This window comes from Xenopus laevis, chromosome 7L (genome assembly GCF_017654675.1).
Source record: "Xenopus laevis strain J_2021 chromosome 7L, Xenopus_laevis_v10.1, whole genome shotgun sequence".
Classification (NCBI taxonomy): domain Eukaryota; kingdom Metazoa; phylum Chordata; class Amphibia; order Anura; family Pipidae; genus Xenopus; species Xenopus laevis.
In genome coordinates, this window is record NC_054383.1 from 4799086 (window position 1) to 5065058 (window position 265973).

General features: G+C 42.0%; 8 protein-coding genes and 4 non-coding genes across 21 annotated transcripts; 3 read left to right on the forward strand and 9 right to left on the reverse strand.

Annotated features, from left to right (window-relative positions):
* Positions 1-21303: 21303 nt before the first annotated feature.
* On the reverse strand, positions 21304-35033 carry cacul1.L (CDK2-associated, cullin domain 1 L homeolog). The gene is given in 9 exon segments (NM_001097088.1): positions 21304-23276; positions 23351-23394; positions 25977-26115; positions 29101-29190; positions 29717-29819; positions 30278-30373; positions 31952-32054; positions 33553-33679; positions 34784-35033. Coding segments are annotated over 9 exon segments (915 nt in total). The 5' UTR covers positions 34956-35033; the 3' UTR covers positions 21304-23235.
* A 3423-nt stretch (positions 35034-38456) lies between these two features.
* nanos1.L (nanos homolog 1 L homeolog) lies at positions 38457-39235 on the forward strand. Its single transcript, NM_001088034.1, is given in 1 exon segment — positions 38457-39235. A coding segment is annotated over 1 exon segment (387 nt). The 5' UTR covers positions 38457-38471; the 3' UTR covers positions 38859-39235.
* A 5817-nt stretch (positions 39236-45052) lies between these two features.
* Positions 45053-70599, reverse strand: eif3a.L (eukaryotic translation initiation factor 3 subunit A L homeolog). 5 transcript variants are annotated; one of them, XM_041568364.1, is made up of 23 exons: positions 70423-70599; positions 65891-66081; positions 65666-65802; positions 65069-65232; positions 64787-64986; positions 64251-64459; positions 62299-62470; positions 62036-62140; positions 56035-56133; positions 55569-55685; positions 54523-54708; positions 53310-53657; positions 52910-53014; positions 52448-52561; positions 51546-51668; positions 50985-51138; positions 50326-50507; positions 49872-49957; positions 48435-49414; positions 47535-47673; positions 47221-47351; positions 46912-47132; positions 45053-46251 (listed from the first exon to the last, which is right to left on the reverse strand). In XM_041568364.1, exons 1-22 carry the CDS (start codon positions 70469-70471, stop codon positions 46951-46953), a joined length of 4173 nt encoding a protein of 1390 aa, XP_041424298.1. In that variant the 5' UTR covers positions 70472-70599; the 3' UTR covers positions 45053-46251; positions 46912-46950. The 5 variants fall into 5 exon arrangements, with proteins under 5 accessions (XP_041424298.1, XP_041424300.1, XP_041424299.1 ...); XM_041568366.1 differs by lacking the exon at positions 45053-46251 and having other exon boundaries at positions 46754-47132; positions 48435-48619; positions 48653-49414; XM_041568365.1 differs by lacking the exon at positions 45053-46251 and having other exon boundaries at positions 46754-47132; positions 48435-48473; positions 48504-49414.
* On the reverse strand, positions 50645-50765 carry LOC121395870. The gene has a single exon (XR_005962748.1). It is a non-coding gene; the product is annotated as a small nucleolar RNA SNORA54 (small nucleolar RNA).
* Positions 52287-52411, reverse strand: LOC121395871. Its single transcript, XR_005962749.1, has one exon. It is a non-coding gene; the product is annotated as a small nucleolar RNA SNORA54 (small nucleolar RNA).
* LOC121395868 lies at positions 54314-54441 on the reverse strand. The gene has a single exon (XR_005962746.1). It is a non-coding gene; the product is annotated as a small nucleolar RNA SNORA19 (small nucleolar RNA).
* On the reverse strand, positions 55148-55281 carry LOC121395869. The gene has a single exon (XR_005962747.1). It is a non-coding gene; the product is annotated as a small nucleolar RNA SNORA19 (small nucleolar RNA).
* A 4173-nt stretch (positions 70600-74772) lies between the features above and the next one.
* Positions 74773-105114, reverse strand: sec23ip.L (SEC23 interacting protein L homeolog). Of its 2 annotated transcripts, none has more exons than XM_041568537.1 (19): positions 104828-105114; positions 100653-101191; positions 98074-98299; positions 90384-90577; positions 89976-90065; positions 89781-89889; positions 89589-89678; positions 89372-89513; positions 86761-86969; positions 85892-86013; positions 85260-85421; positions 84798-84893; positions 82517-82723; positions 82278-82433; positions 81576-81678; positions 81130-81315; positions 78984-79143; positions 77429-77554; positions 74773-75834 (listed from the first exon to the last, which is right to left on the reverse strand). In XM_041568537.1, exons 1-18 carry the CDS (start codon positions 104964-104966, stop codon positions 77473-77475), a joined length of 3012 nt encoding a protein of 1003 aa, XP_041424471.1. In that variant the 5' UTR covers positions 104967-105114; the 3' UTR covers positions 74773-75834; positions 77429-77472.
* Positions 105115-105238: 124 nt separating this feature from the next.
* On the forward strand, positions 105239-116056 carry mcmbp.L (minichromosome maintenance complex binding protein L homeolog). Of its 4 annotated transcripts, none has more exons than XM_018224320.2 (16): positions 105253-105452; positions 108294-108382; positions 108744-108884; positions 109530-109571; positions 109755-109856; positions 110402-110501; positions 110583-110734; positions 111013-111110; positions 112802-112980; positions 113059-113182; positions 113506-113623; positions 113916-114081; positions 114224-114357; positions 114828-114992; positions 115110-115198; positions 115691-116055. In XM_018224320.2, exons 1-16 carry the CDS (start codon positions 105395-105397, stop codon positions 115815-115817), a joined length of 1884 nt encoding a protein of 627 aa, XP_018079809.2. In that variant the 5' UTR covers positions 105253-105394; the 3' UTR covers positions 115818-116055.
* Positions 116057-122108: 6052 nt separating this feature from the next.
* On the reverse strand, positions 122109-205049 carry inpp5f.L (inositol polyphosphate-5-phosphatase F L homeolog). The gene is made up of 20 exons (XM_018225000.2): positions 204740-205049; positions 173985-174065; positions 156521-156657; positions 150208-150336; positions 146469-146642; positions 142192-142248; positions 141136-141334; positions 136047-136226; positions 134820-134887; positions 134613-134737; positions 134323-134400; positions 133171-133291; positions 132352-132480; positions 131858-131975; positions 129929-130127; positions 128739-128810; positions 125783-125856; positions 124671-124799; positions 123410-123497; positions 122109-123243 (listed from the first exon to the last, which is right to left on the reverse strand). The coding sequence occupies exons 1-20, from the start codon at positions 204834-204836 to the stop codon at positions 122172-122174; spliced, it is 3327 nt and encodes a 1108-aa protein (XP_018080489.1). The 5' UTR covers positions 204837-205049; the 3' UTR covers positions 122109-122171.
* Positions 205050-219801: 14752 nt separating this feature from the next.
* bag3.L (BAG cochaperone 3 L homeolog) lies at positions 219802-234040 on the reverse strand. Its single transcript, NM_001086018.1, is given in 4 exon segments — positions 219802-221867; positions 223062-223418; positions 224936-225274; positions 233792-234040. Coding segments are annotated over 4 exon segments (1794 nt in total). The 5' UTR covers positions 233981-234040; the 3' UTR covers positions 219802-220958.
* Positions 234041-237357: 3317 nt separating this feature from the next.
* tial1.L (TIA1 cytotoxic granule-associated RNA binding protein-like 1 L homeolog) lies at positions 237358-258721 on the forward strand. 2 transcript variants are annotated; one of them, XM_018225001.2, is made up of 12 exons: positions 237358-237644; positions 243959-244055; positions 245383-245532; positions 246755-246809; positions 247409-247496; positions 251029-251104; positions 252509-252617; positions 252727-252822; positions 254723-254807; positions 255363-255486; positions 256321-256460; positions 256539-258721. In XM_018225001.2, the coding sequence occupies exons 1-12, from the start codon at positions 237436-237438 to the stop codon at positions 256657-256659; spliced, it is 1350 nt and encodes a 449-aa protein (XP_018080490.1). In that variant the 5' UTR covers positions 237358-237435; the 3' UTR covers positions 256660-258721. The 2 variants fall into 2 exon arrangements, with proteins under 2 accessions (XP_018080490.1, XP_041426087.1); XM_041570153.1 differs by lacking the exons at positions 237358-237644; positions 243959-244055; positions 245383-245532; positions 246755-246809; positions 247409-247496 and adding an exon at positions 250447-250520.
* Positions 258722-265973: the final 7252 nt, after the last annotated feature.

Below are 265973 nucleotides of genomic sequence, written 5' to 3' on the forward strand. Positions count from 1 at the left end.
ATTATAAGGGATAATGTACCCCCTACTGTAAATGATAAGGATATTAGAAGTCACTGAGGGGTTGTTCTGTGACCATATAAAGGCACAAGGCTGCAGGCTGAGTTATACAGGGAACTTGAGTATCACTCATGTATTATAAGGGATAATGTACCCCCTACTGTAAATGATAAGGATATTAGAAGTCACTGAGGGGTTGTTCTGTGACCATATAAAGACACAAGGCTACAGGCTGAGTTATACAGGGAACTCTGAGTATCACTCATGTATTATAAGGGATAATGTACCCCCTACTGTAAATGATAAGGATATTAGAAGTCACTGAGGGGTTGTTCTGTGACCATATAAAGGCACAAGGCTGCAGGCTGAGTTATACAGGGAACTCTGAGTATCACTCATGTATTATAAAGGATAATGTACCCCCTACTGTAAATGATAAGGATATTAGAAGTCACTGAGGGGTTGTTCTGTGACCATATAAAGGCACAAGGCTGCAGGCTGAGTTATACAGGGAACTCTGAGTATCACTCATGTATTATAAGGGATAATGTAGCCCCTACTGTATATTATAAAACACTGTAGCTGTAGTTTATTATAAAAATATATATGTTCTAAATAGACTATTTCTCTAGAGTACATTACAAAGTCTGATGCAAACAAACATGTTTATTTAAGGGCAGATTATATGGAGATATAATACACAAAAGCCATGAATATCTTGTAAATTATATCCTTATAATCGGTGAGTAGTGATGTCATCAGTTATAAACGGTGAGTAGTGATGTAATTTCTGTCACATGACTCACTAAAATTTGTGTATTATAATAAATAAAGTACCCCCAGTTGTAAAATATGAGGATATTAGAAGTTACCTCGGAGTTCCATGACCTGTATAAAAACACTCGGCCTTCGGCCTCGTGTTTTTATATGGTCATGAAACTCCTCGGTAACTTATAATATCCTTATATTTTACAAGAGGGGGTACTTTATTCACTATATATGTGCCCTTCACATCAGTTTCTCTGGTTTCTAAGCAATTCTCAAGGATGGTGATGTTAATAGAGATAAAGCCTGTTACACTGACCTTGGCTATTTTATCCCTCCTCACTCCACATGAACTTGATTGAAAACCACTGCCTCTGCCTCACATGGTCCCTCCCCCAGAGAAATAAAGGTTAATCTGCATTTCTGTAGGTTTCTCAGTTCGGGTTTTACATTGTAGAATTCTAGTTGTGATACACCTGGGTGCTGGGTCTGATACAGTGACATATCTGAGGTCTATGGACTCAAGATGTATGAATGTAGTAGTGATATGGGCTGAAGATGTATGTATGTAGTAGTAATATGGGCTCAAGATGGATATATGTAGTAGTGATATATGTAGTAGTAATACTGTATGGGCTCAAGATGTATGTATGTAGTAGTGATATGGGCTCAAGATATATGTATGAAGTAGTGATATGGGCTCAAGATGGATATATATAGTATTGATATTTGTAGTAGTGATAATGTATGGGCTCAAGATGTATTTATGTAGTAGTGATATGGGCTCAAAATGGATATATGTAGTAGTGATATTTGTAGTAGTGATAATGTATGGGCTCAAGATGTATTTATGTAGTAGTGATATGGGCTCAAGATGTATGTATGTAGTAGTCAGATCCGAACTGGAAGTCAAAATAGGCCCTGGTATTTCAAGTACAGAGAGGCCCACTAAATAGTGACTTTCAGTGGCATCTTATGGCAGCCCCTCTGTCATTTGCCAGGACCCACAGATTGCTGCCCCTTTTGTGACGTCATCAGCAGGTCGGCGCAGTTCTATAAATGGAGGGGGGAAGCCGGGTCGGGTGTGGGTCCAGTTCAGGATAAATACTGGGTTCACCTTTCCTGTTCCCTAAAGGAATGGAAATTCCAAGAACTATAATATCCGCTCTCCTTTCAGTCGTCTTATCTCGAGGAGGCGCAGCAATGCAATTCGCTTACACATGTCAATGACTCATTCATTTGCCGTCGCAGTAATTAGGAAACGCGCGCCACCCGCTGGTACTTACTCGGGATCCATTTTTAGGGCTGAAGGGCTCTTGCGGGATGTGCAGCGGCTGCAAATATTACATAGAGACAGAAGAATTAAATATACAACTTGATTAGATGGCCCTTGAGTTCTTCTTGTGGAGGAAAGAAAAAGCAATCAGAGATCTTAGAGGGGCAAATCCATCACAGATAAACATCTTCATTCATCAGAATAGAATGGTTAATTCTAAGCAACTTTTCAACTGGTCTTCATTGTTTCTCTTTTATAGTTTTTGAATTACTTCTTCTTTTTCCAGCTTTCAAATGGGGTCACTGACCCCATCTTAAAAAAAAAAAATTCTGTAAGGCTACACATTTATTGTTATTGCTTTTTATTACTCATCTCCTATTCATATTCCAGCATCATGGTTACTAGGGGAATTTGGAGCTTAGCAACCAGATGGCTGAATTGCAAACTGGAGGAGCTGCTGAATAAAAAGTTAAATAACTCAGAAACCACAAATAATAAAAAATGAATATCAGAATATCACTCTCTATATATATAGCAGTCATACTAAAAAGTTAACTCAAAGGTGAACCAAGGGGTAAGTTGGCAATTCTAACCACATTGAATGCTGGGAAATAAAGGCAACATTGTGTGTACTTTACTGACAGAGCTCCTGGCTCTCCACACTTATTAAATGCCACATATTAAATTATTTGAAACGTGGTTAGGATAATGATAAGCAATCATAAAGAAGAATAACAATAGAAATGAAGAAATTAATATTGTTGCTATGGTATACAGCTATGACAACCAGATAGCTTATACAGTTGCAGTCTGGAAAGATGCAGAATAGAAATTCAAAATAAACAATGAGGATCAAATGAAAAGTTGTTTAGAAAAGATCTATCTATAACATAGAAAAAGTCATATATGTACCCAATGTATAATGTGTATATATATATATATATATATATATATAGCCTGAAAAAAAATTCTATTGGGGAAGTACAAAAGGTCAGTTGTCCATGTGATTGTGATAACTGCCATTGCCATGGTAACCAATTGTAAAGTTCTAATTAGAATGTTTTTGCTCCACATGTGATACATCATTATACATGCAGCTGATTGCGTGTGTATTTACATGTCTGTGTGAGTGTGTATGTATGCGTGTGTATTTACATGTCTGTGTGCATGTATATTTACATGTCTGTCTGTGTGTGTGTATGTACATGTCTGTGTGAGTGTGTATTTTTGTGTGTGTGTGTAATTACATGTATGTATGCGTGTATGTACATGTCTGTGCGTGTGTATGTACATGTCTGTGTGCGTGTGTATGTACATGTCTGTGTGCGTGTGTATGTACATGTCTGTGTGCGTGTGTATGTACATGTCTGTGCGTGTGTATGTACATGTCTGTGTGCGTGTGTATGTACATGTCTGTATGCGTGTGTATGTACATGTCTGTGCGTGTGTATGTACATGTCTGTGTGCGTGTGTATTTACATGTCTGTATGCGTGTGTATGTACATGTCTGTGCGTGTGTATGTACATGTCTGTGTGCGTGTGTATGTACATGTCTGTGTGCGTGTGTATGTACATGTCTGTGTGGCACAAGCTGGAAAAGGAACCTGCAGGATCAATGGCCCAAGACTTCAGAATTGAATACTAACGCATTCGTTCAACATTTTCAGTGGTTTTAAAGTTATGTGTAAATGTAAAAGCCGTATCTGCCTGGCTGTGTATATTCTATGCACTGCTGGTTCTGACTCCTAAAACAATGTAGCAGAAGCCATATAAGTCTGTAAGGCACCTCTGCCTTTTCTCTATATATTGCTCAGCCACCAGAACTTCTCTGATCACACATTCATAGGACGGACATTGTTTTGCTGGATAATGTAATCAACATCTCAAGGGCATCACTGGGAATAGTCACCATTGTCTGTCTCCCTAGAGCTTTAACATCCAGCAGGTCCCCAGTTCTGTCTCAGTGAGACATTTTAACTCCCAGAGACACTGGTATCACAGCAACAACATTTCCCAGATTACTTCTAATATCCTTATCATTTACAGTAGGGGGTACATTATCCCTTATAATACATGAGTGATACTCAGAGTTCCCTGTATAACTCAGCCTGCAGCCTTGTGCCTTTATATGGTCACAGAACAACCCCTCAGTGACTTCTAATATCCTTATCATTTACAGTAGGGGGTACATTATCCCTTATAATACATGAGTGATACTCAGAGTTCCCTGTATAACTCAGCCTGCAGCCTTGTGCCTTTATATGGTCACAGAACAACCCCTCAGTGACTTCTAATATCCTTATCATTTACAGTAGGGGGTACATTATCCCTTATAATACATGAGTGATACTCAGAGTTCCCTGTATAACTCAGCCTGCAGCCTTGTGTCTTTATATGGTCACAGAACAACCCCTCAGTGACTTCTAATATCCTTATCATTTACAGTAGGGGGTACATTATCCCTTATAATACATGAGTGATACTCAGAGTTCCCTGTATAACTCAGCCTGCAGCCTTGTGTCTTTATATGGTCACAGAACAACCCCTCAGTGACTTCTAATATCCTTATCATTTACAGTAGGGGGTACATTATCCCTTATAATACATGAGTGATACTCAGAGTTCCCTGTATAACTCAGCCTGCAGCCTTGTGTCTTTATATGGTCACAGAACAACCCCTCAGTGACTTCTAATATCCTTATCATTTACATTAGGGGGTACAATATCCCTTATAATACATGAGTGATAAATATCATCATTTCTATATCAGAAATGACAGCTCTGGGCTCTCAGTTACACAAGTAATAGAACAATCAGTGTGTTGTGAGGAATCAAGCAATACAACAAATATATATATATATACATTGAAGTATATAATGATCGTCCAATTAGAGATGTGTGTAGATTCGCTATCTGAATAGACAGTAACTGTCAGTACAAATGAGACATCTGCGTGCAGTTTAATATCTGCTGAAAGGGTGAGTCCCCTCTGCTTAAATTAATTTGTAGTAGTGCCAGGCGCCGGAATTTATTAGAAACCTTTGCACATTTCATTATTACACCAGTTATTGCATCTGACCTGCTCTCTCCGGAGGAGATTAAATAAGATACCCTTCCCTTGTCATACAATGTGAGGCTAGAGGATTTATAGCTTGTCTGGGACATTATATAACACAATATATAAAATAATGCAATGAAACAGTGAGAGAGGAGAGAAAGGGAACATACTGTAATTGGATGGAATCAAATGGAATCTCAGAGAGGATTTGTTCTGCGCTACATTTATTACCAGTCAGATCATGTGTAAAACCAGTCACAGCCTTTCCCTCCCCCACTCCAAATACCTACCGGCAGGTTAATTGACCCCTGATAAAATTGTAGTTTGTGTGAATGTGATAGGGACCTTAGATTGTAAGCTCACTGGAGCAGGGACTGTGATAGGGACTTTAGATTGTAAACTCACTGGAGCAGGGACTGTGATAGGGACTTTAGATTGTAAACTCACTGGAGCAGGGACTTATAGGAATGTGATAGGGACCTTAGATTGTAAGCTCACTGGAGCAGGGATTTATAGGAACGTGATAGGGACCTTAGATTGTAAGATCATTGGAGCAGGGACTTATAGGAGTGTGATACGGACCTTAGATTGTAAGCTCACTGGAGCAGGGACCAATTGGAATGTGATAGGGACCTTAGATTGTAAACTCACTGGGGCAGGGACTGATGGGAATGTGATAGGGACCTTAGATTGTAAGCTCACTGGAGCAGGGACTTTAGGAACGTGATAGGAAAGTGATAGGGACCTTAGATTGTAAGCTCATTGGAGCAGGGATTTATAGGAGTGTGATACGGACCTTAGATTGTAAGCTCACTGGAGCAGGGACCAATTGGAATGTGATAGGGACCTTAGATTGTAAGCTCACTGGAGCAGGGACTTATAGGAGTGTGATAGGGACCTTAGATTGTAAACTCACTGGAGCAGGGACCAATTGGAATGTGATAGGGACCTTAGATTGTAAACTCACTGGGGCAGGGACTGATGGGAATGTGATAGGGACCTTAGATTGTAAGCTCACTGGAGCAGGGACTTATAGGAGTGTGATAGGGACCTTAGATTGTAAACTCACTGGAGCAGGGACCAATTGGAATGTGATAGGGACCTTAGATTGTAAACTCACTGGGGCAGGGACTGATAAGAACGTGAAATGGACCTTAAATTGTAAGTTCACTGGGGCAGAGATGGTGAGAAGCTGAACATAAAAGAAGAGAACACGTTTGAAGGGAGAATTGAGAGATAAAGAATGAAAGATGAGAAATGTTTCTGTGGCCTTGGGGAGATCTCATCAAATAAATAAACAGAATTCTTCATGTGAGTTTCAATCACCTTGAGCAGAACAAGAGGAACCCTCACATCGTGCCCCGTTTCTCTGTGTCGGAGCCGAGACGTCTCTCTCTCTATAAAGGCAAGTTGGGTTCATGGAATGGATTGTGCCACTGACAATGGGGAGACACGAGAACATCACGAGCAGAAGGAATGAAGTAAATGCAGATCGGATGGTAGAAATAAATAAAGTCACCGGGCAAATGTGCTGAGCTGGGACCCGAGACAACCAATCAGATGCTTGCTTTCATTGTACAACCTGCAGGTGCCTGAAAAAAGCTAGTCACTGATTGGTTGCTATGGGTTACTAGCAAAAAGAACCTAGCAAAAAGAAATTACAAACTGGAGAGCTGACGAAAAAAATTTTTTAGACTCCAAGATATTAAGGGATACATGTATTAATATGAATGAATTTTGTTACAACAGCGCCACCTGCTGGTCATTTTCCCACCAGTCTGACCACCAAGTAGTCAAGGAAGTTGTCAGGAGAAAGAGGCTGATGTTCTTCTGCTTAGGAAAGATGTGAGAAAGGTTTCTAATTTTATTCCTAAGCAGAAGAACATCAGCCTCTTTCTCTCTCCTGACAACTTCCTTGACTACTTGCTGGTCAGACTGGTGGGAAACTGACCAGCAGGTGGCGCTGTTGTAACACAATTCATTCATATTAACAGCACATGTATCCCTTAATATCTTGGAATACTAATAAAATAAATAATGAATGTAAATTTGAAAAATGCTTAGAATAGCCCCCTCATCAATTTCACATTCATTTATTTTTAAGGTTAACTTATGCTTTGAATGCAATGGTTTATACCACAGCCGTATAGTATGTGTAACACAGATACAGGGTGAGTGTGCCAAGGGTTGTGCCCATGATTTACATACATATTCCGAATATCGTAGCTGTGCGCTTGCACAGTGCCGCTGATGTAGATGCCCCCTCGCATTCCATACACAGCAATGCATATAATGAACGCCTACTGCTGCTGCTAGAATAAAAATAAAACATGAAGAATAATCTGTGCGGATTGCAGGCTCTTTGGTCAAGTCCATTTTGCATCTGAATAAAGGGAGAATTGTCCCTTTGACTGGCAGGAGATGCTGTGACTTATGTAGACTCAAACAACCCAAATAGGTTTTATTTTCACTTGTCAGCTTCTCTGTAGCGGCTAAAGGAATTGGTTGTTTATTAGCCCCCGGGGAACCCAGAGAGCTGCCAGACAGGAGAGAATACGTTATGTATCATTATACACCCGCAGACCCACAGTCAAGTCAGATCAATGTGTTATGAAAACATCGTCTTCTGCACAATTACAGCTCGGCCGTCGCTGCTTCTGCATCATGTTCTGCATTAAAGGAAAACTATACCCCCCAAACAATGTAGGCCTCTATAAAAAGATATTGCATTAAACAGCTCATATGTAAAACCCTGCTTCATGTAAATAAACCATTTTCATAATAATATACTTTTCTAGTAGTATGTGCCATTGGGTAATCATAAATAGAAAATTTCCATTTTAAAAAATAAGGGCCGCCCCCTGGGATAGTAGGATTCACTGTGCACACAAACATACCAACAAACCATACATGTTAGGTCACATGAGCCAATTAACAGACAGAGTTGTGTCTTTTGCTTTCACACTTCTACCTGTTACAGTTAGAGCTGCAGTATTTCTGGTCAGGTGATCTCTTCCTGTTACAGTGAGAGCTGCAGTAATTCTGGTCAGGTGATCTCTTCCTGTTACAGTTAGAGCTGCAGTATTTCTGGTCAGGTGATCTCTTCCTGTTACAGTTAGAGCTGCAGTATTTCTGGTCAGGTGATCTCTTCCTGTTACAGTTAGAGCTGCAGTATTTCTGGTCAGGTGATCTCTTCCTGTTACAGTTAGAGCTGCAGTATTTCTGGTCAGGTGATCTCTTCCTGTTACAGTTAGAGCTGCAGTATTTCTGGTCAGGTGATCTCTTCCTGTTACAGTTAGAGCTGCAGTATTTCTGGTCAGGTGATCTCTTCCTGTTACAGTTAGAGCTGCAGTATTTCTGGTCAGGTGATCTCTTCCTGTTACAGTTAGAGCTGCAGTATTTCTGGTCAGGTGATCTCTTCCTGTTACAGTTAGAGCTGCAGTATTTCTGGTCAGGTGATCTCTTCCTGTTACAGTGAGAGCTGCAGTATTTCTGGTCAGATGATCTATTCCTGTTACAGTTAGAGCTGCAGTATTTCTGGTCAGGTGATCTCTTCCTGTTACAGTTAGAGCTGCAGTATTTCTGGTCAGGTGATCTCTTCCTGTTACAGTTAGAGCTGAAGTATTTCTGGTCAGGTGATCTCTGAGACAGCACACAGACCATCACGAAATGGTGGCTCAAGACAAGAGATGTAAAAGGGCAATATTTACTTAAATATATATTGCAGTTTGTTAAGATTCTCTAATATGACACTTAATATGATATGAACTATCTGTTGCTTAAGTGTTCATTTTGGGGGTATAGTTTTCCTTTAATCACAATTATTTTACTTGTACACAAACAATGGGTTAAATTAGGCAAAATTCTGAAACATTGCTCCACCAATCGCCTTCTCTGCTGCTGTAAAATGCTGAGAAGTGAAACGACCAGAAACACACAAAAATAATGAAAATGATTCCTTTAAAATGAAGGTTATTTAATTTGATATGTGAAAGTGCTACTTAAGCAGAAGTCCTGTTTTTTTTAAACAAAACTTTTTCCATCTCAACCAGAATAGTTTTAATTTTTACCTGCACTTCCACCTCTCTCTCCCCCTGTAATGAGCATAGTTTGTCAAGATAGCGATAATGAGCTCTGTATAAACAAACACCTTCCTTTCCATCAGCTGCAGTTTGTTTCAGGTAAGGAGGTGTTCATCCTATCTGTGAAATAGTAATTTTATTATCTCTGCTTCAACAACCCTGCTTTTTCCTTTAACAAAAAAAGGAACTCTGAGACTTTTCCCGTACAAAGGCATACCTCCCAACTGTCCCGTTTCTCGCGGGACAGTCCTGATTTTGGCAGCTCAGCCCGCAGTCCTGGATCGTTACTGAAATGTCCCGACTTTCTCTTTGATCTACTGCTCTGAACAGCCAGAACAATATACAAAGTTTCTGAAACTTAAAGGGGTTTTTCACCATGAAGTGAACTTTTAATATGTTATAGTATGGCTACTTCTAAGCATCTTTTCAGTTGGCCTTTATTTTTTGAATTATTTGCCTTCTTTTTTTTTACTCTGATTGTAGCTGTAGCACTCTATTAAAATCACCAGACATCATGTCTCTCTACATGCAGGATTTGTGCAAAAGGCAGTTATTTTGTTAGATTTTGTTTGTACTGGAATCAGTTATTTGAGTGAGCTCTAATACATCTGCTGGGAAAGGAGCCCCCCTATAAGATATATTGGATCTAACTGTCAGTGAATATCTGACACCCAAATGCTGCATGAAGACAGAATGAAGAGAAACAGATGCTGAGAGAGGGATAGTGAAGATAAACTTGATTATTTTAGAAACAGTACAGAATATTTCATTGAATGTATTTAGAACGTTTATTATTTCAGTATGATGAAGCTTATATTAAATTTTCATTTTCGCGATAGTTCCCCTTTAAGAATGGAATAAATGTTTTTTTATTGTGCGACACTCAAAAACTCTCCCAACTTCTTCTTCCTTCCCGAGATCAAAGCAGATGTAACACACAGATGTAACATGAGAGAGGTGAGCACAAAAGGCCACAGTAATTCCCCCTTGTACTGCACAACTAACCAGCTTCCCACTGGCACGGCCGCTTTTATTCTCCTTTAATATTTCATCTTCATCTTTATCCTTGAGTGAATTATTGTTTTGTACTGCAAAGAGGTTTTATTTTACCCAAGTTGACCCTGAAATGCTGAAAATACCTGAAAACTGTCATCAGAATCAACCTTTTTTATCATCGGAATAAAATATAATGTTATGTAGAATAACGTGGGCACCACTGACTGGCATCTCGGGTCTCCAGATATTGGTCACAATTGTCCGGCCGCTATACATGTACCAAACACTGTGTGAAACTTCCATTCATACTCTATTAGCAGGTTTTGGGCTCCTAGAAGGGTGTGCAGACGGCTTCACTTACCCTGGAATCAAAGGACCCCATACTACAAAATATCAGGACCCACACCTGGAGGGGTCCTTATTAGTAACCTTTTGTCTGCTAACAGGTTGAATGGGACCCCAATCCACTCCCATTGTAATGAAACTTTATAATGAAATTATTATAATGAAAATGTTCCCACAATCCACCAAACTGCGCCCACTCCCCGTCCTTCCTCACCTACAAATCACACTTTTATGTAACTGGGCACCTGATTGCACAACCCTCTGTACCCCATGATGTTGGCCCTGCTGTGTTTTGGCAGTTGGGGAATCCTAATGAACATCCTATCACATTCAGACTGAGCAAGCTGAGAGCATTGGGATTGGCTCTGTATCTAACAACAGCCTATGGATGAGCTGGATTTCATCTCCACCAATGGTACAGGGGCAAATGCACCTAAGGGCAGGGTCAGACTGGGGGGATCCAGGGCTTCTACCTCAGTGGCCCCAACACACTCCCCCGGGCCGGGCAAGGCAGGCAGGCCGGTGGCGACCTAGGCAACCTGGCTGGACACTGCCCCCCCGTCGCATATACGCATGCACATGCACTTGACCACGACAAGGGGTGAGCGACGGAGGGGAGGCTGACAGGACGGAGGGCAGAGCAACAGAGGGGAGGGAGGGGAGAGCGACGGAGGGGTGAACGACAGAGGGGAGGGTGACAGGAGAGAGGGGGAGCGACGGAGGGGGGGAGAGCGACGGAGGGAAGAGCAACAGAGGAGAGGGTAACAGGAGGGAGGGGAGAGCGATGGAGGGGAGGGAAGGGAGAGTGACGGAGGGGAGGGAGGGGAGAGCAACAGAGGGAAGGGAGGGAAGAAGAGGGAGGGAGAGTAACAGAGGGGAGGGAGCGACAGAGGGGAGGGAAGGGAGAGCGACAGAGAAGAGGGTGACAGGAGGGAGGGGAGAATGAAAGAGGGGTGGGTGAGAGAGGGAAGGAAGGGGACTAAGACTGAGGGGTGCAAACAGGGAATAGAGGTAGGCAGAAGACAATTTTAGAGGTAGCTACCCAGTGCCCCCCTATCATTGCACCCTAGGCAGCTGCCTCTTCTTCCTACCCCTATTTACAGCCCCTATACTCACCCAGTCCCCCACACACTCCCCCAGCCCCCCACTCCAGCCACAGCTCCCCCTAAGCAGGCAACCCCAATGCATGTACATTGTTCTCTTCCTCCTGCGATCATGTGGGGGGAGGTCAGGTAGTCACGGGAGCAGGTCTGGGTCGTGGGGTCCACAAGGTTTTTTCCCCTCCAACCCTGTCTAAGGGGCACAGTTTTAGTCCTCAAGCACTTGCACCTGAATCATTTGTAAATGAGACCAATGGCACCTCTAAACTTACTGTATAATAATAGCTGCAGCTTTAGGCAATAGCTCTAAAGGGTGCAATTTAATTGGAATGTGTTACAGAAAGAATAAATGTTATATATATATATATAAAATTATCTTTTGACACATAAAATGAGACTAAGAATGAAAAAGAAAATCCAATTTCTGAGCAAACATCGCTCTCTAATTTTCTCTCTCCCGCCGCCTTTCATTGAATTGATTGTGATTTGTGAAAGGGAAAGTCAGTTCTTTCTGTATTAAGAGCCGCCAGCGCTCCCTGGTAATAATGCCGCAATCCCAGCAAAAAAAGCAAGAAATACTGAGCAGATCTGCTGTAAATTCTGCAGCAACTGTCAGACGGGACATTTCTTTCTGTTCTCAGAACACGATCAGCCCAATATGCTGGGAACCCAGTGGAACCAGGGAAATGTCTAATGATGGGAGGAAATCATGTTACATGTAAATGTATTCTCATACCATCAACTTAGAAGTTTTATATGGAGAATAAAAGGATTTTAGCTGAAAGTGAATATCTGGAATGGGGCATATCACTATGGGAACAGCAAAGCAAATGTAAATTCCAAGCGACATGATTATCAAAAGAACAACTTGATGTTTCTGCCTGTGAACAATGTATAATACTGGGTGATATAGAGAATTGTTGTACAGTCACTCCAGGGTGCCACTTATCTCTTGCTTTATGGCAGCTGAGATTCTAGCTATCTGTATAACAGAACATTCTGTCCCACTGGCTGCACAGATCCTATCTGATCCCCATTGTAAGCAGCAGTCCTGTCCTGCTTTATGGCAGCTGAGATTCTAGCTATCTGTATAACAGAACATTCTGTCCCAGTGGCTGCACAGATCTTATCTGATCCCCATTGTAAGCAGCAGTCCTGTCCTGCTTTATGGCAGCTGAGATTCTAGCTATCTGTATAACAGAACATTCTGTCCCAGTGGCTGCACAGATCCTATCTGGTCCCCATTGTAAGCAGCAGTCCTGCCCTGCTTTATGGCGGCTGAGATTCTAGCTATCTGTATAACAGAGCATTCTGTCCCAGTGGCTGCACAGATCCTATCTGATCCCCATTGTAAGCAGCAGTCCTGTCCTGCTTTATGGCAGCTGAGATTCTATCTGTATAACAGAACATTCTCATACCCATTGTAAGGCGGAGGATATATAAAGATCTCTAAATAACAGGAGGGTTGTGACCATAAATGAAACTTTGCTTTTGGCTCTGTGCTGATAATTAAAGCCACAGGCAAGAGCAGCACTTAGCAGCCAGGGAATGTACAGAGAGGGGCTACTATTCAGGGTTAAACACTAAAGTACCTGTGTCCTCAGCTCTCTCCATGGTGGGACTGAAAGCTCCACTGCACAATGAGGCTCTATTGCTCCAGTGCCACTGCTAATGGATTGATTTTATTTAGAAGCCAGAGAGGAGCTGCTCTTTTCTGTATAAAAATAAAAAGGATGTAAAGCCAAAAACAGAATGTTGCCTAATGGAAAAAACTGCAGTTCCAAGTAACTCCCCAATATCCATTCATTACAAAGGTTCAGTGGTTTGAATGTCATTTGTAAACTTTAACTGAAAGCAGTATTTCTACTTTCTGCACTGCTGGTTCTGACTCTTGGCATTATGTAGCAGATGTCAGCTGTTCTCCAGCCAAAATTGTAATCCCCACAATGAAGGCATTACATTCTTCATTTACTACAATGTTTCAACAGTCAGGACCAGCAGTGCAGAAAGAAGCCACTACCCCCAGAACCCCTACTTTGGGACACCTCTGAATGTCAGCTGTATTATGAATTTGGTCGTAAGGACCAATGACTCCATGTACAATGATGATGATGATGATGAAGATGATTGTACATGTGTGCCCTCTTGTGGACACCACTGGAAAAGCAGGGAAGCCATTGAATGAATGAACTGTGTGCCATTAGATTTGTATGTATGTATATTTTTATTTTATAGATTTTTATAGATTTCGGTGATACTACAGTCCTGAATGTCAGGCATCTCTTATGGTCCTCCACACTAATGCAGGCTCTAGGGCCATAGCCGTGCTTGACTTTGCTAAAGCGTTTGACTTGGTTGAGTGGATGGATCTGTGGAAAGACATGGAATGCTTTGGGTTTGGGAGAGATTTTTTTTTTAAACATGGGAAAGCTATTGTATGCAGCTCCCACTGCAGCACTGCGACTTGGAGAAACCACCACACAAACAGTCTGCCTCTCAAAGGCACAAGGCAGGGCTGCCCCCTATCCCCCTTCTGTTCCCAATAGCCATCAAACCATTTGCCACAGTGGTGAGGCAGTCCCATGATATACAAGGATGGTTGTCACATAACAGAGTAGACAAAATTCAGCCGTACGCTGATGATACATTTATGTACCTGGGGGATAGGGGCCCTTCCCTACTACAGGCCCTGCTTTCCCTGACAACCACGTTTGGTCAGGTCTCAGATAAGCCCATCCAAGTTGCTCCTGCTACTGGTAGATCCCCACAGAGCAAGGGAATGCCCATTATCCATCTCCCTCAAATCTGTAACCCCAAATGGCCCCTGCACAACTTACAGGAGACCTGGGCCTCACTAACTTAGAGGTACACATTACTAATACCGAATCCTAACCCCGTTATGGCAACTGCAAAAAAGGCTTATGAAGATGCCCTCCACAAAATGGCTATAAGTCCCACTAACAGTGGCGCACAATCCCCCAAGATGCTGGCTGGAAGTGGGGGGTCACCAAAATTAGTGATGTGTGGGACGTAGACAAATTGCCAATCTTAGAGGTCAATTGGCAATACCAGCCTTACAGTTGCTCTTCTATAATGTTCTTCACCAAGCGCTTCAGCACAGGCATCAAAGAACTCCACTGATACTGCACTTAAAGGTGCCACTTACTGGGGGGTTATTTATCAAAGGTCCAATTTTAGAGTTTAGACCTTGAATGAACTCTAATAGTTTCTAATTGATGAAAAAACTTGAATGCAAAAAACTGGAATCAGTGAGTTCGGGGTTATTGAATTGATCGAGTTTTTGGCAGGAAAAAAAACTTGAATCGCGCAATTTGATTGAGTTTTCGGGCAAAACCCTCTGAAAAAACTTGAAAATCGTGAAGGCTATTAACATCTTCAAGGCACTTCCTACATGACATCGACAGGTTTAAGATGGTGTATTTTCGGATTCTACCTATTTCCAGGGTTGGGGTATAATAAATCTCTCCTGAAAAATTGAATATTGACCAAAAAATAACCTTGAAAACTGCAATTTTTTTGGAAACACAACTGGATCCTTAAAGGGTAATTCCACAAAAAACATAACTTCAGCTTTTTGAAAAGTAAACATAATTTCAAGCAACTTTTCAATATACATTAATGCAGACTTTTCATAATTTCTAATGGTTTCTGACAGTCAGTGTTGGACTGGCCCGGCAGGATACAGGGAAAAAACCCGGTGGGCCCCGACTCTTAATGGGCCCCCGCCGGGCCAGTCCCCTGTCCCAATCGTATTTGACCAAAAAAAGTTTTTCCATGCGCCTCACAGCGCCATCTGCGCACGCGCACCTTTCACTCGACGCGTCATAGTAGGGGGTCGGAGGGGGCCCTGGACAGTAGTCCCGGTGGGCCCCGGGCCCCCCCAGTCCGACCCTGCAGACAGTTCCCTAAGCCCAGCCCCCTGCTCTCCTGCTGATCTGTCTGACTACTTTGCTGAGCTGTCTGACTACTGTTACTTTGTATCAACAGCCATCTGTCCTCAGCCTGTATCCTCCAAACCCCACAATTCCCTGCACATGTGATTTCAATAAGGAATGGAACATCGCAGTGCAATGAATTGTGGGTTATGTAGTTCCTGCATGCTGTCTGTAAGTACAATGTGTAACATCAGTGTTTAGTCCCTCCTTCCCTGTCAGGATTTCAAATGATGCAGAAAGAGAAGAACTGTTAAACAGCTGGATTTCAGCATAGAAAATGCCATTTATTTATACTTTGTGAAGAAACAGGTAACTGTGATGGGTATATTAGGGGTTTCTGTGTTATGTGGCCTCTTTATCAAATTTTGGTTTGGAAGCCAGAGTTCCCCTTTAATAAATCTGCCCCTAAGTGTAAGATCTCACAGTTGTACAAATAAATGTATTTATGATTATATAAATGAGAAATGTACATTCAAGTGCAGGGAAGCCTGGGAAGTGAAGATTTTGGGGTCTCATAGACTGGAAAGAGATTCCCCCACACAAGTGTCAGTCAGCTGTAGATATAACATTCCGCAGCTATATCTTATATAAAGGCTACACTACATACAGCGGGGCAGCTGGGAAATTGACAATATGTCTAGCCCCATGTCAGATTTCAAAATCGAATATAAAAAAATCTGTTTGCACTTTTGAGAAATGGATTTCAGTGCAGAATTCTGCTGGAGCAGCACTATTAACTGATGTGTTTTGAAAAAAACATGTTTTCCGATGACAGGATCCCTTTAATATAAGACTACAATACCCAGCATGCAATGGGAATGACTTGTGTAAAAGTCGGGAGTTTCCAGATTTTCGTCTCTATACCCCCGTCTCCCGTCCCTTGCATGCTTGCGTTTTCCTGTGACTTTCCTCAATTTCAGACAATTTTGGTTGACCTGTTTTATCGATATTTATTGAAATTCTTTATTAATTAAGGCCTTGTAGGGTCCCTATACCTCCTGGGCCCTCCTCTGTAGTAACGCTCCTGGTGACGGGCGAATCTGTCCAATTTTGCTTCATGGGAAAATTTGTGAAACATTAAAAAATGTGTATTTTCACAGAAATTAATTTGTTTTTTAGATTTTTTTTATTGCACATATTGTTCGGTTTTTGGACTACTTTTGAAGTGCCTCTTGGCTAGTTTTGGGCTGGTTTTTGTAGCTGACTTGAAAATTAGACCTGGCAACCCTGCCTTTCTTGAGAAAGAGCGGTTCCTGCTTGATAGGGGCTGCCTCTTAGTAAATCCGTCCCACACTGCCGGTGCATTTCTCAGCTTTGGGCCTCGGTGTCGGCAGCTACGGGAACAGGTGCACTCGCTGCAAATAAAGCACCAAACAAAAAGATTTAATGGTAATGAGGCTGGAAATCAGGGATCTCGCTGGGGAAACAGATGTTGAATGAAAAGATGTTTTATTCAACAGAACTGAGACATGAGTTTGGCCCTTGCGAGTCATTTGCATTTGCCATAATGGAGCTGCCGGGAACAAATGATATTCCAGCACCGCGCGGGGGGGGGGGGTTCTGCTCAGTGGAATTGGACTGCTGAAGCTTCTCAGGACCCACAATAGACATAATTGATTTATTTTGTTTGCTTCCAAATCTGAACCGAATCTCCCGGCTTCTCCTCTACCATTTCCAGTTATGGAGGGGACCAGGGTGGGCTGGACAACATTTCACTATTGTCATCACATTGGACATTTAATAATGACTGTGCCCCATACAACACACCCCAAATCCCGCCCACCACAGTTAAAAGACAACACGGTCATCAGTGCTAAAAACGGTAAACCCCTCCCCCCCCCCACTAGAGTTGCCACCAAATATCTGAAAAGAAATACCGGCCTTCCTTTATATTTATCTTTTTTTTTCCCTATTAATAAAATTGGGATCAACCATAATTTTTTACCCCCCCACACACACACGTTATAAAAAGCCATTGATGGTCAGGACCCCCTTATACGTAAAAAAAATGTCAAAAAAGATTTATAAAAGACATTGGCGCCAGAGCCCCCCCCCCCATACAAGTTAAAAAGAAACATTCCGGCCCCGAGATTTTTTTAAAAAACCATTGGTGGCAGGGGCTTATAGAGTATTAAAATAATGCATTGGTGGCCAGGGCTTTAATAAAACAAAAAAAACACACATTTTTTGTTCAGCAGAACTGAACTTGTGGCTTCAGGATTTCAACTTTACCTCTTTTCGTGGCTTTTGTGGTCTTTTCGCTGCTTCCGGACTTCAATTTTGTGACTTCGGGTCTTTTCGAGGCTTCAGGACTTCAATTTCAGCTCCATTCGTGTCTTCAGGTCTTTTCTAGGCTTTGGGGCTTCAAGTTCGGCTCCTTTCGTGTCTTCAGGTCTTTTCGCAGCTTCAAGACTTCAATTTTGACTCCATTCGTGACTTCGGGTCTTTTTGAGGCTTAGGGACTTCATCTTTGCTGTTCGGGACTTCGGCTCTTCGACTACTGAAGATGCGCCCCGGCTATTTTGAAAAGTGCAGCACAGCGGGCCCCCCTTTAGTTCCGGGCCCAGTACAGTTGTACCCCCTGTGCCCCCCTTATGGCGGCCCTGATGGTGGATATTGTATAAATTCTATATTTTACCAGCAGAGGAATGTCATTGTACAGTTGATATTATACATTGAGGCAGGTAGTGTCTCTTGGCATCTGCCCAACCCAACTTGTCCATCAGACGGACACATGGGGAGATGCCATTTATCTCTATCCAAGAGGCCACATTCCCACTTCTCCAGAGTCCAATGGTGGAGACGTCACCCCTCTCCAGACCCTTATTTTCAATAACCCCCACCCCACACACATTCCCTACACAAAGTTCTGGTGCTTGCGGGGGGACGTCTGGCACTTGCAGTGAGGGTTCCGGCTGAGCACGTGGCGCGTTACATGGAGTGTCCGGGTACTTTTGGCCCTAAATTATATCTGAAAAAGGCTGAATCCTGGATTCGGTGCATCCCTACAAAATATAGATAATATAACATGTTTTTAGAAATTTACATGAGAACCAAAACCCGCACCTGAAAATCCAACTCTCATTCCACAGGGTTCCCCCTTTATTTCTGGGTAACCCGCTGGTACCTGACCCGCTGCAGGACTCTACCATGGAGGACAGAAGGCCAAAGCTTAGGGGCATATTTATCAAGGGTCAAATTTCAAATTGAAAAAAACCTCAAAATTCGAATTAAGTTGAAGTTTTTTTTGGTTGAATAGGTCCGTTTTCTAATCTAATAGGTCTGTATTCGGCCAAATTCGAATCGCACAAATTGAAGTAATAGCACATTTGATCGAATTAGATTCAAAGTTTTTCCCAAAAAAACCTTTGATTTTTCAGAGCCCACCAATTGACTCCAAATAGGTTCTAGGAGGTCCCCCATAGGCTAAAACAGCAATTGGTCAAATTTTTAAAAAGACAGTACATGATAAATTTCTAATTTTTTTCAAATTCGAATTGAATTTGGACTATTCCCTACACAAAAAAATAGCTTGAAATTCGAATTTTTTTCATTTGAAAATTCATCTCGACCTTTGATAAATCTGCCCCTTAATGTGTAGCATTTCTCACCCAAAAGCTTTGGCAATCTCATTTTCTCTCGCAGATGCCACAGTCTCACACGTTGTCTACAGAATAAACAGGAGAATGAAGGGAGGAATGTGAAGGGTCCCTGTGTAAAAGCAGCAATCGCTGGAGAAGAGCCTCACATCAATAGGGGAGTGAGAATCCAGCACTTTACACTGGGCCCAGTAATAACAAGTGTTCATTGAGCAGCTGCCTCCCAAAGAATATCCCTGACTCTCAGTGTGTGGAACACTCATCAGCACAGCATCGGGGGCTCAGAAAGAGCCTGGTCTTCCAGCACACGGATAAACACTCCAGCAGCTGGGGCCCAATCAATAATCCATCAGTGTGTGGCACTGAAACAGCAATGGAGAGTGGCCCGAGTAATGGGATTCACACTCAGCTCATACAAACACACAAACACACACAGTCACAAACACACACACGGTCCATTATATTCACTAAAAACCCGCTTATCCATCAGCCTTCAGTTTGTCTCTCTCATGGTACAGGTATGGGACCCGTTACTCAGAATGCACAGGGACTTGGGGTATTCCGGATAATGGATCTTTCTGTAATTTGGATCTTCATACCTTAAAGGGATCCTGTCATCGGAAAACATGTTTTTTTCAAAACGCATCAATTAATAGTGTTACTCCAGCAGAATTCTGCACTGAAATCCATTTCTCAAAAGAGCAAACATATTTTTTTATATTCAATTTTGAAATCTGACATGGGGCTAGACATTTTGTCAATTTCCCAACTGTCCCCAGTCATGTGACTTGAGCCTGCACTTTAGGAGAGAAATGCTTTCTGGCAGGCTGCTGTTTTTCCTTCTCAATGTAACTGAATGTGTCTCAGTGGGACATGGGTTTTACTATTGAGTGTTGTTCTTAGATCCACCAGGCAGCTGTTATCTTGTGTTAGGGAGCTGCTATCTGGTTACCTTCCTATTGTTCTTTTGTTTGGCTGCTGGGGGGGGGGGAAAGGGAGGGGGTGATATCACTCCAACTTGCAGTACAGCAGTAAAGAGTGACTGAAGTTTATCAGAGCACAAGTCACATGACTTAGGGCAGCTGGGAAACTGACAATATGTCTAGCCCCATGTCAGATTTCAAAATTGAATATAAAAAAATCTGTTTGCTCTTTTGAGAAATGGATTTCAGTGCAGAATTCTGCTGGAGCAGCACTATTAACTGATGTGTTTTGAAAAAAAACATTTTTTCCCATGACAGTATCCCTTTAAGTCTACTAGAAAATCATGTAATAAACATTAAATAAACCCAATAGGCTGGTTTTGCCTCCAATAAGGATTAATTATATCTTAGTTGAGATCAAGTACAAGCGACTGTTTTATTATTACACAGAAAGGAAATCATTTTTAAAAATTTAGATTATTTGGATAAAATAGAGTCTATGGGAAGACGGCCTTTCTGTAATTCTGAGCTTTCCAGATAACAGATCTTATACCTGTACAAATGTTGGTTACAACTCACGTTACTCCCAGTAGTTTGGTATAAACCCTGGCCTAGAAGCACTCGTTAATCTGATTGGCTTGTTTACAAAGCGATTGATTTCGGGACGCACCAAATCCAGGATTTCGTTTGGGATGCAGCGTTTTTAAGGCTGTGGCACCACCACATGAACAAGGAAATTGGGGGGGGGGGGAGGTCTGCACAGTTCTTTAGAATCATTTGCATATGTAAATTAGGATTATGTTCCAAATTTGTCCAAATGTTACATGATTTGGCCAATCTCAAAATAGTGAATTTGGTGCATTCCTAATTGGTTGGTACATTGGCCACATGCAAATCTAATAGACTTTCACTGCTCAATCTTCCCATGATTCCCATTTAGGGTGTTTTGTCAAGTCCCTCAGACTTAGAGTGGGCATGTAGTTAGGGAAATTAGATTGCAAGCTCTGGTGGATCAGGTATCAATGTGGATGATTATTAAACAGATTCCATGGCAGACTCAGCTGTTTCGTGTGGTTTCTCCCAAATAAAATGTGGATGTTGGTGCGTAGAGGAATCATGGGAAAACGACAGGCGAATACTCCCCGTCCCCATTAATCCCAAGAACTGACGTCTCCCGGCAGCTCCTGCTCATGGGGCCCCGGGGCGGTCGGATCAGAAACTTTTATTCATTAGAGAGAAATAAAACACAAGATTTATCAGTGATAATACCAACCTGTTCTTTTTCAATGTGAAAAACAGAGCAAAGTTAGAGACTGCACGGTACAATTTGATTGGACGCCACTCTCTCTCTTCCATCCCAATCTAACAGTGTCTATGCCATTTAAAGGGGCAGCGTTCGGTTGTTAGCGGCTGGGTGGTTTATATAAGAGAGAGAGAAGCGCTATGTCATAGCTCTGTATATAAACGTTCCTCTAACATCAACCCGTAACCATAGTAACAAATCTATGTCTCTTAATTAAGCCTTTTGCTGCTTTACTAGGACCTGCACTTATGGAACGACCAACACAGGCCCTTGATCAGTATCATCTGCACAGATAATAACTGGGGAGACTCCATGCCTCCCGCCAGCAGATCTACAACTACAACTCCCAGCATGCCACTGACTACTGACGGCCCATGCTGGAAACTGCAGTTGAACAACCTCTAGAGGGCGACAGGTCGCCAATCCATTCTTCCTAAACTTCATGAAAAAACATCTGGAGGGGGCGGTGGAATTTGGTCCGTAAAGTTGAAGCCAAGCAAAGCGATTGCGACCACCCCCCTGACACTGCGTCGGTTAAATAAAAATAAAGAGGCCGCTCAGTGGGACTCGCTTAAAACTGAAGGGTGCAGATGCTGTGAGATTAGGAACGCGTCCTGGGTGGGTGTCGCTGAACGGGTGACAATGCCACAAACACCCACTTTTCCTGTTCCAATTGTTATGCGACGAAGCAGGAGGAGGAAAAGAAATTAAAAAATCAAGCAGCAGTTGCCCCTGGTCGACGTATGAGCTGGGGGTTCACAAAGCTTTCTGCCAAAGGAAGTGGGAGTGGCTAAAACTAATGGGAAAGAATTAAGGATACACCAAATCCACTATTTTGGATTCGGCTGAACCCCACAATCCTTCGCGAAAGATTCGGCCGAATACCAAACCCAAATCCTAATTTGCATATGCAAATTAGGGGTGGGAAGGGGAAAAAATTATTACTTCCTTGTTTTGTGACAAAAAGTCACGCGCTTTTCCTCCCCGCTCCTAATTTCCATATGCAAATTAGGATTCAGATTTGTTTTGGCCGGGCAGAAGGATTCGGCTGAAACCTAAACCTGCTGAAAAAAGCGGAATCCTGGATTCTGTGCATCCCTAGAAGGAATGGCATCAAACATGCAGAGAGAACTTGAGGGGGGAAGGATGGAAGGGTTCCCCTGCAAGGAGCAGGCCGTATAGAGATATATATATATTGCTTAGGGATGCACCGAATCCACTATTTTGGATTCAGCCGAACCCCTAAATCGTTTGCGAAAGATTTGGACGAATACCAAATCAAATCTGTATTTGCATATGAAAATTAGGGGTGTGAAGGGGAAAACATTTTTTACTTCCTTGTTTTGTGACAAAAAGTCACGAAATTTCCTTCCCCGTCCATAATTTGCATATACAAATTAGGATTCGGATTGGCAGAAGGATTTGGAAGGTCGAATCCTGGGCAAATCCTGAACTGAATCCTGGATTCAGTGCGTCCCTAATATTGCTTACAAATAGTCCTTCCTGTTTCAGATAATACAGGGTCCAATGCCCGGGGGGGGGGGTCCAATTCCCGGGGGGGAGGGGGGGATCAAAATGCTGATGATGATTTTTGCAGTCATTTCTATAATCCCGCCCCCTGTGTTTAGCAGCAACAGTTCAAGTTTCATTTTAAAACAAAAATACAAGAAGTCGCTCTCCTGTAATAAACGAGTTCACATGAGGCCGGAGTTTGGCAGGAGGAATGAGAAATCTGGATGAGGCAGAATATCGAGGGGCCCATCGCTCAGTCCAAGTCTGCTGAAGAGCCCACGGGAGGTGCCACAGTCCTGGAGATGAATGTTGGGCGAGTCTCACTATCTGTAGCTCTGGGTGCCAGCGCATGAGGAGGAGCCGTCTGCAAGAGAGGGGCACGGGGTTCAGGTATAGATCACGTATATATTATATAACTGCAATGCAACTGTCACTTACTGTATGTCAGTTCATCCCCTGCTCGCTTCCGTGACTGGTCCCCTCTAGAGAAAATATTAAAGAATTAGACTCCTGCACAAACACTGACTGAGCTCAATAACCATGTGACTCACTAACCACCCGTCTTATAGTTCAGCTGTAGAGTTGCCACCTCACCCCTTTAAAAACAGAACCCACAGTATCCACAGTCTGCATGGCGATTCATTTAGATGCATGGCTGCCCATAAATCAGTTCAGTCTGCAGCATGCATCTAAATGAATTGCTAATTAGCCATGCAGACTGTGGATTACATATTAGGGATGCACCGAATCCACTATTTGGGATTCGGCCGAATCCCCGAATCCTTGGTAAAAGATTCGGCCGAATACCGAACCAAATCCGAATACTAATTTGCATATAGCAAATTAGGGCCAGGAAAGGAAAAAGTGGAAAAAAAATCTTTTTATGATGAAAAGTCACATGATGTCCCTACCTGCCCCTAATTTACATATGCAAATTCAGATTCGGACGAGTCCTGCTGAAAAAGGCTGAATCCCGAACCGAATCCTGGATTCGGTGCATCCCTATTACATATGTGTTCTGTTTTTAAAGGGGTGAGGTGGCAACTCTAGTCAGCTGGCGGCACAAACCGAAACACCGACGCTGTAAATTTGCATGGATACACGGGCCCTTCAAGGATAAGTAAACCTTACAATAAGTGAATGTAAAACTGATGAGGGGTCTATTCTAATAAATGTTGTAATGTACATTCATTATTTATTTTCTTTTAATTCCAAGATATTAAGGGATACATGTACTGTTAATATGAATGAATTGTGTTACAACAGCGCCACCTGCTGGTCAGTTTCCCACCAGTCTGACCACCAAGTAGTCAAGGAAGTTGTCAGGAGAAAGAAAGAGGCTGATGTTCTTCTGCTTAGGAAAGATTTGAGAAAGGTTTCTAATTTAATTCCTAAGCAGAAGAACATCAGCCTCTTTCTTTCTCCTGACAACTTCCTTGACTACTTGCTGGTCAGACTGGTGGGAAACTGACCAGCAGGTGGCGCTGTTGTAACAAAATTCATTCATATTAACAGTACATGTATCCCTTAATATCTTGGAATACAAAGAAAATAAATAATGAATGTAAATTGCAAAATTCTTAAAATAGCCCCCTCATCAATTTTACATTCACTTGTTTTTAAGGTTTACTTATCCTTTCAGAAATTAGTAGGGCAACTCATTCTTGTTTCCCTGCAAATAAATCATATGGTGACCTGGCAGGGGGAGCTGAACTACATCATGCAACAAAATAGCAGCACTACAGCATCCAGTCCTCCATACAAAAGCACACACTGTATTGTGTTTTTACCCAGCCCCCCCCGGGCCAGTCGAGCCAATTATTTGTGTGTTGCACAAACTCCCAGACAGGTAATGGCTCTCGAGTGCTGGGAAGTTATAAGTGGAGCAATCGGATAATTCTGTGTAAGTGGAACAGGAAAATCATTTCAGCAGTGGCTCGTTGGCCTTTTGAGAGGTTTCTATCAGAGCGGAATTCATTTGCATCTCATCATGTGAAGAGCTGTTAGTAGCACAGGATGCAATCGCTCTGTATAATAGAGACACACACAATAACCCTCTCCATTCTCAACCGACCAACTGCATCACTGCCCACGGCATCCAGCACCAGTGTAACGGCTCCGCCACTTAAAGGGGTTGTTCACCTTTAAATTAACTGCTAGTATGACGTAGAGAGGGATATTCTGAGACATTTTGCAATTGGTTTTCATTTTTTATTATTTGTGGTTTTTGAGTTATTTAGCTTTTTATTCAGCAGCTCTCCAGTTTGTAATATCAGCCATCTGGTTGCTAGGGTTCATATTACCCTAGCAACCATGCACTGATTAGAATAAGAGACTGGAATATGAATAGGAGAGGCCTGAATAGAAAGATGAGGAATAAAAAGCAATAACAATACATTTGTAGCCTTACAGAGTATTTGTTGTTGTAGATGGGGTCAGTGACCCCCATTTGTAAGCTGGAAAGAGTCAGAAGAAGAAGGGAAATAATTAAAAAACTATAAACTTTCAAAGGGGACGTTCATTTTCCAACACTTGTTTCACTTCAGTTGGTTTCAGACAGTTCCCCAGAAATAATGACTTTTTCCAATGACTTTCTATGTGTCACCGTTTTTCTAATATTGAATTGTAAGGTGACATTTTTCACCTTCTAACGCAGCTCTGGGAGGGGGGGTCGCCGACCCTGTAAACTGTTCCAAATTGATACATTTAGTTGATACATTTCTTTTCTTTGTCCCTGCTGAGCAGAATCCCTGGGTTTCATTACAGGCAGCTGTTAGACTTGATACAATAGTTACTAATACTCCAGAGATGCTGCTCAGAAATGGATCAACTCAATGTTGTCAAATTGTAACAGTTCAGAGTCTGAATCACTGAGTTGCCAACACCAGAGACAGGAATATTCAACTTTACACTTAGATTTTGAAAGAAACGGTAAAAAATAAAAAATGGAAAGTAATTGAAAAAACTCGTTATTTCTGGGGAACAATCTGCAAACAACTGAACTGAAAAAAATAAAGTCTTTTGGAAGGTGAACTTCCCCTTTAATTCTCAAGAGCCCAAGTACCTGGTGAAGCCGTTCTGCGCCAGCTCCTGCTGTAACTTCTGGTCCTGAGCAGCGTAGTCTTGTAGTTCTGCTTCCACCGCAGGGGGCAGAATGTTGGGGATAAACTTTGAAAAGAGCGTCGGCGCCAGCTGGACCCATTCTGTATAAAGGAACCAAACGGGGAGGGGACAGAACCAGAACAAAATTACAGTAGGAGAAATAAACACAGAAAAGCACTTTATAGAGACCTGTGGTATCACGTCAGCAACTGTCACCCAACATCTCTGTGACCTCTGCATTAATCCAGGGAGAGGAGCAATTCTGTATTGTAAGGGATAATGTACCCCCTACTGTAAATGATAAGGATATTAGAAGTCACTGAGGGGTTGTTCTGTGACCATATAAAGGCACAAGGCTGCAGGCTGAGTTATACAGGGAACTCTGAGTATCACTCATGTATTATAAGGGATAATGTACCCCCTACTGTAAATGATAAGGATATTAGAAGTCACTGAGGGGTTGTTCTGTGACCATATAAAGGCACAAGGCTGCAGGCTGAGTTATACAGGGAACTCTGAGTATCACTCATGTATTATAAGGGATAATGTACCCCCTACTGTAAATGATAAGGATATTAGAAGTCCCTGAGGGGTTGTTCTGTGACCATATAAAGGCACAAGGCTGCAGGCTGAGTTATACAGGGAACTCTGAGTATCACTCGTGTATTATAAGGGATAATGTACCCCCTACTGTAAATGATAAGGATATTAGAAGTCACTGAGGGGTTGTTCTGTGACCATATAAAGACACAAGGCTGCAGGCTGAGTTATACAGGGAACTCTGGGTATCACTCATGTATTATAAGGGATAATGTACCCCCTACTGTAAATGATAAGGATATTAGAAGTCACTGAGGGGTTGTTCTGTGACCATATAAAGGCACAAGGCTGCAGGCTGAGTTATACAGGGAACTCTGAGTATCACTCATGTATTATAAGTGATAATGTACCCCCTACTGTAAATTATAAGGATATTAGAAATCACTGAGGGGTTGTTCTGTGACCATATAAAGGCACAAGGCTGCAGGCTGAGTTATACAGGGAACTCTGAGTATCACTCATGTATTATAAGGGATAATGTACCCCCTACTGTAAATGATAAGGATATTAGAAGTCACTGAGGGGTTGTTCTGTGACCATATAAAGGCACAAGGCTGCAGGCTGAGTTATACAGGGAACTCTGAGTATCACTCATGTATTATAAGGGATAATGTACCCCCTACTGTAAATGATAAGGATATTAGAAGTCCCTGAGGGGTTGTTCTGTGACCATATAAAGGCACAAGGCTGCAGGCTGAGTTATACAGGGAACTCTGAGTATCACTCGTGTATTATAAGGGATAATGTACCCCCTACTGTAAATGATAAGGATATTATAAGTCACTGAGGGGTTGTTCTGTGACCATATAAAGACACAAGGCTGCAGGCTGAGTTATACAGGGAACTCTGGGTATCACTCATGTATTATAAGGGATAATGTACCCCCTACTGTAAATGATAAGGATATTAGAAGTCACTGAGGGGTTGTTCTGTGACCATATAAAGGCACAAGGCTGCAGGCTGAGTTATACAGGGAACTCTGAGTATCACTCATGTATTATAAGTGATAATGTACCCCCTACTGTAAATTATAAGGATATTAGAAATCACTGAGGGGTTGTTCTGTGACCATATAAAGGCACAAGGCTGCAGGCTGAGTTATACAGGGAACTCTGAGTATCACTCATGTATTATAAGGGATAATGTACCCCCTACTGTAAATGATAAGGATATTAGAAGTCACTGAGGGGTTGTTCTGTGACCATATAAAGGCACAAGGCTGCAGGCTGAGTTATACAGGGAACTCTGAGTATCACTCATGTATTATAAGTGATAATGTACCCCCTACTGTAAATTATAAGGATATTAGAAATCACTGAGGGGTTGTTCTGTGACCATATAAAGGCACAAGGCTGCAGGCTGAGTTATACAGGGAACTCTATCACTCGTGTATTATAAGGGATAATGTACCCCCTACTGTAAATGATAAGGATATTAGAAGTCACTGAGGGGTTGTTCTGTGACCATATAAAGGCACAAGGCTGCAGGCTGAGTTATACAGGGAACTCTGGGTATCACTCATGTATTATAAGGGATAATGTACCCCCTACTGTAAATGATAAGATATTAGAAGTCACTGAGGGGTTGTTCTGTGACCATATAAAGGCACAAGGCTGCAGGCTGAGTTATACAGGGAACTCTGAGTATCACTCATGTATTATAAGCGATAATGTACCCCCTACTGTAATTGATAAGGATATTAGAAGTCACTGAAGGGTTGTTCTGTGAAAATTTGAATTTTCTAATTTTTTTTGGCCAAAACTGTCAAATTTGAGAATTAGCCAAACTCGATTTGAGTTTGGATTCGAATACTCTGGCCCTTTAAGAACTTGAATTTGACTATTCACCACCTAAAACCTGCCGAATTTCTGTATAAGTCAATGGGAGAGGGCCAGGGATCAATTTGGTGGTTTGCAGCCTTCCTGACATTTTTTTTTTAAATTCAAATCGAGTTTTTATCATTTGAAACAAATTTGATTACAATTTTCGGGTCGTTTCAATTCGTCCGAGTTGAAAAAATTTGATTTTATTAATAAATTTCGATTGGTCAAATTTTTGGGAGTTTTAAAAAAAAACAAAAAAAAAACACTCATATGAATTCGACCTTTGATAAATGTGCTTCCCCATGTATTTCCTTTACAGATGAATGTGCCGTTATCTCTGATCCTTTTTTCATGAAAAAGCAAAGAATAAAGAAAGTAGAACAAATGATCTTTCCAATCACACAGAGAGCCTGTAACCCAACGATGACTGAACCACATAACTGCTGCCTGATCTTATTCTGGGGAACTGAGTAGGTGGATTAGTTATGTCTATACACAGACTGGGCCCAGCACTGGAGCCTGGCCAAACATGGGGCCCCTGAACGGTGTCCTGCAAGGGACATTTAACTACACAGGCTCTATACACATAAACACATTGTCTTCCAGTACAAAATATATAGATATGAAAATATAGAGATGCACAAGGGCTTGCAGTCTACTTACCCGACCTCAGGGTGTACAGGCCTTTCACAATGCTTGCCATGGTAGACGGCGTGACTTGAAAAGGAGTCGATTGGGCTTCTAGTAATAAGGCTGCGGGGAGAGACAAGGAATTGGCACTGAGCGGATGGAGGTGACAGTCACATGGTGTGTGCCTCATGGGGATCAGTACACAGTGGAGAGAGAAAAGGGTCGTGGGGGACAATAATGAGCTTTTGGGGAGCCAGGGAAAATGGTGAGGTGCTCTGTTATAGAAAGATTTACTTCTCTGGAGAACAGGGCACAAGTACTGACTGCTGGAGACTGTGGGATCATCAGGGCTCAGAATATATGACAGTTGGACAGACATTGCTCATAGTAAAAGGAACAGTTGTAACTCGTGAGCATGTTTGGGAGAGACGTTCCTCAGGGGCCAGACCAGAAGACTGTGAGACACGTTCCTCAGGAGATGGAGCACGAGATTATGGAATACATGTTCCAGGGTGAGAGGCTGCAAAACCACATGCACAATAGGAAGGCTGCAGTGGTGTTGCACATGGGTGAAATACAGACAGCAGGGGTGCAGGGGTGCAGGGGTGCAGGTCAGAATCAGAGACATAACAGAGCGGAGAATACTCACGCATCAGGCTATAAATGTGCTTTTCTGCCACATGGTCGGTAAACAGCTGTATTAAGTCATCTTTTAGGTCTCTGTTTAGCTTGGTTTCTATGTAAAACTTGTTCTGGAGAATAAATGAGAAATAGAATATTTACCTGGAAAACTCCAGCGCACCGCATGCAACTCCCGGCCCCCGCAGCATGCAACTCCCGGCCCCCGCAGCATGCAACTCCCGGCCCCCGCAGCATGCAACTCCCGGCCCCCGCAGCATGCAACTCCCGGCCCCCGCAGCATGCAACTCCCGGCCCCCGCAGCATGCAACTCCCGGCCCCCGCAGCATGCAACTCCCGGCCCCCGCAGCAAGCAACTCCCGGCCCCCGCAGCAAGCAACTCCCGGCCCCCGCAGCAAGCAACTCCCGGCCCCCGCAGCAAGCAACTCCCGGCCCCCGCAGCAAGCGACTCCCGGCCCCCGCAGCAAGCGACTCCCGGCCCCCGCAGCAAGCAACTCCCGGCCCCCGCAGCACGCAACTCTCGGCGCCAGGCTTAGAGATTCTAACACTAATGAGAGGTCAATGTACTTACCATGTAGATGAAAAGAGGGACGATGCTGTGCAGCGCTCCCATGTACTGAGCCAGAGCCAGGTTAAACTTCTCAATATAATCAGCAGGAGAACTGGCCTGAAATGAAGGAGAGATGCAGTTATATACAGTATATTATACAGTATATTACTCGGAGGCAATTCCAGGTCACACCAGCAGGGGGAGCCAAGAGGAGTCAGAAGCGTCGCCACAACCTGCCCTAATATATTCATTACACCTGTGACTCTCCTGGTGGAAAGTCTTCATTATCCTTCATGTTGCAATTAAATGTATGAAAGCTTTTCTCATGAAATTGTAATTGTGAGTCGTAGGAGAAAAGTGTGTGTCTGGCATCTCTGCAATAATGTAAGCTTGGCTTTTATCTCATACGTCCTAAACTCCCAAACCAACGTACAACTCTGTGATATGAACTTAGGAACAGCCTCTAAGTCCCCTTAGTTACATCAGCATACAGATTCCCCTGTACTAAGCACAATTCAGCAGGAACAGTCCCCTAAGTTTGCTCATAGTCTGTACAGAGATATACCATAAAACTATGGCAGCATAGGTATTCCCTGTACTAAGCACAATTCAGCAGGAACAGTCCGTAAGTTTGCTCATAGTCTGTACAGAGAGATCCCATAAAACTATAGCAGCATAGGTATTCCCCTGTACTAAGCACAATTCAGCAGGAACAGTCCGTAAGTTTGTTCATAGTCTGTACAGAGAGATCCCATAAAACTATGGCAGCATAGGTATTTCCATGTACTAAGCACAATTCAGCAGGAACAGTCCCTAAATTTGCTCATAGTCTGTACAGAGAGATCCCATAAAACTATGGCAGCATAGGTATTCCCTGTACTAAGCACAATTCAGCAGGAACAGTCCCCTAAATTTGCTCATAGTCTGTACAGAGAGATCCCTTGTACTAAATACAAATATTCATAAACATTTGAGTGGCCCTTTAAAAATCTCACAAAAGGTATGTTTGCCTTTTTTAACATTCACCAACAAATAAGTCAACAGATTCCTATAACTGCAGGTGTCTGAATGTCATTTACAAGCTGATGCTGTCGGGACAAACCATCTCAGGTCCATGAATTCCACAAAAGCTACAAACAACAGTTCCCTGTAAGCCGACAGTCACTCGCTGACTTATTTCTGTATCTTTGATCTGACAGTTCGTTAGAGTGTTTCTCACCAATAATCCTTTAATCCACTGAGCAAGGCTCCCCTGCCTCTAATGGTTTGTGCCGTAATCCCAGTCTGTGTGTCTGCCGACGGATTAAGTGTTGGGTTTGAATGAAACAGTAGGATTAAAATTCACATTGTAATGAAAGAGCGACATCCAGTGGCCACATGAAGTCTCTGCGCGCCCATAGAGAAAGAGCCTGGGATATGAGTGTTTGCAGCACAGAGATAAGCAGCAAACTCCCATAATGCCTCTGTGGGCCAGACAAACACAAGCCATGCGCATCATAAGCACTTCCATAATGCTGCTATGACCAGACAAGGATCATACAAACTTGTTAGTGCCCATGTGACACTGGGAGAAGAAAGTGACAACTGTATCACCCGTTCATTACATGCACGCTCCTGCAGCTAAATCATATTGTAGCTACTGTGTATTGCCCACCAGCAGCCTGTGTATAACAGATAATGCAGCACCCGCCTCACCTGTAGCTCCTGGGAGACGCTCTCTAAGTGGCTGGTGATCTTATGTATCAAGTCACTGTACATCTGCTCCGAGTGTTGCTGGCACACACATTTATATACACAACTGAAAGAAAAACGAAGCGTTAAATGAGAACATATATATATATCACTGTCTTCTCATCATCTGGTACCTATCTGATCCCCATTGTAAGCAGCAGTCCTGTCCTGCTTTATGGCAGCTGAGATTCTAGCTATCTGTATAACAGAACATTCTGTCCCAGTGGCTGCACAGATCCTATCTGATCCCCATTGTAAGCAGCAGTCCTGTCCTGCTTTATGGCAGCTGAGATTCTAGCTATCTGTATAACAGAACATTCTGTCCCAGTGGCTGCACAGATCCTATCTGATCTCCATTGTAAGCAGCAGTCCTGTCCTGCTTTATGGCAGCTGAGATTCTAGCTATCTGTATAACAGAACATTCTGTCCCAGTGGCTGCACAGATCCTATCTGATCCCCATTGTAAGCAGCAGTCCTGTCCTGCTTTATGGCAGCTGAGATTCTAGCTATCTGTATAACAGAGCATTCTGTCCCAGTGGCTGCACAGATCCTATCTGATCCCCATTGTAAGCAACAGTCCTGCCCTGCTTTATGGCAGCTGAGATTCTAGCTATCTGTATAACAGAACATTCTGTCCCAGTGGCTGCACAGATCCTATCTGATCCCCATTGTAAGCAGCAGTCCTGTCCTGCTTTATGGCAGCTGAGATTCTAGCTATCTGTATAACAGAGCATTCTGTCCCAGTGGCTGCACAGATCCTATCTGATCCCCATTGTAAGCAACAGTCCTGCCCTGCTTTATGGCAGCTGAGATTCTAGCTATCTGTATAACAGAACATTCTGTCCCAGTGGCTGCACAGATCCTATCTGATCCCCACTGTAAGCAGCAGTCCTGTTCTGCTTTATGGCAGCTGAGATTCTAGCTATCTGTATAACAGAGCATTCTGTCCCAGTGGCTGCACAGATCCTATCTGATCCCCATTGTAAGCAGCAGTCCTGTCCTGCTTTATGGCAGCTGAGATTCTAGCTATCTGTATAACAGAACATTCTGTCCCAGTGGCTGCACAGAAAAAAAAATCTCATGTAGCCTTTAATTAAATATTCACCTTTGAGTACATTGGGGACATTATTGCCCCCCCAAACCCTATGCAGTGTCCCCGTCCCAATCTTCACTTCTGAGAGACCCCTCCCCCATAACTGTTCTAGTCTTTTGTTGCCCTCGTCCAACTTTTTGAAAACATGTTGCCGGCATCGATTTGAAAGTGAGAAGATATTTCACAAAACATTCACATTTCTTACTTTTCAAGTAAGACGTGGCGTCTTTGTACTATTTGCAGTGAAACGCGGGGTTAAACTCTTATTTACTTTACAGTGTCTCAATATAACAGGGTTGAACTTTTATAAAAAATTGGGGTATAAAAAACCCAACATTAACTGAAGATGATTATTTGTATCAGTCGTTTGTAGAGAGTGAGTCCAAGCAAAGAGACTGCTGGTCGGGTTGGGTCAGTAGCAGAAGAGACAGCAGAAGGAGAGAAGAGACAGTAAAGAGACAGTCAGAGGTACCTGTAGATTTGCTCGTAGGATATAGGGATATAGTCGCCGGGACTCTGGGTCAGTAGCTGCTCTATGGCGCTGTCTAGTTTGGGCCAGTAAGTTGTCCTGTAATCCTCCAACGTAATCACATTCATCACTGGAACAGACAAGCAACACAACATTAACCACAGACTGGGCCATGACACAAACACATCTACTTGCCATTTGCCAGTTTGGCCACCCACATTGGGATAAATTGGACCGGGGGCTACAGATCTGATCATAATGAATCTATGAGACCCATCAGGACCTGCACTGGCTGATCCACAGGGATTGTCTAACATGTTACATATGTGTCTCTGCTTATCCTGTATATGTCTACCTGGAGTAGCTCTCAGTCTTCTCTCAGCCTTCTCTCAGCTGTCTCTCCCTTTTCTCAGCTGTCACTTTGATTCTTAGTATCTGGGTCAATCTCAACTCTCTTAGCTGTCTCTCTCTATTCTCTATGCCAAACTACCCCCCCCCCTTACCTGTCTCTTGGATTCTCTGTGTCTGGCTCAATCTCATCTCATTTCGCTCTTTCCCTTTTTGCCGCTCTACTCTCTATGCCTGGGTCTCTCTGTCTATTCTCTCTGCCTGGGTCTCTATCTCTATGCCTGAGTCTCTCTTTCTCCCTCTTCTATAACCCAGGTCTCTCTCTCTCTCCTCTACGCCTGGGTCTCTCTGTTTCTTCTCTACCCCTGGGTCTCTCTGTTTCTTCTAAACCCCTGGGTCTCTCTGTTTCTTCTAAACCCCTGGGTCTCTCTGTTTCTTCTCTACCCCTGGGTCTCTCTCTCTCTCTTTTAAACGACTGGGTCTCTCTCTCTCTCTCTTCTCTACCCCTGGATCTCTCTCTCTCTTCTCTACCCCTGGATCTCTCTCTCTCTCTTCTCTACCCCTGGATCTCTCTCTCTCTTCTCTACCCCTGGGTCTCTCTCTTTTAAACCCCTGGGTCTCTCTCTCTTCTCTACCCCTGGATCTCTCTCTCTCTCTTCTCTACCCCTGGATCTCTCTCTCTCTTCTCTACCCCTGGGTCTCTCTCTTTTAAACCCCTGGGTGTCTCTCTCTTCTCTGCCCCTGGGTGTCTCTCTCTTCTCTGCCCCTGGGTGTCTCTCTCTTCTCTGCCCCTGGGTGTCTCTGTGTCAGACTCGGGGGTGTCAGTGATAACAGAGCCGGGGGAAGAGCATGTGGGAGGCGGGGGTGCTGGTCGGTCGCTACTCACGGAACTTGGAGGTGCTGTTACCGGTCAGACCGAGAAGAGCTTTCCCGGGGCCGCTGTCACAGCGCTTGGTGCAGGTTCCGTACCCGGAGGAAGCGGCCGGGAGATTGGGCAGCTCGGGCCAGTGGTTGTGGTTGGGATCCTGCTCCATGTTCTCCTCATCTTCCTCCTCCATCGCCGCTTCGCCCTCTCACCGCTCCCGAAACCCAAACATCCCGAGCTTGTCAGTCCCGGGGTCCGGCAGCCACACCGGAAACTGCGCGGGGCATGACGGGAAAACCTGGGCGCTGCTGGGAAATGTAGTTTAATGGCCGGCGGAAGTTCTCTCTGACTGACATGGCGCCCGCTGGCCTTTCACTCACTGCCTCTCTGTCCTCCTGCGTCTCTATGACTTTACTCACAGTCTCAATTAAGGTCTAATTGTGACCAATAAACACTCCAATACAATTGTACCGTCTGTCTGTGTCTCACACTTGGGCTTCACTACAGGTGACACGTGACTGACACTGACGAGAAAGAGTTTCACTTGTTTTATTAAAGGAGACATTTTGTGTAAAAAATAACAACGTACCAGTACATTATACTTATTCAGATATAGAAGAATTGTGCTAAAAAGAGTTTCAGACTGGTTTATTGAATATTTCTGCAAAAACCATAATAATCCCTCCCTTCTCTTCCACTTGCTGCTCCCTGACTGCACTCAGCTCACTGCACTGTAGGACAGGAACCAATCAGCAGCTAGCAGGACCTGATAGGGAACTGAAGCCTGTCTGTGCTTGTGTGACTGCAGGGCTGTGATTGGCTGTCCCCCTCCTACTGTGCTTCTGGCAGGGACCGTTAGGACACGCCCACCCCTCATTTGAAACACAAACAAGGACCAGAGAACATCTATAGGGAGCTCTAATAAAGGGGTTATTTTTAAAGATAATATTAATTTTTAGCTCCATCTAAAAGCAACATCATATATAACTTATAATTGCCTACAAAATTAGTGTTTTTCCATTTTTTTCTACATGTCTCCTTTAAGGAAGTGCTTCAATTATTCGGAGGGGTAAGTTAGTGCCATAAGTCTATCTGTACATATTCTACATCGTTCCCTGAGTAGTGTTGCCACCTGGCCGCTATTTTACTGGCCTGGCCTGTAAAAATGTTGCTTGATGCCAATGTTATTTATAGGGACAAACCATAAAAATATAGGAAGGCCGGTATTTTTTTTTCCAGAAAACGTGGCAACTCTATCCCTGAGAGGAAAGGCCCGGCCAGCACTGCCATGTTTACTGTCACTCAGACATCAGCCCAATTACCCATCACTTACCCATCCCTTACTCATCACTTACTCATCACTTACCCATCACTTGGTCTCTGATCTATAGTCAGCTTTCCCTCTACCTTATAGCATTTGGTTTTTCTGCATTGATTAATTACATTACCTCTCCACAATGTTGGCTTCGGGACTGAGCGTGGATGTGCTTCTCTTTATTGTGTTTAATGGCCATAGTATCAAGCAGGGCTGTAACTACAGAGGAAGCAGAGCCTGCGGTTGAGGTGGGGCCCAGTAAAATCCTAATTAAAGGGGTTGTTCACCTTTAAATAGGGATGCACCGAATCCAGGATTTGGTTCAGGATTCGGCCGAACTGAATCTGAATCCAAATTTGCATATGCAAATTAGGGGCAGGGAGGGAAATCTAGTGATTTTTTGTCACAAAACAAGGAAGTAAAAAATGTTTCCCCTTCCCACCCTTAATTTGCATATGCAAATTAGGATTCAGTTCGGTATTCGGCCGAATCTTTCATGAAGGATTCGGGGGTTCGGCCGAATCCAAAATAGTGGATTCGGTGCATCCCTACCTTTAAATTAACTGTTAGTATGATATAGAGAGGGATATTCTGAGACAATTTGTAACTGGTTTTCATTTTTTATTATTTATGGTTTTTGAGTTATTCAGCTTTTTATTCAGCAGCTCTCCGGTTTGCAGTTGCACCACTCTGGTTGCTAGGGTCCAAATTCCCCTAGCAACCATGCACTGATTTGAATAAGAGACTAGAATATGAATAGGAGAGGCCTGAATAGAAAGATGAGGAGTAAAATGTAGCAATAACAATAAATGTGTAGCCTTACAGAGCATTTGTTTTTTAGATGGGGTCAGCGACCCCCATTTAAAAGGTGAAAAGAGTCAGATAGATTAAGTAAATTTACCTATTTTTTGACCCTGAATTCATGGGCCTTCCTGGGGTGCTTGCCGCCCTGAGACAGCCTTTAGATCCCGCCGCCCCCCCATGCCAGGTGCTTCTCTTTCCGAGCATCAGAACAAGTGTAGAAAGCGCAAGGGTGGCTCTTAAAGTTCCCAGATATATATTTACATCTAATGGGGCCTGCGGCTTCCACTGGAACTGATAACTAGTCATAAAGCGGGAGGATTTCATATGTGGTCGATATTAAAGGGAAGAGATTCATTATAATAAGAGACAATCCACCATGCAGGGCTGATCTGTCAACAGCACAGAGGGGTCCCAACTCATGCCTTTAAAGGGGTGCTTCACCTTTAAGTTAACTTTTAGTATGTTATAAAATGGCTAATGCTAAGCAACTATTCAATTGGTCTTCATTATTTATTTGTTTACAGTTTTTGAATCATTTGCCTCCTTCTGATTCTTTTCGGCTTTCAAACGGGGGTCACTGACCCCATCTGAAAAACAAATGCTCTTTAAAGCCGGCCATACACAGGCAGATTAAAGCTGCCGATATCGGTCCTTTAAACAAATTCATCAGGCCAAAAATCGTCCAGATATTGATCGGACAGGTGTGATTTTGTTTTTGGTGATCTCGGAGCACATCGACTAGTTGATGTCCTTGTCCCGTCGGCACCCATTTCCTTCCTTGTAATCAGATTGTTTGGCCGTTCGAATTAACCCAATATCGCCCTGCCTGTGGTGGACATACCATCACCAAATGAGCGGATCTTGACGTGTATGATCACCTTAAGGCTATTCAGGCCTCTCCTATTCAAATCAGTGCATGGTTGCTAGGGAATTTGGATCCTAGCAACCAGATGGCTCAAATTGCAAACTGGAGAGCTGCTGAATAAAAATCTAAATAAGTCAAAAACCACAAATAATAAAAAAATAAAACCAGTTGCAAATTGTCTCAGAATATCCCTCTCTACATCAGTGATCCCCAACCAGTAGCTCACGAGTAACATGTTGCTCCCCAAACCCTTGGATGTTGCTCCCAGTGGCCTCAAAGCAGCTGATTATTTTTGAATTCCAGGCTTGGAGGCAAGTTATGGTTGTATAAAAACAGGTGCAATGTCAAATAGATCCTCTTTTATGCTGCCAGTCCATAGAGGGGCGACCAAACAGCCAATCACAGCACCATGGACTTTTTCATGCTTGTGTTTCTCTCCAACTCTTTTTAAATTTAAATGTGGCTCACAAGTAAAAATGGTTGGGGACCCCCTGCTCTACATCACACTAACAGTAACTCAAAGGTGAACAACCCCTTGACAAAGCTTTACAACACTAGATTGGGTACGTTTCATTCACAGCCCTAATTAAAGGGGCAAGTTACCACCATGCTGCAGAGAAACCAGACCAAGGGGCCACATATTAGAAGGAATATGGTAATTGGCACTTGATAAATTTAGTCCACCAGGGAAGTGGTGGGAGGAGTTACACCAGAACAATTCCAACATGGATGGCGGTCTCTGCTTTGACTCATGGAGCGACTACTTGGGGCTCTCCAGTCTGATCAGCAGGGGGCTGCAGCCTCAGAGAGAAGGCGAAAGGCCAAGATGGGACGTTTTATCTCCGGCCTCCGCGGAACCGTTACCCAGTAATGAGTCTGTGGGACACAAAGGCTGCGGGTTCTGCAGGAGCAACAGGGAGGCGCTGTCTCTATACACGTCTCACCGTCTGAGGGCGCTGGATGGCCGGGTGCTGTGTCCAGTACTAAGAGGCTACACTTGCCCTTTGTGTGGGGCTAATGGCGACTGGGCCCACACCATGCGGTACTGCCCCCTCCGTCGGCTCCTCAGAGATCCCCAGAGTAACAGTAATAACCCAAAGCTGAGACACTGAACTGGAAGGAACCCTGGGATTCTGCACCACTAATGGGCTCCTCGGGGGACGGCCTTTGCACATCACATGACTGCACCTTTTCTAATGTTGCTGCTTTATTTGCACTGTTCCTATTGACACTTTAACTAAAAGACTAATCATTGAGTGATCACCGACCCGTGCACAGACACTGATGTCTCACTCGGCACCCACGTTGCACCTCATTGTTCCACTTGTTTCTGTCCCCGGGGCCAAGCGGTGCCCATCCCCATGTACCGGACATTCCAGCTCTCCAGAGACGCTCCAGCCTGGGGCCCGCCCGCCCTCCTCTAATTATTTTATTTACTGTTTTAACAGCATTAATTTGTATTTTTTATTAAATTGAAAAAATTTCCGGATATTTGTGTGTGTGCCGTTATTATATATGACTTGTCTTTTAGTTCAGGATATTTCCAGTTCCCTATTCAGCTTGTCACACACTCAACTGCCTGGTTGCTGGGGTAAGTTGGACCCTAGCAACCAGATATTTCTCATCAGGGGAAGTATTCGCAAAACTAACTTTTAAGCCTGTACCATTACAGGGTAGCCCTATAACTGGGTCGTTTATAGGGATGGTTCAGTTTTAGTATGTTCTAGAATATCCAATTCTAAGCAACTTTTTCAATTGGTCTTTATTATTCATAGTTCTTGTGAATTATTTACATTCGTCTAACTCTTTCCAGCTTTCAAATGGAGGTCACTGACCCCATATATGACTGGCTGCTTTCTACACCAGTGGGGCTCACACCGCAGGGCTTCATTGAATCCAGTTGTCGGCAGCCACACTGATTGCAGGGAAACACTGAGAATAAGTATTTACTGGTTGATTCATCAGAAATAAGTCCAATTGGCTGAAGGGTTTTTGGATCCCAATTAATTAGGATTATTGGTCTCAATTACTTTTTTTTTTTTTTCAAGCCTCTATTAAAGGAGAACTCACCCCCCACTAATAAAAAAAAAAAAACCCTACTCACAACCCTTCATAGTTCCCCTCTCCCTGCTCCCCCCTACATAGGTGATAACGCCTGTAAGTGCCCCTAATCCTTTACTCACCTCTAAGTGAAGGGGGTACTGGGAAGGGGTTTTTATGAGTTGGGGGGCTCAGTTCTCCTTTAACTCAACTCAGGCAACTGCTGTTTTAAAGGAGAACTAAAGTGTAACTAAAGAAGCAGGTAGAAATGTTGTACATGATGTTTTGTGCTTCTGTACCAGCCCAAGGCAACCACAGCCCTTTAGCAGTAAAGATCTGTGTCTCCAAAGATGCCCCAGTAGCTCCCCATCTTCTTTTCTGCTGATTCACTGCACATGCTCTGTGCTGCTGTCACTTACTGAGCTTAGGGGATCTTAAGAAAGATGTGAGAAAGGTTTCTAATTTTATTCCTAAGCAGAAGAACATCAGCCTCTTTCTTTCTCCTGACAACTTCCTTGACTACTTGCTGGTCAGACTGGTGGGAAACTGACCAGCAGGTGGTGCTGTTGTGCCTGCTCAGTTGCTGCAAATCAGAAAATTGCTCCAACTGCGCATGCGCCGCCACGTTGGTCTCCTTCCGAAGATTACCGAAGCGGCTGAAGATGGCGCCCGTGAACTCCGCTGGACAGAATCTGCACCGAGGGGTAAGGAAAGAGTTAGGGGCATTTGCCCAGGGTTGCAGGAGGGAATCTGTATAGGGTAGGTTTTTTTTTTTTTAAATAAAGGGTTTGTTTCTCCTTAAAGAGACTCAAATCTAAAGGGCATACTTTTTTACATAAATATTTTCCTTTTACATCTCTTGCCTTGAACCACCATTTCGTGACTCTATCTGTGCTGCCTCAGAGATCACCTGACCAGAAATACTACAACACTAACTGTAACAGGAAGAAGTGAGGAAGCAAAAGGCAGAATTCTGTCTGTTAATTGGCTCATGTGACCTTACATGTGGTTTGTATGTGTGCACAGTGAATCTTACGATCCCAGGGGGCGCCCCTTATTTTTTTAAAATGGCAATTTTCTATTTATGATTACCCAATGGCACATACTACTAGAAAAAGTATATTATTATGATAATGGTTCATTTACATGAAGCAGGGTTTTACACATGAGCTGTTTTACTCAGTATCTTTTAATAGCGACCTACATTGTTTGGGGGGTATAGTTTTCCTTTAAAAGCCGAGTGTTTTTATACAGGTCATGGAACTCCGAGGTGACTTCTAATATCCTCATATTTTACAACTGGGGGTACTTCATTTATTATAATACACGAATTTCAGTGAGTCATGTGACAGAAATGACATCAGAACTCACCGTTTATAACTGATGACATCAGAACTCACCGTTTATCCTATATAATAAAGTTGAAGTGTCTCTGCGTCCAGTCCCTGTGTCCGTGGGATTGCGCTACTGCGCGTGTGCCCCACAGACATGGCCGCCATCAGGGGGCACAGGGGGTACAACAGTGCCAGGCCCGGCTGTGCTGCCGGCCCCCCTTACGCGATGCGCAATGCAATTTACAATGTCCCATAAAGCCCCTGACAGCCAATGAGAAAGCAAATGTGACCAGCACTGACAAACAGAGGCGGGGCTTATGACATAGGACGGGAGTTGAACTGTGCTCTGTTGAATTGAGGCAGTGGAAGGCAGGTGTGTACAATGTTCTGCTGTAGTAGAATTTGAGGCAGTCAGAAAGATTCCCTACAGAGTAGAAAATGGTGAAATACTTTGTGCAGGACTTTTGTGCTTCATAACGTAGGTTGTGCTACAGCTTCAGGTGGTGTGAGAGCAGCCACTGAGAATCCATCTCTGCTCATAAGATCATTGAATCCAATCAGTGCAAATTGCAGACTGCAGATGTGTGTGTAATGCAGTGTTTGTAATGAGTTAACCCTATTAGTAGGTGCATTAAAGGGGTGCTTCATCTTTAAGTTAACTTCTAATATTTTACAGAATGGCCAATTCTAAGCAACTTTTCAATTGGTCTTCATTGTGTATAATTTATTTGTCTTTTTCATCTGATTCCAGCTTTCGAATAGAGGTCACTGACCCCATCTAAAAACAAATGCTCTGTAAGGCTACAAATGTATTGTTACTGATATTTTTTATTACTCCTCTTTCTATTCAGGCCTCTCCTATTCATATTTTAGTCTTTTATTCAAATCAATGCATGGTTGCTAGGGGAATTTAGGCCCTAGCAACCAAATTGCTGAATTTGCAAATTGGAGAGCTGCTGAATAACTCAAAATCCACAAATAATAAAAAATGAAAACCAATTGCAAATTGTCTCAGAATATCCCTCTCTACATCATACTAACAGTTCATTTAAAGGTGAACAACCCCTTATAAATTATCAGTCACAGGCAGGCTGATTGTACTGCAATTTATCTAGGCTGAGGCCACAGCAAGGTAGGTGCCTAACTGAGAGTTACTAAAATCTTTGGGACTGCCAAGCTGCTTGGACTCTCAAGAGATACTAGGTGATGCCTGACAGGGGGGCCCTGACCACAAATGATTTTTTTTCCTAACTTATAGGGGGGCCCTGATCACTAATTTTTTTTAAATAATCTTTTATGGGTTACCCTGGCCGCAAATGTTTTTTTAAACACTTTTATGTGGGGCCCTGATGCCAATGTGTATTTTTTTTAACTTATAGAGGGGCCCTGACCATCGCTGATGTCTGTATGGACTTTTTACTATGTATGGGCAGGATTTGGGGTGGGCGGGGACCAGGGGGCCCAGAAAATTTTGCTGTACAGGGCCCCGTAATTTCTAATGGCGGCCCTGCCCACGGACCGTCTCTGGCGAATTTTCTACATATGTTCTAGCGCCTGTTAATTTAACGGGCTTAATGTCTAGTAAGGATATAATTTACAAGATATTCATGGCTTTTGTGCATTATATAGATCAATATGGCCACCCCCTAAGGAGTGAGTAGAGTATAGGAGTATAGAGCCTGATATAAACATCCCACCCAGGGGCGTTTCATGGCCAGTGCCCACCTGATGGGTTTCTTACAATAGGACGACCTTGGCGCTGGATTTCGTGAGGAAGTCTATGACCTGCCTGTGCTTGATGCCATTGACAAGGCCCCTTACATTCCAGCTCATTCCTTTGACGGACCTTTACGTTTAATACAACATATAATAATAGCTCGGCTCATAAGCACAAGTCAAGTTCCTGAACTGTAAGATGCAAAACCAAAACATAAGTGTTACAATTCCCAACATTATTACAAGATCTCCCACCCCTTCTGCACAGGACCCCAACTTCTTGCAGAATTTCTCCCGAAAGGTCAAGAATTGTCTAGAGCGTATATGAACGCTGGGCCACGGTCAGAGGCCCCTCAAGACCTGTTCCGGACTGGCCCCCCCTGCAGTTTAGTTGCTGTAGTATTAACAGTTGTTACCATTGTAGGGGCCGTTCTTTGTGGATCAGGTGGTTCTGGTTACCCACAGGTGTGCCATGAAGGGGCCGAGAAGTGATTATTCGGGAAACAGGCAGTGATCCATGTGGTTCTAGGCCCGGTTGTTCCGTGTGTACAGCCAGTTGCCGAGCTCCAGCGGGATGTGAATTAGAGCGTCTGCCCATCCGTGACAACACGAAGTCTGGCTGGATACAACATCGCGTAGGGAAGATTGAGGTCATGGAGGCGACCGTTTCCCATCTTGGAACGTCGCTCTTTGGCTTTGGACCTCAGCTGAGAAATCTCCAAATATTGATATCTTTTCTGCCTGGTGGGTAGGTGCTTCCTTTCTCCATGCCAGCAACAGGACGGTGTCGCAGTCCCTAGCGCTCAGCAGGCGAGCAATTAGGGGACGAGGGGGATTGGAGCTTTGGTAGATATCATGTGAGCTGGCTCCGTGGTGAAGGTGTTTCTGCCAAACTGGTCGACTAGCCAGGTCTCGATAAAGGCCTCAGGGGAGTTACCCTCTGCTTTCTCCAGAAAGCCAATGAATCGTAGGTTGTTCCTCCTCAACCTATTCTCCAGATCAGGGGTCCCTAACCTTTTTTACCTGAGAGCCACATTAAAAAATAAAAATTGTTGGGGAGCAACACAGGCATGTAAAAACTTCTTGGGGTGCCAAATAAGAGCTGTGATTGGCTATTTGGTGGCCCCTATGTGGACTGGCAGACTACAGAAGAAGATGATGTATATACATACATATATACACAAGAACCCTTGGTTTCTATGCAACCAAAACTTGCAACATTCAAGGGGTTGGAGAGCAACATGTTACTCATGAGCTACTGGTTGGTGATCGCTGCTCCAGATCATCGGACTTAGAAGTTCAAGCCGCAATGGCTTGATTGAGGTGTTGGACCCAATCCGGCAGTGGATGGCAACAGAGCTCACCCTTTGCTCAAGGGCAGCAGGTCCTTTCACTCACCGTCTGCAGGTCCTGCTCAATGATGGATAGTTCAACTTTAAATTCATCTGTTCTGGAGCATATGAGGATGGTACACGAGTCTTTGAAGGCGCAGATTTCAGCCAGCAGATCAGATAGAGTAAGCTCCAGAGATGTGGGTGAGCTGAGCCTTTGGCTTTCACTTGTAGAGGGCCCAGGGGATTGGCTGCTAGCGTCATTTTGGGTTGGTTGGGAGTCACGTGCATATTTTTCCAATTGTGATGCAACCCCGGAGGCTCTCTTTTGGGCCTTATTTTGCCCCTTGAGTATTCTCTGGGGTAAGGCCTCGCAGGGTACGTCACACAAATCCGTTTTTTGCTGTTTTTATCAGGGGAAAAAATAGGATATTTTAGGACTGGGTGCAGGAGCTCTTCTTAACGACATCTGTCCTGGCCACACCCACACTACATTGTATTTCTATTACTTTAAAACACCTTTATTCTTTGAGGTTACTGTTATTTAAGCTCTTTGTTTCATGATTGCTGGGGAGGAGAGCAAGCCCCGTGGTTGAACCAATTGCCCAGCACCTAGTCCTTGAGGGCCAATAAACATTGGGAGTTGTAGTCTTACTGCTACTTTCTTGTCTATGGAAAGCTTTGCCAACTGCTGGAACCTCTTGCAAATCCCTTTTCTTCTGCAGCAGCAACAACGCAGCAGCTACTAAACTGCTTAGTGCTTCCTTAACCCATACACCAACCGAGATCCCAATTCTGAACTACAACTTCCACCCAACCCTGGGAAAAGTTGTGGGATGCTGCGAGTTGTAGATGAGCGTTGTGGTGAATAAGGGGAGTAGCATGTTTGTATAAGTACTTTATTTTCCATACAATAACCAGCAGCAAGTCCTGTTTTGCCTAAATACATTGCCATACAGCACAACCGGATGTTCCTGAAACCCAACAGAGTCGCGCAGCTTTTTAGGAGAAGAGAAAGGAGATAGAAAGGGTAAAAATTCCTCCTACTACAATACTTGCTTTATTTAAATAGGACATTTCAGTAGAAACGAAAAAAAAAAAAGCAGTCGTAGCAAAACGTCACCCTCTTCTACGAGCACAAAGATGGAATATGAAGCCAATCGCAGCCCCTACAGCTAAGGCTGAACATGTGACTCCCACTACCCAATCCTCAAATGTCGGTGGGATGATGGGAGTTGTAGTTCTGCAGCTGCAGGCTGCACATTGGTCATGCATGAGGTTAAGCACAGTTTATCTTTAAAGGGTCACTTCTCTTTATTAGAAACTCATTCAAAAAAAGAAAAATGGAGAAAAACAGGCTTTACATTATGAGCAGTGATAGGTCCAGGATCAAGTCATGGTTAGCGGACATGTTAGGGGCAACTCACTGCTTTACATTTACTAGAGGTATAATGACAACTACATGGGCCTGAAAAATAAGAACCTTCATTTTGATTGGATGAAATGGCTACCTTGGTAATGATGCTCTGATGTTTCATTGGCTAAGGCAGTCACAATCCATTGATTCACTGGGAGCTTATAATAAAACGCAGGGCTGTCCCAGCTGGAAGCCTGGGGTCCTCTAACAGATCCATAGGGGCCCCAACATTCTTCTGTGTAGCAGCGACTGACACTACAGAAAACTGATTTTGGTTTCAGTGACTGGGAAGCTCCATCATTAAGCGCATTAACCAATAGGAGTATTTAACCAATTCCAGGTCATGATTTAAAAGGACAGAATGTACATATTTTTTAAGTGCAGTGCTAACAATTACTGAACAGAACGTACCACCGCTTCATGAGTAGGGGAACCACAGCGGGGGGAAAAAAAAAAAAAAAAAAAAAAAAACTTACAACGTGGTTTTAAAGGACCAGTTCATTCATATGCAAGGGGTTTCACACGGGTTCTCCAGGTACAAAGAGCACATTGAGTAGGAATATTTTATGTTGTATAAGAGAAGTTACCAAGAACCCTCCAGGACTCCTTGGGTGGGTGAAAAATGGGAATAAAGGGCAGATCTCAGAGACGCCGACTGCTGCTTCCTCTAGAGAACAAAAGATTTCTGCTCGTATAAATGTACCAGACAAGTGAAAACATCAGGTACAACAGCAGAGAGGGAGAGAGAGAGAGGCAGGCAGAGAAAGAGAGAGAGAGAGGCAGGCAGAGAAAGAGAGAGAGAGAGGCAGGCAGAGAAAGAGAGAGAGAGAGGCAGGCAGAGAAAGAGAGAGAGAGAGGCAGAGAGAGATGCAGAGAGAGAGAGAGAGAGATGCAGAGAGAGAGAGAGAGAGAGAGAGATGCAGAGAGAGAGAGAGAGAGAGAGAGAGAGATGCAGAGAGAGAGAGAGAGAGAGATGCAGAGAGAGAGAGAGAGAGAGATGCAGAGAGAGAGAGAGAGAGAGATGCAGAGAGAGAGAGAGAGAGAGAGAGATGCAGAGAGAGAGAGAGATGCAGAGAGAGAGAGAGAGATGCAGAGAGATGCAGAGAGAGAGAGATGCAGAGAGAGAGAGAGAGAGAGAGAGAGAGATGCAGAGAGAGAGAGAGAGAGAGAGATGCAGAGAGAGAGAGATGCAGAGAGAGAGAGAGAGAGATGCAGAGAGAGAGAGAGATGCAGAGAGAGAGAGAGAGAGAGAGAGAGAGATGCAGAGGATCACATTAGGGCACACAGAATGTTTTAAATATTCAACTGGAAGAAGAAGAATGCTAACCCACATAATGCCAAGCCTGACCAATCAGATTACAGCTACCTAACGCCGCACTGTTGTCCACCCATCTTCGTCGGTTTCAAGTTTAGTGCGTCGAGGGGCGTCTTTTTCCTCTTTTTCGGTGTTCCAAGAGGGCTTTTCCCTGTCGACTGCAGGAGCTCCCCGGGGGGTCCCGCGCTCTTCTTGCCGGCTCTCTTTTTCTTCGTCTCGTCGCCATGGGCTCGCTATAGGAGCAAAGTGGCCAGTTAGTGCACAATGAAAGGGTTTTATTCTGAGAAGGAGAGAAAATTAAAGGGGGTCCAATACACTGACCTTCGTCTGTTTTAGGAGGCACACGTCTCCTGTCCCTGGGTTCTGTTTTGTCGTCTGTGCTCTTATCACCCGGCGAGACCTTTCTGGGCGTTACATTATCGTCTCCTCCCCGTCGCCATACAGATTCCTCTCTGGAAACACAAAAGTGCAGGACTTTAGTCAACATTCCTGGGGTTACATATAAGTGGAAGCCAAGGGGTGGTGCAATTTGTGCATTCTGTGCCTATATCCAAAACCAACACAACCACATTGCAGCCATTTCAAACCAATGATACAGCAATATCTCATTCCAGAGTAACAGGAGGTGCTCCCACCTGACTGGGTGCTTGTCTCGCTCAGAATCCTTTTCGCTTTCTTCTCCTCTCTTAGCCCAACTGCGCTCTTCAGCTGGCTTAGATTCATGGGGTGGGCCCCAACTGTCTTCCCGGGCTTTCTCTCGCTCTCGCCAGCCCCCTGAATCAGCAGTGGGAAAAAAACAAAAAAACAAGATTTACACTTGGACCGGCACCCTAGTGTTTCACATCCCTCCACATATAGAATGTGAGCAGACGGCTCGTGCACTTAACTCATCCAGAGGTGGCCACAGCATCCATTAACTGAGTTTAGTTGTCCTTTAGCTTGTTAATTCTTAATATTAAAAAGCTATAATATTAAAGGAACAGTTCAGTGTGAAAATAAAAACTGTGTTAATAGATAGGCTGTGCAAAATAGAAAATGTTTCTAATATAGTTAGTTAGCCAAATATGTAATGTATAAAGGCTGGAGTGAACAGATGTCTAATAAAACAGCCAGAATCCAACTTCCTGCTTTTCAGCTCTGTAACTCTGAGTTAGTCAGCGACTTGAAGGGGAGCCACATGGTACATTTCTGTTCAGTGAGTTTGTAATTGATCCTCAGCATTCAGCTCAGATTCAAAAGCAACAGATATGACCCATGTGGCCCCCCCTCAAGTCTCTGATTGGCTACTGCCTGGTAACCAGTCTGTGTAAACCAAGAGAGCTGAAAAGCAGGAAGTAGTGTTCTGGCTATTATGTTACACATCCAGTCACTCCAGCCTTTATACATTACATTTTTGGCTAACTAACTATATTAGAAACATTTTTTATTTTGCACAGCCTGTCTATTTACCCAGTTTTTATTTTTACACTGTACAATTCCTTTAATGATTTAATATTGATGAAATAAAAAAAGTTACGATTTATAAATGTTCTTACCTGGGCGACTTGCTACAATGGGTTTCCAGGGTGTCTGGCCTCTGTCTTCGTCTGCTCCACGCCTGGGGCCTCTGTCTTCGTCTGCTCCACGCCTGGGGCCTCTGTCTTCGTCTGCTCCACGCCTGGGGCCTCTGTCTTCGTCTGCTCCACGCCTGGGGCCTCTGTCTTCGTCCGCTGCACCCCGCCTGGGGCCTCTGTCTTCGTCCGCTGCACCCCGCCAAGATCCACGATCATCATCAAAACCACGACTAGGTGTTCGGTCCTCATCAAAGCCACGACGGGGAGCTCTATCATCTTCAAAACCCCGTCGAGGACCACGGTCCTCATCAAAGCCCCTCCTTGGACCACGGTCCTCTTCGAAGCCCCTCCTTGGACCACGGTCATCCTCAAAGCCCCTCCTTGGAACACGGTCATCCTCAAAGCCCCTCCTTGGACCACGGTCATCATCAAAGCCCCTCCTTGGCCCACGGTCATCATCAAAGCCCCTCCTTGGCCCACGGTCATCATCAAAACCTCTCCTTGGCCCACGGTCATCATCAAAGCCACGACGTGGTCCTCTATCATCATCAAAGCCTCGTCTAGGACCACTGTCATCATCAATGCCCCGCCTTGGGCCTCTGTCTTCATCAAAGCCACGTCTAGGAGCTCTGTCATCATCTATGCCTCTCCTTGGGCCTCTGTCATCATCCAAGCCTCTCCTTGGGACTCTGTCATCATCCAAGCCTCTCCTTGGGCCTCGGTCATCATCCAAGCCACGGCGTGGCCCTCTGTCATCTTCAAATCCTCTCCTAGGGCCTCGATCTTCTTCAAGACCCCGTTTTGGACCACGATCATCTGTACCTCGCCAAGAACCTCCCTTTTCTTCTTCACCATCAGGCCGAGACACCTGTTCTTCATCCTTTCTCAAACTGGCATCCTCATCTGCTTCATGGTCTTCATCTCTTACTGGCTTTGAATCCTGCCCAGCTCTACGCCAAATACTAAAAATAAATGGAAGCGTTAGAGGTGGTCACAAATGCCTTAAAGGTAGTGCTTTTTCTTATCTTGAATACCTATATAATACACAAAAGCCATGAATATCCTGTAAATTATATCCTTATAAACGGTGAGTAGTGATGTCATGAGTTATAAACGGTGAGTTCTGATGTCATTTCTGTCACATGACTCATTGAAATGTGTGTATTATAATAAATAAAGAACCCCCACTTGCAAAATATGAGGATATTAGAAGTTACCTCGGAGTTCCATGACCTGTATAAAAACACTCGGCCTTCGGCCTCGTGTTTTTATATGGTCATGAAACTCCTTGGTAACTTATAATATCCTTATATTTTACAAGAGGGGGTACTTTATTCACTATATCTTTGGTCCAACCTATTCCACTTCTTCCTCTTACATCTAAGTAACTGCCATGATTGTGAAAAGACACACAGTTACCTTTCAGGAGGAGCTTGCTTGCGTTCATCTGGTTCCTCACCTCTTCTCCATCCACTTTCCTCTCGCTCTCCCCAGCGAGAAGTATCCTACAAGACAAAAGGTTCAACATAGAAGACATGGGCAGGGTTGGCAAAGACTGAGCAGAAGTCAATTTTGTTGAGGAGCTCTTAAATCAAATTAATTACAGGATTACTACACCACATCCTTTGCACATCTGAACTATTAAGAGTAAGTTGCCACCAAATAAGTCACACAGCTCAAGTATGCCAATTTGCATGTGCCTCCCAATGGACAACCTACAGCACTAAGTGCACTGGTCAAACAGCAGCACAGACAGATGTACATGGTTTATGGGCAAAACCACGTTCTTTAATTTGCCTCTGGTCTGTGTTGCTGATCTTCAGTCCTACCACCCCCTGAGCCAATAGGCTGAACAGTGAAGTGGAGGCCTCACCTTCCTGAGCGTATCATCCCCACCCCGCCTTTCCTCCTCTCGCTTCCTTTCCCGCTCTTCAATTTCGAGCTCTCGCTGGCGCTTCTTGCGTTCCTGTTCTTCCAGCTTCTTAATTCGCTCTTGATATTCTCGCTGTTCAGCTTCACGCTTCTCGTTCTCAATTTTCTCTCGTTCTTCTTGTTCTGCAACACACAGAACAAACGCAAACAGCCTTTAGTCCCAGTGAACAGATTCATAGTCCTCTAATATAAACTGAAGCTGTTCAGGAGAGGAACTTGCAAGAAGATTACGGTTATCAGTAATTCTTATTATATGATTAGACTGTTTCCAAGTCAAACACAGACTAAATAATTAGCCTTAATTGTTCTCGTTGGAGTTAATATAGCACTGGAATGGAACCCACTGCCAAACAGACTGGCAACAAGTTACGAACAGTGCATTTACTGGTCTAAGCCCAAAGTGGTAGGCTCCTTGCAGACCCCCGGATCCCTTGGTAACTCTACACAGCCATAAGTCAGACCAACATTACAGTATCAGCTAATTTCTTCTTAAATTAGCCACAGAAATCATACAACTCTAGAATTTGTGCACACTAAACCCAGCTATTTTAACTACGTAGGCATTTTCATTTGCTCACTTAACTCAGAGCAACCACTCACCCTGCTTAAGTTGCTCCTCTTTGAGTCTCTGTTCCTCCTCTTCCTTGTCTCTGTAATAAGCAATTCTCCTTTCTTCCTTGCGCTGTCTCTTTCTTTCCTCCAGGCGTGCATGCTTTTCCTCGGCTAACCTTTCTTGGAACTGCTTCAGTTTTGCCTGCACATGGGTAAAGGGCATAGTAAGTTTTAGAGTTCCTTGAAATGTCTGCAGCTGGGGAAAGGGGAGACTGTGGGTTATGAAAATCTTTGTTTGCCTCATTCCGCAACATCAACTTCTGCTGCTTTTCCTTGGTTCTTAAAAGCAGATTACTAGGTATTAAAAGGACAATAAACTCCCTCTTTTTGATATCAGCTCATTCATTTCAGATTATGAATATGCCAAAAAAAAAAAAAAATTTTCTCCACACGATTTAGCTGGTGGTGCAGAAATTCTCTAGAAAGCAGAGAGTATTCAAGTGCCAGAATAATATATTCAGGTTCACATTACATGGTAACTCTGAATCCGATACCTTTGTCCAAATATTGCTGACCTGAGCTATAGACCTACATGAGGATAATACTTACCTCGAACACTGATTGACGGGAGGCTTTCAGCTCAGAAACAAAAGATTCTTTGTCCTCCAGCATCCTCGACATCCTGTTCTTGTGTTCCACAGCCTTCTCTCGCTCCAGCAGTAAGGTGCTGATCTGTAAGCACACATGGTTTTAAGGAGGGATGCACTGAATCCACTATTTTGGATTCGACTGAACCCCCCCCATCTTTTGCAAAATATTTGGCCAAATACCGAATCCAAATTTGCATCTACTTCCTTGTTTTTTGACAAAAAGTCACGCGATCTGCATATGCAAATTAGGATTCGGTTCAGCTGGGCAGAAGGATTCGGCCGAACCCTGCTGAAAAAGGCGATTCCCCAAACCGAATCCTTGATTCGGTGCATCCCTACCTTTAAGGGAAAAATTCTACTGGGCTCATCAGTAAAACCAACACAAGTAATGCACTACAGAGATCTGCACCTATTCCTTCTGAAAAAGCGGAAAAACTAATTCAAGTCCAGAATTACCCTCTGTCTAAAAGTGCCCCAATTATCAATCAAGACAGTGTTCTTTGGAGATTATGGAGAGCTGCACTATATACATACAAGGGATGCAACCCTAAGTTCTACCAGAACACTACTACATTGTGACAAAACAATGTGCCTGTAATATATGTTTAACCAGTCATTTTGCCTCAGTTTTCAGAGGTACACAGAGGCACGCAATCATTTTATTTTGTGCAGTAGCCTCAAGAACAAAGCTCATGCTAAAGATGTTCCCCAAAAAGAAGATCAGCCCAACGGGTGTGGGGCTGCATTTTCCTCAATGGGATTTCTATAGCACCGGAATGGAACCAACTGCCAATGGGTAATGACAACTGATTACGAACAGTGCGAGGAACATTAAGGTGATGGCTTATACAGCAGACTTACCCTTTCCTCCTCCTGCTGCTCCCACAGCTCCATGTCGCTGATTCTCTGCTCATCATAGGCTTTCTTTAGTGGGGGGATTTCTTCCAAGCGTTTTGCTCTTTCAAAGTAGTCAATCTAAAACAGAAATGGGAGAGTCCAGTCTGGAGTGCTTGCAATTGGACATCAGCTAATTGGCTATAAAGTCTTGTGCAGGGTGCTTACATTATAAAGGGACCAGGTTATTAGGAAAATGAATTCAGCAGGGCTACTGTCAGTATTGACCTTCCCAGCAGACCCATGTCATTTGGACCTTAAGATTCTTTACAAATGGACACATTACCAATCACAACGAAAGTAGGAACAATGACAATGGACATCTGTGTCGGAAGAGTCCATCAGCACAGCAAACAATTTGTAGCCAAATATCCCAACGTTAAGATTTTAAAAGGTGCAAATAGCTGAATGAGAGGAAACAGGACCCACCTTCTTCTCCTGATTCTTCAGACGATCTTGGAGCTCTCTCTTTTCCTTCTCCAACTGCTCCACCTGTTTAGCCATAATGAAGTCTGGATCCAGTTCCTCAAGATTCTGTAAATGGCAAATTAGTGGAGGAAAGTTTACTTAGAGAGAATGGAAGCTTCTGCTACAGATAAGGATATATTAAATAGCAATGGGGCACCGGGCTTTCTATAATTAAAGCAGGATAATGAAAGTATGAGCCTTCAGTACTATGATAGTTAAACTTCAGTAACTGAAAGGCTGCTGGTTGGGCAACGCTGATATTTAGTATTGCAGTCTATTATACCTACTGTCAGCTGAGTCTTCTTGGAGCATCTAACAGCAATAACAAAGCAAATGCAGAAGGTGTTCAATGTGTGCTTACTTCTATGTCAATGTCTTTAAAAGCTTTGGCACCAAACTCAGTCTTCTTGATCTGCTCCAGTCGCTCCCGCACGGTTTTCTTCTTGATTTGCTCATGCTCCTGTAAAATGCGCTCCTTCTCCCTCTCTTTAGCCTCCTGGCGCAGCCTTTCCTCCTCTGCTTTCCGCACTTTTTGGAGCTCTGCTTCTCTCTGCTCATGCTCTTCTTTTTCTCGCTGGATGTTGAGGTTCTCTAGGCGTTCCTTGCGTTCTTCTATAGTCTGGCGACGGGCAAGAATACGCTGGTGTTCCTTTCGGGAGTTCTTCTGGTAGGAAACGATAGCAATCTGGTGCTGTTCCTCCTTCTCTTGCTAAAAGAGAGCATTCGGGGTGTATAAGTTGGACTCTTTTTTTAAATAATACATTTATACAAAGAGTATATTCCCATTTGTATTCATTTGTATATAATAACTGGTAAATTGCTTTCCTTACCCATAAACTACCAGGCTAGTACTGTAGCGCAATGGCAGGATTTGTAAATGTCAGCAAAGCATCAATCTGCAAATACAAGTCAATACTGCCTGTACACTAACCAATGTAACCTGTTATACAATACAAAGTGATTATCCGGATGCTTGCCCTGAATTCTTGTGATCATTAACAGGGCAGCAGTTGCTAACAACCACAGAAGCATAACCTTCATCTGCAGGGGGCCCCAGTAAGGACCAGCAGAGAATGTGGAAGCAGACTGTGAGCACAACTATATAAGTAGGTGAAATGTGCATTGGGGCAGACCCGCAGTGATGAGGATATGAGGATCCAGGGATTGTGTTGTGCCTAGTGGTTACTATTGCAGGCATTCAACTATGTGAAATGATTTACTAAATTATGCCGGAAGGCAACTTGCGCAATTGGTTTGAGTTTGGATGGAATAAAATGTATTACTTATTAGTACAATCTGCAGGGGTACTTTAAGGGCAGGGGCACACGGCCTCCTTTAGTGAGTAACAGTCTAACAGCAGATCAGTCATGTGAGAAGGGGACTGGCAGTTGTAACAAATACATCACACTGCTAATTAGCCTTCCACTTGATTTAGCACATTAGAAATAACATGGCTCATCACAATACTGGGAGCATGTCAATGAAATGTGCAGCTCATTGGATTAATGGATCAAACCTACACACACACCACAACCTGGCGCTTACGCTTTTCATGTCCAGCCCCAAACACTCACCAACACATGAGCTGGTTTAATAGTGGCTACAGCCTTGGAAAGGACAGAAGACATTGCAGTGAGCTGGTTCCGGATATGCTCAGAGGGCATGTTTTGCAGGAAAGGCCCGACGGGTGCATCTTCCCGTGTGGAATAATTCAAATCCGACCCGAAGCTTAGAGTACGAGACGTGTGATCTATACGCACCTAAAAACAAAGATTGGCCCATGTCAACATCACAATCTGTATGGCACATGGTACTTACATTATAGTTTACTCGACACACTGAATGGTGTTTACATTATAGTTTACTCGGCACACTGAATACTACTTACATTATAGTATTCTCGGCACACTGAGTGGTGTTTACATGATAGTATACTCGGCACACTGAATGCTTCTTACATGATAGTATACTCGGCACACTGAATGCTTCTTACATGATAGTATACTCGGCACACTGAATGCTTCTTACATTATAGTATACTGACCAATTACAACTTTAGAAATCACAAGGTTGGTACTGTGTTGTAGTGTAAACCCCACCAAATGTGGTGTAGCAAACCTTTAAATATACATTGTGCTTACCTGAGGAAACAGTAAAGTGCTCAAACAATGGAGAGGGTTTTAGAGGAAAAGCCTAAGAGCATGTCTGAAGGGGACTGGCAGCAGTAACTACCTGCATTGAGTTACACTGCTAATTATCCTTCATGTTCATTTTGCACATAAGAAATAACTTCACTCTGCACAATACAGGGAGCAAGTCAATGAAATGTGCCATAAATATTCAATGCACAGGACCCAGACACCACCTGTACAATAAAACCACCATGGAAGGGATAAAGTAGCGTCATTAAACTTGTAAATGGTCACTCTTAGCTGCAAGTGCCCAATGAGCACGCATTTTAGAAACAGCTTGATGTGTTTTTTCTAAATCTACTAATCTCACTTGATGGGAGTTTTTTTCAACCTCATCTACTATGTTTCAACCTCATCTACTATGTTACAATCATCATGGCTGTAAGTGTTCTTGACCTGTAGCTCCCCGGGTGGCGGTGATCACTTACTTGCAAATTGCAGTGCCTCGCAGCATCGACGATGGCACGCTCCAGCAAAAAGGCATCAACGAAGGGCAGCAGCGAGGCGAGTCGGGAGAACTCAATGGTCTGATAGATCTGTGCCACCTTAAGGCGAGATAGAAAAGAATAAGAACCGGAAGACTGCCTCACTCTGTAAGATAAGCTATATGTACATTGTAATACCAACAGGCAATCAATGGAAGAGTCCTCCACACAGATGTAAAATAATTATTATTTAATTCTCTATTCAAGTCAAAGCCTTACACGTTTCGCATCTTCACACACTCTTAATCATAGGCAATGGGTGGTGCACCTGGACCTCCTCCTATAATGGGTAAGTCTATAATGGCAACTATCCGGTTTCTTACTATATATATGTACATTTCTATTTAATGCACAACATAAATTATCCTTTTGTGAAGAAATGTATGAGAGAACTGGCAAAGAGGGTTACCTGCTGCAGAAGGCGCAGAACGGTGTTGCTTTGTAGCTGAGGAACGTACTGCTGCAGCTCAGGCTCTTTCTCGGCTTGTTCTTTTATCCAATCCAACACCTTTCAACAAGATCAATCATTTTACAGACAGAAGATGATTGCTGCAAGACTAATAATTAGTGGCATAAAAATATATTCCAATATTTGGAAACATTAAAGGAGAAGTAACATGAAAGGGGTGGTTCACCTTTAGGTTAACTGTGTAGGTTATAGAATTCGAAGCAACTTTTCAATTGCCCATCATTTATTTTTTATAGTTTTTGAATTATTTGCCTTCTTGCGACTCTTTCCAGCTTTCAAATGGGGGTCACTGACCCCATCTAAAAACAAATGCTCTGTAAGGCTACAAATGTATTGTCATTGCTACTTTTTTATTACTCTTTTTTTAAATCAATGAATGGTTGTTGGGGTAATACGGCTTCTAGCAATCAGATTGCTGAAATTGCAAACTGGAGAGCTGCTGAATAAAAAGCAAAATAACTCAAAAATCACAAATTATAAAAAATGAAAACCAATTGCAAATTGATATTCCACATCACACCAACTTCATTTAAAGGTGAACAACCCCTTTAAACATCCTTATAACAACAGATACATGTTCATGGGACTTTATAACAACAGATACAACATGTTCATGGGACTTCCAAGGAAACAAGTGCTATTTTAAAAACGGTTCCAAACATATGGGATGTCCTCCACAAGGGATCATTGTGCTATGACAACAGCTGTGACTAGAACAGAGTTTAGCAAATGCCTTTAAAAAGGAGATTTTAAAAAGGGGACACAGGGACAGTGGGGTATAGCTGGTACCACTAGGAGGCAGGACACAACAATAAAGATCAAACTGGCTCCTCCTCCACCGGCTCAACCCCCAGCAGGCGGAGCTTAGCTCAGTTTGTACCAAAGTCAACAGGAATGTAAAAAAAGCTTGAATTCTAACCAACAAACTAGAAACTTTAACAAGACAACGTATCATGTCTGACGGAAAGCAAAAGGCTTCAATTCAGGGGGGGGAAGCCGTGTCCCCCAAGGGACTGAAGAGAAAGAGCTTTAACGGTGAGTACACAAAATCTCCATTTGTCCAAGTCTGCTTGGGGGACACAGGGACAGTGGGGACGTACCAAAGCTGTCCCCTAGAAAAAACCACAGGTGGGAAAGAGGCCTATGTGGAAGAAACACTGCGGCCTGAATCACCTTTCTGCTAAAGCGAGTGTCAGAAGCAGCAAGGGTATAGAAATAGTAGAATTTGGAAAAAAGAGTGGCCAGAGGTGCACGGAGCTGCCTTATACAGCTGTTCAGCTGATGCCTGGTTTCAGAACGCCCAGTCCGTACTCACACTGCTAGTTGAGTGAGCAGTAAGCGTCTGGCGGAGCCCGGCCCTGTACTGTTAAGGCTCTCTGAATGGCTTGTTTGATCCAGCGGGAGATGGTCTGCTTTGTAGCTGGAGCACTCCAGTGTGACCCTGAGGTAAGGACCAGTGGTGATTCTTTCTTGCAGAAGTCATGAACCCTATGCAGGTAGAACTTTAGAGCCTGAACGGGGTCCAAGGTGTGCAATGCCACCTCTTTACAATTTAAAGGTGCATGGCAGAAAGGGGTAATTATTTCTTGGTTCAAGTGGAAGTCAGAAGCAACCTTTGGCAGAAAAAATGGAACCATTTGAAGACTGCCCATGTGGAATACAAGATATGGCGATTTGCATGAAAAAACTGTTTTAGCTTAAGCAATTGCCAGGAACACAACAGTCTTCCATGTGAGACATTGAAGAGACACTGAGCCCAGTGGTTCAAGGGGTGAGTGTTGTAATGCACGTAGCACTAATTTGAGGTCCCAGAGAGGGACAAGTGCTCTACGGGGAGGGCCATGTGAGCTACCCCCCCGCAGGAATATCTTTACGTCAGGAAAAGGTACCAGGCGTTTCTGGAAAAAGACAGATAGTGCTGAAAACTGAGACTTGAGTGTGCCTAAGGACAGTCCCATGGGCAGGGCCTCTTGCAGAAAATCCAAAATGTTACTTGGTGTCGGGTGCACCAATGGCAGTAGGTAGACCAGACTCTGTAGTAGGCCTTGGCTGAAACGGGTTTGCAGGCGGCACCTACAGTGTGTGCGCTACAGTCCTAGAGAATTCCCTTTGTGTTAGGATTTTGGTCTCAAGAGCCACGCAGTCAAGTTGAGGTTTGGTGGGTTTGGGTGACAGATTGGTCCTTGGGTGAGAAGGTCTGGAGGTGAAGGCAAGGTCCAGAGTTTTGGCACCGATAGGTTGATTAGGTCTGTGAACCAAAAGCGCCAAGGCAATCTGGGGCGAGACCAGTATGAGAGTGGTTTGTTCTCGTTACAACTTCCTGATGGTTCTGGGTAGAAGCGACAGGGGTGGAAGGCGTATGCAAGATGAAAATGCGTCGGTGCCCAGGGCTAGGAGATCTCTGTAAGGAGCAGAAAAAACAGGCACCTTTCAATTGTGCCACGTTGCCATGAGGTCCACCTCCGGAATCCCCACATCTGTTATTTCTTGGTAGATTTCCTCTTTCAATGAGCACTCGCCTGGGTCTAGGGACTGTCTGCTTAGAAGTCTGTTTCCCAGTTTAGCCGACCTGGAATGTAAATGTCTGACAGGAGAGCTTGGTGGGGTTTGGCCCATTGGAAGATGAGCTTTCTTTCGTTTATCAGCTTTTGCTCCCTTGGTGATTGACGTACGCCACCGCTGTGCAAATTGTCGGACTGCACCTTTTCTGCACGATCTGTCAGATCTTGAAGCCAATGAAGCAGGCAGAAATGGATTGACCGGATCTTGAGCAGGTTGATCGGTAGCTTCTTCTCATCCGATTTCAATTGCTCTTGCACTGAGCGGCCCTCAAGGACTGCTCCCCAGTCGAAGAGGCTTGCATCCGTTGTAAGAATAAGCCAAGAGGATTCTCCCAACCTCTTGCCCTGGTGAGATGGTCGGTCTGTAATAACCAGAGAAGGGATGCCCGCATCCTGTGAGATGGACGAATCTCCTGGAGTAGGGATTTCCAATTCCAGGGTGCTAGAATGTTTCACTGGAGCCTGAAGTGGAATTGGGCAAATGGCCCTGCTTCTATGGTGGAAAACATGACCCTTAGCATTTTCACGCAGAACCGAGATGTGTACCATGGCTTCTGGAGAAGCAATCTTACATGTGCTTGAAAATGAAGAACCTTCTGCTGGGGAAGAGAAATTTTCTGGGTCTGAGTGTTGAATTGCGTGCCAAGAAAATCATTGATTGTCGAGGCATCAATGAAGACTTGGTCAAATTTAGGACCCAACAGAGTTCTTGTAGCTTGACCATGGTAACCCTGAGCAACCTTTTAGCCACTTGGAAGGAAGGTGACTTGATTAGCAGGTCATCTTGGCACGGAGTGATGGAGACTCCCGCACCACACGAAATGACCTAGTCTCCCCCTTATTGTCTGGCAGAGAGGGACCACCAGCATGCTGAGGTAGTCTTGTCCATGGCCTTTAAGTGGTGTTTACGGTTTTGCCAAGGTGGTCTTTGCTTACTTCCGAAACGTCCTCTAGTTGCAAAAGACCGTCATGGGGGGGAATGACCATGTGCTCTTGGTTTGGGAGCCACGAAAAAACTTACCCCTGCAAAAGAGGTACTTGCTTTTGGTTGTGGTATATTGGCCAGGTTGGGACCAAGCAGAAGCTTCCCTTTAAGGGGATGAAAGTCAAAGACTTTTTGGAAGAAAGTCTGCTGACCCTAACTTCATCCAAAAGAACCTGTGGACTGCCACAGAGAGTGCCGATGATCTGCCAAGTACTTGACCTGCATCTAGAGAGGCCTCACACATGTAGACATTTGCTTCGTTGATCGGAGAAGCCCATTGGGAAATTTGTGACGAGGTGCCCCTGCAACGATATCGTTGAGGAGAGAGTCAGACCAGGACTGGATAGCTCGGCTGACCCATGCCATAGCTAAAACAGGGCGAAGAGAAACGCCGGAAGCTGAGTATACGGAACGCCAGAGGCTCTCCAGTTTCTGGTCCATAGAGTCCCTGAAGAAAGTTATCGGGGACTGGCAATGCTGTATTTTTGGACAGGCGGAATACGAGTGCGTCCACAGAAGGTGGAGACAACCATTTTTCTGTGAGTCCGGCAGGGAATGGATATAGTTTAAGAACCAGCGGTTGGCTTGAAAAAACTCTCAGGTTCATCCCACTCTTGCTGAATGATCTGATCAAGCTGTGAGTGAGAAGGAAGACTGGTGACATCTTGCTGTGACGTTTGAAGAGGATTTTGGAAGAGTTGGCTGAAGCTTCTGGTTCCTGGAGATGGGTCTCTAGGACCAAAGAGATCAAGGAATTCACTGACTCTGAAGAGAGTCTGGGTGAACCTTCTTCATGCTCTGAATTTGAAGATAACTCGCATTCAGAGCGGTCACAATCCTCCCCCAAGTCTGTGATGGGGGGGGATGGATGTCTGGGAGGGGTGTCACTCTCCTCCTCAATCAGGGAAGGAGCACTACGTTTGGAGGCCCTCACCCTGTGGTTGTCCAGGCGGGAAGAAGTTTTTCCGCTGACTGAGCTAACTTCGGGATCCATGCGGCTAGTTGTGATGCCCTCTGGAGTAGGGTGCTCTCTGGGTGGTGGATCAGCCCGGTTGGGAGCTGGTGGCTCATCACGAGTGGCCTGGCTTGGAGTAGGTTCTGGAACCTGCTCAGGTGGTTCACATTTATTACATAAAGGGTCTTTGTGTCCTGAGGGGAGATGTTTTTGGCATTTTATACTAGCTAAAAACTTTATGGCCACTGGAAGTGCTCCCCTGGCCATCACTGACCCCCCTCAGACCTTATGCAATAGTATAGGCTGCAGACAAAGGGTGCGCTCAGTAGATAAACACCTAATGGTATAATGAACTACTCGCTAACCTGCCTGAGGTATGGGCAGAAAGGGAGGGGTGGCTTAGACCTGTGGGTAATTGTAGGTAATAGTGGACTCAACCAAAACCTTGTGCTCCTGTGTGTGGAGTAGCGCTGTTCCTGCTGAAATCAGAAGCAGTAATGGCCTCCTTAACGTGAAAGATCCGCCAGACTCCTCAAAATGGTGGCTGGCACTCAGAGAAAAATGGCGCACCTCTCTTTAAAGACTGCCGGACCGCTAGGCGGGTTTCGCTATGGCGCCAAGACATTCGCCAATCTGCCTCAGACTGTCCCCCTTCAGTGGAGCTGCGGCTCTTGTAACAGCCGGGGGGGGGGGTTCGGCAGCCTCAGTAAAAGCAGCCGTCTTCCTCCCCAACCTTGGACCAGTAACACGAATAGCATGGATTTCTCCTCGGGTGGCAGTAACTGCGCACCCGGTCTGTGAAAAAAAAGGGGGGCTTGATTGATCCTTTCTCTGAACAGAATAGTCCCCCGTGTTTCACTTACTAGAGAGCAAGTTACTTACCTAAAGGCAGAAGGCTCTCCTCGTCTGCCGGCAAGCCCCATCTCCTCCTGTAATGGAAATGGAGATGTCAGTCGGGCTGGTTGGTCTGTGCACACAGCACTTAAAAGACCCCGGAGACAGGTTCCCACGCAGGGGGATGCCAATAGTAGACTTCTACGCAGTGTAAAAGACCTGAAACATGCCCTGATGTCAGAATAACTGACTAAATTACCAGCATACATCCTAACCTCCTGAGGACACAACAAACTGAGCTAAGCCTCCGTCTGCTCGGGTTATAGCCGGTGGAGGAGGAGCCAGTTTGATCTTTATTGTTGTGTCCTGCCATCCCAGTGTTACCAGCTATACCCCACTGTCCCTGTGTCCCCCAAGCAGAGAAATAGATCATTATCGAACGAAACAGTGGATGGGTTCAGCACCACTACGAACTGACAAGAGTACACGTCTTTACCTTTGCCACAAAAAGTTAATAGCAAAGCAAGGTGTTACTTCTCCTTTAAACATGAAACATTTTTATGTTGCAAACAACCAGGTTGACATTTTGAAAAAAGTCCTCCCCACCTTGGTGACACGGTCGCAGAGTTTGAGCGGGTGGAAATCCACTTCCAGCCAGTTGTACAACTCCTTCACCTCGGGTAGAATGTATTGCATGACATTAAACCGCACCTGAAAAAAAGGCCAAGTGAACATTAGGGACAAGAATATTTAAAGAACATAATGACTGTCTTTTCAGTTGGAGTTCTGCCAGAGCCTCATTCATGGAAACCAAGATTATTACAGTGTCTCTATGAAGATTTCCCTATGGCAATTGGAGTAGCACTTACCATATCTTTAATGAGTCCGGCACGATTGGGAGGTGATTGCAGTCCTAGCAAAGTGGCCAAGCGTCGCTGTTTTTCCACAATTATTCCATCCATATCCAGGAGACGGGCGATGTCTGTGCGCTCAGGAGTTATGGGGATGGAGAGTGTAGCGAGCAGGACCCTCGTAGACATCCTATTAATAAACAAAAAAAAAATAGCCGTCACAATAAGCACAAAAACTCTGCAGCACCCTTAAAAGGGTGGTTCACCTTTAAAGTGGACCTGACACCCAGACATAAAAAGCTGTTTAATAAAAGTCCTTTTCAAGTTAAACATGAAATCCAAATTCTTTTTTTTTTATTAAAGCATTCAGAGCTGTTCTAAACTAATTTAAAAATCTCAACTGCCCCTCCTCTATGTATGCCTTAGGCAGACAATTACTTTCACTTTCCAATCAGCACTTCCCGATTGTCACTGCTCTCCCCCAGTTCTCTTCACCATTTGTGTAACCAGGACATGGGGATGGACATAAGGTCTCACATTCTGGTGCACAATCAAGATTCTGAGATGATACAAGACTTGTCTTAATTGTGTCCACAAAATGGCTCCTGCTTGTTATAATTATGGGTTCAGAGAGTGAAGGAAACAAGATTCAAATAGTTTATACAGAGAAATTGAAGTTCATTTTGCATGACTAACGTGATAGGATTTGGAATAATATTTTTGGGTGACAGGTCCCCTTTAAGATAACATGTTGTAGAACAACAAATTCTAAGCAACTTTTCAATTGGTTTTCATTATTTATTTTTTATAGTTTTATAGTTATTTGTCTTTCTCTTCTGATTCTTTGCAGCTTTCAAATGGGCGTTGCGTTGAAATGTTTTTCTACTAAATAAACTAACTGCATTACAGTTTTGAGTGCGGTCGGTTTCTGCCAGCCTACTACTACTACTACATACAAATCACACTGTGCCTCCCCAAGCTGAAGGTCTGGGGCTTGAACACCTGGACGCCCAATTAGTTTTGATAAGTAAACCCTTACCCAACACTGGATGCCTTTTTAGAAATGTAATGAACAGTTAAACCCACAGGCGACTATTGAGTGTCTGAAGGTGACTGACAGCAATGACCACGAAAATGTCAGGCTGCTAATTTTCCTTCTGTCTTCCTATAGCACATAATAAATATCTCTATTCCCACCACAAAGGGAAGAGAGACATTGAAAAGTGCTCTATGGAATGCATAAAAACAAAATAAAATCCTACCAGCCCATCTTCCTTCACTGCTTAATATACACCTGCTACATATCCACCACTTATGGGTACCCTAGACCCCACTGTACCCCCAGCCATACCCCTGAGAGAGGATAAGCTACAGCTTTAAATAATAAGTCACTTCCCCTCTGTCTAATCAGGTGGCTTCGGCTACATTGCTTTGAGTCAGAACAAGCAGTGCAGAGAAGATATACAGCCAGAAAAGCACAGTTAACTTGATTAGAAATAACTTTAAACCCAGAAAACATGCTTAATGAATGTATATTGGGAAAAGATTACAATTATATTTTCTTTTATTAAGCCAACTTAGTTTTAGGTAGAGTCTTACTTTAATTATAAATGTATTAATTTATTGGAAATATTTGGGATTGTGTGAACAATGATTGCAGGAGACTGTATATATCAATGGGTAACACAAAGTCTTACAAAGCATGAATGAAGGGAAAACTTGCAAATACATGCAGGAGGCTTATCACACAACACCATCTGCCGCCAAAAAGGGCGGTACAATGCAGGCTTGTTGGTTTGAAGGGGAAGTAATTCCTATAAATACATAAATTATAATGCAGAATAACGTGAAATGCCGGAATGCAGAATTGGAAAGTTCAATGTGCACAAATATCACCTTTCATCTGTAGGGGAACTAATATGATGGCTCCTACCCCGCTGTGTTTATAGCATTACGGATTAGTTACCCACCTCTGCATTTCCTCTTGGGTCAGATTCTTTCTCATTTCCCGAGAGAGGTGATACAGGCGGTGCAAGGTGGAGGCATGGAACAGTGCGTTTCCGGACTTCCAGAATACAGTTGAGACTTTATTGTAATAATTTGCCATCAGCTGGGGTTTCGGCGGCTTCTTAGATAAGGCAAAAAGGCCGTGTATATCCTCAACAGCTTTGAAGGCTTCCTAAAAAGGGTTGTGAAGAAAATAAATGAAGATCATTTTATAATTAAAATAAGAGGCAACAGCCTGGAGGAAGGATATGGCCCTGTGTGTGATTTAGGACAGAATTAAAATTATTTAAACAAGGAGATCACATGTAACAAGGAGATCTCAGTGGGCATTATTTATAAACACTGAGCAGTAACCCATGGCAACCAATCACGATTGCTTTCTGTGTTCAACTTACAGCTGGCTGAAAAAGCTAATCACTGATTGGTTGCTATGGGTTAATGCTCAGGTGCAAATTTGCCCACTGTTTATAAATGAGGTTGAGTATTCGGAAGTGCATACCTGCCAGAGCTCCATGCTAATGGCACTGTCCAGTTGAACCAGCCTAGTTTCTAAGTGCATGGACTGGCTCTCGGGATTGTTCAGGTTAATGGCAGTGCTCTGATTATGGTGCCGCTGGATCTGACTCAAATGCATCCTGAGGTTGTCGCACAGCTTCCGGAACTCGGCTTTTCGGGTGTAGAGCAGGCAGAACTTGAAGGCTGCACAGAAAAGAGAGAACTATAAGTCTATTGTGTTCTAAAGGAGGGAACGTAGGTCCGAAAACAAAACGACTCAGGCTACCTTGCTGAGCGATGTCATGATAGAGACGCTCGACTTTGGAGTTGTTTCTGAGCAGGTCCAAGCACTGTCTGTATGACTCCCAGAGGAACTTTACCCAAGGAGTCAGAAGCAGTCGATCCGTACGGTCCTGGGTGTCCTCACCGCTAACAGCGCTCAGCAGAACACTAAGGAACAAAGACCCAATTTACTGCCCATTGCTTACACTGCATAAAAACCCTTTAAGCTGCTATTATTTAAAGGAATGCTGTCAATCTGCTCCAGTAGAATTCTGCATTGAAATCAGTTTCTCAAAAGAACAGATTTTTTTTATATTTAATTTTTAAATCTGACATAGGGCTAGACATATTGTCAGTTTCCAAGCTGCCCCCAGTCTTGTGACTGGTGCTCTGATAAACTTCAGTCACTCTTTACTGCTGTACTGCAAGTTGGAGCGATATCACCCCCCCCCAACAACAGAACATTGAAAAAAGAAATTTAGATAATAACACCTCTGGTCTATGGCACCACCTGATCTTAGGTAGCTGGGTGTGCCCTGTCCCAAGTAGGAGGGTCTGTATCCCCCCTTGCCCTGAGAAACTGATACAAACACCCATTTACCTTTCAGGAGTCTGAATATTATCAAGATCTTCAATGTCCAACACCATCTGCTGCGAAGACTCTTTGGCCGATTCCGTCCTCTCCTCGGCCAATTTCAAGTAAGCGCGGACGACATCTTCCAGAGACTTAATATTAACCTGCACAGGGACAGAAAGGTGCTCAGTTCACAGAGAGGCTAACAGGTGGGTGCTGTTGAGGGACACAAAGGTTGGGTGGGTGGCATACCTGCTGGCAGATGTTCTTGTACTGGTACAAGCCTTCCTTGGCCAGGTGACTCTTGCGCAGATCCACGCAGAGCTCCAGGTACTTGAGCATAATCGGCTCGTGAATTTTCTGCCATGTTCGGTGCTTTTTGCTCTTTATCACGTCGTATAAAACGTCGAGGGCTGGTTGCTTCTTACCAACCTCAAGGAACTCTGGGGGGGGAGGCAACAAAAAGAAATTACAAGTCTGAACAAAAATCTGGCATTTAGGAGTTTTTGGATGACCACAGACCAGGAGTTACACATTGAGGCCAGCAGAAAGCAATTACTAAAGTGACACATGATACAGACTCTTCTGCAGCTGAAGTACTTTACATCATGGGGCCTGCACAACAAAATTTTCTGGGCCCCCCTCCATTAAAGGCCACACAAGACAAGCGTTAAAACCTTAAATGCTCCCCTACAACACTGTTAACATATACATCTGACTTGTAAACAATGTCAAAATGTAAAGACAAATGCAAATATCCAGAGATGAAAGAATTATACCTGACCATTGCTCGAATAAATTTTAAAAAAAGAAAATGACCCCCTACAAGTTAAAAGAAGGACTTAGGTGCCCAGGGCCCCCTACAAGTTAAAGAAAAACAATAACATTGGTGGTGAAAGACACTAAGTTATATGAAAAAACATGCCCAGGACCCCTACAAGTTATTTAAGAAAATAGAATCATTATTGACCACAGCCCCTACAAGTAATTAAAAAAATCATTATTGAACAGGGCCCCTACAAGTTATTAAAATAATCATTATTGGCCAGTGCCCCTACAAGTTAAAGAAAAAAAATAATTATTGAACAGGGCCACTACAAGTTAAGAAAATAAAATCATTATTGTCCAGGTCACCTACAAAGTATTAAAAAATCATTATTGAACAGGGCCCCTACAAGTTATTTAAGAAAAAAATTATTGACCAGGGCCCCTACAAGTTATTAAAAAAAAATTGTGGCCAAGGCCCCTAAAAGTTAAGAGAAAAAAAAAACCACTGCACTTAGCCAGGGATCTCGGGGGCCTGTATCTTCAGTCTCCTGTGCTCTGATTCGCCAGTGAAAGTCCAGGTAAAGCCAAGTGGCGATTGGATAAACTAGAGGGGAAATACAAACTTCACCCATCCAATCTCCATGCGGCTTTATCGGGACTAAAAGTCACTGGCAAATCAGAGCCCACACTCCCTTCGAAATCTGCAGCTCACTGATGACATGGGCCCGGCTATGCAAGTAAGTGCAGCACAGCCGGGCCCCCCCCTTAAAGGAATTGTTCAGTGTAAAAATAAAAACTGGGTAAATAGACAGGCTGTGCAAAATAAAAAATGTATCTAATATAATTAGTTAGCCAAAAATGTAATGTATAAAGGCTGGAGTGACTGGATGTGTAACATAATAGCCAGAACACTACTTCCTGCTTTTCAGCTCTCTTGGTTTCCACTGATTGGTTACCAGGCAGTAACCAATCAGAGACTTGAGTGGGGGCCAATGGGTCATATCTGTTGCTTTTGAATCTGAGCTGAATGCTGAGAATCAATTACAAACTCACTGAACAGTTATGTCCCATGTGGCCCCCCTTATAGTCACTGACTAACTCAGAGTTAGAGCTGAAAAGCAGGAAGTAGTGTTCTGGCTATTATGTTACACATCCACTCACTCCAGCCTTTATACATTACATTTTTAACTATATTAGATACATTTTTTATTTGCACAGCCTATTTACCCAGTTTTTATTTTCACATTGAACTGTTCCTTTAACTCCCCAAACCATCCTGGTGTAGTGGGTGCACAACTGACTGCACATGTCCCCAAATATACTCCCAAGGAAATAAAACATAATGCTGTTCTATTTAAGTATCAGTTTCTCCTTTTAAACTGATTTTTTTGTTTGTTATAGATTGCTGCTGCATTGCTGAAAAGCCCACCCACCCTAAGGTGGGTGGGCTGAGCACAGGGAAAAAACAAGCATCGGACTAGTGAATGTCACAGTCAGATTAGTTTAGTTGGTTTCAGGGCTTCAGAGGCGATTAGTCGCCAGGCAACTAAATCTCCCCGAATCTGCCTGTGTGCTAAAGTCCTATACAGTTCACCAGAATTAAAGACTTCGTCCAATCACTTTCTATTTTTTATTTGTGACCGATTCTCTAATATTGAAGTGTAAAGTTTCACTTTTCACCTTCTATGGGTAAGGACACACCTGGAGATTCTGGGAGATTTAGTCGCCAGGCGACTAATCACCTTTTCTTTCGGGCGACTAATCTCCCCAAACTGCTTCCCTGTGGCTTCAGTCTGCTTCAATGAAAAAACGCCTGCGCAAATGCACTTGCGACACTTAGATTTCCGAAGTCGCCCGTTCGGAGATCGAAGCGGCGCAAGTGCATTGGTGCAGGTGTTTTTTCATTGAAGCAGACGGAAGCCACAGGGAAGCAGTTCGGGGAGATTAGTCGCCACAATGAAGAGGCAATTAATCGCCAGGCGACTAAATCTCCACAAATCTCCAGGTGTGCCCTTACCCTAAAGCAGCTCTGGAAGGGGGGGTCACGACCCTGTAAACTGTTCTAAATTGATACATTTAGTTGATACATTTGTTTTCTTTGTCCCTGCTGAGCAGAATTGATACAATAGTTGCTAATATTCCCCCACAGATACTGCCAAGAACTGTAGCAACCAACTGTAGCAACCAACTGTAGCAACCAACTGTAGCAACCAACTGTAGCAACCAACTGTAGCAACCAACTGTAGCAACCAACTGTTACACTTCAGATGCTCCTGGATCACGGAGCTGCCAGACAAAGAAAAAAACGACAGGTACATTAAAACTTTAAGTTTCAATTTTGGGAAACCGGTAAAAAATAAAAGATGGAAGGTAATTAAAATAAATCTTTATTTCTAGTGAACAATCTGAAAATAACAAAAAAGTGTTTGGAAGATGAACAAGCCCTTTAACTGGGAGCCCAGCTGTGAGATTCTGCCAGAAACAAGAGGTGGCCAATAAGGGGTCAAACACAAATGGGTCAAACACAAATGGGTGCAAAATCGTTAGTTAAGAGATTTTTACTGGTTTTTTAACTTTAACTGCAAAAATGTAACATTTTTAAAAAAAAAAATAAAAAAAAAGTGTGTGTTGGGTCTCTTTTGGAGTTGGTTGACGTGGCTAAACTTTTTTCCAACCCAAATTAACAAGCAACATGTGCATTGTGGTTACACTCAGTGTCTGTCGCCTAAAGGAGGATTTTTTTGATTATTAACATTTCATTTCCATCACAGTTAATAAACCTTTAGTGGCCACTATTCAAGTTTTGTGCCATATAAACATCCAACTAATAACATACAGAGTAACATAAGCTGTGCCCAGGGAAATCAGTTGATATAATTAAGACTGGGCATGAAAACAATGGATTCCCAGATGGCACAGGGATGAACAATCCCCATATACAGGGGTTAATCAAATGCTTAGGACAGAAGCCCCCATTTTGCCATAAATCCCCCAAAATAAAATTGGCTACCTTACAGAATGCCCATCCCCCCAATGTTTTAAATGACTTAATGACAACAGTCCATATGGTAAACTTTGGAGTATGAATCTTAAATATAACAGATCTTGCTTTATAACAATAATAATAACGAGTGGATTAGTGTTTCCCCGGTGACAGAGAGAAGGAGCGGAGGATTCTGTTAAAGAGTCACTGGACTGTGAGCAAATACATTGCTGCTGCCACTGGCCTTATTGTAAGGAAAGAAAACTATGAGTTGTCTCATCTGGTAACAGATTATCTGCCTCTGAGGATGGGAGGGCCCATAAATCAGCTGACACAGGCCCTGGGGGCGAGCAGAGATATTAAGGGGGGGCGAGCAGAGATATTAAGGGGGGGCGAGCAGAGATATTAAGGGGGGCGAGCAGAGATATTAAGGGGGGCGAGCAGAGATTTTAGTGGGCGAGTAGAGATATAAGGGGGCGAGTAGAGATATTAGGGGGCGAGTAGAGATATTAGGGGGCGAGCAGAGATTTTAGGGGGCGAGTAGAGATTTTAGGGGGCGAGTAGAGATTTTAGGGGGCGAGTAGAGATATTAGGGGGCGAGTAGAGATATTAGGGGGCGAGTAGAGATTTTAGGGGGCGAGTAGAGATATTAGAGATACAAGTGAGTAGTTAAGAGACTAATCGCAGCCGCAGGGCTGTTAAATGGGGAGTAGAGTTACAGATACAGATGCCGGGGTGGGACAAACAGCCGCTAGTAGCAGAGCTAAGTCCAGAGGGCACGGGCAGTGACACGGATAATGTAGCGGTCGGTCAGTCAGTGAGTCGGTGTAAGTTCTCTGTATCTCGGAAGCACAAGGGCAGGTACAGGAGAAGCAGTAACTGGCGCGGATCGAGTGGAACAAGGCCCCGAGGCCTATCCGTGTGACTGAGCAGCAGTGACAGCTCTAGCGCCCCCACACGTCCTATCCACGGGCCCTTCCCGCCGCGGCACCGACATACTCCGAGCCCAAACACACTCGCTCCGTCTACTCACCGTTAGCCCGCTTGAGGGCGTTCTCGGGGCGCTGGAAGTAGACCGGCATTGCGGCAGGTAATGGCGGGCCCGGTTAGAGGAGCTGCAGCATGTCCGCCACGCCAGAGAAAGAGACTGAGGGGGAGGGAGACCCGGCGCACGGCCACTTCCGGTGCGCGTACGACCGACGTTACTCTCTGCGGACTGACGCTCTGTGTTCTCCTCCCTCTTCTACTTTGGCGCTAAAAGTTGGGGGGTCGACTGGTTGGTGGTTTTCCAGCCAAACTACTAATTTAACTCCTGGGCTGGTTTTGAAAGTACAAATTAGCCAAGGCTACTTTTTGGGCTACTTGTTGGGCCAAGTCTGAGTCTCCCAATGCATGTTGGGTCATGTAGTTTTTGTTTAACAATTTACCAAATGCCAATTCTAATGTAAGACTACAATTCCCAGCATGCAATGGGACTGACTTGTGTAGAAGTCAGGAGTTACCAGATTTTGGCCTTAGTTTCCCATTTCTTCATACCTCCCAATTTTTTTTCCCGCACGTAGCGCAGCATTTTTTGACCACACCCCCTAATTACCATGTTTGTTTTAAAAAATTTGGCAGGTTATGAAAGTTTGAAAATATTTCTCCTTATCTAAACTGTGTTTTTGTGTCTCAAAATTGTTACAAAGTATCTTATTTGCACCTGTTAGCTGTTCTGGGCTCTCTGCTAAAAGCCAATTAAGTGAGAAACGTTGTTTCTTTTTCTGGCTGTTCAGTGCAGAGAAAATAGGGACTTTCCAGTTCAAATGAGGGACTGCGGGTTGAGCTGTCAAAAGAGGGACTGTCCCTCCGAAAAAGGGACAGTTGGGAGGTATGTTTCTTTTAAGCATTCCCACATTTTCTGGTGACTTTTTTTTCAGACAATTTTGGGGCAAAAATCTGCTGGTCTCCAAATTGTCTAGAGTTCGACCTTTCTTTTTTTACCAATGTTTATTGAAATTGTATATGAATTAGGCCTCATGGGACCCCTATGTAGTTACACCCCCTGGTGACGGGCAAATCTGTCCCATTTTGCTTCATGAAGAAATTTGTGAAAAACTGAAACATATTAGTTTATTTTATTTTAGACTTTTTTTTCACTGTACATATTGTGCCAGGTCTGGACTGAGAATCAAAATAGGCCCTGGCATTTCAGGTACACAGAGGCCCAACACAGCCCCCACCAGCCCACTAAATACTGACTTTCTATGGAACTTTATAGCAGCCCCTCTGGCATTTGCCAGAACCCACAGATTGCCAGTCCGGGCCTGTATTGTGCTATTTTTGGGCTACTGTTGAAGTGCCTCTGGGTTGGTCTTGGGCTGCTTTTGTAGCGACTTTGGCTGGTTTGCATATTACACCTGACAACCCTGCGCGTGTGGTAACATTACAGTTTCTTGGTCACTTATTCTGCAACGTGATCTCTTCTCATTAAGGTCTCTTACTGACGAGCGGTTGTAGCTGCGCTCCCCTGCGTTCCGTTTTTCAGCGTTCAGCCGCAGGGGAGCGCAGGAATAGACGCATTTAGCTTTTTCCAATGGGGCTGCACTCACACAGGCGCGTGTAGGCGCCGAACGCAGGTTGAGACGCAACATGCTGCATTTTTCCTGTTTTCGACACCTACACGCGCCTGTGTGAGTACAGCCCCATTGGAAAAAGCTAAATGCGTCTATTCCTGCGCTCCCCTGCGGCTGAACGCTGAAAAACGGAACGCAGGGGAGCGCAGCTTCAACCTCTCGTCAGTAAGAGCCCTTATAGTCTCCCACACTCCCCACCAGATCCTTCTGTTACCTACTGACCCCTCCCCAATCAGCTCTAACTGTCCTCCCCCTTTATTACCTGAACAACACAGGTGTCCCCCCTACCTGATCCCCCCCTCAGTCTCACTCTGGTGCCCAATGATCCACTGAACCTGCCCCGACCCTCAGTCCCCTGATCCCCAGTTATTATTCCCCCAGCAGTTTATGTGACTTATCCCTGCTGCCCAGGTACCACTATTGTCTGTCCCCTCTGTGTCTGACATCCACTCAGCACTGACACCTGCCCCAGAACTACTACCCCCTATCCCTGCCCCACAATCTACTCCTCCCCTTGCCCCATCATCCCCTCCACTTGCCCCCATCACTTCCTCTCCCTGCCCCACAATCTACTCACACCCAGTGGCAGATTTATCAAAGGTCAAGATGAATTTTCGAATGAAAAAAATCGAATTTAGAGCTTTTTTTTTTCTAAAACCTGCCGAATTTCTGTTTTAGCCTATGGGGGCCTCCTAGAACCTATTTGGAGTCCATTGGTGGACTTTGAAAAATCTACGTTTTTTTGGGGAAAAACTTCAAATTGAATGCGCTATTCCTTCGATTCATACTATTTGAATTCGGCCGAAAACGGACCTATTCGACCCAAAAAAAACTTCGACTTAATTTCAGTTGGTCTTTTTGAATTCGAATTTCAAAGTTTTTCCAATTCGAAATTTGACCCTTGATAAATATGCCCCCCAGTGTTGAATGCAATTCATGTTATTACCCCTTTAACAAGATACAGACATCTCTTATTTTTTTTATTTTGGTGTGCTATTAATATGGACATGGTCTTGCGGTAACATGGGTGTGGTTTAAAGTGGGTGTGGTCTAAATCGGCCCTCCACCACGTAGATTAGAAAAATTCCGGCCCTCGGTACCATATAAATTGGACAGCACTGCTCTAATTCATTACTTCATTCTTTCCAGTGTGGGAATTGTGGCTTTAGTCCCAAATACCTTTAATGATTGGCAAGTTTCTCACAACAATGGCACGTAAAGCTGTACAGCCGCAGCTGTGTGGTCCTTAAGGTTGAACTTGATGGACGTGTGTCTTTTTTCAACCTAACTTACTATGTTATTATTAAGTTACTACGATGTTACCATTAGGTTACTACTATGTTACCATTAGGTTACTATGTTCTCTGTCACACCCTAAATGGGACTTTTTCACCTACAGGGCACCTAACACCTGAATTATATTTACCCCACCAGAGCTTCAGGTTAACAACCCACACTGTGCATGGGGGATATTTTCGACAATAGCCCCCCATACAATAGCTGTGCATTCAGCACCAGGATTGGGCTCCAAGTTGAGGTGTATTGAACAAGCCGGGATCACTTGATTAATATGTACATTAGTGATGTGCGGGCCGTCCCGATACCCGTGGGTCGGGGCTGGTTCGGGCCGACCTCGCATGCTTTTTCTTCGCAGGTGTCAGGCAGGTACAGGTTTAGTTCTTCTCCTGCTCTCCTCGCCCACCACCATCAAATGCCGGCTTTTGACTTCCGGGTTAGTCTTTTATAGACACCCCGCCCCTTTTGTGATGTCATTGGCGGTGCTGGGAAATTTGAAATTCGAAAATGCAACCCAGAAGTGCGGATGCGGGTGGGTTAGATTGGGGTGCGGGAAATCCTGACCCGAACATCACTAAAGTACATGCACCTGCCCCTCCATGGGCACCCACATTGCCCCATCAAACACCCCAACAGGACAGCTCTGTGCTTCCCCTCCCCCCAATAATTGAAAATGGTCTTTATTTTATCCCACAAACAGGACCTGTGAGGATGCTGGGGGCCCAGTGAATATGATCTTGCTGGGGAGGAGGCTTCACAGCTGCTAAAACCAAATATTTGCCAAGATGTTTTACTTCCCCTTTAACTGGAGAAAAATCCTAGTGGATATATCTGCTGAGGAACAGCACTGATGAGCTTAAAGATGAGAAATCAGGCCAGATTTTAGGGAATAGTGCATTTGAAATATAGGGCTTATTGTTGTCAATTCCCCCCAGCATATGAGATTCCCATAATTCAGGCTCCAATGGGTCACTCTGCAGGTAAAGTCAGAACTGGATCACCCCTTTGTTTTATGGGTCATGAGGAAAATAAGCCCCGGTCCTGTCTCCAATAGCAACTAGACCTCTAACATTGGGGTCAGATATGGGACCTGTTATCCAGAATGCTCAGGATCTGGGGTTTTCCAGATAATGGATCTTTCCATAATTTGGATCTTCACACCTTAAGTCTACTAGAAAATCATGTAAACATTAAATAAACCCAATAGGCTGGTTTTGCCTCCAATAAGGATTAATTATATCTTAGTTGGGATCAAGTACAAGTTACTGTTTTATTATTACACAGAAAAAGGAAATCGTTTTTAAAAATTGGATAATTTTAAATATATTAAAATGGAGTCTATGGGAGACAGCCTTTCTGTAATTCGGGGCATTCTGGATAACGGGTTTCCGGATATCATACCTGTAATAATGAAATAGACAGTGCACTCAGATCCCCAAAGATACATTAAAAAAAAAACAATTTCAATAGAATTTTGGCAATAGACTTTTTCTTTAATTTAACAGAATACTTTCAAAAATTAAATTACTGAAAACCTAAATGGAGCCAAAACCTGCTTAAACCGTCTCATCCGCTGGCGGGAATGTAAAAATCACACGTGCGCAGGTGACTTGTAGCGGGGAAAGAATCGCTTCCATTATTTCGTATAGGGGGGGGGCAGTCTGAGCTCTGGAGCCCGTAATGAACCTGCTATGAATAAAAGCCCCACCTGAAGCATCAGCCTAGAGCTAAACATGATAAAATACAATTGTCACTTTATAAATAGGTTTCTCACGGGCGGAGGAACGGGATTAGTAACTAATGGAGGAAAGGGAAGAGGAGGTGAAACAAAATTGCCAAAATCTACGGAGCAGATTTATCAATGGTCGAGGTGAATTTTCAAATGAAAAAAAAATTGAATTTCAAGCTATTTTTGGTGTAGTTCGACTAGGGAATAGTCCAAATTCGATGAAAATTTAAAAAAAAAAAAAATTGAAATTTATCATGTACTGTCTCTTTAAAAATTTGACTTTGACCATTCGCCATCTAAAAGCTGCTGAATTGCTGTTTTAGCCTATGGGGGAAATCCTAGAACCTATTAGGAGTCGAAAAATCTAACTTTTTTTGGGAAAAACTTTGAATCGAATGCGCTATTAACTTCGAATACGGACCTATTGAACCAAAATTAAGTTGAAGTTTTTTTTTTTCGGTTGGTCTTTTTGAAATACGAAATTCGACCCTTGATAAATGTGCCCCTAAATGAATAACTAAAAGGAGGCGGAGCTAGCGATTCCCTATCCACAAGCTGATTGGGTTCAGTCCTCGGCAAACAGAGTTCATTGTATGAATGTGGAAATTCCAAGGAAAGGGTTCAACTCGGCAAGCGGCTTCACAGCGCTGATAAAATCACTCATTGTCTGTTGGGGTCGGAGGATTCACATAAAAACTGATTTTCACATTGTCGTGCTTGTCCTTCTCTACAAAGGGCCACTGGGCAGTTTCAGAGTCAAAATCAATGTCCTTTGGCTACAGGTTGCCCTCTGGGCTCCGGGAACCTGCACAAAAGGAACAAGACACAGTCGTGAGATCTATGAAACAAAGGCAATAATGCTGGGCAAGGTCTAGTAACCCATAGCAACGTGGTTATACAGACTGAGGTCTGATCTTTAGTAGGGATGCACCAAATCCAGGATTCGGTTCGGGATTCTGCCTTTTTCAGCAGGATTTGGATCCGGCCAAATCCTTCTGCCCGGCTGAAACAAATCCTAATTTACATATGCAAATTTAGTTTGGTATTCGGCCGAATCTTTCATGAAGGATTTGGGGGTTCGGCCGAATCCAAAATAAGGGGATTCAGTGCATCCATAGTCTTTAGGCAGCCCCCGTGTAGTTATTGGATGAAAGACACACAGACATCAGGACATTCTCAGCTCTGATTGGATTGTGTGTGTATATATATATATATATATATATATATATTATATATATATATATATATATATATATATATATATATATATATATATATATATATATATATATATATATATATATATATATATATATATATATATATAATACTCAAAAGTCCTGAATATCTTGTAATTATATCTTATAAACGGTGAGTTCTGATGTCATCAGTTATAAACGGTGAGTAGTGATGTCATTTCTGTCACATGACTCACTGAAACTTGTGTATTATAATAAAGTACCCCCAGTTGCAAACTATGAGGATATTAGAAGTTACCTCGGAGTTCCATGACCTGTATAAAGAATATAGGATCTTTATTCCATCAACCACATATCTACGCGTTTCGATCCCAGAGGATCGTCATCAGGAGATATATATATATCAAATTGGCAAATAAACCGCACAACCAGGTCTTGCATAGAGTGTAAAAAATCACAAACTTATTTATTTATCGACGTTTCGGCTCCAAACTTAAGCGTCTTCAGGAGGTGAAACTACACACTTTACACACATATTTAAAGGCTAAAATGGCGCCAACATACAAGTGATGACGTCATCACACCGCTGTGTTCTCATTGGTGATTGTGAATTAACGTGTATGACCAAAACCAGCTGGGTTTAAACAATAATGTTATTACAATACACAGTTAAGTCTATTTAAGACTTCATATATCACTATTCTGCAATATAAACATCGTGATGTTAGTGTATCATCGTTCTGTGATTCAGTGTTAATGTGCCCAATGAAAGATAAAAAAGAAACCTAGTATAGCGCACATCTGGTGCGCTATGTTACCTATTACCCCAGGGGAATGTCAACAACATAAGTATCTACCTTATCGCCGTCATTGCAGAACACATGCCACCGATTGTTTGCACAAGTAAGCGTATAATACCGACTGAGGAGAAACTCCCCCTGGATGAAGTTATACGCAAGACCTGGTTGTGCGGTTTATTTGCCAATTTGATATTAATTATTTAACCAGCACCTAGGCATTGATTTTGACTTGGGAGTGCTCCAGATTATGCTCTTTGTATATATATATATATATATATATAATATATATATATATATATATATATATATATATATATATATTATATATATATTATATTCATTTTCTCTCAAGGAGTTTATGATGGAGGGGGGCCCAGTCGCACCCGTATGTGACACTGACCTTGTACAAACAGGAGAAGAGGTTCAAGGTCACGGTCAGTTGCACTACTGCAGCGGGTGATCAGGGAGAACATTCACAGTCGTGTAGATTTCTTTCAGAATCAGCAGAGCCGTGTCCTCCGACTCCCTGCAATAAATCCCCCTCATTAGACATCATGTAACACCGGGTGCCCACCAATAACTGCCACCAACAATCCTGTGTGCCGCCTTTTAAAAAGGGACAGTTCACCTTTACGTTAACTTTTAGTACGTTATAGGATGGCTAATGCTAAGCAACTTTTCAGTTGGTCTTCATTTCTTCTTTCTTATAGTTATTTTTAATCATTTGCCTTCTTCTCCGGACTCTTTCCAGCTTTCAAATGGGGGTCACTGACCCCATCTAAAACCAAAGCTCTGTAAGGCTACAGCTAATTGGCAACAAAACACCCAATGAGCTATTGCCATAAATGCTATAAACCTCATAATAAACCTCTATTTCAATCATTGTACAAATATGTGGCCCTCCATCTGTTGTTGATGTGTGACCCCAGCACCTTAAAGGGGTTGTTCACCTTTAAATTAACTGTTAGTATGATATAGAGAGGGATATTCTGAGACAATTTGTAATTGGTTTTCATTTTTTATTATTTGTGGTTTTTGAGCTATTTAGCTTTTTATTCAGCTCTTCAATGTAAATGTTAACCAATCTGGTAACTAGGGTCCAAATTACCCTAGCAACTTACAGAGCATTTGTTTTTTTAGAAAGCAAACGCCAGCAACGCCTATTTAAAAGCGGCAAAGAGTCAGAGGAAATAGGCAAATAACTATTAAAATTAAATGATGAAAACCAATTGAAAAGCTGCATAGAACTGGCTGTTCTATAACATAATAAAAATTACCTTTAAGTAAACATTTTCGAATGTTAAAGGGCAAATTCTAAAAAAAATTTCAGTTGGTCTTTATTATATATTTTTTTTATATATATATATTTTTTTAATTATTTGCCTTCTTCTTTCCAGGTTTCAAATGGGGGTCACTGACCCCATCTAGAAAACAAATGCTCTGTAAGGCTACACATGTATTATTGTTACTTTTTATTACCGATCCTTCTATTCAGACCTCTCCTATTCATATTCCAGTCTCTTATTCACATCAATGCATGGTTGCTAGGGGAATTTGGACCCCAGCAACCAGATTGCAATTGCAGAATTGCAAACTGCAGAGCTGCTGAATAAAAAGCTAAATAACTCAAAAACCACAAATAAAAAATTAAAACCAATTGCAAATTGTCTCAGAATATCCCTCTCTACATCATACTAACAGTTAACTCAGCTTTTGAGTTATTTAGCTTTTTCTTCAACAGCTCTCCAGTTTGTAATCTGGTTGCTAGGGTCCAAATTCCCCTAGCAACCATGCATTGATTTGAATAAGAGACTGGAATATAAATAGGAGACACCTGAATAGAAAGAGGAGTAATAAAAAGTAAAAAAAACAATACAGTTGTAGCCTTACAGAGCATTTGTTTTTTAATGGGGCCAGAGAGTGGGGAGTTGATGTTGCACTTGTATCACACGTACCAGTAACACAGGTGACTCTGCAGAGCGAATAGATATTCATTAAAGCTCTCGATGGGCTTCTCTTGCAGAACGTAATCAATCCGACGCCCCCCGTTCAGCATCCCGATCTTCACTGTCACCTCCTCCTCGCGGGAAGCGTCTGGGCTCTCGATCTTTTCAGCTGGAAGGAAGCAAATCTACAATTCTAAAACATTCCGTACACTTTGAAATGGATTCACATTAATTAAAGGTCGAATTTCCAATTCAGGTGAGGTTTTTTTTTTTTTTAAAGTGGACCTGTCACCCAGACATAAAAATCTGTATAATAAAAGTCCTTTTTAAATTAAATATGAAATCCATTTTTTTTTTTTTATTAAAGCATTCATAGCTGTTGTAAGCTCATTTAAAAATTTCAGCTGTCAATCAAATATTGCCTACCCCTCCTCTATGCCTAGGCATAGAGGCGGGGCAAACAATTACTTTCACTTTCCATTCAGCACTTCCTACATGTCACTGCTCTCCCCACATTCCCCCGTTCTCTTCACCATTTAATTGTGTAGCCAGGACATGGGGATGGACATCAGGTCCCCATTCTGGTGCACAAACAAGATTCTGAGATGATACAAGACTTGTCTTAATAACAGTGTCCACAAAATGGCTGCTGCCTGCTTGTTATAATTATGAATTCCCAGACTGATGGAAACAATATTCAAATAAATTATACAGTGTAATTAAAGTTCATTTTGCTTGACTAACATGATAAAATAGGATTTGGAATAATTTTGTTTGGGTGACGGGGTCCCCTTTAACTACTTTAAATTTGAATATACTCAAAATTCAATTAGAAAAAAAAAAATCAAATATTTAAAACTCACACGAATTTTACCGTCTCAAATCGAACTTGACTAAACTCGATTCAAGTTTTTTCTCTGAAAAAAACTCGAATGTCAGGAAGGCTAGTAACATGTCCCCGGACCTCTCCCATTGACTTACACACGCAGGTTTTAAGCGGTGAATAGTCGAATTCGAATTTTTAAAGGGCCAGAGTTTAATTAATCTTGAAAATTAAAATTCGTATTAAGATTCAAATCGAGTTTGGATAATTCACAACTCGAATTTGAGAGTTTTGACCATTTGCCAGAAAAAAAACTGATTTTTAAAAGTCTACCAAATGACAAAAAGGTTCTTGGAGGTCCCCCATTGGCTAAAACAGCAATTCGGTTTTAGATGGCGAACGGTTGAGGTTTTAAAGAGACAGTACATGATAAATTTCGATAATTCAAGTAGTTAAAAATAGCTTGAAAATCAAATTTTCGAATGACATTTTTCAATTCGATAAATTTGCCCCGCAGTGTAAAGTTGAACGTCCCGGTCTCTGGTGTCAGAATCTGCACCTGAATTACTGAGCTGCCAGACTCAGTTACAATTTTACAACATGTAGTTGATCCATTTCTCAGCAGCATCTCTGGAGTATCAGTAACTATTGTATCAAGTCTAACAGCTGCCTGTAATGAAACCCAGAGATTCTGCTCAGCAGGGACAAAGATAAGAAATGTATCAGTTTAGAACAGTTTACAGGGTCAGCGACCCCCCTCCTAGAGCTGCTTTAGAAGGTGAAAAATGAAACTTGACACTTCAATATTAGAAAAACAATCACACATAGAAAATAGAAAGTAATTGGAAAAAGTCGTTATTTATGGTAGCGTCCTGCGCGGGTCCATTTTTTCGGACCCGTACCCGCTACCCTACCCGACCCGCAAGTACCTTATCCGCAACCCAGACCCGCTGACCATCAAGGATCAGGAAGTGCAGTCATTGTAAACCGGAAGTGACATCATCGGAAGTAGACATGATCAGAAAAAAGGAGTAAAAGTCGCTATTGAGAAGACCCGCGGCCTGACCCGCAACCATACCCGACGCGGAACTTCTACCCGCAACCTGCAGGGTACTGCAGGTTTTTGCGGGTAACCGGCGGGTACCCGACAGACTGCAGGACTCTAATTTCTGGTGATCTATCTGAAAAAAACTAGGTGTTTGAAGGTGAACAACCCCTTTAATAAGACTTGGGGCGCTGGTCTCATATGACAAATAAATGAAGAATCCAGTGAGTATATAGGGAAATCTAAAGGATGAACCTGGTAGGACAGAAAGAAAAGCTGCTTCTCACCTTCCACCTGCTGCTGTTTCTCCTCTTCCTCAATCTGGTCTGCGACTCTCTTTAGCTCTAACTGCAGTTGTGCCGAGGACGTGTGGGCGCGAGCAAAGTCGTTCAGGGTCTGCCAGGCGCTGCGTAGGGAAGTGATGAAGCCGTGTTTCAGGTCAGAGCCCATGCGGGTCAGACTTTCCTTCAGTTCTGAGGAGACGACACAGGGATATGGTGATATTTTATTTACATGTGTTATGTTCACTACAGACGTGACTTCTCCATGCACAGTGTGCATTCTGTTCTGTATTAGGGGCGGGACTGCAATCTGAACCGGCTGACAGTTTTGATAACCGGGAAATTTGCAACTGTCAGCACAGATTACTTTTTGGATAACCAAAGGCCCGCTCCCCAATATACTGTACGTCGAACTGCACACATCAAAATATTATCAGCGTATCCTTACATACCCAGGTGCAATCTCTTTCGACCTTTGTGGTGAGGAATCAGCACTGGTTTCAGGTCAATGTCTGGAATGATCATGGGTTCTAACCTGTAGGCCACGGGGTCCAGCTGGAAGGGAGAGACAGGACAGTTAAAGGAGAAGAAAAGGCTAAAAGTAAGTAAGCTTTATCAGAACAGTCTATATAAATACACCAGTAAACCCTCAAAGTAATGCTGCTCTGAGTCCTCTGTCAAAAGAAACATCACATATCTTTTCTTTTGTGTACATATGGACTCCCTGTTTTCAGTTTAAACCTCCAGGGCTAGGTCTTGAGCATGCTCAGTTTGCTCCTCTCTTCCTCCCCCTCCCTGCTGTAATCTGAGCCCAGAGTTATGAGCGAGCAGGGAGAGACTCAGGCAGGAAGTGATGTCACATCAAGCTAATATGGTAGCTGCTATCCTAAATAACCAGATAGAGTTTCTAGAGCTTTTTACTCAGGTATGGTAAAACATTCTGCAGAATAAATATAGTGTTATAGTTTGCACTATTGTGGCTAATCTGTTGGCAATAATCTGCCTCAGTAGCTTTCCTTCTTCTTTAAATAATTGCAGTCTTATAACGAACTGTCACATATCTGACCTTGGGAGTAAATGTAAAGGACACAGCATATGAGTTGTGGAAGAGTGGGAGCAAATGTTTCAAGTTCTGGGGGCCACGTTGAGCTTACCGGATGGTAGATATTGAAGAAGCCTTTGCACGTAGGCAGCCGGAAGGTTTCCTCGATCTTATCCAAGCCCCGTACAGTCAGGAACATGCCAATGGGAGAGCCCAGGGCAAAAAAATTGACTGGTTCAAAATCCAATGAGTTGTACTTCACACAGACCTAACGACAGGACAGATTGGGTCAGTACTGCAGCCAATATAGAAAATATTGTGCCTCCGACTCTGATTGGGCTGAGGCATTACCTGTCCTGTGCCAGTTTCAAAGTATTCATAATCCACAGGCACCGCGGAGACTGACACCCCAACAGGCAACTTCCTCTTGTGGGACTCCAGGGCGGAGCTATCTTCAGAGGGGAGGAGTTTGGCAGCGGCTTCCTGTGCGGCGGCAGCCAGTTCCTCTTTGGCTTTAATTTGTGCAGCCTTCTCTTCCTCTGCTGCTTTTCTCTTTGCCTAGTTAGGAATAAGGAAGAGGAGACTTCCACCATGTCATACGTCATTGGTTAAACTCTAAGGTACAAAAACCAAAGCGCCATGTATATGAGCCAGGGGGATAATGGTTGGTATTTCTGTAATAAAACTTTTATTATTCAGTGGTTGTAATGGTATGTAATCTATAAAACACTACTGAGACTTGTTTTACCTTTGGACATGGGATGTGTTGGCTGCAAATACTATACATAAATATTGCCAAATTAAAAAAAATCTCTCTCTCTCTCGAGATATATATATATATATATATATATATATATATATATATATATATATATATATATATATATATATATTATATATATATATATATATTATATATATATATATATATATATATATATTATATATATATATATATATATATATATTCACCCCAAAAAGCTGACGCACACCAGGATTTTTCTTCAAAGATGCTTTGTTTATTAGATCAAATTAGACAAAGCATCTTTGAAGAAAAATCCTGGTGTGCGTCAGCTTTTTGGGGTGAATATACAATTTTCCTGTACAGCACCCAGGTAATTGTTCAAGCAGTGTGTGCCTAAGCCTTTGTACATATATATATATATATATATATATATATATATATATATATATATATATATATATATCGAGAGAGAGATATAGATATATAGATAGATATATAGATATATATATATATATATATATATATATATATATATATAGATATATATATATATATATCGTTTTTGTTTGTTTTTAATTTGGCAATATTTTATATGTACAAAAAAGGGGGGGGTTGTGGGTGCACACCTAAGGCAAATTTCAAAATATTTAGAGACATGTCTAAGTAATTCAAGTAAATATGCCAGTGCATGTAAATTTAAAAAACAGGGTTTTTTTGTTACAAAGTTATGATCATAATATTGATAAGCCACCATACCACGTCAAGGTAAACCCCACACGGTGGTCCCTAACTTGTTTACCTCTTATCATAGTATAAAAGGTATTTTAACTCTTTGCTGAATAGCATTACTTTGTATGAACATCTCCTTGGTTTCAAACTGTGAGCTAAATCCTCCCCCGCTGACTGCTGATGCGGCTTTTAAGAGGGAGAGATTGGCCAAATCAACGCCCATATTGAAAAAAAATGTGGTAGTGAGGTGTAATTGAAAACAAAGTGGAATGATATGTGCAGTTACACGTTGGTGTGTATTTGTGGAGTGTGTATAATGGTGAAGGGGGAATGTGAGGAGAAATATAGTGTGGAATGTAATAAGTGGAATGTGTGCATGTTAGTGCAGGAGTGTATTAGGTGAAATTAACAGCAAATGTAATGTTTTTCTTGTGTGCTAAGTTAAACATTGCTATGTATAGTTGCACAATAGTGTGTGTGTGTTGTGGAATGAATATAGGTGTATGGTGTGGAAGTATGTGAAAAGGAAAACTAAATGAGGAATGTGATGTGTGTAATATATGTGTGTCTGTGCAGGAGTGTCTCATTCCAGAACACACACACACTATTGTGCAACTATACACAGCAATGTTCAACTTAGCACACAAGACACACATTACATCTGCTGCAAATTTCACTAAATCCACTCCTGCAAACCTTCATAGATATATGGGTCAGGGTTGTCCAGCTCGTGGTCTACAGAGATGGAGGCCTCAAAAGAGAGGCACTTCAGGGTATTTGTCGCCCAAAGTCAAATCCACAGGCTTCTCTGTACAACTTCATTTTCCGATTATCTGGTTCGCTATATGATTGTGAGATAATCAGCCCCATTATCAGTACAGAACCACACAAGGGTGTTGTCTGTTCATCTTACTACCTTGTAAACTAAATATATACTCAGGCCCGGACTGGCAATCTGTGAGTTCTGGCGAATGCCAGAGGGGCTGCTATAAGGTGCCATAGAAAGTCGCTATTTAGTGGGCTGGTGGGGGGCTGTTTGGGCCTCTGTGTGGGAAGATTGGACCTCTGTGTACCTGAAATGCCAGGGCCTATTTTAATTCTCAGTCCGGACCTGTATATACTCCACATAGTGCGGATAGGAATCAAGCTTCTACTGACCTCCGTGACTGCTCTTTCCTGCACAAACTTGGCAATCTTCTTCCTAGGCCCCAGTGGGATTCCCATCTCTTTCAAGTCATCCACCGTACACATGAGCTGAAAAAGAAGACTCATTTTATACAGGAGTAGTATTATCCATTTCCTCTCTCTCCGAAAAGGTACGTAGGAACATAGGTACCCGCAGCTACTGGAGGGGACACTAGGGAAGTAATAGCATATTGGGAAGGAAAGACCCCCAGTGGGATAGAATAAGTATGGCGGAAGGACCTACAAAGTAAAGGACAAGTAACAAAGTAAGTCTCTCTGTGGGAAGGAAAGGAAGTGGAGGCAGGACCCTCAGTGGAAGGAGAGGAGAAATAGGTTGGACACTCGGCAAGGAAAAAGAAATGAAAGTAAAGGGAGTGAAGACCCTCAGCAAGAAGGAAAAAAGGACACAGAAATGAACATAGACAAAGATAATACCAGGGACTCCATGTCAATCTGTTCTTTCTCAAACACACTGCTGTATTCTGCCAGGCTGAGCAACTCAAGGGCTTCCTGCAGGCTCGGCAATGGTTTCTGCTGCTCTGAATCACTGGGCTCCTCCACGGCTTGTAATGTGACTGGGGCCCCTGTAATGCTGACCTTGAGGAGAAAACAGAAGCGTGTGATTGGTCAACCTGGGCACCAGTGTGAGTATGGAGGTAGTAGCAAATAAATAAACTCAGTGTAGGACTGAATGCAAGGAATTGTGGGAACAAAGATTTTAGGATTGGGCTTTATAAAGGGCAGCCATTATATTGAATGTTCAGCATATTTGGTAAATACTAGAGAAAACACTTTCAGCTTCATTCCTTTACCTACACGTGTGGTTATTGGTTACATTTAGTGCCCCAGTGGAGCTTATCATTATAGGGTGTGGCCTTACAATGGACCCTGGATTTCTCAATAGACATCATTTTGTTATAATCCGCCCTCCAATCATGTGATCTAGAGAATAACTGGGCATAATGTGAACGCCACTGACCCAGTGTAATAAGGGGTGCTGGGAGTGACACAAGGAATGTTGTATTCCATCAGGAGAATATTTGTATAATAATGAGAAAACAACTCACTGCTTTATCATCTGAATCTTTACTTTTTAACGGCCCATTGGCTTCAGTGAGTCGTACCGGCACAAGAGGAGGAGCAGTTGGATCAGTCTGGTTAGAGAGGATGTCGAACAGAACCAACGATCCTGTGAGGAGACATGGAACAACATTCAGTCATACAACATAATCTGCTACACAACAAGCCTGACCCTTCATGCAAAGATCAGTATGTGCCTAATAAGGGGAAAACATGGAGTTGCTTGTCCGTTCCTTAAAGGGATTCTTATTTTTTCTTCTAGGTGCACCTCAGGTCATTTTGCCTGGTCATGTGCTTTAAGAAAGAGCCAGCACTTTAGGAAGGAACTGCTTTCTGGCAGGCTGTTGTTTCTCTTACTCAATGTAACTGAATGTGTCTCAGTGGGACCTGGATTTTACTATTGAGTGCTGTTCTTAGATCTACCAGGCAGCTGTTATCTGGTTACCTTCCCATTGTTCTGTTGTTAGGCTGCGGGGGGGGGGAGTGATATCACTCCAACTTGCAGTACAGCAGTGAAGAGTGACTGTCAGAGCACAATTCACATGACTGGAGGCAGCTGGGAAACTGACAATATGTCTAGCCCCATGTCAGATTTCAAAATTAAAAACAAAAAAATCGGTTAGCACTTTTGAGAAACGGATTTCAGTGCAGAATTCTGCTGGAGCAGCAGTAGTAATTGATGCATTTTGAATTTTTTTTCCCTTTAACTGCTGCTCCCTTGTGCAAGCTCTATATATTAGGATCAATATGAGTGGATGGCTGGTATTTCCACTTATTGCATCTTCTGCTGCCTTCATTCCCTTCCCATCATGCTCAGAGGCACCCACACATTGCACTGCCTCCCCCCTGACATTACCTAGGCTGTGACCGGCCACAGACACGCCCCCGGTGAAATGTGGATTGCGGCTCATGAACAGCGCAAAAAGGCGGTTCATCTCCATATTGACTTTGTCCACAATGGTCTGGCAGTAGGTGGGGCTGTTATAGAAGAGAATATCCAGTAGGGTCTCGTTGGTAAAGTGACGCAGGCGGCCAATGCTGGGCAATGTGATCTTCTTTATTCGCCTGCCACAAAATAAGGGATTTATTTGGTTTAAACGTTTTTATAGTTTTTCTTGTTAAACAAGCAGGATTTCAACCCAAAGAACAATGCTACACTATACAATGAGGCACACCTATACAACTTGTTGTGGTTTAGGGCAGAGACACACTGTCAGATTCAGGGAGATTAGTTGCCTTGCGACAAATCTCCTCTTCTTCGGATCGACTGATCTCCCGGAACGGTCTCCCCCGCCTTCCCACTGGCTAGATTGAAAATCGGCAGGGGGATGGCACTCTGAGCACTTCGTTTTCCAAAGTCGTCCAAAGTAGGCATGCACCGAATCCAGGATTCGATTCGTGATTCGGCCAGGATTCAGCCTTTTTCAGCAGGATTCGAATCCTTCTGCCTGGCCAAACCGAATCCGAATCATAATTTGCATATGCAAATTAGGAGTGGGGAGGAAAATCGCTTGACTTTTTGTCACAAAACAAGGAAGTAAAAATATTTTCCCCTTCCCACCCCTAATTTGCATATGCAAATTAGGATTCAGTTCGGTATTCGGCCCAATCCAAAATAGTGGATTCGGTGCATCCCTAGTCCAAAGTTTCCTCGTGAGGCAACTTCAGGCGATATCACAAAACAAATCGATCCGAGTGCCATCCCCGCCGGCGATTTCTAGCTGGCAGCAAGGCAGTTCGGGAGATTAGTCACCCCAAAGAAGAGGAGATTTGTTGCTGACGTCTAATCTCTCCGAATCTAACAGTGAGGCTCATTTATGAACACTGGGCAAATTTGCCCTCGGGCAGTAACCCATGGCAACCAATCAGATTGCTGCATTCATTGTTCTACTTGCAGCTAGTTTCAAAAAGCTAATCACGGATAGGTTGCTATAGGTAACTGCCCATGGGCAAATTTACCCAGTGTTGATAAATGAGCCCCAGTGTCTCTCTGCCCTAAACATAAAGGAAAATAAAACCTAGTTTTTAATTGGTGAAGCTACCTTAACAATTGACTAGTTTATAAACAAGCAAATTAAAACCAACAACCCAACTACGAAATCACACTCAGTGCATTTTTTAATTTAGTTTTTAAACATTATTATCTGTTACAAATATCCAAATAGGAATGAAAACTACATTTTATGGACACATCAGATTAACCACTATAAGAAAATTATAACCATAACAAGCCCAGAATATGTGGTTTGAAGCTACAATCAATTTGTTCCCAGGTTATTTTTTCTACTTTTTTAAAGCAATGTTTTTTGGTCTGATCTATATGTGGCTTCCTAGACCTAAACCTTCTGAGCGGAGGGCCTGGGACAGCACCTGGGCCACGATTCTACCTTGGTGAGTTTTTCTACTATAAATGGATGTTTTTATGCTTAAAGGGGGAAGTAAAATCTAAAATAGAATGAGACTAGAAATTATGTATTTTGTATACTAAACATAAACATGAACTTACTGCACCACAAGCCTAATCAAACAAATGATTTATGCTTTCAAAGTTGGCCACAGGGGGTCACCATCTTGTAACTTTGTTATACATCTTTGTAAGACCAAGACTGTGCACATGCTCAGTGTGATCTGGGCTGCTTAGGGATTGTCATAAATGATCAAAACAGCACAAGTCAAATAATATCTGCCAGAAGCCGATACACAAGACTGATTAATAATCAGAATATACAGACTGCACTGGGTCCTGTGTTGTCATGTAATCTAATGTGGATTTTATAGTTTTTGTATTGTTTAATACAAACTTTCTCCAACTCTGCAGAACCAGTGGCTGCAGCAAAATAATCCTCCAAATAGAATCCCAGTTTATCTGTTTAAATCTGGATCCATGATTTTTGGATTTGGAAACAGTAAAGGGGATGTAAAGGCAAAAATAAAATCCAATACAAAATCTCTACACAGTCGCCGACTGCTCTACAGGGAAACAAACAAAGCTGCTTGAGTTCTGCATGGCTGGGAAGTAAGGCGGGGGCTCCCCCTGCTGTTCATAAGTATGATTGTTTCCCTGCAGAGCAGTTAGGGACCGTCTGACAATTCCTATCCACAGCAGTAAATGAAGGGAGAATTTCACTGCATACAGTCAGGTTTCTTATAAAAACAGTACACATTTTTTAATTAAAGTATATTGGAGATAGGTTTCTTTTTCATTAAATTAAAAATGGGATTTTCTATTTTTGCCTTTACATGTCCTTTAAATACATGTTAGAAGTCCCATAATATTGACCAAGTTTTAGTAAATGTTCTTTTTAGATGGGGTTCTGCTGATTTAAACCTTATTGCTTCTACAAATAGTAGATTAGGTGACCGAGTTCTTACATTAAACCCCAAAGAATGTTATTTCCCATCAACATATGCGGTAGGACTAATATTCTAGCAAGGTGCATTGTGGGAAAAAAAAGCAGTATACAGACCTATCAACACCTGTGGCATCTCCATGGAGAGAGCTGTGCCAATGGACTGGCAGAAACTCCACCCGACGCGCTTTGCCCTCCTCCAGGGACTTTCTATAGTGAGTCTGAAGCAGTTTGAGGGATACCGTCCTGAAGTCGTCCACTGATGGGAAAACGGGAGGCGGCTTTAGTAATGTTAAATACAGAGCCAGGGCTATAGCCAGGAATACCTACTCACCACACTCTATGATGCTCCTGAAACGCAAGTCACACACTGGCCCGATGCCGTGAACCATAAACACCAAATGATCTGCCTGTGGTACTTCACCTGAAAGAACAAGGGATCAGTGACGCAAAGGGAAACCACTCTCTGAGCCAATGGATTTTCCCATCTGGCCAAACAGTTCTCTTCTTTGGGCAGGAGACTCACCATCGGGAATTTCATCCAGTTCGGCGTCAATTCCTCGCTTTACGACTCGAGGTCTTGACTGGCCGTCTTGCGGGGGGCCCCATTCCTCTGGGACCAGAGATTGCTGGAACTGGACAATCACCTGCAAAGTAATGATGGCGTTCCTGTATGAATGTCAACGATGATCCGGGGGCGGACAATGACGCCAGTACTTACTTTGGGGTTGTGCATAACAATTGTTTCCCCTCCAGGAAATTCCAGTCTCCGATGCCACTGGTTGGTGGTCACAGCTTTCTTGTATTCTGCCTGCAAGCAATAGGATTGGACTTGTTAATTAGACAGGGCAGTCTAAGTGACAGCTGCTTTTCCAATATAGACAGGCAGGGTGGCATTTAGCTGGCACTAAGTGTCAGCTACGGCTTTGGTATAGCAATCCAAACCCAGATTATTGGATGCTGTGGAGCTACAGATGGTGCTTTTGGACCATAACAGTTTGTTTAAATGTGTCCAGCAGCCTATAGAAAGCTCTTTGCTCTCCCCCAGACCAGCAGGACTGACAGAACCAAAAACATGATCCTCTCATTTATATGAAAGTGTCATGACCTGTTTTATTAGGGGACTCACCTCCAGGCGCTCGCTGAAATCCTCACTGTAAGGAACAAACTTGCTGTCGGAGTCTCCTTTGTAAAACCAAGAGCAGCGCCGGACTTCTGACTCCTCCTCCTCCCAAAATACCGCCTTCCTCTCCCGATTGTACAGGTAGACGTCATAGCGCCCCCCGTCTGTATTCACCACCACACTCTCGGGGTCCGGCTGCACTGTGGGAGACACATGGTACAAAAAGTAAAGGATATTTCCAGAACTATATTAACCAAGCAACTAAATGCCACTTAAGACTGCCCAGTCCAAAACTGTCATGAAAAGCCCCATCTGTCTGATGAACAAACCCGAGTAGAAGATCGTTACACAGTAAGGGGCAGATTGATCAAGGGTCGAATTTCGAATTTACATTTTTTTTTTTTAACTCCCATGAACTCGAAATTTATTTTAAAAAAAATCTAATTTTCCAAACTTGGGTGCATAGGATCGACCCAAAAACTCGAATCTAAATCGATTCGAGTTTTAAAAACTCGATTAGAGCTTTTTCTCAAAAAACAAAAAAAACCTTGAATGTCAGGAAGGCTGCAAACTACTCCAAATTGATCCCAGGACGTCCCATTGACTAAAACAGAAATTCGGCAGGTTTTAGGTGGCGAATAGACGAAATTCGAGTTCTTAAAGGGCCAGAGTATGATCAATCTCTAATTTTTTTCAAAAACTCAAATAAAATTTGAACAATTCCCTATCTGAATTTGACAGTTTTCAATTCGACCCTTGATAAAACAGGATTTTTGATACCATTAAATCTGTTTCTCTGTAGTCGATAGGGGGACACAGGGACCTTAGGGGTTAAGCTTCATCCTCCAGGAGGCAGGACATTTATGGAATTATTCAGGGGGCGTGACTGGATAGCCATCTTAACCCCACACACTTACTTATTCCAATCTGGTTTGTACCAAAGATACCTCTATATTAACTGCACCTGCTCCCTTGACCCCATACCCTCTCGCCTTCTCCACCCAATCTCTGATACACTCTCTCCTGCACTTACCCACCTATTCAATCTTTCACTCTCTACTGGTACCTTTCCATCATTATACAAACAAGCACTAATCACTCCTATCCTCAAAAAACCTTCCCTTGATCCCAGCTCTCCCACTAACTATCGACCGGTCTCCCTTCTTCCATTCGCCTCCAAATTACTAGAAAGGCTTGTTTATAAACGCCTGATCCAGCATCTCACTCACAACTCCCTCCTCGACCCATTGCAATCTGGCTTCCGCCCATCACACTCGACTGAAACTGCCCTCACCAAAGTAACCAATGATCTTCTATTGGCAAAGTCTAAAGGTCATTATTCCATTCTAATCCTACTAGATCTCTCTGCAGCCTTTGACACAGTTGACCACACACTCCTCCTTGACATTCTACACTCATCTGGCATTCGGGACACTGTTCTTTCATGGTTTACATCTTATCTGTCTGACCGTTCCTTTAAAGTTTCCTTCTCTAACTCTACTTCTACTACTTTCCCACTCTCTGTTGGAGTTCCTCAAGGCTCTGTTCTTGGCCCCCTGCTGTTCTCTCTCTATACAACTTCACTAGGAAAACTCATTCAGTCATTTGGACTTCAGTATCACCTTTATGCTGATGACACCCAACTCTACTTGTCTACTCCTGATCTTTCTAATTCTGTCCTTTCCCAAGTCACAGACTGTCTCTCTGCTGTCTCCTCCTGGATGTCTCAGTGCCACCTGAAACTGAACCTTTCTAAAACAGAACTCATTATATTTCCTCCAAGATCTTCCCCTGTCCCTCAGATATCACTCACCGTAAACAACACCACCTTTCATTCCACCACACAGGCACGCTGCCTAGGAGTTATCTTAGACGCTCATCTGTCTTTTTCACCACACATTCAAACACTTGCAAAATCTTGCCGTATTCAACTGCGCAACATTGCTCGAATACGACCCTATCTCAGTTCAGAATCAACTAAAACACTGATTCAGTCTCTCATCATCTCCCGCCTTGATTACTGCAACTTACTCCTCACAGGTATTCCAACAAGTCACCTTTCACAACTCCAATCTGTTCTAAACGCGGCCGCTAGACTTATTCATCTAGCTCGCCGCTCAACATCAGCTGCTCCCATATGTATGTCCCTTCACTGGCTCCCAATCTCTTCTAGAATCAAATTCAAATTACTTACACTCACATTCAAGGCCCTTTTAATAATGAAACCCCTCCCTATATTTCATCTCTAATCTCCAAATACTCTCCTTCACGAAACCTACGCTCTGCTTCTGATCTTCGCCTCACTTCTCCTCTGGTCACTTCTGCCCATTCTCGTCTACAAGACTTCTCTCAGGCTTCTGCTTTTCTCTGGAACTCTCTGCCACAAGCTGTCAGACTTTCTCCTTCCTTCCAAACTTTCAAGCGCTCCTTAAAGACCCACCTGTTTAAAGAGGCCTATTCGTTGTACCTTAATTAATCATTGCTGTATCAAAAATGACAAAGTGTTTATACAATCCTAATGTCTCAATTGTACCCTAACCTTTTAGTTTGTAAACCCTATTGGACTCTGTAATCCTTGTCTGTTAGCCACCATTTATTCCCTGTTTGCTATAACTGCAGTAAAGCACTGCGTATCTTGACAGCGCTATATAAATAAATGATGATGATGATGATGATGATAAAACGATAACCAATCGCAGAACAGTAAACAGGAAAATTATTCCCACGAGCCCAATGTGGTCAACTATTACTCAAGGGCCGCGAAGCCCTGTGCCCCCCTATCGACTACAGAGAAACAGATTTAACGGTGAGTATCAAAAATCCTGTTTTCTCTGTCGTCTCTGGGGGACCTTAGGGGACTTAAAGCAGCCCCAGACAACGGCTGGGATTGAGGAATAGATGATTTGACACTTTCACTGCACCACAGAGTGCAATACTTTGCGGCCAAACGCCGCCTTCGCTGAGGAGTACGTGTCAAGGTTGTAGAATTTTGAAAATGTGCGAACAGAGGACCAGGTGGCCGCTCTGCAGATCTGCTCCACTGAGGCAAAGTTGCTCCATGCCCAGGAAGTTCCGATTGCTCTTGTCGAGTGAGCTCGAACATTCTGTGGTGGAACCTTCCCCTTTGCCAAGTAGGCTTGACGTATTGTTTCTTTGATCCATCTTGCCAGTGTGGCTTTGGAAGCTGCCCGGCCCTTCTTATGTCCCGTCCGCAGTATGAACAAGGCAGTAGAACTTCGAAAGGATTTTGAACGATCCACGTACCAACAAAGTGCTCTAACGATGTCCAACTTGTGCAGTCGGCGTTCTTTTTCGTTCTTGGGATGAGGACATAAAGTTGGCACTACAATTTCCTGATTGACATGAAAATGGGAGACCACCTTAGGTAGGAAGGAAGGTACGGTTCTCGGAACGGCTTTATCCCTGTGAAAGGTTAGGAATGGTTCTTCACATGACAGAGAACTCAGTTCGGACACTCGTCTGGCTGATGATATTGCCATCAAAAACACCACCTTCTTGGTCAGCATTGACTCTGAAATGGAACCCATGGGCTCAATGGTGGATCAAGTAGCGCCTCGAGAACTAGGTTTAAGTCCCAGCCAGGAACTGGGGAGCGGAAAGAAGGTCTTAGGTGTTGGGACACCCTGCATGAATGTACGGAAAGAATCATCTAATGCTAGTCTTGTCTGAAATAGTACAGATAGGGCCGATATCTGCACTTTAAGAGAGCTGAGCTTTAGATTGAGCTGGAGTCCCCTCTGAAGAAAGGATAGTATCCTAGGAATGTAAAGATCATGAAACGGGAGACTGCCTTCACTGCACCAGTTGTGATAGGTGCGCCAGATTCTGTGATATAATCTGGACAATGTCGCTTTTCGGGCTTTTAGCATGGTAGTAATGACTTTCTCCGATAATCCCTGTTTTCTCCAGAAGTCGGACTCAATAGCCACCCTGTCAAAAGGAACAGGCCTGGGTTGTGATGGGCTATGGGCCCTTAAAGTAGGAGATCTGCCCTTGGTGTCAGTCGGATTGGTGGATCTACCAACATGTCCTGTAGATCTGAGAACCATGTCCGTCGTGGCCAATATGGTGCCACTACGATTACCATGAGTTGTGATTGTCTTATCTTCTTTAGTAGCCGAGGAAACATGGGAAGAGGTGGGAAGACATACGCTAGTCGGAATCGCCAGATTTGTTTCATTGCGTCCGTCCCTGCAGCTGTCGGATCCCGACATTGAGCAAGGTACTTGGTTACTTTGTGATTGTTTTTGGAGCGCATGAGGTTGATCTGCGGACGCCCCCAGCGATGTACTAGCTAGGCAAAAACTTCCGGGTGTAATTCCCATTCTCCCGGTTCTAGTTGATTGCGGCTCAGGAAATCCGTCTTTGTGTTGGATATTCCGGGTATATGGATTATGGACAACCGTACGTTGTGACTTTCTGTCCAGTGTAATATTTGTTGAGCTTCTGCCAGGGCCGCCTTGCTGCAGGTTCCTCCCTGGCGGTTTATGTATTCTACTGTCGTGGCATTGTTGCTCGGTTTTGTCCAAAGCGACTGTGTCCATATTTCCAGTGCCAGTCTTACGGCTCTTAACTCCAGTATGTTGAATGGGAGTTTTGATTCTTCTGGGGACCAACACCCTTGTGCTGATAGGTTGTTCCATGTTGCTCCCCATCCCCACACGCTGGCATCCGTGGCGATGACCGTCCAATCTGGTGTCGCCCATGACTGTCCTGTGTTTAGGTTGCAGGGTTTTAACCACCAGAGGAGAGAGTTCCTGGTCTGCTGGGACAGGGAGAACGTTCGGGAGAGTGGACCCCCTTTCCACACGGTAAGAGTATTCGTCTGTAACAGACGAAGGTGCATCTGTGCGAACGGTATTGCCTCTATTACTGAGACCATTACGCCCAGTACTCTCATGGCTGCGTGTATCGTGATCTTCAGAGGGTGAAGTAGACGTTTGATCTGGTCTCTGAGTTTTGTTTGTTTTTCGTGAGGGAGCAATACTAGTTGAGCGAGATCGTGTTGAATTCAAGCCCCAGAAAGTTCATTTGGTGGCTGGGTTGTAGGTTGGACTTCAACCAATTCACTGTCAAGCCTAAACTCTGGAGCATGGAGATCGCTAGACCGAGATCTTGTTTTGCTTGCTCTGCTGTTCTGGCCTTTATGAGTAAGTCGTCTAGGTAGGGCGTGATTGATATTCCCTGTAGGCGCAGGGCCGCTGCGGACCCCGGGATTAGCTTGGTAAACACCCGGGGTGATGCTGATAATCCGAACGGAAGGGCTACAAACTGGTAGTGTTTGTTGGCAAATGCAAATCGGAGGAAGCGGTGATGAGGTGGCCAGATCAGTACATGGAGATTTGCGTCCTTTATGTCCAATGACATCAGTAGTTGACCCTGTTCCATTCCCCTGATCACTGAGTGTAGGGTTTCCATCTTGAATCGAGTTGAGCGAACAAATATATTGAGGAGTTTTAGGTCCAGTACTGGTCTGAATGTTCAGTCCTTCTTCGGGACAATGAAGAGATTTGAGTAGAACCCCGAGACTCCCGCTAGTTCCATGTTGGTGATGCATTTTAGAAAGGCTTGCGCCTTGGTGCTGTTGGATGGAACTCTGGACATGAAAAATTTGTCGGGGGGAAGGGTGAAGAAATTGATGTGGTACCCCTCTGACACCATCTCTTTTACCCAGGCATCTGAGGAGTGTTGTATCCAAACCTCCCGGAATCGCAGTAACTTTCCCCCTATTTGTTCCCTTGATTCTGGAGGGGGTGGCCAGTCAGGCTGTTGTCGATTTATCGTTTGCGGGTTTGTTGTGGGTCTTGTTAGACTTCCAGGTCGACCTACCCGTCACCTGGTTTTGAACTGAAGGATGACCTAGGTGGGGAATGGTTTTGTCTGGGAAAATGACCGCTTTGGCCTTGAAAAAACCCTCCTCGTCTGGAGGTAGTGTTTGCTTTGCTTTTAGCTTGTGGAAGGAAGGTTCTCTTTCCTCCCGTGGCTTGTGAAATGATCTTTTCCAGTTCTTCACCGAATAACCGTTGTCCTTTGAACGGAAGTGATGTAAGGGACTTTTTGGAGCCGACATCTGCTGAACAACTTTTAAGCCATAAAATCCGCCTGAATGCTATTGAGAGTGCTGAGGTCCTGGCCATGGCCATGGATTGGGAGTGGCGTTGCATAGGTAGGCTGATGCATCCAGAATGGGAAGAATGGATGCTGCGAGTTTGTCCCGAGGCACTCCATCTTGCACATCTTTTAGAAGGACCTGTGCCCAAGCTTGAATGGCTCTGGAGACCCACTCTGACACCAGCATGGGTTGTAGCGCCGCCCCTGAGGCTGAGTAGATAGCTCTCAGAGTAACTTCCATCCATCTGTCGGCAGGATCTTTAAATGCTGCGGCATCGGTAACCGTGATACCGGTCCATCTACCGTAGGAGGCTGCACCATTTATCGACCAATTCCTTATGGAATGGATAGGACTTTGAGAATTTCTTAGTAGCTTGGAACTTTCGTTCTGGAAAATTCCATTCTTTTTGTATCAGGTTGATCATGTGCTGGAAAACAGGCTATAGACGTCTGTTTTCGTTTAAAAAGCGCCTCTGTCTGACCCTTCTCCTCCTGAGATGGCGTGATATTAAGTATCTCTAGTACTCCCTTAATGATGCCATCAATGTCATGCTGTGCATTCTTTTCCCTGCTTTCGCCTTGGGTTTCCTCATCTTCTGAAGATGCGTCTGATGGGGGGAGTTCCCCTTCTGACTGGGAAGAATCCGGATCTGCTGAGGAGGCATTGGATATGTTATGTGAGGTGGAAAGGATCTTAGAGCTATGTGCTCTCTTGCGCTTTCCCGTGTGTTTGTGGCTGAGTTTTGATAACACCTTTCCCAGATTATCTGCGATAGCTGGCAGACCCTGCAAGGAGGCCAAGGATTGTGAGAGTTGTACAGCCCAAAGTGGTGCTGGTGCTTGGGTGGCATTATCCCCTGTTTCTTGGCGACAGCCGTGTGAGTCTGAATTCCCTTGACTCTGTTTAGGGTTTGGCACTGGGGTGAGGATTGAACTCTGACCCCCAGAGCAGAGTCTGCAGAGCAAATCACCCTGGCCCCCGAAAAATTTAGCCTGGCATTTTGTGCAGGCAAAATGTGAGACCTGCGCCGCTGCAGGGGTTTTGCCCCCACACCCTAGGGAATAATCCCCCTGCCTTACCTTCTGCCATCATGTTGGGGTTTTTCCCCCTGTCAGTAAAGTGTTGGAATGGGTAGGCGTGTGGGATGTGGCTGCTCTCCAGCTGCCTTCCCTGTGGCACTGAATGGGTTAATCCTCCGCCCGTTAAGAAGGACTGGGAGCCGTGTGTGCCATGTGACCTGCAGGAGTAATGGAACTGTGCTCCTGTTCGTGCCGAGCGAATCCAAGATGATCTGCTCTCAAGGAAGCAAGGTTACTCCTGCTCCTGAGAGTGTCTGCCGTCTGTAACATCCTGATGAAGAAGAGTTTTTCCCCATCATCCTCCAGGTAGCAGGACACTCAAAAAACTGATTGGAATAAGTAAGTGTGTGGGGTTAAGCTGGCTAACCAGTCACGCCCCCTGAATGATTTCATAAGTGTCCTGCCTCCTGGAGGATGGAGCTTAACCCTTAAGGTCCCTGTGTCCCCCAGAGACGACAGAGAAATCTGCCCATAAATGTCTTACCTGAGTTATAAATTTCCTCCAAGTTGTGTGAATCCAGAGTGCTGAATGGCAGCCAGACCTCCTTGTCCTCCACTTGCTTGCAGTAAAACCAGTGAGGCTGAACGGGCGCGTACAGGTTAGGCAGGTAGGGTGGGGGTACTGGTACTGAAGGACCCGCAGGTCTGACATTTGGAAATGTCTGTGATGATGGAGGAGGCGGAGGCATGTTGGGCGCAGCTCTAGGGGGCTGGAGAGAGAAAATAAGTGAATGACATTAGCGTATATGAATTGACAATAGTGGAGAGTTACAGTTGTACCCAGCAGTGCAGTTGTAGAGGAGCAGACCTATAGGAAGCCAGGGCCTGGTAGGGACCCACAGGTTTTGTGAGTCATGTGAATCCATGTACCTTCCCTATAGCCAAAATGGCATATAAACTTTTGAACAAAGAGTCCATTATTCCAGGGAGTTGGGAATGAATAAACATCCCATTAACTATTACACAGAGCACAGATTATTACATGGAGCACTGCTTAGTCACCCGATCCCTCTTTCAGCATGCTGAGATTTAATAAAAAGGCATCTCTGTGCCCCCCCCCCACCTTGGCTGGATCAATTACAGTTCAGGTTGTTGCTATGTTGACTAGGATGGTTCTGGCCAGCGGTTTTGTTGATAAATTAAACTTTGGAGCAAACCCATAACATTTGGGGGGGGGGGGGGGTGTTAGTGTTTGCACTGCCCATAGCATCTTAAAAGGGTTGTTCACCTTTAAGTTAACTGTTAGTATGATGTAGAGAGATATTCTGATGCAATTGGTTTTTATTAGTTGTGGTTTTTGAGTTATTTAGCTTTTTATTCAGCAGCTCTCCAGCAATTTCAGCAGTCTGGTTGCTAGAGTCCAAATTGCCCTAGCAACCATGCATTGATTTGAATAAGAGACTAGAATATGAATAGGAGAAGGACTGAATAGAAAGAGGAGGAATAAAAAGTAGCAATAACATTACATTTGTAGCCTTACAGAGCATTTGTTTTTTAGATCCCCGTTTTAGACCCCCATTTGGAAGCTGAAAATAGTCAGAAGAAGGTGGTAACTAATTCAAAAACTATAAGAGACTAGAGAAAACGTACTAAAAGTTGACATAAAGGTAACCCCCTCCCCCCTTTAACCAACAGAAAGGGCTGTTTAAGGAAAAGAAATGTAAGTTAACAGAGCAATAAAGTCGACAGTTTATTGCCCCATGGACAGTTTGATTTTGACCGTCTGTGGGCCCCTCTGTTGGCCCAGCATGTGGGGTGACAAAATTTGGCCTCAATGCCTTTGTCCCTTTATTGACCCAAACTGTCAGCAATGACAGCTCATGCCTTCAATAAGCCCATCAATAAGGATCTCATCATCAGGGGTGATGACACTCCAACCTGTAGAAAAGAGTGACTGAAGTTCATCAGAGCACATGACTGGGGGCAGCTGGGAAACTGATAATATGTCTAGCTCCATGTCAGATTACAAAATTAAATATAAAAAAACTGATGGAGCTACACTATTAACTGAATACTATCCCTTTAAGGTAAATGGTGCAGGGCTGCAATTCAATTGCAATCAGTACAGTCTCTCTGACTGAGTTTTGAAACACTCTGCTGACCTTATTAAACGGCACATAAAGGAAAAATATAAAATCCCATTTTTACTTTCTTTAATGAAAAAATAAATCTATCTCTAATATACTTTAATTAAAAAATATGTACCGTTTTTATAAGAAACCTGACTGTATGCAGTGAAATTCTCCCTTCATTTACTGCTGTGGATAGGAATTGTCAGACGGTCCCTAACTGCTCTGCAGGGAAACAATCATACTTATGAACAGCAGGGGGAGCCCCCGCCTTACTTCCCAGCCATGCAGAACTCAAGCAGCTTTGTTTGTTTCCCTGTAGAGCAGTCGGGGACTGTGTAGGGATTTGTATTGGATTTTATTTTTGCCTTTACATCCCCTTTACTGTTTCCAACTCCAGCTGCAGGGACAAAGATCATGGAGCCAGATTTAAACAGATAAACCGAGATTCTATTTGGAGGATTATTTTACTATTTTTAAACAATACAAAAACTATAAAATCCACATTAGATTACATGACAACACAGGACCCAGTGCAGTCTGTATATTGTGATTATTAATCAGTCTTGTTGTATCGGCTTCTGGCAGATATTATTTGACTTGTGCTGTTTTGATCATTTATGACGATCCCTAAGCAGCCCAGATCACACTGAGCATGTGCACAGTCTTGGTCTTGCAAAGATGTTTAACAAAGTTACAAGATGGTGACCCCCTGTGGCCAACTTTGAAAGCGTAAATCATTTGTTTGATTAGGCTTGTGGTGCAGTGAGTTTATGTTTAGTATACAAAATACACCATTTTTAGCCTTAATTCTATTTTAGACTTTACTTCCCCTTTAAGGTACCTCGATAATAAAAGTTGTCCAAAACAGGCAAAATGTTGGGATGACTGCCTGGGGGGATGACCTGCACCTCCACAGCTGCTGCACCTGCACCCTAATGTCACTAGAAATTATAAATTAACAGAAAGCCAATAGTAGCACTGAAGTTCTTACCGGTGGGAGAGAGGCTGGCAGCCCCTGAGGTTGGAATTGAGGTTGAGGTGGGAACTGAGGATTCTGGATAAAGAGAGGCAATTCTTGTTCCTGCTGAAGCTGGGGAGGAGCCAAATACGGATTAACCCGACTGCTTTGGATATTGTGGCGGTAGGGGTTATATCCTGCCTGGGAGGAGCTAGTGGGCGGAGCTGCATAGGCGCCAGGAGGAGGTCCCTGGTGTGAGGTTGGAAGAAACACACCAGTTGTAACCTGGGATACCGGAGCATTGCTTGTGACCGGAGGCTTTGCCGTTTTCGGTGGGATCAGATTTCGCCCAAACTCAGGTGAAGATATCGGCAGCATAGAGGAGGGCGGCTTGAAGAAAACTGAAGTACCAGGTGACGACGCTGCTGTGGTTAAAGGTGGCTGCACAATAGCGGCAAATGGATCTTGGCTACTGCCTGGGCCTGAAAAATAACTAAATGTTTGGGGTGGATTTGTAGCCGCGGACGTCTGTCCTAGAAAGCTGTCCTCTTCTCCCACCTCTGAGGCATCATCTGTAACCAATGACAGAACAGAATGTTGTCATATAGATCCGTTATACAACCAGTACGTTTTTGTGGTAAATAACCCAATGTTACTATAGGGTTACTATAGGCACCATCTCTCCCTACTATACCTGCTATCCCACAGTCACACTCCCTTCCCAGAGACTATTATCCACTGTTACTATAGACACCATCTCTCCCTACTATACCTGCTATCCCACAGTTACACTCCCTTCCCAGAGACTATTATCCACTGTTACTATAGACACCATCTCTCCCTACTATACCTGCTATCCCACAGTCACACTCCCTTCCCAGAGACTATTATCCCCTGTTACTATAGACACCATCTCTCCCTACTATACCTGCTATCCCACAGTCACACTCCCTTCCCAGAGACTATTATCCACTGTTACTATAGGCACCATCTCTCCCTACTATACCTGCTATCCCACAGTCACACTCCCTTCCCAGAGACTATTATCCACTGTTACTATAGACACCATCTCTCCCTACTATACCTGCTATCCCACAGTCACACTCCCTTCCCAGAGACTATTATCCCCTGTTACTATAGACACCATCTCTCCCTACTATACCTGCTATCCCACAGTCACACTCCCTTCCCAGAGACTATTATCCCACTGTTACTATAGGCACCATCTCTCCCTACTATACCTGCTATCCCACAGTCACACTCCCTTCCCAGAGACTATTATCCCACTGTTACTATAGACACCATCTCTCCCTACTATACCTGCTATCCCACAGTCACACTCCCTTCCCAGAGACTATTATCCACTGTTACTATAGGCACCATCTCTCCCTACTATACCTGCTATCCCACAGTCACACTCCCTTCCCAGAGACTATTATCCACTGTTACTATAGGCACCATCTCTCCCTACTATACCTGCTATCCCACAGTCACACTCCCTTCCCAGAGACTATTATCCCACTGTTACTATAGGCACCATCTCTCCCTACTATACCTGCTATCCCACAGTCACACTCCCTTCCCAGAGACTATTATCCCACTGTTACTATAGACACCATCTCTCCCTACTATACCTGCTATCCCACAGTCACACTCCCTTCCCAGAGACTATTATCCACTGTTACTATAGGCACCATCTCTCCCTACTATACCTGCTATCCCACAGTCACACTCCCTTCCCAGAGACTATTATCCCACTGTTACTATAGGCACCATCTCTCCCTACTATACCTGCTATCCCACAGTCACACTCCCTTCCCAGAGACTATTATCCCACTGTTACTATAGACACCATCTCTCCCTACTATACCTGCTATCCCACAGTTACACTCCCTTCCCAGAGACTATTATCCACTGTTACTATAGGCACCATCTCTCCCTACTATACCTGCTATCCCACAGTCACACTCCCTTCCCAGAGACTATTATCCACTGTTACTATAGGCACCATCTCTCCCTACTATACCTGCTATCCCACAGTCACACTCCCTTCCCAGAGACTATTATCCACTGTTACTATAGGCACCATCTCTCCCTACTATACCTGCTATCCCACAGTCACACTCCCTTCCCAGAGACTATTATCCCACTGTTACTATAGACACCATCTCTCCCTACTATACCTGCTATCCCACAGTCACACTCCCTTCCCAGAGACTATTATCCCACTGTTACTATAGACACCATCTCTCCCTACTATACCTGCTATCCCACAGTCACACTCCCTTCCCAGAGACTATTATCCACTGTTACTATAGGCACCATCTCTCCCTACTATACCTGCTATCCCACAGTCACACTCCCTTCCCAGAGACTATTATCCACTGTTACTATAGGCACCATCTCTCTCTACTATACCTGCTATCCCACAGTCACACTCCCTTCCCAGAGACTATTATCCACTGTTACTATAGACACCATCTCTCCCTACTATACCTGCTATCCCACAGTCATACTCCCTTCCCAGAGACTATTATCCACTGTTACTATAGGCACCATCTCTCCCTACTATACCTGCTATCCCACAGTCACACTCCCTTCCCAGAGACTATTATCCACTGTTACTATAGACACCATCTCTCCCTACTATACCTGCTATCCCACAGTCACACTCCCTTCCCAGAGACTATTATCCACTGTTACTATAGACACCATCTCTCCCTACTATACCTGCTATCCCACAGTCACACTCCCTTCCTAGAGACTATTATCCACTGTTACTATAGACACCATCTCTCCCTACTATACCTGCTATCCCACAGTCACACTCCCTTCCCAGAGACTATTATCCACTGTTACTATAGACACCATCTCTCCCTACTATACCTGCAGTTGTAACATCACAGTTAAATACAAGTAACATGCAGGATTGCCAGTACTACGGCAGAGAAGCTGCACACAAGGGAATAAAATAAAGAATCAATAACATTAGATCTGTAGCCGTCAGTGAAGGTGAGTAGAGCAGGAGGATTCTCAGTTTATGATACAACAGGATCCTGGAACTATTTATAACAACAAACAGTCAGATCCTCGTTCTGTGCTAATAAAGGATTAAAATGGAGGAAGAGGAGGAGTCTGATTGGCCGGAGAGGAATTCTGTGTAGAAGGGATTATGCTGTGGGGAATTTGTTGTGTTGAGCTCTTAGGGCACTGAACACTTTCCCCCAGTCACATGCAGATAAGAACATATAGAAGAGAATTTAAAATATCCAGAACAATAAACTACATTTCAGATAATATCCTCCAAGATGAATATTCTTTGGAGATATTTGGTTCAGTGAACCTCAGAAACCCACTTGTGGCCCCTCTCAGAGATGCCTGGGAGCTGTAGTTCCTGATAGAAATAGTTTAGTTGATCAGAACATAGAGGTGACTGGGGCACTGACAGGCCAAAGGGACGGAAAAACTGTCACAAGGTGGATACTGTCCCTTTAAGATGAGGACACCCGGGGAGCAACTACTGAGAGAGTGAAATAATGGGGGGGGACACAAATTGACAGGAATAGAGACAATATGACATGGGGGGATCTGGGGTAAGGAAGAAATACATTCATGGGAGAGGGGGGCGATTAGGGGCACAGTGACATATAAGGGGGTGTCAGGAGTAGGAGAGGGTCACACAGTGACATATAAGGGGGTGTCAGGGGCAGGAGAGGGGTCACAGTGACATATAAGGGGGTGTCAGGGGTAGGAGAGGGGTCACACAGTGACATATAAGGGGGTGTCAGGAGTAGGAGAGGGGTCACACAGTGACATATAAGGGGGTGTCAGGGGTAGGAGAGGGGTCACAGTGACATATAAGGGGGTGTCAGGGGTAGGAGAGGGGTCACACAGTGACATATAAGGGGGTGTCAGGGGTAGGAGAGGGGTCACACAGTGACATATAAGGGGGTGTCAGGGGCAGGAGAGGGGTCACACAGTGACAGGGGGAGCAGTAGGGTAACAAGGTGGGGGCGGGGGGCACATAGTGACAGTGAAGGAGTTGGATTGGGGGGGGGTGAGTGGTCTCAGTGGAACAGGGTTGGGGGAGACTCAGATTCTCTGCTGTCAATCACAGTTACACATTATTTATGACACTCCGGTAAAAACGTTCTTCACTGAGGGAATCACGGACGCGGGGCCCCTCCCTCACTTACTTACTTACTTACCAGCCGGAAGCATCGCGGGGCCCGGGCCGTGCTGACTCACGGGGATGAAGGGAAGGGAGAAGCTGATTTCGGAGGCGGAGAAGAGAAGGTTGTTGCCGGGCGGCCCGGACTGAGCCCCGTTCGGTACCTTCCCCGCCATGTCCGTCCCACAAGTTCCACGTCTCGCACCCGGGACACCAGGAACCGTTCCGTCACCAAGTCACTACGTCCAATCAACGTCTGCGGGCGGCGCGCAGCATCCAATGAGAGCTCGCCGAGCACAAGCGTTCCCAAGCAGTGGCTGGACACCAGAGTTCATACGTATGACGTCACACGCTAACCTCACCAATCCAAATGTCAGGCTTAGCTATGAGGGTGGTTCTGGAGGCTCCGCGTCGCGTTTACCAACCACAATATGGCTGCCAGCCTAGCGATTTCCGCCAGTCCTTACGTAAACGCCAGCCAAAACATGGGCCCTGTTTCCGGCAACCAGCGCGCGCCCGGTGCTTTCGACTCTACCCGTTGCGTAATGACGTCCTTTTCCCGCCATCACTGAGTTGGTTGAACGCGTTATTGGGGAGCTGCGCAATGGCCGGAGTAGAAGACTGGATTAGCGCTCCGCTCGCTGTGGTGCAGGGTTTATTCTGTGAGTGTGGGGAGTCCGGCCCCCGGGCCAACGGGGAAATCACTTGACACACGTGAGACTTGAGAGAACTGAGCCCCGTGTTTTATTACTTCCGCCTTATCATTTAGTCTGTTACACAATCTGGCTCAGTCTCAGCAACTTTTCAATTGGTCTTCGTTATTTATCTTTTATCCTTTTTTATAGTTATCTGCCTTTTTCTTCTTCTGACTCTTTTCAGCTTTCAATGGGGGTCACTGACCCCATCTAATAACAAATGCTCTGTAAGGCTACAAATGTATTGTTATTGTTACTTTTTATTCCTCATCTTTCTATTCAGGCCTCTCCTATTCATATTCCAGTCTCTTGTTCACATCAATGCATGGTTGCTAGGGGAATTTGGACCCTAGCAACCAGATGGCTGAAATTACAAACTGGAGAGCTGCTGAATAAAAAGCTAAATAAGTCAAAAACCACAAATAATAAAAAATGAAAACCAATTGCAAATTGTCTCAGAATATCCCTCTGTACATCATACTAACAGTTCATTTAAAGATGAACAACCCCTTTAAGGAAGACGGCCCTTCCAATAACTGGTAAAAAGGAATTCGGAGCGGCAGCGATTCAAATGGGGGACCAGCCCCTTGTGTGTTTATTTCGGGGACGTTCCCCCTTCGTCAGGTGATAGATTATAATTAGCTAACCCCACCCCCTCATAAATACAAAAGTGTCAGTTATCATCATGAACCAATCAGCGGACAGTGTCCAAAAGGTCTCATGTATAATGTCCATACAAGGAATTAAAGGATCAATAACCTCAAAAAAATGTTTTGAAAAATGTTATTTTTATACATTAAAAAAAAAAAATTCCAAGACAAATTAAACTTTCAAATCGCAGAGTCTTCATTAAGAAATAACTTGCGGAAACTCGGCTTGTGCTCCTCTTCAGAAAAGGTGACGATCCATCGTGCGGCGCTCGATTTCTTCTATAAGGAAGGCAGGGAGGAGAAATCGAGCGCCGCACGATGGATCGTCACCTTTTCTGAAGAGGAGCACAAGCCGAGTTTCCGCAAGTTATTTCTTAATGAAGACTCTGCGATTTGAAAGTTTAAAGGGATCCTGTCATGGGAAAACATGTTTTTTTCAAAACGCATCAGTTAATAGTGCTGCTCCAGCAGAATTCTGCACTGAAATCCATTTCTCAAAAGAGCAAACAGATTTTTTTATATTCAATTTTGAAATCTGACATGGGGCTAGACATATTGTCAATTTCCCAGCTGCCCCTGGTCATGTGACTTGTGCCTGCTCTTTAGGAGAGAAATGCTTTCTGGCAGGCTGCTGTTTTTCCTTCTCAATGTAACTGAATGTGTCTCAGTGGGACATGGGTTTTTACTATTGAGTGTTGTTCTTAGATCTACCAGGCAGCTGTTATCTTGTGTTAGGGAGCTGTTATCTGGTTACCTTCCCATTGTTCTTTTGTTTGGCTGCTGGGGGGGAAAGGGAGGGGGTGATATCAGTCCAACTTGCAGTACAGCAGTAAAGAGTGACTGAAGTTTATCAGAGCACAAGTCTTGGGGCAGCTGGGAAATTGACAATATGTCTAGCCCCATGACAGATTTCAAAATTGAATATAAAAAAATCTGTTTTCTCTTTTGAGAAATGGATTTCAGTGCAGAATTCTGCTGGAGCAGCACTATTAACTGATTCATTTTGAAAAAAACTTTTTTTCCCATGACAGTGTCCCTTTAAGTTGTCTTGGTTTTTTTTTTTTCGATGTATACTAATGAATTATTAAAACATTTTTTTTTTGATGTTTCTGGTCCTTTAAGGAAAAAAATATTCAGGAATTACAAATGAAAATCACTCTCCCTAATAATGGGACAAAGAAGGTTTTTTTTTACTAGGGATGCACGGAATTCACTATTATGGATTCGGCGGCGAACCCCCGAATTCTTTGCGAGAGATTCAGCCGAACGAAAATTCAAATCCTAATTTGCATATGAAAATTATGGCTGGGAACATTTTTTACTTCCTGGTTTTGTGACAAATAGTCATGTGAATTTCCCGTCCGACCCTAATTTACGTATACAAATTATTATTCGGTCTGGCTGGATTTGAATCCTGCTGAAAATGGCGAATCCTGAAATCCATTTCTCAAAAGAGCAAACAGATTTTTTTGTATTCGATTTTGAAATCTGACATGGGGCTAGACATATTGTCAGTTTCTCAGCTGCCCCTGGTCATGTGACTTGTGCCTGCACTTTAGGAGAGAAATGCTTTCTGGCAGGCTGCTGTTTTTCCTTCTCAATGTAACTGAATGTGTCTCAGTGGGACCTGGATTTTACTATTGAGTGTTGTTCTTAGATCTACCAGGCAGCTGTTATCTTGTGTTAGGGAGCTGTTATCTGGTTACCTTCCCATTGTTCTGTTGTTTGGCTGCTGGGGGGGGGGGGGAAGGGAGGGGGGGTGATATCACTCCAACTTGCAGCACAGCAGTAAAGAGTGATTGAAGTTTATCAGAGCACAAGTCACATGACTTGGGGCAGCTGGGAAATTGACAATATGTCTATCCCCATGTCTGATTTTAAAATTGAATATAAAAAAAAATCAGTTCTTTTTAGAAATGGATTTCAGTGCAGAATTCTGCTGGAGCAGCACGATTAACTGATTCATTTTGAAAAAATTTTTTTTTTCCCATGACAGTATCCCTTTAATGGTCTGTGTTTGTAAAGCCCATATCCAATCATTTTTGTTGTCCTCGTTTCCTATCGCTCATGTGCTGCTCCTAATTCCTTTTTACTAGTACATGCATGTGTATATTAAATGTCATTTATTTCTGCTGTGACTCCGTGCCGTGTATTCCAGCAGCTCAGAGACAGGCGAATGGAGACTGGGAGAAGAACGTTACCGACTACTTCCATGATAAACTACAGGGGAATCGCTCTGCCGCTTCTGTAAGTGTCATCTCTTCCCAAAGGAACGCCGGCCCTTTAATTGCTACTGTGCCCAATAGAGAGAGCAGCACGTTGTACAGCGCACAGGCTTCTGTATGATCATTTGGCTCTGCAGCCAATCCGGTGCTTGCTTTCAGTTCAGACTGATGTATTCAAACTGCTGATTGGTTGTCAGAGGAGGGAGGCTTGCGTTGAGCCTGCATGTGTTAGTGATGGGTGCAACTACTCCCTGCAGCCTGGTTGGGTTAATGGAATAAAACCAGTGCAATATCCTTATTCTACTGCACCCTGAGCCAGCGACCAATGGGATTAGTGGGAACCAATTGCTCCTTTTCACCTCTGTTTCCATTAACCCCTCCAGGTGCCGTGTCTCAATGACGTCCCCCTGCATTACCTGAAGCCAAACAGCCTGGTGAGGTTCCGCTGCATGGTGCAGGACATGTTCGACCCGGAGTTCTACATGGGGGTCTATGAAACCGTCGATACAAACACCAGCGCCAGAGTGAGTTCCCTCCTCTCTGCTGCAGCCATTGGTTTCAAGGGATACTGTCACTGTCTTTTTCAAAACACATCAGTTAATAGTGCTGCTCCAGCAGAATTCTGCACTGAAATCCATTTCTCAGCAAACAGGTTTTTTTATATTTAATTTTGAAATCTGGGGCTAGACATATTGTCAGTTTTCCAGCGGCCCCCAGTCATGTGATTGTGCTCTGATAAACTTCAGTTACTCTTTACTGCTGTACTGCAAGTCTGAATGATATCACCCCCCCATCCTAACAACAGAACAATGGGAAGGTAACCAGATAGCAGCTCTCTAACACAAGATAACAGCTGCCTGGTAGATCTAAGAACAGCACTCAATAGTAAAATCCAGGTCCCACTGAGACACATTCAGTTACATTGAGTAGGAGAAACAACAGCCTGCCAGAAAGCAGTTCCATCCTAAAGTGCTGGCTCTTTCTGAAAGCACATGACCAGGCAAAATGAGCTGAGATGCACCTACACACCAATATTACAACTAAATACACTTGTTGGTTCAGGAATGGCATTTTATATTGTACAGTGAATTATTTGCAGTGTAAATTAGAAATAAAAAATCAAGACAGAATCCTTTTAAAGAATTGTCACTGATAGGCTGTCTCTGCAGGTTCTGCATTTCGGGAAGTACAGGGATCTGGCCGAGAGCCTGGTGAGTCTCCTCTTTCTTTCCCCCCTAACAGTCATAATTTAGAGTGACGCTTCCCCTTTAATAATCCCTGCTTTCAGTTTTCTGCACATGATCTAATGTGGGTTTATGGCTATGGGCGGAGTCCTGTGTTGGAGGCGGGGCATGTGAGGGTTTGATTTACATTACTGCCCATTATTTCGACAGCCGCAGCAGGAGGTGGATCTGGACTCTCGTCGCAACGTAACCTGCGAGAGACAAACCTTCTACTGTGTCCCGGTGCCGGGGGAATCCCCGTGGGTGAAGGACATATCCTTTTCTTTAAAGGGGTGGTTCACTTTTAGTATTTTATAGAAGCGCCAATTCTAAGCAACTTTTCAATTGATCTTTGTTTTTTATAGTTTATTATTTGCCTTCTTCTTCTGAATCTTTCCATCTTTCAAATGGGGGTCACTGACCCCATCTAAAAAAACACAAATGCTTTGTAAGGCTACAAATGTAATGTTATTGTTACTTTTTATTACTCCTCTTTCTATTCAGGCCTCTCCTATTCATAGTCCAGTCTCTTATACAAATCAGTGCATGGTTGCTAGAGTATTTGGATCCTAGCAACCATATGGGTGAAATTACAAACTGGAGAGCTGCTGAATAAAAAGCTAAATAATCAAAAACCACAAATAATAAAAAATGAAAACCAATTGCAAATTGTCTCAGATTATCACCCTCTACATCATACTAACAGTTAACTCAAAGGTGATTAACCATATAACCAAGTGGTTTGATCCACGCCCTGCTAGCCAATCAGCCGGTCGTGCTTCAGCCTGTGATTGGTTTATCCTTAACATTGGATTCACGCCTACACCTGCTCCAGCCAGGCAAGGGCCTGCGCCTCCACCTCCTACACCCCCAGTCGGCAGAAGAGGAGCTACGAGGAAGATGAGGACGTCGGCCCATGTAAGGAACATCCCACATTAGTGCGGCAGCAATTGGTACGGCTCACACGGGGGTATTTATCTATCTGTCGTCCCCACGCAGGTGACACTCGCACTTCCCATGGACTAGGGGAACCAAAACGATTGGAGACTGAAGCTGCGGGACTTCAGCAGAACCAACCTTCCAGCTGCTCTTCTGCCCCCGACCTGAACTTCCCTCTACCCGGCGAGAAAGGACCTGCCTGTCTCATAAAGGTACCGGTTTTTAGCTCCACCCCCTGGGCACTTCCTCCTCCTTTTCCTCTTCCTTCTCCTCATAGGCACAATGTGTAATGGTCCGGCATGTGCTGAAACCCTTTAATGATCTGTTTAGCCTTTATCCAACAAGCAGAAGTGAGACGCAGGGAACTTTGAAGTACTGAACCCCACTTCTGTCTGTGAGCTTCCTTACCACAAGGTGTCGCCAGAGGGGGAGTGATCTCTATCAGACAATTGTTTGGGTTCATCTCCCCTTCTCTTCCCATCTCCGGCAGGTGTATGAGGGTTGGGACAGCTTCAAGGTGAACGATATTATAGAGGTGTATGGAATCTTATCAGTGGACCCTGCTCTGAGTGCGGTGAATGAGGACAGGTAAGAGGTACCCAGTGTACCCCCCCAACATCAACCTCCAGACATTAAAGGGGTTGTTCACCTTCCAACACTTTTTTCAGTTCAGTTGGTTTCAGACAGTTCACCAGAAATAAAGACTCTTTAAAATGACCTTCTATTTGTTACAGTTTTACTAATATTGAAGTGTAAAGTGTCATTTTTCACCTTCTAAAGCAGCTCTGGGAGGGGGGGGGGTCGTTGACCCTGTAAACTGATCTAAATCAATACATTTAGTTGATACATTTCTTGTCTTTGTCATTAAAGGAAAACTATACCCCCAAAATGAATACTTAAGCAACAGTTTATATCATATTAAGTGGCATATTAAAGAATCTTACCAAACTGGAATATATATTTAAGTAAATCTTGCCCTTTTACATCTCTTGCCTTGAACACCCATTTCATGATGGTCTGTGTGCTGCCTCAGAGATCACCTGACCAGAAATACTGCAGCTCTAACTGTAACAGGAAGTGATCACCTGACCAGAAATACTGCAGCTCTAACTGTAACAGGAAGAGATCAACTGACCAGAAATACTGCAGCTCTAACTGTAACAGGAAGAGATCACCTGACCAGAAATACTACAGCTCTAACTGTAACAGGAAGAGATCACCTGACCAGAAATACTGCAGCTCTAACTGTAACAGGAAGAGATCACCTGACCAGAAATACTGCAGCTCTAACTGTAACAGGAAGAGATCACCTGACCAGAAATACTGCAGCTCTAACTGTAACAGGAAGAGATCACCTGACCAGAAATACTGCAGCTCTAACTGTAACAGGAAGTAGTGTGGGAAGCAAAAGACAGAACTGTCTGTTAATTGGCTTATGTGACCTAACAAGTTTGGTTTGTTTGTTTGAGCCTGGCAGCTCAGTAATTTAGGAACATACTCTTGAACTGTTATAAATTTGCAACATTTAGTTGATCCATTTCTCAGCAGCACCTCTGGAGTATTAGTAACTATTGTATCAAGTCTAACAGCTGCCTGTAATGAAACCCAGAGATTCTGCTCAGCAAGGACAAAGCTAAGAAATGGATCAACTAAATGTATTAATTTAGATCAGTTTGCAGGGTCGGCGCCCCCCCCCTCCCAGAGCTGCTTTAGAAGGTGAAAAATGACACTTTACAATTCAAAAACGGTGACACCGAAAATAGAACGTAATTGGAAAATGTCGTTTTTTCTGGCGATCTATCGGAAGACTAGTTGTTGAACAACACATTTAAAGGCAGCTGTTAGACTTGATACAATAGTTACTAATACTCCAGAGATGCTGCTGAGAAATGGATCAACTAAATGTTGCAAATTTGTAACAGAATCTGCACCTGAATAACTGAGCTGCCAGAGACGGGAACATTTAATTTTAAACTTACATTGTGGGATAAATGGTAAAAAATGGAAATTGAAAAAAGTCTTTATTTCTGGAGCTGTCTGGTGAACAACCCCTTTAATGGGGTCATTGTCTATGGGTGTGTCTCTGATTTAACACCTTCATTTCATTAACACCCTATTTCTGTGAATATTTTACATTGGTGGGAGCTGCCATGTTTGCTCTTTCTAATGGAACTGCTTTCTAGCAGATGAGTTTTCATGGTTTTTATAAGTAGTTTTCTGCATGTGTTTAGTATGAATTGGGTATTTTTATTCGTAACCCTCGGTGCTTATCCCAATAGAGATGCAGTGTCTGCCCTGCTGGACCCGTCTGATAACATGGAAACCCTGGAGGAACAACGTGCTCACTGCCCTCCCGCCTCCCTGGTGCCCAGAATTCACTCCGTTGTTACATGGAAACTGCAACACAATAACCCCCTGCTGCCCGGCACCCTCCAAGGCACAGAGGAGAGCAAGCTGTGTAAGTGCTACTTCTAGTCTGTAATGAGAGCAGCAGTGCACATCAGACCAATAACCAGTTGCTTTTATTTCCCCCAAGTTGTCTCCAACCTCCTGTGTGAAGTGTCAGCTGTGAGGGCCGAGCTCCTGGGCTTCCTGTCACATGCGCTGCTTGGGGACAGTCTCGCTGCCGAGTATCTCATTATTCATCTCATCTCTACAGTGTGAGTGTCATCTCCCTGCAGGTCTCGGTAATGATGAATAAAGCTCCTTCCATTCCTCTCTACTCCCCTCATGTGACTGAGGAGGTTGTTAAATGTCGCCACAGGGGGAGGCAGCTCGGATAATTACTAGATTTGACTCCAAACTGTCACGTCTGACAGTTTACTAACATTGGAGATAAATATCTGCAAATGTTGCCCATAGCAACCAATCAGATCTTTGCTTTTGTTTTCTGTTTAAATCTAACTGCTGATTGGTTCTCCACAAATATCTGCAGATAAACTGCCACGTTTATCCCAAATTGTTCACTTCTGGTTTGTAACAGATATGCTCGGAGGGACGTGCTTCCCCTGGGAAAGTTCACGTTGAACCTCAGTGGCTGCCCCAGGAACGGTATCTTTTCAGAACTTCTGTACCGAATCCTCCAGCAGATTGTCCCTGCGGTAAGCGCCAAACCATGAGATAGGCCTGTGCCTTGTTTTCATATCCTGCATAAACATCACTGGCTGTTCCCCTTTCATATCCTGCATAAACATCACTGGCTGTTCCCCTTTCATATCCTGCATAAACATCACTGGCTGTTCCCCTTTCATATCCTGCATATACATCACTGGCTGTTCCCCTTTCATATCCTGCATATACATCACTGGCTGTTCCCCTTTCATATCCTGCATATACATCACTGGCTGTTCCCCTTTCATATCCTGCATATATATCATTGTCCCTTTCCTGCAGGCTCACTACCTCCCAATGACCATAGAGAACATGAACAAGCTGCGCTTCATCCCACACAAGGATTACAATGCCAATCGTCTCAGGAGTGGTCTCTTGCAGTTATCGGCTCACACGTCTCTGCTGCTGGACGAGACTCTGCTGGAGCAGGGACAGCTAGACACTGCAGGTGGGAATTGGGATCTGGTTCTGCTATAGCCCCGAGTGTATTTACACTATAGAGAACACTTGCCCTTTAATTCAGGGCTACACAATGGGGCAGCTCATTCCACCCAGGGGGCATCACGGCTCATTCCATCTTCTCTTCGCAGGGGTGCACAATGTGACCGCACTGGGAAACCTGATCACTTGGCAAAAGGTGGATTATGACTTCAGTTACCATCGGATGGAATTCCCCTGCAACATTAATGTCCTTGTCACATCCGAGGGGCGCTCTCTACTCCCAGTAAGTAGCTGGGGAGATGCCTGTCCCTAATTAGGCTGAAAGTTATAGTTCTTGACTACACGAGCCACAGTCACTTGATCCTAATACACTATCATCCCGAAAATGTTCTCTATATTCATGGTGTTATAAAAGTATATTTATTATCTCATCATATTAAAATACATGACATGGAGCCCACATTTAGTGTATCCTATGATATAATAAATATACTTTTATAACCGCATGAATATAGAGAATTGGTTTTTATTGGATCACAGTGTTACCTCTGTTTAGTCACTACAGGTCTCGATCAGGCTTCATTTTTTATACTTAATGCAGACAATACATTTTTTGTGACTCAATCCTAATAGTCCAATCATAAGACAGTGCGGCGGCAACAAAAGTAATAATGGTATTGGCTGCGTCTGATTTTGATTGGTCTGCAGAGAGAGAGGGATATTATATAACACAGTGATATCCTATATCCCCAGTCAGACTGCCGAGTCCACTTACAGCCGCAGATGACGCCTCCGAATCTGGAGCAGTACATGGGGGCTCTTCTCAGCGCTTCTCTACCCTCCCTGCTCAACAAATTCCGCAGCTACATCGGCCTCCTGAGACTCCTGGATTACAGCATCTCTGATGAGATCACAAAGGTAACAATGAGCGAGTCGAGGAGTCGCTAAGCAGTCTCTGGTGAAAAGCGCACTCTGATGTGGCGCCTTCCTATACGTTCAATTTTCCGCCATTTTGACCCGTCTCTTTCTCTCTAGGCTGTTGAAGATGATTTTGTGGAAATGCGTAAGAATGACCCGCAGAGCATTAGTGCTGATGACTTGCACCGGCTGCTGGTTGTTTCCAGGTATTGAAAGAGGGAACCGTTCCCTCCATAATCTCCTTGTACAGGAACATCTTATATAAACCTGCTGATGGGGGTTACACACCTGAGTCAGGACAAAGCTGGTCAGGTGATAACTGGGCTCAGATCCCATGGTGGAATGGATCTGCTGCCAGAAGGAAAGCTATTAAAGTTAACCTTAGAAATAAGTGTAAAATTAATGAGGGGACTATTCTAAGCACTTTTGCACCGTACATTCATTATTTAATTTTTTTTAGATTCCAAGATATTAAAGGATACATGTGCTGTTAATATGAATGAATTGTGTTACAACAGCGCCACCTGCTGGTCAGTTTCCCACCAGTCTGACCAGCAAGTAGTCAAGGAAGTCAAAGAAAGAGACTGATGTTCTTCTGCTTAGGAATACAATTAGAAACCTTTCTCACATTTTTCATACATATATATGAGCCGGGTTCTGCAGGACGTCAGGGGTAACAGATTCTTCTTTCCTTCCAGGTTGTTGTCACTGAGCTCAGGTCAGACGACTCTCTCCAGGGAAATGTGGCTCAGGGCAAAGCAGCTGGAACAGCAGAGGAAAAGCCGATTCCGAGAGCAGAAACACGTGAATGGGAATGAACTTTAGGGGTTTCACTCCTCCACACGGTGCTGTGCCTGGATAAAGGGGACCTTGTCTGCTTCTTTGTTTTCAGCCTGATACCTGCATGTGGCACCCTGTTCTGCTCAGATCTTCCCTGTGCTCTGCCCATGACTTACTCAAGGACTTTTTTTTACGAAACCGGTTTTGTAAATTTTGTAATTCCAACAAGCGTAACGGAAATTTGATATTAAATTGTTAACAGCTAATAAATTAACTTTCTTCACTGTTCTATCTTTTTTTTATGGAACCTCATATGTTCCTGCTGAATTGTGCTTTGTACAGGGAATACCTATGCTGTCATAGTTTTATGGGATCTCTCTGTACAGACTATGAGCAAACTTAGGGGCTGTTCCTGCTGAATTGTGCTTTGTACAGGGAATACCTATGCTGTCATAGTTTTATGGGATCTCTCTGTACAGACTATGAGCAAACTTAGGGGCTGTTCCTGCTGAATTGTGCTTTGTACAGGGAATACCTATGCTGTCATAGTTTTATGGGATCTCTCTGTACAGACTATGAGCAAACTTAGGGGCTGTTCCTGCTGAATTGTGCTTTGTACAGGGAATACCTATGCTGTCATAGTTTTATGGGATCTCTCTGTACAGACTATGAGCAAACTTAGGGGCTGTTCCTGCTGAATTGTGCTTTGTACAGGGAATACCTATGCTGTCATAGTTTTATGGGATCTCTCTGTACAGACTAAGAGCAAACTTATGGGACTGTTCCTGCTGAATTGTGCTTAGTACAGGGAATACCTATGCTGTCATAGTTTTATGGGATCTCTCTGTACAGACTATGAGCAAACTTAGGGGCTGTTCCTGCTGAATTGTGCTTTGTACAGGGAATACCTATGCTGTCATAGTTTTATGGGATCTCTCTGTACAGACTAAGAGCAAACTTAGGGGACTGTTCCTGCTGAATTGTGCTTAGTACAGGGAATACCTATGCTGTCATAGTTTTACGGGATCTCTCTGTACAGACTAAGAGCAAACTTAGGGGACTGTTCCTGCTGAATTGTGCTTAGTACAGGGAATACCTATGCTGTCATAGTTTTACGGGATCTCTCTGTACAGACTAAGAGCAAACTTAGGGCACTGTTCCTGCTGAATTGTGCTTAGTACAGGGAATACCTATGCTGCCATAGTTTTATGGGATCTCTCGGTACAGACTATGAGCAAACTTAGGGGACTGTTCCTGCTGAATTGTGCTTAGTACAGGGAATACCTATGCTGCCATAGTTTTATGGGATCTCTCGGTACAGACTATGAGCAAACTTAGGGGACTGTTCCTGCTGAATTGTGCTTAGTACAGGGAATACCTATGCTGCTATAGTTTTATGGGATCTCTCTGTACAGACTATGAGCAAACTTAGGGACTGTTCCTGCTGAATTGTGCTTAGTACAGGGAATACCTATGCTGCCATAGTTTTATGGAATCTCTATGTACAGACTATGAGCAAACTTAGGGACTGTTCCTGCTGAATTGTGCTTAGTACAGGGAATACCTATGCTGCCATAGTTTTATGGAATCTCTATGTACAGACTATGAGCAAACTTAGGGACTGTTCCTGCTGAATTGTGCTTAGTACAGGGAATACCTATGCTGCCATAGTTTTATGGAATCTCTATGTACAGACTATGAGCAAACTTAGGGACTGTTCCTGCTGAATTGTGCTTAGTACAGGGAATACCTATGCTGCCATAGTTTTATTCCTGCTCCTTGAAAGCCAATCCTTTAACAGCTTGATAGATGCTGCAGTTCTTGTCTAATGACAATAAAGGGTTAACATATGTCCTTACCATTTTATTTTCATTAGACTAAACGAATTCTAGCTCAGAAGCAAAATGCAAACCATGTGAGATGTAACTTAAATTTACTTTTTAATATATGGGTAAAGTCTGTTTAATTGCTGGTGCTACATGTGCTGGGAAATACCACAATATCCTCCAGGGACACTGAATACCTTCCTTATCTTCCTTTATATTAAACTGTTAATTTGCACAGTCAGGGCAGGAGTAATGATCACAGACAGGCTGTGGAATAAACACAAAATGACTTGTAATTGATAGAGGCCCAATGTCCATTACGTTTGTCTCCCAGTTTATTCCACTGGAGCAAACAAGTCGTTACTGGTCAGTTAACATGTAAGTCTTTCTCTGAACCCAAATGGAGATCCGTGTTATGATCATTCTTTGTATGTTCTATCCCCCATAGTTAAACAGAGTCCCTATTACTGAATTCATTTCTGAGTTCATCTTGCTAGCTACCCGAGACATAAGCACATACAGGATTTAATTACTTATATTCCTGCGCCATAATAAGTTTATTATAAGACTTGGCAGCAGCAGCCTGGCATTGAGTGCTACTCTCTGGTTTCCTTCTTTCCATCTTCAATCCGGTTGTATTTCTGGTTTGAATGTGATTATTGCTGCGGCCTTTGAATTGTCTCTGCACTGTCCTGTCTAACTGTCCAATTCTCTCTGTAGTGATAAAACCTCCAGAATCAAATTGGGTGGAGTCTTGAGATATGGAGACAGGACTAAGCCATGAGCAAAGGACTTGCAGGAAAGTCTAAAGCAGCTGTTGCTAAAATGTTGGGTGGGCAGACTTTGATATAATAATCTCTTCTAGATACCCCTGAAAGGCAAATACAAGCTTAAAGGGAAGTAAAATCTGAAACAATAAGGCTAGAAATGCTGTCTTTTGTATAATAAACAAACTTACTGCACCACAAGTCTAATCAAACAAATGATTTATGCTTTCAAAGTTGGCCACAGGGGGTCACCATCTTGTAACTTTGTTATACATCTTTGCAAGACCAAGACTGTGCACATGCTCAGTGTGATCTGGGCTGCTTAGGGATCGTCATAAATGATCAAAACAGCACAAGTCAAATAATATCTGCCAGAAGCCGATACAACAAGACTGATTAATAATCAGAATATACAGACTGCACTGGGTCCTGTGTTGTCATGTAATCTAATGTGGATTTTATAGTTTTTGTATTGTTTAATACAAACTTTCTCCAACTCTGCAAAACCAGTGGCTGCAGCAAAATAATCCTCCAAATAGAATCCCAGTTTATCTGTTTAAATCTGGCTCCATGATCTTTGTCCCTGCAGCTGGAGTTGGAAACAGTAAAGGGGATGTAAAGGCAAAAATAAAATCCAATACAAATCTCTACACAGTCGCCGACTGCTCTACAGGGAAACAAACAAAGCTGCTTGAGTTCTGCATGGCTGGGAAGTAAGGCGGGGGCTCCCCCTGCTGTACATAAGTATGATTGTTTCCCTGCAGAGCAGTTAGGGACCGTCTGACAATTCCTATCCACAGCAGTAAATGAAGGGAGAATTTCACTACATCCAGTCAGGTTTCTTATAAAAACAGTACATATTTTTAATTAAAGTATATTGGAGATAGGTTTCTTTTTCATTAAAAAGTATTTTTTTGCCTTCACATGCCCTTTAAGTTGGCTGCCAATTTGGAGGTGGAAGCCTATTGGCCCATGTCTCGCACTTACCAGCAGGCCCTGCTTGACCAATATCTGGCAAAATAGGCCACAGATCTGTGGGGAAGATTTAAAATTCCCTCCATTGATGACCAATTTTGTTCTCTTTAAAGGGGAGCTATCGCGAGAATGAAAATGTAATATAAGCTTCATCATACTGGAATAAGAAACTTTCTAAATACAATCAATTAAAAATTCTGCATTGTTTCTGAAATAATCAAGTTTATCTTCAATATTCCTCCCTTAGCATTTGTTTCTCTTCATTCTGTCTTCATGCAGCAGTTGGGTGTCAGATATTCACTGACATTTAGATCCAATATATCTTATAGGGGGGCTCCTTTCCTAGCAGATGTATTAGAGCTCACTCAAATAACTGATTCCAGTACAAACAAAATCTAACAAAATAACTGACTGGCACAAATCCTGCATGTAGAGAGACATGATGTCTGGTGAGTTTAATAGAGTGACCTCTAATACATCTTCTAGGTTCAGATTTTGTATTTGATTGCATTTAGCAAACAACTTCTTTCAGTGAGATGAAGTTTATATTAAATCTTCAATTTCACAATAGTTCCCATTCAAGGACTGTAACTTATTTTTAGGGATAATAAGACGTATAGAAAACACAACTTTCTGTTTTCAAAGCCCCCTATAGTTGTCCTTGGTTCTTCACCACAAACTGTCGATGGATGACAGTCGTCTGTAGCCCCCATCCAAAAACACACAATATCTAATCTCTGCAAGTCCCTGGAGGCGGAGTTACCCTTGACGCCAGATTTACAATGGACTTTTGGGATTATATGGAAAGATTCAGAGGCACAGACACCATTTTTGACTTTTTTTTATTTTTTTTATTAAAATAAGGTCCTTTTTCTTACAACATAGAGAGTCACATTCATGAACAAACACTAAAAACTATGGATGCACCGAATCCATTATTTGACATTCGACCGAATCCTTCGTGAAAGATTTGGCCGAATACTGAACCGAATCTGAATCCTAATTTGCATATGCAAATAAAGGGCAGGAAAGAAAAAAAAAAGATTTTTTTCTAACTTAACTTGTTTTGTGATGACTTCCCTTCCCGCCCCTAATTTACATATGCGGATTCGGTTCAGCCAGGCACAAGGAATCTGCTGGATCCCGTACCCAAGCCTGGATTCGGGGCATCCCTACTAAAAACAGGAGTCAGTGGTGTCGGAAGGGGCCTGAAACTGAAGGAACCGTTGTTAATAAAGGTCCGACTGGAACGAGACAGGACGGATACGCACGTAGCACTTCACGACGGGCACGAGAGTATTAAAGGGTAAATACTGCTAACGTACAGCGTGTTTATAGCGGAGTCCAGAGTGATGCCAGGATCCGCCTACCCACTAACTCTACAGTCCTCTACGTGGCTCTTATTATGTTGAAGCTACGGAACGTCAGCGTTTCTAGCGGTTTATATACCAGTGTACAGCGACGTGACAATAAATCCCTTATATACATGGACTCTACTTTACTACAACACAGATTACAAACAGGGCCCAGGTTTAGCTCTGTCACACATATACACAACTATCCAGCTCATTATAATCATACAACACATGACTGGCCCTATATAACAGAGAACAGCAATGCCAAGGCCGTGCCACCCCAGCTGAACTACTACAACTCCCAGCAACCTACACCAGCCCCCCGGGAGATGTGTTTTTCGGCAACAGTACAAGGCACGCGGCTTCCCAGTGTCGAGGACTCGATACAGCAGAAACCCTTGAGCTCCACAGAACCTTTGTAAACCTCTGGCGCCTACATTTTTTTTAATCAGTTAAAAATATAAAAGGAAACTAAACCAAAGAAAAAGTGCGGAGATCAGTTTAAGGCAACTCAAGAAAAAGCGACGCGACTGTCTCGTACCGCCGGCCGCCTGCCCCTTTCCTCTGTCGACGTATATAAAAAACAAATCTATAAGATAAATAGCGCTAACAACTCAATTCCACCGCTGGTCTCTTTAAAGGAGAGCTATCATGAAAATGAAAATTTAATATAAGATTCCTCATACTGAAATGATAAACAATTAAATATTCTGTATTGTTTCTGAAATAATCAAGTTTATATTCACTATTCCTCTCTCAGCATCTGTTTCTCTTCATTCTGTCTTCATGCAGCAGTTGGGTGTCAGATATTCACTGACAGTTAGATCCAATATATCTTATAGGGGGGCTCCTTTCCTAGCAGATGTATTAGAGCTCACTCAAATAACTGATTCCACTACAAACAAAATAACTGCCTTTTGCACAAATCCGGCATGTAGAGAGACATGATGTCTGGTGAGTTTAATAGAGTGACCTCTAATACATCTTCTAGGCAAAAGGAGCCCCCCTATAAGATATATTGGATCTAACTGTCAGTGAATATCTGACACCCAACTGCTGCATGAAGACAGAATGAAGAGAAACAGATGCTGAGAGAGGAATAGTGAACAGAAATTTGATTATTTCAGAAACGCTACAGAAATGTCAATTGATTGTATTTAGAAAGTTTCATATTTCAGTATGCCGAAGCCAATATTAAATTTTCCTTTTCGCGACCGTTTTTTTAAAATAAAATAAACCGCAGTCAGGAACGTCAGCGGGCGTCTTTAAAGGTTAAAAACAGTCTCTGCCGTAACCAGCGCGCCTTATTGCCAAGGGATTGCCGCGTTCCTGCGGGCCGGTTCTGGTAATGCTTAAAGTACTGTAAACATATTGGTGTGTGTTGATCCGGTTCTGGAAGGCAGTGTGTTTAACCCCTATCACTGCTACAGCAGCAGGAAGAAGGTTTCTTTTAAGGACAGGATTTTGGGGAGTCGTTCAGATCTGTATAATACGTGTCTGACACTGGGTGAACAGCTCTTTAAAGTCATTTCGAGGGGGTTCGGGCGCTGTATTTGGTTCTGGGCTCTTCTGAACTTTCGCAACAGCGAAATTAATACCCTGAGCCAGGCCGGCTTGCGTTATATTGGCCACCTGAGCCACAGAACTTCGGATCTTGGCGAAAGGGGAGACAGCTCGGCTATTGTTACTGTCCGCTGGGGAAGGAGCGGAAGTCGCAGACGCAGGACTTGCTCGGCCCGATTTGGAAAGCTGAGGAGGCTCCACAGGCAAAAACTGAGAACTTGTGTTGTTATGAGACACATCGAGTTGGGAGGGTCGGGGGATCAGTTCTGTGTCTGATCCCAGCGGCGCTGGAATTTTTGGGGAATTATTGCTCGATACTTCTTGGTCTAACTGGGGTTCCTTATTGAGCGACTCATTCAGGTCGCCTTTGGTTTGAGCATCGTGAACAAACTGATGGCAATACACATCTATGGGGGTCCCAAAGTCAACAAGAACATCAGCTTGCGGGGGGGTGTCCTGCTCTTCACATTCAGTAACGTGGATTTCTGTGGAATGATGGGGATTAAAATCAGCGCTGCTGACAGAGTGGGAACGGCTTCCTAGACGTGGAACCGAAGCAATGATTCCACAGCTGGGGAGGACATAGTCAGTCGGGCCAATATTCTCCAGAGCTCCGGCTAATTGGCCGTCCTCTTCATCAGACTTGGGGAGGAAGTCGTCCGAATGGAAAGAGTCGCTGTCCGATGAAATATCCAAGTCTGATTCAATACGGCCCTTGATGTCTGAGCCGGGGTTGTCCAGGCTACTGTCAGACTTCCACACATTGACCTGCAGGTTTGGGGTGAGGATTCCCTTCCCGTCGGGCTTGTTGAAGGCCCCCAGTTTGCGTAGGCTTCCGATGTTGCTCTGTTTGACTTTCTGGTTCAGAGAGGAGAACTTGCTCATCAGGAAGTTTTTACTCTGCGCCAGGCCCATGCTGTTCAGCCCAAGTCTCTGACTTCTGGAGCGAATGCCTATAATCTCCTCGTGGGGTTTGCTGCTCTTCCTACAACAATGCCAAGACTATATTATTAGTACCTGAAATCAATCAACCCCTCCCAAATCAATATGAAATGATTATCCTACTGGAGCCGGTAATTACAGGCAACAGAACATGGTCTTTCACCCTGAGACTATTGTAAGGAGGCAAAGAGAATGAATGATCCTCTCACCTTTCCAGCTTCTTCTCAATGACGGGGACGTCCAGCTCCAGCGCCTGTTTGGTAAGTCGCAGCATTTCCGCTATGCACAGCAGCGTATCTGTAATACAAACAAACAGGTTACTGACAGCAAGTCCAGTTCATTTGACTTATTTCTATAGATATACCATGGCCTGGATGAATGAGAATCTTCACAAACATACAAGTTACTGACATTTATACCACTTTCCTCCCCTTCCAAACACAGCGTCTAACAGCAATAGAGGGAAACTGCCATCTCAATTCCAAATCTAGAAAGTTAAAGGAGAACTAAACCCTAAATATAAATATGGCTAAAAATGCCATATTTTATATAGTGAACTTATTGCAGGAGGCTAAAGTTTCAGCTTGTCAATAGCAGCAATGATCCAGGACTTCAAACTTGTCACAGGGGGTCACCATCTTGGAAAGTGTCTGTGACACTCACATGCTCAGTGGGCTCTGATTGGCTGTTGAGAAGCTAAGCTTAGGGCTCGTCACTAATTATCCAGCAGAAAATGAGCTTCCCTGGCTGTAATATAAGCTGATGCTACAGGTTTGCTAATTATTCAATTCTGATGCTAATTGCACTGGTTTCTGTGCTGCCATGTAGTAATTATGTGTATTAATTACTAATCAGCCTTATATTGTGACATTTCTATTCTATGTGTACTGTATATTGTGAGTGGGTCCCTAAGCTCAGTAAGTGACAGCAGCACAGAGCATGTGCAGTGAATCAGCAGAAAAGAAGATGGGGAGCTACTGGGGCATCTTTGAAGACACAGATCTTTACTGCTAAAGGGCTGTGGTTGCCTTGGGCTGGTACAGAAACACAAAACATCATGTATAAAATTTCAAGCTACTTCTTTAGTTAGGCTTTAGTTCTCCTTTAAGTGTGTGGTGCAACAACTCCCTGCTACATGCAGCGGTAGAACGCTCAGTGACCCCTATGGGGTGGTTTTGATTGCAGCGTATTTCAGCTGGGGAGAATAGGAATAGCTGAATATCACAATTACAGCTCAAAAACCCTCTAGTGCCGGAACGACTACTATTGGCCGTTGGCTCAGTCCAGCGGTTCCAGTTTAAACAAATAGGAGGTGGCAGAGGTGCTGTAGGATGTTTCTGTGGCTGAATTACAGACAGATAAACAGTCCTATGTCACATGGGATAGTTAAGTATTTTGTGGTTACAACTGCTGCAGTGACTGCGGATACTAGACTGGCCCTTTATGCCGCAGCGTGAAACATTTCCTTACCTTTCCCGTCTTCATCGGGATTTCGTGGGACGGCTCTCAGCGTGTGGAAGTAGCCGCTGTTCCCTTTGTATTTGTAGTGTAACCTCATGCAGGAGAACTTTGGCTTCCCGAAAAACGTGGGTTCAGGGCCTAAGTAAAATGAAGCAAAAAATAAATAAATAGATTAAATATGAGATCTGAGATCTGCTTCCTTTTACCAACGGCAAAATGTTTCAGGGGACATTAAAAGGGAATGTATACCTGACACATAGTTTAATATAATATCATTTAATTTTTTTTTGGATTTCATGATATTAGCCATTGTATCTGCTCAGTTCTATCCCTCGATGTGACAGCAGTGAAAAAATCTGAGCTACTAAGTGCCAGAAGATGCTTCCTACTTCAGTAAAATTCGTTTTTGTAGTTTGGGAATCTCTGCAAAATGTTACCAGCACTCCACTCCCCCTGGGACATTTGCCCAACTAGTTATTACAGTTCACAGCAGATAGTTTTGATAGGCTGACGTTTCAGCTGACATGGGGCTAGACATATTGTCAATTTCCCAGCTGCCCCGAGTCATGTGACTTGTGCTCTGATAAACTTCAGTCACTCTTTACTGCTGTACTGCAAGTTGGAGTGATATCACCCCTCCCTTTTACCCCCAGCAGCCTAACAACAGAACAATGGTAAGGTAACCAGATAACAGCTCCCTAACACAAGATAACAGCTGCCTGGTAGATCCAAGAACAACACTCAATAGTAAAAACCCATGTCCCACTGAGACACATTCAGTTACATTGAGAAGGAAGAACAGCAGCCTGCCAGAAAGCATTTCTCTCCTAAAGCGCAGGCACAAGTCACATGACCAGGGGCAGCTGGGAAATTGACAATATGTCTAGCCCCATGTCAGATTTCAAAATTGAATATAAAAAAATCTGTTTGCTCTTTTGAGAAATGGATTTCAGTGCAGAATTCTGCTGGAGCAGCACTATTAACTGATGTGTTTTGAAAAAAACATGTTTTCCGATGACAGTATCCCTTTAAACACAGCTGTCATTTCTATCCCCAGTGCCCAGTCTATTTCTGTTATTTACAGATTAGACCAAGAGAAGACGGCACACGGCAGCACTCACCAATTTCTATTCTCTCCAGGTCCTCCAAGCTCAGCCTCTGGTATTGATTCACTTTATCAATTTCCTCGTCATAGCTGAATGGGAAGAGACGTTAATTGCCATTAATACAACGCACCAATCAATCTTTTAATACAAAGAAAACAGGTTCACACAGTTATAGGGGAAATATCGTGAAAATTAAAATTTAACAATAGCTTCCTCGTATTGAATTAAGAAACTTTCTAAATACAATCAATTAAAAATGGTGCATTGTTTCTGAAATAATCAAGTTTATAGTCACTAGCCAATATATGAATGATCCAATATATCTTATAGGGGGGCTCCTTTCCTAGCAGATGAATTAGAGCTCACTCAAATAACCGATTCCAGTACAAACAAAATAACTGCCTTTTGCACAAATCCTGCATGTAGAGAGACATGATGACTGGTAATTTCAGTGGATGTCAGATATTCATTGACAGTTAGATCCAATATATCTTGTAGGGGGGCTCCTTTCCTAGCAGATGTATTAGAGCTCACTCAAATAACTGATTCCAGTACAAACAAAATAACTGCCTTTTGAACAAATTTTGCATGTAGAGAGACATGATGGGGCCCATTTACTTAGCTCGAGTGAAGGAATAGAGGAAAAATAGTTCAAATTTCGATTGTTTTTTTGGCTACTTCGACCAACGAATGGGCTACTTCGACCTTCGACTACGACCTTCGACTCAAACGATTCAAACTAAAAATCGTTCGACTATTCAACCATTCGATAGTCGAAGTACTGTCTCTTTAAAAAATTCTTCGACCCCCTAGTTCGCCACTTAAAACCTACAGAGGCCAATGTTAGCCTATGGGGAAGGTCCCCATAGGCTTTCTAACAATTTTCTGATCAAAGGAATATCCTTCGACCGATGGATTAAAATCCTTCGAATCTTTCGATCGTAGGAATAGCGGTAAATCCTTCGACTTCGATATTCGAAGGATTTTACTTCGAAGGTCGAATATCGAGGGTTAATTAACCCTCGATATTCGACCCTAGGTAAATGTGCCCCGATGTCTGGTGAGTTTAATAGAGTGAGCTCAAATACATCTTCTAGGCAAAAGGAGCCCCCCTATAAGATATATTGGATCTAACTGTCAATGAATATCTGACACCCAACTGCTGAATGAAGAGAGAATGAAGAGAAACAGATGCTGAGAGAGGAATAGTGAAAAACTTGATTGTTTCAGAAAAACGGCACAGAATTTCAGAGTTTCTCATTTAATATTACATTTTCGCAATAGTTCCCCTTTAAAGGGGAAGTTCTTGAAATACTTTCTAGTATGCCATAGACCACAATGTATCGTCTTTGCAATGGGATGGGTTTTGCGTGTTTGATTTTTTAATTTGCTGTTCTTGCCAAAAAGTGAACAGACTGATTGTAAAAACAAGAATTTTTTATTATTTTTATTACTCTCCTCTTTCATTCCATCATATGATCAACTGCCTGGTTACAAGGGCCAGTGGCACTAGCAACCAGCTGAGAGTTTTTTAAGCTAAACTTGAGTTTTATATGTTCTACAGTCTGGATTTCTCAAGCACAGCAATGCTGATCTGTCATACGGTCTGGTTCATAATGCTTCACTTTCTGTCTGCGACTGATAGAGGGAGCTCTTGTTCCAAAGAAGTGTCTTGGGGTATTCGGATACTCTCCAATCAACATTTATTCTTTATATGGGGGCAGAGGTGGGAATATACAAATCCCTGTAAGACAAGAAGCTCATACTGGCAGATTCAAGTGATAACCCTCTTATAACGGACTGTAGGTGAACGAAGGGTTGCCCCACAAGTGGATTATTGGATCAGCCTTGTTTGATCATTTGGCCCCGGAGCCAGTGATCTTGTTCTTTGATCTTTGGCTTGAAATCCTGCTTGTTTAATATGAAAAACAATAAAAACATTTAAATAGAGCCAGTGATCAGATCACATAGGGGTCCATGCAGACTCATTGCACGAGAAGATCCATAACTGAATGGGCCCCCTTGTGTCCGTGGGACCTGTTCTTTGCAGTCTGCTGAACTGGTGCTCTCCATCTAGGTATTAAAGGATAAGTCAATCTTTAAAAGAAGTGAATGTAAAATCGACAAGAGTGTATTTCTAAGGACTTTTGCAATTTACATTCATTATTTATTTTCTTTTTTCCCCCCAAGATATTAAGGGATACATGTGCTGTTAATATGAATGAATTTTGTTACAACAGCGCCACCTACTGGTCAGTTTCCCACCAGTCTGACCAGCAAGTAGTCAAGGAAGTTGTCAGGAGAAAGAAAGAGGCTGCCCTGATGTTCTTCTGCTTAGGAATAAAATTAGAAACCTTTCTCAAATCTTTCCTAAGCAGAAGAACATCAGCCTCTTTCTTTCTCCTGAAAACTTCCTTGACTACTTGCTGGTCAGACTGGTGGGAAATGACCAGCAGGTGGCGCTGTTGTCACTAAATTCATTCATATTAACAGTACATGTATCCCTTAATATCTTGGAATACAAATAAAATAAATAATGAAAAAGTTCTTAGAATAACACCCTCATCAATTTTATATTCACTTGTTTTAAAGGTTTACTTATCCTTTAAGGAGCAATTTTAGGTGCAAGGACCTTTGCTATATGTATTTTACATGAACTTTGCACTTGCATTTGTAATGGAGTCTTAAAGGTTAATATGCTGGCAACTCTTATAAGAAAGATCTGTCTCCAGCCAAAATCTGCCCAACTGAAAGAAAAGAAGCTATGGAGGTAGAGTGATGCCCAGGGAGTCACAGTTCCATGGTAAGTCATGTATATTCAGCAGCCCTTAGAGATGCAGGAGAACAGAGCCGAGCAGGAGACAAGTCACAAAAAAAAGCAGCTGATTAAACCACTGTGTCGCCCTTCAGGTGAATGACAAGAGCACAATGCAGAAACACGAGAGCCGGGGATTGGAAGAGGATCACTTACTAGGCAACATAATAGGCACAGTTGGAGAGCAGCAGCAGGACTTCTACATCTCTGTGAGTGGCATCAATGAGACTGTAACGATAGACAAGCACTTCTGATTATTATACATCTATACCGTTATTCAATGGCTGTGTATTAGCAAGGGACTCACTTTAAAGGTGAACTAAAGCCTAACTAAAGAATTAGGTTGGAAATGCAATACATTATGTTTTGGGTTCTGTACCAGCCCAAGGCAATCGCAGTCCTTTAGCAGTAAAGATCTGTGTCTCCAAAGATGCCCCAGTAGCTCCCCATCTTCTTTTCTGCTGATTCACTGCACATGCTCTGTGCTGCTGTCACTTACTGAGCTTAGGGACCCACTCACAATATACAGTACACATAGAATAGAAATGTCACAATATAAGGCTGATTAGTCATTAATACAGATAATTACTACATGGCAGCACAGAAACCAGTGCAATTAGCATCAGAATTGAATAATCAGCAAACCTGTAGCATCAGCTTATATTACAGCCAGGGAAGCTCATTTTCTGCTGGATAATTAGTGACGAGCCCTAAGCTTAGCTTCTCAACAGCCAATCAGAGCCCACTGAGCATGTGAGTGTCACAGACACTTTCCAAGATGGTGACCCCCTGTGACAAGTTTGAAGTCCTGGATCATTGCTGCTATTGACAAGCTCAAACTTTAGCCTCGTGCAATAAGTTCACTATATAAAATATGGCATTGTTAGCCATATTCATTTTTAGGGTTTAGTTCTCCTTTACTCAAATTCAAACACGAGTCATCAAGCCAGTAGAAGATGTAAGGCTGCTGTATCTCTGAACTATACTAATCAGTATAACAATTAGTTATAATCTACTTCACATTTAGCATCACACAGTTAGTAGTGCGCATTTGTATCCCTGCTCAAATCCACCTAGTCTAAGGGGTATACTGTATTTATCAAAGAGTGACGTTAGAGATCACCACAGTCCTCTAGAGTGAAATTTCTATGGGATTTTGAAATTTATCAAAGGTTGAACTTTCACTTTCACCGATTGATAAATACTCTTTTAAAAATTCCATAGAAATTAATGGAGAGTGTCGGAATTTCACTGTAGAGGACTGTGAGATCTCTAACTTCACTCCTTGATAAATATACCCCCGTGCCTGTAGTTTCCAGTCCTGGGTCTCTCAGTTAAACACAGACCTGGGATCGCAGTCTATGAGAGCCCAGCCACCGTGGAACTTCTCGTCGTCGGGCAGGAGCATCTGCATGTAGTTCTGCAGCAACTGGCTGATCAGCTCCTGGTGGTTCCTTTGACTCTCCCTGTGCATCGCTTCATGCTCCTTCTCTTTGGTGAAGATGGAATAAAGATCCTCTGTCACAGGGATCCCCTGCATCAAATCTAGAGAATAAGTAAAAATGTTAGGAAGAGGGTGACAACCCGGCAAGAGACTGCTTTAAAGTAATGTCAGATAGGTGCCTTGAGTCATTAAAGGGGGTTGTGCACCTTTAAATTAATTTTAGTTTGCTGTAGAGCGTGATATTCTGAGGATATTTGCAATTGGTTTTCATTTTGTTATTATTTGTGGTTTTTGAGTTATTTAGCTTTTTATTCAGCAGCTCTCCAGTTTGTAGTTTCAGCCATCTGGTTGCTAGGGTCCTAATTACCCTAACAACCATGCACTGATTTGAATAAGAGACTGGAATATGAAAGATCTGAATAGAAAGATGAGGAATAAAAAGTATCAATAATAATATATTTGTAGCCTTACAGAGAATTGTTTTGTTTTTTTCTAAGATGGGGTCAGTGACCCCGAATTGACTGGAAAGAGTCAGAAGAAGAACGCAAATAATTCAAAAGTTATAAAAAAAAAAAAAATGAAGGCCAGTTGAAAAGCTGCTTTGAATTAGTCATTCGATAACTTATTAAAAATTTACTTAAAGTTGAACCACTTCTTTAAATTCAGGCTCATAAAACAGCATGACCTGCAGGCAACTGAGAAGCTGCAATTTATATTATAACTGCCAGTCTACATGAAGCTGCTGGTGGACATCATTGGTAACTAGGGATGCACCGAATCCAGGATTTGGTTCGGGATTCGGCCTTTTTCAGCAGGATCCGGACGAATCCTTCTGCCCAGCCGAAGCAAATCCTAATTTGCATATGCAAATTAGAGATGGGGAGGGAAATGGGTGACTTTTTGTCACAAAACAAGGAAATAGAAAATGTATTCCCCTTCCCACCGCTAATTTGCATATGCAAATTAGTATTCAGATTCGGTTCGGTATTTGGGCAAATCTTTCATGAAGGATTCAGGGGTTCGGCCGAATCCAAAATAGTGGATGTGGTGCATCCCTATTGGTAACATCTCCCAGGATGCCCTATTCTCCTGGGACTTACTGTGGCACCACATATACTGTGTAAAATAAAAAATGTTTCTAATATAGTTAGACTAAAATGTAATGTATAAGGGCTGGAATGACTGTATGTGTAACATAATTAGACTGTAAGCTCTACGGGGCAGGGACCTCCTTCCCACTATGTCTCTTACTACATAGCACTAAAGCTCTTTGTCCTATGATTCTGTATATGTTTATTATGTGATTTGTCTCCCCCATTTATAGTTTTATATATATTGAACTTTTATGCACTGTACAGCACTGCGGCTCCTTAACAGCGCTTTACAAATAATAGCCAGAACACTACTTCCTGCTTTTCAGCTCTCTAACTCTGAGTTAGTCAGTGACTATAAGGGGGGCCACATGGGACATAACTGTTCAGTGAGTTTGCAATTGATCCTCAGCATTCAGCTCAGATTCAAAAGCAACAGTTATGACCCATGTGGCCTCCCCGAAAGTCACTGATTGGTAACTGCCTTTTAACCAATCAGTGGAAAGCAAGAGAGCTGAAAAGCAGGAAGTAGTGTTCTGGCTATTATGTTACACATCCAGTCACTCCAGCCTTTATACGTTACATTTTTGCCAAATAACTATATTAGAAACATTTTTTATTCTGCACAGCCTATCTATTTACCCAGTTTTCAATTTTCATACTCAAAAATTCCTTTAAAACTCTATAGCCCCACCCACCACATGCAGTCCAATCTGCCTTGGACACAGTTCTTTACCTACCAATCACAGCCTGCCTATATGCATCCTTAAAGCGATTCAGGTAGTATCTGTTTGCAGAGTTAACACCATCTTTCATCACACCAGCCAATTTCCTTTCCCCAGTCCGAGTGAAGTCTCCCTGTAAATGACATTTAATACAAAGAAATATAATTTCAGAATGACGTATTTGCTGTAACATTATGATAATGGAGGTGCACAAAAGTGTTTTTTTAGGTTATATTTTGTATAAGTTAATTCTACCATTGGCTGCTGATCGACACTGCCCTGAGACACAGAACACTCAGCACTCGGGGATTAATATAGAGAATTATATAGATATGATACATAGGTATAAATATGAATATGACGGATGCTTCCTGCTTTAGTAATATAAGCTTTTGCCTAACAGCAATCAGTGCTCAGGTTTCACCTTTAGAAGACACATTTTTTGCAGGGATATTCCCCCTTTAATGCTGATGATCCAGGAAAAGTAAAGGATAAAAAACCAGTGTTACCTTGAGAGCGGCTGTGCCCGCATACTGCCTGCTGATGGAATCTCCATTGTTCGCCCACATGATCTGGTACAAGCGATAGCACTTCATCGGCAGAGGCTGTTCTGGAGGCATCACACCTAACTTTTTAAGCTGGAAAAGAAGTGTAATAATATTTGAATAACTATAGCACGGGGTAAAAAACACAGAAGGTCATGTATAAGGGATATCACGTAATTCTAATATTAAAGGGGTGGTTCACCTTCAAACAACTAGTTGTTTTCAGGTAGATCACCAGAAATAAATACTTTTTCCAATTACTTTCTATTTTCTATGTGTCACAGTTTTTCTAATATTGAAGCGTAAAGTGTCATTTTTCACCTCCTAAAGGTAGGGGGGTCGCCGACCCTGTAAACTGATCTAAATAGATACAATTAGTTGATACATTTCTTTTCTTTGTCCTGCTGAGCAGAATCTCTGGGTTTCATTACAGGCAGCTGTTAGACTTGATACAATAGTCGCTGATACTCGAGACGCTGCTGAGAAATTTATCAACTGAATGTTGCAAAAATGTAACAGTTTAGAGTCTGCAACTGAATTAAAAATTTGAAACGTTAAACTTTGCATGATTTCCACGCATGGCGACGTGTCGGCACCAGCCGCACCTAAATCAGTTCAGTCTGCAACATGCATCTAAATGAATTGCCAATTCGCAATGCAGGCTGTGGATTACATATGTGTTTGGTTTAAAAGGGGCGAGATGGCAACCCTACTGCTGCCCTATAGCATGTCCGTAGGAAAGCAACGTAACTGACATTGGAGTAGTGAAACACAAATAGTTACCTGGTGTTCCATCACCACCCGAGCAACAGCAGCTTGCACGACATTGGTACGATCCAAGCAGTCCATACAGTTGACTCGGAAAATACCTTCCTGCTTGCAGATCACCCCCGCCTGATCCACCCTTCCAAAAATAACAGGAAACAGGTTATGCACTAATAGGAAGTCCTGATAAAGAGAATGTTCAGGTGTGCTGCACCTAAGCTTTTCCAAGAAACAACCGGTGCATAAAGAGGGTGCACACAACAGCAATAAATGATTTCTACAGGGTTAATTCTCTTACTAAAACCAAATTAGGGACCTGTAAACAACATACAATAAAGAAGCATTGGAGCTGTAGCTCCACACAAAATTAGCAACATGGCTATAATCAAGTTAAAGTGATTGTTCACCTTTAAATTAACTGTTAGTATGATGCAGAGAGTGATATTCTGAGATAACTTGCAATTGGTTTTCACTTTTTACTATTTGTGGTTTTTGAGTTATTTAGCTTTTTATTCAGCAGCTCTCCAGTTTGTAATTTCAGCCATTTGATTTCTAGGGTCCAAATTCCCCTAGCAACCATGCATTGATTTGAATAAGAGACTGGAATATGATTAGGAGAGGCCTGAATAGAAAGATGAAAAATAAAAAAGAGCAATAACAATACATGTGTAGCCTTACAGAGATTTTGTTTTTAGATGGGGTCAGTGACCCCCATTTGAAAAATGGAAAGAGTAAGAAGAAGTCAAATAATTCCTGACAACTTCCTTGACTACTTGGTGGTCAGACGGGTGGGAAACTGACCAGCAGGTGGAGCTGTTGTAACAAAATGTATTCATATAACAGTACATGTATCCCTTAATATCTTGGAATTAAAAAAAAAAAATAATGAATGTAAAATGGCTTAGAGTGGCACCCTCATCAATTTTACATTCACTTATCCTTACATATCCTTTAAAAACATGAACATCCTGACGCGTTTCGCATCAGTTAACTACGTATCATCTGATCCGAAATGTGTCAGGACATTCATGTTTTTAAAGTGCTGAAATAAAGTCGAACTTATATCTATCGAGTGGCGAAAAGGAAGGCTTGCCAATTATTCTTCCTTTTCCTTCCCTAGAAATGAACGCACGTGTAACATAAGAAAATAACAGTCAGGTGTTCACTCACCAGCACCATTTCATGTCAACAATAATGTCGCTAATTGCATCTGTCAGAGTCTGAACGTTCTCAAATTTCATTCCACGGCTGCATAAAGAGAGACAAAAATGAACACAGGCTTATAGGTAACTATAGAAACAGGGACAGGCATCCTCTGGGAAGCTGCAAAAAACTACAAAACCCACAATCCCTCTGTACTTCTGCTGGTGGGTTGGGCTTAGAGAGTTGCAGTTCTGCAGCCTCTGAAGCATCCAAGCCACATTATCTAGAGGAAGGCACCGTAAAACTTTTGCTCCTACCAGTGTTCGTGAAAGTCAAAGGTCACATAGGTGAGGTTGGGGTTGTTGAACATTAGAACTTGCTTCAGGTAGGCGTCTCCAATGATCTTCTCTCTGCCAGCCTGGTCCACCAGGTTAATAATAACCTGCCAGTGAATAACACAAACACGTCAGCTTTTTCATGGTGTAATAGAAACCAAGTTAAATAAAGATTTAGTTTATACGTACCTGCTTTTGGTAGACCCCCAGCTCTTGATTAAAATGCAGGGCAAAATACTGGCTTGTTTCTTTCTCAGCTGCAGGAGACATACAAACAGTTAACCCACAACATTGTATTCTTAAAGGATAAGTAAACCTTTAAAATAAGTGACTGTAAAATTGATGAGGGTGCTATTCTAAGCACTTTTGTAATGTACATTCATTATTTATTTTCTTTGTATCCAGGATATTAAGGGATACATGTACTGTTAATATGAATGGATTTTGGTCCAACATCTCCACCTGCTGGTCAGTTTCCCACCAGTCTGACCAGCAAGTAGTCAAGGAAATTGTCAGGAGAAAGAAAGAGGGTGATGTTGTTCTGCTTAGGAAAGATGTGAGAAAGGTTTCTAATTGTTTTCCTAAGCAGAAGAACATCAAAGCAGCCGCTTTCTTTCTCCTGACAACTTCCTTGACTACTTGGTGGTCAGACTGGTCAGAAACTGACCAGCAGGTGGCGCTGTTGTAACAAAATTCATTCATATTAACAGTACATGTATCCCTTAATATCTTGGAATAGAAAGAAAATAAATAATGAATGTAAATCACAAAAGGGCTTAGAATAGCCCCACATCAATTTTTCATTCACTTATTTCAAAGGTTTATTTATCCTTTAAATACAAACAACCACCCTAATAATGTGCCTTCAAAATAGAATCATATTAACAGTAACGGTGGCCATATACATTACATTTATGATCTCTCCAGGAAAGATTGTTCGTTTCAATACGTGTCGAGCTGAATGGTCAGATATACGGATGGAAACAACAGTATCTGACAATTCAGCACTAAAAATGGCCGATGTTTGGGTGCCTTCAAAGTCCAATATAATAGATTCCCTGGAGGCACTGGCCATTATATCATTTGAACAGCCCAAAAATATAGTTTCAGGTTAGGGAGAGCCAGGACCCCATGAGTTACTGCCCATAGGAATCTCCAAATTAAGTTCTCTACGTGTTTGAATCATTGGGAGCGGAATGTTATATGGGAATTATGCAGGGCATATAACAATTTGGGGAGGAACACCATTTGAAAAAGGTTTATTCTGCCAGGTAAGGAGAGAAGTAGCTGTTACTAAGTTTACATTTTTGAGGTCAATCACCTGGTCTTTGGGGTGAGTTGCTTTTTATGGATTACTGGACTATAGCAATCTTAGGCCCTATTTAGTAAAAACGAGGACAGAATTCGAAAACTCACTCTTGTCTAGTCGCGGGCGTGGGTTGTACCTATATCCGACCTGGCTCCAGAACACTGGCACCGACCCCCTGGTCTGCACAAAGGACAAGGTGTGGTTGTGGACGTGGATGAGTTGTTCTGTTTCCACATAGTTGGCCACGTGCCCAATTTTATCAACCCCTCGGCGCTTGTACCTCATTCCTACAGAGAAGAAATATTAATATAATTCCAATAATGCTGCTGCTTAATCAATCAGTGAGGGGTTAAGAATAGTTATGCAGGTAGCGGTTACTGTGCAGTGACAGGGTTAAAGGGATTCGGTCATGATTTTTATGATGCTGTTTTTATTTCTAAATGACACTGTTTACACTGCAAATAATTCACTCTACAATATAAAATGTCATTCCCGAACCAGCAAATGTATTTAGTTGTAATATTGGTGTGTAGGTGCATCTCAGGTCATTTTGCCTGGTCATGTGATTTCAGAAAGAGCCAGCACTTTAGGATGGAACTGCTTTCTGGCAGGCTGTTGTTTCTCCTACTCAATGTAACTGAATGTGTCTCAGTGGGACCTGGATTTTACTATTGAATGCTGTTCTTGGATCTACCAGGCAGCTGTTATCTGGTTACCTTCCCACTGTTCTGCTGATGGGATCCTGGGGAGGGGTGATATCACTGCAACTTGCAGTGCAGCAGTAAAGAGTGACTGAAGTTTATTAGAGCACAAGTCACATGACTGGTGGCACCTGGGAAACTGACAATATGTCAGATTTCAAAATTAAATATAAAAAAAATCAGTTTGATCGTTTAAAAAACAGATTTCAGTGCAGAAGTCTGCTGGAGCAGCACTATTAACTGATGCATTTTCAAAAAAAAAAAACAGTATCTCTTTAAAGGAGAACTAAACCCTAAAAATGAATGAGGCTAAAAATGCCATATTTTATATAGTGAACTTATTGTACGAGGCTAAAGTTTCAGCTTGTCAATAGCAGCAATGATCCAGGACTTCAAACTTGTCACAGGGGGTCACCATCTTGGAAAGTGTCTGTGACACTCACATGCTCAGCGGGCTCTGATTGGCTGTTGAGAAGCTAAGCTTAGGGCTCGTCACTAATTATCCAGCAGAAAATGAGCTTCCCTGGCTGTAATATAAGCTGATGCTACAGGTTTGCTGTTTATTCAATTCTGATGCTAATTGCACTGGTTTCTGTGCTGCCATGTAGTAATTATGTGTATTAATTCCTAATCAGCCTTATATTGTGACATTTCTATTCTATGTGTACTGTATATTGTGAGTGGGTCCCTAAGCTCAGTAAGGGACAGCAGCACAGAGCATGTGCAGTGAATCAGCAGAAAAGAAGATGGGGAGCTACTGGGGCATCTTTGGAGACACAGATCTTTACTGCTAAAGGGCTGTGGTTGCCTTGGGCTGGTACAGAAGCACAAATCATCATGTACAACATTACTACCTACTTCTTTAGTTAAGCTTTAGTTCCCCTTTAAGGTCAGGTGTTGAGGGATAAGACAGGCAGTGACAGGGTTAAGGACAGGTGTACATCAGACACACAATAAAGGTAGAAAGCTGATACAAATACAAGCTGTGTATATGTGGGAGGGGGTGCAAGTAGATGGGCAGAGGGAAGAAGCCGGGCACTGACAGGTATCAAGGGACAGGAGAATAATCAGTTGTGACAAGAATAAATGAGAAGACTAGTGGCAAATACCACAGGGCATTTCTATTTCCCAGACTATTTCAGTAGAAAACCTGCACATGACCAGTCACTATAAAGCTGCAGGCGGAAGATGTTTCTCTATTTATACAGAAATCTGATCTGGGCTGGTTTACAAATGATCCGGGAATGTGTGTAGCGTCATGTGCTGTGTCACTGGCCAGAGAATAAACACTCCGCCTGGTACAATGGTATTCAGTTCCTACACACAGATTGCCCCGCCTCCTGCTCTAATCATAATTGATGCTGCTTTGTATTCATGAATGGATCATAAAGCCTAATGAAGCGGTTGTGCCGTATAATTATGTGCCGTACCTGTAACTGCCTATTAACTGCACAGACCTGTGTACAAACCGACTACAACCCGCTAATGAGCTGTTGATGATAAGTGTCTATGGATTTTATAACTGTACCAATATAAAGACAGTCAGCTGAAACCTTCTAAAGAAACTCACTGTCCTCATTTATTACGGCTGAATGTGTAATGTGCTAGAAATGGATTTAAAGGTGGAAATATAGGAAGAACTAAAGCCTAGAAATAAATATGGCTAGAAATGCTCTTTTTTTCTATGCAGAACTTACTGTACCAGCCCTATAACAGTAATAATGCCGGTCTTCAAAGCTGACCCCAGCAGTTCTCCATTTTGGATTTTGTCAGGCATCATGTGTGTGTCAGTGGCACTGCACATGCTCCGTGTGCTCCAGGCTATTGTAGGGAAGCTAAGCTTAGGGGTTGTGGCAAATCATCAAAAACATTAATAGGGGTACTTCACCTTTAAATGAACTTATAATATGATGTAGAGGGTGATATTCTGAGACAATCTGCAAGTGGTTTTCATTTTGTATTATTTGTGGTTTTTGAGTTATTTAGCTTTTTATTCAGCAGCTCTCCAGTTTGCAATTTCAGCATATACTGAAAATGACTGTGTATCCTGTGCTTGAATGGCTGCCCCCATGGCTACACAGCGGCTTGTTTATATAAACTATAGTAGTACTTATCTGTTATCTACTGTGTATCCTGTGCTTGAATGGCTGCCCCCATGGCTACACAGCAGCTTGTTTATATAAACTATAGTAGTACTTATCTGTTATCTACTGTGTATCCTGTGCTTGAATGGCTGCCCCCATGGCTACACAGCGGCTTGTTTATATAAACTATAGTAGTACTTATCTGTTATCTACTGTGTATCCTGTGCTTGAATGGCTGCCCCCATGGCTACACAGCAGCTTGTTTATATAAACTATAGTAGTACTTATCTGTTATCTACTGTGTATCCTGTGCTTGAATGGCTGCCCCCATGGCTACACAGCAGATTGTTTATATAAACTATAGTAGTACTTATCTGTTATCTACTGTGTATCCTGTGCTTGAATGGCTCCCCCTATGGCTACACAGCAGCTTGTTTATATAAACTATAGTAGTACTTATCTGTTATCTACTGTGTATTCTGTGCTTGAATGGCTGCCCCCATGGCTACACAGCAGCTTGTTTATATAAACTATAGTAGTACTTATCTGTTATCTACTGTGTATCCTGTGCTTGAATGGCTGCCCCCATGGCTACACAGCAGCTTGTTTATATAAACTATAGTAGTACTTATCTGTTATCTACTGTGTATCCTGTGCTTGAATGGCTGCCCCCATGGCTACACAGCAGCTTGTTTATATAAACTATAGTAGTACTTATCCGTTATCTACTGTGTATCCTGTGCTTGAATGGCTGCCCCCATGGCTACACAGCAGTTTATATAAACTATAGTATAATTCCTGAAGCAAACACACCAGTGTTACAGATGCAGGAGAACAGTACATTATATTTTAATTACTTAAAAACCCCTTTCATTTTTTGGTGTAATGTTTCCTTTAATCAGTTATACTCATAAACATGACAGGCCCCCTAAGTTAGACTACTGTCTCTCTATATTTTGCCTAACCCAAGTGTGCTTTTACCCTTTCATCCCATATATGTTCCTCCTGTTTACCCTCTATTTGAAACAGGGTTATAACCATGAACATAAACAGTCCAGTCAGCGGTTTCACCCTAAATGCAATTACCTCCAGCCTCTCATGGAATACTCCGTTGCAAAGTAATATAAAAATGACATTCGGTTTCCTCCAGGCCGTGAATAATTACAGAGACCTGTGAAAGGTTCTGTATAAAATGTATCATCTATATTCTGAATATATTCAATATATTAATATATATTGCACCAGTACTTGACAGATGAGACCAAATATTCAGGGGATGGAATGGATACATAGAAAGGGAGGTTGGCTTTGTCAGTACTAATTGCAGTACTTGTGGCCAGTCATATATAATCAGCATTTATACCGTTTGCAGACAGTATTTTCATAGTGGTTTATTCTAGGGCAGATTTATAGCCTGTGAAGCTGCCCATGACACGTATAGTAGGGAGATAGTGACTACAGAGAAGCAGTAACACTTTATATCATCTTTGCCAAACCTGCTTTACAATACATGAAGGGCTATTGGTTACAGTCCTATTTTAGAAACAATTGGGGTGCACATAGCCTGTACGAGGGTTTAAAGGAGAACTAAACCCTAAAACGAATTATGGCTAAAAATGGCATATTTTATATAGTGAACTTATTGCACGAGGCTAAAGTTTGAGCTTGTCAATAGCAGCAATGATCCAGGACTTCAAACTTGTCACAGGGGGTCACCATCTTGGAAAGTGTCTGTGACACTCACATGCTCAGTGGGCTCTGATTGGCTGTTGAGAAGCTAAGCCTAGGGCTCGTCACTAATTATCCAGCAAAAAATGAGCTTCCCTGGCTGTAATATAAGCTGATGCTACAGGTTTGCTGATTATTAAATTCTGATGCTAATTGCACTGGTTTCTGTGTTGCCATGTAGTAATTATCTGTATTAATTACTAATCAGCCTTATATTGTGACATTTCTATTCTATGTGTACTGTATATTGTGAGTGGCTCCCTAAGCTCAGTAAGTGACAGCAGCACAGAGCATGTGCAGTGAATCAGCAGAAAAGAAGATGGGGAGCTACTGGGGCATCTTTGGAGACACAGATCTTTACTGTTAAAGGGATGTGGTTGCCTTGGGCTGGTACAGAAGCACAAAACATCATGTACAACATTTCTACCTACTTTTTTAGTTACGCTTTAGTTCTCCTTTAATATTCAACTGGTTAGAGAGGTTGTTTTTCAAGGCTAGAGCAGAAGGGGGCAGAAATCAGCCTGCTGAAATTCGCCGGCAGATTTCAGCCTCTGACCAGTAGCAGAATCCTCTTTCGTGTTTGCGTCCGGAAGCCTTCAGTCGGCTCATTCGCAAAAAACACACTAGAGATGTTGCATTTTGCTTTGCTCTGTGTTGGGCTTTGACTCTCTACAATAACTTGCCTGCTCTGTGCCTGCTCCTCCGTGATATCAGCGCCACCATAAATCGTGGGTGAATGTCGTCCACACAGGTGGGTTCTTGAGGAGGGGTCTCGGGGCTGCTTTTCTCATCATCCGAAGACTCGTTGTAATTCACCACCAGCTCTTCGATCTGTACAAATCCCTGAATTATGGGCAGTATCCACAAACTCCCCTGGGGATCCTATGGAAATGGGGTATTGGTTATTAAATCACAGCACAGGAGGCAATATAAAGCAAGTTGCTGATCCATCACTAGCTCTCTGTCTCTGTTATATAGGGCAGCAGCGATCTGTAAATTGCTAGTGGCTATAACTCCACGCAACGACACACATATGAATACAGAACATTCTAGAACACTGGTTTTCACACCCGCCCTCAGGAACAGCATGCAATTTGTGTATCAGTACAAATTAATCTGCAGGCCTAGTAAAGTTGTCATTTTTGGGTTTACAGAGTTACTACCACAAAATTAAAATCTAATATAATTTTCGGCATACTGAAATAAGAAACTTTACTAAATACAATCAATTAAATCTAAGTAGATCACATCCACTGCCATCCCAGAGACTAGGCTTTTGCTCATCTCCTCACTGAACGTAATAACATGTCTGGAAAGATCAATTACACACAAAACCATGCTCATACTCATACTCATAGTTTTTTGATTTGAAATGTATCCCCACATTTAAGCCCTTATTAACCCCACCAAAAGCTTTTTTTAACCCAATGTCAAAGTAACAGGCTTATAGTTTTCAGGCTAAGTACAGAATCCATGTTTAGTGGCACCACATTAGGAATTCCTGTAAATCTATTCCTTTAAATTAGACACAGTCCCTCCTTCAACCCAGCAAGGCCTAATTTAGATTACCTATTTAATAACATACCATTTAAACATTTGGTTATGAATTAAAACTGGCTTATCTGAAGGACACCAAGAATGCATCCACATTTCACTATGCAAAAGGAACATCTACTTCAGTTTGGGGTGGGGGGGGTAGATCCAAATGTTATATAGCAATCGATTTAACAGACAATTACCTTTAAATTGATGAGATCCTGAATCATGTGCTTGTTCCAAAAGAACCGGTCATCCACCTGAAAGATAAACAATTGGGTTGAGGTGAGATTCCCAGACATACATTAGGGCTATAACTTTAGAGAGAAAACTGTTGGCCAAAGCCAAGTTCTCTGCCTGTTATTGTTTTCCATTTAAGAGAATTGGAAGAGCTGTGCCTATAGCAGGTGCTGGTGGATATATTTAGGGGCCATTTGGGAATGTCCACCACCCACCATAGGCAGCAGGGCCCTTATACTTCTGAAAAGGAAGCAATAACAGTCAGGGATAGGCACTTTGTCTTTTGTCATTCTTAAAGGAGAAGGAAAGCCTAAAATGAAGTGAGCTTTATCAGAAAGGTCTATATAAATACACCAGAAAACCCTCAAAGTAATGCTGCTCTGAGTCCTCTGTCAAAAGAAACAGCACATTTCTTTCCTTCTATTGTGTACTCATGGGCTTCTAAGACTAAGTAAGCAATATGAGGAAGGTCTATATAAATACACCAGTAAACCCTCAAAGTAATTGTGTACACATGGACTTCTCCAGGCTATGCTGAAAACAGGAAGTCTGTATCAGACTTCCTGTTTTCAGCTTAAACCTCAAGGGCTAGGGCTTGAGCATGCTCAGTTTGCTCCTCTCCCCCTCCCTGCGCTACTCTGAGCCCAGAGCTATGAGTGAGCAGGGAGAGATTTAGGCAGGAAGTGATGTCAGCCCATGCTAATATGGCAGCTGCAACCTAAACAGAGAGAGCTTCTAGAGCTATTTACTCAGGTATGGTAAAGCATTCTGCAGAATAAATATAGTGTTATAGCTTGCACTATTGTGGCTAATCTATTGGCAATAAACGTAGCTTTCCTTCTTCTTTAAAGTGATAGCTGACGAGACATCAGGTCTATAAAGGGGATCTTTGTAAAAGCAGGGGGCACGGAGGTCAGCGGGGAGGCAACAAGGAGGTTTATATTAATAGTGAGACATAGGATTCATGGTACAATCAGCCTGATCAAGACTTGGCCTTTAACCCTCAAATGAACCAGACTTAAACCAAGGAGAATCTAGCCAAACAAAAGACAATGGACAAAGAGCAGAATCCTGCTGAAAGTTATGTTTGCAAATAAAACCCTGAATATACAAGAGCTCCACCTGGATAAACAGTGAGTAAAATACAATTCATCGGTAGTATTTATCTTTCCTTTCCTACAAATAGACGAGGGCAAGTTCAATGTGTTCCTCTGTATATTTGCATTTATACATATGGGTGGGAGCTGCTTTACTGTTTCCTGTGGGCAACTTACGCTCATATTCTACATGTAAACGAGGCCAGATTTCTTTGTAGGCTGATGAAAGGCTTCAAAGAGGAAGAGTGCAAAGCCCAGGCCACGGTGAATTATATAATGTATCCTTTATATCCCACAAGGTCTCCCTTACAGACACACTTATCTAGAGTTCTGAAATGCCTCGATCTTAGACCAGCGACACGCTTCTATAGCTGATTTCCATCGGTTTATATATCCTAATAGAGCGTAAGCCCATCTGGATGTCTGCCTATTTATTTGATGTATGACACATACGTGTTTCTAGATCTTCCCTCATTACTTTACATACATATATAATATGAAGGATACACTGTTACAGCCAGTAGGAAATCCCCTATGTGGTCCTTGCTCTTATTTGTAAATAAGAAAGGTACTACTGACATTGTATTGCTGGCAACTCTAAGGGGCAGATTTATTAAGGTTCGAATTGTAAATTCAAATTCGAATTTTCGAGTTGGATTTTTGGTCAAAACTCAAATTCGAATTTATCATCCCTTGACCCTGGGAAAAACTCGAATTCGACTATTCGCCACCTAAAACCTGCCGAGTTCATGTAGGAGTCAATGGCAGTGGTCCAGTGACCCATTTGAAGATGGTAATAGCCTTCCTGACATTCCAGATTTTTTTGGAGAAAAAACTCAATTGGAGTTGGTAGAATACGAATTGAATTTTCGGATCGTCCCTATTAGATCGTTTTCGAATTTTATTTTTTTCTTAAATAACCTCCCATTCAAGTTGTGAGTATATTCAGATTTATTAGAGTAAAAAAAAAAACATGAATTCGAAATTTAACCTTTGATAAATCTGCCCCTAATACAAAGCAACACAACATCAGGCATAGCACATACAGCCTGACTAAGGAATCATCTGCATGGATGCCAACAACACTACTGCATCATTCTTTGCCTCTAACAAAATGCTTGTGATCCCTTTTATTTGTTATTTAAAGGAGAAGGAAAGCTACTGAATCAGTTTATTGCCAATAGATTAGCCACAATAGTGCAAGCTATAACACCATATTTATTCTGAAGAATGCTTTACCATACCTGAGTAAACAGCTCTAGAAGGTCTCTGTTTAGGATGGCAGCTGCCATATTAGCTTGGTGTGACATCACTTCCTGCCTGAGTCTCTCCCTGCTCACTCATAGCTCTGGGCTCAGATTACAGCAGGGAGGGGAAGGAAGGAGCAAACTGAGCATGCTCAAGCCCAAGCCCTGGAGGTTTATGCTGAAAACAGGAAGTCTGATACAGACTTCCTGTTTTCAGCATAGCCTGGAGAAGTCCATGTGTACACAATTACTTTGAGGGTATACTGGTGTATTTATATAGACCTTCCTCATATAGCTTACTTAGTCTTAGCCTTTCCTTCTCCTTTAAGAAAACTTCCTACAGTCAGTGTTGTTCAGGGCACTTCCCCATAAGATTCTCTTTACAAACTCTCTGCCTGTAAAGAAAAAAAAATGTGACCCAATATCACCAATATATTTACAAGCAGTCTTACTATATTTACATTTATTTTGCTTGATCCATCCTATCCCTTTAATGCATAACAATGTTACTCTCCCTGTTTCGAGTCAGGTACACACGATAATATGTTGTGCTCCAACATTCCTTAACTTGAAATTGCTACGTGGGCCCTCGGGGAGACAAGTACAGCTGTAAATTCCTTGTGTCGGCATGTTTAGTTTCAACCACTCAGTTATGAAATGGTCATCAAGAAAGATGTTTCACAGAGGCACATTCATCAAGGGTCGAATTTCGTATTCATTCATAAACTCGAAAATCGAATCGAAATTTATCAATAAAATCGAATTTTTAAAAGTCGGATGGATAGAATCGACCCGAATAGAATTTGATTTGAAAAAACTCGATTCTCCAAATGTCAGGAAAGCTGCAAACAACTCCAAATTGAACCCTGGACGTCTCCCATTGACTTCAGGCAGATTCAGGGAGATTAGTTGCCCGGCAACAAATCTCCTCTTCTTCGGGGACACAAATCTCCCCGAACTGCCTCCCCTGCCATGCCGCCGGCTAAAATGTAAATCGCCGGTGGGATGGCACTCCACGGGATTCGTTTTCCATGTCGCCTGAAGGCTGGCTAAAATGTAATTCGCCGACGGGATGGCACTCAGCGCAATTCGTTTTTCGAAGTCGTCTGAAGTTTCCTCGTGAGGCTACTTCGGAAAACGAATTGCGCTGAGTGCCATCCAGCTAGCGATTTACATTTTAGCCGGCAGGAAGGCAGGGGAGGCAGTTCTGGGAGATTAGTCGCCCCGAAGAAGAGGAGATTTGTCGATATGCGACTAATCTCCCCGTGTGCCCTGACCCTTAAACAGCAGTTCGGCAGGTTTTAGGTGGCAAATACAAGTTCTTCAAGGGTATGATAAATTTTGAAAATGGAATTTACATTTTTTTTTTTTACAACTTTAATTGAATTTGAATAGCTCACTAGTTAAATTTGACCATAAAAAAAAACTAGAAAATTAAAATTTTCAATTCAAAGCCTTGAAAAATCTCCCCCAAAATATCCTGGGGTCCCAAAACTGCACAGGGATACTTAGTGCCAAGCTGGTTTTTGATACTGCCAATAAAACCATTGGATGACGGCTAGTAGGATGGCAGCTGGGAGGTTGGCATTACTTCAAACAACACTGGTGTCTTGTTTTGAATTGCAACCAAGCAACAACAATGTGTATGGAGTTTGTATGCACTTCCTGTGTTTTGTTGTGGGTTTCCTTGTGGGTTTTGTTGCTCGGGTTTCCTCCAACAGCCCATAGATATACTGGTAGTTGAACTGGTCTCTGATGAGACAGACTTGAGCAAGAGTAGAGTGTTTATGCTGCACGGCTCCAGGTACTGATATGAGCTATGAATAATGAAACATTCTCTGCAGAGCGTGGAATAATGCGTTAGTGCTGTATAAATGATAATATCGGAATACTGACCGTTTGCCATAGTGGGAGCTCATTCTTTTCTCTGGAGCTCTGTCTTTGTACGGAGCAGGTCAGGTCATAAGTCCAGCTATAGTAGAAGGAGTCCGAGTCCATAAACATTTTAAACAGTTCCTCCAGCAGCCTCCGTTCCAGTTTCTCCTTCTCCTTGCTCTCTTTAAAGGGATACTGTCATGGGAAAAAAAATTATTTTCAAAACACATCAGTTAATTGTGCTGCTCCAGCAGAATTCTGCGCTGAAATCGGTTTCTCAAAAGAGCAAACAGATTTTCTTTTATATTTAATTAAATCTGACATGGGGTTAGACATATTGTCAGTTTCCCAGCTGCCCGCAGTCACATGACTTGTGCTCTGATAAACTTCAGTCACTCTTTAAGGCTGTACTGTAAGTTGAAGTGATATCACCCCCTCCCTTTCCCCCCAGCAGCCAAACAACAGAACAATGGGAAGGTAACCAGATAACAGCTCCCTAACACAAGATAACAGATGCCTGGTAGAAGATATAAGAACAGCACTCAAAAATCCATGTCCCACTGAGACACATTCAGTTGCATTGAGTAGGAGAAACAACAGCCTGCCAGAAAGCAGTTCCATCCTAAAGTGCTGGCTCTTTCTGAAATCACATGACCAGGCAAAATGACCTGAGATGCACCTACACACCAATATTACAACTAAATACACTTGTTGGTTCAGGAATGAAATTTTATATTGTAGAGTGAATTATCTGCAGTGTAAACAGTGTCATTTAGAAATAAAAAATACATCATAAAAACCATGACAGAATCCCTTTAACCTAGAATGTGCAATGGTATTAGCCTTCAAAGGAAATTTTGTACAGAATACAGTAACAAAATGCAAGTGACACCTTTTGTGCCACTACTAGAGGGCTTTTTGCCACTGAGCAGCGACCACACTGACTTCTAGGCCTATACGACTGCTATTAAATCTAAAATGCTGCATTTCTATACTACACATAATATGTTTTAGGCTCCTTTAAATGAGAACTAAACCCTACAAATGAATGTGGCTACAAATGGCATATTTTATATAGTGAACTTATTGCACGAGGCTAAAGTTTCAGCTTGTCAATAGCAGCAATGATCCAGGACTTCAAACTTGTCACAGGGGGTCACCATCTTGGAAAGTGTCTGTGACACTCACATGCTCAGTGGGCTCTGATTGGCTGTTGAGAAGCTAAGCTTAGGGCTCGTCACTAATTATCCAGCAGAAAATGAGCTTCCCTGGCTGTAATATAAGCTGATGCTACAGGTTTGCTGATTATTTAATTCTGATGCTAATTGCACTGGTTTCTGTGCTGCCATGTAGTAATTATCTGTACTAATTACTAATCAGCCTTATATTGTGACATTTCTATTCTATGTGTACTGTATATTGTGAGTGGGTCCCTAAGCTCAGTAAGTGACAGCAGCACAGAGCATGTGCAGTGAATCAGCAGAAAAGAAGATGGGGAGCTACTGGGGCATCTTTGGAGACAGATCTTTACTGCTAAAGGGCTGTGGTTGCCTTGGGCTGATACAGAAGCACAAAACATAATGTACAACATTTCTACCTACTTTTTTAAGCTTTAGATCTCCTTTAAATTGTTATTCCCTGCCTAAAAAACTTTGCAGTAATGATAACTTAGACATGTCACTGCCACAGAAGACAGTAAGTATGCACAAACACAAATTCTAATCCCTGCGTCTGGGCCCAAACATTCAAATAGAATGTAAATGTTCCCCATACATGGGGAGAAAAAAAGTAACTCTAGCAGAGAAGGAATTCCTTCAGTGTTTAAAATATTTCATCAACACTTTATTCAACAACTGACATTCATCTGTCCATAAAAGGAACACTTTCCCTTAGTTAGACTAAATACATTGTGTCTACGTGAATCCAGCGAAGTTGTGATCAAACCCAGGTATTCAGTAATTACAATAATCTTGGCTATAGATTGGAACGCAGAGCAATCCACAGGCCTGGGTCATACCATTATTGAATATGGGCCTGCGGTGTATGCTGCACTAAGTACCTAAAGGGCAGGTATTCCCTATTTAAGCAGCTTTTTAACATTCTAGTTTGTTTTTCTTTAAATAGACATTGTATGCAGAGGCCATGCAGTATATATGTATATACATAGAGGGCTGCTGTATCACGTGTCTCGTCCCTAATATACTCGGGTAACAGAGGTTGGTAATTTATGACCACTACCTGCTATTCCTTTTTTACTCTTAAATATAATACAGGTATGGGATCTGTTATCCGGAACCTCATTATCCAGACAGCTCTCAATAACGGAAAGGCGGTCCAACGCCTATATAAATAGTTTAATCATTTTCAGCGTCGCAGAGTTACTCTTCGGTAACCACGTGTGTAGTTCAGGCTCTGCATCCTTTACAGTCCAGAGACGATTAATCACTATGGTTCTGGTACACAGGCTCAGCACAGGAGGAATATCCGGCACCCTGGGACATTGGCAAGGTCGTGCTACTGAATAAATACAGAAATAAGAACCAAACAGCATTGCATTCATCTGCCAGAGCAGACCACAAATACACAGGCTCGAAGCATTACGACTAGGGATGCACCGAATCCAGGATTCGGTGCGGGATTCGGCCTTTTTCAGCTGGATTCGGCCGAATCCTTCTGCCCAGCCGAACCGAATCCGAATCCTAATTTGCATATGCAAATTACGGGCGGGCGGGAAATTGCATGACTTTTTGTCAGAAAACAAGGAAATAAAAAAATTTCCCCTTACCACCCCTAATTTGCATATGCAAATTAGAGTTCGGATTCGGTTAGGTATTCGGCCGAATCTTTCACGAAGGATTCGGGGGTTCGGCCGAATCCAAAAAAGTGGATTCGGTGCATCCCTAATTACGACCCAGAATGACAAAAAAAGAAGCAGGTGGCACCCACATGAATGAACACTGGGAATAATGAGGCAGTGCTTTAAAAAAATATAAAGACTAAACACTAAGGGGCACATTTACTAATGGTCGAATATCGAGAGTTAATTATCCTTCGATATTCGACCCTCGAAGTTAAATCCTTCGACTTTGAATATCGATATCGAATAACTATATTTATACTATATATATATATATATATATATATATATATATATATATATATATATATATATATATATATATATATAAAATTTATGTCAAATTTATTAGAGTGCTCATCCGAGCACTCTAATAAATTTGACATTATGTGGTTTGGATTGGTATGTGTATGTATATATTAAATAAATTCAATAGGCTGGTTTTGCCTCCAATAAGGATTAATTATATCTTAATTGGGATCAAGTACAAGCTACTGTTTTATTATTACACAGAAAAAGTAAAACATTTAAAAAAAAAAAAATATCGGATTATTTGGATAAAATGGAGTCTATAGGCTATGGCATTTCTGTAATTAGGAGCTTTCTGGATAACAGATCCCATACCTGTACTGTGGACTCTTGGATAAAGGTATTTGTCTTTTCTGTATTAAGACAAAACTGTCCCACCACAAATAGAATGGGGGTTACATGACCTAACCTCTCTCTCTCTTATATTCTGTACCTGTCCTGCTTTTTAATTATTCATTAGCACAGCGCTCAGCAATTCTCTCTCTCTCCCACATAATCATCACAGGGTAATCTTAGCTAGCAAACTGTGCAGCTTCTCAGGTCTCACGCTCCCCGTAGTCTGTAGGGAAAATAAGATGATAAACCCCCGGATACCTTTTTCTTAGCCGGAGCGGACACATTGGATTTGATCTGAGTGAAAGTTTTCATAAGAAACTTTGAGTCATCGGGAGACTGGGTGATCTTCTCCGGCTTGTTGATCCCAAAATGATGTTTCTTGCAAAGCTGGAAAAAAGAAGAAACTCTGGTCAGCAAATAAAGGCCCAAAAAATTGCTAAAATAAAGGTCTGCCAGAAAAGCAACACAACTGGGAACATGAATGATCCCATTCTACAGACCAACAGAACCCACAACACTTTGTTCACCTTTAAATTAACTTTTAGTATGGTAATATTCTGAGATAATTTGCTGTATATTCAGCAGCTCTCCAGTTTGCAATTTCAAGCAATCTGGTTCCTAGGGTCCAAATTCCCCTAGCAACCATGCACTGATCTGAATAAGAGACTGGAATATGAATAGGAGAGGCCTGAATAGAAAGAGGAGTAATACAAAGTAGCAATAACAATACATTTGTAGCCTTACAGAGCACATGTTTTTTTTTAGATGGGGTCACTGACCCCCATTTGAAACCTGGAAAGGGCCAGAAGAAGAAAGCAAGTAATTCAAAAACTAAAGACTAATTGAAAAGTTACTTTGAGTTAGTCATTCTATAACATACTAAAAGTTTACTTAAAGGAACTGTTCAGTGTAAAATGAAAACTGGGTAGAAAGGTTGAGCAAAATAAAAAATGTATCTAATATAGTTAGTTAGCCAAAAATATAATGTATAAAGGCTGGAGTGAGTGGATGTGTAACATAATAGCCAGAACACTACTTCCTGCTTTTCAGCTCTCTAACTCTGAGTTAGTCAGTGACTATAAGGGGGGCCACGAGGGACATAACTGTTCAGTGAGTTTGTAATTGATCCTCAGCATTCAGCTCAGATTCAAACGCAACAGTTATGTCCCATGTGGCCCCCCCTCAAGTCACTGATTGGTTACTGCCGGATAACCAATCAGTGGAAAGCAAGAGAGCTGAAAAGCAGGAAGTAGTGTTCTGGCTATTATGTTACACATCCAGTCACTCCAGCCTTTATACATTACATTTTTGCCTAACTAACTATATTAGATACATTTTTTATTTTGCTCAACCTTTCTATTTACCCAGTTTTTATTTTTATACTGAACAATTTTTTAAGGTCAAAACTCTCACATTCATATTTTTAATTATCCAAACTTGATTAGAATTTGAATTTATCAAGCCCTAAAAATTAGAATTCGACTATTTGCCACCTAAAACCTGCTGAGTTCATTTATAAGTCAATGAGAGAGGTCCAGGGACTAATTTGAACATGTTACTAGCCTTCCTGACATTTTTTTCAGAGAAAAAACTTGAATCGAGTTTAGTCTAATTCAATTCAAGATTTTGGGTCGGTAATATTAGTTTTACATATTCAACATGTTTTATTAAATAACCCCCAAACGATATTCGAGTATATTCTAATTTATTAGAGTTCAAAAAAACTCACATGAATTCGAAATTCGACCTTTAATAAATGTGCCTCTAATTGTTTTAGGAAATAACCGCTTGTAATCCACATAGACATTAAGGCCAAAGGTGCAAGGGGTGCATTGTCTTTCAGCATTTCTCCTATTCAATAATTAGGGATGGGTGTTTATATGAGCAAGTCTGTGTACAATGTGTGAAGTGGTGGAATCAATTCTAAAAAAGTCTACAGAGCAATTAAAATATTTCATCTAATCAAAATGTGTTAAAGAAATGTTGTGCCATTAAAATTAAAAGAGAAGGAGAATAATCCTCATTTCCCTCAGGAGAAGAGGGGTGCGAATTTGGAGAAAAAAAGGAGCAAATTACCTGCTGTTCCAATAAAAAATAGCAATGAGTGATTTCATTACAATGAGCAATCATTATGCTGAACTAAAGCTATAGGATAGTTAGCCTTCCATTATGTTGGCCTCCCTTATGATTGTTGGCTTCCGGTTATGATTGCTGGCTTCCCGTTATGATTGCTGGCCTCCCGTTATGATTGCTGGCCTCCCGTTATGATTGCTGGCCTCCCGTTATGATTGCTGGCCTCCCGTTATGATTGCTGGCCTCCCGTTATGATTGCTGGCCTCCCGTTATGATTGCTGGCCTCCCGTTATGATTGCTGGCCTCCCGTTATGATTGCTGGCCTCCCGTTATGATTGCTGGCCTCCCGTTATGATTGCTGGCCTCCCGTTATGATTGCTGGCCTCCCGTTATGATTGCTGGCCTCCCGTTATGATTGCTGGCCTCCCGTTATGATTGCTGGCCTCCCGTTATGATTGCTGGCCTCCCGTTATGATTGCTGGCCTCCCGTTATGATTGCTGGCCTCCCGTTATGATTGCTGGCCTCCCGTTATGATTGCTGGCCTCCCGTTATGATTGCTGGCCTCCCGGTTATGATTGCTGGCCTCCCGTTATGATTGCTGGCCTCCCGTTATGATTGCTGGCCTCCCGTTATGATTGCTGGCCTCCCGTTATGATTGCTGGCCTCCCGTTATGATTGCTGGCCTCCCGTTATGATTGCTGGCCTCCCGTTATGATTGCTGGCCTCCCGTTATGATTGCTGGCCTCCCGTTATGATTGCTGGCCTCCCGTTATGATTGCTGGCCTCCCGTTATGATTGCTGGCCTCCCGTTATGATTGCTGGCCTCCCGTTATGATTGCTGGCCTCCCGTTATGATTGCTGGCCTCCCGTTATGATTGCTGGCCTCCCGTTATGATTGCTGGCCTCCCGTTATGATTGCTGGCCTCCCGTTATGATTGCTGGCCTCCCGTTATGATTGCTGGCCTCCCGTTATGATTGCTGGCCTCCCGTTATGATTGCTGGCCTCCCGTTATGATTGCTGGCCTCCCGTTATGATTGCTGGCCTCCCGTTATGATTGCTGGCCTCCCGTTATGATTGCTGGCCTCCCGTTATGATTGCTGGCCTCCCATTATGATTGGTGGCCTCCCATTATGATTGGTGGCCTCCCATTATGATTTCTGGCCTAGGGACCAATTGATTAATTAACCGGAGAGCACTTCCCCTAGCGGATCAACCATATTTAATATTACAGACTGACTGAAAGGGAGCCTAGATAGCTTGTTAAATAGAGTTACGGTGGTGATACGGCTTTAGCCTTGTTTTCTGCTTTGGGTTGTGAAGTAGCAGGTCAGGGTCGGTTGGGGTTGAAAAATGTCTGATCCACTTATCAATACTGCCCAGGGCCTCTGCATAACCCATTTTTTTTTTTAGCAAAGCCTTATTACCACTGTAAATTCTATCTAACGAGCTATCCAGGCTCCCTTTCTGAAATACAATTACAGGTAGACCTGGGGCTTTCCGGATAAGGGATCTTTCTGTAATTTGGATCTACATACCTTAAGTCTACTAGAAAATCATATAAACATTAAATAAAGCCAACAGGCTGGTTTTGCCTCCAATAAGGATTAATTATATCTTAGTTGGGATCAAGTACAAAGCTACCGTTTTATTATTACAGAGATAAAACAAATTATTTTTAAACATTTGGAGTATTTGGATAAAATGAAGTCTTTGGGAGACAGCCTTTCTATAATTTGAAGCATTCTGGATAACGGGTTTCCGGATACACGTATTAAAAATGATTTCAGATTACGGACGTATTGTTTGGTTATACCTTTTCAAACTCAAAGATTGGAATAAAAAGTGAACTAAAAACTCTACAGCTTTATGTAACAGCTGAAAAGTGAAAGGCTGATCTGTTTATAAGGATTTGTATACTGAACATACATCATATTTTGCTGAACAGAGCAAGGAAGTGAGATTGGCAGAGAGGGAAAGGAATTGAAAGGGATGAGAAGTGAATTAGTAGAAAACATGGAGCAGAGGCAGGCACTTTAACAACATCTAATTACGGGGCCCATTTAACAGACTCCATCACGGGTGACTGACAACGCGGTGTCTATATTTTAAATAGAAATTTACTGCTGCATCAGCCAAAGCCAAATTCCAGGAACAGACAGCTCGTACAAACAATCCCTCCTTATGAGCAGATGGGAAATTTCTACTCTGTCATTTGCAAAAAAACAAATGGTGAAAATGCAGACGCTGGGGTTTTTTTTTTTTTTTTTTGGCAGAGCTTTATGTAGCAAGTTAATCTAATTTGCCCGTTCCGGTGACAAATAATTCAGTTTACTGGAAACAAGATAATGATAATTATTTATGCATTTCTATTTTTTAGCTGTCTGCGCTGCGGTTTTATTTGGGGGAGGAATATCACCTCGCAGGAAATCAGACCCTTATTAGGAATGTGTGGCCCCAGAAAACTGGAAATCCTGGAGTCCGTGGGGCCCAACAGCTGTCGGAAGTTGTAAACAGTCACTGGGGTTCTGCAGGCTGGATGCCCCTTCCAGGAGGCACAAATAAATTGCAGACCATGGAGCTACTCTCTATGGGACGATGTACTTATATAACCCAATTATGATTATCACTATCACCTTTACTCCACTAACATATAGATGAAACATTACACAACTACATGGAATTCTGCATCACCCACATTGCAGGCATACCGGTATGTATTTGCCAAGGGGCTTTTTTAAAGGACAAGGAAAGTTAAACTAAAGAAGTAAGTAGAAATATTGTACATGTTTTGTGCTTCTGTACCAGCCCAAGGCAACCACAGCCCTTTAGCAGTAAAGATCTGTGTCTCCAAAGATGCCCCAGTAGCTCCCCATCTTCTTTTCTGCTGATTCACTGCACATGCTCTGTGCTGCTGTCACTTACTGAGCTTAGGGAGCCACTCACAATATACAGTACACATAGAATAGAAATGTCACAATATAAGGCTGATTAGTAATCAATACACATAATTACTACATGGCAGCACAGAAACCAGTGCAATTAGCATCATCATTGAATAATCAGCAAACCTGTAGCATCAGCTTATATTACAGCCAGGGAAGCTGATTTTCTGCTGGATAATTAGTGACGAGCCCTAAGCTTAGCTTCTCAACAGCCAATCAGAGCCCACTGAGCATGTGAGTGTCACAGACACTTTCCAAGATGGTGACCCCCTGTGACAAGTTTGAAGTCCTGGATCATTGCTGCTATTGACAAGCTCAAACTTTAGCCTCGTGCAATAAGTTCACTATGTAAAATAGGACATTTTTAGCCACATTCATTTTTAGGGTTTAGTTCTCCTTTAAATATGTTGCAATAGTGTCACATACCAAGGATAGAACAACAATTAATTTCTGTTGCATGTAAACAGAATGTGAGAAAGGTGAAGGGCACCTATCTAAAGGGAATGTTTATTGTTTAAATATTTACTTTTCTATTCCAACTATATCCAGCGTAGCCGTCCACCTGTCGTGTCCTCATAGAAATCTGAAGCCGTTTGTATTAAAAGAGAAGTATTTTTGTTTTTAATAAGGCACCTGCCTGTCAACCTTCTTTACTCCTCTGGCCTAGGTGCGGACTGGCGAACTGAAAACTCTGCCATGACATTGTTTTTAAACTTTTTCCCACTGGTGTCACCATAATTTATACTAATTTAAACAAATCATCAATGTTAAAGGGGTGGTTCACCTTTAAGTTAACTTTTAGTATATTATAGAAGGGCTAATTTTGAGCAACTTATCAATTGGTCTTCATTTGCTTTTTTTATAGTTAAATTATTTGCCTTTTTCTTCTGCCTTTTCAGATTTCAAATGGGGGTCACTGACCCCATCTAAAAAACAAATTCTCTGTAAGGCATTGTTATTGCTACTTTGTATTACTCATCTTTCTATTCAGGCCTCTCCTATTCATATTCCAGTCTCTTATTCAAATCAGAGCATGGTTGCTAGGGGAATTTGGACCCTAGCAACCAGATGGCTGGAATTGCAAACTGGACAGCTGCTGAATAAAAAGATAAATAACTAGGGATGCACCAAATCCACTATTTTGGATTCGGGCGAACCCCCGAATACTTTGCAAAAGATTTGGCCGAGTACCGAACTGAATCCTTATCTGCATATGCAAATTAGGGGGGGTGCAAATTAGGATTCGGTCGGTCAGAAGAATATGGCTGAATTCCTGCTGAAAAAGGCTGAATCCTGCCAGAATCCCGAACCGAATCTAGGATTCGGTGCATCCCTATAAATAACTCAAATCACAAATAATACAAAATGAAGACCAACTGCAAATTGTCTCAGAATATCCCTTTCTACTTGATATTAAAAGTTAATGTAAAGTCGAACAACCCCATTGAGAATACAAACAAATAATAGGATAGGTAACACGAGAGGTATTTATATCAAATTAGCAGAGACAATCCTACACAGTCACATAATTGCCCAGACGTTCCAAAGTCTCACCTCCAGCTCCAAGTCCAGAGGTTCAGCAGCCGACAGAGGAATAGCAGCAATCTTGTTGATCTTGTAGATCTCATGGCCACCGGGAAGGCTTCCAATCAGGGACTTCTGTCGGATTAGAAGAAGCCACCAGGGAAGATCTGAAACAAAAAGAGTAGAGTGAGGGGGCTGTAAAACCTCATTAGTGGTTTGGGGGCAAGTGATTTAGCATTTTGTTTAGCAAGGCAAAAAGGTATATTAATCAAGTGCCCAATATTTATATATATATATATATATATATCTATATATCTATATATCTATATATCTATATATAATATATATATATATCTCCATTATTATCCATTATTATATATGTATCCATTATCCGGAAACCCGTTATCCAGAAAGCTCCAAATAACAGAAAGGCCGCCTCCCATAGGCTCCATTATAATCAAATAATCCAAATTTTTTAAAATGATTTCCTTTTTCTGTGTAATAATAAAACAGTCGCTTGTACTTGATCCCAACTAAGATATAATTAATCCTTATTGGAAGCAAAACCAGCCTATTGGGTTTATTTAATGTTTATATGATTTTATAGTAGACAATGTATGAAGATCCAAATTACGGAAATATCTGTTAACCGGAAAACCCCAGGTCAAGAGCATTCTGGATAACAGGTCTTATACCTGTAATAATAAAACAGTAGCTTGTACTTTATCCTGAATAAAATAAAAATCAATCCTTATTGGAAGCAAAACCAGCCTATTGGGTTTATTTAATGTTTATATGATTTTCTAGTAGACTTAAGGTATGGGGATGTATATTTAGGAAAGCTCCATGATCCTGAAACCCCCCAGACCCTGAGAATTCTGGATAACAGGTCCTATACCTGTAATAATAATAGAGTAGCTTGTACTTGATCCCGAATAAGATAAAATTAATCCTTATTGAAGGCAAAAACCAGCCTATTGGGTTTATTTAATGTTTATATGATTTTCTAGTAGATTTAAGGTATGGGGATCTATATTAAGGAAAGCTCCATTATCCGGAAAAGCCCAGGTCCTGAGAATTCTGGATAACAGGTCCCATACCTGTTATTAAAAAAAAAAGGTGCTTGTACATGATCCTGAATAAGATAAAATTAATCCTTATTGGAAGCAAAACCAGCCTATTGGGTTTATTTAATGTTTACATGATTTTCTAGAAGACTTAAGGTATGGGGATCTATATTAAGGAAAGCTCCATTATCCATTATGAGAATTTTGGATAGTCTCATACATGTATAGACAGAGAAAAGTGATTTCCACACCACTCCTCATGGCTTTACAGTTAATAAAGTGTAAAATGTGTGCTGTAGATGTGGGCCTAGTGCTTCCAATATATCTGCAAGATCTTGGCTGTGACTCAGGCACAACTATGCGACCTCTCTATCTGTCCTTGTGTGGATGAATTGAGGACACAGGCAGTGTAAAACACAAGGGCTCTGACATCAGCTATAATGTTTTTATTTTGCAGAATTGTTTTCCTAATCTTGCTTCCTAACAGAAACCAGATTCCGCTCTACAATTTCCCCTCGGCGTGACACAGCAGTAAAGAAAACAGTCTGATTATCCTCTGCTGTCGCATTCAATTTATTTAGCACTGAAAGCTACCCATTCGGGGGCACCTGAATAAAGTAGCTGAGAGGCATGACTATTAAAGTCAGAAATGGTTGGATATGGGCTCTGTCACTAAACAGCTGCTGCTGCACATTCAGATCACTGTGATCAAGAGATAATACATGGACAATTGCACTGGGGCAATTTAGCACCTACATTTAGAAATCAACCCCAGGCATTGGCTCTATCTCGTTTTGTGGACTACCATAGAGTCCGGGCAAGATTTCCCCAAGACCATTAAATTATCCTGTGCACCAGGAGCAAGAATGAAAATGTACGGGGGGGGGGGCATGCCACCCCTAAAATGTGCACCCTAGACCTTGCCTCAAATCCAGGCCTTCCTGCAGCAAGTTGAGGGGCAGATTTATCAAATTAAAAATTTGAATTTTTAAATCCGAATTCCGAGTTTATTTTAGTGTAATTCGACTAGGGAATAGTCCAAATTAGATTCGAATTTAAAAAAAAAATTCTAAATTTGAATTTTGAAATTTATCATGTACTGCCCCTTTAAGAATTCAAATTCGACTATTCGCCATCTAAAACTTGCTGAATTGGTGTTTTAGCCTATAGGGGACCTCCTACAATCAATTTGGAGTCATTTGGTGGACTTTTGAAAAAAACATATATTTTTATGTTTTTTTTTTAATTTCGAGTTTATGAGAGTTGATGGGAATTTTTAGAAACTCGAAAATTCGACCCTTGATAAATCTGCCCCCGAGTGTTAGCCAAGTCATGGATAGGGTCACAACATAGGCTTCTCTGCCTCTCTTCCCACCTTGCCCAAACTTTGGTGCTTCTGGCTTTAAAGGGATACTGTCATGGGAAAAAATGTTTTCTTCAAAACACATCAGTTAATAGTGCTGCTCCAGCAGAATTCTGCACTGAAATCCGTTTCTCAAAATAGCAAACAGATTTTTTTTATTTCATTTTGAAATTTAACATGGGGCTAGACATATTGTCAGTTTCCCAGCTGTCCCCAGTCACGTGACTTGTGCTATGATAAACTTCAGTCACTCTTTACTGCTGTACTGCAAGTTGGAGTGATATCACCCCTCCCTTTACCCCCAGCAGCCTAACAACAGAACAATGGGAAGGTAACCAGATAGCAGCTCCCTAACACAAGATAACAGCTGCCTGGTAGATCTAAGAACAACACTCAATAGTAAAATCCAGGTCCCACTGAGACACATTCAGTTACATTGAGTAGGAGAAACAACAGGCTGCCAGAAAGCAGTTCCATCCTAAAGTGCTGGCTCTTTCTGAAAGTACATGACCAGGCAAAATGACCTGAGATGCACCTACACACCAATATTACAAATGTTTTCTAAGGGCCAGCTTGTAGAGGGACTGGGATAAAGGCCTGATCTCGGCAGGTAAAAATGCTGGTGCAGAACTCTGAAAGTTGCAGGACTCTGAATCCACAATTAGGAGGTGCACAGAAGAGTTTTGGATGTTTATTTTTTTTTTTTACAGGCAATTTCGTACCAGGTTGTCTTTGTAACCTTTCATGAATATGCCCCTCAGTCTCCATTTCCAGAATTAATGCATTATTTTTGAAATAACATATCATTAGTTTATTTTAAGGGGTGGTTCACCTTCCAACACTTTTTTCAATTCTGTTGGTTTCAGATTGTTCACCAGAAATAAAGACATTTTCCAATTACTTTTTTATGTGTGACCTTTTTTTCTAATATTGATGTTTTAAGTTCATTCTTTTCCCTTATTATGCATTTCTAAAGCAGCTCTGGAAGGGGGGTCAGCGACCCTGTAACTAAATCGATCCATCAATTGATCCATTTCTTATCTTTGTCCCTGCAGAGAAGAGTCTTTGCGTTTCATTAAAGGCAGCTGTTAGAATTGATACAATAGTTGCATTTATGTTCCCCATAGATCCTACTGAGAAATGGGTCAATTAATTAATTGGAGCGAATGGTAGAATCTGCACCTGGATCACTCAGCTGCCAGACTGAAATACCAGAGACAGGAACATTCAAATTTAAAGTTACATTTTGGAAAAACTGTAAAAAAAAAAAAAAAAAAAAATTAAAAAACGGAAAGCAATTGAAAAAAAAAACAGTCTATATTTCTGGTGAACAATGTGAACTGAAAAAAGTGTTTGGAAGGTGAACAACCATTTTAAATGGACCCTGTGCCCATACATTATGGTTCCCTGTTAAACATGCTGCCTAGGATCAGCATAGCAAATAGACAGCAGAATGGTTGTTTAGATTCCTATATTATTTATCAGAAGCTCCAGTGCATCAGCCCAATCACCCCCTGCGTGCAAAAGTCAATGACCCTACCAACCAGATAGCAATTAGTGATGTGTGGGCTGTAGTGATGTGCGGGCTGACCTGATACCCGCAGGTTTACCAACGGGTCGGGCGGGTTCGGGTCGACCTCGCACTACTCGCGTTTGCTCGCCCCGTCCCTTTTGTAACATCATAGGCAGGGCGGGTCTTTAACAGGAACCTGGAAGTGTGGGCGAGTGCGGGCTGAAGGAGGGCAGGTTAGGGTCAGGTGTGGGTCGGGAAAACCCCGACCCCACATCACTAGTGGGCCGACCTGAAGCCCACGTGGCACACAAGTCTACTGCCCCACTTCCGCTTCGATGTTCTTCCATGACATCATAGTGGGGCAGGTAAATGAAAGAGCGCACCGCGTTAGGGTTGGTGCAGGCGCTGCTGGACTGTGTTTGGGTCGGGCGCATGTCTGCTTTTAGTTGACCCGCACATGACTAATAGCAATATAAATGCAATGCAGTTTACCTTTAAGTGGATGGCTGCAAAAACTGCATGTCATCAAATTTTTCATTTTTAAAAACAGCTACAGAGCCCCATAAATATGTGTATTACATAAAGCTGAATTGCAGAGTTGAGCCTGGCTAGGAGGGGATTCCTACAATGAGAAAACAGGTCTGCAACTACAGAAAAGCTTTAATGGTATTCAATATGAAGTTCTAGGTGGCAGTTGCTCGAATTCTGCCTGTGTTCTGGAAGACGGCAAATGACTTGGTGGTGACCACGGTCATCTGCAGACCAATTAATTTTTTTTCCTAGAATTATTCAATATGATTATCGCTTATTTATCTAGGGCTATGACGTCACGCAGAGCTTCAGCACCCACGTAGGTTACAAGCTAAGGTCCCTATCACAGCCATGCACTAGGGTCAACTTAATCAGGAGCTGTGTATATTCATTTACACCCTATATGTAGGTGGCGGAAAGGAACGAGGGATAATAAATGAAATAATAATGGCGAAGGCCAGATTTAGATGATTATCTGACACCGTCTGTTTTCAGAATTTCACAGCTGCTCAGCGATTTTAGCAGAGCTATTTTTATTCGGCTCCCGGAGGAAATCACAGCAGATAACAGGCAGTAGATTATCCGCACAAAAGGACAGTAGCAGCAGGGCCTGGTTATTATTGCCCGGGTCAAATCATTTCAGTTTCCAGATTTCCGGCCACGTCGTATTATGGCTTTTAAACAAGATAAATGTCCGGTAATATCAACGGCTACCGGTAAAAGAAAACATTTAAAAATGTCATGGTCTGGGAAATTCCCAACAAAAACCAGGACTTTTTTTTTGTGCTCATTTTTAAATATCTCTGAAAAGTCAATAAAATGTTTGTGTGACACCATATGACTAGTCCCATTGTTTATCTTAAACGTCGTTTATTGGTTTTACAGGTGTAAATAATAAAAAAAAAACTTATAAAAATAAGGGTGTTTGGGGGAAGGAGCACCGCCTGGAAAACCATCATATAAAAGGGGGTTTTAGGGCACCTATCAGAAGATAGCCTGAACTTCTGGTGGGGGAAACCGGTATACTCCTCTCGTTCTTTAAAGGGATACTGTCATGGGAAAAAAAAAACATTTTTCAAAATGAATCAGTTAATAGTGCTGCTCCAGCAGAATTCTGCACTGAAATCCATTTCTCAAAAGAGCAAAGATTTTTTTTATATTCAATTTTGAAATCTGACAATTTCCCAGCTGCCCCAAGTCATGTGACTTGTGCTCTGATAAACTTCAATCACTCTTTACTGCTGTACTGCAAGTTAGAGTGATATCACCCCCTCCCTTTTTCCCCCCAGCAGCCAAACAAAAGAACAATGGGAAGGTAACCAGATAGCAGCTCAAGATAACAGCTGCCTGGTAGATCTAAGAACAACACTCAATAGTAAAATCCCATGTCCCACTGAGACACATTCAGTTACATTGAGAAGGAAAAACAGCAGCCTGCCAGAAAGCATTTCTCTCCTAAAGTGCAGGCACAAGTCACATGACTGGGGGCAGCTGGGAAATTGACAAAATATCTAGCCCCATGTCAGATTTCAAAATTGAATATAAAAAAATCTGTTTGCTCTTTTGAGAAATGGATTTCAGTGCAGAATTCTGCTGGAGTAGCACTATTAACTGGTGCTTTTTGAAAAAAACATGTTTTCTGATGACAGGATCCCTTTAACGTGCTGTAGGGCATGAGTAGGGGGATATCTATTTTTCTGCCATTTTATAATTAAACCACACCATCTTTTTGTCAAATATCACAAGTCAGTGTTTCAATGATAACAACGGGGACTAAGGGACACCCCTGTCTTGTGCACCTCCATCGGTTACCAGAGTACATTTATTTAGTACATCTGTAATATACATGCCATGCCTAGTCCTATTATACCTAAGAAACACATCCAAACCCCCCCCAAACAAATACTTTGTATGCCAAGGCAATATCTCTACATCTACGGCCGGTTACACTATAGCTGATCACTGGAAATGATTCAATTGAATGTTGACTTCAATTAACTAATAGGACTTCCCCACAATGGCTCTCTATCGGGAAAGTTGCACAGTGAGGTTGGCAGCCACATCACTTCTGGTGTGTGTGTGTATCTCCCTGGCAGCGGGTGGCCACCAGGACTAGACTCATTTCTTATGCTCTTGTGCAGGGGTGACTATATGGAGTGCCTCAGGGCTTTTACAGGGTGGTCAATGATGTGGCTGGGGAGGGAGCAAGGGGCTATGGTGTAAAAACAGCGGATAGGGGTGTTTAGAACCATGTCTCAGAGGTGGCACAAAGTCAAAACACGATTTTTTTAAACTGCCAATCAAGGTCTTTTTAAATCTCGAAATTTTTTATTTTTTTTCACTAGAAAACTCAAATTTTTAGAGGAAAAAAACTTTTATTATTATTATATCACGATGCTGCAAAAAGCCCAAATCCAAAAAATCCACCATCTCAGACCTGTAGAGGTCCTGTACAAGTCAATGGGAGTGGCACCTATCTCAATTTGAAGTTTTCATGGTCTGAGAGTCTGAAAAAGTCAGACTTTTTGGGGTTTTCGGGTAGAGGTCCTGCATAAGTCAATGTGAGAGGCACCTATCTCAATTTGAAGTTTTCATGGTCTGAGAGTCTGAAAGTCCGACTTTTTGGGGTTTTCAGAAAGGTGCAAAAATTCGAGAGATTCGGGGAAAAAGTCCAAAATATTCAAGCAATTCTGGAAAAAAAACCAAAAATTCAAGCAATTCGGGTTCCCCCCCCCCCCGATTTTGTGTTTTTTTTCGCAATCCAATTTAATCAAGTTTTTTCATTCCATTCTGTTCCCCTCGATTCCCTGTCCAAGCAATGGAGGTAAGCATTGGGGGGGAGGTAATCAGGGGAGATGGCATCAGGTCTGGTACCTTGGGAGATGTCAGCAGGCCCAGAAGCACCTTGAATAATTCACAAATCAAAAACATAACAAAATTAATATCAGTTTTAAACAGAATTAAAAAGGCTCCTTACTACATAAAAGCTTCCCGTTCAATGAAAATTGTGCTGATTAGAGTATTGGTTGTAACTAGTACCAGTAAGTTCTGCTGATAGTAGGGGGTTAGTGCTGGCTCTGTGCTATTTGCAGCTAGAAACTAATCATCAGCAGCAACAGAGATTATGTAAAAGTAGGTCTCCCTGATGGATTTCCCATGGCTTTGTATCTAAGCAAATGCAAAATGGTTACTTAGGGAGCAGCGGGGATATGCTGAGCTGAGTATGATTACTTCAGCCGGCGGAGCAAATTAAGTTTCTGTAATTACAGACAAAATTAAAGAGTTGAGCACCAAACCCGCAGTCTGTGATGGAAACTGAAAGCAGAAACCAAAAATGCTGAAGTTTCATATCCTCTGGTGTTTATCTGATGGAAGTCGTGCTTAGTAAGGGGGAAATAAACGGCTTAGTTTCCCTTAATTTTCCTGTATGTCATAATGCTCATTTCCTCAGACTGGGAAATACACAGCCCTGCCCAGAGATGGTATAAAATTGGCGTGAACACTGCACGTGACATCATTAAACAAACATGTTCCTGTACAGTGACATCACTAAACGTGTTCGAACACAATCAATGATGTCACAAAACCCAATAAAATAAAAGGACGATGAACATCTTTCAATTTTTCGTGTGTATTAAAATTAAATGTACTTTCATTAGGCAAAGAACAGTTTTAGGATGGAGTCTCTTTTTTTTTTTTTTTTTGAGAAATATTCAGATTCAGAATAAAAAAAGGCTTTTTTCTAACAGTTGTAGGCAATTATAGATGTGGATTTCCCGTCCCAATTAGAAGGCTACATCTTGTTTTCAGCGTTCTGCCCTTCTATTGTGCCAGTGACTTGGGGACAGTAACAGAGCCAGATGGTATTAAATTCTATTGGCTTGAGTGCCACAAGAGAATTAGTTCAGAGACTACCACCTCAGATATATTTTAATAGCAGATTATAGGTGGGAAGCCATGCAGATTTAAAAAGACCCTAGTCTTTGTTTTACAGCAGGACAGTAATAGCCATATAGGAAAAAGAATATATGTGCATGATTCTATAGGGTCAATATGCCTTCATTTTTTTAATTGCTATAAGGGGCAAATTCACTAACATTCGTAGTTTCGCCAGCGCTCCGCAAATTCACTAAAATCCGAAGTTGCGCACAGGGGTAGCGTAAGATTGCGAAGTTGCGCTAGCGTTGATTCGCTAAGTGAAGCGAAGTTACGCTAGCGAAGGCTAATTAGCATACGGCGACAAATTCAAATTTCAATGGAGGAATACGTATCAGCACTACAAATGCCTAGAAAACCTTCAAAACATCAAATAAAAATGTTATTTTGCCCTACACATGTGCCCACTGTCTAGGTAAGTTGCCATGAGTCAGGAAATGTAGGGGGGAAGGAGGGGAGCCCCAAAAAATTTTTCGATCTTTTTCAGCCTATCACCCATAATGTAGAAAACACGCCAGCGTTTTTTGGGACTTTTTTTGAAGCAATCCCTATCTACTCTATTGCGCTTCGCCTGGTCTGAGGTGGCGAAGGAAGTCTAGCGTAAAAGGTAGCGTTCAGTACACTGCGCAAGTTAGTGAATTTGCGTAGTTACGTCCGTAGCGAAAATTCGGCAGGCGTAAGGGTGCGAAGTAACACTAGTGAATCTACGCCAGCGTTCGTTAGTGAATTTGCAAAGTAACGAAAATGCCAAACGCTAGCAAATTAACGCTATCGTTCGGCGCTTCGGCGCTTAGTGAATTTGCCCCTGAGTGTGGTCATTTATATCTTATTTTGTTTCCAAGCATCCGTAGGGATATTATTGGCTGAGCTTGCAGTTTCAGTCTTGCCTCACTGGCTGCCGGTTATTCATTTTGGATGATGTGACGATGGGAAGAACAGAGTCAAAACATGCGCATTAGCCTAAAGGCCATAGACGTTACAATTACGATCTTTCCTGGATTCCAGGAAAGATCATTAGTTTCAATACACACGTGTAGAGCTGAATGGTCAGATATAAATATAGAAACAATAGAATTCTACCTGTATCTTATGAATTCAGCACTAACAATGGCCGATGTTTGGTGACTTCAAAGGAGCCCAATCAAAATTTTACAACCAGTATGATCGACGAGTCTACTGATATCCAAGTCCGCTGCTGATATCAGTCAACTTGTCTCCTGACATACACACACTGAATATAGTTTGTGGCCGTAAACACATGGATAATATTGCGTTGAAACTAATTTATGTACGATATTCAGTGGGTGTATGGTGGGAGATGAACCGACCGATATCGAAAGACAACTCGGATATCTGTTGGCTCATCGTTCAGGCTGTCTGGAAAATTTTGATCGGGCTCCTTTTGAAGGAACTGAACATCGGCCATTGTTAAGGTGGACATAGACGCACAGATAATATCGTACAAAACTAATTTTTGTACAATATTCAGTGTGTGTATGGTGGGAAAAGAGCCAACCGATATTGGCAAAAGACTTAACGGCCACCTCGGAAAATTTTGATCGGGTGCCTTTGAAGGCACCTGAACATCGGCCATTGTTAGTGCTGAATCATCAGATACAGGTAGAATTCTATTGTTTCTATATGTATATCTGACCATTCAGCTCTACACGTTTGAAATGAACGATCTTTCTTGGAAACATCTTTTTCCAGGAAAGATCGTAATTGTAACACCTTTAGGGCAGATAAAAGCTACTAAGCGGCAGCTTGTTGGCCAGTGTATGGGGCCCTCCGATGGGCTTCCCAGATCGATACCCGAGAGTTGGCCAGATCGGGTAGGGGTAAAAATCCAGTCGGATCGTGGACAGTATCTGTTTGTTTGTGTGGTCCCGCGATCCGACGGCCCGTATAACTTTCATTATGATCCAATCATTGAGCCCTATGGCCCACGATCGGATCTTGGTGGGTGTATCTGGGAGAAATCCGCTTGTTTGGTGACATTGCCAAACGAGTGGATCTCTCTGTTGTATGGACAGCTTAAAGGGATTCTGTCATGATTTTTATGATGTATTTTTTATTTCTAAATGACACTGTTTACAATATAAAATGTCATTCCTGAACCAGCAAGTGTATTTAGTTGTAATATTGGTGTGTAGGTGCATCTCAGGTCATTTTGCCTGGTCATGTGATTTCAGAAAGAGCCAGCACTTTAGGATGGAACTGCTTTCTGACAGGCTGTTGTTTCTCCTACTCAATGTAACTGAATGTGTCTCAGTGGGACCAGGATTTTACTACTGAGTGCTGTTCTTAGATCTAACAGGGAGCTGTTATCTTGTGTTAGGGAGCTGCTATCTGCTTACCTTCCCATTGTTCTGTTAGGCTGCTGGGGGGAAAGTGAGGGAGTGATATCACTTGCAGTACAGCAGTAAAGAGTGATTGAAGTTTATCAGAGCACAAGTACCCTGACTTGGGGCAGCTGGGAAACTGACAATATGTCTAGCCCCATGTCAGATTTCAAAATTAAATATAAAAAAATCTGTTTGCTCTTTTGAGAAATGTATTCAGTACAGAATTCTGCTAGAGCAGAGCTATTAACTGATGCATTTAAAAAACAAATCATGTATCCCTTTAAGTCTGTTTCACCTTCCGCCCTGTATCACAAGAGATGGGGCAATGCCTCTGTATAACAAAGAAATAAAAGAATAATGGGTGTGTTGGTAATACAGCACTGCTGGCTGGGACTAATCAGGTAATGTCCTTGAACATTTCCAAAGTCACAAATATTTATTTTGAGCAGCTATCTGATAGTAAGTGACAAGCGTAGCAAGCCTGTTAGGTCTGTAAGATGAAGGTGTTTCTGACAATGCATGCTCTAGTTTTGCTTGCAAGTCAGAACCAAGACTAACTGCACTGGGCTGCTAGAATGTTTTGGTGAAAAGTCAGAACCAAGACTAACTGCACTGGGCTGCTAGAATGTTTTGGTGAAAAGTCAGAACCAAGACTAACTGCACTGGGCTGCTAGAATGTTTTGGGGACAAATCAGAACCAAGACTAACTACACTGGGCTGCTAGAATGTATGGTGACAAGTCAGAACCAAGACTAACTGCACTGGGCTGCTAGAATGTTTTGGTGACAAGTCAGAACCAAGACTAACTGCGCTGGGCTGCTAGAATGTTTTGGTGACAAGTCTGAACCAAGACTAACTGCGCTGGGCTGCTAGAATGTTTTGGGGACAAGTCAGAACCAAGACTAACTACACTGGGCTGCTAGAATGTTTTGTTGACAACTCAGAACCAAGACTAACTGCACTGGGCTGCTAGAATGTTTTGGTGACAAGTCAGAACCAAGACTAACTGCACTGGGCTGCTAGAATGTTTTGGTGACAAGTCAGAACCAAGACTAACTGCACTGGGCTGCTAGAATGTTTTGATGACAAGTCAGAACCAAGACTAACTGCACTGGGCTGCTAGAATGTTTTGATGACAAGTCAGAACCAAGACTAACTGCACTGAGCTGCTAGAATGTTTTGGTGACAAGTCAGAAAAAAGACTAACTGCACTGGGCTGCTAGAATGTTTTGGTGACAAATCAGAACCAAGACTAACTGCACTGGGCTGCTAGAATGTTTTGGGGACAAGTCAGAACCAAGACTAACTGCACTGGGCTGCTAGAATGTTTTGGTGACAAGTCAGAAACAAGACTAACTGCACTTGGCTGCTAGAATGTTTTGATGACAAGTCAGAACCAAGACTAACTGCACTGGGCTGCTAGAATGTTTTGGTGACAAGTCAGAACCAAGATTAACTGCACTGGGCTGCTAGAATGTTTTGGTGACAAGTCAGAACCAAGACTAACTGCACTGGGCTGCTAGAATGTTTTGGTGACAAGTCAGAAACAAGACTAACTGCACTGGGCTGCTAGAATGTTTTGGTGACAAGTCAGAACCAAGACTAACTGCACTGGGCTGCTAGAATGTTTTGGTGACAAGTCAGAACCAAGACTAACTGCACTGGGCTGCTAGAATGTTTTGGTGACAAGTCAGAAAAAAGACTAACTGCACTGGGCTGCTAGAATGTTTTGGTGACAAGTCAGAACCAAGACTAACTGCACTGGGCTGCTAGAATGTTTTGATGACAAGTCAGAACCAAGACTAACTGCACTGGGCTGCTAGAATGTTTTGATGACAAGTCAGAACCAAGACTAACTGCACTGGGCTGCTAGAATGTTTTGGTGACAAGTCAGAACCAAGACTAACTGCACTGGGCTGCTAGAATGTTTTGGTGACAAGTCAGAACCAAGACTAACTGCACTGGGCTGCTAGAATGTTTTGATGACAAATCAGAACCAAGACTAACTGCACTGGGCTGCTAGAATGTTTTGATGACAAGTCAGAACCAAGAATAACTGCGCTGGGCTGCTAGAATGTTTTGGTGAAAAGTCAGAACCAAGACTAACTGCGCTGGGCTGCTAGAATGTTTTGATGACAAGTCAGAACCAAGACTAACTGCACTGGGCTGCTAGAATGTTTTGGTGAAAAGTCAGAACCAAGACTAACTGCACTGGGCTGCTAGAATGTTTTGATGACAAGTCAGAACCAAGACTAACTGCACTGGGCTGCTAGAATGTTTTGATGACAAGTCAGAACCAAGACTAACTGCACTGGGCTGCTAGAATGTTTTGGTGAAAAGTCAGAACCAAGACTAACTGCACTGGGCTGCTAGAATGTTTTGATGACAAGTCAGAACCAAGACTAACTGCACTGGGCTGCTAGAATGTTTTGATGACAAGTCAGAACCAAGACTAACTGCACTGGGCTGCTAGAATGTTTTGATGACAAGTCAGAACCAAGACTAACTGCACTGGGCTGCTAGAATGTTTTGATGACAAGTCAGAACCAAGACTAACTGCACTGGGCTGCTAGAATGTTTTGGTGACAAGTCAGAACCAAGACTAACTGCACTGGGCTGCTAGAATGTTTTTGGTGACAAGTCAGAACCAAGACTAACTGCACTGGGCCTGCTAGAATGTTTTTGATGACAAGTCAGAACCAAGACTAACTGCACTGGGCTGCTAGAATGTTTTGGTGACAAGTCAGAACCAAGACTAACTGCACTGGGCTGCTAGAATGTTTTGATGACAAGTCAGAACCAAGACTAACTGCACTGGGCTGCTAGAATGTTTTGATGACAAGTCAGAACCAAGACTAACTGCCACTGGGCTGCTAGAATGTTTTGATGACAAGTCAGAACCAAGACTAACTGCACTGGGCTGCTAGAAATGTTTTGATGACAAGTCAGAACCAAGACTAACTGCACTGGGCTGCTAGAATGTTTTGATGACAATTCAGAACCAAGACTAACTGCACTGGGCTGCTAGAATGTTTGATGACAAGTCAGAACCAAGACTAACTGCACTGGGCTGCTAGAATGTTTTGATGACAAGTCAGAACCAAGACTAACTGCACTGGGCTGCTAGAATGTTTTGATGACAAGTCAGAACCAAGACTAACTGCACTGGGCTGCTAGAATGTTTTGATGACAAGTCAGAACCAAGACTAACTGCACTGGGCTGCTAGAATGTTTTGATGACAAGTCAGAACCAAGACTAACTGCACTGGGCTTGCTAGAATGTTTTGGTGACAAGTCCAGAACCAAGACTAACTGCACTGGGCTGCTAGAATGTTTTGATGACAAGTCAGAACCAAGACTAACTGCACTGGGCTGCTAGAATGTTTTGATGACAAGTCAGAACCAAGACTAACTGCACTGGGCTGCTAGAATGTTTTGATGACAAGTCAGAACCAAGACTAACTGCGCTGGGCTGCTAGAATGTTTTGGTGAAAAGTCAGAACCAAGACTAACTGCACTGGGCTGCTAGAATGCTTTGATGACAAGTCAGAACCAAGACTAACTACACTGGGCTGCTAGAATGTTTTGATGACAAGCTCGCAGCCTTCCCCTCTAACCCTTCCATTCAGGTCTCTCATTAATAGGCCTCTGCAGACTTGCCAGCCTGGTGTAGCTCACAGGCACTGGTTTCGATTTCCTAAGCAGCAGAAGATTAACAGGAAATAAGTGGTACAGAAAATGTGCTCCTTGCATGCCTTCAGTGATTCAAGATATATCATCCAACACATACAAATTATGGGTTAGTGGGAGGAGCCTTTAAAGTGGACCTGTCACCCAGACACAAAAATCTGTATAATAAAAGTCCTTTTCAAATTAAACATGAAATCCAATTTCTATTTTATATTAAAGCATTCATAGCTGTTGTAAGCTCATTTAAACATCTCAGCTGTCAAATGCCCTGGGCATAGAGGCGGGGCAGACAATTACTTTCACTTTCCATTCAGCACTTCCTACATGTCACTGCTCTCCCCACATTCCCCCTTTCTCTTTACCATTTAATTGTGTAACCAGGACATGGGGATGGACATCAGGTCCCCCATTCTGGTGCACAAACAAGATTCTGAGATGATACAAGACTTGTCTTAATAACAGTGTCCACAAAATGGCTGCTGCCTGCTTGTTATAATTATGAATTCCCAGACTGAAGGAAACAAGATTCAAATAATTTATATAGTGCAATTAAAGTTAATTTTGCTTGACTAATGTGATAAAATAGGATTATGAATAATTGTTTTGGGTGACGGGTCCCCTTTAACAAGTAGGTTATAGGAGGTGACCCTTTAATCCTTGTGGATTTTTCCACCATTGACTCAGCTATACAATAACTCGTAATAACAAAACAAAGTCTCCAAAAACCCCTGGTCCCAAAAATTTTGAATAACAAACCCAATACCTGTATCTGCTTTCTACCTCTCAGCTGAATTGCCAGCGCCTTACCCCCCCCCACATTGTATCTTTAATCAAACGCCTTTAAAGGAGTTGTTCACCTTTAAATTAACTGTTAGTATAATGTAGAGAGTGATGCAGTTGGTTTTCATGTTTTATTATTTGTGGTTTTTGAGTTATTTAGCTTTTTATTCAGCTGCTCTCCAGTTTGCAATTTCAGAAGTCTGGTTGCTAGGGCCCAAATTCCATAGCAACCATGCACTGATTTGATCAAGAGGCTGGGATATGAACAGGAGAGGCCTGAATAGAAAGACAAGGAATAAAAATGATCAATAACTATAAATGTGTAGCCTTAGAGATCATTTATTTTTAAGATGGGGGTCAGTGACCCCAGTTGAAAGCTGGAAAGAGTCATAAGAAGAAGGAAAAATCATTCAAAAACAATGAAAAAGAAAAAATGGAGAATTGAAAAGTTGCTTAGAATTAGCCATTCTATGTAACATACTTAAAAGTCAACTTAAATGTGAACCACCCCTTTAACTCTGACCCCATTTATACCGATGTCATTTGTGCCCTTGGGTAGTCAGGTGTCAGGCTTCTCACAGATCTACAAACTGAACTGCAACGTAAAGCCAGCACCTTTGCAGAGGAGAAATACACAAGCACCTCGGCGATCAAGAGAAAACAGGCTTACTATGGAATCCAGTATTGTCCGGTCTATTTATATATTGTGCACTGCTGGCTCTGACTCCTAAATCAATGTAGCAAACAATTAACACACCTGGAGGAGACTCTTACGATACTTTTTTTTTAAAATGTAAAAATCAGAAAGGGATGATAACACACTTTTTTTTAGAAAGAGGGACAAAAAAAATTGCAGAGCAAAGCGTAGCGAGAATTTATGACTAAGCCTATGCAAAGCAAGGCAAAATTTTAAACCACACCCATTTTGTGGCCACACCCCTTAAATACCACATGCATTTTACTAATTTTGACAGGTTATGGAAAGTTTGAACACATTTCTGGGGGTTTTAGGGTCAGGTTTTATGTGTTATTACAGCCTTTTAGCTGTAAGTTTCCGTTTCCCCAGAGACCTGTTTATCTTAAATTGCTACAATACTAATTTTAAAGGGATCCTGTCTATAGAAAACATGTTTTTTTTTTCAAAACGCATCAGTTAATAGTGCTACTCCAGCAGACTTCTGCACTGAAATCCATTTCTCAAAAGAGCAAACAGATTTTTTTTATATTCAATTTTGAAATCTGGGGCTAGACATATTGTCAGTTTCCCAGCTGCCCCAGTCATGTGACTTGTGCCTGCACTTTAGGAAATGCTTTCTGGCAGGCTGCTGTTTTTCCTTCTCAATGTAACTGAATGTGTCTCAGTGGGACATGGGTTTTTACTATTGAGTGTTGTTCTTAGATCTACCAGGCAGTTATCTTGTGTTATCTGGTTACCTTTCCATTGTTCTTTTGTTTGGCTGCTGGGGGGGGGAAGAGAGGGGGTGATATCACTCCAACTTGCAGTACAGCACAAGTTACATGACTTGGGGCAGCTGGGAAATTGACGATATGTCTAGCCCCATGTCAGATTTCAAAATTGAATATAAAAAAATCTGTTTGTTCTTTTGAGAAATGGATTTCAGTGCAGAATTCTGCTGGAGCAGCACTATTAACTGATTCATTTTGAAAAAAAAAAAATTCCCCATGACAGTATCCCTTTAAATTGCTATAAATGTATCTAAGTGCAGTTGCCATGTATTCTGGGCTCTCTGCCAAAAGCCAATTAAGCTAGAAACTTTGTATCTTTTTCTGGCTGTTCAGTGCAGGAGATCAAAGAGAAAGAGGGAACATTTCTGTAATAATCTGGGACTGTGGGTTGAGCTGTCAAAATCATGAAAAAACGGGACAGTTGGGAAGTATGCTTAAACTGTGTAATGAAAGTACATAGGGAATTTGCTTGGAATAATATTTTTTAACATTCTGAGGTGGAGTTCCCCTTTAAAATACCTTCTAAAACCCCTTGTGATAGGTCAGCATTATATATATATTACAGAGTAGTAATAATATTGCAACAGTGTTTACATCTTACTTAATTCTCTGTTTGTCTTGTTATCAGCGGCTGACTTTCAAGCAACAGAACAAATGGCAACATGATGCAAGGGCAAATAAAACTACGAGGGAGTGACAGTGTTCCAAGCTCACTAATCCATGTGACTTTCATGCACTAAATCCCAATCTGTACTGGAGATAAGGACATACATTAATGTATAACAACTGCCCAAAATCTTACCAGTGTGAAGCTGAACCTTCCCAATAATCCCTTCGACCAGGCCCAAGCAGATTGGATTCCAGGCCAACAGTAAGTCAGTAGCTGTGGACGGAAAAAAATAAAAAATACTTTAAGGTTTTATTCAATTTTGCTATAAATAAACCCAAAAATATTAATGCAGGACTTATTTAATAATATGGAACTGAAACAAATCGCTGTAATTAGTTCTTTTACGATTGGTCATTACGTAACAATACAATACCAATGCAATACCTATATATATTGATGTATATTGATGAAGTTCTGCACTGCCCCTGCACCCTGTCCCGGATAGCACAGGGGATATTGGGAACAAGCATCAAGATAACGCATTCGCAGCAACCAGTGATGGGCCAATTTCTCCTGTTTCGCTCCGCCGAAAAATTTGTGAATTTCCAGCGAAAAATTCTCGAAAATCATCAAATTTGACGCTGGTGATAAAGTCAATGGGCGTCCGAATAGTTTTAACGTGCAACGGTTTTGACAGGAGCGACTTTTCTGAAGCGCGTCCAAATTTCACAAAATGTATTCGCCGGCGGCGAAACGTGGAGATTTGCCACGAATTCGTGCCTGGCAAATTTATCCGCCCATCACTAGCAACATCTACACCTAAGAATTGGGCATGTTGCAAAGGTAAACCATTACCTTTAAATTAAGTGCCGTTTATCATGTACATAAATTAAAGGGGCTGTTCCCCTTTCAGTTAACTTTTCGTATGATGTAGAGAGGGATATTCTGAGACAATTTGTAATTGCTTTTCATTTTTTATTATTTGTGGTTTTTAAGTTATTTAGCTTTTTATTCAGCAGCTCTCCAGTTTGTAAATTCAGCCACAAGAGACTGGAATATGAACAGGAGAGAACTGAAAATTAAAAGTAGCAGTTACAATACATTTGTAGCCTTACAGAGTATTTGTCTTTTTTTTTTATGGGGTCAGTGACCCCTATTTAAAAGATGGAAAGAATCAGAAGAAGGCGCAAAAGATTAAAAAACTATAAAAAAAAAAAAAATGAAGGCCAATTGAAAAGTTGCTTAGAACTGGCCACTATAACATACTAACCACCCCTTTTGGGGTCTTGTCTAGACAGGGGTCTGTGTAAACCCAGAAGTTCGCCATTTCTCACCGTAGAGACATTCAGGTCCAATTCTGACCATGGGTCTAGACAACCTATTGGAGTTTATCACAAGGGGAAGAGAAATGTTGAAATGTCTGGAGCCTTTGAACAAAAGCCATTTTTTTTAGAGCCTAGAAGTTGGCTTTTAGGGGGTTATTTATTATAGTAAAAAAAAAAAACTCGAAAAAAACATTTGTTTTTGTTTTTTACTTGAAAACTCAAGTTTTTTGTAGGGAAAAAAAATTGGATTTTTTTTTTCGTGATTTATAGTGATGTGCAGATCTGTCCCCTTTCCCCAAAAAAATTGCGAAACTATGGAAAAAGCCGCGAAACGGCAACATTTTGCAAAAAACATTCAAGTCAATGGGCATTTTTACACACGACAATTTCAAGCACAATGATTTTTCTCGCTCCAAATGCATGAAAGACAATGGCCGTTTTTTTCTTATGGCGACTTTTTTTGTCCTAATGCATTAAAGTCAAGGGTAGTTTTTTCTTTTGGCGACTTTTTTCTCCAAATGCATTAAAGTCAATGGGCGTTTTTTTCTTATGGGCATTTTTTCACGACAAATCTGCAAATTCGAAGTCGAAATTCTGCAGCGAATCTATGGCTGGCGAATAAATCCGCTCATCACTAGTGATCTATTATATCCCAATGCTGCAAAAAGCCTGAATACAAAAATCCTAGGCCCTTTGCAGCCTCACCACAAATCTGGACTTGGAGGTCCTGTATAAGTCAATGGGAGAGGCACCTATCCCAAATTTAAGCTATAAGGGCCTTTGGGGTTTTTTGGCAGAAAATTAGACTTTTTCTGGATTTTCGGGCAAAAACTCAAAAAGATAGATCAATTCGAAGAAAGATGCCCAAAAATGTGAGTGATTCCAGTTTACGTTTGACTTTACCAAGTTTTTCCGTCATCTGATTAATTTGGGTTATTTTATTAATAAATAAGATCAAATCGAGCATGGGGGTTTAGTCGAGGTTTTTTTAAATAAATATGAGATAAATTTGGATTTTTGTAAATAACCCACAAAGTAGGAATTTGTAACCAGTGGATCAGAACCAGATTATGGGCTGCTTGGGGTCGGTCTTCATGATCAACAAACTGACCTCCTTGAGCCACTAATACCCCGCATGGAAATCGTTTGTTCTAATCAATGTAATGCAACGTCGAGTTACCCTTAAATCTCACTGTCCTTGGATCCAAGCAGAACATTAAAAAGGGAGTAAATAATTATTTATGGGATGATATAATGCTATAAATACTAAAAGCAAAGCTTGTGTTACATGTAGGTAGGCACCGGGAGTGCAATATGATTTCTTGTTATGATACAGGAGAGTGGAAAAGATCATTTTTTCAGAGCCAGGAGAGAGAGATACTCCCTGTGTGAATGAGAAATACATTTATGCTCAAGGGCATTGCTTCCTATAGCTGCTCAGAGGCTCTACTTGACTTACTACTGCCATTAAATTCATTCTAAACATGATGAATAATAATAGTGTGGAGGAGCTTACATTTTCCTATGCTTAAGAACAATTAAATGTTTGCTTTTGTTGTTTATCCTGCAGATAGATGAAAAAGGTCTATACTGATTGGTTGCTATTAGGGATGCACCAAATCCAGGATTTGGTTCAGGATTCTGCCTTTTTCAGATGGATTTGGATTCGGCCCGAATCCTTCTCCCCGGCCAAACCGAATCAGAAACCTAATTTGAATATGCAAATGAGGGGTGGGGAGGGAAATCAAGTAAGTAAAAAAAAATTCCCCTTCCCACCCCTAATTTGCATATGCAAATTAGGATTCGGATTTGGTTCGGTATTCGGCCGAATCTTTTGCAAAGGATTCAGGGGTTCGGCAGAATCCAAAATAGGGGATATGATGCATCCCTAGTTGCTATGGGTTACTGCCCACGGGCAAATATGTCCAGTGTTTATAAATGAGCCCTGCCGTGTCCTAGTGTAGCCCACAGCTTGAAATATAGGACTCCTGCTCTATAGTCTACTACATAAGCTTTTAATAGTCCAACCTACTAGTGATGTGCAGGCCGGGGTTTGGGTCAACCTCACACCATCCTTTCTGGTTCAGCTCTTCTGACTGCTCTCCCCGCGCCGACCTTACAAATGCCGGCTTTCCGACTTCCGGGTTCATCTTTTACAGACATGCGCCTGCGCACCCCACCCCTTTGGTGATGTCATCGGCAGGGAGGGTCTGTGAAAGGAACTCGGGAATTCGGGCTCGGATGGACGGAGGACATGTGGAGGGTGCGGGTCAGGAAAATCACAACCTGCACATTACTACAACCTATCGCATTTAAAGGCACGTTTTATCAAGGGTCGAATTTTGAATGCATGCGAGTTTTTTTTTTTTTAAACTCCCATGAACTCGAAATTCGACCAATCAAAATATAATATAAAAATCGAATTCACTTGGGTGAATGGGATCGACCCGAAAACTCTATTCAAATTCAAAATAAATTCAATTCACAATTTTAAAAAAACTCGAATGCAAGGCTACAAACAACTCCAAACATCTCCCATTGACTTAAACAGCAATTCAGCAGGTTTTCGGTGGCGAATAGTCTTAAAGGGCCAGAGTACGATACATTTTAAAAGCTTCCATCACTGTGTTCTAGTCCAACCCACTGCTTGAGATTAATTGGGTTGTTGGCTTTTTCAGCAATCTGGTTGCTAGGATCCAAATTACCCTACCAACCATGCATTGATTTGAATAAGAGACTAGATAGAATTGGATTTGAAATTGCGATGTAAGTGTTACTTTACGAAATACCATCAGAATGTGTAAATAAGGCCTACTACTTATAAAAACCACCGCTATAACAAATTAAAATGGCTAAAGCTCATACATGACTTTACAGAAGTGAATAAAATCAGTTATTTTATATATATCTCCACCATAACTCGCATCATTCCCCTCCCTCCAGCAGGGCAGACAGAACAGGTACACTTTATGGAGCGGGGCACCAAACAGTTAAAGCTCCATTAAAATTTCATGGTTTAAATTTCCAACAGAATTTAAGCCAAGGAGTAATGTGATAAGAAGATATGAAGCGTGAAGGAGCGGCGGATCTCTTTTGTGGCGGAGCCTTAAGTGTCCTATAAAATTAATATGTGCGGGAAAGAAATGAGTCCCGTGAGGAAGGAAACGAGGCATGGATGTCCTTCATGCAGCTGTAATCCTATTATTGGCAAATTATATAGGGGTTGATAAGTAGGGTTTAGCTTCCATTTATTTTGTTTTTAAATACAGAATAAAGTATAAAGGCCGCCTTGCTGTGTAAGCGGAATATTCCTACTCTGAATACAGGGGTGTAACTATAGCGGCTGCAGGGGGGCCCAGGAGGTATAGGGGACCCACAAGGCCATAATTCATATATTGCTCGTTTGCCCCAGCAAGAAGAGAATGGAAACATGGGGGCAGATTCCCTAAAGGGCAAAGTGGCTAACGCTAGCGTCAATTCGCTAGCGTTACCGCCCTCAGGGACTTCGCTGATTTCCTAAAGGGAATGTAATGGAGTGCATAGAACTTCCTCAATTTTTAGTGCAAAAAACACCGGCGTCTTCCGCCATAAAGGTCCATAATTTTTTTTTGGGGTAACCGGGTTCCCCCCTCCATTTTCTAAGATATGGAAAATAAACTATACAGTGGGCATTAGAACAACTCTATTGTCTTTATTAAGGTTCTCTGGACTGTAATGTATTTGTTGAGACATATACGTCCATGGAACCTTATCATTTCCCACCATATGCAAATTAGGCAATGCTAGCGCGTCTTCGCTTTGTTTGCTGAAGAAACGCTAAATTCACCAGCGTTCGGCGCCGTTGAATGTAGGCCTGCTGAAGTGTTGTGATGGCTGTTCTTTTCCCAGAGATGCGACTCTTTTTCTCTATCCTTTTGGGAAAGCAAAATGTTTCTACATGAATCCAAACTTATTCAACTCTGTTCAGAAGATCCCTGTCATTCTTAATAATGTTTTATCTCTGTACAGGATTCTGCATTCTAGATAACAGGTCTCATACCTGTAAAAAAAAATGCTTACTTTAACAAAGTTTTTGAAATAGATATTTACCCATTTTGGATTAGTCAGAACGTGTCTACTGCAAAAATATAGGGTTATATGGGGTCAACCTAGGGAACATAAAAGCAAAAAAAGCCAAAAAAAGTCTCATTTTATTTTGTGGTTTCTAAATGCCACATGATATAGTCTAGGCATTTTGGGTATCAAACTGTTCAGAAGACAGACTTCTATAATTCATGTTTAGAATGTGTGATATTTCAACCTAAGGACATGTAGGGACAAAAGTAAAGTTCTTAGTAGATTCTTAAAATAGAAATTTCATAAAAACAGTAAGTAAATTTACTGCTAATGGCAATTGTACAGGTATGGGATCCGTTTTACAGGAAACCAGCAGAATTACGAAAAGGCCTTCTCTCATAGATTCCGTTTTATCCAAGATGTAAAAAAAATAAATATTTTTCTGTGTAATAATAAACAGTAGCTTGTACTTGATCCCAACTAATATATAATTAATCCTTATTGGAAGAAAAACCAGCATTTTATTTAATGTTTATATGATTTTCTAGTAGAATTTAGCTATGAAGAGCCAGAAAGATCCTTTATCTGTAAAACCCCAGGTTCCGAGCATTTTGGATAACAGGTTCCATGCTCAGTAGAGTATAACTGTGGGCTAGAGTCCTGTGCGGAACCAATTTCTAAGACCCAGACCTGACCTCGCAGCCCAAACCGAAACCCGCATATTTACCCACTTTGATCCGCTACCCCGCCTGGACCCGCAACACGACCCACAACCCGCTGACCACCATCAAACAGGAAGTGATGGTGCTGCAAACCGGAAGTTACATCATCAAAAGTGGGCGGACAGAAAGAAATTTTGTAAAACTTTAAGAGGAGTAAAATATAGACAATATAAGATAAGAAATTTAGATGAGACCCGCACCTAAAAAATCCTCCCCTCATTCCGCAGGGTGCCCGCTTTTTTTGCGGGTAACCCGCGGGTACCTGCCCTGCTGCAGGACTCTGTGGGCATTTATTCTATATATGTGAAGAATCAGTACAATTACAAATGTGATACTAGTGCAGCATTCTGGAGGCAATGAGATTGCTAAATCAACAGTATATTCTTGGATGTTTCTCTCCATTATGAAAATAGTTAACTTTTTAATTTTTTTTTTTTGCTATTTAAAGTCTCATCTCTTGATGCAGATTACAGAAAACGTTAGGTACATTTTGAACGCTTAGGTTGTCCTAAAGATATTGTTTTTTTTTTTTTACAAAGTAAATTTAATAATCCACCGGAACAAAAGGCACAAAATGCTCAAAATAACGTAAATACAAATAACAAAAAATGAGTGGGTGTTTGCATTATGTTTATTCCTTCCCTTGTTTTTAGAAAACTATGTAAAGCACAAGTTAAAAATAATTCCAGTGCAGAAGTAACGCAGCAGCAGACGCAAAATGCCCTTTTATAGTCACAAGGTTTGATGACGGCTGTCAAGCTTCTTTGTTCAGCATTTGGTACTTCTGTTGCTATCATTGTGCAGAGCCATTGCGTTCCTTACAGTACATTTCAATACAGACAAGGGAGTAAATGATATGAAGAAGCTCAAGGGCAGTAAATAAATGATAAGAGCAGCGATGCCTCTCAGTGTCAGGGCAAAGCGTCCAGCAAGAAAAGAGAGAAGAACCACCAGCTCTGGCGACGGGACAGGCTAAATCAAGGGAAAATTTGCAATTGCCATTTGGGAACTTTTAAAAATGGTGGACTAGATATAGTAATTCAGACTTTTCTAGGAAAGTGTTATGGATGCAGGGGTGTAGATAAACCTCTCTTGTGCAGAATCCTCTTTGCAACTATGCTGCAACTGTCCAAGCTAAATTGTGTCATTACTCGAGTATATCAGTGCTGCTACAGTTTTATGGTATCACTTTGTACAGTCTAGAACAATTTTAGCAGATTGTTCCTGCTAAATTGTGCACAGAACAGGGCAAAACAAGCGCTGGCATAGTATTGTGGCATCTGTTTGTAGAGACTATGAGCAAACGTAGGACTGTTCCTGCTGAATTATGCTTAGTACAGGGAATACCTATGCTGCCATAGTTTTATGGGATCTCTCTGTACAGACTATGAGCAAACTTAGGGGACTGTTCCTGCTGAATTGTGCTTAGTACAGGGAATACCTATGCTGCCATAATTTTATGGTATATCTCTGTACAGACTATGAGCAAACTTAGGGGCTGTTCCTGCTGAATTATGCTTAGTACAGGGGAGTAACTATGCTGCCATAGTTTTATGCGATCTCTCTGTAGAGACTATGAGCAAACTTAGGGGACTGTTCCTGCTGAATTGTGCTTAGTACAGAGGAATACCTATGCTGCCATAGTTTTATGGGATCTCTCTGTACAGACTATGAGCAAACTGAGGGGACTGTTCCTGCTGAATTGTGCTTAGTACAGGGAATACCTATGCTGCCATAGTTTTATGGGATCTCTCTGTACAGACTATGAGCAAACTTAGGGGACTGTTTCTGCTGAATTGTGCTTAGTACAGAGGAATACCTATGCTGCCATAGTTTTATGGGATCTCTCTGTACAGACTATGAGCAAACTTAGGGGCTGTTCCTGCTGAATTGTGCTTAGTACAGGGAATACCTATGCTGCCATAGTTTTATGGGATCTCTCTGTACAGACTATGAGCAAACTTAGGGGACTGTTCCTGCTGAATTGTGCTTAGTACAGGGGAATACCTATGCTGCCATAGTTTTATGGGATCTCTCTGTAGAGACTATGAGCAAACTTAGGGGACTGTTCCTGCTGAATTGTGCTTAGTACAGAGGAATACCTATGCTGCCATAGTTTTATGGGATCTCTCTGTACAGACTATGAGCAAACTTAGGGGACTGTTCCTGCTGAATTGTGCTTAGTACAGGGAATACCTATGCTGCCATAGTTTTATGGGATCTCTCTGTAGAGACTATGAGCAAACTTAGGGGACTGTTCCTGCTGAATTGTGCTTAGTACAGAGGAATACCTATGCTGCCATAGTTTTATGGGATCTCTCTGTACAGACTATGAGCAAACTGAGGGGACTGTTCCTGCTGAATTGTGCTTAGTACAGGGAATACCTATGCTGCCATAGTTTTATGGGATCTCTCTGTACAGACTATGAGCAAACTTAGGGGACTGTTTCTGCTGAATTGTGCTTAGTACAGAGGAATACCTATGCTGCCATAGTTTTATGGGATCTCTCTGTACAGACTATGAGCAAACTTAGGGGCTGTTCCTGCTGAATTGTGCTTAGTACAGGGAATACCTATGCTGCCATAGTTTTATGGGATCTCTCTGTACAGACTATGAGCAAACTTAGGGGACTGTTCCTGCTGAATTGTGCTTAGTACAGGGGAATACCTATGCTGCCATAGTTTTATGGGATCTCTCTGTAGAGACTATGAGCAAACTTAGGGGACTGTTCCTGCTGAATTGTGCTTAGTACAGAGGAATACCTATGCTGCCATAGTTTTATGGGATCTCTCTGTACAGACTATGAGCAAACTTAGGGGACTGTTCCTGCTGAATTGTGCTTAGTACAGGGAATACCTATGCTGCCATAGTTTTATGGGATCTCTCTGTAGAGACTATGAGCAAACTTAGGGGACTGTTCCTGCTGAATTGTGCTTAGTACAGGGGAATACCTATGCTGCCATAGTTTTATGGGATCTCTCTGTACAGACTATGAGCAAACTTAGGGGACTGTTTCTGCTGAATTGTGCTTAGTACAGAGGAATACCTATGCTGCCATATTTTTATGGGATCTCTCTGTACAGACTATGAGCAAACTTAGGGATTGTTCCTGCTGAATTGTGTTTAGTACAGGGGAATACCTATGCTGCCATAGTATTATGGGATCTCTCTGTACAGATTATGAGCAAACTAAGGGGCTGTTCCTGCTGAATTGTGCTTAATACAGGGAATACCTATGCTGCCATAATTTTATGGTATATCTCTGTACAGACTATGAGCAAATTTAGGGGGCTGTTCCAGCTGAACTGTGCTGAAAATAGGGGGATGTATTAAACAGCAGCCTCTGGCAGAACTAGTTAAAACAAAAAAACATCTACTCTCAGCTTAAAGGGTCTGGACTGAATTTCAAAATCAGACCCAGCAAATCAAGTACACAGAGGCCAGAACAGACCCCACACTCAAATATTTTCAAAGCACATGTGACTATAACATCTCCTTTATAACACAACCCTGCCATTAGAGGTGGCATTAATAATAACCTCACCAATGGCAGGAATTTTCTAGTTTCACATGTACAAGGGGGGGGAGATATATAAATCAAGAATGCCAAAATATTAGGAAAACGCCACATTCGGGGGGAAAAACTTGCCTACACCTAGTTCTGGCCCTGCTTTTGTACCAAGAAACAGATCACTAGGAAAGTCCAATAATGTGATTTTGTGCCCAACTTGATCAATATCTAAATATTGTGAAGACAATAATTTTGGCCCAGGAGAGGCCCTATCAATAGATTCTTCCACCTTTAAAAGAGAACTAAAAAAAAAAAAAAAAGAATATGGGTAGAATATCTGTATTTTATACACTGAATTTACTGTACCCCCAGAGGTTTAGTAGCCCTATAACAGTAATGATCCAGACCTTCAAATTTGTCTACGGGGCTCCCCATCTTCTGATATTGTTCGATCGTTTTTCATGGGTGTCAGCGGCACTGCACATGCTCAGTGTGCTCTGAGTTCCTGCTAAGAATCCAAACTTGTCTCAAGTTATCAAAATATAAGCAGAAAGTGACATCACATCTGTCATAGAAGCGGATGCTACATGGCTGTTTATTGAATTCTGATGCTAATTGCACTGGTTTCTGTGCTGCCATGTAGTAATTATGTGTATTAATTACTAATCAGCCTTATATTGTGACATTTCTATTCTATGTGTACTGTATATTGTGAGTGGCTCCCTAAGCTCAGTAAGTGACAGCAGCACAGAGCATGTGCAGTGAATCAGCAGAAAAGAAGATGGGGAGCTACTGGGGCATCTTTGGAGACACAGATCTTTACTGCTAAAGGGCTGGGGTTGCCTTGGGCTGGTACAGAATCTAGGGTTGCTACCTTTCCCCACTGGGAACTCCGTGTGGTGGGCGGGTCAATGTGGTTGGGGTGGTGATGTCGTGGGCAGGGTGGTGATGACATAACAATTGGCCGATCAATCGATCAATCTTAGGGAATCTTGCCCAGTTTTCCAAATTAGAACTGGGCAGGCAGTTTTGACCCGGACAGCCCTCACGAAAACCGGGGCAAAGCCGGGTAAAATCAGCCTGTCTGGGGCAAAACCAGGTAAAATCTGCATGTCTGTGGCAAAACTGGGTAAAATCTGCATGTCTGTGGCAAAACCGGGTAGAATAGGCCCATCCGGGGCAAATCCGGCCTGTCCAGGGTAAAATCGGCCTGTCCGGGGCAAAACCGGGTAAAATAGGCCCGTATGGGGCAAAACCGACCTGTCTGGGGCAAAACCTGGTAAAACCGGCCTGTCCGGGGCAAAACCGGCCTGTCCGGGGCAAAACCGGCCTGGCCGGGGCAAAACCGGCCTGGCCGGGGCAAAACCGGCCTGGCCGGGGTAAAACTGTACCGGTGGCAACCCTACTAGAAGCCCACAATATAAGGTGCAAAATTTCTATGCTAATTCTTTGAGGTTTACTTCTCCATGAAAGTTTAAAGGCAAATACATTTTATTAGAGCAGGGAAACAACCCTGTTGTAGTTCATATACACGCAGGTGTGATTATTTCGCATACAAAACAACTTACAGGCAGAAATATTTACAAAACAGTGCAGGTCTGCTGGACGACCTCAAATGACATGAATCTCTGGCACGGAAATCAAAGGCTTAAGGGTATTTAGGCCAGAAGACTAATGCTATTTCTGTTCTGAAGAGAAGATCCAAAGTAAATGTAGCGTGTTCCTAACGAGGTCCCTGGTTACGGATGTGTCACCATCACTACTATTTATTGCTCTGAGATTGGGCGACATTAACTAAGAGCAAATGGCAAGAAATCAACGGGGGCATGCTGTAAATATTGATGAATGAAAGCTGCCAATTTATCATACACCCAATTATCAACGGCAACGAAGTTAAACAGAAAATGCGCTGTTAATGATCTATTTTGATGTAAATAGTATGATGGAATAGTCTTACCCCACACACAGAATATTTCTGGTTAAAACTGTCGACTAGGAAATTATTCAAATTAGATTTGAGTTTTGTTTTAAAAATTCGAATTCGATTTTCAAGATTTATCATACTCTGGCCCTTTAAGAACTCAAATTAGACTATTCTTCATCTAAAACCTGCCGAATTGCTGTTTAAGTCAATGGGAGACGTCCTTGGATTCATTTGGAGTTGTTTGCAGCCTTCCTGACATTCGAGTTTTTAAAATCCAAATCAATTTCGATTCGCGTGACTTGGGGCAGCTGGGAAATTGACAATATGTCTAGACCCACGTCAGATTTCAAAATTGAATATAAAAAAAATCTGTTTGCTCTTTTGAGAAATGAATTTCAGTGCAGAATTCTGCTGGAGAAGCACTATTAAAGGGATCCTGTAATCGGAAAACATGTTTTTTTAAAAAAAGCATCAGTTAATAGTGCTCCTCCAGCAGAATTCTGAACTGAAATCCATTTCTCAAAAGAGCAAACAGATTTTTTTATATTCAATTTTGAAATCTGACATGGGGCTAGACACATTGTCAATTTCCCAGCTGCCCCCAGTCATGTGACTTGTGCCTGCACTTTAGGAGAGAAATGCTTTCTGGCAGGCTGCTGTTTTTCCTTCTCAATGTAACTGAATGTGTCTCAGTGGGACCTGGATTTTACTATTGAGTGTTGTTCTTAGATCTACCAGGCAGCTGTTATCTTGTGTTAGGGAGCTGCTATCTGGTTACCTTCCCATTGTTCTTTTGTTTGGCTGCTGGGGGGGGGGGGAGAAAGGGAGGGGGTGATATCACTCCAACTTGCAGTACAGCAGTAAAGAGTGATTGAAGTTTATCAGAGCACAAGTCACATGACTTGGGGCAGCTGGGAAATTGACAAAATGTCTAGTCCCATGTCAGATTTCAAAATTGAATATAAAAAAAATCTGTTTGCTCTTATGAGAAATGGATTTCAGTGCAGAATTCTGCTGGAGCAGCACTATTAACTGATTCATTTTGAAAAATAGTTTTTTTTTCCATGACAGAATCCCTTTAACTGATTCATTTAAAAAAAAAAAATTCCCATGACAGTATCCCAAAAAATGATTCCAAATACTATTTTCTCACGTAAGTCAAGCAAAAATAACTTTAATTCCAAGAAAAAATAACCAGCATTTAGTTAGATACCCACCAGAAGTTTCCATTAACCTGGAGCCCCTGGATTGAGTACAGCTATGGGCCTGGAGTGCCCAATATCCTTTTTTCTCTATAGTTACGCCCGTTCTTACTTGGTATCAGTGCAGAAGAGGTATATTACTTTATTTTATTATTTTATTTTATGGTTTTATTTTACGTCTTCTTTTCTTTAAAACTTGCCTATGTAATCAATATGTTTATTCACCATGAGGTACGGACTTTCGCTTACAATGAAAGTATGTGTCAAAATATGTAATAGATTTTATGGTTTAAAATATATTCGTGTTGACATGTAGATCTGTGCTGTCTGATAACAATAACTGTCTGTACACAAATGCTGTCAAAATTTATTGAAGTTAAAAAATAACTTTAATTACACTGTATAAATTATTTGAATCTTGTTTCCTTCAGGCTGGGAATTCATAATTATAACAAGCAGGTTTGTATCATCTCAGAATCTTGTTTGTGCACCAGAATGGGGGACCTGATGTCCATCCCCATGTCCTGGTTACACAATTAAACGGTAAAGAGAACGGGGGAATGTGGGGAGAGCAGTGACATGTAGGAAGTGCTGAATGGAAAGTGAAAGTAATTGTCTGCCCCGCCTCTATGCCTAAGGCATAGGGGAGGGGCAGACAATATTTGATTGACAGCTGAGACTTTTAAATGAGTTTACAACAGCTATGAATGCTTTAATTTGAAAAGGACTTTTATTATACAGCTTTTTAAATCTGGGTGACAGGTCCACTTTAAGGTGTTTTCCACAGGGGCTCTGGTATATTATCACAATGCCCACCCAGGTTCCCTGAGAGATGGACCCCAAAGAATGGGACTCCAACTGATAGAACTAATCTAGAGTGCAGTCTTGACAAATGCCCCTGATCAACTCAGAAAACACCCCATTAAAGGAAAACTATACCCCCCAAACAATGTAGGTCTCTATAAAAAGAGATTGCATAAAACAGCTCATATGTAAAACCCTGCTTCATGTAAATAAACCATTTTCATAATAATATACTTTTCTAGTAGTATGTGCCATTGGGTGATCATAAATAGAAAATTGCCATTTTAAAAAACAAGGGCCGCCCCCTGGGATCGTAGGATTCACAGTACTCACAAACATACCAACAAACCATACATGTTAGGTCACATGAGCCAATTAACAGACAGAGTTCTGTCTTTTGCTTCCTCACTTCTTCCTGTTACAGTTAGAGAGCTGCAGTATTTCTGGTCAGGTGATCTCTTCCTGTTACAGTTAGAGCTGCAATATTTCTGGTCAGGTGATCTCTGAGGCAGCACACAGACCATCACGAAATGGTGGCTCAAGGCAAGAGATGTAAAAGGGCAATATTTACTTAAATATATATTCCAGTTTGGTAAGATTCTTTAATATGCCACTTAATATGATATGAACTGTTGCTTAAGTGTTCATTTTGTGGGTATAGTTTTCCTTTAAGTGCTAATTCGTCCTTGGGCTCCACCAAAGCCCTACCTCCTTTCCCCAGATTTTAGATCTTTTGTACCCACATTTTACACCATAATTGTATCTAAACATGTCATAATCCTAACCAGAAGCATATTCTGAATAGTAAATGTCAGGTGGGTACCACCTCCTGTGACCACAATACACAAAACACACAGGACTCCTGTACACTTTTAGTATCTTCTTATTCCTTGCACTACACCCAGAAAAATCTGAAACACATTCTGCTTTAGGTTCTTACAATCACAATCAGGAGCAATCTGTATAATGCTCCTTATCACAAAACCTAACCAAGGCTCCAGTTGATGGAAAAGAGGGTTTTGTTTATGCAGAGACTTCTACTGAGACTTCTACTGATTACTGATTTACCTTGATTGCGCTCAAAAGGACACTTTTCACTGTCCAGTGAAATTGTTTTAAAAAAAAATAAAAAAAATAATAAATAAATTTGTAAGAGATGCTATCATGTTAAAAAACAAAAACAAATTTTTACCATATTATGTCATTTTCTGGTTAACTCCAGTCTTTTGGATTTCCATAAGCAGCAATGAATTTTGTTGGAAATGGTTTAACTGCTTTCTCAAGAAATTATATTTAGTTTTTGTGCTTTTATGGGCCTTGTGTTGCTTTGCAGCAGGAGTTATAGCTACACACAAATACCCACAGGTAAATATATATACCCAAATATCACCATGTGGATAAGTTTTTATGGAAACCACAGACAAGTGGTGCTGAATACACTTCTCTAGAGCTGTGAGATGTTCAACTAGAACAATACACAATCTAATTGTCTGGAAGGCTGGAAATTGAATTCAGCAAGATTTAAGCAGTGCAAGCTGAGTACATATTACCCATGAGCCACACTCAAGTATAAAATAATGTTGGGGGAGCAACACAAGCATGCAAAAAGTTCCTGGGGTGCCAAATAAGGGCTGTGATTGGGTATTGGTAGCCCCTATGTGGACTTGCATCCAACAGGAGGCTCTGATTGGCAGTATACACATTTTTATGCAACTAAAACTTGCCTTTAAGTCAGGAATTTAAAAATAAGCATCTGCTTGGAGGCCACTGGGTCGTAGAGCAACATGTTCCTTATCAGCTACTGGTTGGGGATCGGGATCATTGCTCTAGGTATTAGATACAAATACAACAGGTTTGCTCTGTCCCTATTGTTGGAACGTCATATAAAATAAAATTTTAAAAATGAAGCATTAGTATAGAGTCTTTCCCTAAAATGACTGAACATGTGTTACTGCATAATGCATTGGAACCGAAATATACGTTCATCACACTTTGCATTTATATTGATTTCCAGCTGAAGGCCACGCTGAATTATTAACAACAAATGACACTTTAATATGTTCTGGGGATCGCTAAGAAAAACATACGTATATGAAATGTAATGTTAAATGTTGTTTCAGTTTTAAAAAAACTAATTTAAGGGAGAAGTCAAGTACAGTGTTTCAGTATCATAAATAACTATAAGGGGTATATTTATCAAGGGTTGCATTGAAAATTCAAATTTTTTAGTTTTTTTATGGTCAAAACTGTCAAACTCGAGTTTTTTAAAAGAATTTGATTTTCGAGATTTATCATACTCTGGCCCTTTAAGAACTCAAATTAGACTATTCGCCACCTAAAATCTGCCGAATTAATGTTTAAGTCAATGGGAGATCTAGGGATCAATTCTGAATTGTTTCGAGCCTTCCTGACATTCGAGTTTTTATTGGAGAAAAAAACTTGAATCAAGTTTTTCAAAGTAGAATTTGATTCAAGTTTTCAGGTTGATTCTATTCATCCGAGTTTAAAAAAGTCAATTTTATTAATAAATTTTGATTTTGAATTTCTTAATATATCTATCCTTCCTCATTTTCTAGATTTCTAGATTTTTTTCTTTTATCACCATTGTGCCTTCCTTTATTTGAGATATAATTAATCCTTATTGGAAGCAAAACCAGCCTATTGGGCTTATTTCATGTTTATATGATTTTTTAGTAGACTTGGGGCAGATTTATTAAGAGACACATTTATCAAGGGTCATTTATGAATTTTGAATTCATGTGAGGTTTTTTAAACTCCCCTAAACTCCCAAAAATTCGGACAAAATTTAAACTCAAATGAATATTCGCCAAGTAAAACCTGGCGAGTTTATGTACAAGTCAATGGTAGAGGTCAGTCGAGGCACTTGGAAATGTGAATAGCCTTCCTGACATTTGAGTTTTTTTCAGAGGGAAAACTCAAATCAAATATGAAATGAATACAAATCTAATTTTCAGATCATTCCTATTCAATCGAATATTAGACTTTCAAATGTTTTCTTAAATAACCTCCCATTCGAGTTATGAGTATATTCAATTTATTCGAGTAAAAAAGAATTCACATGAATTTGAAATTGAACCTTTGATAAATCTGCCCATTAAGGTAGAATCCTGCAGGGGGTTGGATGACCATGGGTTGCCCACAAAAAACCTGCGGTACCCTGTGGGTTGCAAGTAGAGGTTTCGGGAGTGGGTATAGACGCGGGTCGGCGGTTTTTTTTCTGATCATGTCTACTTCTAATGACAGCACTTCCTGTTTTACTCCTTTTTTCGGATCACGTCTACGTCTAATGATGTCACTTCCGGTTTACAATGACAGCACTTCCTGTTTCTTGATGGACAGCGGTCACGGATCGAGTTGCAGATAAGGTACTTGCTGGTCTGTTAGTGGGACCAAGTGGTTAAGTATGTGGGTTGCGGATTCGGGTTCGCGTTCGGGTTTAACAAATTGGTTCCAGCAGGACTCTACATTAAGGTGTAAAATTATGGAAAGATACGTTATCCAGAAAACCCCAGGTCCCGCGCATTCTGGATAATAGGTCCCATACCTGTATTTGAAATGGGGATGCACCGAATCCAGGATTCTGTCTTTTTCTGCAGGATTCAGATTCGGCCGAATCCTTGTGCCTGGCCGAACTGAATTTGCATATGTAAATTAAGGGCGGGTAGGGAAATCACGTCACAAAAGAAGAATTTTTCCTTCGTTTTCCTTTCCTGTCCCTAATTTGCATATGCATATTGCTGTTTTTCTTTCATTTATTATTGCTTATACTCTGTCCTGTCTTATTATTCCTGTCCTCAACTATTTATCTTTCATTTCAAAACAGCGCCTTTGTTGGTTTATGGTTCGTTCTATAAGGAAATGGCTTTCAACCATTTCCAGCGATTTTTTTATTACCCTGCAATAATGCTCGTTTATATTACGCTTTACTTCCTCTTTAACTTTATACTGCGTCCTCCAAACCTATCGTCTTATGAAAAATGTTTCCTACTGAACAGTTCTTATTCCCTGGATATATGTGAAAGACTGAATCGGATCACGTCCCTCTCCCTTGTGATCCCAGGGACATTCTATTTAGAGCAGACAATACATTTAGTTGCTCTGCACTTTAACTCTCTGCCATTTGCAAAATGTTCTAAACCGTCCCCCAGATACTAAAATACTTTTGATTGACAGGGAAATAGAGGGGCAATTTCTAGCGTATCACCACCCACCTTCGGAGCTGGAAATCGCATTGGGTGGCAAAACACTCAAAATTGTAAAGCTACTACTTTAGAGTTGTGCCTCCCAGAGCAGGGGATGAGGACCCTAAGCAGAAGTCTAGCATAGGCCAGCTATCCTACAAGCTCTTTACAGCTCTGCCCCATCTCTAGTAGTTCTGGCTTTACCAATTTAAGGATGCACCAAATCTCAAATTGGGTCCAGGATTAGGCCAAATCAAGAGTCTTTTCCAGCAGACTTTGGCTGAATTCGAACCCTAAAATTCACATGACTTCAGTCATACAAACAAGGAAATAGCATTTTTTTTCCCAGTGGAATCCTATAAGAGTGGATTTTGTGCCATACCTCCCAACAGCTCAACCCGCAGTCCCGGATATGTACTGATATGTCCCAAATTTCTCTTTGATCTGCTGCACTGAACTGCCAGAAAAAGATCCAAAGTTTCTAACTTAATTGGCACTTGGTAGAGAGCCCATAATACATACTTAACATACTTTTGTAATGGTTTTAGATGAGATAAGAACTTACACAGCTCAAAGGGAAATTCACCTTCATTAGCAAAACTGTAATAACACATAAAAACCACAGAAATGTGTTCAAACTTTCATAACCTGTGTACATTTTGGGCATGCTCAAAACAAATTTCGGCGTGCTACGCGCACCAAATCTTTTTGTCCCTCGTTCTGTTTCCAAAATGTTGGGAGGTATGAACTGTGCATCCCAAACTGCCATGAACAAATGCAAAATAGGTTAATTTTTAATTCTGGCCTTCCAGACTTCACCGTGCAGCCCATATTTTGTGATGGGTCGGCACCAATAATAGAGAACAAACTGAGCAAGACCAATTCTCATTGCATCCAGTGATGACCTCCATTCCTGTGGGAACAGACCTATTGGAAAACATTAGATCCGTTAATCTATGTGCAGTGGATTGAATCCATGGCAAACCAGTTTAAAATCCGCTGTGGGACCACCAAGTGTTACTCATGTATACCCTTATAAATGATTATTCCTTTAGGTGTCTAAAGAGAAGCCAAGCAAATAAATACACCAACTTACAGCAAAAATACAGAGGACCATTTCAGATATTCATTTATATGTCTCCAGATATCAAATCAATTAACAGAAAATACAGATATGGATCCTGTCATCCAGAATGCTCAGGACCTGGGGTTTTCCAGATAACGGGCCTTTGTATCTTCATACTTTAAAGTGGACCTGTCAACCAGACACAAATATCTGTATAATAAAAGTCCTTTTCAAATTAAACATGAAATCCAATTTCTATTTTTTATTAAATCATTCATAGCTCATTTAAAAATCTCAGCTGTCAATCAAATATTGTCTGCCCCTCCTCTATGCCTTAGGCAATTACTTTCACTTTCCATTCAGCACTTCCTACATGTCACTGCTCTCCCCACATTCCCCCAGTTCTCTTCACCATTTTATTGTGTAACCAGGACATGGGGATGGACATCAGGTCCCCCATAATAATGTCCACAAAATGGCTTCTGCTTACTTGCAATAATTATGAATTCCCAGACTGAAAGAAACAAGATTGAAACAATTTATACAGTGTGATTAAAGTTCATTTTGCTTGACTAATGTGATAAAATAGGATTTTGAATAATTTTTTTTGTGCGACGGGTCCCCTTTAAGTCTACTTGAAAATCATATAAACATTAAATAAACCCAATAGGCTGGTTTTGCCTCCAATAAGGATTAATTATATCTTAGTTGGGATCAAGTACAAGCTACTGTTTTATTATTACAGAGAAAAAAGGCACAATTTTAAAAAAATTTGGATTATTTGGATAAAATGTGAGACAGCCTTCCTGTAATTAGGTGCTATCTGGATAATGGGTTTCCAGATAACAGATCCCATTAATGTATCCGAATTAGTCATGGGCAAGTTGGCAAAAAAAAAAAAAAATCATGATCATCTTTCATTTTCTGTTCATAAATGATGCATAAATAAATAATTAGTGCCAGTACACAATTAATTGTCAGCCAAACCACTGCATTTAAATATATATACAGCAATTACATGAAAGCTTGCTAGTATGTGGTGAAATAATTAAAAGAAGGGGCTAATTTCACTTCAATAAAGTCAGGAGAAGACTTAATGCAAGGAGAGGCCACAGAAACATAATCAAGTCTTGATTATTAATAGAGATGTACAGAATCCATGATTCGGTCCGGGATTCGGCTGTTTTCAGCAGGATTCGGTCCGGGATTCGGCTGTTTTCAGCAGGATTCGGTCCGGGATTCGGCTGTTTTCAGCAGGATTCGGTCCGGGATTCGGCTGTTTTCAGCAGGATTCCGTCCGGGATTCGGCTCTTTTCAGCAGGATTCCGTCCGGGATTCGGCTCTTTTCAGCAGGATTCCGTCCGGGATTCGGCTCTTTTCAGCAGGATTCGGTCCGGGATTCGGCTCTTTTCAGCAGGATTCGGTCCGGGATTCGGCTCTTTTCAGCAGGATTCGGTCCGGGATTCGGCTCTTTTCAGCAGGATTCGGTCCGGGATTCGGCTGTTTTCAGCAGGATTCGGCTGTTTTCAGCAGGATTCGGCTGTTTTCAGCAGGATTCGGTCCGGGATTTGGCTGGTTTCAGCAGGATTCGGTCCGGGATTCGGCTGTTTTCAGCAGGATTCGGTCCGGGATTCGGCTGTTTTCAGCAGGATTCGGTCCGGGATTCGGCTGTTTTCAGCAGGATTCGGTCCGGGATTCGGCTGTTTTCAGCAGGATTCCGTCCGGGATTCGGCTCTTTTCAGCAGGATTCCGTCCGGGATTCGGCTCTTTTCAGCAGGATTCCGTCCGGGATTCGGCTCTTTTCAGCAGGATTCGGTCCGGGATTCGGCTCTTTTCAGCAGGATTCGGTCCGGGATTCGGCTCTTTTCAGCAGGATTCGGTCCGGGATTCGGCTGTTTTCAGCAGGATTCGGCTGTTTTCAGCAGGATTCGGCTGTTTTCAGCAGGATTCGGTCCGGGATTTGGCTGGTTTCAGCAGGATTCGGTCCGGGATTCGGCTGTTTTCAGCAGGATTCGGTCCGGGATTCGGCTGTTTTCAGCAGGATTCGGTCCGGGATTCGGCTGTTTTCAGCAGGATTCGGTCCGGGATTCGGCTGTTTTCAGCAGGATTCGGTCCGGGATTCGGCTGTTTTCAGCAGGATTCGGTCCGGGATTCGGCTGTTTTCAGCAGGATTCGGTCCGGGATTCGGCTGTTTTCAGCAGGATTCGGTCCGGGATTCGGCTGTTTTCAGCAGGATTCGGTCCGGGATTCGTCTGTTTTTAGCAGGATTCGGTCCGGGATTCGTCTGTTTTCAGCAGGGTTTGTCTGTTTTCAGCAGGGTTCGGTCCAGGATTCGGCTGTTTTCGGCACGGGATTTGGCTGTTTTCGGCACGGGATTCGGCTGTTTTCAGCAGGATTTGGTCCAGGATTCAGCTGTTTTCAGCAGGATTCAACTGAATACTGTGCCTAACTGAATCAAATCCTAAATTGCATATGCAAATCAGGTGCAGGAAAGAAAATCACACAACTTTTCGTCCCTAACTTCCATAAACAAATTAGGATTTGTATTCAGTTCTTTCAAGAATTCAAATCTATTAGCAAGGTAAGACTCATGCAGAGAAAGACTTGGTTTAGATAAAGTAAAGCACAAAGCAAGATAGGCAGCCCTTGCCTCTCCATATGTGAAGCTGATTTTTTTTGGAGTAAAGTGGCTTCAAGTTTTTCAGAAAGAAGCCCAGAAATAATCAATAAAAAACACTGAGATTAAATTAGAAGTCTGAGGCGGGAGCCTCTTGTCTATCCCCAGTCTGTCTGATGTCCAGGACTGGCTACAGACCAATAATAGCCACTTGCACCTCACTGTTCCCTGGGCTGCAAGTAAGTGATAAGTCCACGCAAAGACTGAATGGAAATTACATTTTAAACAACTTTCTAAAAAAACATCAATTGAAAATGTTCAAGTTATTTCTAAATGTAATTCTTCAATATGAGTTCAATGAATAGGACTGAACATGCTTATTCCCTATTGTTCTAATCACAAAAAATATGTTTTTTTTTTATTTATTGAGCTACACAGGGTAAAGGGAAAATTGAAGCTAAAGTAAGTTTGGTCAATAATTAGATTTCCCAGTGCACAAATAATCCCACTGAATTACAGACTTCTGCTTATCTGTCAGCAAAAGCAATGGGTGGCGGCAGAGGTTTGTTTATAGAGAGTTCATTAGTGCTAATTAAAGATTATATCAAACAGGTAATTTTGCAGCCCGGAAGGGAGATCATGCGAAAATATTCCTAAAGTAGAAGAATAGGGATCATTTTACATGTGGTGATCCGGCTTAATTCCAGGAAAATGTGGGAGTAGGTATGAATTAATAATTATTAAGACAGAAAGTGTTTTACATGCAGAGATCACGAGTGTAAGTTCCCATATAGTCTCTCAACAATAAACAGCCGAATATATTTATATTTGTTAAAGTGATGTAATGAAGTCCATAAGGAATGTCTCCTTACAGGTAAATATGACTAGGAAATACTGTAAACGGAATGTACTACTTTTAAGCAGAAAGTATGTTCCACCCAAAGCCCACTACAGGTATGGGATCCGTTATCCGGAAACCCATTATCCAGAAAGATCCGAATTATGGAAAGGCTGTCTCCCATAGACTGTATTTTATTCAAATAATCCAAATTTTTAAAAGGATTTCCTTTTTCTCTGTAATAATATAATAGGACCTTGTACTTGATATAATTAATCCTTATTGGAAGCAAACTTTACAAGATTTTCCAGTAGACTTAAGGTATGAAGATCCAAATTACACAAAGATCCTTTATCAGGAAAGCACCAGGTCCCAAGCATTCTGGATACCAGGTCCCATACCTGTACTAGCACCCACCAAGGCTGCAGACACAAGCAGCGACATGAAAATAAATACAGGCATGGGACCTGCTATCCAGAATGCTCGGGAACTGGGGTTTTCCGTATAACGGATCTTTCCACAATTTGGATCTTCATACCTTAAATCCACTAGAAAATCATGTAAACGTTAAATAAACCCAATAGGCTGGTTTTGCTTCCAATACGGATTAATTATATCTTAGTTGTAAAGATGCACCGAATCCAGGATTCAGCTTTTTTCAGCAGGATTCGGATTCGACCGAATCCTTCTGTCCGGCCAAACCGAATCCTAATTTGCATATGCAAATTAGGGATGTGGAGGGAAATCACGTGACTTTTTGTCACAAAACAAGGGAGTAAAAAATATTTTCCCCTTCCCACCCCTAATTTGCGCATGCAAATTAGGATTCGGGTCAGTATTCGGCCTAATCTTTCACGAACGATTCAGGGGTTCGGCCGAATCCAAAATAGTGGATTCAGCGCATCCCTACTTAGTTGGGATCAAGTACAAGCTATTGTTTTATTATTACAGAGAAAAAGGAAATCATTTTCGAAAATTTGGATTATTTAGATAAAAGTGCAGTCTATGAGAGACGGACTTTTCGTAATTCAGATCTTTCTGGATAACAGGTTTCCAGATAAGGGATCCCATAGCTGTACATACATGCATAATTCCAAATGAAAAAGGGCTATACACAATGCAAGTATGCAGACACTAACAATTAAAGTTTCATGGCCTTTAAATGTGCATTATTGAGTGCTGTAGAGTACTCAAGTTAAAGTGTCTTTTAATGGACCAATAACACCATAAAGGAAATTAATTTTTTTTGGCATTCATGTTTGTATCTGTCCAACCAATAATTACAAATAAGCTAATGCAGGCAACAAATGTCTTGCTTTATATGGGCTTTAATTCTACAGTTCTATAGCGAGCCAGAGCCATGAATGACATTTGATATTTTCGTTTATATTACAGAGATAGAACTGAAACCATTGCTTATCTGTTATCTGCAATATAAACATGTGCCCTATTGCCCTACTTCAACTATGGCTGCCCCCATGGCTCCCCATTGTATTTAATGAACAAGAAACCTTTTCATTTTTTGGTGTTATATGGGGTTATGTAATATAAGGCACAGTATGCCCAGGAGCAGTAACCGATAGCAACCAATCAGCAGGTAGATTTTACTAGTCACCTGTTTAAATGCAAGCATCTTTTTGGTTGCTATGGGCTCTTGGGCAAACTTAGTGCCTTATATTACATACGGGGAATATTCTTTTAACCTTGCCTGGAGGAATACATTTCCCGATAGTCGTATGGCTTCCTAAAAATCAAAAGTCCAGCCCTGATCAATGACGTTAGCCGGCCTAATTATAGCAAGCGCTGAGTCACTGCAGTCACAGATCCTCATTGTGGTGAGTGCACTCAAAGAGCTTTAATGGAATTAAATCAGCAAGGCAGATGTGATCTAAAAATGAACAAACAGAAGTGAAATTTATCAAAGAGTTAAGTTGGAGTCAAATTCCGACACTCTCCGTGGGATTTTGCAAGGAGTATTTATCAAAGGGTGAACTTTCACTTTCACCTAGGGTTGCCACCCGGTAAAACACCTGCCAGGGCCGGTATTACAAATTTACCGACAATGTAGCTGCCGGTAATTTGTAATACCATTTACAAAATCCCCTGCCCGCCGATGAAAACTTACATTTTAGTTGGCTTCAGGTGGTGGCCCCGCCCCCTTTATGACACTCCTCCACATGGATCCGCCCCTGTTCAGCCGCCCCTCATCAGCTCCGCCCCTTTTTGTGTCACGCTCCGCCCCTTTCTTTCCCGCCCCCCACCATGGCCGGTAATTTTTTTTTAAAAAAAGGTGGCAAGCCTACTTTTACCCATTGATAATTACGCTTTTAAAAAAAAAACATAGAAATGAATGGAGAGTGGTGGAATTTCACGCTAGATGACTGTGAGATCTCTAACTTCACTCTTTGATAAATATGCCCCATAGACTGAGATGGTCCAATGCTCATTGCATGGAGCCCACACCTAAAATGCCCAATAGTGGTTTCTCCGAAATGGAAATCCTGTTGGACAATGACTCCCCACTGGTTTATGGAGGGAGAATGCAGATTCTATTGGGCTGGCAGTATCACGTTATTCAAAAGACATTGGGGTTCAAATATTAAAAGGGTTGTTCACCTTTAAATTAACTGTTAGTATGGTGTAGCGAGGGATATTTTGAGACAATTTGCAATCGGTTTCCATTTTCGATTATTTAAGGTTTTTGAGTTACTTAGCTTTTTATTCATCAGTCTCCAGTTTGTCATGTCAGCCATCTGGTTGCTAGGGTCCAAATTACCCTAGCAACCACACATTGATTTGAATATGAGACTGGAATATGAATAGGAGAGGCCTGGATAGAAGGATCAGTAATAAAAAGTAGCAATAACAATACATTTGTAGCCTTACAGAGCATTTGTTTTTTAGAAGGGGTCAGTGACGCCCATTTGAAAGCTGCAAAGAGTCAGAAGAAAAAGGCAAATAACTATAAAAAATAAATAATGAAGACCAATTGAAAAGAATTAGCCATTCTATGACATATTAAAAGTTACCTTAAAGGTGAACCATCCCTTTAAGTATGTTATAAAATGGTTAATTTTAAGCAACTTTTCAATTGGTCTTTGTTATTTATTTTGTATAGTTTTTGAATTATTTTTACGTTCTCCTTCTGACTCTTTCCAACATTCAAATGAGGCTCACTAACCCCACCTAAAAACAAATACTCTGCAAGGCTACAAATCTATTCTTATTGCTACTTTTTTACTCCTCTTTCTATTCAGGTCCCTCCTAATCATATTTCAGTCTCTTATTCAAATCAGTGCCTGGTTGCTAGGGGAATTGGATCCTTCTAGACGGTTTAAATTGCAAAATGGAGGACTGCTGAATAAAAAGCTAAATAACACAAAAAACATAAATAATACAAAATAAAAATTGCAAACTGTAGATGGCAAATTCTGTCCATAACAAAGCTAAAGAAGAGTGCCACCACTGATGGACAGACTTATTTAATCAGCATGGAAAGCCATCTGCAACCGGTTTTGAATAATAATAATAATAATGTATTTTTTTCTCTTTAAACGTAGCTCCTAGTTAGTAATGTGGTGAAGAACTGGTTTTGGCTTGGCACATACCTGACTCAGAAACTCCTCTTTAACTTTGGCAGGAGAAGCAATGAGTCATTTTTGTAGAGTAGTGACCTATAAAATTACTCCTGGCAGGAAAAGGACCAGGAAATGTCAATGATATTAGTAAGGTTTATTTATGAAACACAATCTTATTCAGCAATGAACCAAAATAAGAGGCCAGAAGTCCGAAATGCCAAAAACTCGAAAAATTTATTAAATCCTAAGGATGGAAAAAGTCAGAATCCAAAAATCCGTCATCTCAGATGGTCAATGGGAGAGGTCCCTATCCTATTTGTAAGTTTCTGTGGTCTACGCTGAAATTAGTCCCAAAATCCGACTATTTGGCGTTTCTTGAATATGTCTAATAAAATCGAGCGATTCGGGAAAAAATCTGAAAAAAAATTGTCCGATTCGGATTTTCGCTCAATTTTTTCGTGTTCATCCCTGATCCGATAAAATCGAGATTTTTTTAAAGGAGACATAGGATGAATGAAAAAACATTGATTTTGTAGGCAATTATAAATAATATATGGTGTTGCTTTTACATGGTGCTACAAATTATTATCTTTAAAAATAGTTTCAAATGAGGGGTGGGCCTGTCCCTGCCAGAATCACAGTAGGAGGGGGACAGCCAATCACAGCCCTGCAGTCACACAAGCACAGACAGGCTTCAGTTCCCTATCAGGTCCTGCTAGCTGCTGATTGGTTCCTGTCCTATACTGCAGTGAGCTTAGTTCACAGCCTGGGAATTCAGTAGAAAGTGGAAGGGAGGGATAATTAGGGTTTTTGGAGAAAATGTCAATAAATAAGCCTGAAACATTACTTTCTTTCTACATTCTTTTTTTTTTTTACACAAATTGTCTCCTTTAATAATAAAAAAGGTCCAGTTGTGGATTCTAATTTGGTAGGACTTTTTTATTTAAAAAGTCAGATAAATTCAGACTTTGATAAATAAAGCCTTGAAGCTAAGACTATGGGGGTCCTGCTGGAAAGAACCATCTACACTGGAATGGGTTTCTACTGCAAAAAGTTATCTGAAGAGACACTGAAAGCAAAATACAAGGGCAGGGCTGTTGGGAAATGTTACACACCCAGAGGAAAGAAAAGAAAGCCCTGCTAAAAACAGCTACATGGCCAGATATTAGAAAGGAAAAAGAGGAGGTCAACATAAAGAAGTTGGAAAAAAACGACATGTACAGAAGATACTGGAAGCAAGAGAATGGGGGGGGGGTCTTGCTGGAAAGAATTAATTGCCTGAACAGTGGAAAGTAGAGATGGATTCTGCTGAAAGGATCTACCCACCAAAAACAAAACCAGAGAAGGAGGTCAGGGCCCTGACACAGCCCAATATTATACACAATACTGCTTCAAGGCCATATTTTATTGCTTGGAACTCTGGGTAAGTATGGGGTATATAATATATATATAATCAAGTCCATAAAAAGGCATTATCCCAAGAAATGTGGCCTGCTGCATACAAGATATTAGGTTGAGCTTGGCCATCTAGCTTTAAGCCTGGCTTGAGTCTATGAACAGAAAATATGACGGTAACCTCAACTTTTCCCCCAATAGAAGCAGACGCCTTTGCGCTTCAAACTGCAGAGTGTGTATCAATGCACCAGTAATCACATGTTTTTACAAACAACATAAACAGTCCAGCTATTTCCAAAAATAACAGAGGTCTGACCAAGGATACCAGAAATTGTCAATCACAGACCTGTGCAAGGTAGCGGCTTTGCTGCGGGGGGTGTTTCCATTCACTGGACCAATGTATGGTGAGAAATCAAAAATCTCACAAGATTTGTATCGTCAAATAAATAACTGTTCTGTCCTGTGTTTTGATGTATAAGAATAATTAATCACGGAGGAACCCTGGTCTTTAGAATATTAAGACAATGTTAGAGACATTGGGGTAACAGTCAGCCTTGTACAATTCCAGGGGTACCCAGGGGACAAATAAGCACTCACCCCAAATTTCCCCCTAACTGACCTTCAGACTGGCCCCCCTTAGCTCATAACAAGGTTACAGATATATAGAAACATTGGGGTGTCACCCTGCTATAGTTACAGGGGTACCCAGGGCACAAATAAACACTCACCCCAAATCTCCCCCTAACTGGCCTTCAGACTGGGCCCCCTTAGCTCATAACAAGGTTACAGGTATATATAAACAGTGGGGTAACAGTCACCCTGCTATAGTTCCAGGGGTACCCAGGGCACAAATAAGCACTCACCCCAAATCTCCCCCTAACTGGCCTTCAGGCTGGGTCCCCTTAGCTCATAACAAGGTTACACATATATAGAAACATATACAAGGTTACAGATATATAGAAACATTGGGGTAACAGTCACCCTGCTATAGTTCCAGGGGTACCCAGGGTACAAATATGCACTCACCCCAAATCTCCCCTAACTGACCTTCAGACTGGGCCCCCTTAGCTCATAAAGTTACAGATATATAGAAACATTGGGGTGTCACCCTGCTATAGTTCCAGGGGTACCCAGGGTACAAATAAACACTCACCCCAAATCTCCCCCTAACTGACCTTCAGACTGGGCCCCCTTAGCTCATAACAAGGTTACAGATATATAGAAACATTGGGGTGTCACCCTGCTATAGTTCCAGGGGTACCCAGGGCACAAATAATCACTCACAACAAATCTCCCCCTAACTGACCTTCAGACTGGGCCCCCTTAGCTCATAACAAGGTTACAGATATATAGAAACATTGGGGTGTCACCCTGCTATAGTTCCAGGGGTACCCAGGGCACAAATAAACACTCACAACAAATCTCCCCCGTGTTTTTTAAATTTTTGAATTACTTCCCTTCTTCTTCCAGCTTTCAAATGGGGGGGGGGTCATTGACCCCATTTTAAAACAATTGCTCTGTAAATCTACACGTTTATCTTTATTGCTACTCTTTCTATTCAGGCCCTCTGCTATTCATATTCCAGTCTCTTATTTGAATTCATGGATGGTTGCTAGGCTCATTTTTACCCTAGCAACCCGACTGGCTGAAATTGTAAACCGGACAGCTGCTGAATAAAAAGCTAAATAACTCAAAAACCACAAATAATAAAAAATGAAAACCGAATGCAAATGGTTTCAGATTATCACTCCCCGCATCATACTAAAAGCTTTAAGCAGGCAAGAACATATGATTTCCAAATAAGTGGAATCAAATGCTTTTGTCTCTTTCTGGATAAAGAAAAAGCAGATCAGACATAGGCTGAACTTGATACTCCAGTGTCTTGGGTTTCAGCCTCAGTGAACATGAACGTATTCTTTTACACAGGCAGTGAAACATGCTTCTGTTTCCAATAACCTTCCAAAATAAAACAAAAAAAGTGCATTGGCCCCAAGCAGGTTCCTATTTTAAGCAAGGGTGCGTACAGAGCGCACCTTCCGAGTGTTTATCATAGACAACAACTATAAATCTTTTTCTCTTTTCTTACACTACCCTGATGAACTTCATTTATCTTATAAATAGTTACCGCATTGTAACTGAATACAAAGTATAGACCTACAGGAGACTAAATAAACTGACAATTGCTCTCCCAATATGAAACTGTCACCAACAGAACAAAGACTGTTGCACAAACATAGGGGGGATATTTATTAGAAAGTGAAAAGAGAGGACACAGAATACTCCCAAACTGTACAGACGTCAATAAAAAGATACATTTTTGGGCCTGGGTAATTAAGAGTCAATGATCATTTAGTGGAAACTTTGAAATGTCTGCCTGAAAAAAGCAGGAGATGTGTATATTATAATTCCTGGGTATTTATGATCCATGTAAATATAGTGACATGAAAAGCAGAAGATAAATAATTATATTAAATCTACATTTAGTTCTGTTGTTTTTGAAAAGTCTCAGAGACGCTGGTCCAGTGTGCAGCCCCTCGTGGCGACCATTAGTCCTTTCTCTGCCTCTCATCTATATCATTCCAATATTCTTTCATTAGAAGCCCTCCAGCAAGTCTGTTTATTAACCAACCCACCAGCCCTGACTGACTTCAGCCACTTCCCAGACAAGTCCTTCCTCACATTCTCCCCTTCTAATCTCTCTTCCAGTACCAGTATGTCCCTGTACATTACCACTTCATGTTGGTCCATCTCCCAGTCTTGTAAAACTACCTGCTCCCCCTCATGTCACCCACTAACCCTGTCCAGTCTCCCTCCCACACGGACTAAATCTCTCCTCTATGTCTCCCCATTCACATTGCCCAGTCTACTGGTTCTCAGGCCAGAATTCATTTCTCTGGGTATGAACTCGGCTTCATTAGTAATAAACTGCCCATTCTCAACATCTAAACTGACAGTCACTGTGCCCTACACCTTCTTAACCCCAACAGCCCAATAAATAGGGATGCACCGGATCCAGGATTCGGTTCGGGATTCGGCCTTTTTCAGCAGGATTCGGCCGAATCAGAATGGAGGGAAATCGCGTGACTTTTTGTCAGAAAACAAGTAACTAAAAATGTTTTCCCCTTCCCACCCCTAATTTGCATATGCAAATTAGGGTTTGGATTCGGTTCGGTATTCGGCCGAATCTTTCACGAAGGATTTGGGGGTTCGGCCGAATCCAAAATAGTGTATTCAGTGCATCCCTACCAATAAGTTTGCTCCCCTCTGCCCCCCAAACCCACATAGGCTACCCCTCTCTGTCCAGTCAGTGAGGCCTCCCTTACACCCCAAGCAAACTGACACTTTTTACCCCAGCCCAAAATATGTGCCCTCTGTAGCACCACAGCCCTCCTGCACTCCAGCCCTCCTGCCTCTGTAGCACCACAGCCCTCCTGCCTCTGTAGCACCACAGCCCTCCAGCCCCAAATATGTGCCCTCTGTAGCACTCCAGCCCTCCTGCCTCTGTACCACAGCAGCCCTCCTGCACCACAACAGTCACCACAACAGTCACCAGTCCAGTCACAGAGCCCTATTCCCAGCCAGTCAAGCTGTTCCCACTGCCCTACAAGCCCAGTTCCTGGTCAGACTTCCTTCCCCTACTGCCCCAGGCAGCCCCGACTCCAGCCCAGACTTGTCAATGAATGTCCGCCCCCATATCCGCACTCACCCGCTCTGCTGCTCAGTGACCCGTCCTGGCGGCTACACCACAGCGCGCTCTCCCCTCTCTGCAGGATGTAGTGGTCCTTAGCCTGGAACAGCTCCATAGCCGAACACACAGAGACGCCGACGAGACCAGATATCGCTTCAGAGGCACATCCCGGAGGTGATCGTTCTGAGACTCAACCACCCATCCTCCGGGGAGGAAGCATAAACCTCACCTACACTCACCTCCCGCTCTGGGCGGTATCTACCGACCGTACTGTCAGGATTCAGTCACGCCCCTAACGGCGTTACATGGTACATTCCGCGACTGGGCGGATCACAGCGCTGCTACGCGAAACCCCCGTGGCCACGCCCCCAACTCATTCACTCATTGGTTGTCTGTGGGGTGACTGGGCGCGATCCCGCTTCCTGCGCGTTCTAGTAATGTGTAATAAGCTGCTGCTGAGGTGCAGGAGATGAGCCGTGAGGTGAATGTGTGGCGTCTGTAGTACAGGCAGCCGGGTGTTACTGTTTGTTACTATTACTTGAGCTTTATACTTACTACTGCCACCGTGACCAGGTCTCTGAATAGCAAAGCTTTCTGTTGTCTGACTCTGTAGTTTAAGGTTGTCTAATTTCTAAACCAGCCCAAAACTAGCCAAGAGGCACTTCTAAAGTAACCAAAAATAGCACAATATGTGCAGCGAAAAAAAACTCTAAGGGGCCGATTCACTAACTTCGAGTGAAGGATTCAAAGTAAAAAAACTTCGAATTTCGAAGTGTTTTTTGGGCTACTTCGACCATCGAATGGGCTAACTACGACCTTCGACTACGACTTCGAATCAAACTATTCTAACTAAAAATCGTTCGACCATTCGATAGTCGAAGTTTCGACCCCCTAGTTCGCCATCTAAAAGCTACCGAACTCAATGTTAGTCTATGGGGAAGGTCCCCATAGGCTTAGCTAACTTTTTTTGATCGAAGGATAATCCTTCGATCATTGGATTAAAATCGTTCGATTCGAAGGAATAATCCTTCGATCGTACGATCGCACTATTTGCGCTAAAATCCTTCGACTTCGATATTCGAAGTCGAAGGATTTTAATTCCCAGTCGAATATCGAGGGTTAATTAACCCTCGATATTCGACCCTTTGTGAATCGGCCCCTAAGGGTCAGGCCTAGAGTTGCCACCCGGCCAGTATTTTACCAGACTAGCCAGTAAAACACCTGCCAAGGCTGGGGCCGGTATTACACATTTACCGGCAATGCAATTGCCGGTAATTTGTAATACCCTTTAAAAAAGCCCCTGGCCTGCCCCCAATTCGCAAAGAATTTACCTTTTTCCAGCGCCGTGGACGTCTCTGCTAGGTTGCTCCGCCACTTTTGTGGCACACCATTTAGCTCCGCCCCTTTTTGCGGTTCAGCCCGCCCCCTTTTGGTGGCAACCCTAGTCAGGCCACACAGGGCGTTTTGGGGAGATTTGGTCGCCTGGCGACTAATCGCTTCGTTTTTGCGGCAACCAATCTCCCCAAAAGCCTTCCCTGACTCTGCACCGGCTAAAATGAAAAAAACGCGGTGCTAATCACACGCGGCGATTTGTATTCCGAAGTCGCCCGAAGTTTAAATTTTAGCCGGCGCAGAGACAAGGAAGGCGTTTGGGGAGATTGGTCACTGCAAAAACGAAGCGATTAGTCGCCAGGCGACCAAAACACCCAGTGGGGACTTACCCTAAAAAATAAATACATTTATTTTCACTGATTTGCACATTTCTCCATGAAGCAAAATGGGACAGATTGGCCCATCACCAGGGGACGTAACTACAGAGGTATAGGGGTCCCTGATACAGATACAATTTCAATAAATATTGGTAAAACTGCTCAACCTCTAGACATTTTGGTGGCCAGCAGATTTTTGCCCTAAAATTGTCTGAAATTGAGGAAAGTCACCGGAAAATGCGAGAATGCTTAAGAGCGACGGGAGACTGGGGTACAGAGACCTAAATCTGGTAACTCCCGACTTCTAAAGTCAGTCCCATTGCATGCTGGGAATTGTAGTCTTACTTGGCAGTCGGCAAACTGTTAAACAAAAACTACATTAGTAGCCCAAATCTGTACCTTGTTTATACTTTAAAACCTGCCTGAGCTTTAATTAGTAGCCCAATTTGGCTGTAAAACCTGGCAACCCTGATGTAGCTATAGTTACCTGTCATGGATTCCCAATTTACAGGCCATCATGTACAGGTAGAGATATTCTGTCACTTATTACTAATAATAAATTATATATTTTGTTTATTGTAGATCTCCAGGAAGAATCTAAATAGAATAGCAATAAAAGGTCAGGGACAGACAATAAAATACATAAAGGCAACAATGGCTGAGCTGAGGCATCATGGGAATTCCTGCTGAGGGAAGGGGGCGGGGTTATGAATTTATTACTGTGAGTTAATTATAAATACTGTGGAGTAGGAAAAGGGATTTGCCATTAGGAATGATGTGTTCAAGAACAGTGACTAATGCAGGGAGTTTCTGTGGTCACAAAGAAATATTTATAGGCATTTATATAACTGTCATTTGCTAAATATTTTTTTCTTTTGTTTTGCTGCCCCATATAGATTTCATTTATGTTCTAGATTTCGCACTAGCTGATTCTGATCGACGTTTTTGTTTTTCCAACCAAATTCTTAGAGGGATCCCTAGTTAAAAACTTTAAAAATCCTTAGTGCTTTATTTTTTTCAAACTGTATTTCCAGAAATATGGATTGAGGAGGGAGGCCTAGGCTTTTGTTTAGCAGTTAAAGTGGACCTGTCACCCAGACATAAAAAGCTGTATATTAAAAGTCCTTTTAAAATTAAACATGAAATTCAAATTCTTTTTTTCATTAGAGCATTCATAGCTGTTGTAAGCTCATTTAAAAATTTCAGCTGTCAATCAAATATTGGCTGTAACTCCTCTATGCCTTAGGCAATTACTTTCACTTTCCATGTAGCATTTACTGAATGTCACTGCTCTCCCCACATTCCCCCGTTCTCTTAACCGTTTAATTGTTTAGCCAGGACATGGGGATGGACATCAGGTCCCCCATTCTGGTGCACAAACAAGACTTTGAGATGATGCAAGACTTGTCTTAATAACAGTGTCCACAAAATGGCTCCTGCCTTCTTGCTATAAGTATGAATTCCCAGACCTAATGAATCAAATAATTTATATAATGTAATTAAAGTGTATTTTACTTGAGTAACGTGATAAAATAGGATTTGGAATAATTTTTTCAGCTGACAGGTCCCCTTTAAAGGGGTTCACCTTTAAAGGAGAACTAAAGTAAAGAAGTAGCTAGAAATGTTGTACATGATGTGCAGTAAAGATCTGTGTCTCCAAAGATGCCCCAGTAGCTCCCCATCTTCTTTTCTGCTGATTCACTGCACATGCTCTGTGCTGCTGTCACTTACTGAGCTTAGGGAGCCACTCACAATATACAGTACACATAGAATAGAAATGTCACAATATAAGGCTGATTAGTAATTAATACACATAATTACTACATGGCAGCACAGAAACCAGTGCAATTAGCATCAGAATTGAATAATCAGCAAACCTGTAGCATCAGCTTATATTACAGCCAGGGAAGCTCATTTTCTGCTGGATAATTAGTGACGAGCCCTAAGCTTAGCTTCTCAACAGCCAATCAGAGCCCACTGAGCATGTGAGTGTCACAGACACTTTCCAAGATGGTGACCCCCTGTGACAAGTTTGAAGTCCTGGATCATTGCTGCTATTGACAAGCTCAAACTGTAACCATTCTATATAATCACACTTGGGCTTCCCCACTGAAGCTGCTGCTGTACAGAGCTCGCAGATGTGGTGGTTCACCTTCAATTTACTGTTATTATGTTATAGAATGGCCAATTCTAAACAATTTTTCGGTCTTCGTTATTTATATTTTTATGTTTTTTTTAATTATTTGCCTTCTTATTCTGACTCTTTCCATCTTTCAAATGGGAGTCACTGACCCAGAAAACAAATTCTTTGTAAGGCTACAAATGTATTGTTATTGCTACTTTATATTACTCATCTTTCTATTCAGGCCTCTCCTATTCATAATCTAGTCTCTTATTTAAATCAATGCATGGTTGCTAGGGTAAATTAGACCATAGCAACCAGATTGCTGATATTACAAACTGAATAACTCAGAAACCACAAATAATAAAAAATAAAAACCAAATGCATATTTTATCAGAATATCAATCTCTACATCATACTAATAGTTAACCCAAAGGTGAACAACCCCTTTAAGGCATGACCCCCACCAACATACTATTTAACAAGTGCTAACCATAAACATAAAATTAATTCTAATCATTGTGTCCAAGACCATCATTGTATATCACACATTCTAACAATTCTAATTCCTGTTGTATCATTTCTGCATTCAACTCATGGTTCTTCCCAACTCTCCCTGTCCTGTTTGGCACTAAGCTGCAATAAAACGAATGCTGTAAAATATTTATAGTACTTAAAATAATTATTTAGTCAGACTAATTGTAATTTGTAGTTTTTCATTTATTAAAAGCTTCAGTCATAACATTAAACGTTATTATCCCTCTGTAACAAATTTATCTGTTCACAGAGATAAATCTAACCCACCTTCCCACGTGGCCAATTCTGTGCCAGATCCTCCAATAATTAGTAAGCAGAGCCGTCATATTTCATCTGGTGGGACTAGCAGGACTGGTTAGGCAGAGGATTTGGAGATTAGCACAAAGTCTTGCACAATAAATGCAGGTTTAGGATTTCAGCCATGTATTAATGAACTATTACATATATATATATATATATATATATATATATATATATATATATATATATATATATATATATATATCATACTTCATGCAGAATCCGCACTCTCAGTACTTCTAAAATAATAATTTATTAACAGAACTTAAATCTGACGTTTGGGCCCTATCCAAGGCCTTTCTCATATATATATATATATATATATATATATATATATAGCACCAACATAGACCACCACAGTGGCGGAACTACCGGGGGAGCAGGGGTGCGAGCAGGCCAGGGCCTGCACCCCCTCAGGGCCCCCGGCACTCCGTTCGCCTATGTAAAAGACCAGCAAATGCGGCCGTACGGAGGGGGGCGGGGCCCGGCTGCGCGTCACGCACCAGGGCCCGTCCCCCTCTAGAATCGCCACTGGACCACCATCACTTTATAGAGAATATAACATCAATCACAGGAGGTTGCTAATTAACATCCGCATCACCATTAGTGAAAGAGTGTAATGAACAAATAATTGATTAAGAGACTTAATAGGAGAGAATATAAATAGGAGAGGCCTGAATAGAAAGATGAGGAATAAAAAGTAGCAATAACAATACATTTGTAGCCTTACAGAGCATTTGATGTTAGATGGGGTCAGTGACCCCCATTTGAAAGCTGGAAAGCATCAGGAGAAGAAGACAAACAATTCAAAAACTTTAAACAAAAAATAAATTGATAAAGACCAATTGAAAAGTAGCTTAGAATGAGTCATTCTATAATATACTAAAGGGTAATTTATAGGTGAACCACCCCTTTAAAAGGACACTGACCCCCTGTAACTTCATCTGTGCCCTGTGCCCCCACCCTCTGAGGAATTGCCTAATTCCCAAACCCACATTGGCTCGCTGAATCCAGCTGAATTCATCCGACAGTCGCGTCCCTTTGAATCAACGCTGAGACACCATGCAACAATGCATTTACTTACCTTATTTTTGTCGCTGCGCGTCAGATCGCGCAGATCGTGTCCATGTAGTCCTACCCTAAACCATCCAGTTGCTAGGGTTGAAATTACCCTAACAACTATTGATTTAAATAAAAAGACTGGAATAAGAGAGGCCTGAATAGAAAGATGCAGTGAGTCATGTGACAGAAATGACATCACTAAGCTCCGATTATAACAGATTACTATGCACCATTTATAAGGATATAATTTACAGAATATTCATGGCTCTTGTATATTATATAGTGAATAAAGTACCCCCTCTTGTAAAATATAAGGATATTATAAGTTACCGAGGAGTTTCATGACCATATTTATATATAGTTCATGGAACTCCAAGGTAACTTCTAATATCCTCATATTTTGCAACAGGGGGTACTTTATTTATTATAATACACAAATTTCAGTGAGTAGTGTGACTGAAATGACATCAGAACTCACCGTTTATAACTGATGACATCAGAACTCACCATTTATAAGGATATAATTTACAAGATATTCATGGCTTTTGTGTATTATATATATACAGTATATGAGACTGGGAACTGTACATTGGAGGGGAGGAATGAAACACTGCCACTAATACAACCTTTGATCTTCCCATCCTGGGGCTCCTTCTTTAATGGAACCCCACCCTAATGAAACCCCACCCTACTTAAATCCTGGGGGGAGGCACATCATGTGTCGGGTAGATGAGCATTTGTCTTGGAACAAATTGTGAACCAGCTTTGTCCTTGTACTGGTCCTGTCTCATCAAATCAAGCTTAGTGTGATACTGGGGATGTTTCTCTTCCTTGCAGCATCATTATAGTCTGAGATTTGTATTGGGGTCACTCTCTGGAATCTACGTGCCCTTGGTTTGTGCTGTGACAAGTGCAGGGCTGGCAATAAGTGATACAGATCTGCCCTCTTGTGGCATGTGTTACATACTGTATGGTTATCAGCTCAAGACTAGAAATATTGGTAATACAGAAAATTCTCGAAAATCAAAAGCACAGTGCAAACTATTTTATAAATACACAAACACGTTTGTTCATAGCCTGTACAGAGAGAATATAGCAGCATAGGTATTCCCCTGTACTAAGCACAATTCAGCAGGAACTGTCCTATAGGTTTGCTCATAGTCTGTAAAGAGAGATCCCGTAAAACTATGGCAGCATAGGTATTCCCTGTACTAAGCACAATTCAGCAGGAACAGCCCCATAGGTTTGCTCATAGTCTGTACAGAGAGATCCCATAAAACATATGGCAGCATAGGTATTCCCTGTACTAAGCACAATTCAGCAGGAACAGACCCTAAGTTTGCTCATAGTCTGTACAGAGAGATCCTATAAAACTATGGCAGCATAGGTATTCCCCTGTACTAAGCACAATTCAGCAGGAACAGTCCCCTAAGTTTGCTCATAGTCTGTACAGAGAGATCCCATAAAACTATGGCAGCATAGGTATTCCCCTGTACTAAGCACAATTCAGCAGGAACAGCCCCTAAGTTTGCTCATAGTCTGTACAGATAGATCCCATAAAACTATGACAGCATAGGTATTCCCATGTACTAAGCACAATTCAGCAGGAACAGCCCCATAAATTTGCTCATAGTCTGTACAGAGAGATCCCATAGAACAATGGCAGCATAGGTATTCCCTGTACTAAGCACAATTCAGCAGGAACAGCCCCTAGGTTTGCTCATAGTCTGTACAGAGAGATCCCATAAAACTATGGCAGCATAGGTATTCCCCTGTACTAAGCACAATTCAGCAGGAACAGTCCCTTAAATTTGCTCATAGTCTGTACAGAAAGATCCCATAAAACTATGGCAGCATAGGTATTCCCTGTACTAAGCACAATTCAGCAGGAACAGCCCCTAAATTTGCTCATAGTCTGTACAGAGAGATCCCATAAAACTATGGCAGCATAGGTATTCCCTGTACTAAGCACAATTCAGCAGGAACAGTGCCTAAGTTTGCTCATAGTCTGTACAGAGAGATCCCATAAAACTATGCAGCATAGGTATTCCCTGTACTAAGCACAATTCAGCAGGAACAGCCCCAAGTTTGCTCATAGAGGAAAATTGCATTGGACATAGAGGTGCTGAACCGTCAGTTAGGGTTGTTGACACAGATTTTTTATCATCGCGTCTATGGCCAGTTTAAAGTGGATCACACTATTCCCCAGTTTTAATTTATTACTTTAGTCAATATTGGTCTTTGATTTACAAATAATTTATATTTTTATGTATCCCTTTAAGACTTCAAAGCATTTAAAGCATGAGGTGTGTGAGTGTGAGACGCAGGCTTTTCCAAATCCGCAGCCTGAGATTCTGGGAAACAGAAGGTGCCTTCTCAGTGAGGAAAGGATCATTGGGGCTGTGCAAAGGCCAAGGCTCCATCAACTTGATCAGCACATTGATCTTCTCTTTTCTTCTCTTTGTTCTCCCCTAAAATCAATATATCCCTTGCTTGCCTGCTGCTCTTTATATCCTGACTGAGCAGATATCAAGCCCCCCACCCATCCAAGCTACAAAAAGCATTGCTTAGGTTTAGGGATGCACCAAATCCTGGAGCATTATGTCCCAGTGGCTGCACAGATCCTATCTGATCCCCATTGTAAGCAGCAGTCCTGTCCTGCTTTATGGCAGCTGAGATTCTAGCTATCTGTATAACAGAGCATTCTGTCCCAGTGGCTGCACAGATCCTATCTGATCCCCATTGTAAGCAGCAGTCCTGTCCTGCTTTATGGCAGCTGAGATTCTAGCTATCTGTGTAACAGAACATTCACTCGTGTCTGGGGCATGGCACGAGTGCTAACATTTCCTAAGTGCTAATATTTCACAAGTGCTTAGAAATGGCCATCATACCTAACAAATCCACTATCACCCCCTCTCCCCAGGCCTGGTGCCTTGGGGTTATCCTAGATTCTGCCCTGTCATTCACTCCTCATATCCAGTCACTTATTAAATCATGTCACTTCCACCTAAGGAACATATCCAAAATACGATCATTTATCACCCAAGATGCTGCCAAAATTCTTATTCACTCTCTTGTCATATCACGTCTAGACTATTGTAACTCTCTTTTGATTGGCCTTTCCCTCCAGAGACTGTCACTTCTCCAGTCCATAATGAACACTGCTGCGAGGCTCATACACCTCAGCAACCGCTCCTCCTCTGCCTCGCCATTCTGTCAATCCCTGCACTGGCTTCCGTTACCTTTCAGAACCAAATTCAAATGAATGACCCTGACATTCAAAACACTTCATAACTCTGCCCCACACTACATCTCTGAATTGATCTCTATAAACTCACCCAACCGCTTACTACACTCCTCTACTGACCTGCTACTCAACTCTTCTCTCATTACCTCCTCACATGCTCACATTCAAGACTTTGCAAGGGCTGCACCCCTCCTCTGGAACTCTCTCCCACGGTCTGTCCGACTTTCTCCCAACCTTTCTGCTTTCAAGAAATCTCTTAAAACGCACTTCTTTCGAGAAGCCTCCCCTCCCTCTGCTTAACTGCCAAACGCAACACCACATACAATACCACATTTCTCACCCACTTAATTCGATCTTGCCCACTCCCACACCTTGTGTATTACTCCCTTCCCTTTAAAGTGTAAGCTCTTTCTGCGTAGGACCTTCCTCACCTTTTGTACCGGTATTGATTGTGATGTATGTAACTCCATATGTTCTATGTATATAATTCATGTGATTTAGTTGTATAATCACATTTACTTTACAGTGCTACGCAATATGTTGGTGCTATATAAATACATGTTAATAACAATAATAATAATAAATTCTGTCCCAGTGGCTGCACAGATCCTATCTGAGTAGCAAATAAAAATATGGGCATAAATAAGGTTCTGTTTCCAGAATGAGCTTTGCCCATATCTATTACTGCCAATATCTATGAGTGGCAGTTATCCCTGTGAATAAATAATGCACTTTCACTTTAATGTTGTATTATACATGCGGCTGCACCCAAAAATCCTCTTTGCCAGTAAAAAGGTTGAGTGTTTGGGAAATGCTTGTGCTGCAGGGACTATGCCACCCCCATCCCAGCCTCACATTTAGGCTCTGGCAGGGCACTAAAAATAGAAGTGAATATTCACCATTATCCTGTTACATTGGTGTCTCATGTTACAGACAGGGACAAAACATTCCCAGCATCCCAAGGGCACCCAGGAATAATGCTGCAACCCTGATTCCACCAGCAATAGGATAGACAGTAATGGTATAAATGCTTACTGCCATTGGTGTAGCTAGACGATATTGGGCTCCCACCATAAAATCATTTTAGGGCCCCTACATTTAAGGGAAAAGACATTTTTCTTGAAACTGCCCCAGAGCAGTTCCAGGGTCTGCTTTCTCTATATTTATGCCCCCGACTTGCCCTGCTGGCACCATGTTGTAGAGTTGGGCACTCACTGCAAGATCTGCACTGGTCAATATTGGGTTGATCCCATTGTGGGGTATAGTGTGGTCTTCCCTGAACCTGCTTTAAATAACCTAGGCGATAGAATTTCTGCTTAAAAAAACAGTTCACCCTCATAATTTAGTAGCAATTTAATTTTACTTTTCCTTTAAAGGGATACTGTCATGGGAAAAAAATGTTTTTTTCTCAGAATGCATTAGGTAATAGTGCTGCTCCAGCAGAATTCTGCACTGAAATCCGTTTCTCAAAAGAGCAAACAGATTGATTTATATTTCATTTTGAAATCTGACATGGGGCTAGACATATTGTCAGTTTCCCAGCTGCCCCAAGTCATGTGACTTGTGCTCTGATGGTTCAGACTGTTGATACAATGTAAGACAAGGCTTGTTAACAGAACTGGCTTTGCTGGGGAACTAAGACTTTTGCAACATTGTTAGAGAGTAACAACTAGGAGTTAAAAGACCAGTAACAAAAAAAAAAACCAAGACACATTTAACTTTAAATTCGCAAAGTCTTTATTAAGAAATAACTTACTGATTCCCCGCTTGCGCTCCTCTTCAGTAACTGCGACAGGGCAACGATCCATCATGGGGTGCTCAATTTCTCCTCCCTGGCTATCTCCTATAGAAGGCAGGGAGGAGAAATTGAGTGGCGCACGATGGATCATTATCAGTATTATGTTACTGGTCCTTTAAACAAATGCCGCTTTCCATAGCCATTGCTTTATAAATAACTTTAAAAGCACTGACGTTTTTTTTAACAAATGTACATTGGAAAGTTGCTTAGAATTATGTTTTCTTTTAGTAGGCAAATTTTTATTTTGGGGTTGACTTTCCCTTTAAAGTGCATTTTGTTAGAGACTGATGAGCAGACGATTCCTGGCAGGATGCAGCCTGTGCCGGTGTCTGTTCACGTAATTTACTGATAGGATCAGGCAGCAGCCGTTTATGTAAATGTTTGTCAGGTCTTCGGAATGCGTCTAAGAGCTGCTATGTGGGAAATGCTTTGTCACCCATAAAGTCTCTATTACTTTTGCTCATAATATATTGGATAATGTTCCCCTACTTTAATTTATAAAGATATTATAAGTCACGAGGGGTTACGTGACCATATAAATGCTTTTATACAGGTCATATAACTCCGAGGTGACTTCTGATATCTTTATAAATTTCTAGTAGGGGTTCATTATGCATTATAATCTCCATTTTGTGGGGGGGTCAGAGTCGAAATTCTGGTCGCGGGCGTCCAATTTGGGTGTGCCAGCGTCAAATTCGGATGTGCAGCGTCAAATTCAGACACACTGCGTCAAATTCGACCACCTGGGGCCCCTGTTATAAACGGCGCGTTCTGACATCAGAACGCGCCGGTTATAAGGATAGAATTTACAGTCTGGTCCCATAGGGAAATGAACAGACTGTAGATTATATTTATATATATATATATATATATATATATATATATATATATATATATATATATATATATATATATATACACACACACATATAGTGAATAAAGTACCCCCTATTGTAAACTATAGGGATACTATAAGTTTAGGAGTTCATGGCCATATAAAAACACAAGGCTGATACAAGTTTCAGTGAGTCATGTGACATAAATTGCATCACTAAGCTCCAGTTTTAACTGATGACATCACTAAGCACCAATTACATACCCCCTCTTGTAAAATATAAGGATATTATAGGTTACTGTGGAGTTTCAAGACCATATAAAAGTATGAGGCCGAGGGCTTTTATACAGGTCATGGAACTCCGAGGTAACTTCTAATATCCTCATATTTTGCAACTGGGGGGACTTTATTTATTATAATACACAAGTTTCAGTGAGTCATGTGCCAGAAATGACATCAGAACTCACCGTTTATAACTGATGACATCAGAACTCACTGTTTATAAGAATATACAAGATATTCATGGCTTTTGTGTATTATAAGGATATAATCTACACAATTTGCATTGCTCTTATACACTATAAAGATTGGAGACCTTTTCTTTTAGAGATATACAGTAGTTCTGTAGTAGTTGAGGCTGAGAAAAAGACACGGTTATCCATTTCACTGGAAGCAGTATAATCACATGTATATAAAGGCTTTTGGGCTGTGTGAATTTGCCTAAGGCTCAGCATTGTCTTTCTTGTATAATTCTTCAATACCTTTCCCTATGCCTTTAACTTCCCCTTGCACCTGCAGCTAACAGCATCAGACTGGCTACCAGCACACTACTTACATCACTCATATGGACGCACATGCATTTGGAAACAAGTTTCAAAGGGTTTCCATTACAATGTGCTTCCCTAGCCCACGGCTGATGGAAATGCCAGGGACCCCTTAAATACCCATATATTATGTATATATAAATAGAATCCGTTCTGGTGACCTTGGGTGGGACACACAGACGGGGATATAACTGCTTCTGATAAACAGAGAGCTGCCGGCTCCTTGCTGAGCCCTGGGATTTAGCTGCATAATTACACCCTATTAATTACACCCTATTAATTACGCCCTATTAATTACACCCTATTAATGTTAATGGCTTTTGCAGGGCCTACTTTAAAGATCAAATGTTGTTAACCCAAAACTCCCAGAACCCTTTCGCTGTAATACAGCAACATTCCTGGTTAAAAGCCAACTGAAGAATGGCAAACAGAATACTATAAAAAGTGCCAGCGACTGACAGTTGTACTGCCCATCAGCCCTAGGCGTACAACTCCCAGAATCCTTGGCTGGCACTAACTATCCACCAATGGTTTTTTTTTTTACATTTTCTATGGGGGCTCTGGCCACCAATGTTTTTTTTAATTTTTCTATGGGTCCCCTGACCACCATTTTTATTTTTAACTTTTAAGGGGGACTGGCCACCAATGGGTTTTTTAACTTTTGGCGGGTGCGGCTGGCCACCAGTGAAGGTTTTTTAATTTTTAGGCAGGCCCCTGACCTCCAATTAATTTTTTTTTATTTGTAGGGGGTCCCTGGCCACCAATGGGTTTTTAGAGCCCATGTTTGTGTGGCTTTTTGGTGGGTGGGGTCTCTAGGGTGAGGCCTGTGGTGGTGGGCGGGGCCCAGAAATATTTGTCATACTGAGTCCCGTGATTTCTGATGGGGGCCCTGACCTTAGTGCTCAGGGCTAACTAACAAAAGTGCAAATCTGAGACACAAATTGCCATCAACAATAAATACATTTTATTTCCCCCGGATGAAAAAGCAACAGTTTGAAACAGTGGTTCAGTTTTGTTTTATTTTCAATTAAACTGTTAAGGTGGTACTCACACATAATAAATATTCTTATAATCACACTTTACAAGGTAACATTAAAGTGCCCAGCCCGTGATTACTAATAACGCTTCAACCGCACAGACTGTACCCACCAATGGAAATTCCCAATCTGGTACTGACAGAACAGAATAACATGAATTCATAGGGCTGATTTACAGACATGCTCATTGTAATTGCTAATAGTAACCAATCGGGTCTTTTCTTTCATTTTCCAGCTCGCAGTGGGCTTTTCGAAAATTCATTTCTAATTGGTTGCTATGGGTAACTGCAACTACGTTCTTAAATCAAACCTTCTTGAGTATTGCAATTGGATTTGAGTCTGTAAGGAGGTTATATTTATAGGGAGACATGGGTACAGCAAATATGCCTCTCTAGTACTGCTCTTAAAGGGGTTGATCCCCTTTAAATTAATTTTTAGTATGATGTAGAGAGTAATATTCTGAGACAATTTGTAATTGGTTTTCATTTTTTATTATTTGTGGTTTTTGAGTTATTCGGCTTTTTGTTCAGCAGCTCTCCAGTTTGCTATTTCAGCTATATGGGTGCTAGGGTCCTAATTCCCCTAACAACCATGCATTGATTTGAATAAGAGACTGGAATATAAACAGGAGAGGCCTGAATAGAAAGAGGAGTAATAAAAAGTAGTAGTTACGATAAAAGTAGCTTAGAATTAGCCATTCATTCTATAACATACTAAAAGGTAACTTAAAGAACAAGGAAAGCCAAACTAAAGAAGTAGGTAGAAATGTTGTACATGATGTTTTGTGCTTCTGTACCAGCCCAAGGCAACCACAGCCCTTTAGCAGTAAAGATCTGTGTCTCCAAAGATGCCCCAGTAGCTCCCCATCTTCTTTTCTGCTGATTCACTGCACATGCTCTGTGCTGCTGTCACTTACTGAGCTTAGGGAGCCACTCACAATATACAGTACACATAGAATAGAAATGTCACAATATAAGGCTGATTAGTAATTAATACAGATAATTACTACATGGCAGCACAGAAACCAGTGCAATTAGCATCAGAATTGAATAATCAGCAAACCTGTAGCATCAGCTTATATTACAGCCAGGGAAGCTCATTTTCTGCTGGATAATTAGTGACGAGCCCTAAGCTTAGCTTCTCAACAGCCAATCAGAGCCCACTGAGCATGTGAGTGTCACAGACACTTTCCAAGATGGTGACCCCCTGTGACAAGTTTGAAGTCCTGGATCATTGCTGCTATTGACAAGCTCAAACTTTAAGCTGCTGCAATAAGTTCACTGTATAAAACATGGCATTTTTATCCACATTAATTTTTAGGGTTTAGTTCTCCGGGCGTACGGAGGGGGCGGGAGGCCCGGCTGCACGTCCCGTGCCAGGGCCCGCCCCCCTCTTGTTACGTTGCTGGTTACACTTTAAAAATAACGTTCTTTCAAAAATTCTTACATTTTATTCAAAATAAAATATACCTTAAAAGTAAGGTTTACACCCCAATGGCCAGAGCAGCAGAGTGGGGGATGCCAATCTTGCTTATACTTTACTAAATATCTCATGGTAACTAAATAGCACAGAAATGCCAAATATATATATATATATATATATATATATATTTTTTTTTCTTTTATAAGAAGCTTGTGTTCAAGCACAACAGTCCCTTTAATTATACATCACAATTTAAAAATACAGCAGTCTTTTTTTTTTTTGCCCTTTAGCTCCCTAGTTCCCACATGCAATATTAGCCATGATTCAGAATTGTAGTGAAAGCTCTGTCCTAGCAGTAGTGAAAGATCTTAAAGGAGAACTAAAGCTTAACAAAAAATTAAGCTACAAATTATGTTTTGAGCTACTTTACTAGGCCCACGGTCACCATATCCCTTTGAGATCTGTTTTACCAAAGATGCCTCAGTAGCTCCCCATCTAGTTTTCTGCTGATCCCCATGCTCTGGGCTGCTATTACTTACCTGAGCTTAGGGACTGGCTCACAATATATATTATATATAGAACATAAAAGTCACAGTACAAGGCTAATTAGAAATTAGTAATTTAATGTAAAGTTGACATTACATCATTGCAGTCTGCATCTGAATTTAATAATCAGCTTCTATGATGTATGAATCTCATAAGCCTCTGGATGATTTCCCCATCACCCCTAACTTTAGTTGTTTTGTTTTTTTCAACAGCAATCAGGAGCCTAATGAGCATGTGCAGTGCCACTGACACACAAAAGATGCCAAACAAGATCCAAGATGGGGGAGCTGCTGGGGGCAACTGGATCATTACTGTTATAGGCCGTGGCACCTCTGGGCTGGTACAGTAAGAACAGTATATAAATAATACAGCATTTCTACAGTGTTTTTAGGCTTTATTTCTTCTTCAAAATGCCATTCATTAAATAACGTTTCAGATGATAAAATAATAAATCTGTTATAAAACTCTATTCTTGAAATAACATGAGTAATAAACTGCACTAACAGCGGGTGAAATCCAACAAACACAAATATGTCTCTATTATCCTGTAAATAACCGACCAGACCCCCCAAGGGGTAGTATTTTGGCAAAGAACCCCAGTGGTTTGTGACTCAGTACAAAGTCCATTCAAGCATTGAGTATTTTGTTGCTTATCCACAGCTTTGTGGTGTTCGTGCTTCTTACAGTGGAGAAGTGAAAAAGCAAGAGCTTTAGAAATGTTGAAAACGCATGCAGCTAAACTCAATTCCAACCCACGTCATGAAGTTCATGAATTTATTTCTCCCCAAAAGCAGATGGCTAGTGTCCCAACGAACTTGCAGGTTCCACTGTCCCACTACTTCTGTACACTGTGTTATCAGTATCCATGGAATTTTGTAAAACGCTGGCCGTGTCCAAAGCCTGGGTGCACTGGGAGTTTTCCGATGTTTTCTGTTCCAGCGTTTCCAGAATTTTCTGGACTTTTCTGACACCATCCTTTCTTGCCTGACGCACATCTGCTCGGCCTTCGGGATCTACAGAATCCAGAGCCAGCAGCACTTTTGTGAGATCTTCCTCCAGTATCAAATAATTCTTCTCATTTTTGCTGCCCTGAAAACCAGTAACGGCTTGTTCCAAGGCCTTTACTCGCTCCAAGATCCTCTCTACCTGAAGGACACCGGGGTGCTTGTGTTGGGGTTCTGGCACTTCTGGTACCTTCTCTGGAACTGGTTCCTGTGGAACAGGTGTAACTTCTGGAGGGGGCTTCGGAATAGTTGTGGGAACAACAGGTGTAACTTCTGGAGGGGGCATTGGAACAGGGGTGGGAACAAAAGGTCTAACTTCTGGAGGGGGCATTGGAACAGGGGTGGGAACAAAGGGTCTAACTTCTGGAGGGGGCATTGGAACAGGGGTGGGAACAAAAGGTCTAACTTCTGGAGGGGGCATTGGAACAGGGGTGGGAACAGCAGGTGTTAATTCTGGAGGGGGCATTGGAACAGGGGTGGTAAAAACAGGTGTGACTTCTGGAGGGGCCATTGGAATAGGGGTGGGAACTTTCTCCTCTTCTCTTGCTGGAGCTGCTGTCTGCTGAGGGGACTTACAGGCTCTCTCTTGTAGGAGTACTTGTATAGGGATTTGCCCTTGGAGCTGTTCCTTAGTTGGGGAAGTTGGTTTGTTCTCTGCTGGAGGCTTTGGCGGAGAGTCCCGGGGTTGAGGTATCTGATGGACCTGAATTTACATTTAGTACATAAAGTAGCAGCAAGTCAGTATTTGTCACGTGTCACAGAATATTGGACTTCATATGAAATAACTGCTAGCACTATCAACTGGTTTATTATACTATTATTGTAAATTTATTACATTTATATAAAATTATTATATATTATATTATTATAACTAGATGAATATTGCTCAGACTACTCCATTTCAACTGGTGTGATGCAGGTCTCTATCTCCTCCCCTATATTCTTGTTTTAATATACCATTAAATTAACCCTAGGCATTATCCCTAAATCCTGAGCTAATGGCCTGTTCCTATTATTAAAGGGCACCTGTTGGGTAAAAATGTTATCCCCAACCGGAACCCTTTGGTTCGGGATAACATTTTTACCCAACAGGTGCCCTTTATTAAGGATTTTTTTTTTCAATAATGCCCCCTGCCAGCGCTACGCTACCCACACCGGAAGGGAGCTCCCGGAGCGAGCAGCCATGTCCGGTCACTTGCATGCACATAATGAAAATGTGCCACAAATTGCTCGTTATGTGCGTGGTCAAATGCGCGTTATGCACATGCGAGTGACACAACATGGCTGATCGCACAGGGAGCTCCCGCTGGCGGGGGGCATTGTTTTCTTAGAAAAAACTATTGTTATCCCCAACCGGGTTAGGGATAACATTTTCACCCAACATGTGCCCTTTAATACATTCTGGCCCAGATACTGTTCTGTAGAAACAAGGAGGTGCCATCTTGCCTGTTTTTCAGTGTTTAACATGGCACAGTTGTATCTTTGCTACTAGCCAATCATTGTAATACTCATGGGTAAAGTCTAAGCAGTACTCGGCATGTGACATTGGGATGGTGCATCGTGGGCAAAAAACAGTGCAATTGGCACCAATTTTATTGCAATGTTCCTCCTGGAAAGTAAGACACGATGGGCGTAATTTAATAAAAGGCACTAAGTTTGCTCAGGAGCAGTAACCCATAACTACTAATCAGCAGGTAGCATTTACTAGTCACCTGTTTAAAAGCAATCATCTTATTGGTTGCTATGGGTTACTGCTCCTGGGCAAACTTAGTCCCTTTTATTACATTTGGGGGTATCTATTTTCTCTAACCACCACCAAACCCAGAGACAGGCTTAAAGAATTACTATAGCAATGAGGGTAGGATTTCTGTTGCTGAGAACATATTTTAGGATTTACCTGAGGCTTCTCCATGGCATGCAGCACTTTGATAGTTGCAGGCGATTGGGAAAGATTCGGGATGGGTGATCCTTCTCTACTTGATATTGGCTTGGCTGTGGCTCTGGTAGACTGGACTGGCCTCGAGTCTCTCTCATCTTGAATTTTCTGAAACACTGGATAATGCGGCTGGTAATCGCCTGTTCCTTGAGGGTAATGGGTCTTTGGCTTCTGCTGGAAACCGTGTGACGGAGGCCACGGCACATTTCCCTCGTGGATCACAGGGATGGGAATATATCCTCGTGGCAGTGAGTAGCTCCCCTGTCTGCTGGGGGACTGAGAGAGGTGACTCTGAGACTCTGCTATGGACGGAGGGGGCTGCAAGGAGAATACAGGCATTATATAAAGGCATTATAAAGCAGCATCGAAAATAGTTCAGCAACTGAAATGAGTCCACATAATGAACATTAAGCATTGATTGTCCGCATGATAAATACATTAAAGGAAAACTTTGCCCCCAAAATGAATACTTAAGCAACAGATAGTTGCATATTAAAGAATCTTACCAAACTGGAATATATATTTAAGTAAATCTTGCCCTTTTACATCTCTTGCCTTGAACCACCATTTTGTAATGGTCTGTGTGCTGCCTCAGAGATCACCTGACCAGAAATACTGCAGCTCTAACTGTAACAGGAAGAGATCACCTGACCAGAAAACTGCAGCTCTAACTGTAACAGGAAGAGATCACCTGACCAGAAATACTGCAGCTCTAACTGTAACAGGAAGAGATCACCTGACCAGAAATACTGCAGCTCTAACTGTAACAGGAAGAGATCACCTGACCAGAAATACTGCAGCTCTAACTGTAACAGGAAGAGATCACCTGACCAGAAATACTGCAGCTCTAACTGTAACAGGAAGAGATCACCTGACCAGAAATACTGCAGCTCTAACTGTAACAGGAAGAGATCACCAGACCAGAAATACTGCAGCTCCAACTATAACAGGAAGAAGTGTGGAAGCAAAAGACAGAACTCTGTCTGTTAATTGGCTCATGTGACCTAACATGTTTGGTTTGTTTGTGTGCACCGTGAATCATAAGATCCCAGGGGGCGGCCCTTATTTTTTAAAATGGCAATTTTCTATTTATGATTACCCAATGGCACATACTACTAGAAAAAGTATATTATTATGAAAATGGTTTATTTAGATGAAGCAGGGTTTTACATATGAGCTGTTTAATGCAATATCTTTTTATAGAGACCTATATTGTTCGGGGGGTACAGTTTTCCTTTAAGCCTTTCATGGGAGCTGTAACAGCACTGCATAGGCCTTCCCTTGCTAACTCCCCTGCCGACCATGCTGCTACTAAAGACTAATGTTATTTCTCTAGAAGTCCAAGGTCTGAGCTTCTGGCTATTTCTTCTTTATTCATGCAGCAAAAATACTTACTAAGCCTTTGTTTCCAGTCAGAGGGAATACAGAGTATATAGTGCAGTTCTCTGGGGAGTAGGAATGGCTGCCAAGCAATAAATCAATGGAGCAGGAATCTGTTCTGGGGTCATGGGTTAAGAAACTGCTTACGGTTTAAAAAGGTGTTTTACTCCTTAAAGGGGTTGTAAACACTTTTTTCAGTTTAATTGTTTTCAGATTTTTCACCAGACTTTTTTCAACTACTTTCCATTTTTTATTTTTTTTTATCAACCTAACTTTTTCCTGCTGCAAGCAACACACTCCTGCTGTGAGCCCCAGACTTGTTTTTTTTTTTTTTTGCAGGACCAGAACTGGGCATACACTGCAAGTGTACAAAAAATGCAAAGCAAACTTTTCTGCTACTAAACTGGGCAGAATAAAACAGACATACGACACAGTAATGAGGCAGTGGCCATTACCGAAGGTCCTTGTGGGGATCCGCTCTGTGAAGGTGACCCCATTCCTTGTCTGTCGGCTTGTGCTTCAGTCGAGCTCCATGCGGGGGACTGAGGCCGATTAAAGTTCCTCAGGGGGGACTGGGGGCGGTTTTGGGTAGAAATAGGATCACATCGCACTCGTTGCATTCCCGGCTGATGGAGAGAATAAAAGGGGTGCTGTTGTCTGTTTTCCACACCATCGTGCATGACGGGGATAGGGATATAACCAGGCCGCAGCTGAGGGTAATACACGTTTCCTTCTCTCAAAGACAGGGGCTTTTGACTCTCTTGCGAGGGGCCATTGGCCAAAGTTTGGCTGACCTGCGCACAAAGGAATACATTGTTACACCATTCGTTTACTGCCTCAATTACTCTCCAACACAAAAAGGACAGAGTACAACGTGCTTATACAATGTGTATGAACCCTTATTATTTCTAGGTTAGTTCTCCTTTAACTTTATGCATATAAATATAAGATGATATATGATATAAGATGATATAAGTTATATCATGCCATTATAGAAAGGGGATATTTACATTATGTCAGATCCCCTGTTCCGAATGACACCCAGTATAAGCACAATACATTCTTTCCTTCCTTCATGGAGAGCCCACACAAGTACAGATAATCGCAGCAGGCCATAAAGAGAAGCTGACAGGTCCGTTAATTCTATCCATGCCCATGACTAATGCTATTGGGTTCTCTCAAGAATTTATGACTCAGATGCTTAAGTCACTGGTCAGTTCTGCTTGAACACATTCCAGTCCATCCCCCATCGCATCTTTTTATCTACAATCTGCCTGGCCTGGTTTAAACATGCAACTTTGTAGCTGCAACTGAAGTATCTGCTATTTGCACACACACAAAAAATGCCATGGCATCAATATTGGTTTATTCTTTTCCTTTATATGGTTCTGACTCTCGAAACAATCTATCAAAATCAGTTCTCTGTCTAGTCTGTTGATCAGCTGGCTTCTCCTTAATTTGCATAGGGTTGCTTTCAGGTGGTCCGAGCTTTAGGGTCTGGCCACACAAGCAGATTCGGGGAGATTAGTCGACCCCACCGACAAATCTGCCCTCCACCGGCTAAAATGAAAACCGCCTGCGGCAATGTAAACGCAGTACTTCGTTTTCCGAAGTCGCCCGAAGTTTCCTTGTGAGGCAACTTTGTGCGACTTCAGAAAACAAAGTGCCTAATCTCCCCGAATTTGCTTGTGTGGCAGAAACACATTGGCAGATTCGGGGAGATTAGTCGCCCGGCAACAAATCTCCTCTTCTTCGGGACGACTAATCTCCCCGAACTGCCTTCCCCTATCTTCCTGCCAGCTAGAATGAAAAATCAAAGCACTGCGAGTGCCATCCCGCTGGCGATTTTTCATTATAGCCGGCGGGGAGGCAGTTTGGGGAGATCAGTCACCCGGCGACAAATCTCTTCTTCGGGGCGACTAATCCCCCCGAACCGCCTTTCCCTATCTTCCACCAGCTAGAATGAAAATCGCCGGTGGGAAGGCACTCAGAACGCTTCGTTTTCCAAAGTTAGTGAAAACTTCCTACGATTTGGGTTTTTCGCTCGAGTTTTTTCCGACCCTGACTTTTTCGAGTTATTTTGTTGATAAATAAGATAAAATCCTGGATGGGAATTTGGTCGAGCTTGAAGACAGGTGGCACAGAGTTGTTGAAAGTCAGTGTAATTAATTTGACTTTTAGGGGTCTTACACACAGGCGGTTTTTCCTGCGCTGCTCTTTCTTTCATTAAGACGCAAGGGAGCGCAGGAGTAGACGCAGTAAATTATTCGGAAGGGGGCTGTACTCAAACAGATGCATGTATGCGCCGAACGCAGGTGAAATGCAACATGCTGCATCTCAACCTGCGTTTGGCGCTTACATGCGTCTGTGTGAGTACAGCCCCCTTCAGAATAATTGACTGCGTCTACTCCTGCGCTCCCCTGCGGCTGAACGGAAGAAAGAGCAACGCAGGCATCAACGGCAGTGTTTATAAGAGCCCTTAGGGTAGAGCTCCACAAGCGGTTTTTGTAGGATCGACGCCCTTCGACAAAACGTTCGCGACAAGCCGGATGGAGACGCACATGTGGAGATATAATTGGACTGAATGAAAAGTCGGAGGTAACAACTACACTACATCCGACGCAGAAAGCAGCGTCTTCATCCGACTTTTCATTCAGTCCAACTATATCTTCACGGATGCGACTCATCTGACTTATCGCAAGCGTTTTGTCGACGGGCATCAATCCTACAAAAACTGACGTGACGCAGATGCAACAGAAATAAGGTAAGAGATGGAAGTGACGGATGAAGACGCAGCGTTCATCCGACGGGATGAATCGTGCAGCATCTGCATCCGACAGTCATGTTGCGTCTGATGAACGCTGCGACACCATCCGACGTTCCTGTTGCGTACTTTATTTCTGTTGCATCCGACGTGACGACTGTGTTTTTGCGCAGCGCGTCGGATCGCGCCAAAATCACCTGTGGAGTTCCTCCCTTATGCTGAAAGGTAGGAGAAGCCAAGTGTAGGACAGTGGCATGGCCAAGCCGTGGCAATTACATTTAGGGGCATATTTATTAATATTGGAGGCAAATGGCACTGGTGATGTTGCCCAGAGAAACCTATCAGCAATTCGATTTGAACAAAAATTGGTTGCTATGGGTAACATCACCGGTGACCTTTGCCTCCAATGTTAATAAATACAACCCTTGTATGGACTGACTTGGTGGCAGTTTTGGTGGGGGCCAATCAGTTTAACTCTGATACTTTCAGGTTATTGGGGGCATCTTGTGAGTCATCAGTGTGACTCCTGATTTATTTTGTCTTTCTGTGCCCAGACACTACTACTACTGAAAGGGCCCCCCACACCCATACACATGAGCTCTCCCACCTGCCCAGCACTGCAACATCATTAAAGGGACACACACACAGATATACACTATCACACACACACTCACAAACCCTAAAGTATCTCTCCCTATGTGCCTCCCCCTGAATCCCCTTGTCTCCTCCTTGACCCCTGCCATGGTGGTCGGCTGAAAGGAAATGGGTGTCAGTGTGTGTGTGGGGGGCGGCACTAAATTTGGCTGCAGCACATTGTAACACCGGAGAGAATTCCGAATATTCTGCCGAAGTGCTGATATTCTTAGCCTGGGTCAGCCAGACTCATTCAATAAACATTATATAGTGAATACAGTACCCCCCATTGTAAAATATATAGTGAATAAAATACCCCCTCTTGTAAAATATAAGGATATTATAAGTTACAGAGGAGTTTCATGACCATATTAAAGCACAAGGAACTTGGAACTCAGAGGTTACTTCTAATATCCTCATATTTTGCAACTGGGGTTACTTTATTTATTATAATACACAAGTTTCAGTGAGTCATGTGACAAAAGAATTACATCAGAACTCACCGTTTATAACTGATGACATCACTAAGTACTGTTTATAAGGATATAATTGACAAGACATTCATGGCTTTTGTGTATTATAAGGATATAAGTCACTGAGGAGTGTGTGTGTATTGTACTAAATCTGTGCTGTTCTGAGAGTATTTAGGCTACATGAGAATGAATCTAAATATTTACTTATCTGTGAAGCCATGTTTCATCTGTAGGCGGGATTTACCCCAATGCATAAACATACTATAGAAAGTAACAGCATTCAAGATAGGGATGCACCAAATCCACTATTTTGGATTCTGCCGAAACCCCGAATCCTTTGCGAAAAATTCGGCCGAATACCGAACCAAATCCGAATTTGCATATGCAAATTCGGGGTGGTAAGGGGGAAACACTTTTTACTTCCTTGTTTTGTGACAAAAAGTCACATGATTTCCCTCCCCTGATTTGCATATGCAAATTAGGCTTTAGGTTCGGTTCGGCCGGGCAGAAGGATTCTGCTGAATCCTGCTGAAAAATGCTGAATCCTGGATTCGGTGCATCCCTAATTCAAGACAAACATACCTTGTATAAAGTACTTGCTATAGGCCCCACCCCTTACCAATCATTCATGGCGTGGCAGAACATCCTATACATATATAGCTCAATCATTAAAGGCAAAACAAACCCAAAATCTCATAAAATATCTAGCAGTGGCCCCAAAGGGAACCAACCATATAATAAGCTGGATCCTGGGATGATTCCGGCTGAGCTCCCCCAGCACAGATATAAATCACAGAGCTCTGCACGTGTCCCGGGAACAGACTGCGGCCATAACCCACTTTAAAATAAACATTACGAGAGCTCTGGATGCCTTTGGGATTGGCTCAGGGTGCAGCTCAGAGTGGAAGGAACTAGAAACCAGCCGCAGCCTATCACAGCATGCCACATGGGGGGACACTGACTGTGCCCTAATTTTATACTCCACTCAAAAGTTAAAAAGTCTGAATACTGTCAATAAGCCCCCCCCCCGCAATATGTGTTTGTTTTAACCCTGTGTCAGCCATGGGTCTCAAACACAAGATTGCACAGCGGGCACAGTGAACCAGCAGGTGAGAAATTGTCATTTAGGGGTGTCTAACAAACTGGCACCCCCCAGTGATTTTAAGCTATAAATCATAATGATCCCCATCCATGAGCCAATAGGCTGCCAACTTGATCTGGAGTAGCCAATCAGCAACCTTTGTATGATCAGTTTAATAGTTCTTAAAGGAGTGGTTCATCTTTAAGTTAACTTTTAGTATGTTAAAATGGCTAATTCTAAGCAACTTTTCACTTGGCCTTCATTTTTTCTTTTTTACAATTTTTTAAATTATTTGCCTTCTCCTTCTGACTCTTTCCAGCTTTCAAATGGGGTCGCTGACCCCATCTAAAAAACAAATGCTCAGTAAGGCTAAAAAATGTATTGTTACTTTTTATTACTCATCTTTCTATTCAGGCCTCTCCTATTCATATTCCAGTCTCTTATTCAAATCAATGCATGATTGCTAGGGGAATTTGGACCCTGGCAACCAGAGATCTGCTGAATAAGAAGCAAAATCCTCAAAAACCTTAAATAATAAAAAATGAAAGCCGAACGCAAATAGTCAGAATATCACTCTCTACATCATACTAACAGTTAAAGGGCTTGTTCACCTTTGAGTTAACTGTTAGTATGATGTAGAGAGTGATATTCTGAGACTCTTTTCAATTGGTTTTCATTTTTTATTATTTAAGGTTATTATTTGAGTTATTTAGCTTTGTATTCAGCAGCTATTTGATTTGCATTATAAACAATCTGGTAGCTAGGGTCCAAATTCCCCTAGCAACCATGCATTGATTTGTATAGGAGAGGACCTTACTAGAAAGATGAGCAATAAAAAGCAGTAATAATAAGTGTGTAGCCTTACAGAGCATTTGTTTTTAGATGGGGTCAGCGACTCCCATTTGAAAGCAGGAAAGAGTCAGAAGAAAAAGGCAAATAATTATAAAACAATAAATAATGAAAACCAATGTAAAAGCTGATTAGAATTGGCCATTCTATTACTTACTAAAAGTTTACTTAAAGGTGAACCACCCCTTTAATTTAAAAGTGAACAACAGCCAGAAACTAGGAAATCATACAGGACATTCTTTCCCATATTTGTCGGATTTCAATCCTTTTTTTCAGCCAGCTGTGGGCAGCACAATAAAAGCAAATCTATGATTGGTTGCTGTGGGTTCCAGCCCAGGTATTTGCCTGTTATTGATAATAAAACCCCATGTCCCCAATTAATCATGGCAAAAATGCAAATAAAGTGCATCATTATTATTGTCCTACAGATCTGTGTTCCTAACTGCTGAGTCATTTTGGATTCATATTGTTTGGCTCATCCCTGCATTTTGGTGAAACTCTGCTTGATCTGTGGGTGTCTGTATAGTTCAGAACTTTCTATTGGAGGCTGAGTTGTCAATCAGTCTTCTTTCATAAGATGTGCCTACTGCCTGCTACAGACACCAAAGGGTCAATCCCCTGCCATAGACGTTCTGCAGCAGCTGTGTGTGTGCAGCAGGTTTTCCAATTCTGCAAGTAATAGCTCTAGAAATTCCTGGTTTCTGGACAAATGCAACCCCCACCCCTATAGTCATGTTTAGTTTATTATCCCACTGTTACTATAGGCACCATCTCTCCCTACTATACCTGTTATCCCACAGTCACACTCCCTTCCCAGAGACTATTATCCACTGTTACTATAGGCACCATCTCTCCCTACTATACCTGCTATCCCACAGTCACACTCCCTTCCCAGAGACTATTATCCCACTGTTACTATAGGCACCATCTCTCCCTACTATACCTGCTATCCCACAGTCACACTCCCTTCCCAGAGACTATTTTCCCACTGTTACTATAGACAAGATCTCTCCCTACTATACCTGCTATCCCACAGTCACACTCCCTTCCCAGAGACTATTATCCACTGTTACTATAGACACCATCTCTCCCTACTATACCTGCTATCCCACAGTCACACTCCCTTCCCAGAGACTATTATCCACTGTTACTATAGACACCATCTCTCCCTACTATACCTGCTATCCCACAGTCACACTCCCTTCCCAGAGACTATTATCCACTGTTACTATAGGCACCATCTCTCCCTACTATACCTGCTATCCCACAGTCACACTCCCTTCCCAGAGACTATTATCCACTGTTACTATAGGCACCATCTCTCCCTACTATACCTGCTATCCCACAGTCACACTCCCTTCCCAAAGACTATTATCCACTGTTACTATAGGCACCATCTCTCCCTACTATACCTGCTATCCCACAGTCACACTCCCTTCCCAGAGACTATTATCCACTGTTACTATAGACACATCTCTCCCTACTATACCTGCTATCCCACAGTCACACTCCCTTCCCAGAGACTATTATCCACTGTTACTATAGACACCATCTCTCCCTACTATACCTGCTATCCCACAGTCACACTCCCTTCCCAGAGACTATTATCCACTGTTACTATAGACACCATCTCTCCCTACTATACCTGCTATCCCACAGTCACACTCCCTTCCCAAAGACTATTATCCACTGTTACTATAGGCACAATCTCTCCCTACTATACCTGCTATCCCACAGTCACACTCCCTTCCCAAAGACTATTATCCACTGTTACTATAGGCACCATCTCTCCCTACTATACCTGCTATCCCACAGTCACACTCCCTTCCCAGAGACTATTATCCACTGTTACTATAGACACATCTCTCCCTACTATACCTGCTATCCCACAGTCACACTCCCTTCCCAGAGACTATTATCCACTGTTACTATAGACACATCTCTCCCTACTATACCTGCTATCCCACAGTCACACTCCCTTCCCAGAGACTATTTTCCCACTGTTACTATAGACAAGATCTCTCCCTACTATACCTGCTATCCCACAGTCACACTCCCTTCCCAGAGACTATTATCCACTGTTACTATAGACACCATCTCTCCCTACTATACCTGCTATCCCACAGTCACACTCCCTTCCCAGAGACTATTATCCACTGTTACTATAGACACCATCTCTCCCTACTATACCTGCTATCCCACAGTCACACTCCCTTCCCAGAGACTATTATCCACTGTTACTATAGGCACCATCTCTCCCTACTATACCTGCTATCCCACAGTCACACTCCCTTCCCAGAGACTATTATCCCTCTGTTACTATAGGCACCATCTCTCCCTACTATACCTGCTATCCCACAGTCACACTCCCTTCCCAGAGACTATTACCCACTGTTACTATAGGCACCATCTCTCCCTACTATACCTGCTATCCCACAGTCACACTCCCTTCCCAGAGACTATTATCCACTGTTACTATAGGCACCATCTCTCCCTACTATACCTGCTATCCCATAGTCACACTCCCTTCCCAGAGACTATTATCCACTGTTACTATAGGCACCATCTCTCCCTACTATACCTGCTATCCCACAGTCACACTCCCTTCCCAGAGACTATTATCCACTGTTACTATAGGCACCATCTCTCCCTACTATACCTGCTATCCCACAGTCACACTCCCTTCCCAGAGACTATTACCCACTGTTACTATAGGCACCATCTCTCCCTACTATACCTGCTATCCCACAGTCACACTCCCTTCCCAGAGACTATTACCCACTGTTACTATAGGCACCATCTCTCCCTACTATACCTGCTATCCCACAGTCGCACTCCCTTCCAAGAGACTATTATCCACTGTTACTATAGGCACCATCTCTCCCTACTATACCTGCTATCCCACAGTCACACTCCCTTCCCAGAGACTATTATCCACTGTTACTATAGGCACCATCTCTCCCTACTATACCTGCTATCCCACAGTCACACTCCCTTCCCAGAGACTATTATCCACTGTTACTATAGGCACCATCTCTCCCTACTATACCTGCTATCCCACAGTCACACTCCCTTCCCAGAGACTATTATCCCACTGTTACTATAGACACATCTCTCCCTACTATACCTGCTATCCCACAGTCACACTCCCTTCCCAGAGACTATTATCCACTGTTACTATAGACACCATCTCTCCCTACTATACCTGCTATCCCACAGTCACACTCCCTTCCCAGAGACTATTATCCCACTGTTACTATAGACACCATCTCTCCCTACTATACCTGCTATCCCACAGTCCATGTTACATGATATCAGTGCAGTATGAATGGAAGTGCAGTGGGTGGGGAAGTACAAGTCAGTGCATATAACACAGATGGAGTGTGAGTATGAGTGTGAGTAAGGGAAGTGGTGGAGGAGCTGGAAGTTGTAGTTCAGTAGTTGTTAGACATATAATTGTATAGAATATAAAGTGAGGGTCCCAAGTCGCTAATAAAACGCGTGCTCTTACCTTGCCTGTGTCCTGCAGTCTGGGGTCAGTCCAAGTAGTGCTCCGGTTATTATGATCCACAAAGAAAGACCAGCCGGTGTGCGGGTCCAACTTCATCTCCCAGCCGGGTGGGAGGGGCTGGTTGTCATTGGACATGAGTGAGCCTTGAGTAGTGTTCGTGCTGCTCCGGGACACGGGGCTATAGGCCATACTCACGACTCTCTCCGCTACTTATTGGACTTAGTGACGCCAGGGAATGGGCTGGAAGTGTCTGGAAAGGACTGCGGGTTCTCTTAGACTGACAGGGGATACTCGGCGCATTGGGAGGGAGGGGCGGGGCTAGACTCTATTAGGGCGGGGCTAGAGGAGAGTGAAATGAGTCGCCCTATCAATGAGCGAAAGCGGGGTGTGGCAAGGGGAAAGGTGGGCGGAGCAGCCGGCGAGCAAGAAGCCGTACAAAATAGAGAAGGGCGGGGCATGACTCGGGAAAGGCGGGTTGCTAGAGTCCAAAAAGATATGTGGGAGGAGCGGCTGCCAAAAGAAAGGAGTTTGGTCGCTCTAAAGAAGGAGAGCCCGGGAAGGGGGTGGAGCCATGTGCTAGATGGGAGGAGTTTGGTGACTGGAAGGAACTGCTGCTGCGGCTGCTGCTGGAAAGTTCTCGGGAGAGTTGGGAAGTGCTTGACCGTCCCCTGACTCATGTGATATTAGTAGATACTGACAGGGACGTGTGTGAGTTACTGACACTGCCAGGAACAACTGCCAGACGGACACACAGCAGCTGCTCAACTGTCACTTGTGCTCTCCTACAACTGAGCTGTGGGATCCCTCAATGTCACAGCACATAAAGGGGACACACATACTGACACACTGGAACTTTGTACTGCCCCGCCCCCTTCCTACAACTCCCTGCACCCCCTGCTTTATAACAGCAGCCACAGGGAGTCCCGCATCACTCAGACTGTAAGGGGCACATTTATCAAAGCTCCAGGTGAATTTTCCACAAAAAAAAAATCGAAATTCGAGCTATTTTTTGTGCACTTTGTCAACTAGGGAATAGTCCGAATTCGAATATTGAAATTTATCATGTACCGTCTCTTTAAAAATTCGACTTCGACCATTCGCCATCTAAAACCTGCCGAATTGCTGTTTTAGCCTAAGGGTGGACTTTGAAAAATCTACGTTTTATTTGGGAAAAACTCCTAAACAAATTCGATCGAATGCGCTATTCCTTCGATTCGTACGATCCGAATTCGGCCAAATACAGACCTATTCGACCAAAACAAAACTTTGACTTCATTTCGGTCTTTTTGAATTCGAATTTCGAAGTTGTTTTCAATTTGAAATTCGACCTTTGATAAATATGCCCCTTAACTCCTTGTACTAGATCAGATCCAGTCCCAATTTAATAACCGGAAATTCGTCTTGTTCACCTTTAAATGAACTGTTAGTAGGATGTAGAGAGGGATATTCTGAGACAATTTGCAATTGGTTTTCATTTTTTATTATTCGTGGTCTAAGCAACTTTTCTTGATTATTTATTTATTTATTTTGTATAGGTTTTTAATTATTTGCCTTGTGACTCTTTCCAGCTTTCAAATGGGGGTCACTGACCCCATCTAAAAAACAAATGCTCTGTAAGGCTACACATTTATTGTTATTTTTTATTACTCATCTTTCTATTCAGGCCTCTCCTGTTCATCCCTATTTATTCAGTCCCTCTCCTATTCATGATGCCAATGACTAAGATACAAAACGCGTCAGGATTTCTGATGTTTTTAACTTGCTGAAATAACCGTATTCGAAGTCGAAGTTTTACTCATCGAATTTGGGTATCCTGCGGTCGAAGTAAAATCGTTTGATCGAACGATTAAATCCTTCGAAGGATTTCAGCGATCGATTGAATGATTTTACTTTGAAAAATGCTCTAGAAGGTCCCCACAGGCTAACATAGCACTTCGGCAGGTTTAATTGTAAAAAGTAAAGTATTGAAATTGAAGGTTTTTTTTAAAGAGACAGTACTTCGATTATCGAACGGTCGAATATTTGAACGATTTTACTTCGAATCGAAGTTGAAGTCGTACTATCCTATTCGATGGTCGAAGTACCCAAAAAATTACTTCGAATTTCAAATTTATTCGAAAATTCCCTCGAATTCACTTCGACCCTTGATAAATCTGCCCCGTACTGTTAATATGAATGAATTGTGTTACAACAGCGCCACCTGCTGGTCAGTTTCCCACCAGTCTGACCAGCAAGTAGTCAAGGAAGTTGTCAGGAGAAAGAAAGAGGCTGATGTTCTTCTGCTTAGGAAAGATGTGAGAAAGGTTTCAGTGGTGATCAATACTAAGCCAGTGGCCATAATGATACAATATCAAGTAAGTCAAGTAGAGTCCTGCACGGCTCCATTGGAACCCGTACCTGCAACCCAGACCCGCATTATTACCCGCTTGGGCCTGCTACCTGACCTTCAAGTACCTTATCTGCAACCCGGACCCATGACCAGCTGACCATCAAGAATCAGGAAGTGCTGTGATTGTAGACAGGAAGTGACATCATCGAAAATAGTCGTGATCAGAAAAAACGAGTAAAAATCGCTATTGAGAAAACCCGCAGGCCGCAGAACCGCGTCTATACCCACACCTGGAACTTCCACCCGCAACGCCTAGGGGCCGATTCATCAAGAGTCGAATATCGAGGGTTAATGAACCCTCGATATTCGACTGGGAACTAAAATCGTTCGACTTCGAATATCGAAGTCGAACGATTTTGCGCAAATCGATCGAACGATTAAATCCTTCGAATCGAACGATTCGAAGGATTTTAATCCAACGATCGAAGGAAAATCCTTTGATCAAAAAATCACAGGCAAGCCTATGGGGACCTTCCCCATAGGCTAACATTGTAGGTTTTATCTACCGAAGTAGGTGGTCGAAGTATTTTTTAAAGAGACAGTACTTCGATTATCGAATGGTCGAATAGTCGAACGATTTTTACTTCGAATCGTTCGAATTCGATCGAATTTAACCAATTCGATGGTCGAAGTACCCAAAAAATACTTCGAAATTCGAATTTTTTTACATTCGAATTCTTCACTCGAATTTTGTAAATATGCCCCCTAGGGTACTGCAGGTTTTTGCAGGTAACTGACCCGCTGCAGGACTCTAGAGTCAAGTACAAATAAGAGTTAAAATATTATTTTGTACATACTGCAGCACATTTTTGACCTGAACTTTTAAGCCTAACAGAGAATTTGTTTTTTTTTTAGATGGGGTCAGTGACCCCCCATTCGAAAGAGTCAGAAGAAGAAGAAGGAAATAATTTAAAAAAAACTATAAGAAATGAAGACCAATGGAAAAGTTGCTTAGAATTAGCCATTATATAACATACTAAAAAGGGCAATGGGAGTGAAATGAGAACATCAGATAAAAAAGAGAAAAGCTGAACAAGTGAGTCTCCCGCTTGAAACTTTACTAGCAGCGTCTCCCCATGTTACGCAGTACTACTACCCACAATGCTGCGCGCTCGCCAACTTTGACGCACGCATAAGTACGTCCTGTACGTATCAGGGTTCGCGCACGTACGCTGGCGTGGTAATTTGCGCGCATGTTTCAGAGCTGAGTGAAGAAGTTGAAGGAGGGATCGGTCGCGTATACGGCGCTTGCGCAATGAGCGGCTTCTCCCTGACTGGCTGCTGGCAGCTGCCGCCATTTTGCTTTGAGCCGGACGGAGTTCGTCAAGATTTGCTGTTCGCTCCAGTGCTGAGGCCGAGTCCCAGCCCGCCGCCTCCTCCTTGTCCTCTCACGCACTTTCCACGGGAGAACCCCGGGAGTCCCACAGGCTGTGATATGGAGGACGACGGACAGCCCCGGACTCTGTGAGTATCTCCTGCGCGCCCAGCTGCCTGGCTCTCTGGCTCTCTCAGGGCACGAGGCCTCCCGGCTGTGGCCCTTTCTGACTTTTACTGGGACTCCCCGTCCATTACTCACCCCCCTGTGTATTCCACTAACGAAACCCTTATATATTTACCTTGTAACGCCTGCTGAGGCCTATGGGAAGTGTAGTTTCTTGGCAGACACAAGGAATATCTTCTTCCATGTCCCTTATTGAGTTCTTTGCCTGGGAAAGGCCTATTTTTGTACAGTCTCTTTATTCCAGCTGTTATAAACTACAAGTCCCAGCGTCCCCTTGTGATCTGTGTTATGTACAATGTCTCCTGTACTCACAGAGCAAATACCCAGGCTCAATAGGCCCCTTGTCTTACTATTGCCACATATCTACTGTGTGTACATAACAGCTCAGGACTGAGATAATACAGGCCCAACAGGACCACCAAATAGTGACTGTCTATGGCATTGACCAGAGTCCACAGCTTGTGTTATAGTTACATAGTTATAGTTACATAGTTAAATCGAGTTGAAAAAAGACAAAGTCCATCAAGTCCAACCCCTCCAAATGAAAACCCAGCCCCATACACACACCCCTCCCTACTGTCACATAAATGATATATCCCCATATCTATACTAACTATAGAGTTTAGTATCACAATAGCCTTTGTATTATGTCTGTCCAAGAAATCATCCAAGTCCCTCTTATAGTCATTAACTGAATCATCACCCGGCAGTGCATTCCCCAACCTCACTGTCCTCACTGTGATGAACCCCCTACTCTGTTCCTTTAAATGAAACTTCTTTTCCTCTAGTCTGAAGGGGAGGCCTCTGGTACGTGATTCTCTTTATGGGTAAAAAGGTCCCCTGCTATTTGTCTATAATGTCCTCTAATGTACTTGTAAAGTCTAATCATGTCCCCTCACAAGCGCCTTTTTTCCCCCAGAGAAAACAACCCCAACCTTGTCAGTCTCCCCTCATAATTTAACTCTTCCCTCCCTCTAACCAGTTTAGTTGCACTTAGTCTCTGCACTCTCTCCAGCTCATTTATATCCCTCTTAAGGACTGGAGTCCAAAACTGCCCCCATACTCCAGATGAGGCCTCACCAGGGACCTATAAAGAGACACAATTATGTTTCATCCCTTAAGTTAATAGTAACATGTCCCAGTCTGTACATAAGATATGTGCAACCTGGTACCCCTCCAGCTGTTCAACTACAACTCTCTCCCCTTCCCCTATGATAGCTACAGTGTGTACAGCAGGTTGGATAATGCTGGTTTATTAAGCCTACCCCCATTCCCTATAGGGTGGGCTTCAAGCAGCACTGGGATTGTAAATAGACCCTGATATTTCAAGTACACAGAGGACCCTAACAGCCCAATAATTTGTAACTGTCTATGACATCTTACAGTAGACCATTGGTCAGAACCCACAGCTTGCCAGTCCGGGCCTGCGGTGCTTCCTGAGTTATCGAACTGCCCACCCAACCCCCTTTTCCATAACCCTAGCCTTGGTCGCTACCCATGTTTGTTTAGAAGCGCCATGTTGAAATGTAGTTCTGCATGCACCTTTATTGCAGCATCGGGTTCCCTGATTGGCAGGATACCTGATAGAGGCAGCCAATGACATAAGAAATCTCTAAACCTCACAAATAGCAGGCAATAACACATAATAATAAAATGTTAACATATTCCCCAACAATGTGGGTAAATCCATAGAACATACACAAATACATGGAAAAGCAATCAATACAGGGGCTTAAGATGGCACTGGCAAAAAGAGCTTGCAATCTAAATTGCTAGTTTATTTTCTAGTAGATATTTGGATTAACGCAGCACATGGGTCTTTTACCTTTTGGCCTCTTACCCCCTATGTTTGTAGGTGTCTGTAAGCCTAGGGGAAAGGGCGTATGATCCTACTGTAGGTGCGTTAAGTGAGTTATTTGGCCAAAAGCACAGCAGCCGAGGCGGCCCCTTATAATCTCCAATGTAAATGGCCTGGGCAGCACGCGTGTCGGTGCTTGTTGGACTATTGCCGTGAGCCGCCTCTATAATTGTCTGACAAGCACTGACACAATTCTTTTTAAGGTTTCCAATTTAGTCTTTACAAACTTTTGGCCATGTTTTCGGGCCTACTAGCCTTTTTCTGTACTGTAATTAGGTTTGCCTTTAAATTAACTTTTAGTATGATGTAGAGAGTGATATTCTGAGACAATTTGCAATTGGGTTTCATTTTTTTATTATTTTGACTTATTTAGCTTTTTATTCAGCAGCTCTCCAGTTTGCAGTTTCAGCCATCTGGTTGCTAGGGTCCAAATTCCCCTAGCAACTGTGCATTGATTTGAATAAGAGACTGGAATAGAAATAAGGGAGATTAGACAGATTAGTAATACAAAGTAGCAATAACAATCAGTTTGTAGCCTTGCAAAGCATTTGTTTTTTAGATGGGGGTCACTGCAGCTTTCAAATGGGGTTCAGTGAGTCCGAAGAAGGCAAATCATTCAAAAACTATAAAAAATAAATGAGGACCAATTGAAAAGTTGCTTAGAATTAACCATTCTATATCATGCTAAGCGTTGACATAAAGGTGAACCACACCTTTAAAGGAGAAGGTGAGTCATTTTATACTTGGGATTGCCAAAAGTTATGCACCCCAACTTGACAGGAGAAAACTGCATTGTCCGGGGTTATTCAAGCGAGCACCACGGAGTGAACCTCTTACTACTTCTTTCTTCTTGCGGCTGCACATGCTCCGTAGAGTGAAAAGCCAAACTATAACTAAAAAGCGGATATTTCATTCTTCTGCGCATGTAACTGCACTGGGAAATTTGAAGAAAGGAAGAACCCCGGGCCGGTGCAGTTTTCTGCTGATAGAAGCCCCAAGTCTGGAGTGTCGGGTAAGTAAATAGAATCACTTGGGGTTACCTTAATTTTGGCAGCCCCAAGTATAAAACCACTTTCCTTCTCCTTTATTTATAGTGGCTGCTTTATTCTGAAGTTGCTGCAGTGCTTTGCTGAATTCGACGACCCAGTATAACCAGTTGGGGCAGTTATTTTGCCACTAGATTCCCCATATTTACTTTTCAAGCTCAAACAAAAATTATGATTTTAAAAATAATCCAATTAATTTCTTTGTTTGAAGCTGACATACGTTTTCCCTATGATTCCCCTCATACGCATGGTTAATCTCTCAAGCCTTTCAGCATTTATAAATAGTATCAGTCAGGATAATATCATTTGTGGGGGCGATAATCGCAAACCTAGGGAGAATAACTTGATACCAACTTCATTTCATAATGTCACATGACTCATTTAAAGTCTACAGTATAGGACAGGAGTGCCCATACTTTACTAATACGAGGTCTACTTTTAGTGATGTTTTCCCGTTATGAGCAACATCCATAAAAGAATTGTTAGCATTCTGTTCCATGGGATATATTACTTAAAGGGGTTATTCGCCTTCCAAACACTTTTTTTTAATTCAGTTGTTTTTAGATTGTTCCCCAGAAATAAAGGCTTTTTTCAATTACTTTCCATCTTTTATTTTTTTACTGTTTTTCCAAATTCTAAGTTTAACGTTGAATGTTGGTGTCTCTGGCGTTTGAGTCTGGCAGGTCAGTAATTCAGGTGCAGACTCTGATCTGGTACAATTTTGTAACATTTGGGGTAAGGCCAGACGAGGAGATTCGGGGAGATTTTGTCGCCTGGCGACTTATCGCCACGTCTTTTGCGCGAGGTGAGGCGACTATTGAAAACGCATTGCTGCGTGTGCATTAGCGCAGACGATTTTGCGCTGTAGCCTATGGGGAAAAGACGCTGAGGCAGTTCGGGGAGATAGTCGCGCAAAAGACCTGGCGATAAGTCGACAAAATCTCCCCGAATCTCCTCGTCTGGCCTTACCCTTAGGGTTAGTTCACACGAGGAGATTCGGGGAGATTTTGTTGCATGGCGACTAATAGCCTTGTTTTCTGAGCAACATTCTCCCTGAACTGCCTCAGCAATGCATTTTCCATAGTCGCCGGACGTTGCCTCCGGGCAACTATGGAAAACGCATCGCCGCTTGTGCATTAGCGCAGACGACTTTTCATTATAGCCTATGGGAAAACACGCTGAGGCAGTTCGGGGAGATTGTCGCTCAGGAGACGAGGCGATTGGTCGCCAGGTGACATAATCTCCCTGAATCTCCTCGTGTGAACTAACCTTAGTTGATCCATTTCTCAGCAGCATCTCTGGAGTATTAGCAACTATTGTATCAAGTCTAACAGCTGCCTGTAATGAAACCCAGGGATTCTGCTCAGCAGGGACCATATGACTTGCCAGGTTTTTATTACAACAGTAATACACTATCTTCTACCGTTTCTCTTTGATCATATCAAAGGTGTTGTTCACCTGCCAAACTTTTTTTCAGTTCAGTTGGTTTCCGATTGTTCACCAGAAGTAGACTTTTTCCAATTACTTTCTATTTGTGACAGTTTTTCTAATGTTGAAGTGTCATTTTTCTCCTTCTAAAGCAGTTCAGTCGACCCTGTAAACTGTTCTAAACTGATACATTTAGTTGATACATTTCTTATCTTTGTCCCTGCTGAGCAGAATCCCTGAGTTTTATTAAATGGGAACTCCACACAAACATAACGTAAGCTTTCTGAAAAGTAAACATAATTGCAAGCCACTATGCAATTTACATAAATTAAAAAATATGCAGGCTTTTCATTATTTTTAATGGTTTCTGACAGTTCCCTAAGCTTAGCCCCTGATCTCCTGGTGATCTGTCTGACTACTTTGCTGAGCTGTCTGACTACGGTTACTTTGTAATCTGTCTACTGTTACATCTGTCCTCAGCATGTATCTTCCAAACCCCACAATTCCCTGCATGCATGATTTCAACAAGGAACAGAACATCACAGTGCAATGCATTGTGGGTTATGTAGTTCCTGCATGCTGTCTGTAAGTACAATGTGTAACATCAGTGTCCCTGCCAGGATTTCAAATGATGCAGAAAGAGACGAACTGTTAAACAGCTGGATTTCAGCATAGAAAATGCCATTTATTTATACCTTTTGACGAAACAGGTAACTGTGATGATTATATTAGGGGTTTCTGTGTTATGTGGGCTTTTTTTTTTTTATCAAATTTGGGTTAGGAAGCTGGAGTTCCCCTTTAAAGACAGCTGTTAGTATTGATACAATAATATTAAAGATGCTGCTGAGAAATGTATTTACTAAATGTTGCAAAATTGTAACAGTTCAGAGTCTTCACTTGAATTACTGAGCTGCCAGACTCAAACACCAGAGACAGATATTAAACTTTAAGCTTAGATTTTGGAAAAGCAGTAAAAAAAAAAAAAAAAAAATGGAAAGAAATTTAAAAAAGGTCTTTATTTCTGGAGAACATTCTGTAAACAACACAGAGTTTGTGTTTGGAAGGTGAACAACCCTCTTTGTAGAGACGTGCTGCCAGTGTACTATTTCTTTTATTTGGGAGAGGAAAGTAATTCCCGCTAGTATTAATATTTTTTGAAAAGCATCAAATAAAATGACTTTGCTACATTGTATCAGATTAGCTTGACTGAGACTGATGTGGGAATTTGGGTGTTCAGCGACCTTGAAACGGATATAATTCACTCAAATATACCAGTAATTAAAGGAGAACTAACCCCTAAAAATGAATAGGGCTAAACATGCCGTATTTGATATACTGAACTTATTGCACAGCCTAAAGTTTCAGCTTGTCAATAGCAGCAATGATCCAGGACTTCAAACTTGTCACAGGGGGTCACCATCTTGGAAAGTGTCTGTGACACTCACATGCTCAGTGGGCTCTGATTGGCTGTTGAGAAGCTAAGTTTAGGGCTCGTCACTAATTATCCAGCAGAAAATGAGCTTCCCTGGCTGTAATATAAGCTGATGCTACAGGTTTGCTGATTATTAAATTTTGATGCTAATTGCACTGGTTTCTGTGCTGCCATGTAGTAATTATCTGTATTATCTGTATTAATTACTAATCAGCCTTATATTGTGACATTTCTATTCTATGTGTACTGTATATTGTGAGTGGCTCCCTAAGCTCAGTAAGTGACAGCAGCACAGAGCATGTGCAGTGAATCAGCAGAAAAGAAGATGGGGAGCTACTGGGGCATCTTTGGAGACACAGATCTTTACTGCTAAAGGGCTGTGGTTGTCTTGGGCTGGTACAGAAGCACAAAACATTATGTACAACATTGCTAGCTACTTCTTTAGGTTAACTTTCCTTGTCCTTTAAGGAAACCACTCAACTGATCACATTCTTTCACTTTTTCCCTTTGCAGATATGTAGGCAACCTCTCTAGAGATGTAACAGAAGTTTTGATTCTTCAGCTGTTCAGCCAGATTGGACCCTGTAAAAGCTGTAAAATGATTACTGAAGTGAGTGCGTTTTTTTTTAATAACTTGCTATAAACTAATTGTATTATGTTACAGATGGGGAGCAGTCATAGAGGTCGGTTTAGAAATGTATATTTAAAATGACTGTTTTGTCATCTCTATTCTTACTAAACGTGGTGTGGATAGCCACCACTTGAAGTTTTTCAGTCTCCCTTGTTCTGGAAAGTTTAATCCAGTGATCCTGTGTCATTAGTGGTGAAACCCCTCCTTGGAAAGTCATCTCTTACTTTTCTTAGGCGATGAGCTCATTTTGGGTAACTAGACGTGAGGTTCCTGTTGGTTCATCTATGCCAGCTGTTGACTTGATCATCCGAACTGTAGGCTGCTTGAGGTTATTTTGGCCAAAGCAATCATGATGCGGCATTCCATATTCAACACCTGCAAAAACAGTTATATTATACAATCCACGGTTAAAGGGAAACTATTTTTTAAAAATAAAAAATTAATTTTGGCTTCAGCATACTGAAATAAACTTTCTAAATACAATCAATTAAAAATTCTGTACCATTTCTGAAATAATCAAGTTTATCTTCACTATTACTCTCTCCCCCATCTGTTTCTCTTTATTCTGTCTTCATGAAGCAGTTGGGTGTCAGGTGAATGGCTTCCTTTCCTAGAAGATGTGTCAGAGCTCACTCTATTAAAATCGCTAGAAACCCTGTCTTTCTACATGCAGAATTTATTTTGTTAGATTCTGTTTGTAATGGAAAACCATTATTTGAGTAAGCTCTAATACATCTGCTAAGAAAGGAAGTCCCCCGAAAAGAAATATTGGATCATTCATCTGACACCCAACTGCTGCACGAAGACAGAATGAGGAGAAACCGATGCTGAGAGAGGAATAGTGAACATAAACTTGATTGTTTTAGAAACAATGCAGATTGTATTAACAAAGTTTCTTATTACGGTATTTGCGATAGTTCCCCTTGAATGAATTATATGTAGTGTAATGGCTAACAACTTGTTTTGAATCAAGCCTCATTCCCATTTAATGTATTTTTAGCCTTGGATAATGCTACCTTGTCCTTCAAACCTATTTTATAGTTTTTGTTGCTTCATAATGCACTCTATTGGCTCTCAAAGCCCACCTGTTATAAGTAGATTTAGGAAATTATGTAAGTGACACAATGCAAGCAATATGTATTCGATGTTTATATAGGAATATTTGGATAGATAACCTATTCCTATAAAATGCTTTGTTAAAGGCTATCCCCCTACCCCCTTTTTTTTTTTTTTTAAATTTATTTAGTTGTGTTTTGCTGTCGCCGATTACATTTGTGTAAGTTGCAACTGTTGAATTTTCTTTCAGCAAACTGATGGCAGAAGGGTAGGAGCATCTGTTAGCTTCCCTGTGATGCCCAACGCTAACAATGATCCATATTGCTTCGTGGAATTTTATGAACACAGAGATGCAGCTGCTGCATTAGCAGCCATGAATGGACGGAAAATACTTGGAAAAGTAAGAGAAATAATAAAATTAGACCGTATATAGAATAGGAATCTGCCATTTAGGAGATTGATTTCTAAGGTTTCTTGTTAACTGTCCACGTTAAGAGAATAGATTGTTTATATTTAATCATTTGCATCAGTCAGGAGCAGTTTTTTAACTTCCAATTTGCTGTTGATGCTGAAAGGTAAAAAAAATAAAAAATTAATGGAGTAAAAGACCTGCCTCATTTTGTTCAGTTGCTGATGGAACAAATCAATAACAACCCATGTATCCATAGTGTGTGTGTCTCACATTAGCTAGAGTTGTGGACTACAGTAATAAGAATGGTAGCTTTTCATTATGGGATTAGTCCGTTGTACATATTAAGATATGTATGCATGAACAGGTATGGGATCTGTTATCCAGAAATCCAGAATCCGAATTACAGAGAGGCAGTCTCCCATAGACTCAATTTTCTCTCTAATAATAAAATAGTAGCTAGTGTTTTATCCCAACTAAAATATCAATAATCCTAATTCGGGGCAAAACTATTCTTTTTAGTTTATTTAAAGGATAAATAAACCTTTAAAAGAAGTGAGTGTAAAATCAACGAGTGTATTTCTAAGAACTTTTGCAATTTACATTCATTATTTCCTTTTTCCTCCCAAGATATTAAGGGATACATGTACTATTAATATGAATGAATTTTGTTACAACAGCGCCACCTGCTGGTCAGTTTCTGACCACCAAGTAGTCAAGGAAGTTGTCAGGAGAAAGAAAGAGGCTGCTCTGTCTGATGTTCATCTGCTTAGGAAAGATTTGAGAAAGGTTTCTAATTTTTTTCAGCAGAAGAACATCGGAGCAGCCGCTTTCTCTCTCCTGACAACTTCCTCGACTACTTGCTGGTCAGATTTGTGGGAAAATGATCAGCAGGTGGCGCTGTTGTAACAAAATTCATTCATATTAACAATACATGTATCCCTTAATATCTGGGAATACAATGAAAATAAATTAAGAATGTAAATTACAAAATTGCTTAGAATAACACCCTTGTCAATTTTACATTCACTTGCTTTAAAGGTTTACTTATCCTTTAATATTTATATGATTTTCTAGTAGATTTAAGGTAAGAAGATCCAAATTACGGAAGATCTGTTATCTGGAAAACCCCAGGTCCCAATAGTTCTGCAAACTGTTTTTAAAGTGATGGCTTTTCTTTGGAAACTAATTTACTTGTTCTTTTTCACCACAGGAAGTAAAGGTAAATTGGGCTACAACACCAAGTAGCCAGAAAAAAGATACTTCCAGTAAGTATATTACAATGTTGCAACATTAAAGTGTGTTTATTGAACATTATAGCATTGTATTAAGCACATTAACATCTTTTATAAACAGGCTTGATTTGATATGTTACAAAAATAATGTGGAGGAAAATCAACTTCTCTGTATTATGGTGCTATTAATCCCTTTTTGTTGCAGGCCCCTCCAGCAGAAAAGGGGTTAAGAGAATCTCTTGGCGATAGCATTTAGAAGTCCATGTCCTGTTTAGGCTGCTACTCCTTGGTATTCTCTCTCATTTATCTAAATTAAAATTTCAGTGTAAAGTTCCTCAGAAAATGGTGTAAGAAAATGCTTCCTTGATTTACTTTGTACAAACCTTTTATTTGCAATTAAAAATATACCCAAGAATGGGAGTTGTTGATTAAATTAAATAAGCCTTCCTGCATTATTAAGAAAATCTGAGCCTTATTTGTTTGGAGTGTAAAATGTGCTAGAAAGTGACTAAAATAAACTTCTAAAAGGAATGCCTAAAACCATAGGTTATGAACGCTTTCCTTAAATTGGTAACATTGTGTTAGACCAATCACATCACTTGCATAATCTGAATTTCCTTGTCTTTCTACAGACCATTTCCATGTTTTTGTTGGAGATCTAAGTCCAGAAATTACCACAGAGGACATTAAATCTGCGTTTGCTCCATTTGGTAAAATATCGTAAGTATCCATTTTTCTGACCTGTGGGACGTTGCTGTTGCCTTGCATAGTTTTTGCTGTTTGACGTGACATTTTAAAAAGTATCGTTTTATTAAAAACATTGGAATGTGTGGATTTTTGATGTCTATCCTGTGGTCTTTAAGATGCCTTTCACCTGCTAGTGTTGGTATTTTAAGTCCATGTCATGGGACGTACATTGGTTAACCCACTAATTCAAGGCTGAACATTTCCTAGCGTGTAGCCATATACAAACTGGCCTTTAGAGATGTGCCTATGGTGTATGAAGCTGCAATACTAGGAGAGCCTAATAAATAAGCAGCCTAGATCCCTATGAGAATTAAATACAGAACAGGTGATGCCCAGATGTAAGTATAAGTAACAATTGTGTGATTTTGCCTGCCTCTGCATTAAAGGGGTGGTTCACCTTTAAAGTAACTTTAAGTATGTTATAGAACTACCAATACTACGCAACTTTTCAATTGGTTTTCATTTTATAGTTATTTGTCTTTTTCTTCTGATTCTTTGCAGCTTTCAAATGGGTGTCACTGTCCCCTTCTAAAAAAACAAATGCTCTGTAAGGCTTTTTTATTATTAATCCTTCTACTAAGGCCTCTCCTGTTCATATTCCAGTCTTATTCAAATCAATGTATGGTTGCTAGGGTAATTTGGGCCCTAGTTACCAGATTACTTAAAATACAAATTCAAGAGCTGCTGAATAAAAATCTAAACTCAACCTTCAATTAAAATAAATTGCATATTATCTCAGAATATCACTCTCTACATCATATGAAAAGTTATTTCAAAGGTGGACAACCCCTTTTAACCCCTTTTTCTAACTTTTTAAAGGAATTGTTCAGTGTAAGAATAAAAACAGGGTAAATAGGCTGTGCAGAATAAAAAATGTTTCTAATATAGTTAGTTAACCAAAAATATAATGTATAAAGGCTGCAGTGACTGGATGTGTAACATAATAGCCAGAACACTACTTCCTGCTTTTCAGCTCTTTTGGTTTCCACTGATTGGTTACCAGGCAGTTACCAATCAATGACTTGAGTGATAACCAATCGGTGTCATGGGTCACAACTGTTGAATTTGAACCTGAGCTTAATGCGGAGGATCAATTGCAAACTCACTGAACAGTTATGTCCCATGTGCCCCCCCCCCTTATAGTCACTGACTAACTCAGAGTTAGAGAGCTGCAAAGCAGGAAGTAGTGTTCTGGCTATTATGCTACACATCCAGTAACTCCAGCCTTTATACTTTACATTTTTTGCTAACTAACTATATTAGAAACATTTTTTTATTTTGCACAGCCTCTGTTTACCCAATTTTTATTTTTACACTGAACTGTTCCTTTAAGAACCAAGTGCATGCTTTCCAAATTGTAACTATTTTTAACAGCTACAGGGTTTTTATTTTTCATAGTGTCACAAATCCATCATTGTCCAACTCTTCTCTTAGAAATAGGTGCCCTCTAGTTGATGGTTACTAGTTTTGTATCCATGTTAACAAAAAACAATCCTATTGGTTTGTTGTAATGTATTAATGGTGCTCCTTACCCACGCTTTCTGGATAATCAAACCTATACTCCTGTTTAAATTTCAAGACCGTCTTTATATTCTTCATTTTAATATTTTGATCACCTTAAAAATGTGTTCGAGGCTAGGTGCTCCGATTTTGACACTGTTGTCAGCCTGGTTTTAAAGGAGAAGGAAAGGTAAGCCTTATCAGAAAGGTCTATATAAATATACCTGTAAACCCTCAAAGTAATGCTGCTCTGAGTCCTCTGTCAAAAGAATCACCACATTTCTTTCCTTCTATTGTGTACTCATGGGCTTCTGTATCAGACTTCTTGTTTTCAGCTTAAATCTCTAGGGTTTGGGCTTGAGCATGCTCGGTTTGCTGCTCCTCCCCTCCCTGCTGTAATCTGAACCCAGAGCAGGGAGAGACTCAGGCAGGAAGTGATGTCACACCAAGCCAATATGGCAGTTGCTATGCTAAACAAATAGGGTTTCTAGAGCTGTTTACTCGGGTATGGTAAAGCATTCTACAGAATAAATATAGTGATATAGCTTTCAGTAGTGTGGCTAGTCTATTAGCAATAAACTGCTTCTGTAGCTTTCCTTCTCCTTTAAGCCCAATATGCTGTTTGTATTTTTAAACCAGTGGAGGTCACAATGGTGCCTGCTTTAATGATTATAAACTGTATGAGAAAAGAGCCGTATGATGAAGGAATTACACAAAGGAAGAAAACCTGCCTGTACCCCCCCATTTGGAGAGGTCAAACCATGCATTCCCTGTGTTATGACTAATAGGAGCTCCACTTTAAACTTGGTCTTTGCACATTTCAGTGACATTGTGTAGCTCCCACCAGACTCATTTTCATACAAAAAAAAAAAAAAAAATTAAAATTTCCCAGGAATTGTTTCACATTCTGTTATTAGCCAATGCCTGAAACTTCTCTAATAACTGCTTTATTTGTGATGTCTTGTGGGTCACCAAACAATGGTAAGTAATTGTTTACCACTGAAAAATATATTCTGGGCTTTTCTTTGACTTGATGTTATTTATACCTGAACGCCTGCAGTTTCTCTGAGGTCCAAGTCACCATTAAAAATAATAGCATTCTGATTATTTTGCAGAATGGCTCATAAGAATGGCCAGGATCTTGAAGGCTAACTGCAAGGGGCTGTGCACACTGGACTCAGTTGTAGCTTTTTTTTCTTATTTCTATTTATTCTTATATTTGATCTATTTATATTAGTATTTACATTTTAACCTTATATTCAGTGCAGTTCTATATTTCCAATCATTTAACTTAACTCACTAAAAAAAAAAAAAATACATTTCTGTGTAAAATTTTGTTTTTTTTTCGTACTGGTGTGCTTAGTACTGTTATTTAGTTTTATTCTCCTTTCTTAAATTTCTGAAAATGTCAATTTTTCAAAATTTACAGCTGCCCAAACTCCAAAATGGTGGTAAAGAATTGACCAAGAAAATTAAAGAAATCTGTTAACAGGCCATGTATGCCTTTTAATTCCTATTTTTTTCCTCTTTTTCAATTTTTATATTTCATATATTTTCTGTATCACTAGACAGTAGAAGGCATTATTAGAGAATGCATGGTCAGACAGGATTGTTAGTGTTGTATGGACTATAGACTGTTTGTAGTCTCTAGGATAGTCCAGTATTTTCATTTGTAAACATTTCCAAGTTGTATTCGGTAGCATTTATAAGAAATCTGTACTGTCGATTTTGGTAGGTTGCATGTTTATTCCATGTAAATATTAGAGTTCTATGCTGTAGATATATTTTTCCGTTGATTTTAATCTCTATTTTGTAAGCCAAGACTTGGTCTAGAAAGTCAGCAGGCGTGCTAGCTTAGTTTTAGGGCTAAATGGCAGATAAAAAGAAACTAAGGAAAAGAGAATTCACAATACAGTGTGTGTGGTTCCTTTTTATTTTTTATTTTTATTTTTTTGATTCTTTAAGATTTTTGCTTTGCTCTTACCAGTCTTTGCTTTCTCTACAGTGACGCTCGAGTTGTGAAGGACATGGCGACTGGCAAATCCAAAGGCTATGGATTCGTGTCCTTCTACAACAAACTGGTGAGTTGGTAATCGGGGCTATTGGCAGACACAAAGCTGCTATTTAGATTTTCTTGCTGCTGTTTTTCATAACAGAAATGCCAATTAACGTTATGGTTCTGCATTAAATTTCATCATCAGGGGCTTTGATGTATATGAATATAATTTTTTTTTAATTCTGAGAAAAGCCTATGTTCAAATTAAGGGGTGCTGTTCAGTAGAATTATCATTATCAATTGTCATTGTGTTCAAATATATAAAACCATCTTGCCCTAACTTGCCTTCAAGCTGGAGCCCCCAGACCGTGCTCTGGGATTTTCTTGGTAGACCAGCCCACACAGGCACCTTGTTTGTAAAAGGCAGATTCAAGTAGTAAGCCCTCCTGGCTCAGGGATAGCTCGGGCTATCATGTAAAGGTTGATGGCCTGCAAACTAATTCAGAATATTGGTGGTTCTGTTGGCCTTGAAGCAGGGCTCACACTGGGAGTGGACTACGGTTAGAATGTTAGCTTAAGTCTGATTGCATTTACCATAAACAGACTTTTTCCCGTTCTTCTGAATATGAAATATTGACAAGCATGAAAGTGCCCCTTTAATCGCTTTGGTTCTACATAAGGTTAAATTGCCTGGTTAGCTATGGCCATAAAATGCTGTGGTTAGCTAACAAAATATATAGTCACATGCCAGTGTGGAAGTTCTCCTTTAATCTACATTGATACCGAGCTCATGAGCTATTTTCCTTGTCCCCAAACCTATAATATTACCTCCCCAAAAAGCTTAAAGGCATGCCATGATTCTTATGGTGTAGTTTTTATTTCTAAATTGCACTGACACTGCAAATAATTCACTCCACAATATAAAATGTAACTCCTGAACCAATAAGTATTTTTTTTTAGTTGTAATATTGGTGTGTAGGTGCATCTCAGGTAATTTTGCCTGGTCATGTGATTTCAGAAAGAGCCAGCACTTTAGGATTGAACTGCTTTCTGGCAGGCTGTGTTTCTCCTACTCAATGTAAATGAAGGAGTTGCAGTGGGACATGGATTTTTACAATTGAGTGTCTGTTTTTATATCTAGCAGGGACCCGGTACACTTTGTCAGGCAGTTATCTGGTTACATTCCCATTGTTCTGCTGATGGGCTGCTGGGGGATTAAGGAGGGGTGATATCACTCCAGCTTGCAGTAAAGAGTGACTGAAGTTTAGCAGAGCACAAGTCACGTGACTGGGGGCACCTGGGAAACTGACAATATGTCTAGCCCCATGTCAGATTTCAAAATTAAATATATAAAAAAAGTTTGCTCTTTTGAAAAACCGATTTTAGAGCAGAAGCCTGCTGGAGCAGCTCTATTAACGGATGCATTTTGAAAAAAAACATGTTTCCTATGACCGTAGCCCTTTAAGGTCTATCTTCTGCTTTTTCCTAGGATGCAGAGAATGCCATTGTACATATGGGAGGACAGTGGTTAGGAGGAAGACAAATCCGAACTAACTGGGCAACACGCAAACCTCCTGCACCCAAAAGCACACAAGAAAGTAGGTTCATCGTTGGAAATATTTGACATGGATTGAAATTACCGCAATTTTTAGACCCCCGTTAGTATTGTAAAGAACCTATTGTCCTAATCGTTTGTTCTGTTTGCAGATAACACAAAACAATTACGGTTTGAAGATGTTGTGAATCAGTCGAGTTCTAAAAACTGCACGGTTTACTGTGGTGGAATTGGGGCAGGTTTATCCGGTAAGTCCACTTTGTTTTACCTAAATCTGAAAATGTTTATAGTGTTTAAAGCTCTTGTCTGAAGACAGAAAATGGACTACATAGTATTTTGGGGGCTTCATCTGTGAATCGGACTTTTTTGAAACATTTTGTGCTATTTCACTTTAGGGGCATTTTCTGAGGGGAAACTTTTAGTTTACCTAGGAAAACTATACATTGTTTTTTTTCTTTGTATTAAGCACAAGGAACTTTCATTGGGTATTTTGAGGGTTAAACAGGAAACCTCGGGCACAGTGATGAGTCTGTATGTCTCGGCGTTAAGGGGTTCCAGTAGTTTTTTGTTTTTGGGGCACATCTTAAATTAAATTTAAAGAGATGGTTGTTAAAAAGTTTGCCCCTTTTAATGCTGCAGTTAATAATTGTGGTCCGTCTGCTGATACTCAGTTATTACTTCCTTTTCACAGTGAAAATCTTCGTTATGTTGACTTATCACTTAAAGGGATACTGTCATGGGAAAAACAATTTTTTTCAAAATGAATCAGTTAATAGTGCTGCTCCAGCAGAATTCTGCACTGAAATCCATTTCTCAAAAGAGCAAACAGACTTTTTTATATTCAATTTTGAAATCTGACTTGGGGCTGGACATTTTGTTAATTACCCAGCTGCCCCATGTCATGTGACTTGTGCCTGCACTTCAGGAGAGAAACGCTTTCTGGCAGGCTGCTTTTTCTGTTTTTCCTTCAGAACTGAACGTGTCTCAGTGGGACATGGGTTTTTACTATTGAGTGTTGTTCTTAGATCTACCAGGCAGCTGTTATCTTGTGTTAGGGATCTGTTATCTGGTTACCTTCCCATTGTTCTGTTGTTAGGCTGCTGGGGGGGAAAAGGGAGGGGGGTGATATCACTCCAACTTGCAGTACAGCAGTAAAGTGATTGAAGTTTATCAGAGCACAAGTCACATGACTTGGGGCAGCTGGGAAATTGACAAAATGTCTAGCCCCATGTCAGATTTCAAAATTGAATATAGTTTTCCAGAATGCTTGGGACCTGTGATTTTCCGGATAACGGATTTTTCTGTAATTTGGAGCTTCCTCCCTTAAGTCTGCTAGAAAATCATATGAATGTTAAAGTGGACCGGTCACCCAGACACACAAATCTGTATAATAAAAGTCCTTTTCAAATTAAACATGAAATCCAATTTCTATTTTTATTAAAGCATTCATAGCTGTTGTAAACTCATTTAAAAATCTCAGTTGTCAATCAAATATTGTCATCCCCTCCTCTATGCCCGTGGCATAGAGGCGGGGCAGACAATTACTTTCACTTTCCATTCAGCACTTCCTACATGTCACTGCTCTCCCCACATTCCCTCATACTCTTCACCATTTAATTGTGTAACCAGGACATGGGGATGGACATCGGGTCCCTCGTTCTGGTGCACAAACAAGATTCTGAGATGATACAAGACTTGTCTTAATAACAGTGTCCCACAAAATGGCTGCTGCCTGCTTGTTATAATTATGAATTCCCAGACTGAAGGAAACAAGATTCAAATAATTTATATTGTGTAATTAAAGTTCATTTTGCTTGACTAATGTGATAAAATAGGATTTTGAATGTTTTTTCGGGTTATGGGTCCCCTTTAAATAAACCCAATAGACTGGTTTTGCTTTCGATAAGGATTAATTATATCTTAGTTGGGAGCAAGTACAAGCTACTGTTTTATTATTACACAGAAAAGGAAAGCATTTTTTAAAAAAAATTTGGATCATTTGGGTAAAATAGTCTATGGGAGGCGGCCTTTGCGTAATTCAGAGCTTTCTGGATAAAGGATTTTTGGATAATGGATACCATACCTCCTAAAGTAAAGTTTGCTTCAACAAGCATCGGTGGGCTTATCGTTGTCCATTTTCTTTAACAGAGCAACTCATGCGTCAAACATTTGGTGTATTTGGACAGATTTTGGAAATCCGTGTGTTTCCAGAGAAGGGTTACTCTTTTATTAGGTAAGTAGACTTTGCACAGAAATATCTGGAAAAAGGTTGGGAAGGTTTAGCATTAATCTGGCTATACACGTATGTGTTTGCTGTCCAGCCAATATCCATTTATCATGCAAATCTATCAGTTTGTTGTCTTGTTTGAAAATGCAATGTCCTGATGCAACACAATGGCAAGTCTATGGCGCATTTGCAGTTCCAGCTGTACCAAGCTTTCTGTTGGATTAAATATACTTTCTATCCATGTTGTTTGCACCATTACATTTAGTTTAGTGGATAGTTGTTTCATCCCAAAGACAACCTCAGACAACAGCTGATCCAGCAGGAAATCTCAAGCTGCATTCAAGCCCACATACAGAGCTTTCTTTTTCTCCAGACTTTAAATAAAAGGGATTGTCTGTTGTCTGACTACATACATTTTCCAGAGTCTCTCTATTTCTGTCAAACAGAAATGATCTTCCCCCTCAGGTGTTTTTTTTTTTTGTTCTTTGCTGTTCTGTAGTGATGATTGAAATACTGTTTGTGCTATAGTGTAACCGCTATTCTCATCTGTTTATTTTTTAGGTTCTCGACTCACGATAGTGCTGCACATGCAATAGTGTCTGTGAACGGAACAACCATAGAAGGGCACGTTGTAAAATGTTACTGGGGCAAAGAGACACCGGACATGACTAAGAACTTTCAGCAGGTGAGAGTCTAATTATCTGTATCAGCTAGTTTAATTAAAGGGGAACTATTGTGAAAATGAAAATTTAATACAAGCTTCATCATACTGAAATAAGAAACTTTCTAAATACAATAAAGTAAATATTCTGTACAGTTTCTGAAATAATCAAGTTTATATTCACTATTCCTCTCTCAGCATCTGTTTGTCTTCATTCTGTCTTCATGCAGCAGTTGAGTGTCAGATATTCATTGACAGTTAGATCCAATATATCTTATACGGGGGCTCCTTTTGCCTAGGAGATGTGTTAGAGCTCACTCTATTAAAATAACAAGAAATCCTGTCTCTACATGCTGCATTTGTGCAAAAGTCTGTTATTTTGTTAGATTGTGTTTGTACTGGAATCAGTTATTTGAGAGAGCTCTAATTCATCTGCTAGGAAAGGAGCCCCCCTATAAGATATATTGGATCTAACTGTCAATGAATATCTTGACACCCAACTGCTGCATGAAGACAGAATGAAGAGAAACAGATGCTCAGTGACGAATAGTGAATATTAACTTGATTTCAGAAACCATGCAGAATTTTTAATTGATTGTATTTAGAAAGTTTATTCCTTCACTGTGAGGAAGCTTATGTTACATTTTCATTTTCGCGATAGTTCCCCTTTAAGGTTTACAGTTGAACATAACTCTAGTATCCCTACATATCTCAATAGTCCGCTTCCAGTCATTCGTATACCCTTCCGTAACCTGGTTTCTTATTGCTAGAGCCACATTGATGCATAGGCACTACATTAATAGATACGTGTGTGTATATTGAAATATTATGTGTTTACACAGCTTCTCCTTTTTTCAGGTGGATTACAGTCAGTGGGGGCAGTGGAGTCAAATGTATGGGAGTCCCCAGCAATATGGACAATATGTGGCAAATGGCTGGCAGGTGCCCTCCTATGGCATGTATGGGCAAGCGTGGAATCAGCAAAACTTTGGAGTGGAGTAAGTATCGCTGCCACTGAATTCTATAATAGATTTATAAATTGGCTTTATTAATCCAAAATCATTTTCTTTTTGTAGTCAACCTCAATCAACAGCTTGGGTTGGTGGATTCAGTGCCCAGCCGCCGCCTCAGGGTCAGGCCCCACCAGTAATACCCAATCCACCAGGCTATGGCATGGCCAGTTACCAAACACAGTGAAACAGGACTATGTTACAGTGCTCATCGGCTGAATCAACAGAAAATGACGTTAAAAAAAAAAAATGAAAACAAACAAGACACACTTTGGCCTAATATTGGTGTGGATTGGATTGCACAGGTCAAAGAAGAAATCCATCAAAGAAAAAAATAGTTTATAATATTTATTTGAAGCTGAAACTGTTCTAAGACCATTCAGTTTTGGTGAGACACACATCTGCCTTTTTAAAGGAAGCATTTCCTCCCGTGTTTTTGTTCCGGACTGTTAAGGATACATTTTGTTTTTCCTCATGTTAGCCTTCAACTTAAAGACCCGGCACAGTCGGGCAAACGCGGTAATTATGGGAGGCTCAAGGGACGAGGCTCATCACAATTTTTGAAGGTGTTCCTGAATAATGTGGATCTCATCTCCGTTTAGCTCTGTTTTCTTACATACGTTCTGAGAAGAGATGAATCGGACTTCATAGTTTTCAACAAAAACAAACAAAACAAAAAAACCCCATATGCTGAAATTAAATTTGGTTTGTACATTTGTTTCTTATACTCGTTCTTGCAGCAGTCCCTTAACGCTATAGGGCAGTGTTTTGGGTATGGGAAGCCCATTAATGAATAGGTTGTCAATGTTCGTGCTTCACGCTTTCTCCTATCTCCCGGAGATAGACCTTGCCGGGCCACTAATCCTGAAGCTCAAGAGCTTACTATCATAAAGGGACAGTTTTAAATAACCCTAAGCCAGGTATGTAGAGTGCTTGCTGCCGATTCAACTCTCTACATGTCAGGCCTCTCCTATTCATATTCCAGTCTCTTATTCAAATCAATGCATGGTTGCTAGGGAAAAATTGAACCCTAGCGACCTGATTGCTGAAATTGCAAACTGGAAAGCTGCTGAATAAAAAGCTAAATGACTCAAAAATCCATAAATAATAAAAAATGAAAACCAATTGCAAATTGTCTCAGAATATTACTCTCTGCCTCATACAAAGTTAATTTAAAGGTGAGCATCCCCTTTAACATCAAATGGAGTTCTCATATATACTGCAAATATCTGATCTTTTCTTTGCTCCGTATGACTTAGTAGATGTCATTAGAATTCAAACGGAGAATGCACAAAGTCTGAACATGGGACATTGCTGATTAAAAATACACTGCTGTGTCTGTCGGGCGCCCGCAGATACGTGTCCCAATACAGGGGTTCTGCTTACATGTGGAGCAGGTGCACTTCCCCATATAAAAGCAGAAGAGATTTATTTGGGTGGACTTCTCCATCTGATCCCTTATAATATTCAGGTGCATATATTTGTCCGGATGCTTCCAAATCTTGTAAAGCGTAAAAGAGTTTGTCTGAACTGCTTTTATGCTCGCAAGAGCGCTTTTTTTTTTTTTTTTTTATTATAAAAAATTTTGTGTTTTTAAACTGAAGTGCTACTGGGTCATGCCGGTGCCATGCCTTCAATGGCACGAAACCAAGTAGGGCCGAGACTTTGATTGCAATGGTGCAAATGGGGTGAACGTGTGTGGGAGTGGCTACGAGGACATAGCCCCGCCCAACCCGCTCAGACCTGCAGTTCATTCTGGAACGAGCAACTCCTTTTTCCAAAACGGACGCCCGTGTTAAAACGTCCCATGAAGCCTATTTTGTATATAGATATTGTTAAACAAGTGTGTGTTTCACCAGCATGCTCCGAAATAGAAGTAGCCGTGTTTTGCGGTCTTCATTTAATGACTTCACCAACGAGATGGTTGAGATCGATGTACATGACCGATGTGTTCCAAAGTTTAACCTCTTCATTTTAAAGGGGTCCGTTTTACAAAAAAAAAAACTCAAGAAGAAGCCTTAATTTCAGCGATCTGAGCATTTTCAATGCGTCGTGCTTATTTTCATGTTTCCCTATCCATTCACCAAATGTTTTGGTATGTAAATACCTTATTTTGAGCTTATTTTTGTTTTCCAGGTTGTATAGTATATTGATTTGGCTCAAAAAGAGAAATCATGTGTGTTTTCTTTCGCCTCTTCCCTCGAATATTTTTTTGTTTACCCAACTGTCAATAAAACTTTTAAAGTAAATTTCAATGTGCCATTTTAACTGGTTATATTGTTTTGGTGAACAAAATACAACCAATTTGCTTTATAATCTGAACGAGTTGTCTCTTGGATGGATTTGCATGGCATGAGCAGGACCAAAATAAATCTGTGGGTGCTGTTAGTGTTGGTTAGAGTGGCAATTTAAAAGCATGGTTCCGAATCCAAGTGGCATAGGACTGGGGCAAAAAAGGCAAATGTTTACAAACCTTCCTGGGGTGAGGGTTTCATTTTAGGCTCCTGGGTAAAAGTTCCCTTTAACCCTTTTACACGGAAACTGACTTTTTTTTCTCTTTCTATGGAGTTTTGCAAATTTGCAAAAAAAAAGTCGATTCATTATTTGGCAGAATTCTGGATGTGGTGCATTCTGAATCAAAGTGTAGGCACATAAATGGGACCTTGCATTTAATCAACGCGGGGTAAGGGTCAAGCCCCGTTTAAAGGTGTCCATACACAAGGCCTGAATTGGGGCCCTCCTGAGTGATATTAGGGACGAAAATCAGCCGGGTCTTTAATGGACAGTTTTGGAAACCCATTGGATGAGCAGTGGCTTGGGAACTGTGTATTCCCTTCAATTCCACATCTGCTAAGGCCAATCTGCACACTAAGAAGGAGGCATCAACTACAGGTATGGGACCTGTTATCCTGAATGCTTGGGACTTGGGGTTTTCCAGATTAGGGCTCTTTCCATAGTTTTGATCTCCATACCTTTAAGTCTGCTAAAAAGTAATTTAAGCATTATTTAAACCCAATAGGCTGGTTTTGCCCCCAACAAGAATAAATTATATCTTAGTTGGGATCAAGTACAAGCTGCTGTTTTATTATTACACAGAAAAAGGAATCTTTAGGCTTCTCCATAATCTGATCTATAGATATCAATGCTGATCCTAATGGTTTCTAGCCTTCATTGTCCCTAGGGTCCTCCTCAACAGATGTCTATAGGTTCAATAATGAGCTTCTGGTAAATTGTAGCCTTCATTTTTCCACATTGAGCAACATGGAATCCATGCTGATACTCCTTGGTTTCTAAGATTCAAAATGCCTGAGATTCTGTAGGTGTTTGGCCTATATGCTCTCAAGGTTCCTCCAAAAACTGATATTTAGGAATCTATTCTAATGCTGCCGGTTTCTTGCCATCATTATCCCAAGGGCCCTACTCAAAACAGATATATATAGAGTCCATAATGAACCTGGTGGTTTCCAGCCTTCATATTCTGCAGATTCTCTAGACCGGTAAATATGTAGTCCATGCTGATTCTCTGGTTTCTAAGGCAAAATGGCTAAGCGTCCGTAGGTATTTAGCCTTCATGATGTTATGGTCTAAGTAGACAAAATGGCTGAGCTTACGTAGGTGTTTAGCCTACATGCTCTCAGGTGTCCTCCAAAAACTGAAATATAGGAATCCATGCTGTTGTTTTCTAGCCTTTGTTATCCCAAGGGTCCTCCTCAAAACAGATGCTTTTTGAATTAATAATGAACCTGGTGACTTTTCTTAATGAGCTTCTGGTGGTTTCTAGCCTTCATTGTTCCACAGATTTTCCAGATTGAGGAGCATGAAGTCCATGCTGATCTGTGGTTTAAAGATTAAATGGCTAAGCTTCTTTAGGTGTCTAGCCTACATGCTCTCAAGGGTCCTCCAGAAACTGATATAGAGGAATTCATGCTACCCTTGCTGGTTTCTAGCTTTAATTCTAGAATTAAGATTTTTTTGAGTCCATAAAGAACCCGGTGACTTTTCTTAATGAGCTTCTATAGGTTTACAGCTTTCGTTATTCCACTGATTATCCAGACTAGAATATGTAGTCAATGCTTATCTTCATTGGTTTCTATAGATGTCTAGCCTTCATGATCCTTAAAATCCCCCAGAAACTGGTTTCTAAGACGAAATAGCCGAGCTTCTGTAGGTGTCTGGCATACATGTTCTCAAAGGTCCTCCAGAAACTTATTAATAGGAATCCATGCTGCCCCTGCTTGTTTCTAGCCTTCATTATCCCAAGAGTCCTCCTCAAAACAGATTTTGAGTTCATAATTAATCTGATGATTTCTCTTAATGCGCTTCTGGTGGTTTTTAGCCTTCATTGTTAGAGATTCACCAGACTGGGGAATATGGAGGCAAAAGGGCTGAGCTTCTGTAGGTGACATGCATGTTCTCAGCCTTTATTATTCCATAGATTTTTTCCAGATTTAGGAACATGGAGTCCACGTTGAGCCTCTATGTCTTCTAAGATTAAATGGCTGAGCTTCTGTAGGTGTCTAGTCTACATGCGCTCAAGGGTCCTCCAAAAACTGATATATAGAAGTCCATGCTGCCCGGGTTGGTTTCTAGCATTTATTCTTCCAAGGGTCCTCCTCAATAGTTTATAAAGAACCTGTGACTTCTCTTAATGTTGCTAGAGCTTTCCGACATTCGTTATCCCACTGATTGTCCAGACTGGAGAATAGGGAGTCCATGCTGATCTTTTGTGATTACTAAGATTACATGGCTAAACTTCTGTAAGTATCTAGCCTACATGCACTCAAGGGTCTTCCAGAAACTGATATATATCCATGTTGCCCTTGCTGGTTTATAGCCTTTATTATCCCAAGGGTCCTCCTCAAAACATGTATATAAAGTCCATTATTAACCTGATGACTTCTCTTAATGAGCTTCTGGTGGTCTCTAGCCTTCATTAATACAGAGATTCTCCAGACTGGGGAATATGGAGGCAAAATGGCTGAGCTTCTGTAGGTGACATGCATGTTCTCAGCCTTCATTATTCCACAGATTTTTCCAGATAGAGGAACATGGAGTCCAAGCGGATCCTCTGTGGCTTTTAAGATTAAATGGTTGAGCTTCTGTAGGTGTCTAACCCACATTCTTTCAGGGGTCCTCCAGAAATGATAAATGGGAAACCATCCTGCCCCTGGTGGTTTTCTATCCTTCATTATCCCAAGGGTCTTCCTGAAAACAGATGTGTATAGAGTCCATAGTGAACCTGGTGCTTTCTCTCAATCAGCTTCTGTAGGCTTCCAGCCTTCGTTATTCCCACGGATTCTCCATGGTGGGGAATAAGAAGTCCATGCTGATGCTGTGTGGTTTATAAGATTAAATGGCTGAGCTTCTGGAGGCTTCATGATGTTTAAGATCCCTCAAAAACTGAGTTTCTTATTGTGGGTGTGTTATCGGATTAAACATATTCTGGAGGTTTCCAGCTCTCATAACCTCCAAGGGTCCCCTGAAAACTTAGGAATATGGAGTTTGTGCTAAACTGGGTAACTTCTCGTATGAAATAAGTGCACGTCTGGGGGTTTCTAGCCTTAACTTATATAAATGCCCTGGACTGGCCTGAGATCCAGTGAGATCAGAGGGGAGCTCTATTAATAATAAGAATACACTGAGCTGCTGGGGACAATTTGCAATTGGTTTTCATTTTGTTCTACTTGTGTTTCTTAATTTATTCAACATTTAATTCAGCAGCGCTTCAGTTTTCTATTTGGTTGCTACGGTCCGAATACCCTAGCAACCATGCAACAAGCAGACTGGAATATGAATAGAAGAGGCCTAAATAGAAAGATGAGTGATAAGTGCAATAACAATACATTTGTAGCCTTACAGAGCTTTTGTTTTTTTTACGTGGGGTCAGTGATCCCCATTTGAAAGCTGGAAAGAGTCAGATAAAAAAAAAAAAAAATCCAAACACTATAAAAATTAAAAAACGAAGACCAATTGAAAAGTTGCTCAGAAATAGCCATTCTATAACATACAAAAAATTAACTTTAGGTGAACTGTCCCCTTTGAAAGCCTCTGATCTGAATCTCAAATGAATTTAGTACATTCTGCCCCATTACCAGTTAGTACCTCCCTCCCTGCAACCTGTTCCCGGCCCAGGGGCTGATCCTGCTGGATTATTGTTGGGTGCTTAGAATTCCTCAGTGTCCTGCTATGTTCAAGGCCCTGTCTGTATTCATAGAAAAATGAGTCACCCGCTGGGCCTGTGCTGAGACTTGTCAGGGTGCTGAGACTTGTTAGGGTGCTGCTGCTGAATGTTGCATATGTACAGCAGGATCCTTAGTAATCAGTATTCCAACTCCCAACTGGATATGAGCCTTGCCAGGGGGAAGAGTCCTGCGCAGAACCAATTGTTAAAGGACAAGGAAAGTCTAAAAGAGAATAAGGCTAGAAATGCTGTATTTTGTATACTAAACATAAACATGAACTTACTGCACCACAAGCCTAATCAAACAAATGATTTATGCTTTCAAAGTTGGCCACAGGGGGTCACCATCTTGTAACTTTGTTATACATCTTTGCAAGACCAAGACTGTGCACATGCTCAGTGTGGTCTGGGCTGCTTAGGGATCATCATAAATGATCAATACAGGACAAGCTTGGCTGGGAAGTAAGGTGGCGCTCCCCCTGCTGTTCATAAGTATGATTGTTTCCCTGCAGAGCAGTTAGGGACCGTCTGACAATTCCTATCCACAGCAGTAAATGAAGGGAGAATCTCACTACATACAGTCAGGTTTCTTATAAAAACGGTACATATTTTTTTAATTAAAGTATATTGGAGATAGATTTATTTTTCATTAAAGAAAGTAAAAATGGGATTCTATTTTTTTACCTTTACATGCCCTTTAAGACCTGAACCGCAACCCGCATATTTATCCACTTTAATCTGCTACCCGCAACTGCCTTATCCGCACCCGGCCGACTTCCATTAAACAAAAATTTTTTAAAAGGAGTAAAATATAAACAATATAACATAAGAAATTTAGATGAGACTTGCGACCCACATCTTTATTCTCGCCCAAAAACCCTTCTCTCATCCCATAGGGTACTGTTTTTTTTTTAGAATAACCCGCAAGTACCCGACCAGCCTCAGGACTCCTACCAGGGGGCTCCCAGGATTCTTTCCTAATGTTGAGATCTCATTGTGCAACACAGAGACAGCATTTCCCTAGGGACAAACGGATACTTTCCCTTTAATTCTTGCTCACGACCCCATACACATCTACTGACATCCCCCTCTCTATCTGAACTACCGTTAAAGGAAAACTATACCCCCAAAATGAATACTTAAGCCACAGATAGTTAACATCATATTAAGTGACGTATTAAAGAATCTTACCAAAATGGTCTATATATTTAAATCAGGCGTGTCCAAAGTGCGGCCCGAGGGCCAATTGGGGCCCTTTATCAAATTTACACCGGCCCTCAGCCTCCATCATGAAATAAATAATAATACGGCCCGCCAGCATAGTTCGATCAGGAATCACATAGATGTAGCAGTAATATTTGGGCACATTAGTGAAATGATCTGCTACTTGGTCTTTTACATATGAGCAGTTTTATGCAATATCTTTTTATAGAGACCTACAGTGTTTGGGGGGTTTAGTTTTCCTTTAAGCACCTTCTCAGGGCCCAGGGTGAAAGTGTCCCTCCAGCTGCCGGGGAAGCATTTGTGTCCGTGGGAAAGCGACTCACTAACACAATTAGGCCACAGGGGGACAATGGTTCTCATTAACATTTACATATTTCTCTTTTATCTTCCAGCCTCCAGCTGAGCTTCAATATACAATAACCAACATGGGGTCAGAGAATCTAATTGCACCGGCTTGTCGAAGGAAATGTTCAGTTTCAGTCTTACAAGTCTGGCACTCGTGTTACCCACCACCTGAAGGGGGGCATCAATATACAGTGGCATCACCAATATATATATATATAGGGTCAGGCTTCTTGGCTTCAGGCCCCACCAGTATAATCCAACAGTTGTAACAGTCACCCTGCTATAGTTCCAGGGGTACCCAGGGTACAAATAAACACTCACCCCAAATCTCCCCCTAACTGACCTTCAGACTGGGCCCCCTTAGCTCATAACAAGGTTACAGATATATAGAAACATTGGGGTGTCACCCTGCTATAGTTCCAGGGGTACCCAGGGTACAAATAATCACTCACCCCAAATCTCCCCCTAACTGACCTTCAGACTGGGCCCCCTTAGCTCATAACAAGGTTACAGATATATAGAAACATTGGGGTGTCACCCTGCTATAGTTCCAGGGGTACCCAGGGTACAAATAAACACTCACCCCAAATCTCCCCCTAACTGACCTTCAGACTGGGCCCCCTTAGCTCATAACAATGTTACAGATATATAGAAACATTGGGGTGTCACCCTACTATAGTTCCAGGGGTACCCAGGGTACAAATAAACACTCACCCCAAATCTCCCCCTAACTGACCTTCAGACTGGGCCCCCTTAGCTCATAACAAGGTTACAGATATATAGAAACATTGGGGTGTCACCCTGCTATAGTTCCAGGGGTACCCAGGGTACAAATAAACACTCACCCCAAATCTCCCCCTAACTGACCTTCAGACTGGGCCCCCTTAGCTCATAACAATGTTACAGATATATAGAAACATTGGGGTGTCACCCTACTATAGTTCCAGGGGTACCCAGGGTACAAATAAACACTCACCCCAAATCTCCCCCTAACTGACCTTCAGACTGGGCCCCCTTAGCTCATAACAATGTTACAGATATATAGAAACATTGGGGTGTCACCCTACTATAGTTCCAGGGGTACCCAGGGTACAAATAAACACTCACCCCAAATCTCCCCCTAACTGACCTTCAGACTGGGCCCCCTTAGCTCATAACAAGGTTACAGATATATAGAAACATTGGGGTGTCACCCTGCTATAGTTCCAGGGGTACCCAGGGTACAAATAATCACTCACCCCAAATCTCCCCCTAACTGACCTTCAGACTGGGCCCCCTTAGCTCATAACAAGGTTACAGATATATAGAAACATTGGGGTGTCACCCTGCTATAGTTCCAGGGGTACCCAGGGTACAAATAAACACTCACCCCAAATCTCCCCCTAACTGACCTTCAGACTGGGCCCCCTTAGCTCATAACAAGGTTACAGATATATAGAAACATTGGGGTAACAGTCACCCTGCTATAGTGCCAGGGGTACCCAGGGTACAAATAAACACTCACCCCAAATCTCCCCCTAACTGACCTTCAGACTGGGCCCCCTTAGCTCATAACAAGGTTACAGATATATAGAAACATTGGGGTGTCACCCTGCTATAGTTCCAGGGGTACCCAGGGTACAAATAAACACTCACCCCAAATCTCCCCCTAACTGACCTTCAGACTGGGCCCCCTTAGCTCATAACAATGTTACAGATATATAGAAACATTGGGGTGTCACCCTACTATAGTTCCAGGGGTACCCAGGGTA

Excerpts from the sequence above, each read along its gene's own strand:
- eif3a.L (XM_041568364.1), bottom strand. The coding sequence starts at position 70,471 with ATGCCGGTCTACTTCCAGCGCCCCGAGAACGCCCTCAAGCGGGCTAAC. Across the intron at positions 49,415-49,871 it reads AAGCAAGCTCCTCCTGAAAG|TATTTGGCGTAGAGCTGGGC; the intron begins GTAACTGTGTGT and ends ATTTATTTTTAG. Across the intron at positions 47,352-47,534 it reads CGAGACAAGCACCCAGTCAG|AGAGGAATCTGTATGGCGAC; the intron begins GTGGGAGCACCT and ends TTGTGTTTCCAG.
- inpp5f.L (XM_018225000.2), bottom strand. The coding sequence starts at position 204,836 with ATGGAGCTGTTCCAGGCTAAGGACCACTACATCCTGCAGAGAGGGGAG. Across the intron at positions 174,066-204,739 it reads GTCACTGAGCAGCAGAGCGG|CTACTGACTTACTGTTGGCC; the intron begins GTGAGTGCGGAT and ends TTCCGTCCACAG. Across the intron at positions 136,227-141,135 it reads GAGGAGCAGGCACAGAGCAG|GAATGAGGTACAAGCGCCGA; the intron begins GCAAGTTATTGT and ends TCTTCTCTGTAG.
- tial1.L (XM_018225001.2), top strand. The coding sequence starts at position 237,436 with ATGAGCGGCTTCTCCCTGACTGGCTGCTGGCAGCTGCCGCCATTTTGC. Across the intron at positions 252,618-252,726 it reads ACCCAAAAGCACACAAGAAA|ATAACACAAAACAATTACGG; the intron begins GTAGGTTCATCG and ends TTCTGTTTGCAG. Across the intron at positions 255,487-256,320 it reads TGACTAAGAACTTTCAGCAG|GTGGATTACAGTCAGTGGGG; the intron begins GTGAGAGTCTAA and ends TCCTTTTTTCAG.
- mcmbp.L (XM_018224318.2), top strand. The coding sequence starts at position 105,395 with ATGGCCGGAGTAGAAGACTGGATTAGCGCTCCGCTCGCTGTGGTGCAG. Across the intron at positions 108,383-108,743 it reads GGAATCGCTCTGCCGCTTCT|GTGCCGTGTCTCAATGACGT; the intron begins GTAAGTGTCATC and ends TAACCCCTCCAG. Across the intron at positions 113,624-113,915 it reads TCCAGCAGATTGTCCCTGCG|GCTCACTACCTCCCAATGAC; the intron begins GTAAGCGCCAAA and ends CCTTTCCTGCAG.
- sec23ip.L (XM_041568537.1), bottom strand. The coding sequence starts at position 104,966 with ATGGCGGGGAAGGTACCGAACGGGGCTCAGTCCGGGCCGCCCGGCAAC. Across the intron at positions 90,066-90,383 it reads ATTTCAGCGAGCGCCTGGAG|GCAGAATACAAGAAAGCTGT; the intron begins GTGAGTCCCCTA and ends TATTGCTTGCAG. Across the intron at positions 89,679-89,780 it reads ACTGGATGAAATTCCCGATG|GTGAAGTACCACAGGCAGAT; the intron begins GTGAGTCTCCTG and ends TTGTTCTTTCAG.